Source organism: Lygodium microphyllum, chromosome 27 (assembly GCF_053477565.2).
Source record: "Lygodium microphyllum isolate KBCC chromosome 27, Lygodium_microphyllum_v1.1.10, whole genome shotgun sequence".
Taxonomy (NCBI): Eukaryota; Viridiplantae; Streptophyta; class Polypodiopsida; order Schizaeales; family Lygodiaceae; genus Lygodium; species Lygodium microphyllum.
Genome location: NC_141161.1, coordinates 65,774,736 through 66,035,155, shown reverse-complemented (window position 1 = coordinate 66,035,155; position 260,420 = coordinate 65,774,736). Strand labels below are relative to the sequence as shown.

Here is a 260,420-nt window from a genome sequence, read left to right as displayed (position 1 = left end):
ATTTCTCTTCAATTTTTAATCTCTCTCATTAATCCAATTGCTGAGCTTAAGCCATTTGACTGAGAGATTAAAGAATTGAACATTTTCATCAAATTCTCAGCCAACCTTTGCTTGAATTCATCTATTCATGAATGCAATGCTTGCCTAATGCATATTAGCTTCAATCAGTGAATGAAGGGCCTTAATCTGAGATTTCAGCATAACATTTGAATCCTATGGACTGAATACATTGATTGATTCCTTTGCTTACTCTAATCCAATTGATTGGTTGATTCTCTTTTGTCTAAATTGGAAAATTGTAAAGGGTAAGTACTAGCAATCAGTGAGTCACTGAATTGCATAGGTAAAACCCTTCTCCCATCTCAAGTTCTTTTATCTCAATCAATTACATCTCATGAAAGGCTGAATGAATATTTTTCAAATGCATATCATGTTGATTGCTTAGTACACTAGCCTCTGCCATGTTGATATTCCCACCGAGGAAAAAGGTGGATGCCGGGGGAGATAGTGGGACAAAAGAGAGGTAACCCTCCCTCACTATCGAAGATCCCGAAGGGGTGCAACCAACCGACCCGGGGGGAACTTTGCCCACCTCCCGGTGATTCGGAGCCCGTGTAGGGAGCCCGTCCTGCCGTTTTATCCCTCACACAGGTACAGCGAGTGGAGAATTGAAGATTGAAGACTTTCCAACGACTCAAGTACCTACTGGAGTAAAACAGGGTAAAACAAGGCATTTTCAGGTTACCCACAGGGTATTTACAGGTGGATACAGGTACACCCTTTGATACTCAAGTACAGGTGCAGGTACTATAGGGTACCCACAGGTCCTATATACCCCTTTTCAGGGTTTGGTAGCCATTTGAGGTTACTTTCTTGCATTACAGGGTCAAAAAACAGGGCACTTACAGGTCTAAACAGGGTGCAGGACTGGACAGTTCAGACTCTGAAATTCAGTTACAGAATTTTCTGTCCTAAACATGTTATAGCGTGCTATAGCTCATCTCGAAGAGGGCATTGTAAGATTCGATTCGCACAAAAAAGTTTTGCAATCGGAGTTTTCTAGCCAAAGTTATAGCCGTTTTACTGACAGGGGGTACTGCAGGACTGCACTAGTATGGCAGGGCATAAAGGCAAAAATAAGGTCCAGGAGGACTATGCACAGCAAATCAGGGATTCTATGATGGAAAGCACACTTCAAGAGAACCCTGAAGAGCCTCAACAAGGAGAGATTAGTATTCTCAATGACGCTTTGTGTGCCCATGAACTTAGACATAAGGAACGTCATGAGACTATTTTGTCAGCAATGGAGCATATGATTTTATCATTTGATCAAACGAAGTCTACTGTTGAGAAGATGATGGAATCAACTAACCGAACCAATGCTTCCATTGATAAGTTGGTAGAATCTAATGCCCAACTTATGGCACAATTTTCTCAACTCATGCAGTCACAAAAGGGATCAAAAGAAGCAAATGAGAAGGCTTGTTCAAATAGTAACCCCTCAGTTCCACTTCAGCCATCCAACCAAAATGGTTATGGAGATGGGATCATAGGAAGAAGAGGCATACCCAATAGTCAATATGAAGTGGGAGAAGCTTCACAAAGGCATGATGACTATTTGGGCAGTTTGAACGGTGCCAATACTCAAGCTTTTGGACTGCATACTCAGCATTCTAGGGGTGCTTTACCAACAGGAAGATTACAGGGTAATTCTCAGCCACCTGTTGGAAGATTTCAATCTCATTTTGGGGGTTCTGTACTTAGAAATTTCGATCAGCCAGTTTTGGGACAGCAACCTTTCCATGATAGAGAATTCAAGGATAAAATTGTTTTATCCAAATTCAATGGCCAGTCATCTTCACCATCAGAATTAGAGGAATGGACTTCTAAGATGGAGTCTTATTTCGACATATTTCCTAAAACTGATGACATGAAGATACATTTTGCCTCCCTCCACTTAGAAGGATTTGCTCACACTTGGTGGAGGTATATCAAGAAAGAGAATGTACTTATTGAGAATTGGGAAGCTTTCAAGGCACTTATGGCTGAAGTCTTTGTTTCACCTCTTGAAAAAGAGAAGTTAGAACGAAGATGGTATAACTTGGAACAAAGGAGCCTAAGTGTAAGAGAATATACAAACCAATTCCTCAACTTGACCATGTATGTGGAAAACATCAGTGATGAGGCCAAGTTACACAAGTTCGTGTATGGTTTGGAACCATCCTTGTCAGCTGATGTTATGGCGCAGAATCTTACTTCACTTTTCAAGGCTATTGAGCTTGCAGAGCGCTTTGGAAGGAAGTATAGGAAAGAGTCTTCATTTCAGCCAAGTTATGGACAGCCAAGGACTGTTTTAAAGCAAGGGCAAGTTGGTAACAATTATGGCAGCAATCATATGCCTAGTGGGAGCTTACGGATGCCAACTTATCCTCCATTTAATGCTTCTAGGATTCAAGGCAATTTCAGGACAGCAAACAATCCAAAGGTTGAATTTAAGCAAGGTGACAATAAGCCTAAGTCTACTTCAGCCAATACAAATTCCAAAAATATTCCCATGGATCTTTACAAGGAAAGAAAGGACAAAGGCTTATGCTTCAAGTGTGGAGAAAAGTATACTCCTGACCATGCTTCAAAGTGTGTATACAAAAATGCCAAGCCAAAAATTCAGAGTATGCTAGTTCTTGAGGGCCTTGAAAATGATATAGATGAAGTTAATGCAGTCCCAATCAATGCTGAAAATGAAGATTTCGAGGATGATGGTGGACAGGAGTACTTCTATGATCCATCTGACTCTTTTCCTTTTGATCCAGGTGTGATATCCCATTTGATCCTGGTGGATTTTGTAATGAGTTGCCTGCTGCCACTAATTGTTCTATCTCTATGGATGCTTGGACGGGATCTAAGAACCCTAATACACTTCGTATGAAGGGAAGCATATGTGGAAAGCCAGTGTTCATCCTGATAGATAGTGGCAGTACCCACAGTTTTGTCAATAAATCCATTTTGTACAAGTTGAATTGTGTTCCCACCGACTTACAGCAGCCCATTAGAGTACAAGTGGCTAATGGTGAAGAGGAAATCAGCACACAGATTTGTCCACAGGTTTCTTTGCAGATGGCTAAAAATTTTGAAGTCAAAGTAAACCTGATCACTTTGGAAATGGGGCCCATAGATATTGTACTTGGTTGTGACTGGTTGATGACCTTAGGCAGGATTACTATGGATTTCTCACAGTTATATATGGAGTTTTTCTCCAATGGACAGCTCATTCGTTTACAGGGGATCCCTAGTAAATCTGATTTTCAGCTTATCACCATTCAACAACTCAAAAAAGAGTACAAGAAGCGCTCACAGATATTTGTATTGCATTTGAACAAAGAAACACAGGATCAGCCCAATAATTCAGCAAACCATCCAGCCTCGACAGCTCTTCTTGAGGAGTACAGAGATCTATTTGATGTACCTACTTCATTGCCTCCTAAGAGAGCGGTGGATCACCCCATTGATTTGGAACCCAACTCAAAGGCGATCAATAAGCCACCTTACAGATTATCAAAATGTGAACGAGAGGAAGTAGCCAAGCAAATCAAAGAGCTTCTTGAAATGGGATTCATTGAACCAAGTTCTTCACCGTATGCATCCCCAGTCCTGTTAGTCAAAAAGAAAGATGGATCTTTCAGAATGTGCATTGACTACAGGGATCTCAATAAGATAACAGTGAAGAACAGGTATCCTATACCCAGGATAGATGATTTGCTTGATGAACTTAAGGGGGCTCGATTCTTCACGAAGATTGATTTGAGATCAGGGTATCATCAGATTCGCATGAGAGAGGGTGATGAGGTCAAGACTGCTTTTAGGACTGATCGTGGGCTTTACCATTTCTTGGTGATGCCATTCGGCCTTACAAACGCTCCAGCTACCTTTCAAAGCCTGATGAATAAGATTCTACAACCTTTCCTCTTTCAGTTTGTTTTGGTGTTCTTCGATGACATTTTGATCTACAGCAAGACTTTTCAGGATCATTTGTCGCATATGAGGAAGGTTTTTGATGTGTTGAGACATCATAGGCTTTTTGCTAAGGAGAAGAAGTGTTCTTTCATGCAGACTGAAGTGGAATACTTGGGACATATAGTCAGTGAAAAAGGAATACAGGCTGATCCCAAGAAGGTGCAATGCATAAAAGATTGGCCAACGCCTACTACTACTACCTCTCTTAGAGGATTTCTTGGTCTATCTTCATTCTATCGCAGATTTATAAAGCATTATGCGGCAATTGCAGCCCCTTTAATTGACAGGTTGAAGAAAGAGGCTTTCTTTTGGGATTCTCTTACAGATAGCAGCTTCAATCAGTTAAAGGAATTACTTACCTCCGCTCCTATTCTTGTATGCCCGGATTTTTCTAAAGAGTTTACTATACAATGTGATGCTAGTGGCCGTGGCATTGGGGCTGTTTTGCTTCAGGAGCATGGAGTAATTGCATTTGAAAGCCGTAAGCTTACTGATAAAGAGATGGCCATGAATGTTTATGATCAGGAAATGTTGGCTATTTTGCATGCAATCAAGAAATGGCACCATTACTTATATGGCAGCCGATTCAGAGTACATAGTGATCATCGCGTACTCAAGTATTTCCTTACCCAGTCAAATCTTACTCCAAAGCAACGACGATGGGTAGCAACATTACAAAATTATGACTTTGACATCACTCATACAAGGGGCAAAGATAACATAGTGGCTGATTCTCTCTCTCGTATGTGGGCCTGCAAAGTATCAGCTATGACGGAACTACATAGTGATTGGATTGAAGAGCTACAAGAGGCATATCTCTTAGATGAGGAATTCAGCCAAATCTTTCAGAAATTACAGCAAGGTCTCATGGAAGAAAACTCACATTACCAGCTTAAAAATGGTCTTATTTGGTGGAAGGGCAAGATTGTTATTCCCTCTACTTCTTCTTTCAAGCGAAAAATTATGGAAGAGATGCATTCTTCGCCTTTAGCTGGACACTTGGGAGTTTTCAAGACTTATGACAGGATCAGCAAGAGCTTTTATTGGAAAGGACTGTGGAAAGATGTCAAGGACTTCGTTATGAAGTGTATGCCTTGTCAGCAAAATAAGGATAGCACCCATAAGCCAGGGGGTTTATTGCAGCCATTGCCTATTCCTACGGGTAAATGGACTCATATTACTATGGACTTTATCATTGGCTTACCTACTACCAAGAAGGGGTGGAATAGTATTTATGTGGTGGTTGACAGACTCACCAAAGCAGCTCATTTTATCCCAACAAAAATTCAGTTTACTGCTTCTCAGGTGGCCAACCAGTTTATGGAGCATATTTTCAGATTGCATGGATTGTCGCAGGTGATTGTCCATGATAGGGACTCAAAGTTTATGAGTAACTTTTGGCAAGCGGTATTTACATCTATGGGTACCAAGTTGGCTCCATCTACGGCTTATCATCCCCAAACTGATGGACAGACAGAGAGAGTTAATAAATGGTTGGAGACTTATCTTCGACATTTTTGCTATGATGTCCAAACCTCATGGGATTCTTGGTTACACCTGGCTGAGTTTGCTTATAATAATTCCACTCATGCGAGCATAGGAGTTTCACCCTTTGAGGCTTTGTATGGTTACAAGGTGCCCCTACCCACAGTCATTTTTAACGAAAAGATCAACCCTCATGGGAAGGAAGAGTTGGATAGAATGCAGACCCTTCTTCAGCAATGCAAGGTGAATCTAAGGAAGGCTCAAGATCAGATGAAGATGTATGCTGATGAGAAGAGGAGGCCTTTTAGAGTTCCAGGAAGGAGAGCTGGTTTTGTTGAAGGTGCCCAAATCCAAGTATTCTACATTGAAAGATGGATCCAGCAATAAGCTTGCCCACAGATTCTATGGCCCTTACAGGATCCTTAAGCGGATTGGAGATTTGGCATACAGACTAGAGCTTCCCTCTTCTACAAAGATTCATAACGTCTTCCATGTTAGTCAGCTCAAGCCCTATTATGGTGATCCAGTGGATTTAGTTGATGAGCTGCCACCTATTGATGAAGATGGTATTGTTCAGTACATCCCAGAGGCTGTTATAGGTCAGCGTGAAAAGAAGCTTCGATCACGTTCTATTGTGGAATATTTGATTAAATGGAGAGGTTTACCCTCTGAAGAGGCTTCTTGGAGACCTGATTCAATATTGGATGAGTATCCATACTTGAAGGATACAATGGTGGCTGAAGCCTATTGCTTATGGAGCTAGTATTGGTGCAGACTGGTTCAGGACAGCACGCTGTTTTAGAACAGTTTTTGTCGTACTTCATTTTCAGAATTGAGCTATCTACATGAGCTTAAAGTACTCTTCAAGAGCTTCGTTTTGATATGTGGTACACCTCATTTGGACACTTCTATCAAAAGTTATGGCTGATTTGGTCCAGCAGGGACTGTTATTTCAGCAAGCTGTCTACTTTCTTCTGGAACTATTTGTTGAAGATTCTATGGCTCCAATGGCTTCTAAAGTTCTTCAAATCATGTATATAGCAGGGTCCACTTTCCGTACTTCAAATTCAGCCCTTGTAATGATAAATTCTTCACTCATTCCCTATTTGTAAAGCTGTAAAACAAAGTAGTACTCTGTTCTATCCATCTTTTCTTTAGCTCTTTCTAGTTTTGTTTTTGGGGACAAAAACTTTTGGGAAGGGATGGATTGTAAGAAGCTGGGAATACTTAGAATACTAATAATATGCCATGTCACATTGACACTAGTATATAAGGAGAGAAGTTGTAATTTTTCACATCTTTTTGACATATCAATACAATTACAATCTTTCTCTCCCTTCTTGTTCCAAGCTTCCATGGCTTCTTCATATTTCCTGTCTTTCTCTCTCCAATTCTAGTCTTTCTCTCTCCTCGTCACTCTATTTCTCTCTCTTCCTGCAGTCTTTCTCTCTCCTCTGCAGTCTTTCTCTCTCCTCTTCTTCTCTCCCTAGTTCTCTCTCTGACATAAAGTAGGATGCCCAAAACCCGACGCTAGAATGCTGTTAGGAGACCTTGACAACTAGGAACCCAGATTTCAGGTTGATCCTAGTGGGTTTGGCCGCGAGCGTTCCGTTGCGAGGCGGACTCGGGAAGCCCTAAGTGACAAACCCCAAAACATTCCATGGGAGTGTTGGGCAGTGATGCTTAGATTCGTTTCTCGATGGACAGCTAAAACGTGCTTGGACATCCGATAGTAGGCGGGTACATTACAACATGCATAGTGAACGCTGGAAGGTCTCCAAGAACAAAGAACTCTACAAAATCTTCATAAAAGCAAAAAGAGAGTTTGCACGACATGAGATAAAAATGCCATCTCTCCCCATGCCTTGTGTGAGTGCTTCACAAGGCATCTATTTATAGATTTATTTATCTCCAAGCTCAATAATAGCCCACTTTATAAATAGTATGCTTTTGGCTTTTGTGTTTGCTTTTGCCCAATTATAAAGTAAAGTGTTTGGGCGTCCAAAAGTCGGGTTGTGCCCAAATACAATGTCAAATAATGAAATATTAAATCGAGCGCCTATATACATACAAAATAATAAATATTTTCTCAAGAGTTTTAATAAATAAGTGCACCCAAATAAATATTGGAGCCACGCCTTTAGTGATAAGATGAGCACCCATAAAAAATAATAATACTTCTAGGCATATTAAATTCACACCATCACCCAGTGCTACTGAACGCCTTCACCGCCTACTCTATACATCAACTGAAGCATTCACAATTGTTAGAAAATAATAAGATAAAATCCAACAAAAGTGAATACCTAGCAATCTTTAGTTACAAAATAATTAAATAGGTTTGAACTTTGCCCTAACCTTAATTTTATTCGAGCCCACATTTAAACTCATAAACATCCATTAATTTGATATGTATTTTGTAGAATCACCTGTTGTGGAATCACCCACGTGCACATTAAATTAATTTAACGCCTACAAAGGATAGGCATCCCCGTCAACTTCTCGCACAAGGAATCCACCTTGTGTATGAGCCCCGACAAATAAATATAGTTTTACGAAATCCACAGAAAAACCTCACAGAATCCACTATGGAATATGCCTCCAGTTTTACGAAATCCATTGTTAAATATACCTCCTGGCATCATACCCCCAGGGTGGGATAGCAATTCTCCTCGATTGCTATTAGCTCAATGTGGAGAAGTAGTGAGGGGTAAGCACTTAGATCGCGGGCATGCATCCATTAGACTTCTTCAACAGGACGATTTTTAAACTTAACCAAATATCTAGAATATCTACGACTAGTTCTAGTGGTCATAAAGTCAATATCTAGAATAGTTTCAGGTTCAAGAATTTCAGTTTCTTCTTCTAACAAAGGAGGGTTTTCATAGACAGGGTGGATAAGTAATTGGCCTCTAAAAGGTCATAATAAACTGATATGAAAAGTTAATATATCTTCCAATGTTGGGGTAGTTCTAATTTAAATGCTTTGTCATTGATCTTGTGAATTATTTTGAAAGGTCCATAAAACCTGGGTGCTAATTTAACAATAGGGTGTTTCTCAATACTTTGCAATCTTCTCTTTTCAATGTGTAACCGATCATAATCATCAACATTGAAACTCATGGCTTTTCTTTTCTTATTAGCTTGTTTAGTGTACGATTGTTGGGCTTCCACAATCATATCTTTAACTTGACTAAAAATAATAGCATACGTATTGACAATATCATCAACAACTTTAACTTTGTTTGAAAATGATGTGACAAGTATAGGTAATCTATGTCCATAAATGATTTCAAAAGGTGCTTTTTGAGTAGATTTATGTGGTATATTATTGTATGCAAATTGAAGTAGATGCAAATGTGTATCCCATGTTTGTGGTTTTGAAATTATGTATGCATGCAAAAGATCCAGAATTGTACTATTAGTAGCTTCTATTTGCCCATTGATTCCAGGATGGAATGCAGATGTGAAATCAATATTAGTACCCAAATTAGTAAACAAAGTAGTCCAAAAATTATTGTAAAACCTAGAATCACCATAAGAAATAATAACTTTTGGCAAACCATGACTAGTGAAAATAGTCTTTAAAAACAACTGTGTAGCTTGAGATGTAGTTAGTGTTTTCTTGCATGTACAAAATATGATTGTTTGCTAAATCAATCTACTATAGTTCAAATAATATCATGATTAGCTTGTGTATTAGGCAAACTAGTTATAAAATCCATTGAAATATGTTTCCATGGATGGTCAAGAATTGGTAAAGGCATTAACAAACCATATTGCTTACCATGGTGTCGATTGACTCTTTGGCAAATTAAACACTCAAAAATAAAGTTAAAAACATCAGATTCCATTTGCGACTAGTAAAAATCTTCAACCAATGTTCTTAAAGTGGAAATAATATCTCGATGTCCTTGATATGGGGGATAATGAATTTCATGCAATACAAATGATCTAAATTGAGCAGTGACAGACAATTTTTTCTCATAAAACATAAATCCATCAAAATAAAACAAAGAATCAATTGGAATCAAGTTATTAGCAACTAATTTGTTCCAATCAGCTTGAAAAATGGGGTCAAGGTCATATGTATCATTCATAGGAATAAGGAAATCAAAAGATAGAACATAAATATTATAGATACTTGGTCTTCTACTCAATACATCTGCAACAACATTCTCTCTACCTAGTTGATATTGGATAAGTGAATGAAAACTTTGAATGAAAGCAACCCAATTAATATGACGGTCAGAAATTTGTGGCTGACTAAGGAGATGTTTGATACTTTGCTAGTTAGTTTTAATAATAAATTCGGATTCCATTAGATAGTGTTTCCATTGATGTAAGGCTTGAACTACATCTAACAATTCTTTATCATAGGTGGAATACTTCAATTAAGAAGGTTTAAGTTTGCAACTAGAATAGGCTATGGGATGTGAATCTTGCATTAGGATAGCTCCTATTCTTGATCCACTAGCATTAATGACTACTAGAAAGAATGATCGATTAAAATTAGGTAATTACAAGATAGGTGTATGTGTTAAAGCATGTTTCAACAAATCAAAAGACTTTTGCTGGTTGTCAAACCAATGATACACAACACCTTTCTTTAATAATTTCGTCAAAGGCAATGCAAGCAATGAAAATTTTCTCACAAATTTTCTATAAAAGCTGGCAAGGCCTAAGAAAAAATGTAACTCATGCATATTTTTAGGGATTGCCAATTCAAAATTGTCTCTATCTTTTTACGATCAACACGAATATCATCAGAAGAAACAATGTGACCTAAGTATTCAATTTGGATTTGGAAAAATTCACTCTTGTCAGGGTTAGCATATAATTGATTCTCTTTCAACAATTTGAAAACTAAAGGTAGATCTTCACAATGCTCATTCTCATTCTTATTGAATACCAATATATCATCAAAGAAAACAATCACACAATTCTGATACTTCAAAAATATACGATTCATCATATGACTAAATGTAGTTGGTGCATTGGTCAATCCGAAAGGCATAACAAGAAATTCATAATGACCAAACTGAGTTCTAAATGTAGTCTTGAAAATGTCAGGTGTATCCAATCATACTTGATGATATTCAGATCTGAGATCTATCTTGCTGAAAATAGTGGCCCCTTGTAGTTTATCCATGAGGTCGTCTACCCTAGAAATTGGATATCTATTCTTAACAGTGATTTTGTTTACCGCGCGATAGTCAATGCATATCGAATAAGTATTATTTTCTTCCTGACTAACAGGACAAGTGCACCAGAAGGAGAACTACTAGGCCTAATGAGTCCTCGGTTCAATAGTTCAACAGTTCTTCAACTTGTGCTTGGATTTCTTTATGTTCAATCTTATTGTGTCTATAAGGTGCTTTACATGGTGATTGAGAACTTAGGATTAAATCTATTTTATGGTGTTCATGACGTGTACCTAGTAAACGAGACGGTAAATCAGCAACAAGACAATCTTTAAACTATGAAAGAAATTGTGTATACCTAGGATACATCCGATTTTTCTTAGCTTCAATTTCATTCATCGATACTAATTATGATTTACTACATTTTCTCAATGCACATTTAGCCTGTGTGTGACTAAGCATGGAAAAATTATCAAAGGTGTGCAATCCATGTAATGTGATTTGGTTTCTGTTAAGATGAAATTTCATGGAATGTGTGGAATAATCTATGTCAGGATTATATTTGTGACGCCAAGGCATTTCTAAAATAATATCATTAGCTTGCAAAGGCACAACCAAGGAATTTCTACGCTCAACATAATCACCAATTTTAATCTATAAATCATGCATTTCTTGTGTACCATTGTATCTAGTGCCTAAGAATGTAGCCTTTATGTGATAATGAGTTGGAAAAATAGGTAAATTCAATTCTTTGTTGGAACTTTGCGGAAATAAAATCATGTGTGCTTCCATCATCATGCAAAACAATCTTTTCTTGACCATACACAAAACATTTCATTGTTAATAATGAATGAGGATTTGGCATCCTTGGTAAAGTTCTGAAGCCTCGCTGATATCATTATCATCTTCAGTGAAGTCTGACATATCTTCATGATCCTCATCATTAGTTGCTCCCAAGTGATTTATTTGAACAACTTGCTTCTTGGATTGACAGTTCACTACTAAGTGTCTAGGTTGTTGACACTTATAGCAAACCATAGGTTTTTCTTTGGAGACATTATTAAGGGCGGTAAGTTTGGGTATATTGGGATTTGGAGAGAAGGCTTAGGGTTTGAATTATTAGTTGATGGTAAAGTAGAAAGTCAAGTCCAAGGTTTACGGAAAGAATAAGGAACAAAGTGATTTTGATTGAATCTTCGGAAGTTAGAATTGAATTGCTTTGTACCAAAGTTACCATTAACCAAAATTTGTTACAGTCACTTTTCTTGTCCACGAATTTTATTAGTAGCATCATGTGCTAAAGAAATCGTATCCTCCAAAGTCTTTGGCTTGATTTACTTCTGCATAGAAACCGGACATATACTTGTGCTTGTGGGTTGCCTCAAGAACATCTTAAAGCATTCAAAGTTGAAGTACGGCACTCCAGAAACGCTCAATGTATTGCGGGATGGATTCACAATCTCTTTATTACAGGAGATCCCACTATTTGATAGCTTTTTCATGGAATTGAGGTGGAAGGAAATCCTGCAAAAATTTCATTTGAAAGGCTTCCCAAGTAGAGGGACAATCAACACTCTTGCGGACAACGGTCCACCATAATGATGCTCTGTCTCCTAGATGGTTAGTGGTGCATTTAAGTTATCTTTTTCAACATGTTGTTCTTCATGAAAATAGTCGTCAAACCGATTGATGAAAGCCAGAACAATTTTCCCATCATGTTGCCCATTAAATGTACAGAATTTGACATTTCTTTTACTTGATTGACAATGGATTGTTGAAGTGTAGCCCATTGTGCTTGCAAATTTTGGCGTGCCCTTCACTCTTCTTGAAGTTGCATCATGATTAGGTCCAATTTTTGCTCCATAGTTGGCTCTAGAAAATCACCTTCGCCCATTAAATCATCCATGTAATGATCAGACATCCTACAAAAATCTCAAACAACCTTACACACTCAAAATCTCGTTAGAGGGATGAGCGTAGCTCAAATTTGGGTTTACAAGGCTTGCTTTTTAATATATATATGGATTTTGCTTTTATGATCTTACTTGTTTTTTCTTAAGTACGGCAATTGATTATGGTCTTCTTCCAAGTGAAAAAGTCTTTCTGCATAGACTACGTGTGACAGCCTGCTTGCTGTGAATTAGCTTTGCCAAGTTGCAAGTGGGAAAAGGGGATTGCTGGAACTTCGAAACTGGTTTGGGAGTACCACTATGAAAACACCCGCTATGGAAGAGATTGAAAATTTAAGTTTATGCTTTAGTAAAGCTTAATGAATTTAAGCTTTTTAAAAAGATTAGTAATTATGAAAATTTGTAACAGGACGGCAAGATGTTTTCGTTGAAGTCAACGCCAATCAGTACATGTTGCTACCACAATTCATTGAATTGTGGAAGATTAATCTCCTTTTAAGCTTATTAAGCTTATAAACTCCAAACTTAATGAAATTCCTTATCTATTTCTCTATCAACAAAATGACTTGCAAAAGAGCTTCAGAGGTGGTCCTCCGCCTCCTGTGAGAGGTCCATCGCAATCTAAGGGCACAACAGGGGGTTCTTCATTGCCAAGAACACACATGTATTGTTGGTTCGTCATGAGACAGCTTGTAGAGCCTGTTTGCTCTACGAGATTTGCCTTCTTGCGAAATGGTAAGCAACTGGAAGCTCTTGATCTCAGCTTCGCTCTAATACCACTGGTGCGTAGATCGGATGTTGTATGCGTGCGTAGTGAACATTGAAAGGTCCCCAAGAACAAAGAACTCTACAAAACCTTCATAAAAGCAAAAAGAGAGTTTGCATGACATGAGGCAAAAAGACGAATTGGGTGCAATCTCCCCCCATGCCTTGTGTGAGCACTTCACAAGCCATGTATTTATAGATTTATTTATCTTCAAGCTCAATAATTGCCCACTTTACAAATAGCATGCTTTTAGCTTTTGTGTTTGGTTTTGCCCAATTATAAAGTAAAGCATTTGAGTGTCCAAAAGTTGGGCTATGCCCAAATACAATGTCAAATAATGAAATATTAAATTGAGCACCTATGTGCATACAAAATAATAAATATTTTATCACGCACTAAAATAAATAAGTGTATCTAAATAAATATTGGCACCACACCTTTAGTGATAAGGCACACGCCCACAAAAAATAATAATTCTTCTAGGCATTTTAAATTCATGCCATCGCTCGGTGTACACAACGCCTTCACCACTTGCTCTACACATCAACTGAAGCATTCACAATTGTTAGAAAATATTAAGATAAAACCCAACAAAAGTAAATACCTAGCAGTCTTTAACTAAAAAATAATTAAATAGGTTGAAACTCTATCCTAACCTTAATTTAATTTAAGTGCGCACTCTAAACTCATAAATGTCCATTAATTTGATATGTATTTTGCAGAATCACCCACTATGGAATCACCCACCTACACATTGAATTAATTTGATGCTCGAAAATGATAGACGTCCCCATCAACTTTCCACACAAGGAATTCACCTTGTGTATGAGCTTCAGCAAATAAATATAGTTTTATGGAATCCATCGAAAAATCTCACGGAACCCATTGTGAAATATGCCTCCAGTTTTATGGAATCCACCAAAAAACCTCATGGAATCCACCTTGGAATATACCTCCTGGCATCATTAAGCATGTGTCCAAGATCCATTGTCTCGATTTCTTGCTAAGCTCCTTGCACCCAAGTGAAAGTATTGACGCAAACTGCTCAATATGTGTTTCATAAACATCTCGGTGGAGGGGGATAACTTATACATTGCTATTATCATTGTGTCTCACAAACCTCTTGATGGAGGGAAATAAAACACATGCTCAAGCTTTATATAAAAGAGATGTCCCCTATGAAGAGAGGGTTGTTATAGGCTTCTGCATGTGGTCAACAAGATCTAGCACAAAGACATCTTAAGAAGAGAGGTTTATCCAAGCTTGATCGTGTGCTCAAGCTCTATCCTAGAGACACCTCAAAGGTGTGTTAAAAAAGAGATGGTTATTATGGGCCTTAGTGTGTGTTCAAGCTCTATCTCCTAAGACATCTCAAAGACAAAGATAAGGTTTGACTCTCTTTCCTCCTTGAGTTAGAGCTTGGCTATGTGCTCAAGCTAGCACCTCTTCTATCACTGGGCTCTCTTTAAGAAGGTAGAGCTTATCCATGCACTTCTATATAGGACCAAGCTTCTATCTAAAAGACAGTTTGAAGAGGTATGAGCAAGTGGTGAAGCTTGAGAGAAGGTTTGACAACACATGTGCAAACCCAATGCTTTATTCTTTCAAGATTCTAATTTTATGGTATAAGCATTTAACTTCATTTGAACTTCAATCAATTCCAAGTCTCCTGGTTGTACTATTAAATACCACAAGATTTTGAATTTTGAATTTACATCTTAACTATAAAGAGGTATATCTCTAACAAACTATTTTTTAATTTTTGAGCATTAGAGTTGTCACCTTCCTCTTCTACGAGTTTCAACCAGGATTCAAATTTTGACGTAAGGGCTGGGAAAGCTTGAGCATGTGGTCAACAAGATGTGGCCCAAGGACATCTTAAAGCCACATAATAAAGGGAGGGATTACCACTAGCTTGGTGATCATGTGCCCCATCTCTCTCTTACCAAGCTCTCCCCCTCCCCCCTCTCCCCCTCCCCAAAAGGAAGAGACGTTTATCCAAGCTTGATCACACCTCCTAGAGATGCCTGAAAGGTGTGTTAAAAAGAGATGGTTTAGGGTTGGGCCTTAGTGTATGCTCAAGCTCTATCTCCCAAGACGTCTCAAAGACAAAGGCAGGGTTTGACTCTCGTTCCTTCTTGAGGTAGAGCTTGGCTATGTGCTCAAGCTTGTAGCACCTCTTCTATCAGTGGGCTCTCTTTGAGAAGGTAGATCTTATCCATGTGCTTCTATATAGGAGCAAGCTTCTATGTAAAAGACAGTATGAAGAGGTATGAGCACGTGGTGAAGCTTGAGAGAAGGTTTGACTACACATGTGCAAACCCAATGTTTTATACTTTCAAGATTTTAATTTTATGGTGTAAAGTATTTAACCTCATAGTGATTGCATTTGAACTTCAATCAATTCCAAGCCTCTTGGTTGTACTATTAAATACCACAAGGTTTTGAATATCGAATTTACATATTAACTATAAAGAGGAAGATCTCTAACAAACCATTTTTAAAATTTTCAAGCATTAGAATTATCACTTCCCTCTTCTACGGGCTTCAACTAGGACTCGAATTTTCACACAAGGGCCGAGAAAGCTTGAGCATGTGGTCAACAAGCTGTGGCACAGGGTCATCTTAAAGCCACATAATAAAGTAGGGGATTACCACTAGCTTGGTCATGTGCCCAAGCTCTCCCCCCCCTCCCCCCTCTCCCCTTGCCCAAAAGAAAGAGAGGTTTATTCAAGCTTGATCACATGCTAAAGCCCTATCCTAGAGATGCCTGAAAGGTGTGTCAAAAAGAGATGGTTATTATGGGCCTTAGTGTGTGCTCGAGCTCTATCTCCTAAAACCTCTCAAAGAAAAAGATAGGGTTTCTCAAAAATTTGAATTTTGAATTTAGATTTTAAGCACTATGAGGTACATCTCTAACAAATATTTTTTTTATTTTTGAACATTAGAGTTGTCACCTCCCTCTTCTATGAGCTTCAACTAGGATTCAAATTTTGACACATGCTAGGAAAGCTTGAGCATGTGATCAGTAAGCTCTGGCACAAAGACATCTTAAAGCCACATAATAAAGGAGGGGGATTACCACCATCTTGGTCATGTGTCCAAGCTCTCTCTTACCAAGCTCTCTCCCTCCCCCTCTTCCCCCCCAAACGGAAGAGTGATTTATCCAAGCTTGATCACGTGCTCAAGCTCTATCCTAGAGACACCTCAAAGGTGTGTTAAAAAGAGATATAAGCACTAGCAAGTGTGGTGCATGTATCCCATCTTAATTTCATCCACTCTCTCTTTACCAACATATACACTGCCTCGGTTACATTAGCTCAATCTGATTTCAGCCCTATTTCAGAAGAGGCATCTTCTAAATGATCAGTTAGCTTCTCCTACAAGACAGGATCTGCATGTTGGGGGTAAAGGCGCCTCCCCCTAGCCGCCCGTGTATTACTACACTAATAATACCCACCACTGCACACTATAGGTGGTGGGTGCTCGTCACAATCACTTATTCTTTATTATTTTGGTGACAGTTTGAATAAAGGAAGGCCCGGCTACACATTGTGGTCGTTGGAGTTCTCACTTTGAGTTTTACTCTCACTCTTGCTCTTGCTCTCCATCCACCATAGCTCTCACCGCCAAGCTTCTTCCTATTGGGTTCCACTTCCCTTTCAACTGGTATCAGAGCAAAGACATTGGAGCTTGCCCGGCATTCTCTTTAGCTTGGTTTTGAAGAGCTTCAACCCGAGCTTCAATGGCAGCCATGGCACCTTCATTCGCAGGTATGTTTTGATCTCCCGCCTCCTGCCCGAGCTTTCGGACTTCCATTGGCACCTTCCAGGGCTGCATTGGAGCCCCCTCAATATTTCCAAGTGCTCCCGAGAACTGTTGAAGACCCCCCAGCCCCTAAGAACAACCACTAGCGCAAAATGCTGTGCATTTTTAGGGGGCTGAGTTGACCTGCTCCTGGCATTTTCCGCTTCTTCTTCGGCTTCCCAACACTCTTGGCAACCTTCCTAATCATTGTTGGACTCCCCAAAATTAGTTCTTGGCTCACAATGATCAATTCAAGTGCTTCCCTCTTCAGCCATTGCTATATACATAGTCCCAGGACTGTCAAAATAGGGCAGCACTTGACATTTACTATTTGATGCTTCTTGGCATTGCCCATTTGATGCCTATTGATGCCCGGATGTTATCAAATGCTATGTCTATGGTTTGGAACTGATTTGGAGAAGATTTGGGCACCAATTGAGCTTCATTTAACACTAAATATGTTGTTGTAATACAGTGGGCTGAAGCTCATTTACTCGGTATATGCATTGGTTCTTGGATACAGGGTGCTTACTGGAGATTTAAATCATCATATTGATGTATTTGGAGATTGTCAAATGCTTCTTTTTGGTTCCAGAATGCTTTTGAGCTTGGGTTAGACTTCGACTTAGTCATCCTTCACTAGCATTTGGCTTCAGTTTGGCATGCTTTGGACCGGTTTATGCCTACTGTCACTGTTTGACATTTAGGCTTCTTGTATTTATGCTTTGGTAAGATATGGATGCCACTTGGCTTGCCCATGCTTGACAATTACTTGGAGCTTCATCTCCAGATGTATTTGAGCATTTTGGACCTACTGGGCATTACATTTGGTTGTCAGTTGCATGCTCTTTGAATGCTTTCAGGCTTATGCTTTACTGGTCTGAGATAGCTTGGGATATATGCTCTGGATGTACCCTACTTGGATTTGGCATATATGATGCTATGTACTCCATGTATTAGAGCGTTGCTTGCTCTATTTGCATCTGACTTTACTTCCAATGGGAGCCTCTTGGTATATTCGGATGTACACAGAGTCTTACTTACACTTGAGCTTGAGCTTGTGGGATAGTTACATGAATTTGCTCTCTTGAGAGCTTTATGTCTGCAGTTAGTTTGTAGTGGGCTGATTTGATATGCCTATTGGGCCAGACACCTATCTCTGTCACAATTTGTCAATTTTGTATGCATCTTGGATGGTCATGCATTGAGCTTCTTGCTCTATCAGTTGTGCTTGTGCTTGATCTCTTCTCTTACCCCGAGACCCATTACATGCATGAGTTCTAGACCTATGAGATATCTCTTGCCTTGGTTTGACAATTCTCGGTACCTTCTTGCCCTTGACACTCACTGTTGGATGTATCTTGCTACCTGGCATAGTTGTAGTGACATATGTATCAGTGATTGCTTCACTTTGGGACAATTTTATATACTGCTGTCATTTATTACAGCAAGCTGAAATCTGTAGATTTTGAGCACTTCTATGAGGGTAATGCTTACTATTTGATGTTATCTTGGTCATATTTGGTGGGCAAGTGCTTCTCTTGGTGATATCCACTCTTTTAGCCAGTTTTAGTAGTGATTTTAGTGCATTTTCTGCTAATTACAACAACCTGCAATTTTTCCTTTTTGCATTGATTTGGGATAGTATGGCTGGTCATTTGAAAGACACATCTCTCTTTAACATTGCCAAGTTGGATGGTACCAACTATGGGTATTGGAAGTCCTAGATATGGCAGGTTTTGATGTAGAAGTTGCAAATTAAACCCTTGCGTTTCAAGGATGTTAAACCTAAGGATATGGATGATGATGTTTGGATGGAAGTTGATGAGCTATGCAAGTCTACCATTATCTTGTCACTCTCAGAAGAGGTCCATCATAAGGTTGTTGAAGATGAAAATCAAAATGCATGGGATTTATGGGAGAAGATTTAGGAGCTCTATGTGCAACAGAGTCCTGCGTCCCATATGTATTGACTGAAGTAGTTAATGGACCTTTGCATGAAGGAGGGGACATCCCTATCATCTCATTTTAGTCAGTTTCATGCTATCATGAAGAATCTATTGTCAGAGGATATTGAGTTCAAAGACAACTTGTACCCATTGTTTCTGCTTGGCACCTTGCTTGAATCATGGGATGTATTCCGTACTACCATATGCACGAACAAGCTTGATGGGCTAAAAATCAAAGATGTTGAGAGTGCTTTATTGACTGAAGAAATCAATAGGAGAAACAATGATGCTTCCCACCCTTCACATGCATTGACCATTAGAGGTGGCAGACATGGTAGGCATGATAATGATCATAAGGGCAGGGACTCTCAGAAGTCTAGGTCCAAGTCACGTGGTCACAGTAAGTCGTGTGGACGGAAGTCTGATCTTACCTGTCATTATTGTGGGAAAGCATGACATATTAGGCTATAGTGCCATAAGATGCGCAATGATAAGTGCAAGGAAAAGGGAAAAGAGAAAGTGCAGGAAAATTCTTTTGAGCACAGTATTGTACCTACAAAGTCTAGTGTGAAGATAGAAGAGGTTAATGTCATGCAGGCCACTAATTCAGATGACGATTATATACTTCCAGCTTCTTCATGCAATGCCTTACAGGCTTCTGAGATACATTCTATGTATGTGTAGTGCTGGGTCTTGGATTCGAGTGCGTCATTTTATGTGACACCCTGTAGAGATTGGTTTCATACCTATCGTACCGTCTCTAGTTCTGTGCGTCTTGATGATGATAGGTCTCTTGACATTGTGGGCATTGGAGATGTTAGGCTGCAGTTTCCTTTTCAGAGTTCTTTTATTTTGCGTGATGTACGCCATGTACCTGCGTTGACTCGCAGACTTATGTCAGCTGGACAACTTGATGATGTAGGGTATTTTGTGTCTTTTGGAGACTGTGCATGGAAGATTACTCGTGGAAAGCTTATGCTTGCAAGAGGTGCCAAGTTTGATAGTCTCGATCCCTTACTTGTATTTGGAGCTACATTGGATCATGTTTTGTTTGTGGGTTCTATTTCCATTCTATTTCCCATGTATCCCTTTGGCATGCTCGTTTGGGGTATATGTCCCTTAAAGGAATGAAAATGCTCCGTGCTTTGCAGTATCTTCCACCTTTTGACTCTTCGCATTTTGATTCTTGTGATCATTGTTTATATGGCAGGCAGACTAGAAGTACGCATAAAAAGTCTAGTAAGAAATGCATGGGTGAGCCCTTGGCTCTTGTGCTCTCAAATGTATGTGGTCCATGCCTTGTCAGTCACTAGGTGGGGCAAAGTATTTTGTTACTTTCATAGATGATTACTCACGTAAGGTTTGGGCTTATCCCATAAAGAGAAAATCCGATGTCTTAGACACATTTCAGCGTTGGCTTCCATTAGCAAAAAACCTGTCTTGGAAAAGGCTAAAATGTCTAAGTTCAGATAATGGGGGTGAGTATGTATCACATGCTTTTGAGTAGTTTTGTGATGAGCGGGGTATTAGGCGTCAATTGACCGCCCCTTACACCCCACCCAAGAATGGTATGGCTAAATGCATGAATAGGACCATTTAGGAAAGGGTCCGTAGCATGCTTAGGCTTACCGCAACAATTTTGGGCTGAGGCAGTTACTACTGCAGTGCATCTCATTAACATTTTGCATAGTAGTGGCATTGACTTTCAGGTTGCAGAGGAGGTATGGGCAGGCAAGCCCCCCTCTTATGATCATTTGCGTGTCTTTGGATGTGAGGCATTCTGCCATGTGCCCAAGGAAAAACGCAATAAGCTGGATCCTAAAAGTGTCAAATGCATTTTCATTGGCTATGGAGATCCAGGAGAGATGGGTTATCATCTATGGGATCCGCAAGCGGCACAGAAAGTGATCCGCAACCATGATGTCATCTTTCATGAGGACAAAATGCATATGCACCCTGAGAAAGTGGTTCAGATACGCAAAGTTATCTTTCAGGAGGAGCCACCTGCTCCCATTCAACCTACTCCACAGCCAGCTAGACAGCATGCAGCATCACTTGATGCTCATGGCCCAGATATTAGACATGTTGATGTTAGAGAAGACGTCGGTCAGGTAGCAAAGCTTGGGTTGAGGCATTCTACTAGAGATAGACGACCTCCTGATCATTTGTGCCCTCTATGGATTATGTACTAGTTACAAATGTATGAGAGCCTCTCACTTATGATGAGGCTATGCATAGGGGTGATTGTCACTCTTGGGAGAGGGCTATGCAGTCTAAGCTTGACTCATTGCATAAGAATCAGACTTGGGATTTGGTTTCCTTGCCTCAGGGTAAGAAGGCTTTGCCATGCAAGTGGGTGTACAAGCTGAAAAGTACCCCTGGACACCCCAAGCCGGTATACAAGGCTCGATTGGTTGCTAAGGGTTTTAAGCAGGAGCATGGTGTTGATTTTGATGAAGTCTTTCCTCTTGTGGTCAAGATGACTACCCTACTCTTAGTCTTGGCCTTGGTTGCACAGCTTGATCTAGACTTGTACCAGATGGATGTCAAGATGGCCTTTTTAGATGGGGACTTGCATGATGAGATTTAAAAGGAGTAACCTAAGGGCTTTGCTATAGACCTTGGTAGGGAACACCTAGTATGCAAGCTAAAGAAGAGTCTATATGGCTTGAAGCAAGCACCTAGGGAATGGTACCATAAGTTTGATGCATTCATGTAGTCACAGGGCTACAGCCACAGTGCTATGGATTTGTGCTTGTACATGAAGAAAGCATGTGACGGTTCTTTACTAATTTTGGTACTCTATGTGGATAACATGCTTTTAGCAGGGACAGCTCATGAGCAGCTGGATGCTCTTAAGGCTCAGCTCAAGAAGAGCTTTGAGATGAAAGATTTGGGACAGGCCTCTCATATACTTGGTATGCGCATTACGCGTGATAGATCTCAGGGACTACTCTATCTATCATAGAGGGAGTACATTCATAAAGTCCTTGAGCGCTTCTGTATGCAGGATGTTAAGCCTATTGGCTGTCCATTACCTTCTCTTGTGAAGGTTTCGCAGGCTGATTGTTCGCAAACAGACGAGCAGAGGGTTGAGATGGCCAAGATTCCCTATGCATCAACCGTGGGAAATCTTATGTATACCATGATAGCCACCAGTCTAGATATTGCTTTTGTAGTTGGGGTTGTGGCATGTTATATGGCTACACCTGGCAAGAAACATTGGGATGTCGTGAAGGGTATCATGAGGTACCTGAAGAGCACAGTAGATATGTGTCTTTGCTATGGTAGCCAAAATACAGGAGTCGCAGAGTACACACTGACTCTGATTATGCAGGACATGCAGATAGTAGGAAGTCCACTTCTGGCTATGTGTTCACTTATGCTAGAGGGGCTATCTCTTGGATGTCCAAGGCGTAGAAGTGTATAGCCCTTTCTACTACAGAGGCCGAGTATATTGCAGCCACAAAGACTTGCAAGGAGGCTATTTGGTTAGGCCATTTGATTGCATACCTTGGTATGACAGATGCTATGCCTACACTGCATTCAAATTCTATGAGTGCCATTCAATTGGCCAAGAATCCTATCTTCCATGCAGAGACGAAACATATTGAGCTGAGGTATCACTTCATTCGCGAGGTTATTGAGGAGAGGTCTGTTGACCTTGTCAAGATTCCGATTGAGTAGAATCCTGCAGACTTGCTCACGAAGAGCCTCACTACCGAGCGCTTTGCCTTCCTCAAGAGATTGATGGGCATTGGATGAGATGATGTCTTTTTCCTCATCCTGTTGTACATGTGTACATGTTGTACTATCTTTTCTTTTTTCTCTCTCACTAGGGCAGATTCGTCTTTAAGTGGGAGGCTATTGGGGGTAAAGGCACCTCTGCCTAGCCGCCTGTGTATTATTACACTGACAGTACCCACCACTACACACTGTAGGTGGCGGACGCTCGTCACAGTCACTTATTCTCTATTCTTTTAGTGACAGTTTGAATAAAGGAAGGCTCGACCACACATTGTGGTTGTTGGAGTTCCCACTTTGAGTTTTACTTTGCTCTTGCTCTCCGTCCGCCATAGCTCTCACCGCCAAGCTTCTTTCTCATGGGTTCCACTTCCCTTTCACTACAACCTTTAGAAACAATTTAATTTTATGACTCTCCAATGATTGTTGCTCATCGGCATCCAACTGTGCATACTAACTTTCAAATTCATGGAGCAAAGATGTAGTAGTCAATCATTTATTGGGCTAATGCCTTTTTAGTTACCAATCGTACATCTTCTAAGAAAAAATCTTCTCTCAAAGCTTTCTTAAAAGTTGCCCAATCAGCATCTCTTCTATGTAACTCATTAATTTGATCATGCAATGCATACATGGCTAAACGGGAGAAATACCGACTCCATGCATATTGCGATACCCCATGAAATAACATCTTTTCTTCATACAACCGGATGAAGGCCGAAACATTTTGACCCTTAAACTATTTCAATTATTGTCCCACTGCTTGTAATGCATTCACAACTAAGAAATCAATTATTTTTGCTTCCTATTGAGTTTGCATATGTTGTTGTTGTTGCTACAACAAAGCAATCATTTTTTGTAAAGCATCACCACCACTTGAACCTACAGAATTTTCCATCTTTACACGCATGTTGCCGACTTCACGTCGGGTTCACCTGGGGTCGAAAGTCTACCACGGGTTAAGAGATAGTAGGGTGAAGGGAGATTCAGGGAGAGGAATAGCCAGAAGAGAAGGGGCTTAAATAAATAGAAGATGTAGAAGAATACTCACAAAGGTGAAGCCTGTCAATTTATTTTTGCATTATGAGAAGATAAATCTCTTGTAAACAAAAACGTGCATAAAACAATAACTTCCTCTATGCTTCTTAGACTGCCAACCTGATGCTTCCATTGGATTCAAAATGCAAGTAAAATTCTAGGACACCTGGCTAGAATTATGCTAGATCACTCCTTCATCTCTTAGTTTGGAGTGTTGTTCATTGCTTGAAAACTGCAATCGTGTGTCGCGCGATTTCGCCAATCCTTCTTATTACATAAAATCCTCCCAAAATGGATGAAAGCTATATGCTTTCTTTTACATGTCATCCTATTCTAGAAGTTGTCTACAGTTTTTGGATTTTTTACAAGAGTTAATATAAAAAATTGGTTAAACTTGTCCAAAAATCTAGTATTTTTTAGCCATCCACACTATGAACACTGACATTAATGACTAATATGGCATTGGCTCTCTAGGTCAATAAGAAAGCCGCGCTCTAGAGTTTTTCACGCTGTGACCGCGTATGAGCACGACAACACCTCAAAGGTGTGTTAAAAAGATATGTTTATTATGGGCCTTTGTGTGTGCTCAAGCTCTATCTCCTAAGACGTATCAAAGACAAAGATAGGTGAGAGCTGGATTTTAGGAGTCGATTTTGAGCCGTGCTTGAAGCATTTGAGACCGTTTTTTAGAGCAAAAAGTGCCTAGGAAGCAATAGATAACAAATTTTCATGAAAAATCAAACAGTGCCAGATGGCCAAAGCTGGAGTTTTCCTAGATGTGTTTCGACATTAGAAATCCAATGCAAGTCTCAATTCATCGACTGGAAGTTGTTTGACTCCCCATTTAATCTCTGCAAGGTTTGGCATTATAAAGTAGCTACTAGATCCAGGAGCCAGAAAGTGTGCAAGAAGATCAAGTTGATGGATTTCGATGCTATGAAGCCACCTGTCCAGACGGATCTTGAATCCGAGTCTGTTTGCCCATCCGAAATCGAAATATCCACTTGTGGGATAGTGTGAACACAAAAGGCCAAACCAGTTATTTTGAAGATTTATAACCTTAGGCTTAATAAACAAAGCCTTCCAAAAAACTGAGAACCGGGGGGCGGGGGGGGGGGGGGGGGGGAGGGGGGGCATTAAAAAATCTCCCCGATGACGCTCCAATTGTGGATTTTCAAGAGAAAGACATAGGGATTTTCCTGATCAAGGTAGAGAGAGGAAGGACATGAGTGTGATTTTTCAAATTTTCATGGAGTATTCAAAATTTTGAAAATTCAATCTTTCTCTCTTCTCTCTCCTCTTTGCAGTTGTTCAAATGCATTAATTCAAGAGAGAAGGGAAAGGGTTGTGATGAAGAATTCGGATCAAATGATGATGTTGGAGTGATAGAGGATGTAGATTGGGCTGAGAGAGTGCGTCAGCATCATGCCTATGAGATACGAGCATCGGAATCGTGGTTTCTATGCGTAAGTGAGCGGTTCTTTTATTTTATGAAAAATGATTAGATAAATTGCTTGATTTTGATTGTTCTTGATTTCCCATGTTATATTTACTCTCAAATATGAAAGAAAATTAGAAAACGCAATGATATAATAATGTCTCGCAAAACAAGCAAAATTTGCAAGTTGCGATTTTTATGAAAATAATGGATTTTGGCCAAGGTTTTTGTCAAGTGTTTTGGGGTCATATGGGATAGAAATGGATATGAAAATGATGCTAAGTGTCCTTGATTAGTAAGAACTCATAATTCTAAAATATCACATTTTTATGAAGAAATAAATGGAAAAAAATAAGAAAAAGAAGGGAATTTTTAGTTTTTTTGGCTAAAAATCTAAGGAAAAATACATTTTATATTTGTGAGCATATAACAAGGTTGGAGCATGGGGATCAAGCCTCAGTCAAGCCTTTTTTCTATGTTGGAGTATGTTTTTATCGATTTTTATATGAAAAACAACATAAAAATGAACCCTAAACCTACTCCAATGAATACAAAACCTAGACAGTAGGAGGGAAGAGGGTTTGTGAAGTGGTTAATTGCTGAAAAGGATTCAAATTCTGATTTATGTGTCTATGCACAACATATAGGATAGATTATCGTTTGAATTAAGGAGACTAGTAGCATGAAGAAATTCAGTGCTAGTCTCTATTAATACCACACATACGATTAGTTGAAAAATCATTGAAGGGTTGTTTTTACACTTCACCTAGCTGGTTTCTAATGATAAAATTCTTGAGCACAATGGTCATCCACACTTGTATTGAGCATAACATGGTATCAAACATGGACCTACTGCAATTGCTTTCCAAACAATGACCTACGTGGAGTGTGTAAGGAAACTCGAGTTGTAGGATAGATGAATAGTTTCTTGGGGCAAGCTTGGTAAAGAAATATCGAATCTCCTGGATCGTTCAAGATACATAAGAGTGGAGACTGTTTGTATGTCCTTTATGTTAGAGCAGCGCATTGAGGGGACAATCCTCTCTATAGGAGAGCTACAGTGGGGCCACGACACTTAGCCGAAGGGAGTTGAAATTGACACCTTCATTAGAGAGTGCATCAATGGTCATATCCTTGGTCATGGTTAACTAGATGTAGAGGTAAGCCGGTGGGATTATGAGGCAGTCCTTTAATCCTAAGCTGCTAATAGTCACTACGTTAATATTAAAGTTTTTGGAAAGATGGTTGCTTGAAGGTTGATTGTTGCATTGCATATGTTGCTCCATTTTCTCATACCACATTTTTTTGGTTATCATGATTGATTAGATAGGACATCAAATTCCTTCGTGGGTGGCTCATGTAAGTGATGCCCTAAAGGTTAGTAGAGTTTAATGTGATTGCCATTAAAGTATCAAATACTTTGCCCATCAAAGGTTTCTAGCTCCATATTATCTATTCTTCTGATGACATGAATGTAGTAGGGTCCAAGGCCTTGAAGTTTAAGTTTGTCCTTATAGCCTTTGATTGAATACAACAACACCAAGTCACCTTTCTCGAAGGATTTCTACTTGATATTTTATTCATTGGGCTTTTCTTAGTAAGCAAGGTGTGAGTTGCAAGTAATTGTGTTTCAAATAGGCATTCAAGTTCAGTAAATTGTTAAGTCTAAGCTTTAGTGCATCCCCAATATTCTTGCATTATGATAGGAAGAGTAGGGATGAGGAACTCGATTGGCATAGTTATGTCAATCTCGTGAGTTAGCCTAAAGGGCATTTTCCCCACCCACCCATCTTATAAGCTACACAATAAGCCTAGAGTGCTACCATGAGCTTACGATCCTAGTCTAAATCAGAAGAAGCTGAGACTGTCCTAATTAGGTTACTAACCAAGGATCTTATGGGTACCTTTGTTTGATTGTTCACTTGAGGGTATTAAGGGCTAGGCTTGCGACATAGGACCAAGAATGTGGACATAAGATGTTCAATGATCTCATTTAAAAAATGGGTCTTGGTTGCTAAAAATATGTGGGATAGCCAAATTTTGAGATGACTCGCTCCTATAAGAATTTGTCATGGTTTTGGCATCATTCTTTTGCATAGTCCTAGCCTCCGTCCATAGTCATGTAATCAATGGCAACTATAATGCAGTGTGGTTCAAAATATTGGGCATCAAGACTAATAGGTTCTATGAAGTCTATACTTTATTTCTCCAAATCTTAGTGGGCAATCACAAGGGAGAGTTCCATTTTATCTTTTCTGATGAGAAGTTTGGTTTATCGACACTCATCACAATATTTGATGAAACATGCTGCATCCTTGAAAAGAGTTGGCCACCATAACTAGGATTATAAAACCTTCTTGGCTATGGCATTTATGAAAAAATGTCATATTGCAATTACTCCATGTGCTTCATATAGCACATCCTCAATTTCATGTCCTAGTAGATATAATTGATCAATGATCATTTGATAGGGTGTGTACTTCATTAACCTTCGGGGTACGACATCGAGCTTGTCTTCGGTTCCGGATCTTTATTTGCACTTGAGCTCAGCTTTGGAATACATTTGATGCTCCGTCTTGGATGTACATATGGCATGTATGCTACCTATGTCAAACCGGTCTTGACATGATTGGCCTATGCCACTACTACATGCTAGTTACATTGTTTGGAGCCGATTGCTACTAGTGCCTTGTCTTGGCTTGAATCTGGCTTCTCGGAACTTACTTGGGATATTTCTTGGCTTGCAAGAGTTGTATTTGGGATACAATTGATGTCTATGGATGCTCTACTTGGAGGCTACAAAGCCTATATGCTCATGATGTCTTATTGATGTCTGGTCTTGGATCTTTCATCACTGGTGCTCTCATATGCCTTTCTTGAGATTCTTGGCTTGATCCATATGGCTTTTGTGCCAGTGGGAGCATCGTTGGATGTTTGACATACATTGAGCAGGTGGTTTATACTATTGAGCTTTGAGTCTTCTGAGACTGGGATCTTCTTCACTTGGATGTTGCATGGTTGATATGTCGTGGTCGACATACATGTACTTGGGCTGATTTGGGCTTCGCATACCCTCAGCATACACCTCTTTGTGTTAGATCTTGCCAGTGTTGTGTACACTTTGCCCTATTACACAGGGGGTGTGCCGACTTACTGATGGATTCATTTGACATACTTGGGTGTTTTCTCAATGTCCGTATGATAGTCATATCCTGATTTATGTCCGCTTGATGCTGGTTATGCTTTGACAGTCCGTGGTTGACTTGGTGCATTGATTTTGCCTACAATTTGCTCTCATTGTGCCTGGCTATAATTTATTATAACAAGTAATGATGTATGGACTGATGTGGAATTTTCATGTCGAATCATCCTGTCTTTATGTACTTTTGATGGTACTTGGTGGGCAGCATCATTAGCTATCAGTTCGTGGTCATTTTTCCTTGGTTTTGGTGGTATTTTGGCTGTTTACACCAGAAAACAACAAGCAGTTTTGAATTGTTTGCACTGTTTTGGACTACATTATGGGTTATTCTTCCACTAATAGTGCTATCTTCAACATCACTAAGCTTGATGGTACGAATTATGCCTATTGGAAGAGCCAAGTTTGGCATGTCTTGGTGCAAAAATTGCAGATAAACCCACTCAAGATGCATGACGAGCAGCCTGAAACTATGACTTATGACGAATGGGATGAGCTTGATGAGTTATGCAAGTCCACCCGCATCTTGTCTCTCACTAAAGAGGTGCATTACAATGTGGTTGAGGAAGCACAGAGTGCTTGGCAGCTTTGGGATAAGGTCAAGAACCTCTATGACAAGAAAAGTCAACAAGTCAAATGTATTGGCTAAAGCAGCTTATGGACTTGCATGTATGAAGGAGAATGTGACAATGTCTACTCATTTGAGCCAATTCCATGCTATTCTCAAGAACTTGACTTTGCAAGGCATTACTTTTACTAATGAGGTTACACCATTGTTTTTGCTTGGGACTCTAAGTGAGTCATGGGATGTATTTCGCACTGCCTTATGTGCTTCTACTACTACTTTGAACTTGCCTGATGTAGAGAGTGCTCTTCTATAGGAAGAGATCAATTGTAAGAACTTGGATGCCTCTCGTGTGTTGCATGCTTTGACTATTAGAGACAGATATGGTAATGGAAAGAATGACCGTGGGAATGGCCGTGGCAGAGACTCGCAGAAGTCTATGCCTAAGTTGCGTGGTAAGTCGCATAGCAAGTCTCGTGGGAGAAATTCTAATGTGACATGTCATCATTGCAGCAAGAAGGGTCATATACGCCCATAGTGTCATGAGTTGCGCAAAGAGAAGGGGAAAGACAAAGTACAGGAAAAGTCCTCTGATCGCAGCATTATGCCTGCAAAATCCAATGTGAAAATCAAGGAGATAAATGTCATGTAGACTGATGGCTCCGATGAGGAGTGCATACTTGCAACTAGTTCTTGTGATGCTACGTCGTTGACCGAGGTTCACTATATGTATGCACAATGCTAGCTTTTGGATTATGGTGCTTCATTTCATGTTACACCATGTCATGAGTAGTTTCACTCCTACCACACTGTCTCTGGTTCAACTCGCTTGCATGATGACAGGTCACTTGCTAATGTTAGCATTGGGGCTGTACGAACGGCTGCAGTTCTCTACTGGCAGTACTTTTCTGTTTTACAGGATGTACACCATGTACCTGTGCTTACATGTAGTCTTTATGTCTACATGGCAACATGATGATGTTGGGTTTTATGTCTCTTTTGGGGATTCTACCTGGAAGATCACACGTGGCAAACTTGTGCTTGCTAGAGGTGCCAAGGCTGGCAGCCTCTATCCTCTTGTAGTTGATGGATCCTCTATTGATCATGTTTTGTCTGTGGGTTCCATCCCACATGTATCTCTTTGGCATTTGCCCGTTTGGGCCATATGTCCCTGAAATGAATGAAAATGCTTTCTGGTTTACAGTACTTACCGCCCCTTGACTATGCATATTTTGATTCATGTGAGCATTGTCTTTATGGCAGACAAACTAGGAATACGCATAAGAAGTCTGGTAGAATACGCATGAGTGAGCCCCTAGCATTGGTACATTCGGATGTCTGTGGACCCATGCCTTGTCAATCTATGGGTGGTGCAAAGTATTTTGTGACGTTCATTGACAATTTTTCATGTAAAGTCTAGGATTACCCCATTAAGCTTAAGTCCGAAGTCTTGGATGTGTTTTAGAGATGGCTTGCATTGGTTGAGAACTAGACTGTTGAAATGCCTTAGGACTGAAAATGGGGGAGAATATGTGTCATGTGCTCTTGAGCAATTATGTAATGGAGGGGTATTAAGCGTTAGTTGATCGCCCCCTATACCCCACCCCAGAATGGTTTGGCTGAGTAGATAAATAGAACCATCCAAGAGCATGTACGCAGTATGCTTAGCCATGCATACTTACCATAGAGCTTTTGGGGTGAGGTAGTCAGTATAGCTATGCATGTCTTAAATATATCACCTTCTAGTGGTTTGGATTTTCAGGTTGCAAAGGAGGTATGGACTCGGAAACCTCCATCTTATGCACATCTACGTGTCTTTGGATGTGAGGCATTCTGCCATGTGCCCAAAGACAAGCATACTAAGTTGGATCCTAAGAGTATCAAATGCATTTTCCTTGGCTATGGGGGTACAGGCGAGATGGGTTACAGCCTCTGGGATCTGCAAGCGCAGAAAGTCATCTGTAGCCATGATGTAGTCTTCCATTAAGACAAGATGCATAGGCAGCTTGAGAAGGTGATAGAGATACGCATGGTTATATTCCAGGAGGAGCCCTATGCTCCAGTACAGCCTGCACAGCTAGATGGTCAACCTGCCACAGCAGTTGGTACACATGGCTAGGGTATTGGATAGGCAGCAGAGCCTGTTGCCATGAGACCGGTCTACTGGAGATAGACATTCACCTAATAGATTTGAGCCCTCGATGCATTATGTCTTGGTTATAGATGCAAGAGAGCCTCTCACCTATGATGAGGCTATGCGCAGGGGTGACAGTCACTCCTGGGAGAGGGCTATGTAGTCTAATATAGACTCCTTACACGAGAATATGACTTGGGATTTGGTTGCCTTACCTCAGGACAAGAAGACTTTGCCATGCAATTGGGTGTATAAGCTGAAAAGTACCCCTAGAAACCCCAAGCCGACTTATAAGGCAAGACTTGTCACTTAAGGGTTTTAAATAGGAGCATGGAGTTGACTTTGATGAAGTCTTTTCTCCTATGGTCAGATGGCCACCCTATACTTGGTTTTGGCCTTAGTCTTACAGCTTGACTTGGACATGTATCAAATGGATGTCAAGACTGCATTCTTGCATGGGGATTTGCATGATGACATGTACATGGAGTAGCCTAAGGGCTTTCCAGAACCTAGCAGGGAGCACCTAATGTGCAAATTGAAGAAAAATCTTTATGGCTTGAAGCAGGCACCTAGGGAGTGGTATCACAAGTTTGATGCCTTTATGCAGTCACATGGCTACAGTAGGAGTGCTATGGATTCGTGTCTTTACACGAAGAAAGCCCGTGATGGCTCCTTACTTATTTTGGTACTTTATGTGGATGATATGTTGATAGCAAGGAAAGCTCATGATGAGCTAGATGCTCTTAAATCTCAGTTGAAGAAGAGATTTGAGATGAAGGATTTGGGACATGCCTCTCACATTCTTGGTATGCGCATTAAGCACAATAGGCATCAGGGACTACTCTACCTCTCACAAAGGGAGTACATTCATAAAGTCCTTGAGTGTTTCTGCATGCAAGACGTAAAGCCTATTGGCTGTCCATTACCTTCTTATGTGAAGGTTTCACGAGCAGATTGTCCGCAGACAGATAAACAAAGGGCTGAGATGGTCAAGATCCCTTATGCATCAACCGTGGGCAGTTTGATGTATGCCATGATAGCCACTCATCCAGATATTGCCTTTGTAGTTGGTGTTGTGGCACGCTATATGGCTACACCTGGCAAAAAGCATTTGGATGCCGTAAAGGGTATCATGAGATACCTGAAGAGCACATCAGATATGTGTATTTGCTATGGCAACCAGGATATAAGAGTTGTGGGCTACACAGACTCCGATTATGCAGGACATGTAGATAGTAGGAAGTCCATTTCCGGCTATGTCTTTATCTATCCTGGAGGTGCTGTTTCTTGGATGTCCACGGTTCAAAAGTGTACGGCTCTCTCTACCACTGAGGCCGAGTATGTTGTGGCCACTGAGGCTTGCAAGGAGGCCATATGGTTGGGCCATTTGGTTCATGACCTTGGGATTGATACTATACCTACATTGCATTCGAATTCTATGAGTGCTATTCAGCTAGCCAAGAATCCGATCTTCCATGCAAAGATGAAACACATTGAGGTGAGATATCACTTTGTATGTGGGGTTGTGGAGGACAAGTCTGTTGACCTTGTCAAGATCTCCACTGACAAAAATCCTACAGATTTGCTCACGAAAAGCCTCACTACTGAGCGCTTTGCCTTCCTTAGGAGATTGATGGGCGTTGGATGAGATGACGTTTTTCCTCATCCTATTGTACATATGTACATTGTATTGTCTTTTCTTTTTCTTTTCACTCCTCACTGGGGCAGATTCACCTTTAAGTGGGAGGTTGTTGGGGGTAAAGGCACCTCTACCTAGCCTCCGTGTATTACTATATTGACAACACTCGCCACTGCACACTATAGGTGGCGGGCACCCGTCACTATCACTTTATTCTTTATTCTTTTAGTGACAATTTGAATAAAGGAAGGCTCGGTCACACATTGTGACTTTTGAAGTTCCCATTTGTGTCTCTCTCTCTTCTTGCTCTTGCTCTCCATCATAGCTCACTTCCAAGCAAGCTTCGATTCTTCTCACCTTTCAAGTTGGTATTTTTATTGAATGTGAAACAAATGGGCATTAGGAAGATTATTGTCCACAACCCTAATTGCTTCCTTACTATTATTGGTGATTTGAGATATGTGATTGGCAATAAAATGTTTCTTCCCTTTATGCATTACCATTGAAAATTTGAATCCTAGCAAAAGCGGAATCCGTTGAGTAGTGCATCTTGTGGTGTTGGGTTTATTCACCACATTGAAAAGTGCTTGATGGTCTACCAAAAATGTAAATGTGATAGCCAACAAGTAATATTGAAACTTCTTGATGGTATACACCATTGCTAATCCTTCCCTTTGCATCATCAAATAGTTTTTAATCACTTTGCTTATCTCTACAATTTTCTCTGTTTGCTGCAATTGTAGATTTGGGATAGAATATAGGTACCCATCTTTGTCTGCATTTCCTCTTTTCTATTGATTTTGAATAGGGCTTGATGTCAGTTCTAACTCTTATTGTTGTCTTCTTGTATTGATCATTTTGGGCAAGAGATATAGGTTCTCACCTCTCTCTCTCTCTCTCTCTCTCTCTCTCTCTCTCTCTCTCTCTCTCTCTCTCTCTCTCTCTCTCTCTCTCTCTCTCTCTCTCTCTCTAGAGCTTAATGTTTGTCCTAACTTGACTAACTTGATGCTGTCTTCTTGTAGACATCACTTTGGGCAAATTGCATAAATTCTCATATATATATATGAGAATTTATGCAATTTGCCCAAAGTGATGTCTAATATATATATATATATATGAGAATTTATGCAATTTGCCCAAAGTGATCTCTCTCTCTCTCTCTCTCTCTCTCTCTCTCTCTCTCTCTCTCTCTCTCTCTCTCTCTCTCTCTCTCTCTCTCTCTCTCTCTCTCTCTCTCTCTCTCTCTCTCTCTCTCTCTCTCTCTCTCTCTCTCTCTCTCTCTCTCTCTCTCTCTCTCCTTTTTGTTATTTTTAAAGTAGGGTTCAGTATCAATTCTAACTCTTGCTTTTATCTCCTTGTTGTAGATATCAAACTTTGAGCAAAGCATATGCCTTCTCTCCTCTAATTATTTCTATATGTAAGTCTTTACACATTATAATACTATAACTTTAATATCTGATTAGCGTACTTGGGTTTAGATCGATGTTTTTGACTTCTCAATGTGTAGGTGCAATAGAATGTTGCAAGGAAGTTATTACCTACCATAAAGACTTACTATTATCTTTCATAATACCAAACTTCTCTCCCTCATATCACAATCGTACTAATTCATTAATTGAGTTAGATTCCTATGCTACGTGGATTGATATTTCATTTTCTCATATTTATTACTTTTAATTGGTTTTGATCATCATAACTTTATATTCGATTGTTGTTGCAGTAATCAATACATGGCATAGGAGAGATTCTACCGTCTATTCTACAAATCAACTTACAGGTAAATTTACTCTCTTTTGTATTGCCAAAAAGTATGTGACTAATTTTTTTAAAATTAAGAAGGATTGATATTTTCTCATATCTATCATTTTCAATAGATTTCGACTATCATAACTTTACAATCTAGTGTTCTTATAATATATCAACATAGGACAAAGCAAAATTTCCATCTTATCCTCTGCAAATCAACTTATAGGTGAATTTACCCTCTTTTGTGTTACCAAAAGTCATGTGACTAGCCAGTCATGTTTGGTTCTGCTTTGCCCCTTGATTCGAGTACTTAATTGGCCTTCACCCACTTCATAGACAATGAAAATGTCCCAAATTCAATGGTTGGCTAGTCCTCCACCTAAACTTATTGAAATACTATGTTTTAACAATATGCACATGTAGTACAAGGTGTAGGTGAAGCATAGAAATCTTAATATGTTGTACTATACCTAATACTTCCTTTATGCAAGATGGATTGGGTATAGTAAAAGTTGAGGTTCATAAATTCTTTGAAGTGTTGGTCCCTTATGTCTATTCAAATTTGCATTCCGTTTGGGTAACTCTTGTGTCATATTATCCATGCATCACATAATGTATTGAGTCATAGAATTTCTCAAGTGTTGATCAAAGGTGTTTATTCAAATCTACATGCCATTTAACTATATCCTTGTAATTGCTATTATGTATTGCCCATATATTCATGCAATCCACTGGGTCAAATCGAACTTTATTCAATATAATAAAACTTATTTTTATAGAATTAACTTTTTAAGTATTTATGTGTTATTTGGTCCATTCTATTTTGTGTAAACAAGATTATCAATGTGAGAGTTTCAAATTCAATATGCATTTGTTTCAATGTACACATTTATTAGCCAATTTAGATTCCTCTCAGCCTCATCTAAACAGAGAATCACAGGCTAAAGCTTCAAGGTGCTAAAACCACAAACACATGATGTACTTTGGAGGTTGCACAAGAGACACACTACCTAGCCTAATTTATTTTATCCTACGGTTTGTATCCATCAATAAATGAATAGTCTCCCTACACCCATCTTGCAATATGTGAATGCACTTTAGCCACCAAACCTTCTCTCTTTAAGAAACCCTAATCCATCGTGTTGTATGCCTATGAAAGGGCACCCATCTTTCATAAAAAAATATGTCATTTTCTTTGTACTTTCATTCTATCATTATACTTTGTGTACTTTCCCTCTCATTCTCTTTTCAAATCTAAATGGTATCTTGAGCAATGATAGGTGTGGATCCTTGAACTCATGTTGCCTACTATGCAAACCTCTTTCCTCTTTTTCACCTCTATTAGCATTGAAGATTGAAGGAGCTACTATTCAAGGGCTTTCTTAGAAGAGAAGTAAGCTGTCTTGGAGCTACCTAATCATGCTATCAACACGTGCAATTTGCAATGATTAAACCTCCCCAAATCCAAGGTAAAATGCATCACTATTGCTACTACTATTAAGTACATTGTATCATGATTATTGTGCATCAAGAAGAGCAAGCTATAATACTACTCTATGCTACTCCTGTAGCTACTAAGAATCCACATGAGTTGTCCCTATTTGCACTTGGTTTTTTGGGCTTTTAAAAACACGACATCCATGTCGTTTTCCAAATAGCCCACATGATGCTACTAGATTTGCACTTTGTCTCTGAGGTTGTTCACATTTTTTTTCCCTACTAGTAATTGAATGGCTCTCCTTTTGGTCATTAATGGACTTCATCTTCATCTTCTCCCTGAGCATTGAACTAATTAAGTTTATGTTGGATCAAATTAGATCTAAGGTACAAATTTGTTGGTTAGAACTACTCTAGAATAGCCACAAGTTTTGTTGAAATTTCATGTGTTTATGGTGGCTAAAGTTCACGGTTTCTTGCTTGTGCTCCGAGGTAGCATTGATGGCTCAAATCTAAGCTAACTAACTATTGGTTACTCTGAAGGTTCAAGCTCTAAAACTTCATCAACAAGTGGGAGATAATTCATGTCATCTATTGCTAATCATTTCTAATCTACCACTTGTCAAGATTGTGGGAGAGAAGGAAGGAGTCTCGCTTGAAGCTTTCTTGCTTGCACAATGGGGGAAGACACACAAGGGTGGAGGCTGAAAACAGTTTTCCTCTTCTTAGTTGTGTAAGCCAAAAGAACTCTCGTACAAAGAAATAGAAGAACCCTCTATATGGGTCTCAAACCAAACTCAACTAACTAAGGTGGCATACTAACTGAGCCACGAACTAGAGTAGATAAGGATAGCTATCATGTGGCTATTATTCATGGGCGGTGTACCAACCGCATCTGCAACTGACAAGTCGGTGACATAAATACACAATGGTCACCCTGGCGTATCACGAGTGGAGCTCGATATCTCAACACTCCCCCTCGAGCTCAATCCCAATTCCTGCACACCAAGCAGGTCTCTGAACTTGCGCAGCTTCTCTGCGCCCAATGCCTTCGTGAATATGTCAGCTACCTGATCCTCTGTGCTGACATAAACTAGATCAATAAGACCTAGTAAAACCCTCTCTCGCACATAGTGATAATGCACCTCAATGTGCTTTGTTCTAGCATGATAGACTGGGTTATTTGCCAAGTGTATACTACTCATGTTGTCACAATAAATGACAACTGGCCCATCTGTAGACTGATGCATATCATAAAGTAGCTTATGCAACCAAGCTACCTCACATGCAGCCATTGCTGCACCCCTGTACTCAGCCTCTGTGCTCGACAAGGCAACTGTAGGCTGTTTCTTGCTGCTCCAAGTGACTGCAGCACTCCCAAAAGAGAATACATATCCACTGGTAGATCGTCTATCAGAAATACTACCAGCCCAATCAGCATCAGTGTATCCATGCAACTGTATCTGAACCCCAGTCTCATAAAATAGTCCATACTGCAATGTGGACTTCACATACCTAAGTATGCGTCTAGCCGCATCCAAATGTGGTTTCCTTGGAGCCTGCATAAACTGACTTACCAATCCAACAGCATAGCTCAAATCTGGCCTGGTAATAGTCATATAAATCAAACTTCCTACTATGCGTCTGTACATAGTAGGGTCTTCTAGAAGCTCACCTGCATCTGTGCTCAGCTTCACATTTTGCTCCAAAGGAACTGAAATAGGCTTACAGCCTGTCATCCCATATTTGGACAGCATGTCCAATCCATACTGCCTCTGCAAGAGCTGTATCCCACTTGGTGATCTAATCACCTCAATGCCCAAGAAATAACGCAGCTCTCCCAAATCCTTCATCTCAAACTTCTGCTTCAATAGCATTTTCACATGAAGGATATCTTCATCACTGTCACCTGTCATAATCAAATCATCAACATAAATGACAAGTAGCATAATACCTTTCTCTGTTTTTCTCACATAAAGTGAGAAATCTGCCTTGGAAATCTGAAAGCCAATAGTGACAAGATACTGTCCTATCTTGTCAGACCATGCTCTAGGTGCTTGCTTCAAGCCATACAAGGCTTTCTTCAACCTGCAAACAAACTCAGGATGAACAGCATGCACATAACCTGGTGGCTGCTCCATATAGACCTCTTCTTGCAAATCACCATGCAAGAAGGCATTCTTTACATCCATCTGATGTAAAGACCATCCCTTTGATGCAGCCATAGCAATGACTGCTCTTACGGTTGCCATCCTTGCAACCGGACTAAATGTTTCTTCATAGTCAATGCCATATGTTTGTGCATACCCCTTGACTACTAATCTTGCCTTGTATCTGTTCACAGAACCATCTGCATTGTGCTTCACCTTATAAACCCACTTACAGCCAATTGCATTCTTACCTTTAGGCAAAGGTACTAACTCCCATGTAGCATTTGCTTCCAAGGCATCCATTTCTTCATCCATGGCTTTCTCCCATTTTTCTTTTCCCATGGCTTGCTCAAAAGAAGTGGGTTCTGGTTCCTGTATCACCTTCACCATATATGCATAGTGAGTGGCTGTAAATCCATCATATTTCAGCCTATCCACAGGATACCTAGTTCTCGTAGACCTGCGCAAAGTAGGTTCACTCCCAGGTGCTCTCAAAACATCCCTAGTCTTCCTTACTCCAGGTGTAACAATAGAAGGAATACCCAACTCATCATCAATGCTGTGTTCTGAGCCACTGGATTCACCATCCACATAAGAGTGACCTGCATTCACATCAAACATGGGCTGATCAACCTTCTCTTTTCCTTTTCGTGATACCTGCATACCACTATCTGCATTACTTTGAGAAGATTCTCTTGATCTCAATCTGCCTGTCCATGGCGAAGAATGTGAACCAATACTAGAGGACGCTCCAGGTCCACTAATATTTTGTGACTGCTGCTGTGAATTTTGTGCAGCATTACCATTTTGTGCATCTACATCATCAATCACATTTACTGGTTTATACCAGCTACTCATCTCATCAAAAACAACATCTCTGCTCACTGTAAACTTACGAGTAGAAGGGTTATAGCATCTATACCCTTTTTGCTGCAGAGAGTAACCAATAAAGATGCACTTCTCAGCTTTTGGATCCAACTTGGATCTCAACTCATCTGGCACATGTACATAGGCAATGCAACCAAAAATTTTCAAATGAGAAATATCTGGTTTCCTACCAGTATACCTCTCCTCTGGAGTCATCCCATGTATTGCTGCAGTGGGAGTCCTGTTCATTATATAGACTGCTGTAGCAACTGCTTCAGCCCAATAAAAATCTGGCAAGTCTTTTTCATTGAGCATGGCACGAGATACCTCTCCAATATGCCTGTTTTTCCTTTCTGCAATTCCATTTTGTTGTGGGGTATAACTGCATGAATATTGCTGCTTTATGCCATGCTCCTGCAAGAACTTTGCAAACTCATTTGAGAGGTACTCTCCCCCTCCATCTGACCTTAGGCATTTTATTTGCAGACCTGTTTCTTTTTCAGCCATAGCTTTAAGGGTTTTGAAATGCCCAAACACTTCACTTTTCTTTTTCATAAAATACACCCAAACTTTTCTGCTATAGTCATCAATAAACGTGACAAAATAATGACAGCTTTCAAGAGATGCAGCTTTCGTAGTCCACACATCAGAGTGGATTAATTCCAATGGCTTCTTACTCTCTTGAACATGTCTAGGAAATGGTTTCCTTGCCTGTTTTCCAAACTGACAGGCTTCACATACCTTATGCATTTCTGCAACCTTGAATTTTGGCAAACCTGCAACAATATTTTGGGCCTGCATTGATTTAAGTCGCTGTACATTAACATGACCAATGCGTTTATGCCAGATATCAATATCTGCAACTACACCGGTCCCATGTGCAAACATTGCTGCACTCAATTCAGACATGTCTGCATCCAGTGTAAACATTCTGCCCTTCTTCTTTCCTTTTGCTATCAAGCGACCTTTATTTTTCATATCCTCAACAAAGCATCCATGAGGATTAAATCTGACCTGCAAGCCCTGCTCAACCATTTGACCGACAGAAACCAGATTCTTGGTGATATTCGGGACATGAAATACATCGGACAAGTATTTCTTTTTTCCATCCTGCATAGACAATGGAATTTTTCCAATCTGCACAATAGGATGTGCAGTATCATCACCAGTCTCCACAAATCCTGGTTTTTCCATTTCCCTTGCATCCTCCATCCATTCTGCATGACCTGTCATGTGGTTTGATGCACCTGAGTCAACATACCATACATCATTTCTTTCTTTTGCACTTGTCACAGAATTGTTCATGTGCTGCACCATGAACAAATGCTCATTTCTGTCATCACCCTGTCTGCTAGAAGATGCATAATTCCCTTGTTGCAGTTTTCCATTCATGATGTCATTCTGCTTTTTATAGCAGTCTTTAGCCATATGACCCATTTTACCACAATAGTAGCATTCAACATTACTGTTTGCATTTTGGCCTCTTTGCCATCCACCACGGCCTCTTTGGCTCCCCCTGCCTCTAGAGTTACCACGTCCTCCTCCATAGGACTGGTTTTCTTGAGTTTGCTGCATACTCTGATTTCTACCACGGCCTCCAAATCGGCCTCCTCTACCTCTGCCTCTACCTCTTCCAGCATTTGAGTAGAAGACAGCTTCTTTTGAAGTTCCTCCTGAAGAAGATGCACCACCATTTCTCTGCTCCTCAGAAATTAGAAGAGCAATCAACTCCTCAAAATCAGGAAATCTTTCACGAACTGAAATGGATGTCCGAAACTGTGCATAATCCTTTCCTAGACCATTCAAGGTCACGGAAACTAAATCATCATCTTCCACTGGCGACCCAATGGAAGCAAGTGCATCTGCAATCTTCTTCACCTTCATGTGGTAGTCGTTGATGCTCATACTTTCTCTCTGCACATTATGCAACTCTTGCTTGAGCTGCATTTTCCTGGCTTGCGTATTTGTGCTATACATTTTTGACAAAGTATCCCATGCCTCCTTTGGCGTACTTGCATCCTGAATATGCACAATCATAGAGTCCGAAATACTGATAGACAGCCAGTACATAACTTTCCTGGCTCTCTCATGCCATGCTTTGAATGCCTGCATTTGCTGTTGATTGGGAACATCAGGAAGAACTGGTTCTTCTTCATTTCCTGCAACAAATTCCCAACATCCTTTTCCCATAAGGAAATTCGTCATTCTGAACTTCCATGCTTGGAAGTTGTTCTTGTCAAGTTTTTCAGTGACAATCTGGGAAAGAGAATCAGATGCCATTACAGAAGACTGCAAAAAATTCTGTCACTGCAAAAACCACAGCTTCACCCTCACAAGGGAAAAACTGCAAAACTGGCGAAAGTGGTATTTGACCACACAGTCACTTCCTAGTGACGATTTTGCATAAACAGGAACCAAGGATGATTCTGTAACCCAATGTCTTTGCACACAAGCATACGATGCAATTTCTGTGGTAACTTTTCACCAACCTGTAGAGCAGTGGTTGCAAAGCATAAAACAGGGCTTTCTTCTGAGTGCGTGCAGAAAACTTCCGCCTCCAAAACAGGCCCCGAAATGGCCTCAAATCAAAAAAACAGGGTGGATTCCGTGAGGTTTTACCACGAACAGGCTTTCTTGAGCTCCTTACCACGAACAAGGCTCTGATACCATGTCAAGATTGTGGGAGAGAAGGAAGGAGTCTCGCTTGAAGCTTTCTTGCTTGCACAATGGGGGAAGACACACAAGGGTGGAGGCTGAAAACAGTTTTCCTCTTCTTAGTTGTGTAAGCCAAAAGAACTCTCGTACAAAGAAATAGAAGAACCCTCTATATGGGTCTCAAACCAAACTCAACTAACTAAGGTGGCATACTAACTGAGCCACGAACTAGAGTAGATAAGGATAGCTATCATGTGGCTATTATTCATGGGCGGTGTACCAACCGCATCTGCAACTGACAAGTCGGTGACATAAATACACAATGGTCACCCTGGCGTATCACGAGTGGAGCTCGATATCTCAACACCACTACATAATCCTAATTGATAATATGTGTTTTTTAACACAACTCCATGGCTTCCAATAGATTGGTTCTATCAAGTTCAAAGGCTTTGCCTTGCATACTTGGAAAACTAAAATCAAACATATTTTAAAGAATAAGGGCCTTTAGAATATAAACAATGGCAAGGGGAAGAAACATCATGAAGCAACTCAACAAACTATTTGGGAAGCAAGAGATGATAAAAAACAAGCAATCATCAAGCTTGAACTGTATGACACTTACATACACCATGTTGATGGTTGTGATACTACTAAAGACACATGGGACCAACTCAACAAATTGTTTAGTGCTCAATCAAAGAGCTCCAATTTTGGTATTTTAAATAAGTTTTTTTGTCTTGAAATGAAGTCTCAAACCCCTCTTGCATCTCATCTTAATCATGTGAAAGGACTTCTAACTCAACTTAGAGGTATTGAGCTAAAGATTGATGAGGACATCACCATCATTGTTTTGCTAAAGTCATTGCCTAAAGAGCATGATCATGTGGTCATCACTGTCATTGATATACTTTCTCCAAAATTGGTGGAACTAGAGGCATCTCTACTTTACAAGGAGAAGAGATGGAATTTAAACAAGAGACCAACAACGCTACTCTAAAACACGAGGCACTCTACACCAAATCAAAATACAAATGAATAATAAAATAATTCATAATGAACCCCTTGTATGTGACTTTTTCCAGTCATAAAGAAAAATATTTTTTTCATAGGAAGCAAGCTCAAAAAGAGTTGCTCATGAAGATTGCCCAAGAAAGTGAAGAGAAAGCTGAAGAAGACAAGAAAGAAGCAGAAGTTAAATAAGAAAAGCATGAAGCATTATTGATGACTTTTAAGAAGAAGAAGAAGAAGGATAAGGGTGTCACGATTGTGGGAGAGAAGGAAGGAGTCTCGTTTGAAGCTTTCTTGCTTGCACAATGGGGGAATACACACAAGGGTGGAGGCTGAAAACAGTTTTCCTCTTCTTAATTGTGTAAGCCAAAAGAACTCAAGTACAAAGAAGTAGAAGAACCCTATATATGGGTCTCAAACCAAACTCAACTAACTAAGGTGGCATACTAACTGAGCCACAAACTAGAGTAGATAAGGATAGCTATCATGTAGCTATTATTCATGGGCGGTGTACCAACCGCGTCTGCAACTGACAAGTCGGTGACATAAATACACAACGGTCACCCTGGCGTATCACGAGTGGAGCTCGATATCTCAACACTCCCCCTCGAGCTCAATCCCAATTCCTGCACACCAAGCAGGTCTCTGAACTTGCGCAGCTTCTCTGCGCCCAATGCCTTCGTGAATATATCAGCTACCTGATCCTCTGTGCTGACATAAACTAGATCAATAAGACCTAGTAAAACCCTCTCTCGCACATAGTGATAATGCACCTCAATGTGCTTTGTTCTAGCATGATAGACTGGGTTATTGGCCAAGTGTATACTACTCATATTGTCACAATAAATGACAACTGGTCCATCTGTAGACTGATGCATATCATAAAGTAGCTTATGCAACCAAGCTACCTCACATGCAGCCATTGCTGCACCCCTGTACTCAGCCTCTGTGCTCGACAAGGCAACTGTAGGCTGTTTCTTGCTGCTCCAAGTGACTGCAGCACTCCCAAAAGAGAACACATATCCACTAGTAGATCGTCTATCAGAAATACTACCAGCCCAATCAGCATCAGTGTATCCATGCAACTGTATCTGAACCCCAGTCTCATAAAATAGTCCATACTGCAATGTGGACTTCACATACCTGAGTATGCGTCTAGCCACATCCAAATGTGGTCTCCTTGGAGCCTGCATAAACTGACTTACCAATCCAACAGCATAGCTCAAATCTGGCCTGGTAATAGTCATATAAATCAAACTTCCTACTATGCGTCTGTACATAGTAGGGTCTTCTAGAAGCTCACCTGCATCTGTGCTCAGCTTCACATTCTGCTCCAAAGGAACTGAAATAGGCTTACAGCCTGTCATCCCATATTTGGACAGCATGTCCAATCCATACTGCCTCTGCAAGAGCTGTATCCCACTTGGTGATCTAATCACCTCAATGCCCAAGAAATAACGCAGCTCTCCCAAATCCTTCATCTCAAACTTCTGCTTCAATAGCATTTTCACATGAAGGATATCTTCATCACTGTCACCTGTCATAATCAAATCATCAACATAAATGACAAGTAGCATAATACCTTTCTCTGTTTTTCTCACATAAAGTGAGAAATCTGCCTTGGAAATCTGAAAGCCAATAGTGACAAGATACTGTCCTATCTTGTCAGACCATGCTCTAGGTGCTTGCTTCAAGCCATACAAGGCTTTCTTCAACCTGCAAACAAACTCAGGATGAACAGCATGCACATAACCTGGTGGCTACTCCATATAGACCTCTTCTTCCAAATCACCATGCAAGAAGGCATTCTTTATATCCATCTGATGTAAAGACCATCCCTTTGATGCAGCCATAGCAATGACTGCTCTTACGGTTGCCATCCTTGCAACTGGACTGAATGTTTCTTCATAGTCAATGCCATATGTTTGTGCATACGCCTTGACTACTAATCTTGCCTTGTATCTATTCACCGAACCATCTGCATTGTGCTTCACCTTATAAACCCACTTACAGCCAATTGTATTTTTACCTTTAGGCAAAGGTACCAATTCCCATATAGCATTTGCTTCCAAGGCATCCATTTCTTCATCCATGGCTTTCTCCCATTTTTCTTTTCCCATGGCTTCCTCAAAAGAAGTGGGTTCTGGTTCCTGTATCACTTTAACCATATATGCATAGTGAATGGCTGTAAATCCATCATATTTCAGCCTATCCACAGGATACCTAGCTCTCGTAGACCTGCGCAAAGTAGGTTCACTCCCAGGTGCTCTCAAAACATCCCTGGTCTTCCTTACTCCAGGTGTAACAATAGAAGGAATACCCAACTCATCATCAATGCTCTATTCTGAGCCACTGGATTCACCATCCACATAAGAGTGACCTGCATTCACATCAAACATGGGCCGATCAACCTTCTCTTTTCCTTTTCGTGATACTTGCATACCACTATCTGCATTACTTTGAGAAGATTCTCCTGATCTCAATCTGCCTGTCCATGGCGAAGAATGTGAACCACTACTAGAGGACGCTCCAGGTCCACTAATATTTTGTGACTGCTGCTGTGAATTTTGTGCAGCATTACCATTTTGTGCATCTACATCATCAATCACATTTACTGGTTTATACCAGCTACTCATCTCATCAAAAACAACATCTCTGCTCACTGTAAACTTACGAGTAGAAGGGTTATAGCATCTATACCATTTTTTCTACAGAGAGTAACCAATAAAGATGCACTTCTCAGCTTTTGGATCCAACTTGGATCTCAACTCATCTGGCACATGTACATAGGCAATGCAACCAAAAATTTTCAAATGAGAAATATCTGGTTTCCTACCAGTATACCTCTCCTCTGGAGTCATTCCATGTATTGCTGCAGTGGGAGTCATGTTCATTATGTAGACTGCTATAGCAACTGCTTCAGTCCAATAAAAATCTGGCAAGTCTTTTTCATTGAGCATGGCACGAGATACCTCTCCAATATGCATGTTTTTTCTTTCTGCAATTCCATTTTGTTGTGGGGTATGACTGCATGAATATTGCTGCTTTATGCCATGCTCCTGCAGGAACCTTGCAAACTCATTTGAGAGGTACTCTCCCCCTCCATCTGACCTTAGGCATTTTATCTGCAAGCCTGTTTCTTTTTCAACCATAGCTTTAAGAGTTTTGAAATGCCCAAAAACTTCACTTTTCTTTTTCATAAAATACACCCAAACTTTTCTGCTATAGTCATCAATAAAACTGACAAAATAATGACAGCCTCCAAGAGATGCAGCTTTAGTTGTCCACACATCAGAGTGGATTAATTCCAATGGCTTCTTACTCTCTTGAACATGTCTAGGAAATGGTTTCCTTGCCTGTTTTCCAAACTGACAGGCTTCACATACCTTATGCATTTCTGCAACCTTGAATTTCGGCAAACCTGCAACAATATTTTGGGCCTGCATTGATTTAAGTCGCTGTACATTAACATGACCAATGAGTTTATGCCAGATATCAATATTTGTAACTACCCCGGTCCCATGTGCAAACATTGCTGCACTCAATTCAGACATGTCTGCATCCAATGTAAACATTCTACCCTTCTTCTTTCCTTTTGCTATCAAGCGACCTTTATTTTTCATATCCTCAACAAAGCATCCATGAGGATTAAATCTGACCTGCAAGCCCTGCTCAACCATTTGACCAACAGAAACCAGATTCTTGGTGATATTCGGAACATGAAATACATCGGACAGGTATTTCTTTTTCCCATCCTGCATAGACAAAGGAAATTTTCCAATCTGCACAATAGGATGTGCAGTATCATCACCAGTCTCCACAAATCCTGGTTTTTCCATTTTCCTTGCATCCTCCATTCATTCTGCATGACCTGTCATATGGTTTGATGCACTTGAGTCAACATACCATACATCGTTGCTTTCTTCTGCACTTGTCACATAATTGTTCATGTGCTTGATGCCAGGAGGCATATTCCACGGTGGATTCCGTGAGGTTTTACGGTGGATTCCGTAAACTTAGATGACCGGGGCTCATACGCAAAGAGGATTCTTTGTGCGAGAAGTTGATGGGGACGCCTATCCTTTTCGGGCGTTTCATTAATTTAGTGTGTACATGGGTGATTCCATAGCGGGTGATTCCGCAAAATGCATATTAAATTAATAAATGTTTATGAGTTTAGAGTGCGCACTCGTAATAAATTAAGGTTAGGATTTATTTCTAACCAGTTGATTTATTTATGTAGCTGAAGACTGCTAGGTATTCACTTTTGTCGGTTTAATTGTGTTATTTTACTAACGATTGTGAATGCTTCAGTTGATGTGTAGAGATAGCAGCAGTGGCGGAGGAAAGCATTGGAGTCTAGCGGGTTTCCGATCTTTGGACTATATTTTGATAGGCGCCACGCCTATATTTTGATTATGTCTATAGAGACATCGATTATTTATTATTATTTTGTATGCGCTTATGCGCCTGGATATGTTATTTTTATTTGGACATTGAGATTGGGCGTGCCAGACTCTTTGGGCACCGTCCATTAGCTTTATTTTCTTATTTTTGGTAGAAAGCAAACTCAAAAGCTAAAAGCTTGTCATATTTTTGTAATTGGGCTATCTTTGAGCAAAAAGATTGGAAATATATATTAAATACATGCTTTGTGAAGCGCTCACACAAGGCATGGGGGAGATTCAACCCAATTTGTCTCTTGTATTATGTCGTGCTTGCTTTCACATTGGTTTTTGTGCTAAAAAGTAGAGTGCTTTGTTCTTGGGGACCTTTGGGAATTCACTACGTGAGCTACCTGCGTCCGATCTGCGCACCAGTGGTATCAGAGCGGAGCAGAGATCAAGGGCTTCCAATCGCTACCAATCTCGGGCGAAGGCAGAGCTCCAGGAACAAACGGCCTCTACAGTCAATCTTGTCGCGAACCGTCGATACAGGCAGACTTCTGGCGATCAAGAACCCCTGTTTCCACTCTCAAATCGCGAAGGACCACTCTCTGTCGGCGGAGGACCACTCCCTCAACTCCATGAACAAGTCGTGATGAAACTGTGAGAAAAGCTCTTAATCCTATTAATCAAAAGCTTAACCATAAAGCTTAAGGGTATTAGAGAAGCTTGATTAGCTTCAAATCAACAAATCGTTGCCAAGAGGAGGACCCCCGAAAATTGCGCGGAATCAAAACGGCCCCCCCCCCCAACGATTGAAAAACGGCGGCCTCTGTCCACTTACTTAAGCTTATTAAGCTTAAAGCTTAACTAATTAAGCTTAAATCCTTCTATACTCTGCAAGTTCTACTGGGCAGACAAGTCTGCAAACTCCGGGTCACGCACTCCAGAAGACAAGTTTCGCAAGTCGACACTAATCAAGTACTGCAAGTCCTGCAAATCAGCTAAGTTCAGCAAGTCAACAACCCTGCAAGTCTGTCAAGTCTGCAACTCTGCAAGTCAGACTAAATCAGAACTGACTAACGCTCGAAACTCCTAGAAGACTTGTTCGTTTGCAAAAACTCTGAACTGGAAAGTTGTTCGCAGCAAGCTGTTTTACCTATCTGCAAGTTCGTTGAAGTACTTTCAGCAAACGGAGACAGAAATATTTTAGAATTTCTGAAAATTGAAGAAGAAAATACCCAAAATACATAGCCTTGTAACCCCAAATTTGAGCTACGCTCATCCCGCTAACTGATTTTGAGTGAGAAAGGTTTATTGAGTTTTACAGGATGACTTCCCCACATATGGATGATCCTATGGCTGAAGACGACCTACCCGAGCCTACCATGGAGCAAAAGCTGGATCTTATCATGTTGCAATTAGACGAAGAGCGAAGAGCTAGGCAAGCCTTGCAAGCGCAATTGACAAAGCTACAAGGAGCGTCTACTGATAAAGAAGAACCTCAAGCTGAAGATCTGATTCGCCGTACCATCAACGCCACTCTTGAAGCACAAACCATTCGCAAGGAATCCAAGATAAGTAAACGAAGTTTCAAGTTTCGCACTTTCAATGGCATAAGAGAAGGAAAGACTGTTTTATCATTCATTAGCCAGTTTGATGACTATTTCCATGAGGAAACTTATCCTGAGAAAGATAAAATCAAGTGTGTTACTAATCATCTGATAGATAGAGCATCACTTTGGTGGACTGTCGTCCGCAAGAGCATAGAATGTCCTGCTACATGGGAAGATTTCAAGAAGAAGTTTATGCAAAATTTTCTACCACCGCAATTTCATGAGAAGGCAATCAAGCAATGGGATTTACTTCAACAACGCGACCGTGAGCCTATTCCACAGTATACAGAGCGTTTTTGGAATGCACTCTTACAGCTACGCATGCTTGAAGACGTACCAGAGACGACCCATAAGCGGAAGTACATGTCTGGACTTCTTGGACATTACTACGCTGAGGTGAATATGTTCAAGCCTACTACTCTTGAAGATGCCATCTCCTTAGCTCACGACACTGAAGATAAGTTACGTGGAAGAGATCGACGACCGCAGTCATTCCAAGCAAACGGTAATTATGGATCTAAACAATTCAATTCAAATTTCAGAAGGTTTAATCCAGGTCGTTTTTCATCACCATCTTTCCGCAAGAATTGGCCTAAACCACCCGCATTACCATCCACTGTCAATCCAAATCCTAAGCCTATCCAACAAGCAAATCCAAATATACCCAGACTCCCAGCCATTGCAAATAATGTGACCAAAGCCAAGCCCATCGTATGTTACAAGTGTCACCAGCCAGGCCATCTCGCAGCAAATTGTCATTCAAAGAAGCCATCAGCACATATCAACTACCTTGGAGCTATGGACGAAGACGAGCATGAGGATATACCGGACTTCACTGAAGAAGAAGATGATCCTACTACTACTTCCGACACTTTACCAGGTATGCCTACTTTACATTCATTGTTGACTATGAAATGTATGGTGCATGGAAAAGAAAGAACTTTATTACATGATGACGGTAGTACGCATGATTTTATTTCAGCAAAATTGGTAAAGGAATTGAAATTGCATACAGTACCTACGCACTATCGCATAAAAGCTGCATTTTTAGGCACTAGGTACAATGGCACACAAGAAGTTCAAGATTTAGAAATTCAAATTGGTCCATATATTGAAAGAAGAAATTTCTTAGTTGTCCCATTACAGTCTAGCGACATTATTCTAGGAATGCCATGGAGACACCAACATAATCCCAATATAGATTATTCCACACACACAATGAATATTAATTTTCAAGGAAAATCTATTACATTATTTGGTATGCATGCATCTCATATGTTTCCACTGCTTTCGCATACTCAAGCAAAACGTGCACTACGCAAGAATACTAAATCATATCTCATTTGGGTGAATGAATTGCACGCAAAAGAAACTCATATGCACCCTAGACATAAGGAATTTCTCGCATATTTTAAGGACTGTTTCGCAGAAGACCTACCACCAGGTTTACCTCCATCACGTCCAGAAGACCATAAGATTGACCTAATACCTGGCACACAACCACCTTGCAAAGCCCCATATAGGCACAATCAAATAGAGCAAAAAGAAATCCAGAGTCAAGTAGAAGAATTACTAAATAGAGGCTTAATTCGACCTAGCAGTTCTCCATTCGGTGCACCTGTGCTCCTAGTCAAGAAAAAGAATAATACTTATCGGATGTGTATTGACTACCGAGCATTAAACAAGATCACTGTAAAGAATAGGTATCCTATACCTAGAGTTGATGACCTTATGGACAAACTGCAAGGATCTTCTATATTTAGTAAAATTGACCTTAAATCTGGATATCATCAGGTGAGGCTAGATAGATCCGACATATTTAAGACTGCATTCAGGACACAGTTTGGCCATTACGAATTCTTAGTTATGCCATTCGGATTAACTAATGCACCTGCCACTTTCAGTAGAATGATGAATCGTATTTTTCTAAAATATCAGTATTGTGTGATTGTTTTCTTTGATGATATTTTAGTATTCAGTCAAAGTGAAAAAGAGCATTATGAGCATTTATCATTAGTTTTTCAATTACTGAAAGAAAATCAATTGTTTGCAAATCCTGACAAGAGTGAATTCTTTAAGACAGAAATAGAATATCTAGGTCATATTGTATCAGAAGAAGGAATAAAAGTTGATCCTAAGAAAATTGACGCAATATTGCATTGGCCTATTCCTAAAAATGTACATGAATTACGTTCATTCCTTGGTCTTGCTAGTTTCTATAGGAAGTTTGTACGTAATTTCTCATTACTTGCTTTACCACTGACCAAACTTCTTAAGAAAGGCATTGTTTATCAATGGACTGAAAACCAGCAGAAATCCTTTGATTTACTTAAACGTGCATTGACCAATGCCCCTGTCCTACAATTGCCTGACTTTAACAGACCATTCTTTTTAGTTGTGACTGATGCTAGCGGATCAGGAATAGGAGCCGTGCTAATGCAAGATAACCATCCAATAGCATATTCTAGTTCTAAGCTAAAACCCTCTGAGCTTAAATATTCCACCTATGACAAGGAACTCTTAGCAGTTGTTCAAGCATTGAAACAATGGAAGCATTATTTAATGGGTTCAGAATTCATGATAAAGACCGACCAGCAAAGCATTAGACATCTACTTAGCCAACCCCAAATTTCCGACCGTCATATCAAATGGGCTTCATTCATTCAAAGTTTCCATCCTATCATTCAATACCAACCTGGAAAAGAAAATGTAGTTGCTGATGCATTGAGTAGAAGACCTGCAATTCATAACATTTCTATCATATCTTTTGATTCTTTGATTGCTATGAAAGACACATATCACCAGGATATTACTTTTCATTCTGATTGGCAAAAATTAGTTCAAAATAATTTCATTCATGTTGATTCATTGTCATATAATGATGGATTCATGTTCTTTGAAAAGAGACTGTGTGTTACTATTCCATTCCGATCTTTTGTTTTAAATGAAATTCATTGTCCCCCATATCAAGGTCATAGAGGTATCATTTCTACATTACGCATGTTAACTGAAGATTTTTATTGGCCGCATATGGATGCAGATGTGTCTAATTTTGTTTCTGAATGTCTGATTTGTCAAAGAATAAAGAGACATCATGGTAAACAGTATGGGTTATTAATGCCTTTATCTATTCCATCTAAACCTTGGGAACATATATCTATGGATTTCATTACTGGCTTACCAAATACTAAATCTAACCATGACATGATTTGGACAATTGTAGATAGATTTAGTAAGCAAGCATATTTTATTGCATGTAAGAAAACTTTAACAGGATCACAAGCAGCACAATTATTTTTGAAAACTGTTTTTACTAACCATGGATTGCCGAAAGTGATTATTTCAGATAGAGATTCTAGATTTTGTAATAATTTCTGGATTACACTGTTTGCAAATCTAGGCACAAAGATTGATTTCTCATCTGCATTTCATCCAGAAACAAATGGACAAACAGAAGCCACAAATAGCACTATTTTAGATCTTTTACGTGCATACACTATCTCTAAACCTCAAACATGGGATACTCATTTGCATTTATTACAGTTTGCTTACAATAATACACCGCACACATCTACAAAGAAAGCACCTTTTGAAGTTATTTATGGATATAGATTATCTACACCTGTTGCATCTTTGTCTAATAGAATACAAAGTGCCGATGATATTGCTGTTATGCATAACACTATTTTTGATGAGGTAAAGGATATGATTGTTAAAGCCCAACAATCATATACCAAACAAGCCAACAAGAAAAGACAAGCCATGAATTTCAAAGTAGATGATTATGTTTGGCTTAGAATAGAAAAGCGTAGACTGCAAAGTGTAGATAGACATCCAGTTGTCAAATTAGCCCCTAGATTCTACGGACCATTTAGAATCATTCATAAGATTAATGACAATGCATTCAAGTTAGAACTGCCATCACATTGGAAAATTCATAATACCTTTCATATTAGTTTATTGAGACCATTTAGAGGACAATTACCTATCCACCCTGTCTATGAAAACCCACCTTTACTAGAAGAAGAGACTGAAATCCTTGAACCAGAAGCCATCATAGACACTGATTACATGACCACTAGAACTGGCCGAAGGTACTCTAGATATCTCGTGAAATTTAAGAACCATCCTGTAGAAGAAGCACAATGGATGCACGCTAGAGACCTAAATGCTTTCCCCACTCTGTTAGCTCCACATTGAGCTAATAGCAATTGAGGTCAATTGCTATCCCACCCCGGGGGTATGATGCCAGGAGGCATATTCCACGGTGGATTCCGTGAGGTTTTACGGTGGATTCCGTAAACTTAGATGACCGGGGCTCATACGCAAAGAGGATTCTTTGTGCGAGAAGTTGATGGGGACGCCTATCCTTTTCGGGCGTTTCATTAATTTAGTGTGTACATGGGTGATTCCATAGCGGGTGATTCCGCAAAATGCATATTAAATTAATAAACGTTTATGAGTTTAGAGTGCGCACTCGTAATAAATTAAGGTTAGGATTTATTTCTAACCAGTTGATTTATTTATGTAGCTGAAGACTGCTAGGTATTCACTTTTGTCGGTTTAATTGTGTTATTTTACTAACGATTGTGAATGCTTCAGGTGATGTGTAGAGATAGCAGCAGTGGCGGAGGAAAGCATTGGAGTCTAGCGGGTTTCCGATCTTTGGACTATATTTTGATAGGCGCCACGCCTATATTTTGATTATGTCTATAGAGACATCGATTATTTATTATTATTTTGTATGCGCTTATGCGCCTGGATATGTTATTTTTATTTGGACATTGAGATTGGGCGTGCCAGACTCTTTGGGCACCGTCCATTAGCTTTATTTTCTTATTTTTGGTAGAAAGCAAACTCAAAAGCTAAAAGCTTGTCATATTTTTGTAATTGGGCTATCTTTGAGCAAAAAGATTGGAAATATATATTAAATACATGCTTTGTGAAGCGCTCACACAAGGCATGGGGGAGATTCAACCCAATTTGTCTCTTGTCTTATGTCGTGCTTGCTTTCACATTGGTTTTTGTGCTAAAAAGTAGAGTGCTTTGTTCTTGGGGACCTTTGGGAATTCACTACGTGAGCTACCTGCGTCCGATCTGCGCACCAGTGGTATCAGAGCGGAGCAGAGATCAAGGGCTTCCAATCGCTACCAATCTCGGGCGAAGGCAGAGCTCCAGGAACAAACGGCCTCTACAGTCAATCTTGTCGCGAACCGTCGATACAGGCAGACTTCTGGCGATCAAGAACCCCTGTTTCCACTCTCAAATCGCGAAGGACCACTCTCTGTCGGCGGAGGACCACTCCCTCAACTCCATGAACAAGTCGTGATGAAACTGTGAGAAAAGCTCTTAATCCTATTAATCAAAAGCTTAACCATAAAGCTTAAGGGTATTAGAGAAGCTTGATTAGCTTCAAATCAACAAATCGTTGCCAAGAGGAGGACCCCCGAAAATTGCGCGGAATCAAAACGGCCCCCCCCCCCAACGATTGAAAAACGGCGGCCTCTGTCCACTTACTTAAGCTTATTAAGCTTAAAGCTTAACTAATTAAGCTTAAATCCTTCTATACTCTGCAAGTTCTACTGGGCAGACAAGTCTGCAAACTCCGGGTCACGCACTCCAGAAGACAAGTTTCGCAAGTCGACACTAATCAAGTACTGCAAGTCCTGCAAATCAGCTAAGTTCAGCAAGTCAACAACCCTGCAAGTCTGTCAAGTCTGCAACTCTGCAAGTCAGACTAAATCAGAACTGACTAACGCTCGAAACTCCTAGAAGACTTGTTCGTTTGCAAAAACTCTGAACTGGAAAGTTGTTCGCAGCAAGCTGTTTTACCTATCTGCAAGTTCGTTGAAGTACTTTCAGCAAACGGAGACAGAAATATTTTAGAATTTCTGAAAATTGAAGAAGAAAATACCCAAAATACATAGCCTTGTAACCCCAAATTTGAGCTACGCTCATCCCGCTAACTGATTTTGAGTGAGAAAGGTTTGTTGAGTTTTACAGGATGACTTCCCCACATATGGATGATCCTATGGCTGAAGACGACCTACCCGAGCCTACCATGGAGCAAAAGTTGGATCTTATCATGTTGCAATTAGACGAAGAGCGAAGAGCTAGGCAAGCCTTGCAAGCGCAATTGACAAAGCTACAAGGAGCGTCTACTGATAAAGAAGAACCTCAAGCTGAAGATCTGATTCGCCGTACCATCAACGCCACTCTTGAAGCACAAACCATTCGCAAGGAATCCAAGATAAGTAAACGAAGTTTCAAGTTTCGCACTTTCAATGGCATAAGAGAAGGAAAGACTGTTTTATCATTCATTAGCCAGTTTGATGACTATTTCCATGAGGAAACTTATCCTGAGAAAGATAAAATCAAGTGTGTTACTAATCATCTGATAGATAGAGCATCACTTTGGTGGACTGTCGTCCGCAAGAGCATAGAATGTCCTGCTACATGGGAAGATTTCAAGAAGAAGTTTATGCAAAATTTTCTACCACCGCAATTTCATGAGAAGGCAATCAAGCAATGGGATTTACTTCAACAACGCGACCGTGAGCCTATTCCACAGTATACAGAGCGTTTTTGGAATGCACTCTTACAGCTACGCATGCTTGAAGACGTACCAGAGACGACCCATAAGCGGAAGTACATGTCTGGACTTCTTGGACATTACTACGCTGAGGTGAATATGTTCAAGCCTACTACTCTTGAAGATGCCATCTCCTTAGCTCACGACACTGAAGATAAGTTACGTGGAAGAGATCGACGACCGCAGTCATTCCAAGCAAACGGTAATTATGGATCTAAACAATTCAATTCAAATTTCAGAAGGTTTAATCCAGGTCGTTTTTCATCACCATCTTTCCGCAAGAATTGGCCTAAACCACCCGCATTACCATCCACTGTCAATCCAAATCCTAAGCCTATCCAACAAGCAAATCCAAATATACCCAGACTCCCAGCCATTGCAAATAATGTGACCAAAGCCAAGCCCATCGTATGTTACAAGTGTCACCAGCCAGGCCATCTCGCAGCAAATTGTCATTCAAAGAAGCCATCAGCACATATCAACTACCTTGGAGCTATGGACGAAGACGAGCATGAGGATATACCGGACTTCACTGAAGAAGAAGATGATCCTACTACTACTTCCGACACTTTACCAGGTATGCCTACTTTACATTCATTGTTGACTATGAAATGTATGGTGCATGGAAAAGAAAGAACTTTATTACATGATGACGGTAGTACGCATGATTTTATTTCAGCAAAATTGGTAAAGGAATTGAAATTGCATACAGTACCTACGCACTATCGCATAAAAGCTGCATTTTTAGGCACTAGGTACAATGGCACACAAGAAGTTCAAGATTTAGAAATTCAAATTGGTCCATATATTGAAAGAAGAAATTTCTTAGTTGTCCCATTACAGTCTAGCGACATTATTCTAGGAATGCCATGGAGACACCAACATAATCCCAATATAGATTATTCCACACACACAATGAATATTAATTTTCAAGGAAAATCTATTACATTATTTGGTATGCATGCATCTCATATGTTTCCACTGCTTTCGCATACTCAAGCAAAACGTGCACTACGCAAGAATACTAAATCATATCTCATTTGGGTGAATGAATTGCACGCAAAAGAAACTCATATGCACCCTAGACATAAGGAATTTCTCGCATATTTTAAGGACTGTTTCGCAGAAGACCTACCACCAGGTTTACCTCCATCACGTCCAGAAGACCATAAGATTGACCTAATACCTGGCACACAACCACCTTGCAAAGCCCCATATAGGCACAATCAAATAGAGCAAAAAGAAATCCAGAGTCAAGTAGAAGAATTACTAAATAGAGGCTTAATTCGACCTAGCAGTTCTCCATTCGGTGCACCTGTGCTCCTAGTCAAGAAAAAGAATAATACTTATCGGATGTGTATTGACTACCGAGCATTAAACAAGATCACTGTAAAGAATAGGTATCCTATACCTAGAGTTGATGACCTTATGGACAAACTGCAAGGATCTTCTATATTTAGTAAAATTGACCTTAAATCTGGATATCATCAGGTGAGGCTAGATAGATCCGACATATTTAAGACTGCATTCAGGACACAGTTTGGCCATTACGAATTCTTAGTTATGCCATTCGGATTAACTAATGCACCTGCCACTTTCAGTAGAATGATGAATCGTATTTTTCTAAAATATCAGTATTGTGTGATTGTTTTCTTTGATGATATTTTAGTATTCAGTCAAAGTGAAAAAGAGCATTATGAGCATTTATCATTAGTTTTTCAATTACTGAAAGAAAATCAATTGTTTGCAAATCCTGACAAGAGTGAATTCTTTAAGACAGAAATAGAATATCTAGGTCATATTGTATCAGAAGAAGGAATAAAAGTTGATCCTAAGAAAATTGACGCAATATTGCATTGGCCTATTCCTAAAAATGTACATGAATTACGTTCATTCCTTGGTCTTGCTAGTTTCTATAGGAAGTTTGTACGTAATTTCTCATTACTTGCTTTACCACTGACCAAACTTCTTAAGAAAGGCATTGTTTATCAATGGACTGAAAACCAGCAGAAATCCTTTGATTTACTTAAACGTGCATTGACCAATGCCCCTGTCCTACAATTGCCTGACTTTAACAGACCATTCTTTTTAGTTGTGACTGATGCTAGCGGATCAGGAATAGGAGCCGTGCTAATGCAAGATAACCATCCAATAGCATATTCTAGTTCTAAGCTGAAACCCTCTGAGCTTAAATATTCCACCTATGACAAGGAACTCTTAGCAGTTGTTCAAGCATTGAAACAATGGAAGCATTATTTAATGGGTTCAGAATTCATGATAAAGACCGACCAGCAAAGCATTAGACATCTACTTAGCCAACCCCAAATTTCTGACCGTCATATCAAATGGGCTTCATTCATTCAAAGTTTCCATCCTATCATTCAATACCAACCTGGAAAAGAAAATGTAGTTGCTGATGCATTGAGTAGAAGACCTGCAATTCATAACATTTCTATCATATCTTTTGATTCTTTGATTGCTATGAAAGACACATATCACCAGGATATTACTTTTCATTCTGATTGGCAAAAATTAGTTCAAAATAATTTCATTCCTGTTGATTCATTGTCATATAATGATGGATTCATGTTCTTTGAAAAGAGACTGTGTGTTACTATTCCATTCCGATCTTTTGTTTTAAATGAAATTCATTGTCCCCCATATCAAGGTCATAGAGGTATCATTTCTACATTACGCATGTTAACTGAAGATTTTTATTGGCCGCATATGGATGCAGATGTGTCTAATTTTGTTTCTGAATGTCTGATTTGTCAAAGAATAAAGAGACATCATGGTAAACAGTATGGGTTATTAATGCCTTTATCTATTCCATCTAAACCTTGGGAACATATATCTATGGATTTCATTACTGGCTTACCAAATACTAAATCTAACCATGACATGATTTGGACAATTGTAGATAGATTTAGTAAGCAAGCATATTTTATTGCATGTAAGAAAACTTTAACAGGATCACAAGCAGCACAATTATTTTTGAAAACTGTTTTTACTAACCATGGATTGCCGAAAGTGATTATTTCAGATAGAGATTCTAGATTTTGTAATAATTTCTGGATTACACTGTTTGCAAATCTAGGCACAAAGATTGATTTCTCATCTGCATTTCATCCAGAAACAAATGGACAAACAGAAGCCACAAATAGCACTATTTTAGATCTTTTACGTGCATACACTATCTCTAAACCTCAAACATGGGATACTCATTTGCATTTATTACAGTTTGCTTACAATAATACACCGCACACATCTACAAAGAAAGCACCTTTTGAAGTTATTTATGGATATAGATTATCTACACCTGTTGCATCTTTGTCTAATAGAATACAAAGTGCCGATGATATTGCTGTTATGCATAACACTATTTTTGATGAGGTAAAGGATATGATTGTTAAAGCCCAACAATCATATACCAAACAAGCCAACAAGAAAAGACAAGCCATGAATTTCAAAGTAGATGATTATGTTTGGCTTAGAATAGAAAAGCGTAGACTGCAAAGTGTAGATAGACATCCAGTTGTCAAATTAGCCCCTAGATTCTACGGACCATTTAGAATCATTCATAAGATTAATGACAATGCATTCAAGTTAGAACTGCCATCACATTGGAAAATTCATAATACCTTTCATATTAGTTTATTGAGACCATTTAGAGGACAATTACCTATCCACCCTGTCTATGAAAACCCACCTTTACTAGAAGAAGAGACTGAAATCCTTGAACCAGAAGCCATCATAGACACTGATTACATGACCACTAGAACTGGCCGAAGGTACTCTAGATATCTCGTGAAATTTAAGAACCATCCTGTAGAAGAAGCACAATGGATGCACGCTAGAGACCTAAATGCTTTCCCCACTCTGTTAGCTCCACATTGAGCTAATAGCAATTGAGGTCAATTGCTATCCCACCCCGGGGGTATGATGCCAGGAGGCATATTCCACGGTGGATTCCGTGAGGTTTTACGGTGGATTCCGTAAACTTAGATGACCGGGGCTCATACGCAAAGAGGATTCTTTGTGCGAGAAGTTGATGGGGACGCCTATCCTTTTCGGGCGTTTCATTAATTTAGTGTGTACATGGGTGATTCCATAGCGGGTGATTCCGCAAAATGCATATTAAATTAATAAACGTTTATGAGTTTAGAGTGCGCACTCGTAATAAATTAAGGTTAGGATTTATTTCTAACCAGTTGATTTATTTATGTAGCTGAAGACTGCTAGGTATTCACTTTTGTCGGTTTAATTGTGTTATTTTACTAACGATTGTGAATGCTTCAGGTGATGTGTAGAGATAGCAGCAGTGGCGGAGGAAAGCATTGGAGTCTAGCGGGTTTCCGATCTTTGGACTATATTTTGATAGGCGCCACGCCTATATTTTGATTATGTCTATAGAGACATCGATTATTTATTATTATTTTGTATGCGCTTATGCGCCTGGATATGTTATTTTTATTTGGACATTGAGATTGGGCGTGCCAGACTCTTTGGGCACCGTCCATTAGCTTTATTTTCTTATTTTTGGTAGAAAGCAAACTCAAAAGCTAAAAGCTTGTCATATTTTTGTAATTGGGCTATCTTTGAGCAAAAAGATTGGAAATATATATTAAATACATGCTTTGTGAAGCGCTCACACAAGGCATGGGGGAGATTCAACCCAATTTGTCTCTTGTCTTATGTCGTGCTTGCTTTCACATTGGTTTTTGTGCTAAAAAGTAGAGTGCTTTGTTCTTGGGGACCTTTGGGAATTCACTACGTGAGCTACCTGCGTCCGATCTGCGCACCAGTGGTATCAGAGCGGAGCAGAGATCAAGGGCTTCCAATCGCTACCAATCTCGGGCGAAGGCAGAGCTCCAGGAACAAACGGCCTCTACAGTCAATCTTGTCGCGAACCGTCGATACAGGCAGACTTCTGGCGATCAAGAACCCCTGTTTCCACTCTCAAATCGCGAAGGACCACTCTCTGTCGGCGGAGGACCACTCCCTCAACTCCATGAACAAGTCGTGATGAAACTGTGAGAAAAGCTCTTAATCCTATTAATCAAAAGCTTAACCATAAAGCTTAAGGGTATTAGAGAAGCTTGATTAGCTTCAAATCAACAAATCGTTGCCAAGAGGAGGACCCCCGAAAATTGCGCGGAATCAAAACGGCCCCCCCCCCCCAACGATTGAAAAACGGCGGCCTCTGTCCACTTACTTAAGCTTATTAAGCTTAAAGCTTAACTAATTAAGCTTAAATCCTTCTATACTCTGCAAGTTCTACTGGGCAGACAAGTCTGCAAACTCCGGGTCACGCACTCCAGAAGACAAGTTTCGCAAGTCGACACTAATCAAGTACTGCAAGTCCTGCAAATCAGCTAAGTTCAGCAAGTCAACAACCCTGCAAGTCTGTCAAGTCTGCAACTCTGCAAGTCAGACTAAATCAGAACTGACTAACGCTCGAAACTCCTAGAAGACTTGTTCGTTTGCAAAAACTCTGAACTGGAAAGTTGTTCGCAGCAAGCTGTTTTACCTATCTCCAAGTTCGTTGAAGTACTTTCAGCAAACGGAGACAAAAATATTTTAGAATTTCTGAAAATTGAAGAAGAAAATACCCAAAATACATAGCCTTGTAACCCCAAATTTGAGCTACGCTCATCCCGCTAACTGATTTTGAGTGAGAAAGGTTTGTTGAGTTTTACAGGATGACTTCCCCACATATGGATGATCCTATGGCTGAAGACGACCTACCCGAGCCTACCATGGAGCAAAAGCTGGATCTTATCATGTTGCAATTAGACGAAGAGCGAAGAGCTAGGCAAGCCTTGCAAGCGCAATTGACAAAGCTACAAGGAGCGTCTACTGATAAAGAAGAACCTCAAGCTGAAGATCTGATTCGCCGTACCATCAACGCCACTCTTGAAGCACAAACCATTCGCAAGGAATCCAAGATAAGTAAACGAAGTTTCAAGTTTCGCACTTTCAATGGCATAAGAGAAGGAAAGACTGTTTTATCATTCATTAGCCAGTTTGATGACTATTTCCATGAGGAAACTTATCCTGAGAAAGATAAAATCAAGTGTGTTACTAATCATCTGATAGATAGAGCATCACTTTGGTGGACTGTCGTCCGCAAGAGCATAGAATGTCCTGCTACATGGGAAGATTTCAAGAAGAAGTTTATGCAAAATTTTCTACCACCGCAATTTCATGAGAAGGCAATCAAGCAATGGGATTTACTTCAACAACGCGACCGTGAGCCTATTCCACAGTATACAGAGCGTTTTTGGAATGCACTCTTACAGCTACGCATGCTTGAAGACGTACCAGAGACGACCCATAAGCGGAAGTACATGTCTGGACTTCTTGGACATTACTACGCTGAGGTGAATATGTTCAAGCCTACTACTCTTGAAGATGCCATCTCCTTAGCTCACGACACTGAAGATAAGTTACGTGGAAGAGATCGACGACCGCAGTCATTCCAAGCAAACGGTAATTATGGATCTAAACAATTCAATTCAAATTTCAGAAGGTTTAATCCAGGTCGTTTTTCATCACCATCTTTCCGCAAGAATTGGCCTAAACCACCCGCATTACCATCCACTGTCAATCCAAATCCTAAGCCTATCCAACAAGCAAATCCAAATATACCCAGACTCCCAGCCATTGCAAATAATGTGACCAAAGCCAAGCCCATCGTATGTTACAAGTGTCACCAGCCAGGCCATCTCGCAGCAAATTGTCATTCAAAGAAGCCATCAGCACATATCAACTACCTTGGAGCTATGGACGAAGACGAGCATGAGGATATACCGGACTTCACTGAAGAAGAAGATGATCCTACTACTACTTCCGACACTTTACCAGGTATGCCTACTTTACATTCATTGTTGACTATGAAATGTATGGTGCATGGAAAAGAAAGAACTTTATTACATGATGACGGTAGTACGCATGATTTTATTTCAGCAAAATTGGTAAAGGAATTGAAATTGCATACAGTACCTACGCACTATCGCATAAAAGCTGCATTTTTAGGCACTAGGTACAATGGCACACAAGAAGTTCAAGATTTAGAAATTCAAATTGGTCCATATATTGAAAGAAGAAATTTCTTAGTTGTCCCATTACAGTCTAGCGACATTATTCTAGGAATGCCATGGAGACACCAACATAATCCCAATATAGATTATTCCACACACACAATGAATATTAATTTTCAAGGAAAATCTATTACATTATTTGGTATGCATGCATCTCATATGTTTCCACTGCTTTCGCATACTCAAGCAAAACGTGCACTACGCAAGAATACTAAATCATATCTCATTTGGGTGAATGAATTGCACGCAAAAGAAACTCATATGCACCCTAGACATAAGGAATTTCTCGCATATTTTAAGGACTGTTTCGCAGAAGACCTACCACCAGGTTTACCTCCATCACGTCCAGAAGACCATAAGATTGACCTAATACCTGGCACACAACCACCTTGCAAAGCCCCATATAGGCACAATCAAATAGAGCAAAAAGAAATCCAGAGTCAAGTAGAAGAATTACTAAATAGAGGCTTAATTCGACCTAGCAGTTCTCCATTCGGTGCACCTGTGCTCCTAGTCAAGAAAAAGAATAATACTTATCGGATGTGTATTGACTACCGAGCATTAAACAAGATCACTGTAAAGAATAGGTATCCTATACCTAGAGTTGATGACCTTATGGACAAACTGCAAGGATCTTCTATATTTAGTAAAATTGACCTTAAATCTGGATATCATCAGGTGAGGCTAGATAGATCCGACATATTTAAGACTGCATTCAGGACACAGTTTGGCCATTACGAATTCTTAGTTATGCCATTCGGATTAACTAATGCACCTGCCACTTTCAGTAGAATGATGAATCGTATTTTTCTAAAATATCAGTATTGTGTGATTGTTTTCTTTGATGATATTTTAGTATTCAGTCAAAGTGAAAAAGAGCATTATGAGCATTTATCATTAGTTTTTCAATTACTGAAAGAAAATCAATTGTTTGCAAATCCTGACAAGAGTGAATTCTTTAAGACAGAAATAGAATATCTAGGTCATATTGTATCAGAAGAAGGAATAAAAGTTGATCCTAAGAAAATTGACGCAATATTGCATTGGCCTATTCCTAAAAATGTACATGAATTACGTTCATTCCTTGGTCTTGCTAGTTTCTATAGGAAGTTTGTACGTAATTTCTCATTACTTGCTTTACCACTGACCAAACTTCTTAAGAAAGGCATTGTTTATCAATGGACTGAAAACCAGCAGAAATCCTTTGATTTACTTAAACGTGCATTGACCAATGCCCCTGTCCTACAATTGCCTGACTTTAACAGACCATTCTTTTTAGTTGTGACTGATGCTAGCGGATCAGGAATAGGAGCCGTGCTAATGCAAGATAACCATCCAATAGCATATTCTAGTTCTAAGCTGAAACCCTCTGAGCTTAAATATTCCACCTATGACAAGGAACTCTTAGCAGTTGTTCAAGCATTGAAACAATGGAAGCATTATTTAATGGGTTCAGAATTCATGATAAAGACCGACCAGCAAAGCATTAGACATCTACTTAGCCAACCCCAAATTTCTGACCGTCATATCAAATGGGCTTCATTCATTCAAAGTTTCCATCCTATCATTCAATACCAACCTGGAAAAGAAAATGTAGTTGCTGATGCATTGAGTAGAAGACCTGCAATTCATAACATTTCTATCATATCTTTTGATTCTTTGATTGCTATGAAAGACACATATCACCAGGATATTACTTTTCATTCTGATTGGCAAAAATTAGTTCAAAATAATTTCATTCCTGTTGATTCATTGTCATATAATGATGGATTCATGTTCTTTGAAAAGAGATTGTGTGTTACTATTCCATTCCGATCTTTTGTTTTAAATGAAATTCATTGTCCCCCATATCAAGGTCATAGAGGTATCATTTCTACATTACGCATGTTAACTGAAGATTTTTATTGGCCGCATATGGATGCAGATGTGTCTAATTTTGTTTCTGAATGTCTGATTTGTCAAAGAATAAAGAGACATCATGGTAAACAGTATGGGTTATTAATGCCTTTATCTATTCCATCTAAACCTTGGGAACATATATCTATGGATTTCATTACTGGCTTACCAAATACTAAATCTAACCATGACATGATTTGGACAATTGTAGATAGATTTAGTAAGCAAGCATATTTTATTGCATGTAAGAAAACTTTAACAGGATCACAAGCAGCACAATTATTTTTGAAAACTGTTTTTACTAACCATGGATTGCCGAAAGTGATTATTTCAGATAGAGATTCTAGATTTTGTAATAATTTCTGGATTACACTGTTTGCAAATCTAGGCACAAAGATTGATTTCTCATCTGCATTTCATCCAGAAACAAATGGACAAACAGAAGCCACAAATAGCACTATTTTAGATCTTTTACGTGCATACACTATCTCTAAACCTCAAACATGGGATACTCATTTGCATTTATTACAGTTTGCTTACAATAATACACCGCACACATCTACAAAGAAAGCACCTTTTGAAGTTATTTATGGATATAGATTATCTACACCTGTTGCATCTTTGTCTAATAGAATACAAAGTGCCGATGATATTGCTGTTATGCATAACACTATTTTTGATGAGGTAAAGGATATGATTGTTAAAGCCCAACAATCATATACCAAACAAGCCAACAAGAAAAGACAAGCCATGAATTTCAAAGTAGATGATTATGTTTGGCTTAGAATAGAAAAGCGTAGACTGCAAAGTGTAGATAGACATCCAGTTGTCAAATTAGCCCCTAGATTCTACGGACCATTTAGAATCATTCATAAGATTAATGACAATGCATTCAAGTTAGAACTGCCATCACATTGGAAAATTCATAATACCTTTCATATTAGTTTATTGAGACCATTTAGAGGACAATTACCTATCCACCCTGTCTATGAAAACCCACCTTTACTAGAAGAAGAGACTGAAATCCTTGAACCAGAAGCCATCATAGACACTGATTACATGACCACTAGAACTGGCCGAAGGTACTCTAGATATCTCGTGAAATTTAAGAACCATCCTGTAGAAGAAGCACAATGGATGCACGCTAGAGACCTAAATGCTTTCCCCACTCTGTTAGCTCCACATTGAGCTAATAGCAATTGAGGTCAATTGCTATCCCACCCCGGGGGTATGATGCCAGGAGGCATATTCCACGGTGGATTCCGTGAGGTTTTACGGTGGATTCCGTAAACTTAGATGACCGGGGCTCATACGCAAAGAGGATTCTTTGTGCGAGAAGTTGATGGGGACGCCTATCCTTTTCGGGCGTTTCATTAATTTAGTGTGTACATGGGTGATTCCATAGCGGGTGATTCCGCAAAATGCATATTAAATTAATAAACGTTTATGAGTTTAGAGTGCGCACTCGTAATAAATTAAGGTTAGGATTTATTTCTAACCAGTTGATTTATTTATGTAGCTGAAGACTGCTAGGTATTCACTTTTGTCGGTTTAATTGTGTTATTTTACTAACGATTGTGAATGCTTCAGGTGATGTGTAGAGATAGCAGCAGTGGCGGAGGAAAGCATTGGAGTCTAGCGGGTTTCCGATCTTTGGACTATATTTTGATAGGCGCCACGCCTATATTTTGATTATGTCTATAGAGACATCGATTATTTATTATTATTTTGTATGCGCTTATGCGCCTGGATATGTTATTTTTATTTGGACATTGAGATTGGGCGTGCCAGACTCTTTGGGCACCGTCCATTAGCTTTATTTTCTTATTTTTGGTAGAAAGCAAACTCAAAAGCTAAAAGCTTGTCATATTTTTGTAATTGGGCTATCTTTGAGCAAAAAGATTGGAAATATATATTAAATACATGCTTTGTGAAGCGCTCACACAAGGCATGGGGGAGATTCAACCCAATTTGTCTCTTGTCTTATGTCGTGCTTGCTTTCACATTGGTTTTTGTGCTAAAAAGTAGAGTGCTTTGTTCTTGGGGACCTTTGGGAATTCACTACGTGAGCTACCTGCGTCCGATCTGCGCACCAGTGGTATCAGAGCGGAGCAGAGATCAAGGGCTTCCAATCGCTACCAATCTCGGGCGAAGGCAGAGCTCCAGGAACAAACGGCCTCTACAGTCAATCTTGTCGCGAACCGTCGATACAGGCAGACTTCTGGCGATCAAGAACCCCTGTTTCCACTCTCAAATCGCGAAGGACCACTCTCTGTCGGCGGAGGACCACTCCCTCAACTCCATGAACAAGTCGTGATGAAACTGTGAGAAAAGCTCTTAATCCTATTAATCAAAAGCTTAACCATAAAGCTTAAGGGTATTAGAGAAGCTTGATTAGCTTCAAATCAACAAATCGTTGCCAAGAGGAGGACCCCCGAAAATTGCGCGGAATCAAAACGGCCCCCCCCCCCAACGATTGAAAAACGGCGGCCTCTGTCCACTTACTTAAGCTTATTAAGCTTAAAGCTTAACTAATTAAGCTTAAATCCTTCTATACTCTGCAAGTTCTACTGGGCAGACAAGTCTGCAAACTCCGGGTCACGCACTCCAGAAGACAAGTTTCGCAAGTCGACACTAATCAAGTACTGCAAGTCCTGCAAATCAGCTAAGTTCAGCAAGTCAACAACCCTGCAAGTCTGTCAAGTCTGCAACTCTGCAAGTCAGACTAAATCAGAACTGACTAACGCTCGAAACTCCTAGAAGACTTGTTCGTTTGCAAAAACTCTGAACTGGAAAGTTGTTCGCAGCAAGCTGTTTTACCTATCTGCAAGTTCGTTGAAGTACTTTCAGCAAACGGAGACAAAAATATTTTAGAATTTCTGAAAATTGAAGAAGAAAATACCCAAAATACATAGCCTTGTAACCCCAAATTTGAGCTACGCTCATCCCGCTAACTGATTTTGAGTGAGAAAGGTTTGTTGAGTTTTACAGGATGACTTCCCCACATATGGATGATCCTATGGCTGAAGACGACCTACCCGAGCCTACCATGGAGCAAAAGTTGGATCTTATCATGTTGCAATTAGACGAAGAGCGAAGAGCTAGGCAAGCCTTGCAAGCGCAATTGACAAAGCTACAAGGAGCGTCTACTGATAAAGAAGAACCTCAAGCTGAAGATCTGATTCGCCGTACCATCAACGCCACTCTTGAAGCACAAACCATTCGCAAGGAATCCAAGATAAGTAAACGAAGTTTCAAGTTTCGCACTTTCAATGGCATAAGAGAAGGAAAGACTGTTTTATCATTCATTAGCCAGTTTGATGACTATTTCCATGAGGAAACTTATCCTGAGAAAGATAAAATCAAGTGTGTTACTAATCATCTGATAGATAGAGCATCACTTTGGTGGACTGTCGTCCGCAAGAGCATAGAATGTCCTGCTACATGGGAAGATTTCAAGAAGAAGTTTATGCAAAATTTTCTACCACCGCAATTTCATGAGAAGGCAATCAAGCAATGGGATTTACTTCAACAACGCGACCGTGAGCCTATTCCACAGTATACAGAGCGTTTTTGGAATGCACTCTTACAGCTACGCATGCTTGAAGACGTACCAGAGACGACCCATAAGCGGAAGTACATGTCTGGACTTCTTGGACATTACTACGCTGAGGTGAATATGTTCAAGCCTACTACTCTTGAAGATGCCATCTCCTTAGCTCACGACACTGAAGATAAGTTACGTGGAAGAGATCGACGACCGCAGTCATTCCAAGCAAACGGTAATTATGGATCTAAACAATTCAATTCAAATTTCAGAAGGTTTAATCCAGGTCGTTTTTCATCACCATCTTTCCGCAAGAATTGGCCTAAACCACCCGCATTACCATCCACTGTCAATCCAAATCCTAAGCCTATCCAACAAGCAAATCCAAATATACCCAGACTCCCAGCCATTGCAAATAATGTGACCAAAGCCAAGCCCATCGTATGTTACAAGTGTCACCAGCCAGGCCATCTCGCAGCAAATTGTCATTCAAAGAAGCCATCAGCACATATCAACTACCTTGGAGCTATGGACGAAGACGAGCATGAGGATATACCGGACTTCACTGAAGAAGAAGATGATCCTACTACTACTTCCGACACTTTACCAGGTATGCCTACTTTACATTCATTGTTGACTATGAAATGTATGGTGCATGGAAAAGAAAGAACTTTATTACATGATGACGGTAGTACGCATGATTTTATTTCAGCAAAATTGGTAAAGGAATTGAAATTGCATACAGTACCTACGCACTATCGCATAAAAGCTGCATTTTTAGGCACTAGGTACAATGGCACACAAGAAGTTCAAGATTTAGAAATTCAAATTGGTCCATATATTGAAAGAAGAAATTTCTTAGTTGTCCCATTACAGTCTAGCGACATTATTCTAGGAATGCCATGGAGACACCAACATAATCCCAATATAGATTATTCCACACACACAATGAATATTAATTTTCAAGGAAAATCTATTACATTATTTGGTATGCATGCATCTCATATGTTTCCACTGCTTTCGCATACTCAAGCAAAACGTGCACTACGCAAGAATACTAAATCATATCTCATTTGGGTGAATGAATTGCACGCAAAAGAAACTCATATGCACCCTAGACATAAGGAATTTCTCGCATATTTTAAGGACTGTTTCGCAGAAGACCTACCACCAGGTTTACCTCCATCACGTCCAGAAGACCATAAGATTGACCTAATACCTGGCACACAACCACCTTGCAAAGCCCCATATAGGCACAATCAAATAGAGCAAAAAGAAATCCAGAGTCAAGTAGAAGAATTACTAAATAGAGGCTTAATTCGACCTAGCAGTTCTCCATTCGGTGCACCTGTGCTCCTAGTCAAGAAAAAGAATAATACTTATCGGATGTGTATTGACTACCGAGCATTAAACAAGATCACTGTAAAGAATAGGTATCCTATACCTAGAGTTGATGACCTTATGGACAAACTGCAAGGATCTTCTATATTTAGTAAAATTGACCTTAAATCTGGATATCATCAGGTGAGGCTAGATAGATCCGACATATTTAAGACTGCATTCAGGACACAGTTTGGCCATTACGAATTCTTAGTTATGCCATTCGGATTAACTAATGCACCTGCCACTTTCAGTAGAATGATGAATCGTATTTTTCTAAAATATCAGTATTGTGTGATTGTTTTCTTTGATGATATTTTAGTATTCAGTCAAAGTGAAAAAGAGCATTATGAGCATTTATCATTAGTTTTTCAATTACTGAAAGAAAATCAATTGTTTGCAAATCCTGACAAGAGTGAATTCTTTAAGACAGAAATAGAATATCTAGGTCATATTGTATCAGAAGAAGGAATAAAAGTTGATCCTAAGAAAATTGACGCAATATTGCATTGGCCTATTCCTAAAAATGTACATGAATTACGTTCATTCCTTGGTCTTGCTAGTTTCTATAGGAAGTTTGTACGTAATTTCTCATTACTTGCTTTACCACTGACCAAACTTCTTAAGAAAGGCATTGTTTATCAATGGACTGAAAACCAGCAGAAATCCTTTGATTTACTTAAACGTGCATTGACCAATGCCCCTGTCCTACAATTGCCTGACTTTAACAGACCATTCTTTTTAGTTGTGACTGATGCTAGCGGATCAGGAATAGGAGCCGTGCTAATGCAAGATAACCATCCAATAGCATATTCTAGTTCTAAGCTGAAACCCTCTGAGCTTAAATATTCCACCTATGACAAGGAACTCTTAGCAGTTGTTCAAGCATTGAAACAATGGAAGCATTATTTAATGGGTTCAGAATTCATGATAAAGACCGACCAGCAAAGCATTAGACATCTACTTAGCCAACCCCAAATTTCCGACCGTCATATCAAATGGGCTTCATTCATTCAAAGTTTCCATCCTATCATTCAATACCAACCTGGAAAAGAAAATGTAGTTGCTGATGCATTGAGTAGAAGACCTGCAATTCATAACATTTCTATCATATCTTTTGATTCTTTGATTGCTATGAAAGACACATATCACCAGGATATTACTTTTCATTCTGATTGGCAAAAATTAGTTCAAAATAATTTCATTCCTGTTGATTCATTGTCATATAATGATGGATTCATGTTCTTTGAAAAGAGACTGTGTGTTACTATTCCATTCCGATCTTTTGTTTTAAATGAAATTCATTGTCCCCCATATCAAGGTCATAGAGGTATCATTTCTACATTACGCATGTTAACTGAAGATTTTTATTGGCCGCATATGGATGCAGATGTGTCTAATTTTGTTTCTGAATGTCTGATTTGTCAAAGAATAAAGAGACATCATGGTAAACAGTATGGGTTATTAATGCCTTTATCTATTCCATCTAAACCTTGGGAACATATATCTATGGATTTCATTACTGGCTTACCAAATACTAAATCTAACCATGACATGATTTGGACAATTGTAGATAGATTTAGTAAGCAAGCATATTTTATTGCATGTAAGAAAACTTTAACAGGATCACAAGCAGCACAATTATTTTTGAAAACTGTTTTTACTAACCATGGATTGCCGAAAGTGATTATTTCAGATAGAGATTCTAGATTTTGTAATAATTTCTGGATTACACTGTTTGCAAATCTAGGCACAAAGATTGATTTCTCATCTGCATTTCATCCAGAAACAAATGGACAAACAGAAGCCACAAATAGCACTATTTTAGATCTTTTACGTGCATACACTATCTCTAAACCTCAAACATGGGATACTCATTTGCATTTATTACAGTTTGCTTACAATAATACACCGCACACATCTACAAAGAAAGCACCTTTTGAAGTTATTTATGGATATAGATTATCTACACCTGTTGCATCTTTGTCTAATAGAATACAAAGTGCCGATGATATTGCTGTTATGCATAACACTATTTTTGATGAGGTAAAGGATATGATTGTTAAAGCCCAACAATCATATACCAAACAAGCCAACAAGAAAAGACAAGCCATGAATTTCAAAGTAGATGATTATGTTTGGCTTAGAATAGAAAAGCGTAGACTGCAAAGTGTAGATAGACATCCAGTTGTCAAATTAGCCCCTAGATTCTACGGACCATTTAGAATCATTCATAAGATTAATGACAATGCATTCAAGTTAGAACTGCCATCACATTGGAAAATTCATAATACCTTTCATATTAGTTTATTGAGACCATTTAGAGGACAATTACCTATCCACCCTGTCTATGAAAACCCACCTTTACTAGAAGAAGAGACTGAAATCCTTGAACCAGAAGCCATCATAGACACTGATTACATGACCACTAGAACTGGCCGAAGGTACTCTAGATATCTCGTGAAATTTAAGAACCATCCTGTAGAAGAAGCACAATGGATGCACGCTAGAGACCTAAATGCTTTCCCCACTCTGTTAGCTCCACATTGAGCTAATAGCAATTGAGGTCAATTGCTATCCCACCCCGGGGGTATGATGCCAGGAGGCATATTCCACGGTGGATTCCGTGAGGTTTTACGGTGGATTCCGTAAACTTAGATGACCGGGGCTCATACGCAAAGAGGATTCTTTGTGCGAGAAGTTGATGGGGACGCCTATCCTTTTCGGGCGTTTCATTAATTTAGTGTGTACATGGGTGATTCCATAGCGGGTGATTCCGCAAAATGCATATTAAATTAATAAACGTTTATGAGTTTAGAGTGCGCACTCGTAATAAATTAAGGTTAGGATTTATTTCTAACCAGTTGATTTATTTATGTAGCTGAAGACTGCTAGGTATTCACTTTTGTCGGTTTAATTGTGTTATTTTACTAACGATTGTGAATGCTTCAGGTGATGTGTAGAGATAGCAGCAGTGGCGGAGGAAAGCATTGGAGTCTAGCGGGTTTCCGATCTTTGGACTATATTTTGATAGGCGCCACGCCTATATTTTGATTATGTCTATAGAGACATCGATTATTTATTATTATTTTGTATGCGCTTATGCGCCTGGATATGTTATTTTTATTTGGACATTGAGATTGGGCGTGCCAGACTCTTTGGGCACCGTCCATTAGCTTTATTTTCTTATTTTTGGTAGAAAGCAAACTCAAAAGCTAAAAGCTTGTCATATTTTTGTAATTGGGCTATCTTTGAGCAAAAAGATTGGAAATATATATTAAATACATGCTTTGTGAAGCGCTCACACAAGGCATGGGGGAGATTCAACCCAATTTGTCTCTTGTCTTATGTCGTGCTTGCTTTCACATTGGTTTTTGTGCTAAAAAGTAGAGTGCTTTGTTCTTGGGGACCTTTGGGAATTCACTACGTGAGCTACCTGCGTCCGATCTGCGCACCAGTGGTATCAGAGCGGAGCAGAGATCAAGGGCTTCCAATCGCTACCAATCTCGGGCGAAGGCAGAGCTCCAGGAACAAACGGCCTCTACAGTCAATCTTGTCGCGAACCGTCGATACAGGCAGACTTCTGGCGATCAAGAACCCCTGTTTCCACTCTCAAATCGCGAAGGACCACTCTCTGTCGGCGGAGGACCACTCCCTCAACTCCATGAACAAGTCGTGATGAAACTGTGAGAAAAGCTCTTAATCCTATTAATCAAAAGCTTAACCATAAAGCTTAAGGGTATTAGAGAAGCTTGATTAGCTTCAAATCAACAAATCGTTGCCAAGAGGAGGACCCCCGAAAATTGCGCGGAATCAAAACGGCCCCCCCCCCCCAACGATTGAAAAACGGCGGCCTCTGTCCACTTACTTAAGCTTATTAAGCTTAAAGCTTAACTAATTAAGCTTAAATCCTTCTATACTCTGCAAGTTCTACTGGGTAGACAAGTCTGCAAACTCCGGGTCACGCACTCCAGAAGACAAGTTTCGCAAGTCGACACTAATCAAGTACTGCAAGTCCTGCAAATCAGCTAAGTTCAGCAAGTCAACAACCCTGCAAGTCTGTCAAGTCTGCAACTCTGCAAGTCAGACTAAATCAGAACTGACTAACGCTCGAAACTCCTAGAAGACTTGTTCGTTTGCAAAAACTCTGAACTGGAAAGTTGTTCGCAGCAAGCTGTTTTACCTATCTGCAAGTTCGTTGAAGTACTTTCAGCAAACGGAGACAGAAATATTTTAGAATTTCTGAAAATTGAAGAAGAAAATACCCAAAATACATAGCCTTGTAACCCCAAATTTGAGCTACGCTCATCCCGCTAACTGATTTTGAGTGAGAAAGGTTTGTTGAGTTTTACAGGATGACTTCCCCACATATGGATGATCCTATGGCTGAAGACGACCTACCCGAGCCTACCATGGAGCAAAAGCTGGATCTTATCATGTTGCAATTAGACGAAGAGCGAAGAGCTAGGCAAGCCTTGCAAGCGCAATTGACAAAGCTACAAGGAGCGTCTACTGATAAAGAAGAACCTCAAGCTGAAGATCTGATTCGCCGTACCATCAACGCCACTCTTGAAGCACAAACCATTCGCAAGGAATCCAAGATAAGTAAACGAAGTTTCAAGTTTCGCACTTTCAATGGCATAAGAGAAGGAAAGACTGTTTTATCATTCATTAGCCAGTTTGATGACTATTTCCATGAGGAAACTTATCCTGAGAAAGATAAAATCAAGTGTGTTACTAATCATCTGATAGATAGAGCATCACTTTGGTGGACTGTCGTCCGCAAGAGCATAGAATGTCCTGCTACATGGGAAGATTTCAAGAAGAAGTTTATGCAAAATTTTCTACCACCGCAATTTCATGAGAAGGCAATCAAGCAATGGGATTTACTTCAACAACGCGACCGTGAGCCTATTCCACAGTATACAGAGCGTTTTTGGAATGCACTCTTACAGCTACGCATGCTTGAAGACGTACCAGAGACGACCCATAAGCGGAAGTACATGTCTGGACTTCTTGGACATTACTACGCTGAGGTGAATATGTTCAAGCCTACTACTCTTGAAGATGCCATCTCCTTAGCTCACGACACTGAAGATAAGTTACGTGGAAGAGATCGACGACCGCAGTCATTCCAAGCAAACGGTAATTATGGATCTAAACAATTCAATTCAAATTTCAGAAGGTTTAATCCAGGTCGTTTTTCATCACCATCTTTCCGCAAGAATTGGCCTAAACCACCCGCATTACCATCCACTGTCAATCCAAATCCTAAGCCTATCCAACAAGCAAATCCAAATATACCCAGACTCCCAGCCATTGCAAATAATGTGACCAAAGCCAAGCCCATCGTATGTTACAAGTGTCACCAGCCAGGCCATCTCGCAGCAAATTGTCATTCAAAGAAGCCATCAGCACATATCAACTACCTTGGAGCTATGGACGAAGACGAGCATGAGGATATACCGGACTTCACTGAAGAAGAAGATGATCCTACTACTACTTCCGACACTTTACCAGGTATGCCTACTTTACATTCATTGTTGACTATGAAATGTATGGTGCATGGAAAAGAAAGAACTTTATTACATGATGACGGTAGTACGCATGATTTTATTTCAGCAAAATTGGTAAAGGAATTGAAATTGCATACAGTACCTACGCACTATCGCATAAAAGCTGCATTTTTAGGCACTAGGTACAATGGCACACAAGAAGTTCAAGATTTAGAAATTCAAATTGGTCCATATATTGAAAGAAGAAATTTCTTAGTTGTCCCATTACAGTCTAGCGACATTATTCTAGGAATGCCATGGAGACACCAACATAATCCCAATATAGATTATTCCACACACACAATGAATATTAATTTTCAAGGAAAATCTATTACATTATTTGGTATGCATGCATCTCATATGTTTCCACTGCTTTCGCATACTCAAGCAAAACGTGCACTACGCAAGAATACTAAATCATATCTCATTTGGGTGAATGAATTGCACGCAAAAGAAACTCATATGCACCCTAGACATAAGGAATTTCTCGCATATTTTAAGGACTGTTTCGCAGAAGACCTACCACCAGGTTTACCTCCATCACGTCCAGAAGACCATAAGATTGACCTAATACCTGGCACACAACCACCTTGCAAAGCCCCATATAGGCACAATCAAATAGAGCAAAAAGAAATCCAGAGTCAAGTAGAAGAATTACTAAATAGAGGCTTAATTCGACCTAGCAGTTCTCCATTCGGTGCACCTGTGCTCCTAGTCAAGAAAAAGAATAATACTTATCGGATGTGTATTGACTACCGAGCATTAAACAAGATCACTGTAAAGAATAGGTATCCTATACCTAGAGTTGATGACCTTATGGACAAACTGCAAGGATCTTCTATATTTAGTAAAATTGACCTTAAATCTGGATATCATCAGGTGAGGCTAGATAGATCCGACATATTTAAGACTGCATTCAGGACACAGTTTGGCCATTACGAATTCTTAGTTATGCCATTCGGATTAACTAATGCACCTGCCACTTTCAGTAGAATGATGAATCGTATTTTTCTAAAATATCAGTATTGTGTGATTGTTTTCTTTGATGATATTTTAGTATTCAGTCAAAGTGAAAAAGAGCATTATGAGCATTTATCATTAGTTTTTCAATTACTGAAAGAAAATCAATTGTTTGCAAATCCTGACAAGAGTGAATTCTTTAAGACAGAAATAGAATATCTAGGTCATATTGTATCAGAAGAAGGAATAAAAGTTGATCCTAAGAAAATTGACGCAATATTGCATTGGCCTATTCCTAAAAATGTACATGAATTACGTTCATTCCTTGGTCTTGCTAGTTTCTATAGGAAGTTTGTACGTAATTTCTCATTACTTGCTTTACCACTGACCAAACTTCTTAAGAAAGGCATTGTTTATCAATGGACTGAAAACCAGCAGAAATCCTTTGATTTACTTAAACGTGCATTGACCAATGCCCCTGTCCTACAATTGCCTGACTTTAACAGACCATTCTTTTTAGTTGTGACTGATGCTAGCGGATCAGGAATAGGAGCCGTGCTAATGCAAGATAACCATCCAATAGCATATTCTAGTTCTAAGCTGAAACCCTCTGAGCTTAAATATTCCACCTATGACAAGGAACTCTTAGCAGTTGTTCAAGCATTGAAACAATGGAAGCATTATTTAATGGGTTCAGAATTCATGATAAAGACCGACCAGCAAAGCATTAGACATCTACTTAGCCAACCCCAAATTTCTGACCGTCATATCAAATGGGCTTCATTCATTCAAAGTTTCCATCCTATCATTCAATACCAACCTGGAAAAGAAAATGTAGTTGCTGATGCATTGAGTAGAAGACCTGCAATTCATAACATTTCTATCATATCTTTTGATTCTTTGATTGCTATGAAAGACACATATCACCAGGATATTACTTTTCATTCTGATTGGCAAAAATTAGCTCAAAATAATTTCATTCCTGTTGATTCATTGTCATATAATGATGGATTCATGTTCTTTGAAAAGAGACTGTGTGTTACTATTCCATTCCGATCTTTTGTTTTAAATGAAATTCATTGTCCCCCATATCAAGGTCATAGAGGTATCATTTCTACATTACGCATGTTAACTGAAGATTTTTATTGGCCGCATATGGATGCAGATGTGTCTAATTTTGTTTCTGAATGTCTGATTTGTCAAAGAATAAAGAGACATCATGGTAAACAGTATGGGTTATTAATGCCTTTATCTATTCCATCTAAACCTTGGGAACATATATCTATGGATTTCATTACTGGCTTACCAAATACTAAATCTAACCATGACATGATTTGGACAATTGTAGATAGATTTAGTAAGCAAGCATATTTTATTGCATGTAAGAAAACTTTAACAGGATCACAAGCAGCACAATTATTTTTGAAAACTGTTTTTACTAACCATGGATTGCCGAAAGTGATTATTTCAGATAGAGATTCTAGATTTTGTAATAATTTCTGGATTACACTGTTTGCAAATCTAGGCACAAAGATTGATTTCTCATCTGCATTTCATCCAGAAACAAATGGACAAACAGAAGCCACAAATAGCACTATTTTAGATCTTTTACGTGCATACACTATCTCTAAACCTCAAACATGGGATACTCATTTGCATTTATTACAGTTTGCTTACAATAATACACCGCACACATCTACAAAGAAAGCACCTTTTGAAGTTATTTATGGATATAGATTATCTACACCTGTTGCATCTTTGTCTAATAGAATACAAAGTGCCGATGATATTGCTGTTATGCATAACACTATTTTTGATGAGGTAAAGGATATGATTGTTAAAGCCCAACAATCATATACCAAACAAGCCAACAAGAAAAGACAAGCCATGAATTTCAAAGTAGATGATTATGTTTGGCTTAGAATAGAAAAGCGTAGACTGCAAAGTGTAGATAGACATCCAGTTGTCAAATTAGCCCCTAGATTCTACGGACCATTTAGAATCATTCATAAGATTAATGACAATGCATTCAAGTTAGAACTGCCATCACATTGGAAAATTCATAATACCTTTCATATTAGTTTATTGAGACCATTTAGAGGACAATTACCTATCCACCCTGTCTATGAAAACCCACCTTTACTAGAAGAAGAGACTGAAATCCTTGAACCAGAAGCCATCATAGACACTGATTACATGACCACTAGAACTGGCCGAAGGTACTCTAGATATCTCGTGAAATTTAAGAACCATCCTGTAGAAGAAGCACAATGGATGCACGCTAGAGACCTAAATGCTTTCCCCACTCTGTTAGCTCCACATTGAGCTAATAGCAATTGAGGTCAATTGCTATCCCACCCCGGGGGTATGATGCCAGGAGGCATATTCCACGGTGGATTCCGTGAGGTTTTACGGTGGATTCCGTAAACTTAGATGACCGGGGCTCATACGCAAAGAGGATTCTTTGTGCGAGAAGTTGATGGGGACGCCTATCCTTTTCGGGCGTTTCATTAATTTAGTGTGTACATGGGTGATTCCATAGCGGGTGATTCCGCAAAATGCATATTAAATTAATAAACGTTTATGAGTTTAGAGTGCGCACTCGTAATAAATTAAGGTTAGGATTTATTTCTAACCAGTTGATTTATTTATGTAGCTGAAGACTGCTAGGTATTCACTTTTGTCGGTTTAATTGTGTTATTTTACTAACGATTGTGAATGCTTCAGGTGATGTGTAGAGATAGCAGCAGTGGCGGAGGAAAGCATTGGAGTCTAGCGGGTTTCCGATCTTTGGACTATATTTTGATAGGCGCCACGCCTATATTTTGATTATGTCTATAGAGACATCGATTATTTATTATTATTTTGTATGCGCTTATGCGCCTGGATATGTTATTTTTATTTGGACATTGAGATTGGGCGTGCCAGACTCTTTGGGCACCGTCCATTAGCTTTATTTTCTTATTTTTGGTAGAAAGCAAACTCAAAAGCTAAAAGCTTGTCATATTTTTGTAATTGGGCTATCTTTGAGCAAAAAGATTGGAAATATATATTAAATACATGCTTTGTGAAGCGCTCACACAAGGCATGGGGGAGATTCAACCCAATTTGTCTCTTGTCTTATGTCGTGCTTGCTTTCACATTGGTTTTTGTGCTAAAAAGTAGAGTGCTTTGTTCTTGGGGACCTTTGGGAATTCACTACGTGAGCTACCTGCGTCCGATCTGCGCACCAGTGGTATCAGAGCGGAGCAGAGATCAAGGGCTTCCAATCGCTACCAATCTCGGGCGAAGGCAGAGCTCCAGGAACAAACGGCCTCTACAGTCAATCTTGTCGCGAACCGTCGATACAGGCAGACTTCTGGCGATCAAGAACCCCTGTTTCCACTCTCAAATCGCGAAGGACCACTCTCTGTCGGCGGAGGACCACTCCCTCAACTCCATGAACAAGTCGTGATGAAACTGTGAGAAAAGCTCTTAATCCTATTAATCAAAAGCTTAACCATAAAGCTTAAGGGTATTAGAGAAGCTTGATTAGCTTCAAATCAACAAATCGTTGCCAAGAGGAGGACCCCCGAAAATTGCGCGGAATCAAAACGGCCCCCCCCCCCCAACGATTGAAAAACGGCGGCCTCTGTCCACTTACTTAAGCTTATTAAGCTTAAAGCTTAACTAATTAAGCTTAAATCCTTCTATACTCTGCAAGTTCTACTGGGTAGACAAGTCTGCAAACTCCGGGTCACGCACTCCAGAAGACAAGTTTCGCAAGTCGACACTAATCAAGTACTGCAAGTCCTGCAAATCAGCTAAGTTCAGCAAGTCAACAACCCTGCAAGTCTGTCAAGTCTGCAACTCTGCAAGTCAGACTAAATCAGAACTGACTAACGCTCGAAACTCCTAGAAGACTTGTTCGTTTGCAAAAACTCTGAACTGGAAAGTTGTTCGCAGCAAGCTGTTTTACCTATCTGCAAGTTCGTTGAAGTACTTTCAGCAAACGGAGACAGAAATATTTTAGAATTTCTGAAAATTGAAGAAGAAAATACCCAAAATACATAGCCTTGTAACCCCAAATTTGAGCTACGCTCATCCCGCTAACTGATTTTGAGTGAGAAAGGTTTGTTGAGTTTTACAGGATGACTTCCCCACATATGGATGATCCTATGGCTGAAGACGACCTACCCGAGCCTACCATGGAGCAAAAGTTGGATCTTATCATGTTGCAATTAGACGAAGAGCGAAGAGCTAGGCAAGCCTTGCAAGCGCAATTGACAAAGCTACAAGGAGCGTCTACTGATAAAGAAGAACCTCAAGCTGAAGATCTGATTCGCCGTACCATCAACGCCACTCTTGAAGCACAAACCATTCGCAAGGAATCCAAGATAAGTAAACGAAGTTTCAAGTTTCGCACTTTCAATGGCATAAGAGAAGGAAAGACTGTTTTATCATTCATTAGCCAGTTTGATGACTATTTCCATGAGGAAACTTATCCTGAGAAAGATAAAATCAAGTGTGTTACTAATCATCTGATAGATAGAGCATCACTTTGGTGGACTGTCGTCCGCAAGAGCATAGAATGTCCTGCTACATGGGAAGATTTCAAGAAGAAGTTTATGCAAAATTTTCTACCACCGCAATTTCATGAGAAGGCAATCAAGCAATGGGATTTACTTCAACAACGCGACCGTGAGCCTATTCCACAGTATACAGAGCGTTTTTGGAATGCACTCTTACAGCTACGCATGCTTGAAGACGTACCAGAGACGACCCATAAGCGGAAGTACATGTCTGGACTTCTTGGACATTACTACGCTGAGGTGAATATGTTCAAGCCTACTACTCTTGAAGATGCCATCTCCTTAGCTCACGACACTGAAGATAAGTTACGTGGAAGAGATCGACGACCGCAGTCATTCCAAGCAAACGGTAATTATGGATCTAAACAATTCAATTCAAATTTCAGAAGGTTTAATCCAGGTCGTTTTTCATCACCATCTTTCCGCAAGAATTGGCCTAAACCACCCGCATTACCATCCACTGTCAATCCAAATCCTAAGCCTATCCAACAAGCAAATCCAAATATACCCAGACTCCCAGCCATTGCAAATAATGTGACCAAAGCCAAGCCCATCGTATGTTACAAGTGTCACCAGCCAGGCCATCTCGCAGCAAATTGTCATTCAAAGAAGCCATCAGCACATATCAACTACCTTGGAGCTATGGACGAAGACGAGCATGAGGATATACCGGACTTCACTGAAGAAGAAGATGATCCTACTACTACTTCCGACACTTTACCAGGTATGCCTACTTTACATTCATTGTTGACTATGAAATGTATGGTGCATGGAAAAGAAAGAACTTTATTACATGATGACGGTAGTACGCATGATTTTATTTCAGCAAAATTGGTAAAGGAATTGAAATTGCATACAGTACCTACGCACTATCGCATAAAAGCTGCATTTTTAGGCACTAGGTACAATGGCACACAAGAAGTTCAAGATTTAGAAATTCAAATTGGTCCATATATTGAAAGAAGAAATTTCTTAGTTGTCCCATTACAGTCTAGCGACATTATTCTAGGAATGCCATGGAGACACCAACATAATCCCAATATAGATTATTCCACACACACAATGAATATTAATTTTCAAGGAAAATCTATTACATTATTTGGTATGCATGCATCTCATATGTTTCCACTGCTTTCGCATACTCAAGCAAAACGTGCACTACGCAAGAATACTAAATCATATCTCATTTGGGTGAATGAATTGCACGCAAAAGAAACTCATATGCACCCTAGACATAAGGAATTTCTCGCATATTTTAAGGACTGTTTCGCAGAAGACCTACCACCAGGTTTACCTCCATCACGTCCAGAAGACCATAAGATTGACCTAATACCTGGCACACAACCACCTTGCAAAGCCCCATATAGGCACAATCAAATAGAGCAAAAAGAAATCCAGAGTCAAGTAGAAGAATTACTAAATAGAGGCTTAATTCGACCTAGCAGTTCTCCATTCGGTGCACCTGTGCTCCTAGTCAAGAAAAAGAATAATACTTATCGGATGTGTATTGACTACCGAGCATTAAACAAGATCACTGTAAAGAATAGGTATCCTATACCTAGAGTTGATGACCTTATGGACAAACTGCAAGGATCTTCTATATTTAGTAAAATTGACCTTAAATCTGGATATCATCAGGTGAGGCTAGATAGATCCGACATATTTAAGACTGCATTCAGGACACAGTTTGGCCATTACGAATTCTTAGTTATGCCATTCGGATTAACTAATGCACCTGCCACTTTCAGTAGAATGATGAATCGTATTTTTCTAAAATATCAGTATTGTGTGATTGTTTTCTTTGATGATATTTTAGTATTCAGTCAAAGTGAAAAAGAGCATTATGAGCATTTATCATTAGTTTTTCAATTACTGAAAGAAAATCAATTGTTTGCAAATCCTGACAAGAGTGAATTCTTTAAGACAGAAATAGAATATCTAGGTCATATTGTATCAGAAGAAGGAATAAAAGTTGATCCTAAGAAAATTGACGCAATATTGCATTGGCCTATTCCTAAAAATGTACATGAATTACGTTCATTCCTTGGTCTTGCTAGTTTCTATAGGAAGTTTGTACGTAATTTCTCATTACTTGCTTTACCACTGACCAAACTTCTTAAGAAAGGCATTGTTTATCAATGGACTGAAAACCAGCAGAAATCCTTTGATTTACTTAAACGTGCATTGACCAATGCCCCTGTCCTACAATTGCCTGACTTTAACAGACCATTCTTTTTAGTTGTGACTGATGCTAGCGGATCAGGAATAGGAGCCGTGCTAATGCAAGATAACCATCCAATAGCATATTCTAGTTCTAAGCTGAAACCCTCTGAGCTTAAATATTCCACCTATGACAAGGAACTCTTAGCAGTTGTTCAAGCATTGAAACAATGGAAGCATTATTTAATGGGTTCAGAATTCATGATAAAGACCGACCAGCAAAGCATTAGACATCTACTTAGCCAACCCCAAATTTCCGACCGTCATATCAAATGGGCTTCATTCATTCAAAGTTTCCATCCTATCATTCAATACCAACCTGGAAAAGAAAATGTAGTTGCTGATGCATTGAGTAGAAGACCTGCAATTCATAACATTTCTATCATATCTTTTGATTCTTTGATTGCTATGAAAGACACATATCACCAGGATATTACTTTTCATTCTGATTGGCAAAAATTAGTTCAAAATAATTTCATTCCTGTTGATTCATTGTCATATAATGATGGATTCATGTTCTTTGAAAAGAGATTGTGTGTTACTATTCCATTCCGATCTTTTGTTTTAAATGAAATTCATTGTCCCCCATATCAAGGTCATAGAGGTATCATTTCTACATTACGCATGTTAACTGAAGATTTTTATTGGCCGCATATGGATGCAGATGTGTCTAATTTTGTTTCTGAATGTCTGATTTGTCAAAGAATAAAGAGACATCATGGTAAACAGTATGGGTTATTAATGCCTTTATCTATTCCATCTAAACCTTGGGAACATATATCTATGGATTTCATTACTGGCTTACCAAATACTAAATCTAACCATGACATGATTTGGACAATTGTAGATAGATTTAGTAAGCAAGCATATTTTATTGCATGTAAGAAAACTTTAACAGGATCACAAGCAGCACAATTATTTTTGAAAACTGTTTTTACTAACCATGGATTGCCGAAAGTGATTATTTCAGATAGAGATTCTAGATTTTGTAATAATTTCTGGATTACACTGTTTGCAAATCTAGGCACAAAGATTGATTTCTCATCTGCATTTCATCCAGAAACAAATGGACAAACAGAAGCCACAAATAGCACTATTTTAGATCTTTTACGTGCATACACTATCTCTAAACCTCAAACATGGGATACTCATTTGCATTTATTACAGTTTGCTTACAATAATACACCGCACACATCTACAAAGAAAGCACCTTTTGAAGTTATTTATGGATATAGATTATCTACACCTGTTGCATCTTTGTCTAATAGAATACAAAGTGCCGATGATATTGCTGTTATGCATAACACTATTTTTGATGAGGTAAAGGATATGATTGTTAAAGCCCAACAATCATATACCAAACAAGCCAACAAGAAAAGACAAGCCATGAATTTCAAAGTAGATGATTATGTTTGGCTTAGAATAGAAAAGCGTAGACTGCAAAGTGTAGATAGACATCCAGTTGTCAAATTAGCCCCTAGATTCTACGGACCATTTAGAATCATTCATAAGATTAATGACAATGCATTCAAGTTAGAACTGCCATCACATTGGAAAATTCATAATACCTTTCATATTAGTTTATTGAGACCATTTAGAGGACAATTACCTATCCACCCTGTCTATGAAAACCCACCTTTACTAGAAGAAGAGACTGAAATCCTTGAACCAGAAGCCATCATAGACACTGATTACATGACCACTAGAACTGGCCGAAGGTACTCTAGATATCTCGTGAAATTTAAGAACCATCCTGTAGAAGAAGCACAATGGATGCACGCTAGAGACCTAAATGCTTTCCCCACTCTGTTAGCTCCACATTGAGCTAATAGCAATTGAGGTCAATTGCTATCCCACCCCGGGGGTATGATGCCAGGAGGCATATTCCACGGTGGATTCCGTGAGGTTTTACGGTGGATTCCGTAAACTTAGATGACCGGGGCTCATACGCAAAGAGGATTCTTTGTGCGAGAAGTTGATGGGGACGCCTATCCTTTTCGGGCGTTTCATTAATTTAGTGTGTACATGGGTGATTCCATAGCGGGTGATTCCGCAAAATGCATATTAAATTAATAAACGTTTATGAGTTTAGAGTGCGCACTCGTAATAAATTAAGGTTAGGATTTATTTCTAACCAGTTGATTTATTTATGTAGCTGAAGACTGCTAGGTATTCACTTTTGTCGGTTTAATTGTGTTATTTTACTAACGATTGTGAATGCTTCAGGTGATGTGTAGAGATAGCAGCAGTGGCGGAGGAAAGCATTGGAGTCTAGCGGGTTTCCGATCTTTGGACTATATTTTGATAGGCGCCACGCCTATATTTTGATTATGTCTATAGAGACATCGATTATTTATTATTATTTTGTATGCGCTTATGCGCCTGGATATGTTATTTTTATTTGGACATTGAGATTGGGCGTGCCAGACTCTTTGGGCACCGTCCATTAGCTTTATTTTCTTATTTTTGGTAGAAAGCAAACTCAAAAGCTAAAAGCTTGTCATATTTTTGTAATTGGGCTATCTTTGAGCAAAAAGATTGGAAATATATATTAAATACATGCTTTGTGAAGCGCTCACACAAGGCATGGGGGAGATTCAACCCAATTTGTCTCTTGTCTTATGTCGTGCTTGCTTTCACATTGGTTTTTGTGCTAAAAAGTAGAGTGCTTTGTTCTTGGGGACCTTTGGGAATTCACTACGTGAGCTACCTGCGTCCGATCTGCGCACCAGTGGTATCAGAGCGGAGCAGAGATCAAGGGCTTCCAATCGCTACCAATCTCGGGCGAAGGCAGAGCTCCAGGAACAAACGGCCTCTACAGTCAATCTTGTCGCGAACCGTCGATACAGGCAGACTTCTGGCGATCAAGAACCCCTGTTTCCACTCTCAAATCGCGAAGGACCACTCTCTGTCGGCGGAGGACCACTCCCTCAACTCCATGAACAAGTCGTGATGAAACTGTGAGAAAAGCTCTTAATCCTATTAATCAAAAGCTTAACCATAAAGCTTAAGGGTATTAGAGAAGCTTGATTAGCTTCAAATCAACAAATCGTTGCCAAGAGGAGGACCCCCGAAAATTGCGCGGAATCAAAACGGCCCCCCCCCCCCAACGATTGAAAAACGGCGGCCTCTGTCCACTTACTTAAGCTTATTAAGCTTAAAGCTTAACTAATTAAGCTTAAATCCTTCTATACTCTGCAAGTTCTACTGGGCAGACAAGTCTGCAAACTCCGGGTCACGCACTCCAGAAGACAAGTTTCGCAAGTCGACACTAATCAAGTACTGCAAGTCCTGCAAATCAGCTAAGTTCAGCAAGTCAACAACCCTGCAAGTCTGTCAAGTCTGCAACTCTGCAAGTCAGACTAAATCAGAACTGACTAACGCTCGAAACTCCTAGAAGACTTGTTCGTTTGCAAAAACTCTGAACTGGAAAGTTGTTCGCAGCAAGCTGTTTTACCTATCTGCAAGTTCGTTGAAGTACTTTCAGCAAACGGAGACAGAAATATTTTAGAATTTCTGAAAATTGAAGAAGAAAATACCCAAAATACATAGCCTTGTAACCCCAAATTTGAGCTACGCTCATCCCGCTAACTGATTTTGAGTGAGAAAGGTTTGTTGAGTTTTACAGGATGACTTCCCCACATATGGATGATCCTATGGCTGAAGACGACCTACCCGAGCCTACCATGGAGCAAAAGCTGGATCTTATCATGTTGCAATTAGACGAAGAGCGAAGAGCTAGGCAAGCCTTGCAAGCGCAATTGACAAAGCTACAAGGAGCGTCTACTGATAAAGAAGAACCTCAAGCTGAAGATCTGATTCGCCGTACCATCAACGCCACTCTTGAAGCACAAACCATTCGCAAGGAATCCAAGATAAGTAAACGAAGTTTCAAGTTTCGCACTTTCAATGGCATAAGAGAAGGAAAGACTGTTTTATCATTCATTAGCCAGTTTGATGACTATTTCCATGAGGAAACTTATCCTGAGAAAGATAAAATCAAGTGTGTTACTAATCATCTGATAGATAGAGCATCACTTTGGTGGACTGTCGTCCGCAAGAGCATAGAATGTCCTGCTACATGGGAAGATTTCAAGAAGAAGTTTATGCAAAATTTTCTACCACCGCAATTTCATGAGAAGGCAATCAAGCAATGGGATTTACTTCAACAACGCGACCGTGAGCCTATTCCACAGTATACAGAGCGTTTTTGGAATGCACTCTTACAGCTACGCATGCTTGAAGACGTACCAGAGACGACCCATAAGCGGAAGTACATGTCTGGACTTCTTGGACATTACTACGCTGAGGTGAATATGTTCAAGCCTACTACTCTTGAAGATGCCATCTCCTTAGCTCACGACACTGAAGATAAGTTACGTGGAAGAGATCGACGACCGCAGTCATTCCAAGCAAACGGTAATTATGGATCTAAACAATTCAATTCAAATTTCAGAAGGTTTAATCCAGGTCGTTTTTCATCACCATCTTTCCGCAAGAATTGGCCTAAACCACCCGCATTACCATCCACTGTCAATCCAAATCCTAAGCCTATCCAACAAGCAAATCCAAATATACCCAGACTCCCAGCCATTGCAAATAATGTGACCAAAGCCAAGCCCATCGTATGTTACAAGTGTCACCAGCCAGGCCATCTCGCAGCAAATTGTCATTCAAAGAAGCCATCAGCACATATCAACTACCTTGGAGCTATGGACGAAGACGAGCATGAGGATATACCGGACTTCACTGAAGAAGAAGATGATCCTACTACTACTTCCGACACTTTACCAGGTATGCCTACTTTACATTCATTGTTGACTATGAAATGTATGGTGCATGGAAAAGAAAGAACTTTATTACATGATGACGGTAGTACGCATGATTTTATTTCAGCAAAATTGGTAAAGGAATTGAAATTGCATACAGTACCTACGCACTATCGCATAAAAGCTGCATTTTTAGGCACTAGGTACAATGGCACACAAGAAGTTCAAGATTTAGAAATTCAAATTGGTCCATATATTGAAAGAAGAAATTTCTTAGTTGTCCCATTACAGTCTAGCGACATTATTCTAGGAATGCCATGGAGACACCAACATAATCCCAATATAGATTATTCCACACACACAATGAATATTAATTTTCAAGGAAAATCTATTACATTATTTGGTATGCATGCATCTCATATGTTTCCACTGCTTTCGCATACTCAAGCAAAACGTGCACTACGCAAGAATACTAAATCATATCTCATTTGGGTGAATGAATTGCACGCAAAAGAAACTCATATGCACCCTAGACATAAGGAATTTCTCGCATATTTTAAGGACTGTTTCGCAGAAGACCTACCACCAGGTTTACCTCCATCACGTCCAGAAGACCATAAGATTGACCTAATACCTGGCACACAACCACCTTGCAAAGCCCCATATAGGCACAATCAAATAGAGCAAAAAGAAATCCAGAGTCAAGTAGAAGAATTACTAAATAGAGGCTTAATTCGACCTAGCAGTTCTCCATTCGGTGCACCTGTGCTCCTAGTCAAGAAAAAGAATAATACTTATCGGATGTGTATTGACTACCGAGCATTAAACAAGATCACTGTAAAGAATAGGTATCCTATACCTAGAGTTGATGACCTTATGGACAAACTGCAAGGATCTTCTATATTTAGTAAAATTGACCTTAAATCTGGATATCATCAGGTGAGGCTAGATAGATCCGACATATTTAAGACTGCATTCAGGACACAGTTTGGCCATTACGAATTCTTAGTTATGCCATTCGGATTAACTAATGCACCTGCCACTTTCAGTAGAATGATGAATCGTATTTTTCTAAAATATCAGTATTGTGTGATTGTTTTCTTTGATGATATTTTAGTATTCAGTCAAAGTGAAAAAGAGCATTATGAGCATTTATCATTAGTTTTTCAATTACTGAAAGAAAATCAATTGTTTGCAAATCCTGACAAGAGTGAATTCTTTAAGACAGAAATAGAATATCTAGGTCATATTGTATCAGAAGAAGGAATAAAAGTTGATCCTAAGAAAATTGACGCAATATTGCATTGGCCTATTCCTAAAAATGTACATGAATTACGTTCATTCCTTGGTCTTGCTAGTTTCTATAGGAAGTTTGTACGTAATTTCTCATTACTTGCTTTACCACTGACCAAACTTCTTAAGAAAGGCATTGTTTATCAATGGACTGAAAACCAGCAGAAATCCTTTGATTTACTTAAACGTGCATTGACCAATGCCCCTGTCCTACAATTGCCTGACTTTAACAGACCATTCTTTTTAGTTGTGACTGATGCTAGCGGATCAGGAATAGGAGCCGTGCTAATGCAAGATAACCATCCAATAGCATATTCTAGTTCTAAGCTGAAACCCTCTGAGCTTAAATATTCCACCTATGACAAGGAACTCTTAGCAGTTGTTCAAGCATTGAAACAATGGAAGCATTATTTAATGGGTTCAGAATTCATGATAAAGACCGACCAGCAAAGCATTAGACATCTACTTAGCCAACCCCAAATTTCCGACCGTCATATCAAATGGGCTTCATTCATTCAAAGTTTCCATCCTATCATTCAATACCAACCCGGAAAAGAAAATGTAGTTGCTGATGCATTGAGTAGAAGACCTGCAATTCATAACATTTCTATCATATCTTTTGATTCTTTGATTGCTATGAAAGACACATATCACCAGGATATTACTTTTCATTCTGATTGGCAAAAATTAGTTCAAAATAATTTCATTCCTGTTGATTCATTGTCATATAATGATGGATTCATGTTCTTTGAAAAGAGATTGTGTGTTACTATTCCATTCCGATCTTTTGTTTTAAATGAAATTCATTGTCCCCCATATCAAGGTCATAGAGGTATCATTTCTACATTACGCATGTTAACTGAAGATTTTTATTGGCCGCATATGGATGCAGATGTGTCTAATTTTGTTTCTGAATGTCTGATTTGTCAAAGAATAAAGAGACATCATGGTAAACAGTATGGGTTATTAATGCCTTTATCTATTCCATCTAAACCTTGGGAACATATATCTATGGATTTCATTACTGGCTTACCAAATACTAAATCTAACCATGACATGATTTGGACAATTGTAGATAGATTTAGTAAGCAAGCATATTTTATTGCATGTAAGAAAACTTTAACAGGATCACAAGCAGCACAATTATTTTTGAAAACTGTTTTTACTAACCATGGATTGCCGAAAGTGATTATTTCAGATAGAGATTCTAGATTTTGTAATAATTTCTGGATTACACTGTTTGCAAATCTAGGCACAAAGATTGATTTCTCATCTGCATTTCATCCAGAAACAAATGGACAAACAGAAGCCACAAATAGCACTATTTTAGATCTTTTACGTGCATACACTATCTCTAAACCTCAAACATGGGATACTCATTTGCATTTATTACAGTTTGCTTACAATAATACACCGCACACATCTACAAAGAAAGCACCTTTTGAAGTTATTTATGGATATAGATTATCTACACCTGTTGCATCTTTGTCTAATAGAATACAAAGTGCCGATGATATTGCTGTTATGCATAACACTATTTTTGATGAGGTAAAGGATATGATTGTTAAAGCCCAACAATCATATACCAAACAAGCCAACAAGAAAAGACAAGCCATGAATTTCAAAGTAGATGATTATGTTTGGCTTAGAATAGAAAAGCGTAGACTGCAAAGTGTAGATAGACATCCAGTTGTCAAATTAGCCCCTAGATTCTACGGACCATTTAGAATCATTCATAAGATTAATGACAATGCATTCAAGTTAGAACTGCCATCACATTGGAAAATTCATAATACCTTTCATATTAGTTTATTGAGACCATTTAGAGGACAATTACCTATCCACCCTGTCTATGAAAACCCACCTTTACTAGAAGAAGAGACTGAAATCCTTGAACCAGAAGCCATCATAGACACTGATTACATGACCACTAGAACTGGCCGAAGGTACTCTAGATATCTCGTGAAATTTAAGAACCATCCTGTAGAAGAAGCACAATGGATGCACGCTAGAGACCTAAATGCTTTCCCCACTCTGTTAGCTCCACATTGAGCTAATAGCAATTGAGGTCAATTGCTATCCCACCCCGGGGGTATGATGCCAGGAGGCATATTCCACGGTGGATTCCGTGAGGTTTTACGGTGGATTCCGTAAACTTAGATGACCGGGGCTCATACGCAAAGAGGATTCTTTGTGCGAGAAGTTGATGGGGACGCCTATCCTTTTCGGGCGTTTCATTAATTTAGTGTGTACATGGGTGATTCCATAGCGGGTGATTCCGCAAAATGCATATTAAATTAATAAACGTTTATGAGTTTAGAGTGCGCACTCGTAATAAATTAAGGTTAGGATTTATTTCTAACCAGTTGATTTATTTATGTAGCTGAAGACTGCTAGGTATTCACTTTTGTCGGTTTAATTGTGTTATTTTACTAACGATTGTGAATGCTTCAGGTGATGTGTAGAGATAGCAGCAGTGGCGGAGGAAAGCATTGGAGTCTAGCGGGTTTCCGATCTTTGGACTATATTTTGATAGGCGCCACGCCTATATTTTGATTATGTCTATAGAGACATCGATTATTTATTATTATTTTGTATGCGCTTATGCGCCTGGATATGTTATTTTTATTTGGACATTGAGATTGGGCGTGCCAGACTCTTTGGGCACCGTCCATTAGCTTTATTTTCTTATTTTTGGTAGAAAGCAAACTCAAAAGCTAAAAGCTTGTCATATTTTTGTAATTGGGCTATCTTTGAGCAAAAAGATTGGAAATATATATTAAATACATGCTTTGTGAAGCGCTCACACAAGGCATGGGGGAGATTCAACCCAATTTGTCTCTTGTCTTATGTCGTGCTTGCTTTCACATTGGTTTTTGTGCTAAAAAGTAGAGTGCTTTGTTCTTGGGGACCTTTGGGAATTCACTACGTGAGCTACCTGCGTCCGATCTGCGCACCAGTGGTATCAGAGCGGAGCAGAGATCAAGGGCTTCCAATCGCTACCAATCTCGGGCGAAGGCAGAGCTCCAGGAACAAACGGCCTCTACAGTCAATCTTGTCGCGAACCGTCGATACAGGCAGACTTCTGGCGATCAAGAACCCCTGTTTCCACTCTCAAATCGCGAAGGACCACTCTCTGTCGGCGGAGGACCACTCCCTCAACTCCATGAACAAGTCGTGATGAAACTGTGAGAAAAGCTCTTAATCCTATTAATCAAAAGCTTAACCATAAAGCTTAAGGGTATTAGAGAAGCTTGATTAGCTTCAAATCAACAAATCGTTGCCAAGAGGAGGACCCCCGAAAATTGCGCGGAATCAAAACGGCCCCCCCCCCCCAACGATTGAAAAACGGCGGCCTCTGTCCACTTACTTAAGCTTATTAAGCTTAAAGCTTAACTAATTAAGCTTAAATCCTTCTATACTCTGCAAGTTCTACTGGGCAGACAAGTCTGCAAACTCCGGGTCACGCACTCCAGAAGACAAGTTTCGCAAGTCGACACTAATCAAGTACTGCAAGTCCTGCAAATCAGCTAAGTTCAGCAAGTCAACAACCCTGCAAGTCTGTCAAGTCTGCAACTCTGCAAGTCAGACTAAATCAGAACTGACTAACGCTCGAAACTCCTAGAAGACTTGTTCGTTTGCAAAAACTCTGAACTGGAAAGTTGTTCGCAGCAAGCTGTTTTACCTATCTGCAAGTTCGTTGAAGTACTTTCAGCAAACGGAGACAGAAATATTTTAGAATTTCTGAAAATTGAAGAAGAAAATACCCAAAATACATAGCCTTGTAACCCCAAATTTGAGCTACGCTCATCCCGCTAACTGATTTTGAGTGAGAAAGGTTTGTTGAGTTTTACAGGATGACTTCCCCACATATGGATGATCCTATGGCTGAAGACGACCTACCCGAGCCTACCATGGAGCAAAAGCTGGATCTTATCATGTTGCAATTAGACGAAGAGCGAAGAGCTAGGCAAGCCTTGCAAGCGCAATTGACAAAGCTACAAGGAGCGTCTACTGATAAAGAAGAACCTCAAGCTGAAGATCTGATTCGCCGTACCATCAACGCCACTCTTGAAGCACAAACCATTCGCAAGGAATCCAAGATAAGTAAACGAAGTTTCAAGTTTCGCACTTTCAATGGCATAAGAGAAGGAAAGACTGTTTTATCATTCATTAGCCAGTTTGATGACTATTTCCATGAGGAAACTTATCCTGAGAAAGATAAAATCAAGTGTGTTACTAATCATCTGATAGATAGAGCATCACTTTGGTGGACTGTCGTCCGCAAGAGCATAGAATGTCCTGCTACATGGGAAGATTTCAAGAAGAAGTTTATGCAAAATTTTCTACCACCGCAATTTCATGAGAAGGCAATCAAGCAATGGGATTTACTTCAACAACGCGACCGTGAGCCTATTCCACAGTATACAGAGCGTTTTTGGAATGCACTCTTACAGCTACGCATGCTTGAAGACGTACCAGAGACGACCCATAAGCGGAAGTACATGTCTGGACTTCTTGGACATTACTACGCTGAGGTGAATATGTTCAAGCCTACTACTCTTGAAGATGCCATCTCCTTAGCTCACGACACTGAAGATAAGTTACGTGGAAGAGATCGACGACCGCAGTCATTCCAAGCAAACGGTAATTATGGATCTAAACAATTCAATTCAAATTTCAGAAGGTTTAATCCAGGTCGTTTTTCATCACCATCTTTCCGCAAGAATTGGCCTAAACCACCCGCATTACCATCCACTGTCAATCCAAATCCTAAGCCTATCCAACAAGCAAATCCAAATATACCCAGACTCCCAGCCATTGCAAATAATGTGACCAAAGCCAAGCCCATCGTATGTTACAAGTGTCACCAGCCAGGCCATCTCGCAGCAAATTGTCATTCAAAGAAGCCATCAGCACATATCAACTACCTTGGAGCTATGGACGAAGACGAGCATGAGGATATACCGGACTTCACTGAAGAAGAAGATGATCCTACTACTACTTCCGACACTTTACCAGGTATGCCTACTTTACATTCATTGTTGACTATGAAATGTATGGTGCATGGAAAAGAAAGAACTTTATTACATGATGACGGTAGTACGCATGATTTTATTTCAGCAAAATTGGTAAAGGAATTGAAATTGCATACAGTACCTACGCACTATCGCATAAAAGCTGCATTTTTAGGCACTAGGTACAATGGCACACAAGAAGTTCAAGATTTAGAAATTCAAATTGGTCCATATATTGAAAGAAGAAATTTCTTAGTTGTCCCATTACAGTCTAGCGACATTATTCTAGGAATGCCATGGAGACACCAACATAATCCCAATATAGATTATTCCACACACACAATGAATATTAATTTTCAAGGAAAATCTATTACATTATTTGGTATGCATGCATCTCATATGTTTCCACTGCTTTCGCATACTCAAGCAAAACGTGCACTACGCAAGAATACTAAATCATATCTCATTTGGGTGAATGAATTGCACGCAAAAGAAACTCATATGCACCCTAGACATAAGGAATTTCTCGCATATTTTAAGGACTGTTTCGCAGAAGACCTACCACCAGGTTTACCTCCATCACGTCCAGAAGACCATAAGATTGACCTAATACCTGGCACACAACCACCTTGCAAAGCCCCATATAGGCACAATCAAATAGAGCAAAAAGAAATCCAGAGTCAAGTAGAAGAATTACTAAATAGAGGCTTAATTCGACCTAGCAGTTCTCCATTCGGTGCACCTGTGCTCCTAGTCAAGAAAAAGAATAATACTTATCGGATGTGTATTGACTACCGAGCATTAAACAAGATCACTGTAAAGAATAGGTATCCTATACCTAGAGTTGATGACCTTATGGACAAACTGCAAGGATCTTCTATATTTAGTAAAATTGACCTTAAATCTGGATATCATCAGGTGAGGCTAGATAGATCCGACATATTTAAGACTGCATTCAGGACACAGTTTGGCCATTACGAATTCTTAGTTATGCCATTCGGATTAACTAATGCACCTGCCACTTTCAGTAGAATGATGAATCGTATTTTTCTAAAATATCAGTATTGTGTGATTGTTTTCTTTGATGATATTTTAGTATTCAGTCAAAGTGAAAAAGAGCATTATGAGCATTTATCATTAGTTTTTCAATTACTGAAAGAAAATCAATTGTTTGCAAATCCTGACAAGAGTGAATTCTTTAAGACAGAAATAGAATATCTAGGTCATATTGTATCAGAAGAAGGAATAAAAGTTGATCCTAAGAAAATTGACGCAATATTGCATTGGCCTATTCCTAAAAATGTACATGAATTACGTTCATTCCTTGGTCTTGCTAGTTTCTATAGGAAGTTTGTACGTAATTTCTCATTACTTGCTTTACCACTGACCAAACTTCTTAAGAAAGGCATTGTTTATCAATGGACTGAAAACCAGCAGAAATCCTTTGATTTACTTAAACGTGCATTGACCAATGCCCCTGTCCTACAATTGCCTGACTTTAACAGACCATTCTTTTTAGTTGTGACTGATGCTAGCGGATCAGGAATAGGAGCCGTGCTAATGCAAGATAACCATCCAATAGCATATTCTAGTTCTAAGCTGAAACCCTCTGAGCTTAAATATTCCACCTATGACAAGGAACTCTTAGCAGTTGTTCAAGCATTGAAACAATGGAAGCATTATTTAATGGGTTCAGAATTCATGATAAAGACCGACCAGCAAAGCATTAGACATCTACTTAGCCAACCCCAAATTTCCGACCGTCATATCAAATGGGCTTCATTCATTCAAAGTTTCCATCCTATCATTCAATACCAACCCGGAAAAGAAAATGTAGTTGCTGATGCATTGAGTAGAAGACCTGCAATTCATAACATTTCTATCATATCTTTTGATTCTTTGATTGCTATGAAAGACACATATCACCAGGATATTACTTTTCATTCTGATTGGCAAAAATTAGTTCAAAATAATTTCATTCCTGTTGATTCATTGTCATATAATGATGGATTCATGTTCTTTGAAAAGAGATTGTGTGTTACTATTCCATTCCGATCTTTTGTTTTAAATGAAATTCATTGTCCCCCATATCAAGGTCATAGAGGTATCATTTCTACATTACGCATGTTAACTGAAGATTTTTATTGGCCGCATATGGATGCAGATGTGTCTAATTTTGTTTCTGAATGTCTGATTTGTCAAAGAATAAAGAGACATCATGGTAAACAGTATGGGTTATTAATGCCTTTATCTATTCCATCTAAACCTTGGGAACATATATCTATGGATTTCATTACTGGCTTACCAAATACTAAATCTAACCATGACATGATTTGGACAATTGTAGATAGATTTAGTAAGCAAGCATATTTTATTGCATGTAAGAAAACTTTAACAGGATCACAAGCAGCACAATTATTTTTGAAAACTGTTTTTACTAACCATGGATTGCCGAAAGTGATTATTTCAGATAGAGATTCTAGATTTTGTAATAATTTCTGGATTACACTGTTTGCAAATCTAGGCACAAAGATTGATTTCTCATCTGCATTTCATCCAGAAACAAATGGACAAACAGAAGCCACAAATAGCACTATTTTAGATCTTTTACGTGCATACACTATCTCTAAACCTCAAACATGGGATACTCATTTGCATTTATTACAGTTTGCTTACAATAATACACCGCACACATCTACAAAGAAAGCACCTTTTGAAGTTATTTATGGATATAGATTATCTACACCTGTTGCATCTTTGTCTAATAGAATACAAAGTGCCGATGATATTGCTGTTATGCATAACACTATTTTTGATGAGGTAAAGGATATGATTGTTAAAGCCCAACAATCATATACCAAACAAGCCAACAAGAAAAGACAAGCCATGAATTTCAAAGTAGATGATTATGTTTGGCTTAGAATAGAAAAGCGTAGACTGCAAAGTGTAGATAGACATCCAGTTGTCAAATTAGCCCCTAGATTCTACGGACCATTTAGAATCATTCATAAGATTAATGACAATGCATTCAAGTTAGAACTGCCATCACATTGGAAAATTCATAATACCTTTCATATTAGTTTATTGAGACCATTTAGAGGACAATTACCTATCCACCCTGTCTATGAAAACCCACCTTTACTAGAAGAAGAGACTGAAATCCTTGAACCAGAAGCCATCATAGACACTGATTACATGACCACTAGAACTGGCCGAAGGTACTCTAGATATCTCGTGAAATTTAAGAACCATCCTGTAGAAGAAGCACAATGGATGCACGCTAGAGACCTAAATGCTTTCCCCACTCTGTTAGCTCCACATTGAGCTAATAGCAATTGAGGTCAATTGCTATCCCACCCCGGGGGTATGATGCCAGGAGGCATATTCCACGGTGGATTCCGTGAGGTTTTACGGTGGATTCCGTAAACTTAGATGACCGGGGCTCATACGCAAAGAGGATTCTTTGTGCGAGAAGTTGATGGGGACGCCTATCCTTTTCGGGCGTTTCATTAATTTAGTGTGTACATGGGTGATTCCATAGCGGGTGATTCCGCAAAATGCATATTAAATTAATAAACGTTTATGAGTTTAGAGTGCGCACTCGTAATAAATTAAGGTTAGGATTTATTTCTAACCAGTTGATTTATTTATGTAGCTGAAGACTGCTAGGTATTCACTTTTGTCGGTTTAATTGTGTTATTTTACTAACGATTGTGAATGCTTCAGGTGATGTGTAGAGATAGCAGCAGTGGCGGAGGAAAGCATTGGAGTCTAGCGGGTTTCCGATCTTTGGACTATATTTTGATAGGCGCCACGCCTATATTTTGATTATGTCTATAGAGACATCGATTATTTATTATTATTTTGTATGCGCTTATGCGCCTGGATATGTTATTTTTATTTGGACATTGAGATTGGGCGTGCCAGACTCTTTGGGCACCGTCCATTAGCTTTATTTTCTTATTTTTGGTAGAAAGCAAACTCAAAAGCTAAAAGCTTGTCATATTTTTGTAATTGGGCTATCTTTGAGCAAAAAGATTGGAAATATATATTAAATACATGCTTTGTGAAGCGCTCACACAAGGCATGGGGGAGATTCAACCCAATTTGTCTCTTGTCTTATGTCGTGCTTGCTTTCACATTGGTTTTTGTGCTAAAAAGTAGAGTGCTTTGTTCTTGGGGACCTTTGGGAATTCACTACGTGAGCTACCTGCGTCCGATCTGCGCACCAGTGGTATCAGAGCGGAGCAGAGATCAAGGGCTTCCAATCGCTACCAATCTCGGGCGAAGGCAGAGCTCCAGGAACAAACGGCCTCTACAGTCAATCTTGTCGCGAACCGTCGATACAGGCAGACTTCTGGCGATCAAGAACCCCTGTTTCCACTCTCAAATCGCGAAGGACCACTCTCTGTCGGCGGAGGACCACTCCCTCAACTCCATGAACAAGTCGTGATGAAACTGTGAGAAAAGCTCTTAATCCTATTAATCAAAAGCTTAACCATAAAGCTTAAGGGTATTAGAGAAGCTTGATTAGCTTCAAATCAACAAATCGTTGCCAAGAGGAGGACCCCCGAAAATTGCGCGGAATCAAAACGGCCCCCCCCCCCCAACGATTGAAAAACGGCGGCCTCTGTCCACTTACTTAAGCTTATTAAGCTTAAAGCTTAACTAATTAAGCTTAAATCCTTCTATACTCTGCAAGTTCTACTGGGCAGACAAGTCTGCAAACTCCGGGTCACGCACTCCAGAAGACAAGTTTCGCAAGTCGACACTAATCAAGTACTGCAAGTCCTGCAAATCAGCTAAGTTCAGCAAGTCAACAACCCTGCAAGTCTGTCAAGTCTGCAACTCTGCAAGTCAGACTAAATCAGAACTGACTAACGCTCGAAACTCCTAGAAGACTTGTTCGTTTGCAAAAACTCTGAACTGGAAAGTTGTTCGCAGCAAGCTGTTTTACCTATCTGCAAGTTCGTTGAAGTACTTTCAGCAAACGGAGACAGAAATATTTTAGAATTTCTGAAAATTGAAGAAGAAAATACCCAAAATACATAGCCTTGTAACCCCAAATTTGAGCTACGCTCATCCCGCTAACTGATTTTGAGTGAGAAAGGTTTGTTGAGTTTTACAGGATGACTTCCCCACATATGGATGATCCTATGGCTGAAGACGACCTACCCGAGCCTACCATGGAGCAAAAGCTGGATCTTATCATGTTGCAATTAGACGAAGAGCGAAGAGCTAGGCAAGCCTTGCAAGCGCAATTGACAAAGCTACAAGGAGCGTCTACTGATAAAGAAGAACCTCAAGCTGAAGATCTGATTCGCCGTACCATCAACGCCACTCTTGAAGCACAAACCATTCGCAAGGAATCCAAGATAAGTAAACGAAGTTTCAAGTTTCGCACTTTCAATGGCATAAGAGAAGGAAAGACTGTTTTATCATTCATTAGCCAGTTTGATGACTATTTCCATGAGGAAACTTATCCTGAGAAAGATAAAATCAAGTGTGTTACTAATCATCTGATAGATAGAGCATCACTTTGGTGGACTGTCGTCCGCAAGAGCATAGAATGTCCTGCTACATGGGAAGATTTCAAGAAGAAGTTTATGCAAAATTTTCTACCACCGCAATTTCATGAGAAGGCAATCAAGCAATGGGATTTACTTCAACAACGCGACCGTGAGCCTATTCCACAGTATACAGAGCGTTTTTGGAATGCACTCTTACAGCTACGCATGCTTGAAGACGTACCAGAGACGACCCATAAGCGGAAGTACATGTCTGGACTTCTTGGACATTACTACGCTGAGGTGAATATGTTCAAGCCTACTACTCTTGAAGATGCCATCTCCTTAGCTCACGACACTGAAGATAAGTTACGTGGAAGAGATCGACGACCGCAGTCATTCCAAGCAAACGGTAATTATGGATCTAAACAATTCAATTCAAATTTCAGAAGGTTTAATCCAGGTCGTTTTTCATCACCATCTTTCCGCAAGAATTGGCCTAAACCACCCGCATTACCATCCACTGTCAATCCAAATCCTAAGCCTATCCAACAAGCAAATCCAAATATACCCAGACTCCCAGCCATTGCAAATAATGTGACCAAAGCCAAGCCCATCGTATGTTACAAGTGTCACCAGCCAGGCCATCTCGCAGCAAATTGTCATTCAAAGAAGCCATCAGCACATATCAACTACCTTGGAGCTATGGACGAAGACGAGCATGAGGATATACCGGACTTCACTGAAGAAGAAGATGATCCTACTACTACTTCCGACACTTTACCAGGTATGCCTACTTTACATTCATTGTTGACTATGAAATGTATGGTGCATGGAAAAGAAAGAACTTTATTACATGATGACGGTAGTACGCATGATTTTATTTCAGCAAAATTGGTAAAGGAATTGAAATTGCATACAGTACCTACGCACTATCGCATAAAAGCTGCATTTTTAGGCACTAGGTACAATGGCACACAAGAAGTTCAAGATTTAGAAATTCAAATTGGTCCATATATTGAAAGAAGAAATTTCTTAGTTGTCCCATTACAGTCTAGCGACATTATTCTAGGAATGCCATGGAGACACCAACATAATCCCAATATAGATTATTCCACACACACAATGAATATTAATTTTCAAGGAAAATCTATTACATTATTTGGTATGCATGCATCTCATATGTTTCCACTGCTTTCGCATACTCAAGCAAAACGTGCACTACGCAAGAATACTAAATCATATCTCATTTGGGTGAATGAATTGCACGCAAAAGAAACTCATATGCACCCTAGACATAAGGAATTTCTCGCATATTTTAAGGACTGTTTCGCAGAAGACCTACCACCAGGTTTACCTCCATCACGTCCAGAAGACCATAAGATTGACCTAATACCTGGCACACAACCACCTTGCAAAGCCCCATATAGGCACAATCAAATAGAGCAAAAAGAAATCCAGAGTCAAGTAGAAGAATTACTAAATAGAGGCTTAATTCGACCTAGCAGTTCTCCATTCGGTGCACCTGTGCTCCTAGTCAAGAAAAAGAATAATACTTATCGGATGTGTATTGACTACCGAGCATTAAACAAGATCACTGTAAAGAATAGGTATCCTATACCTAGAGTTGATGACCTTATGGACAAACTGCAAGGATCTTCTATATTTAGTAAAATTGACCTTAAATCTGGATATCATCAGGTGAGGCTAGATAGATCCGACATATTTAAGACTGCATTCAGGACACAGTTTGGCCATTACGAATTCTTAGTTATGCCATTCGGATTAACTAATGCACCTGCCACTTTCAGTAGAATAATGAATCGTATTTTTCTAAAATATCAGTATTGTGTGATTGTTTTCTTTGATGATATTTTAGTATTCAGTCAAAGTGAAAAAGAGCATTATGAGCATTTATCATTAGTTTTTCAATTACTGAAAGAAAATCAATTGTTTGCAAATCCTGACAAGAGTGAATTCTTTAAGACAGAAATAGAATATCTAGGTCATATTGTATCAGAAGAAGGAATAAAAGTTGATCCTAAGAAAATTGACGCAATATTGCATTGGCCTATTCCTAAAAATGTACATGAATTACGTTCATTCCTTGGTCTTGCTAGTTTCTATAGGAAGTTTGTACGTAATTTCTCATTACTTGCTTTACCACTGACCAAACTTCTTAAGAAAGGCATTGTTTATCAATGGACTGAAAACCAGCAGAAATCCTTTGATTTACTTAAACGTGCATTGACCAATGCCCCTGTCCTACAATTGCCTGACTTTAACAGACCATTCTTTTTAGTTGTGACTGATGCTAGCGGATCAGGAATAGGAGCCGTGCTAATGCAAGATAACCATCCAATAGCATATTCTAGTTCTAAGCTGAAACCCTCTGAGCTTAAATATTCCACCTATGACAAGGAACTCTTAGCAGTTGTTCAAGCATTGAAACAATGGAAGCATTATTTAATGGGTTCAGAATTCATGATAAAGACCGACCAGCAAAGCATTAGACATCTACTTAGCCAACCCCAAATTTCCGACCGTCATATCAAATGGGCTTCATTCATTCAAAGTTTCCATCCTATCATTCAATACCAACCTGGAAAAGAAAATGTAGTTGCTGATGCATTGAGTAGAAGACCTGCAATTCATAACATTTCTATCATATCTTTTGATTCTTTGATTGCTATGAAAGACACATATCACCAGGATATTACTTTTCATTCTGATTGGCAAAAATTAGTTCAAAATAATTTCATTCCTGTTGATTCATTGTCATATAATGATGGATTCATGTTCTTTGAAAAGAGATTGTGTGTTACTATTCCATTCCGATCTTTTGTTTTAAATGAAATTCATTGTCCCCCATATCAAGGTCATAGAGGTATCATTTCTACATTACGCATGTTAACTGAAGATTTTTATTGGCCGCATATGGATGCAGATGTGTCTAATTTTGTTTCTGAATGTCTGATTTGTCAAAGAATAAAGAGACATCATGGTAAACAGTATGGGTTATTAATGCCTTTATCTATTCCATCTAAACCTTGGGAACATATATCTATGGATTTCATTACTGGCTTACCAAATACTAAATCTAACCATGACATGATTTGGACAATTGTAGATAGATTTAGTAAGCAAGCATATTTTATTGCATGTAAGAAAACTTTAACAGGATCACAAGCAGCACAATTATTTTTGAAAACTGTTTTTACTAACCATGGATTGCCGAAAGTGATTATTTCAGATAGAGATTCTAGATTTTGTAATAATTTCTGGATTACACTGTTTGCAAATCTAGGCACAAAGATTGATTTCTCATCTGCATTTCATCCAGAAACAAATGGACAAACAGAAGCCACAAATAGCACTATTTTAGATCTTTTACGTGCATACACTATCTCTAAACCTCAAACATGGGATACTCATTTGCATTTATTACAGTTTGCTTACAATAATACACCGCACACATCTACAAAGAAAGCACCTTTTGAAGTTATTTATGGATATAGATTATCTACACCTGTTGCATCTTTGTCTAATAGAATACAAAGTGCCGATGATATTGCTGTTATGCATAACACTATTTTTGATGAGGTAAAGGATATGATTGTTAAAGCCCAACAATCATATACCAAACAAGCCAACAAGAAAAGACAAGCCATGAATTTCAAAGTAGATGATTATGTTTGGCTTAGAATAGAAAAGCGTAGACTGCAAAGTGTAGATAGACATCCAGTTGTCAAATTAGCCCCTAGATTCTACGGACCATTTAGAATCATTCATAAGATTAATGACAATGCATTCAAGTTAGAACTGCCATCACATTGGAAAATTCATAATACCTTTCATATTAGTTTATTGAGACCATTTAGAGGACAATTACCTATCCACCCTGTCTATGAAAACCCACCTTTACTAGAAGAAGAGACTGAAATCCTTGAACCAGAAGCCATCATAGACACTGATTACATGACCACTAGAACTGGCCGAAGGTACTCTAGATATCTCGTGAAATTTAAGAACCATCCTGTAGAAGAAGCACAATGGATGCACGCTAGAGACCTAAATGCTTTCCCCACTCTGTTAGCTCCACATTGAGCTAATAGCAATTGAGGTCAATTGCTATCCCACCCCGGGGGTATGATGCCAGGAGGCATATTCCACGGTGGATTCCGTGAGGTTTTACGGTGGATTCCGTAAACTTAGATGACCGGGGCTCATACGCAAAGAGGATTCTTTGTGCGAGAAGTTGATGGGGACGCCTATCCTTTTCGGGCGTTTCATTAATTTAGTGTGTACATGGGTGATTCCATAGCGGGTGATTCCGCAAAATGCATATTAAATTAATAAACGTTTATGAGTTTAGAGTGCGCACTCGTAATAAATTAAGGTTAGGATTTATTTCTAACCAGTTGATTTATTTATGTAGCTGAAGACTGCTAGGTATTCACTTTTGTCGGTTTAATTGTGTTATTTTACTAACGATTGTGAATGCTTCAGGTGATGTGTAGAGATAGCAGCAGTGGCGGAGGAAAGCATTGGAGTCTAGCGGGTTTCCGATCTTTGGACTATATTTTGATAGGCGCCACGCCTATATTTTGATTATGTCTATAGAGACATCGATTATTTATTATTATTTTGTATGCGCTTATGCGCCTGGATATGTTATTTTTATTTGGACATTGAGATTGGGCGTGCCAGACTCTTTGGGCACCGTCCATTAGCTTTATTTTCTTATTTTTGGTAGAAAGCAAACTCAAAAGCTAAAAGCTTGTCATATTTTTGTAATTGGGCTATCTTTGAGCAAAAAGATTGGAAATATATATTAAATACATGCTTTGTGAAGCGCTCACACAAGGCATGGGGGAGATTCAACCCAATTTGTCTCTTGTCTTATGTCGTGCTTGCTTTCACATTGGTTTTTGTGCTAAAAAGTAGAGTGCTTTGTTCTTGGGGACCTTTGGGAATTCACTACGTGAGCTACCTGCGTCCGATCTGCGCACCAGTGGTATCAGAGCGGAGCAGAGATCAAGGGCTTCCAATCGCTACCAATCTCGGGCGAAGGCAGAGCTCCAGGAACAAACGGCCTCTACAGTCAATCTTGTCGCGAACCGTCGATACAGGCAGACTTCTGGCGATCAAGAACCCCTGTTTCCACTCTCAAATCGCGAAGGACCACTCTCTGTCGGCGGAGGACCACTCCCTCAACTCCATGAACAAGTCGTGATGAAACTGTGAGAAAAGCTCTTAATCCTATTAATCAAAAGCTTAACCATAAAGCTTAAGGGTATTAGAGAAGCTTGATTAGCTTCAAATCAACAAATCGTTGCCAAGAGGAGGACCCCCGAAAATTGCGCGGAATCAAAACGGCCCCCCCCCCCCAACGATTGAAAAACGGCGGCCTCTGTCCACTTACTTAAGCTTATTAAGCTTAAAGCTTAACTAATTAAGCTTAAATCCTTCTATACTCTGCAAGTTCTACTGGGCAGACAAGTCTGCAAACTCCGGGTCACGCACTCCAGAAGACAAGTTTCGCAAGTCGACACTAATCAAGTACTGCAAGTCCTGCAAATCAGCTAAGTTCAGCAAGTCAACAACCCTGCAAGTCTGTCAAGTCTGCAACTCTGCAAGTCAGACTAAATCAGAACTGACTAACGCTCGAAACTCCTAGAAGACTTGTTCGTTTGCAAAAACTCTGAACTGGAAAGTTGTTCGCAGCAAGCTGTTTTACCTATCTGCAAGTTCGTTGAAGTACTTTCAGCAAACGGAGACAGAAATATTTTAGAATTTCTGAAAATTGAAGAAGAAAATACCCAAAATACATAGCCTTGTAACCCCAAATTTGAGCTACGCTCATCCCGCTAACTGATTTTGAGTGAGAAAGGTTTGTTGAGTTTTACAGGATGACTTCCCCACATATGGATGATCCTATGGCTGAAGACGACCTACCCGAGCCTACCATGGAGCAAAAGCTGGATCTTATCATGTTGCAATTAGACGAAGAGCGAAGAGCTAGGCAAGCCTTGCAAGCGCAATTGACAAAGCTACAAGGAGCGTCTACTGATAAAGAAGAACCTCAAGCTGAAGATCTGATTCGCCGTACCATCAACGCCACTCTTGAAGCACAAACCATTCGCAAGGAATCCAAGATAAGTAAACGAAGTTTCAAGTTTCGCACTTTCAATGGCATAAGAGAAGGAAAGACTGTTTTATCATTCATTAGCCAGTTTGATGACTATTTCCATGAGGAAACTTATCCTGAGAAAGATAAAATCAAGTGTGTTACTAATCATCTGATAGATAGAGCATCACTTTGGTGGACTGTCGTCCGCAAGAGCATAGAATGTCCTGCTACATGGGAAGATTTCAAGAAGAAGTTTATGCAAAATTTTCTACCACCGCAATTTCATGAGAAGGCAATCAAGCAATGGGATTTACTTCAACAACGCGACCGTGAGCCTATTCCACAGTATACAGAGCGTTTTTGGAATGCACTCTTACAGCTACACATGCTTGAAGACGTACCAGAGACGACCCATAAGCGGAAGTACATGTCTGGACTTCTTGGACATTACTACGCTGAGGTGAATATGTTCAAGCCTACTACTCTTGAAGATGCCATCTCCTTAGCTCACGACACTGAAGATAAGTTACGTGGAAGAGATCGACGACCGCAGTCATTCCAAGCAAACGGTAATTATGGATCTAAACAATTCAATTCAAATTTCAGAAGGTTTAATCCAGGTCGTTTTTCATCACCATCTTTCCGCAAGAATTGGCCTAAACCACCCGCATTACCATCCACTGTCAATCCAAATCCTAAGCCTATCCAACAAGCAAATCCAAATATACCCAGACTCCCAGCCATTGCAAATAATGTGACCAAAGCCAAGCCCATCGTATGTTACAAGTGTCACCAGCCAGGCCATCTCGCAGCAAATTGTCATTCAAAGAAGCCATCAGCACATATCAACTACCTTGGAGCTATGGACGAAGACGAGCATGAGGATATACCGGACTTCACTGAAGAAGAAGATGATCCTACTACTACTTCCGACACTTTACCAGGTATGCCTACTTTACATTCATTGTTGACTATGAAATGTATGGTGCATGGAAAAGAAAGAACTTTATTACATGATGACGGTAGTACGCATGATTTTATTTCAGCAAAATTGGTAAAGGAATTGAAATTGCATACAGTACCTACGCACTATCGCATAAAAGCTGCATTTTTAGGCACTAGGTACAATGGCACACAAGAAGTTCAAGATTTAGAAATTCAAATTGGTCCATATATTGAAAGAAGAAATTTCTTAGTTGTCCCATTACAGTCTAGCGACATTATTCTAGGAATGCCATGGAGACACCAACATAATCCCAATATAGATTATTCCACACACACAATGAATATTAATTTTCAAGGAAAATCTATTACATTATTTGGTATGCATGCATCTCATATGTTTCCACTGCTTTCGCATACTCAAGCAAAACGTGCACTACGCAAGAATACTAAATCATATCTCATTTGGGTGAATGAATTGCACGCAAAAGAAACTCATATGCACCCTAGACATAAGGAATTTCTCGCATATTTTAAGGACTGTTTCGCAGAAGACCTACCACCAGGTTTACCTCCATCACGTCCAGAAGACCATAAGATTGACCTAATACCTGGCACACAACCACCTTGCAAAGCCCCATATAGGCACAATCAAATAGAGCAAAAAGAAATCCAGAGTCAAGTAGAAGAATTACTAAATAGAGGCTTAATTCGACCTAGCAGTTCTCCATTCGGTGCACCTGTGCTCCTAGTCAAGAAAAAGAATAATACTTATCGGATGTGTATTGACTACCGAGCATTAAACAAGATCACTGTAAAGAATAGGTATCCTATACCTAGAGTTGATGACCTTATGGACAAACTGCAAGGATCTTCTATATTTAGTAAAATTGACCTTAAATCTGGATATCATCAGGTGAGGCTAGATAGATCCGACATATTTAAGACTGCATTCAGGACACAGTTTGGCCATTACGAATTCTTAGTTATGCCATTCGGATTAACTAATGCACCTGCCACTTTCAGTAGAATGATGAATCGTATTTTTCTAAAATATCAGTATTGTGTGATTGTTTTCTTTGATGATATTTTAGTATTCAGTCAAAGTGAAAAAGAGCATTATGAGCATTTATCATTAGTTTTTCAATTACTGAAAGAAAATCAATTGTTTGCAAATCCTGACAAGAGTGAATTCTTTAAGACAGAAATAGAATATCTAGGTCATATTGTATCAGAAGAAGGAATAAAAGTTGATCCTAAGAAAATTGACGCAATATTGCATTGGCCTATTCCTAAAAATGTACATGAATTACGTTCATTCCTTGGTCTTGCTAGTTTCTATAGGAAGTTTGTACGTAATTTCTCATTACTTGCTTTACCACTGACCAAACTTCTTAAGAAAGGCATTGTTTATCAATGGACTGAAAACCAGCAGAAATCCTTTGATTTACTTAAACGTGCATTGACCAATGCCCCTGTCCTACAATTGCCTGACTTTAACAGACCATTCTTTTTAGTTGTGACTGATGCTAGCGGATCAGGAATAGGAGCCGTGCTAATGCAAGATAACCATCCAATAGCATATTCTAGTTCTAAGCTGAAACCCTCTGAGCTTAAATATTCCACCTATGACAAGGAACTCTTAGCAGTTGTTCAAGCATTGAAACAATGGAAGCATTATTTAATGGGTTCAGAATTCATGATAAAGACCGACCAGCAAAGCATTAGACATCTACTTAGCCAACCCCAAATTTCCGACCGTCATATCAAATGGGCTTCATTCATTCAAAGTTTCCATCCTATCATTCAATACCAACCTGGAAAAGAAAATGTAGTTGCTGATGCATTGAGTAGAAGACCTGCAATTCATAACATTTCTATCATATCTTTTGATTCTTTGATTGCTATGAAAGACACATATCACCAGGATATTACTTTTCATTCTGATTGGCAAAAATTAGTTCAAAATAATTTCATTCCTGTTGATTCATTGTCATATAATGATGGATTCATGTTCTTTGAAAAGAGACTGTGTGTTACTATTCCATTCCGATCTTTTGTTTTAAATGAAATTCATTGTCCCCCATATCAAGGTCATAGAGGTATCATTTCTACATTACGCATGTTAACTGAAGATTTTTATTGGCCGCATATGGATGCAGATGTGTCTAATTTTGTTTCTGAATGTCTGATTTGTCAAAGAATAAAGAGACATCATGGTAAACAGTATGGGTTATTAATGCCTTTATCTATTCCATCTAAACCTTGGGAACATATATCTATGGATTTCATTACTGGCTTACCAAATACTAAATCTAACCATGACATGATTTGGACAATTGTAGATAGATTTAGTAAGCAAGCATATTTTATTGCATGTAAGAAAACTTTAACAGGATCACAAGCAGCACAATTATTTTTGAAAACTGTTTTTACTAACCATGGATTGCCGAAAGTGATTATTTCAGATAGAGATTCTAGATTTTGTAATAATTTCTGGATTACACTGTTTGCAAATCTAGGCACAAAGATTGATTTCTCATCTGCATTTCATCCAGAAACAAATGGACAAACAGAAGCCACAAATAGCACTATTTTAGATCTTTTACGTGCATACACTATCTCTAAACCTCAAACATGGGATACTCATTTGCATTTATTACAGTTTGCTTACAATAATACACCGCACACATCTACAAAGAAAGCACCTTTTGAAGTTATTTATGGATATAGATTATCTACACCTGTTGCATCTTTGTCTAATAGAATACAAAGTGCCGATGATATTGCTGTTATGCATAACACTATTTTTGATGAGGTAAAGGATATGATTGTTAAAGCCCAACAATCATATACCAAACAAGCCAACAAGAAAAGACAAGCCATGAATTTCAAAGTAGATGATTATGTTTGGCTTAGAATAGAAAAGCGTAGACTGCAAAGTGTAGATAGACATCCAGTTGTCAAATTAGCCCCTAGATTCTACGGACCATTTAGAATCATTCATAAGATTAATGACAATGCATTCAAGTTAGAACTGCCATCACATTGGAAAATTCATAATACCTTTCATATTAGTTTATTGAGACCATTTAGAGGACAATTACCTATCCACCCTGTCTATGAAAACCCACCTTTACTAGAAGAAGAGACTGAAATCCTTGAACCAGAAGCCATCATAGACACTGATTACATGACCACTAGAACTGGCCGAAGGTACTCTAGATATCTCGTGAAATTTAAGAACCATCCTGTAGAAGAAGCACAATGGATGCACGCTAGAGACCTAAATGCTTTCCCCACTCTGTTAGCTCCACATTGAGCTAATAGCAATTGAGGTCAATTGCTATCCCACCCCGGGGGTATGATGCCAGGAGGCATATTCCACGGTGGATTCCGTGAGGTTTTACGGTGGATTCCGTAAACTTAGATGACCGGGGCTCATACGCAAAGAGGATTCTTTGTGCGAGAAGTTGATGGGGACGCCTATCCTTTTCGGGCGTTTCATTAATTTAGTGTGTACATGGGTGATTCCATAGCGGGTGATTCCGCAAAATGCATATTAAATTAATAAACGTTTATGAGTTTAGAGTGCGCACTCGTAATAAATTAAGGTTAGGATTTATTTCTAACCAGTTGATTTATTTATGTAGCTGAAGACTGCTAGGTATTCACTTTTGTCGGTTTAATTGTGTTATTTTACTAACGATTGTGAATGCTTCAGGTGATGTGTAGAGATAGCAGCAGTGGCGGAGGAAAGCATTGGAGTCTAGCGGGTTTCCGATCTTTGGACTATATTTTGATAGGCGCCACGCCTATATTTTGATTATGTCTATAGAGACATCGATTATTTATTATTATTTTGTATGCGCTTATGCGCCTGGATATGTTATTTTTATTTGGACATTGAGATTGGGCGTGCCAGACTCTTTGGGCACCGTCCATTAGCTTTATTTTCTTATTTTTGGTAGAAAGCAAACTCAAAAGCTAAAAGCTTGTCATATTTTTGTAATTGGGCTATCTTTGAGCAAAAAGATTGGAAATATATATTAAATACATGCTTTGTGAAGCGCTCACACAAGGCATGGGGGAGATTCAACCCAATTTGTCTCTTGTCTTATGTCGTGCTTGCTTTCACATTGGTTTTTGTGCTAAAAAGTAGAGTGCTTTGTTCTTGGGGACCTTTGGGAATTCACTACGTGAGCTACCTGCGTCCGATCTGCGCACCAGTGGTATCAGAGCGGAGCAGAGATCAAGGGCTTCCAATCGCTACCAATCTCGGGCGAAGGCAGAGCTCCAGGAACAAACGGCCTCTACAGTCAATCTTGTCGCGAACCGTCGATACAGGCAGACTTCTGGCGATCAAGAACCCCTGTTTCCACTCTCAAATCGCGAAGGACCACTCTCTGTCGGCGGAGGACCACTCCCTCAACTCCATGAACAAGTCGTGATGAAACTGTGAGAAAAGCTCTTAATCCTATTAATCAAAAGCTTAACCATAAAGCTTAAGGGTATTAGAGAAGCTTGATTAGCTTCAAATCAACAAATCGTTGCCAAGAGGAGGACCCCCGAAAATTGCGCGGAATCAAAACGGCCCCCCCCCCCCAACGATTGAAAAACGGCGGCCTCTGTCCACTTACTTAAGCTTATTAAGCTTAAAGCTTAACTAATTAAGCTTAAATCCTTCTATACTCTGCAAGTTCTACTGGGCAGACAAGTCTGCAAACTCCGGGTCACGCACTCCAGAAGACAAGTTTCGCAAGTCGACACTAATCAAGTACTGCAAGTCCTGCAAATCAGCTAAGTTCAGCAAGTCAACAACCCTGCAAGTCTGTCAAGTCTGCAACTCTGCAAGTCAGACTAAATCAGAACTGACTAACGCTCGAAACTCCTAGAAGACTTGTTCGTTTGCAAAAACTCTGAACTGGAAAGTTGTTCGCAGCAAGCTGTTTTACCTATCTGCAAGTTCGTTGAAGTACTTTCAGCAAACGGAGACAGAAATATTTTAGAATTTCTGAAAATTGAAGAAGAAAATACCCAAAATACATAGCCTTGTAACCCCAAATTTGAGCTACGCTCATCCCGCTAACTGATTTTGAGTGAGAAAGGTTTGTTGAGTTTTACAGGATGACTTCCCCACATATGGATGATCCTATGGCTGAAGACGACCTACCCGAGCCTACCATGGAGCAAAAGCTGGATCTTATCATGTTGCAATTAGACGAAGAGCGAAGAGCTAGGCAAGCCTTGCAAGCGCAATTGACAAAGCTACAAGGAGCGTCTACTGATAAAGAAGAACCTCAAGCTGAAGATCTGATTCGCCGTACCATCAACGCCACTCTTGAAGCACAAACCATTCGCAAGGAATCCAAGATAAGTAAACGAAGTTTCAAGTTTCGCACTTTCAATGGCATAAGAGAAGGAAAGACTGTTTTATCATTCATTAGCCAGTTTGATGACTATTTCCATGAGGAAACTTATCCTGAGAAAGATAAAATCAAGTGTGTTACTAATCATCTGATAGATAGAGCATCACTTTGGTGGACTGTCGTCCGCAAGAGCATAGAATGTCCTGCTACATGGGAAGATTTCAAGAAGAAGTTTATGCAAAATTTTCTACCACCGCAATTTCATGAGAAGGCAATCAAGCAATGGGATTTACTTCAACAACGCGACCGTGAGCCTATTCCACAGTATACAGAGCGTTTTTGGAATGCACTCTTACAGCTACGCATGCTTGAAGACGTACCAGAGACGACCCATAAGCGGAAGTACATGTCTGGACTTCTTGGACATTACTACGCTGAGGTGAATATGTTCAAGCCTACTACTCTTGAAGATGCCATCTCCTTAGCTCACGACACTGAAGATAAGTTACGTGGAAGAGATCGACGACCGCAGTCATTCCAAGCAAACGGTAATTATGGATCTAAACAATTCAATTCAAATTTCAGAAGGTTTAATCCAGGTCGTTTTTCATCACCATCTTTCCGCAAGAATTGGCCTAAACCACCCGCATTACCATCCACTGTCAATCCAAATCCTAAGCCTATCCAACAAGCAAATCCAAATATACCCAGACTCCCAGCCATTGCAAATAATGTGACCAAAGCCAAGCCCATCGTATGTTACAAGTGTCACCAGCCAGGCCATCTCGCAGCAAATTGTCATTCAAAGAAGCCATCAGCACATATCAACTACCTTGGAGCTATGGACGAAGACGAGCATGAGGATATACCGGACTTCACTGAAGAAGAAGATGATCCTACTACTACTTCCGACACTTTACCAGGTATGCCTACTTTACATTCATTGTTGACTATGAAATGTATGGTGCATGGAAAAGAAAGAACTTTATTACATGATGACGGTAGTACGCATGATTTTATTTCAGCAAAATTGGTAAAGGAATTGAAATTGCATACAGTACCTACGCACTATCGCATAAAAGCTGCATTTTTAGGCACTAGGTACAATGGCACACAAGAAGTTCAAGATTTAGAAATTCAAATTGGTCCATATATTGAAAGAAGAAATTTCTTAGTTGTCCCATTACAGTCTAGCGACATTATTCTAGGAATGCCATGGAGACACCAACATAATCCCAATATAGATTATTCCACACACACAATGAATATTAATTTTCAAGGAAAATCTATTACATTATTTGGTATGCATGCATCTCATATGTTTCCACTGCTTTCGCATACTCAAGCAAAACGTGCACTACGCAAGAATACTAAATCATATCTCATTTGGGTGAATGAATTGCACGCAAAAGAAACTCATATGCACCCTAGACATAAGGAATTTCTCGCATATTTTAAGGACTGTTTCGCAGAAGACCTACCACCAGGTTTACCTCCATCACGTCCAGAAGACCATAAGATTGACCTAATACCTGGCACACAACCACCTTGCAAAGCCCCATATAGGCACAATCAAATAGAGCAAAAAGAAATCCAGAGTCAAGTAGAAGAATTACTAAATAGAGGCTTAATTCGACCTAGCAGTTCTCCATTCGGTGCACCTGTGCTCCTAGTCAAGAAAAAGAATAATACTTATCGGATGTGTATTGACTACCGAGCATTAAACAAGATCACTGTAAAGAATAGGTATCCTATACCTAGAGTTGATGACCTTATGGACAAACTGCAAGGATCTTCTATATTTAGTAAAATTGACCTTAAATCTGGATATCATCAGGTGAGGCTAGATAGATCCGACATATTTAAGACTGCATTCAGGACACAGTTTGGCCATTACGAATTCTTAGTTATGCCATTCGGATTAACTAATGCACCTGCCACTTTCAGTAGAATGATGAATCGTATTTTTCTAAAATATCAGTATTGTGTGATTGTTTTCTTTGATGATATTTTAGTATTCAGTCAAAGTGAAAAAGAGCATTATGAGCATTTATCATTAGTTTTTCAATTACTGAAAGAAAATCAATTGTTTGCAAATCCTGACAAGAGTGAATTCTTTAAGACAGAAATAGAATATCTAGGTCATATTGTATCAGAAGAAGGAATAAAAGTTGATCCTAAGAAAATTGACGCAATATTGCATTGGCCTATTCCTAAAAATGTACATGAATTACGTTCATTCCTTGGTCTTGCTAGTTTCTATAGGAAGTTTGTACGTAATTTCTCATTACTTGCTTTACCACTGACCAAACTTCTTAAGAAAGGCATTGTTTATCAATGGACTGAAAACCAGCAGAAATCCTTTGATTTACTTAAACGTGCATTGACCAATGCCCCTGTCCTACAATTGCCTGACTTTAACAGACCATTCTTTTTAGTTGTGACTGATGCTAGCGGATCAGGAATAGGAGCCGTGCTAATGCAAGATAACCATCCAATAGCATATTCTAGTTCTAAGCTGAAACCCTCTGAGCTTAAATATTCCACCTATGACAAGGAACTCTTAGCAGTTGTTCAAGCATTGAAACAATGGAAGCATTATTTAATGGGTTCAGAATTCATGATAAAGACCGACCAGCAAAGCATTAGACATCTACTTAGCCAACCCCAAATTTCCGACCGTCATATCAAATGGGCTTCATTCATTCAAAGTTTCCATCCTATCATTCAATACCAACCCGGAAAAGAAAATGTAGTTGCTGATGCATTGAGTAGAAGACCTGCAATTCATAACATTTCTATCATATCTTTTGATTCTTTGATTGCTATGAAAGACACATATCACCAGGATATTACTTTTCATTCTGATTGGCAAAAATTAGTTCAAAATAATTTCATTCCTGTTGATTCATTGTCATATAATGATGGATTCATGTTCTTTGAAAAGAGATTGTGTGTTACTATTCCATTCCGATCTTTTGTTTTAAATGAAATTCATTGTCCCCCATATCAAGGTCATAGAGGTATCATTTCTACATTACGCATGTTAACTGAAGATTTTTATTGGCCGCATATGGATGCAGATGTGTCTAATTTTGTTTCTGAATGTCTGATTTGTCAAAGAATAAAGAGACATCATGGTAAACAGTATGGGTTATTAATGCCTTTATCTATTCCATCTAAACCTTGGGAACATATATCTATGGATTTCATTACTGGCTTACCAAATACTAAATCTAACCATGACATGATTTGGACAATTGTAGATAGATTTAGTAAGCAAGCATATTTTATTGCATGTAAGAAAACTTTAACAGGATCACAAGCAGCACAATTATTTTTGAAAACTGTTTTTACTAACCATGGATTGCCGAAAGTGATTATTTCAGATAGAGATTCTAGATTTTGTAATAATTTCTGGATTACACTGTTTGCAAATCTAGGCACAAAGATTGATTTCTCATCTGCATTTCATCCAGAAACAAATGGACAAACAGAAGCCACAAATAGCACTATTTTAGATCTTTTACGTGCATACACTATCTCTAAACCTCAAACATGGGATACTCATTTGCATTTATTACAGTTTGCTTACAATAATACACCGCACACATCTACAAAGAAAGCACCTTTTGAAGTTATTTATGGATATAGATTATCTACACCTGTTGCATCTTTGTCTAATAGAATACAAAGTGCCGATGATATTGCTGTTATGCATAACACTATTTTTGATGAGGTAAAGGATATGATTGTTAAAGCCCAACAATCATATACCAAACAAGCCAACAAGAAAAGACAAGCCATGAATTTCAAAGTAGATGATTATGTTTGGCTTAGAATAGAAAAGCGTAGACTGCAAAGTGTAGATAGACATCCAGTTGTCAAATTAGCCCCTAGATTCTACGGACCATTTAGAATCATTCATAAGATTAATGACAATGCATTCAAGTTAGAACTGCCATCACATTGGAAAATTCATAATACCTTTCATATTAGTTTATTGAGACCATTTAGAGGACAATTACCTATCCACCCTGTCTATGAAAACCCACCTTTACTAGAAGAAGAGACTGAAATCCTTGAACCAGAAGCCATCATAGACACTGATTACATGACCACTAGAACTGGCCGAAGGTACTCTAGATATCTCGTGAAATTTAAGAACCATCCTGTAGAAGAAGCACAATGGATGCACGCTAGAGACCTAAATGCTTTCCCCACTCTGTTAGCTCCACATTGAGCTAATAGCAATTGAGGTCAATTGCTATCCCACCCCGGGGGTATGATGCCAGGAGGCATATTCCACGGTGGATTCCGTGAGGTTTTACGGTGGATTCCGTAAACTTAGATGACCGGGGCTCATACGCAAAGAGGATTCTTTGTGCGAGAAGTTGATGGGGACGCCTATCCTTTTCGGGCGTTTCATTAATTTAGTGTGTACATGGGTGATTCCATAGCGGGTGATTCCGCAAAATGCATATTAAATTAATAAACGTTTATGAGTTTAGAGTGCGCACTCGTAATAAATTAAGGTTAGGATTTATTTCTAACCAGTTGATTTATTTATGTAGCTGAAGACTGCTAGGTATTCACTTTTGTCGGTTTAATTGTGTTATTTTACTAACGATTGTGAATGCTTCAGGTGATGTGTAGAGATAGCAGCAGTGGCGGAGGAAAGCATTGGAGTCTAGCGGGTTTCCGATCTTTGGACTATATTTTGATAGGCGCCACGCCTATATTTTGATTATGTCTATAGAGACATCGATTATTTATTATTATTTTGTATGCGCTTATGCGCCTGGATATGTTATTTTTATTTGGACATTGAGATTGGGCGTGCCAGACTCTTTGGGCACCGTCCATTAGCTTTATTTTCTTATTTTTGGTAGAAAGCAAACTCAAAAGCTAAAAGCTTGTCATATTTTTGTAATTGGGCTATCTTTGAGCAAAAAGATTGGAAATATATATTAAATACATGCTTTGTGAAGCGCTCACACAAGGCATGGGGGAGATTCAACCCAATTTGTCTCTTGTCTTATGTCGTGCTTGCTTTCACATTGGTTTTTGTGCTAAAAAGTAGAGTGCTTTGTTCTTGGGGACCTTTGGGAATTCACTACGTGAGCTACCTGCGTCCGATCTGCGCACCAGTGGTATCAGAGCGGAGCAGAGATCAAGGGCTTCCAATCGCTACCAATCTCGGGCGAAGGCAGAGCTCCAGGAACAAACGGCCTCTACAGTCAATCTTGTCGCGAACCGTCGATACAGGCAGACTTCTGGCGATCAAGAACCCCTGTTTCCACTCTCAAATCGCGAAGGACCACTCTCTGTCGGCGGAGGACCACTCCCTCAACTCCATGAACAAGTCGTGATGAAACTGTGAGAAAAGCTCTTAATCCTATTAATCAAAAGCTTAACCATAAAGCTTAAGGGTATTAGAGAAGCTTGATTAGCTTCAAATCAACAAATCGTTGCCAAGAGGAGGACCCCCGAAAATTGCGCGGAATCAAAACGGCCCCCCCCCCCCAACGATTGAAAAACGGCGGCCTCTGTCCACTTACTTAAGCTTATTAAGCTTAAAGCTTAACTAATTAAGCTTAAATCCTTCTATACTCTGCAAGTTCTACTGGGCAGACAAGTCTGCAAACTCCGGGTCACGCACTCCAGAAGACAAGTTTCGCAAGTCGACACTAATCAAGTACTGCAAGTCCTGCAAATCAGCTAAGTTCAGCAAGTCAACAACCCTGCAAGTCTGTCAAGTCTGCAACTCTGCAAGTCAGACTAAATCAGAACTGACTAACGCTCGAAACTCCTAGAAGACTTGTTCGTTTGCAAAAACTCTGAACTGGAAAGTTGTTCGCAGCAAGCTGTTTTACCTATCTGCAAGTTCGTTGAAGTACTTTCAGCAAACGGAGACAGAAATATTTTAGAATTTCTGAAAATTGAAGAAGAAAATACCCAAAATACATAGCCTTGTAACCCCAAATTTGAGCTACGCTCATCCCGCTAACTGATTTTGAGTGAGAAAGGTTTGTTGAGTTTTACAGGATGACTTCCCCACATATGGATGATCCTATGGCTGAAGACGACCTACCCGAGCCTACCATGGAGCAAAAGCTGGATCTTATCATGTTGCAATTAGACGAAGAGCGAAGAGCTAGGCAAGCCTTGCAAGCGCAATTGACAAAGCTACAAGGAGCGTCTACTGATAAAGAAGAACCTCAAGCTGAAGATCTGATTCGCCGTACCATCAACGCCACTCTTGAAGCACAAACCATTCGCAAGGAATCCAAGATAAGTAAACGAAGTTTCAAGTTTCGCACTTTCAATGGCATAAGAGAAGGAAAGACTGTTTTATCATTCATTAGCCAGTTTGATGACTATTTCCATGAGGAAACTTATCCTGAGAAAGATAAAATCAAGTGTGTTACTAATCATCTGATAGATAGAGCATCACTTTGGTGGACTGTCGTCCGCAAGAGCATAGAATGTCCTGCTACATGGGAAGATTTCAAGAAGAAGTTTATGCAAAATTTTCTACCACCGCAATTTCATGAGAAGGCAATCAAGCAATGGGATTTACTTCAACAACGCGACCGTGAGCCTATTCCACAGTATACAGAGCGTTTTTGGAATGCACTCTTACAGCTACGCATGCTTGAAGACGTACCAGAGACGACCCATAAGCGGAAGTACATGTCTGGACTTCTTGGACATTACTACGCTGAGGTGAATATGTTCAAGCCTACTACTCTTGAAGATGCCATCTCCTTAGCTCACGACACTGAAGATAAGTTACGTGGAAGAGATCGACGACCGCAGTCATTCCAAGCAAACGGTAATTATGGATCTAAACAATTCAATTCAAATTTCAGAAGGTTTAATCCAGGTCGTTTTTCATCACCATCTTTCCGCAAGAATTGGCCTAAACCACCCGCATTACCATCCACTGTCAATCCAAATCCTAAGCCTATCCAACAAGCAAATCCAAATATACCCAGACTCCCAGCCATTGCAAATAATGTGACCAAAGCCAAGCCCATCGTATGTTACAAGTGTCACCAGCCAGGCCATCTCGCAGCAAATTGTCATTCAAAGAAGCCATCAGCACATATCAACTACCTTGGAGCTATGGACGAAGACGAGCATGAGGATATACCGGACTTCACTGAAGAAGAAGATGATCCTACTACTACTTCCGACACTTTACCAGGTATGCCTACTTTACATTCATTGTTGACTATGAAATGTATGGTGCATGGAAAAGAAAGAACTTTATTACATGATGACGGTAGTACGCATGATTTTATTTCAGCAAAATTGGTAAAGGAATTGAAATTGCATACAGTACCTACGCACTATCGCATAAAAGCTGCATTTTTAGGCACTAGGTACAATGGCACACAAGAAGTTCAAGATTTAGAAATTCAAATTGGTCCATATATTGAAAGAAGAAATTTCTTAGTTGTCCCATTACAGTCTAGCGACATTATTCTAGGAATGCCATGGAGACACCAACATAATCCCAATATAGATTATTCCACACACACAATGAATATTAATTTTCAAGGAAAATCTATTACATTATTTGGTATGCATGCATCTCATATGTTTCCACTGCTTTCGCATACTCAAGCAAAACGTGCACTACGCAAGAATACTAAATCATATCTCATTTGGGTGAATGAATTGCACGCAAAAGAAACTCATATGCACCCTAGACATAAGGAATTTCTCGCATATTTTAAGGACTGTTTCGCAGAAGACCTACCACCAGGTTTACCTCCATCACGTCCAGAAGACCATAAGATTGACCTAATACCTGGCACACAACCACCTTGCAAAGCCCCATATAGGCACAATCAAATAGAGCAAAAAGAAATCCAGAGTCAAGTAGAAGAATTACTAAATAGAGGCTTAATTCGACCTAGCAGTTCTCCATTCGGTGCACCTGTGCTCCTAGTCAAGAAAAAGAATAATACTTATCGGATGTGTATTGACTACCGAGCATTAAACAAGATCACTGTAAAGAATAGGTATCCTATACCTAGAGTTGATGACCTTATGGACAAACTGCAAGGATCTTCTATATTTAGTAAAATTGACCTTAAATCTGGATATCATCAGGTGAGGCTAGATAGATCCGACATATTTAAGACTGCATTCAGGACACAGTTTGGCCATTACGAATTCTTAGTTATGCCATTCGGATTAACTAATGCACCTGCCACTTTCAGTAGAATGATGAATCGTATTTTTCTAAAATATCAGTATTGTGTGATTGTTTTCTTTGATGATATTTTAGTATTCAGTCAAAGTGAAAAAGAGCATTATGAGCATTTATCATTAGTTTTTCAATTACTGAAAGAAAATCAATTGTTTGCAAATCCTGACAAGAGTGAATTCTTTAAGACAGAAATAGAATATCTAGGTCATATTGTATCAGAAGAAGGAATAAAAGTTGATCCTAAGAAAATTGACGCAATATTGCATTGGCCTATTCCTAAAAATGTACATGAATTACGTTCATTCCTTGGTCTTGCTAGTTTCTATAGGAAGTTTGTACGTAATTTCTCATTACTTGCTTTACCACTGACCAAACTTCTTAAGAAAGGCATTGTTTATCAATGGACTGAAAACCAGCAGAAATCCTTTGATTTACTTAAACGTGCATTGACCAATGCCCCTGTCCTACAATTGCCTGACTTTAACAGACCATTCTTTTTAGTTGTGACTGATGCTAGCGGATCAGGAATAGGAGCCGTGCTAATGCAAGATAACCATCCAATAGCATATTCTAGTTCTAAGCTGAAACCCTCTGAGCTTAAATATTCCACCTATGACAAGGAACTCTTAGCAGTTGTTCAAGCATTGAAACAATGGAAGCATTATTTAATGGGTTCAGAATTCATGATAAAGACCGACCAGCAAAGCATTAGACATCTACTTAGCCAACCCCAAATTTCTGACCGTCATATCAAATGGGCTTCATTCATTCAAAGTTTCCATCCTATCATTCAATACCAACCTGGAAAAGAAAATGTAGTTGCTGATGCATTGAGTAGAAGACCTGCAATTCATAACATTTCTATCATATCTTTTGATTCTTTGATTGCTATGAAAGACACATATCACCAGGATATTACTTTTCATTCTGATTGGCAAAAATTAGTTCAAAATAATTTCATTCCTGTTGATTCATTGTCATATAATGATGGATTCATGTTCTTTGAAAAGAGACTGTGTGTTACTATTCCATTCCGATCTTTTGTTTTAAATGAAATTCATTGTCCCCCATATCAAGGTCATAGAGGTATCATTTCTACATTACGCATGTTAACTGAAGATTTTTATTGGCCGCATATGGATGCAGATGTGTCTAATTTTGTTTCTGAATGTCTGATTTGTCAAAGAATAAAGAGACATCATGGTAAACAGTATGGGTTATTAATGCCTTTATCTATTCCATCTAAACCTTGGGAACATATATCTATGGATTTCATTACTGGCTTACCAAATACTAAATCTAACCATGACATGATTTGGACAATTGTAGATAGATTTAGTAAGCAAGCATATTTTATTGCATGTAAGAAAACTTTAACAGGATCACAAGCAGCACAATTATTTTTGAAAACTGTTTTTACTAACCATGGATTGCCGAAAGTGATTATTTCAGATAGAGATTCTAGATTTTGTAATAATTTCTGGATTACACTGTTTGCAAATCTAGGCACAAAGATTGATTTCTCATCTGCATTTCATCCAGAAACAAATGGACAAACAGAAGCCACAAATAGCACTATTTTAGATCTTTTACGTGCATACACTATCTCTAAACCTCAAACATGGGATACTCATTTGCATTTATTACAGTTTGCTTACAATAATACACCGCACACATCTACAAAGAAAGCACCTTTTGAAGTTATTTATGGATATAGATTATCTACACCTGTTGCATCTTTGTCTAATAGAATACAAAGTGCCGATGATATTGCTGTTATGCATAACACTATTTTTGATGAGGTAAAGGATATGATTGTTAAAGCCCAACAATCATATACCAAACAAGCCAACAAGAAAAGACAAGCCATGAATTTCAAAGTAGATGATTATGTTTGGCTTAGAATAGAAAAGCGTAGACTGCAAAGTGTAGATAGACATCCAGTTGTCAAATTAGCCCCTAGATTCTACGGACCATTTAGAATCATTCATAAGATTAATGACAATGCATTCAAGTTAGAACTGCCATCACATTGGAAAATTCATAATACCTTTCATATTAGTTTATTGAGACCATTTAGAGGACAATTACCTATCCACCCTGTCTATGAAAACCCACCTTTACTAGAAGAAGAGACTGAAATCCTTGAACCAGAAGCCATCATAGACACTGATTACATGACCACTAGAACTGGCCGAAGGTACTCTAGATATCTCGTGAAATTTAAGAACCATCCTGTAGAAGAAGCACAATGGATGCACGCTAGAGACCTAAATGCTTTCCCCACTCTGTTAGCTCCACATTGAGCTAATAGCAATTGAGGTCAATTGCTATCCCACCCCGGGGGTATGATGCCAGGAGGCATATTCCACGGTGGATTCCGTGAGGTTTTACGGTGGATTCCGTAAACTTAGATGACCGGGGCTCATACGCAAAGAGGATTCTTTGTGCGAGAAGTTGATGGGGACGCCTATCCTTTTCGGGCGTTTCATTAATTTAGTGTGTACATGGGTGATTCCATAGCGGGTGATTCCGCAAAATGCATATTAAATTAATAAACGTTTATGAGTTTAGAGTGCGCACTCGTAATAAATTAAGGTTAGGATTTATTTCTAACCAGTTGATTTATTTATGTAGCTGAAGACTGCTAGGTATTCACTTTTGTCGGTTTAATTGTGTTATTTTACTAACGATTGTGAATGCTTCAGTTGATGTGTAGAGATAACAGCAGTGGCGGAGGAAAGCATTGGAGTCTAGCGGGTTTCCGATCTTTGGACTATATTTTGATAGGCGCCACGCCTATATTTTGATTATGTCTATAGAGACATCGATTATTTATTATTATTTTGTATGCGCTTATGCGCCTGGATATGTTATTTTTATTTGGACATTGAGATTGGGCGTGCCAGACTCTTTGGACACCGTCCATTAGCTTTATTTTCTTATTTTTGGTAGAAAGCAAACTCAAAAGCTAAAAGCTTGTCATATTTTTGTAATTGGGCTATCTTTGAGCAAAAAGATTGGAAATATATATTAAATACATGCTTTGTGAAGCGCTCACACAAGGCATGGGGGAGATTCAACCCAATTTGTCTCTTGTCTTATGTCGTGCTTGCTTTCACATTGGTTTTTGTGCTAAAAAGTAGAGTGCTTTGTTCTTGGGGACCTTTGGGAATTCACTACGTGAGCTACCTGCGTCCGATCTGCGCACCAGTGCTGCACCATAAACAGATGCTCATTTCTGTCATCACCCTGTCTACTAGAGGATGAATAATTTCCTTGTTGCAGTTTTCCATTCATGATGTCATTCTGCTTTTTATAGCAGTCTTTAGCCATATGACCCATTTTACCACAATAGTAGCATTCAACATTACTGTTTACATTTTGGCCTCTTTGCCATCCACCACGACCTCTTTGGCTCCCCTTGCCTCTAGAGTTACCACATCCTCCTCCATAGGACTGGTTTTCTTGAGTTTGCTGCATATTCAAATTTCTACCACGGTCTCCATATCGGCCTCCTCTACCTCTGCCTCTACCTCTTCCAGTATTTGAGTAGAAGACAGCTTCTTTTGAAGTTCCTCCTGAAGAAGATGCACCACCATTTCTTTGCTCCTCAGAAATTAGAAGAGCAATCAGCTCCTCAAAATCAGGAAATCTTTCACGAACTGAAATGGATGTCCGAAACTGTGCATAATCCTTTCCTAGACCATTCAAGGTCACAGAAACTAAATCATCATCTTCCACTGGTGACCCAATAGAAGCAAGTGCATCTGCAATCTTCTTCACCTTCATGTGGTAGTCGTTGATGCTCATATTTTCTCTTTGCACATTGTGCAACTCTTGCTTGAGCTGCATTTTCCTGGCTTGCGTATTTGTGCTATACATTTTTGACAAAGTATCCCATGCCTCCTTTGGCGTACTTGCATCCTGAATATGCACAATCATAGAGTCTGAAATGCTGATAGACAGCCAATACATAACTTTCCTGGCTCTCTCATGCCATGCTTTAAATGCCTGCATTTGCTGTTGATTGGGAACATCAGGAAGAACTGGTTCTTTTTCATTTCCTGCAACAAATTCCCAATATCCTTTTCCCATAAGGAAATTCGTCATTCTAACCTTCCATGCTTGGAAGTTGTTCTTGTCAAGCATTTCAGTTACAATCTGTGAAAGAGAATCAGACGCCATAACAGAACACTGCAAAAAATTCTGTCACTGCAAAAAACACAGCTTCACCCTCACAAAGGGCAAATCTGCAAAACTGGCGAAAGTGGTATTTGACCACACAGTCACTTCCTAGTGACGATTTTGCATCAACAAGCAACATGGATGATTCTGTAACTCCCAATGTCTCTGCGCACAAGCATACGATGCAATTTCTACAGTAACTTTTCACCAACCTGTAGAACAGTGGCTGCACAGCATAAAACTGGGCCTTTTCCTGAGTGCGTGCAGAAAACTTCTGCCTCCAAAACAGGCCCGAAATGGCCTCAAATAAAAAAAACAAGGTCGCCAAGGGCTAAAGCCCTTGCCCGCAGCATATACTGCCCTCTTGCTTCACCACGAAGGGCGTCTCAACCTGAGACAATGCACTCCTGCACTTTCCGGCTGTGCTATCTGCAGAGATCTGCTCCCAAAACAGAAAATGAAAGCAACACTGCTCCTCTTACCAGAACACCGTGAGGTTGGCTTGCTTTCTTGAGCTCCTTACCACGAACAAGGCTCTGATACCATGTCACGATTGTGGGAGAGAAGGAAGGAGTCTCGCTTGAAGCTTTCTTGCTTGCACAATGGGGGAATACACACAAGGGTGGAGGTTGAAAACAGTTTTCCTCTTCTTAGTTGTGTAAGCCAAAAGAACTCAAGTACAAAGAAGTAGAAGAACCCTATATATGGGTCTCAAACCAAACTCAACTAACTAAGGTGGCATACTAACTGAGCCACAAACTAGAGTAGATAAGGATAGCTATCATGTAGCTATTATTCATGGGCGATGTACTAACCGCGTCTGCAATTGACAAGTCGGTGACATAAATACACAACGGTCACCGTGGCGTATCACGAGTGGAGCTCGATATCTCAACAAAGGGAGCTAAGAAGGTTCCTCTAGATGTGTCCACTTATGAAGGATTCTTGAAATGCATGATTCTCTTTTGTAACTCTCTTGAGCCATTTCATGTAACCCTTGTAAATTTAGTTGGAACAGCCTTTGGCAAAATTATATTTGCTTAAGCCCAAGTCTCTTAAACCATCAAACCTCTAAACCACAAGTAATCAAGCTAGAAGAGCCTCTGATCATCTTGAGATCACAAGCCCATTGCATCTCTATGAAAGCCAAGGGAGGATATGTCACTGTAAGTCATGGTTTAAGAGCCTTTGATCATCTTGAGATCACAAGCCCATTGTGCCTCTATGAAACTCAAGGGTGGACATGTCACTGTAAGTCATGGTGACCAAGCTGTTGTAAGATGGTCATGTACAAAGTTGCCTACAATCTTGAGTTTGAAAGGGGGCGTTAGAACCACAAACACATGATGTACTTTGGAGGTTGTACAAGAGGCACACATAGCCTAGCCTAACTTATTTTATCCTTTTGTTTGTACCCATTATTAAAGGGAGAGTCTCCCTACACCCACCTTGCATTGTGTGAATGCACTTTAGCCACCAAACCTTATCTCTTTAGGAAAATTTAATCCATCTAAAGGACACCCATCTCTCATGAATAAACATGCCATTTTCTTTGCACTTTCATTCTGTCATTATATTTGTGTACTTCCCCTCTCATTCTCTTTTGAAATCTAAACACAAGGATCCTATGGATAGATGGATAAGGATTAGAGGGGAGATTTGGATAGCCCTTTAAAGCTTTTGATTAGTATGCAAAGTTTGTAAGATTTACTACAAGCATTTATGTAAGGTATAGGATCATTATACCTCGAGTGTACCTAAACAAGCATTGTCAATATTTTCTTTGACAATAAGGTTATTATATACTCATTATAAAAAGATGCATAGATTTTAGCAAGCATATTGAACTCTATAAATCCAAATATTATTTCGATGAATGTACATCTAACTTTGTTATATGAATCAAATAATATTTATTTTTTATTTAAAATCTTTTGAACATGTATACATGCTTTTTTTTTAGATATGATGCATACACCCAAAGTGCTTATGAAGGGGGCAAGGAGAGAGAAAAAGGGCGCCTCTCCTCCTCATGACCCAATATAATGCATGTTATATCTATTCTTTACTAATAAAAAGATAAATTGGTTCATTTAAATAAATACAAATTTGTTAAACAAATATGTGGTGTGTATATATGTAATATCATGTCATTCATGTACATGCAATAACATGTGATATATTTACATGTGATAATGTATGATGCATCTACATGTGATACTTAAATCCAAATTGATTAGATAAACATACTATAATATGTATTTTTGATAATGTAATCCAAAGCAATTAGATAAATGTATCATACTTGTTTATGCAATAACATATTCCAAATCCATATTTATGTACATGTGGTACATGTACCTATGATGATTTGCAATAGATATATATATATATATATATATGGCAATGTGTGATGTTAGTTGCTCTACATATATAGTAGCCAACTATGTATCATTAAAGAGATTAATTATCCCTTTGCTACTCTTTATAGGGTCTCTATAACTCTAGTTTCTCTATAACTATCAACAACCCTTTACAAATCTTTCTAGACTAGCGAGTAGTAGGATAAGTCTAATATTGGGAGCCATTTTCATGGCAAATTGGCTCTCAATAAAATATAAAGTGACAACAATATCTTTTAAAAATTTTATGGGCCTCTCTTTTCAAGACTCATAGAGCTTTTTACATTTGCAATTAACATTATTCCCTCCTCCTAGATGAGTGCCAGTCCCATGGCACTCACACCAAAGTAGCTCCCTATTGCAGGTAGCAAATGGCAGGATGATTGATGAGGAGGTCCCAGTAGAGGAGGGATGATGGTTGATGTTGGAGATCTAAGCAAAGAGAAATGAGCATGCAAAATTGAAAGTCGCTCATGCTTTCATACGACTGCATTGAAGAGTGGTGGTGGTGGTTGTTGTCTAGCATATGACGATCCATGGTTGACGCAAGCCACCAACATTGATGGGTTTTAAGGAAGTCTAATGTATCTATTATGTCACTCGTACTCTCCCTCAGAAATGTGTCTACCTTATTTATGTAGTGAGTGGTGTACATGCTTATGCAACTAAGAGCAGGGTTGAATTCCAAGTAAACTTGGAATGTTATCCCACAATGGAGGACATAGTTGATGTAAAATTGTTGTGATGTGCTCATCCTTGGGTGACAAGTCATTTAAGCAAGCCCAAGGTATCCTATTCTCAATGTGTGATGTGGAGGTTGAGTGTAAATATGGGATGCAAATATAAATATACAATTCATCTTGAATAATGGTTCCAAATGCTAGATGAATTGTATGTCTATATTTGCATCCCATATTTTGTAGATGTTTTGGATGAAACTATTGGTATAAATATATGTGACCTATCTTTTTTTAAAAGAATGTGGGTGTTGAAATAGTCCACAAGACCTATAGCAAGTGGTGCTTCTAGCCCAATGACAACTAAACCTACTCCCCAATTTGTAGAAATCATATGATAGTTGAACTAGAACTTACCATGTAGGAGAGTTCTATAGGTTTCCACAACTTAAATAATCATATATTATAAGCTTCTCCTCTTTACAAAAGATATGTCTAGTTTGAGGCCATATTGATCCTCAATGATGCAAAGGGGTAGCCATGAACACTCTGGACATACATGAATTTAATAGCATTAATAGCACAAGCTTTCATGTCACTCTTGTGTGCAACCTGAAATCTTATTTTTGGGTCTAAATGAATATAGCCTTTTTGATTAGCATATGATTAGAGGATGCTTCTTGTATGTTCTAGTAAGTTATAATGCATTTGAATAGTTGTGCTACATGTGATTAACATATAGCTCAAGTTATCTCCTCCAAAAGTAACACATGTGATGACAAGCACTTGTGCCCGTGGCTTATCTCAAAAATAAATCAATGACTACTAGAGAGATATTAAATCTACTTGCCTTGGATGATCATTTGGTAAGAAAGTGGAAAGGCATAACCAAAGGTGAGATTTCAATAACTTCATTAGGTAATTGCTTGTCTAAAAGACTAATAGCCAACACTTTGTAAGGTAAGAAGTATAAGATTGTATGTGAACTTTGAATATGCATGATTCTATTACAATAAAAAAAATGAGACATAAATTTGTAACCCACCTTGAAGATACACATTTCAATCTCCTTATTCAAGAAATTTGCATATGAAATAGAAGCAATGCATATTAGTAGCTTTGCACTAGTTGCATACTTAAGAACTCATCATTTACAAAGAAATGGGAGAAATAAGCAAGTTGAGTGTAGCTTATTACCTTAATAAAATGCATGTTTTCTACGTGGAGGGCTCTAGTTGAATGTCTCGACTATTGGAGATAAATGAGAGATGAATCAACAATTGGTGTTGTAGGAGGGGGTGGTAGTATTGGCTGTGATATTGAAAGCATATTAACGTTATGATGTTTATGGAGCCATTAGAGACAAAATGCAGATACACCAAAATAGTGGCACAAAACAACATGTAGAGATTATGATATCCTTACTCTAATTGTAGCAATATTAGTTGTCTAAGAAGGCAAATTTAGCCTACTATAATCAATTGAAAAAGTAAGCTTGAGCGTTTAAGCAAGACTTGGCTAAAATTTTGATAGAAAATAATATGTGCTTCCTAACATGCTTGTTTTACTAGCAATCCAAAGTCTAGAGTTGGGATGTTCAATGGAGATAAGCATAGATGCTTTGTTGGCATGTTTCTTTTCAATGTTGTAGAGACTCGAGTCATTACCTCAAGATTTTGATATGGCTAATAATAGTTTGTATTGCCTTCACCAAGTTGAAAATCAAATCAGTTTAAACTAATCCAATCATTATACATCTAAGTTTTTGTGCCATATTTACTATGCAATGCAATATACATTGTATCTAGTATTAGGCAAAATTCTTCAGTACAAACCATGGCCTTTTATCTATTGACGCTTAAAGGCTAACTTGGTAAAAGCTTGGAAGAATAAATTAATAACCATGATTTTCATGTAAAGTAGAGAATATTTATTCAAGTGAATATAAGAGATGTAAACAAAATCCTATAGCCTAAAGATTATAAAAGAACATGACATTAGACCAAGCTTTCAATATAGTTACATTTAATTCAAAGTCACAAGATTCTTTCTAGACCAAGCTAGTTTGAAAGTTAGTATAGTTTGCAACACATATGCAGCATGGGAAGCATGATAGAACATCATGCATGTTCAAACAACTATACATGATTGTCATTTGACCAAATGACTATGATATATGGAACATGAATCACGTGATAATGTATCAAGCATGTTTAGATAGAAGTAGCTAATTACTTCAAGGCTAGCTAATAAAATGAACATATAGAGAATACTTTGCTCTCCCTTGTAACCACGAGGAATTTTCATATTCATAGTCAAGGTGAGGAGTGACTACAACAACCACGCCACATGTTACTTGCTCATTGACCAGACTAACTTCATCGGACTAAAAAAGGACATACCTGTGACCAAAAAGTAGTGACTTTGATCATTTTTCCTTACTAATAATATGTGCATCGAGAAGGTCTTGGTTAACTAATAGAGAGTTGTTACAATATACATTTCTAGACAAACATAGTCGCTCATGTGCGACATAGAAATGCGAGACACACCAAGAATTAACAAATTCTTTTATAAAAATGTGATGGATGCAATAGATATAAGGATGCCAAGGCCTCCCATACGGGTGAGGCAAGTGACGATTGATCTATTACTGGGATTGAACCTAGTAAGAAAGCTCTCACACAAATGCTGGCATGAACTTGGCTTATACGAGGTTATTAAAAATTTAAGTGTTAGATCCTGAGGGTTCTCGTTGCTAATGAGCGTGCTAGTAAGCTTTCGAAGCTCTCTCTCTCTCTCGCTCTCTCCCAACTTGCATTCTTTATCTGCTCCCCGATCTTGAGTAATGGTGCAAAACCCTCTCTCTCTCTCTCGCTCTCATATCTCGCAGGTCCATCGATTGGGGCTCCGAGCGGCTAGGTCTCTCTGATCTCGTTGGTCTATCGAGGGGGACGCCGAGCAAAGAGGGCTTGCGGCCTACCGAGCATACGTTCTTCCTCTCTATGTCAGGTCCAGTCTCTTTCTCTCTCCCTCTGTGTGTCTGTTTCGAACTTGAAGTGCTCTCGAGCTGCTGGATATCATGGAGCACAGGGGAAAGAAGTTCCACACGAAGGAAGAGACGGAAATGTCAATGGTCATGCTGATTTACATTCTAAGTTTTTGAACAGACAAGCCAAATGTTGCCAAGTTGCATAATTAGGTAGATCATGTTCCGTTACATTCTTAGTATTAGAACAACAAACAAGCCAAATGTTGCCAAGTTGCATAATTAGGTCCATGGTCTGGCATTATAGACCTTCCGACTGGCTATTCACTCAAGCTTTGTAATAGACGTCCCCTTGTTATATAATTCTTGATATGGAAGTCCCTTATAGGGCTGGCTTTGTACTTGGTTTTTTTTGTCTTGGGACAGTTTGTTCCGAGGGATTTTTATGGAATTTTTACTTTTCTCGGAAAAAAAAGTTGTATAATTAGGTCAATCGCAAAAAAATGGGTCTCAAGAAGCACTTGCAATTGTAATCTAAAAAGAACACTTGCAATTGTAGTTTAAAAAGAAACCTTCACGTCCCTTTAAAACAGCTCACTACTCACCCCTACTACCACAACCCTTCAAAACAGCTAACTACACACCACCACTACCACATAAGCACACATAATCAACCCTCTCTTCTCTCTTCTCCAATGTATAGCGAGGGATGTTATAGTTTTCTAATAATGTAGATATGCATATTAATAATAAAGGATATGTACATCATCCATAAAGGAACGAGTCTAACTCCTTTACGAGTCTAACTAAGAAGCATCCCATAAGCTAGCTACAGCTTCATTTGTGTACCCATAGTTTGCACAGTTTCCAAGTGCCTATTAGATAGTCTACATAGTCTCCACGTGCCTATTATACAATACAGACATTTGCCTTGATTTTAGAAGTCTCTCCTTCATATAGAATTTGTTCACAATAGTTATTCAAATGACAATGTTTGGCCATATGGTAGCAATCAGATAGTCCAATTGGTTGCATTTAATGCAACCAACCTGATTATTTAAGCCTTTAAAAGGTTGAGTTTCTAGCAGTCTTGTCACATTGTCTCTAACAGATTTCAGTCTACTGACTACAGAGATTGCTCTCAGGGCTGACGAAGATCGAGATCCTTAGGGTGGAGACCTACGCATATATTTTCTCTGCACCTGTGTATAATTTTTATATCCTTATACAACATTCTTCATTGCAGATTTTCTGCGTTTCACTATCTCCTTCTCTCTTTCTCTCTCTTTTTTTTTTCGTAAAAGGTAATTGTATTAATTACGAAAAAAATACAAGATTACATGATTACACGAGTACAAGAGACACGAGGGCCATAGGCCAACGTGTGGGAAATCCCCGGACTAGTATACTAAAAAGGCTACACCAATCACGGCAAGGACCCAGAGGCAATTGCCAAATGCCAGGAATGCAAATCCTCCCGGGGGAGCAAGTCAGAGTGCCTGATAAGATCTAGCTGCCAATGCAAGAGCCCTTTAAGCCTTGCAATATGTCGCGGTACATTAGAGGCCGAATCAAAGAGAAAAGCATTTCGGGTGGTCCAAATGTGCCAGCATCCCCAGTATCTGAAAAAGGGAAATAAGATCTTCATATGTAACGGTGGCGGCGTGGGATACTTTGGGCGCACAAAAACCCAATCGAAAGGAGTCAGTGAGGATCCCACCACTGTGCGCCAGATTTGGGACAAGAGAGACCAGATATTCTTGGCGAGCGGGCAAGAAAGAAAACGATGTCGGGCCGATTCCGCCGTAGTGGTGCAGAAGAAACAATTGCCATTCGAGATTCGACGCTTGGAAAGGGCGGAGGCAAGAGAAAGACCACCAATCATTACCCGCCACAGAAAGACCTTGCATTTGAAAGGTGCCCTATTCTGCCATCTCTCCATCAGCGTTGCCTGCCACCATGACCGTGATTTCCGCAGGCCCCAAACAGTATTAGCTTTCACACCCAGCCATTGGTGATCTTTAATAAGAAGATGATACACCTGATTAGTAGAGGCCTTTTCCAGAGTCAACCGGCCTGCAAGATCCCAGTCCTGCCAAGGGCGATCCATAGCCAGGGCAGGAAAGGGTTGCCTACCCTGAAGTTCCGACGAAAGCTTTCCCCATAAATCACGGTATCCGCGCGGGATCCTGAAAAGTCTCCTAGCAGTCCGAAACGATGTGAGGACATTGCGAGTAGCAAGGGTAGCATCCGCAATCGAAGTCACACCCAAACGGGCCATGCGGTTAAATCTTGGTCTGAGCTGATGTTTATCTTCCCATGAAAGTAATCTGGATACTGCCAACAATTCCAGCTGGAAAGAATTAGTCTGCAAGCGGTCCCCTACAGGATGCCAACGGGTCTTTTGAAGCACCACTTTCCAAGAGCCGACCAAGTGCAGTAATAAAGAGGAAGAGGGACTGGAAAATCGAGAGTCAGCATTAAGGACATGCCACCATGAGGCCCGAAGCCGTGTGTTACCCTGACGGAGGCCGCTGTCCTCAAGAAAGTAACGGGCTATGATGGTCCACGGGTGATTATCCACACACATGGCACGAAAAAGAGACCAACGAAGGGCCAGCATATGAGTTTCTGCATCCAAAATAGCTCCACCACCCATGCGCTTAGGGGTACATGCATGTGACCATGAAATCCAGGAAATGCCTGCCTTCAGTGAATCTTTCTTCCATAGCATGAAACGAATGGGATGGGTGAGAGCCTTCAGAGTAGTGGGCGTCCATGGCAGTAGTGGCAGGAAATACGTCAGCATTGGTAGCATAATTGTCTGAGCCACTTTGAGGCGGACATGGAACGGCCAGGCTTGCGACTTCCAATACATAAACTTCGCGGCGAGTTTTTGTGAAATCCACTCCAGCAGGTCCTTTGGCTGTACATCCACCCCCAATGGGTATCCAAGTTGCCTAACAATGGAGCCACGGGAAACCACCTGGCCCTGCCAGCCTAACGACTGTAAATCCGGCTCCGTGCAACTGAGAATGGCTGACTTAAAAGCATTGATGCGAAGACCAGAGGCTTGACCAAAGAGCGTCCAAACATCTAATGCCTTGCGAATGTTGTTCCTGTCCGCCTGCAAAATCATAAAGGAGTCATCAGCCAAAGATTGGCTAATGAAGTGCTGCCCCAAAGGAAGAGATAACCCTGCCAGCTGGGCAGAAGCCGCCATGGAGGATAACATTGAAAGGACCGGGTGAGCCGCCAGGGCAAAGAAGAGAGGGCTCAAAGGGCAACCCTGTCTGACCGAGCGTGCAAGGACAAATGGCTTTGTAACCCCACCATTAAGCATAACTCTTGAAGAAGCCTCAGTACTAATGGTGTAGATCAATCGGGACATCCGGATACCAAAGCCCATGGCAGACATAAGATCTGCAAGGAAAGACCAGTCCACACAATCAAACGCCTTTTCCAGGTCCAATTGAATCAAGACCACTTGCTGATTGGAGTGCCGCGCATAGTCAATAGCCATTTGCACATTTAAGATATTATGCAAAATGTTGCGGCCCTTAATGAAACCATACTGGAGAGGGTGCACAATAGCTGGAAGGTGCTTGTGAAGCCTGTTTGCCAGCACTTTGGAAAAGATTTTATACATCGCGTCCATCAACGAAATTGGTCTCCAGTGTTGCAGCTTTGATGGCGAAGGGACCTTGGGAATCAGTTTGATAAGGCCTTCTTTCCATGAAGAAGGCATGACCCCTGTTTCCCAAACCTGCTGAAACATGACCACCAATGACTTTATCAACTGCGTGGCCGAGTGCTCAAAAAATTCATTAGTGAGACCATCCCAACCAGAACTTTTATCCTTAGGCAGGTGCAACAAGACATCCATAACCTCCTCTTCGCAAATATCCGCCTCCAAAGTGGCTTGCATATCAAAGGGAACCTGCTGGTGGACCAGATGATAGAAGGCCGAGCGGGCATGCGTAACCTGGCTAGACGGCAAGGAAGAAGAACCAAAAAGATCCATAAAATAATTTCTGCACATATTGATAATGGTCTGCGGATCAGTGACCATGCGACCTTCCGAATCCTGGAGTCGAGTCATATTTTCGCGAGCCGGAGAAGCATGCAAGGCGCGAAAGAACTTATGAGACTGGCAGGCACTATCTTGCAAAGTGTCAGTCAAGTTTTGCAGCTTGGCCTGCTGATAAGATTTCAAGCTAAATACTTGAATAAGATGGGCCAAACGCCGCTCCAGGGACAGCAGAAAATCATCATCTGGGGAGTCCAGGAGCAAGGAACGGACCAAGGCCAATAAGTCCTCTGCTGCATGTCGACGACGGCGACAAAGAGAGGCATTATGAATCCCATATTGCCGAGCAACCCGCTGCACATTAGAGAGCAGGCGTGCGAACGAAGCCAAGCCCTCAGAGGCGAAGTCCAATAAGAACCTCTCAATCAATTGCTGCATATAACCCTGAAAAATGGGATGCTTCAAATAAGAGGAATTGAAGCGTAAAGGGAGCTTATTCAGCAACTGCATAAAAGGTGCAATGGATTGTGCCCGCATCTCAAGCTGGAGGGGGAAATGATCCGACAACGCATATTGCTGCAAGACCTTTATCTCCAGCATCTCGGGAAGAAAATCATCTCCCTGCATGATATACATTCTGTCCAATCGCGACCAAGTGGTTGCATATTGTGCGGAATGAAAAGTGAAACCTGAAACAGAAGGGTGAAGCCACGACCAAAGATCTTGCTTAAGTACGTGCAAAGCAAAGGAGTTCCACACCCGGCTTTCTGGCGTATCCATGATCGAATGCCCTGAGGTGGACTGAGAAGAGTCCACACACATATTGAAATCTCCCATCAAAAACCCCCTGCGGCCAAGTGCCATGGAGCCCTGCAAAGTCGACCATAGATCCCGTCGGGATGCGGGATCATTCGGAGCATAGAGTCCCAGCAACCATAAAATCTCTCCTTCAAATAAGACTTCGATTACCAGAAATCGGCCCTGCACATCATTTTTAACAAGAACAGGCTGGTATTTCTCATGGACAATCAGCAGCACGCCTGAGTAGTGCTTAGCAGGTGTCCCTGCATAAAACAGACGGAATCCATGGCAATCCACAACTTTTCCTGCCTCACCGTGGCTTTTGTGCTCCACTGCACACAATACATCCCACTGGTTCTCATGCAAGACAGACCACATGGTATGTTGCTTATGGCGAGAGCAAATGCCTCGCACATTCCACGTGGCAATCTTCATATATTTTCAAAAAAGGAAGTCAGGAACGAGGCGCCTGTTGCCTCGATTGCACCTTTTCCGCGAGGGCATCCATGACACCCTCATCCAGAAAATCAGCCAATACTGCAAACGAATTCGTGCGACCTGCTTTAGAGGTAGAAGGGAAATCCACTGCCTTGGGAGTAGGGCGGGGATAACGCCTATCCCAAGGTGTAATCACATTACCTTTTGCATCAAATGCCAGCTTAGCAGGTGGGCCCTTGGGGCCCTATGAATACACTTTCCTTGAAGACGGATGACGGGGGGCGGACGGGGCCATAGTACGCGCATCCTGCTGTGAGGTGACCATGTCTTTCCTGCGCGTGTACATGCGCACGTAATCCAGAGAAGCATGAGGCCCAGGATCTGCCAGGCCTGCGTCCAACTTTTTACCTTTTTTTTGTCGTGCCTCAATCGAGTCAGTGTTAGGAGAATCCAAACCCCGGACCTGTTGTTTGCCTTTATTCATGATAGTAGGTGGCTGAAGGGTCTCCTGTGCCGGGGCATCGAGCACCATGTCATCTTTGGGCTGCACAACCTGTGCCTCCTCAGAAGATGGTTGCCGTTCCGGGCATTCGGCCACAAAATGCCCTAATTTACCACATGAAAAGCAGTGTCCGGCAAAATTGCCCCATTTCAGGCGAAAATGCAAATGATGCATGCCTAAACAATTGAGGCGAAGCCACGCAGGCCTTTTCCTGGCCGTATCCCATAGCATGCATAAACGGTTTCGGTTCATAGCCCTGAGGCTCGGGGCAACCAGCACTGTGCCCACAACCGCCATCGCGTCCTTCAACAATGGCCAGTATACCGCTGGACAGTTTTCCACTTCCACCCACACCGGGCATTCTCGTTGAAGCAGACGCTAGAAGTCAGCCATAGGGCGCCATGGTACCACATGGACTAAGCGGCGATCAAAGAATAGTGGCAACTTGGACAGGAGCTCGGCTCGATGCGATTCCGATTTCAACAGCACCTCATAAAAGCCGCGAGGTCCAAGGAAGATCTCCTCAACACACTCCCCTTGCAGTAAATGGTGCATCCATTGGCGAATATGTGAGAGCACTGGGATCCTGCCGGTGAAAAAAAGTATAACTGCACGGCCATAAAACACCGAGAAGGACCGCAAGACTGATTTTGGGTCCACCGTGGCTTCCAGCACATCATCCGCAGCCGCAGCAGAGAAAGTTTCATTATTATGCTGGACATAATCGCCAAGCAGAGTATTGGCAAAGTCTAGCAGATGTTCCCAGTCAATTTCCTGCGAATCCACAGGTTCAGAGGCAACCTGCGCATAGGAACGGTCCTGCGGACCCATTGGCTCGTCTGAAGTATGCTTGGAGCGTTTGCCTACAGGCGGCAGTTCAGAACCCGGAGGCGGCTCCTCCGTGCATGGCACCATATCCTCCAGCTCCTCTGTATCGGAATCAGGGCCAAGGGCTGCCACCGTCCGGTCGAGAAACTCCATATCCAGGCCAGCCATACTGCTGTCTTCTCGCTTTCGCTCGCTCCCTCACTCTCTCTCTGTGCAAGTCCCAGAGGGCGCTCTCGCTCTCTCTCTCTCTTCTCTCTCTCTCTTCCTCTCTCGCTCTCTCTCTCTGTACAAGAGCAGATCAGATCTCGGAGCTGAGCAGGGTTGCAGTCGCGTGTTGCCAGGTTAGGGTTCCCTTTTCTCTGTCACGGCACCGCAAGATGCAGAGGGTAGGCACCCGCGGGCAGCGGACGAAGAGCAGAGGGCGGACAGGACAACTGACGAAGGGGCTGAACTCACTCGCTCGCTCGACTCCTCTCTGTCGAGCTCTGTCTCGCTCACGGGCACGCGCAAAGGTATCCAGGCGAAGACGCGTACCTGCGGACGCAGACGAGCAGAGGCCGACGGCGACTGACGTAACGCGGGCAGACGATGGGGGCTCAGGCGACGGAGGCGCAGACGACGGGGGCTCTGACAGGCGACGGGGGCGCAGGGGCTCAGGCGACGGGGCACAGACGAACAGGGCCTGCAGGCGAGGGCGACGGGGCGTAGGCGAAGGCGATGGCGAACAGGTAAGAGGGTCGCGAACAGCGAACCGGGTCCCGCAGGTGAGGGCGAACGGGGGCACAGGCAATGGCGAATAGGGTCCTGCAGGCGATGGCGAGCCGCGAACAGGGTCCCGCAGGCGATGGCGATGGCGACAGGGAGGTCGCGACGGTCAACCAGTCGGCCTCTCTTTCTCTCTCTCTCTCTCTTCTCTCTCTATTCACTCTTTGTCAAGGTTATGCGCTTCCGCATTGCTTTACTCTGACATGGCAACAAAGCATTGAAGGACTGACCTAGGGTGGATCTATTTGAAGAGGAGTGTTCAGCGCGACACAAGGCTGCGTTTTCAGTGTTCAAGTGTGAGCAGGTGGGTTGCACATCAGAACAAGGCTAAGGCGAGTGTGGGCGTGTGAGAAATGAGAAGATTTGCTGAAGTTGTTGCTGTTTTTGCTATTAGAGAAGGAAGAAGGTTGCATGTTTGGCCTTCAAGTGCAGATTTTACATTTTCATCGCCTCTGGCAGGTAAAGAAGGAACATGATGAGCGAATTTCAGCCCTAGCAAGCTGTATTTTCACAATCAAAGGGGGCTTCTTTTTGTGTTTTGTGCAAACATTGTAGGTGAAGATGTCTTTTGAGGCCAAGACAGAGTTTCAAGCGATCATGGACCGGAAGGTACCTGTTCTACCGGCTCTTCCTTCAGATCAAAGGCTTGATGGTGAGAACTATCACATTGGGTGGGTCATGATACTTGCCATATTGGAGTCCTATGATTTGGCAAAGCTTGTTATGGAGGCTATCAACCATCCTTCTTCGCGAGACGAGTCCAGACTCTCTTCTAGTGAGAAGGCTGAGTTGGCAAAGGCTTAGGCACATTGGGATAAACTCAATGCATGCATTTACTCGTTTTTATTTCTCTCATGTACTACAACTGTTATCTCTCATATAGAGCATTCAATGCTGGCTGGGGAGATATGGATGGAGTTGGATTAGATATATAATTGGATGACCATCATGAAGCGAGTTTCTTTGGAAGTGCAAATGAGGACTATGAGTGTCAACAAGTCATCATCCATACGAGAGCATATCAACAAGCTAAGGCAACTCTAGATGCGTTTCAAAATGTAGGGAAGGTGATCATTTTTGAAGACATGGCGATAACTCTCCTTTCATAGTTACCGCCTCGCTTCAGTGGTTTTTATTTCGCCTTGATTGCTTCAGGGCGGTTTGAGACTCTTCGGTGGGAAGAGTTCGTTCTTATGGTCTTGGACCAAGAGGAGCAACTGAAAGGATCTAATACTTCGAAATATGAAGCTTTGGTTGATTAGTCCTCTTAGAAGAAGGGGAAGCACCCAAAGAAAAAGAAGGAAGACAAATCTAAGCAGGACGAAGACAAGGAGTGTTTAGAGGTTACTACTTGGAATTAATTGCTCGATGCTCAAAATTTGACAACTCACATCTAGATTGATTGGGATTAATTGCATAGTTTTTTTAAACAAAAGATGAGTAAAATACTACATGAAGCCTTGATTGCACCCATCACAATATGTTTTGAAATATTCCATGTGTATTCTCTTATTTTTCGAAAAGCAACTTCACAAACAACACAAACAAGGATGGTTGTGGGCCAACACATCACAAATGGAGATGGCTAATGTGGAATCAACAAGATGGATGGGGTTACATCAACATCAGATTGGGTTGGTGATGTGGATCAAAGGCGGTCTACTACAGGTTATTGTTTTACCTTGGGTGCTGGTGCTATCTCTTGGAGTAGCAAGGAGTAGCCCATGGTAGCCTTATCTTCGACTGAGGCAGAGTATCGGGTTGCGTCTTCTACCACATGTGAGATTGTATGGCTTCAGCAGTTGTTGGAAGAGCTTGGCTGCCCCCAGCCTCTTCCTACTATTTTGCCGTGCGACAATGAGAGCTGCATTGCCTTGGCATGGAATCCCGTATTTCATGCCCGGATGAAGCACATAGAGATCTAGTATCACTTCATCAGGGAGAAGCTTTTGGATGCGACCATTGATGTGGAATACTGTAAAATTGAAGACAATCTTGCAGATTTGTTTACGAAGGCACTTTCCTAGGCTTTACTTCACCGACATTCCAGATCCTTCCGTCTGCTGCCTTGTCCAAGATTTGAGAGGGGGTGTTGAGAGTCATTTCTTGTGGCCATGTCAGCAGTGCCATGTGGTAGGAGTCAGACAGTCCGCTGACTGTAGTCACGGCTGCATTTAATGCAGCTGAAGCCAACCTGATTATTTCAGGGTATTATTTTCAGCCTTTAAAGGGCCGAGTTTCCAGCAGTCTTGTCACATTGTCTTTGGCAGATGTCAGCCTGCTGATTGCAGAGATTGCTCTCGGGGTTGACAGAGATCGAGATCCTTGAGGTGGAGAAATATGCAGATATTTTCTCTACACCCGTGTATAATTCTGCATACAGCATTCTTCATTGCAGATTTTCTGTCTCTCACTCTCCTCTCTCTCTCTCTCTCTCTCTCTCTCTCTCTCTTCTCTCTCCGTTCACTCTTTGTCAAGGCCATTCGCTTCTGCATTGCTTCACTCTGGCATCTCCTTGGTGTAGAATTTGTTCACAATAGTTTTTGAAATGACAATGTGTAGTCTTTTTGATAGTGTACTTGTCCTGATTTGTCTTACCCACCTACTCCAAGTTCTTAACTTGGTTCTAGGATATTCTTTTCTTATCTATGACAGAAATCCCTAGGATATTCTTTTTTTATCTATGATGGAAATCCCCTCTTTTTGAGGCCTCCACAAGCATTTTATCCTTCTCCCTCTTATAGCACTTGTGCCTCTAGTAAGCTCATAGACAAGGCTCTATAGGATGTGGGCCAAACCTCCCTTCAATGTGAGAAGACCTCTCCCATCCATCTTGTTTCACTCTCAATCAACCCTTGCTGTTGTAGAAACTCCTCCAATGTCAACGAATGGAGAGAGAGAGCCGCCCATAAGTCAGCCCACTTTTGAAATTCCTTTGTCAAAGAGGGCTTTAGTTTGATGAGTTTTGCCAATGATAGGCAAGTAATTATGAGCAAAGGTGTTACTACACAACCATACTACTTTGAAGAAGCTTAAATCCCTTCCATTAGGTCTATCACACCACTAAGCTTCCTTCAGGATCATTTTCCAACCACTAACAATCCTCTAGCTGGCCTTCAAATTAGGGATCTTGGCCTTAGCACCTTTGCAAAAGAGGGTGCCACTCCAGCTAAGACCATTCTATCTTCCCCTCAAGATTTTGCAGCTAGATACTCAATATCTCATGAGCTTAGCCTACAGTTGCATTCCATCCATCCCCTTTACTAACTTGAAGGATAGTCTTGTAGCTTTGTCTTTCAATGATTCAATTTCAAGCCCACCTCAACCTTTTCTATTGTCAGTAGTGCCCAAGCTATGGAGTGCCATTGTTGATTTTCTTCACGAGTGTTTTCTTCTAAATAGGCAATTGAGAAGGTGAAAGACCTTTGTTGCTTGCGGCATTTCTTTAACTTATATTGCTATTGGATGGAGTACAACTGAGATTTCACAATCAATCTCCTCCACTGATCCAAAAGCCCCTTGCTGTCACAACCGGTAACAAGCAAATCGAGCAAATCGACCCTTAATCTTCACCTAGAGCTTGTACAAACTGGACTACAAACTGGCCAAATGTTACCCCAAATCAAATGGGATGGGTTGGCATCTGAAATCCTCGATAATTTCCTAAATTTTAGCTACTGATTTCAGCATACAATGCCTCTATCTGTTGGCATAGGTCCCAATGTGGCTGCTACACCCTAATTTCTATTGAGAATTAGGGTTTATAGTAGAAATCTCACTACTGTCCACCACTAGTTTTAGGGCCAATAAGGTGTTCAATGTCCAAGAATGTTATGGTAAAGTGTGCATTTCAGATTATGTTCATTTGTTAATTAAAACAATTAAGTGCTTGGTTAGGTTTTACCACCCTCTCCAAGAAGGAAGGTTGGAGTGATCCATGGAGTGTATGGCGATGCACCCTAAGTAGAGAATATATATCCTTGTGTCTGAGAGGTTGATGGAAGTAGAGTGTCCAGGGGTAGTGAAAGGGAAGGCACAATGTTAAAGGGTGGCATTTCTATGCAAAGTTACATTCACCTAAGGATAGATTCTCAATGCAAGATGAGGTCGTGATACAAGACTTGTTAGCAGAGTATTTGTCAGCTCATGTGTGAGTCTGAGCTTGATTTGGGCTGGGCATTTTTATTAGGTATTTTAGATATTTTTCTGGTGTGGCATTTTATGCCAGTGGAGCATTTTATGCACTAGTCGGCCAACATTAATGCTGGCCGACCAGCATTTATTGCTCCCCACTTTTCAGCCTATTTATACTCAGTGGCTCCTCCTCAGTCAGTATCATCATCATCATCTTCACCATCTGCAGACTCTGTGGAGAGAGGAGCCAGTGCCAGTGCCCACGCAGCCAGTGACTCACTGTTGTATGCGACTGTCTCGTGTTCAGATATATGGATTCCATTTCCCGTGCATACATCTGAGTTCTCATCTGTATCGTGTTCTTTTCTTTTCTCTTTTTGTATTGTGTTTTAGCAGTTTATTTCAGCACATGTTTATGCTTCCACCGCTGCTCCACTTCTGACATGGTATCAGTTTTCAGGATTTGTGTTTCTGCTGTGTTTTCTTGCTGATTTCAGGACTGTTTTGTACCCCTGTTGATCAGACGACTGCTGTCGCAGCCAGGCGACCTGTTTTGGGACTGTTTTCAGCCTGCGTTTTTTGCAGTCTTCCCATCGCCTATTGCCTACGCACCCTCTGCTGCCTGCGTTTTTCATCTGCAGCTGCTGGCGATAGTTTTCTACCTATTTTTCTCCAGTTTACAGCCTGCGTTTTGCTGATTCAGCGTCTCTCATGGCTGGGTGACTGTTAATTCAGGCCGTTTTTGCTGTTTTTGGCAGTTTTTGACTGATTTTTTGCCTTTCTGCAGCAGATTTTGTCTTCTATTGATCAGATTTTGGGTTATATTGCATGTGAACTCTCATTTTCTGCCGTCTGTGCTTGTGTTTTGGCTGTGTTTCCTCTCTACATTCCATCTCTTCTCTACTTCTCTTCTTATCCTCTCCATATGGCTCCTCCGTGCACTTCCACTGATGATAAGTTACATGGACCTGATTATCTCACATGGAGTGCTGTCATGAAAGCTTGGTTTGTGCAGAAGTGGTTATGGTACATCGTCTGTGGAGCTATTGCTTGACCTCTCCGTCCTTTTCCTCTTCCTGAAGACTTTGATGAGGACAACCATGAGCAAGCGGTGCTCACATGGGACTCGGACGATGCCCGTGCTTACTCGGCGTTGCTTCGGTGTATTTCTAAAGCAGTCTTACCGGCGGTTACCTCCTGTAGGACATCTCCTGAAGTATGGCAGAAGTTGCAGCAGATGTATGAGGCACCTTCCACCATGCGGGCAGTCACACTTTATGGCCAGCTCTAGCAGATGACGTTTGAGCCGAAAGATACTATTCAGTCTTTTCTTCTTCGTGTTACGCAGATACAGGACCAACTTCGGCACATGCAATCTGCTCTTCCCGAGGCGCATCTCGTCGGGACGGTCCTCTACAAGCTCCCCCCGGAGTTTGATGGAGTGGCCAATGCTTTGCGGACGCAGACATTATCGACTCCTTTCAGTTTTACACATATGACCTCGATGCTTCTTGAGCATGAGACATCCTTGAGATTACAGGGGCGGCTTCCGGCACATTATGGAGGCGAGGCTTATGTAGCTTCAGAGAGGGGTAACGGGAAGAAGAAGTCGAAGGCCCAGTGTTACCACTGTGGCAAGAAGGGACATTTTCGGAAGGATTGCAAGACGTTAGTGGCTTCCAGGAAAAAGGAGCAGAAGACGACGCGGGATGTTGACTCTACCGATGAGTCCTCTCCGTCATCAGACTCTGACTCTGATCCTCCGACCAAGGTGAAGTCCAAGGCGCGGAAGGGATCCTCTTCTTCGGGTCGCGGGAAGGGCTTGGTGGCCCCTTCCTCGGCCACTTTCTAGTGGTGGTGACGAGGTTATCCCTCACGACTCTATTGTGCCAGAGAGGGAGTGTGAGTGGGTGTTCAGATGGGGCAGCCGCGCCTCATCTATACTTTTATACAAGTGCACAGGTTCCAGAGAGGGACGTCCCTGACGCATCGACTTCAGTCTGACGGAATCAAATCCTGGAGCTGGGATTGATATCCGGGTTCATGATGAGCTGGTTATCTGACCGAGAGTGGGAGGCTTTCATCTGGAGCTCACATGAGGGGACACTTTGGCGATCTGGCCAAAGGCGGGGAATCCATGGTCACCTATGTTCAGGGGCATTTTTGACAGGATGGTCTTGTATGCTAATGTGAGACATTGGTGATGGACACAGAGACATTCTATGATCTTCTCTATTTTCAGGTGTTTGGTACGATCGACATCGACATCAGGTTCTCTCCGAGGCACCTTTGTGGTGGCTTGATCACCCACTGCTTGGGTATCCATGGTTCTACTTGGTGGTTCTATGTTCTATAGTTTCTGATCCCTTTTCATTGTACTATTGTATTGTAATAGATCACCCATGATCTGAGAGAGGGTGTTAGCAGAGTATTTGTCAACTCATGTGTGAGTCTAAGCTTGATCTGGGCTGGGCATTTTTATTAGGTATTTTAGGTATTTTTCTAGTGTGGCATTTTATGCCAGTGGAGCATTTTATGCACCAGTCGGCCAGCATTAATGCTGGCCGACCAGCATTTATTGCTCCCCACTTTTCAGCCTATTTATACTCAGTGGCCCCTCCTTAGTCAGTATCATCATCATCATCTTCACCATCTGCAGACTCTGTGGAGAGAGGAGCCAGTGCCAGTGCCCACGCAGCCAGTGACTCACTGTTGTATGCGACTGCCTCGTGTTCAGATATATGGATTCCATTTCCCGTGCATACATCTGAGTTCTCATCTGTATCGTGTTCTTTTCTTTTTTCTTTTTGTCTAGTGTTTCAGCAGTTTATTTCAGCACATGTTTATGCTTCCACCGTTGCTCCACTTCTGACAAGACTAGATCAAATACAAGACATGACAAGAATTGGAGATACAAGACTTGAACTGGAACTAGAGAGAATTTACCTCATAGAGTCTCACAATTGGCATTGGCAAGATTGAAGGGCTTATAGCCCAAGACTCATATACTAGAGTTGAGGAGGTTAAGAAAGGAAATTAAGGGGAGCTTCTAGATGATGACAACAACATTGACATAAGCATTGTTGACATAAGCAATGCCAATATAACTTACAAGCACTGATATAGCATGATGACATCATAAATGATATAAGCATTGCTGACATGAGCAATGATGTAAACATTAATTTTCTAAACTTTTTCTAAGAAATCTTCTTAGAACTTTCTCAAATCTTCTAGGAGTCTCTAGAAGATAGTAAGTTTCTAGAAGATACTAGATTCTTGGTGTCCATGATACTCTTCATTGAGCCGGCTTTATCTATTGAGGACTCTATAGTAGGCGTCATCCTTGCGATAGATTGGGAGGAGAGGCCATGCCCCACTATCTTCTTTGGTGGTTCTTTTCTAATCTCCATTCGTTTTAAAGCGGGATGATCTTTGAGATGCGAGCTATTACTTCCTCGGCTCTTCTTAATTCAAAGGGGGGTTCCCAAGATCACGAGGAGCTTCTTTAGGGATTGTAGTCTACTTCGGGCCTTTCTTTCATGTGTCGATCTCTTTAATTCAAAGGGGGGTTCCCAAGATCACGAGGAGCTTCTTTAGGGATTGTAGTCTACTTCGGGCCTTTCTTTCATGTGTCGATCTCTTTCATTTGTCATTGAGCCACCATCCCCTACCACTTGTATGCCTACCCGTGGCCCTTGGTTCTTGTTGCTCTTTGTTGGCAGGTTATGTTGCTTTTGACAGCTCCTTGCCATGGTCTCTTAGTTGGGTTCGTAGCTTGGCTCACCTATTCTTGACTAGATATCATTGGAGTAATTTGTTGGAGGTGTTTCCACTCCCATGGTGGCCACCTATCAGATCAGGTTTTCATATGGAGAGGGGGTCTTACTCCTTGGCTTGCATTCTTTATCGATAGATTTCATCGGCAGTGGTACTCTCTTGCCACCCTCACACCTGTTCCATCTCCTTTGGCCTTCCTAGCACATCTAGAATCTAAGGGGGTGAGTGGTCATAAAATAACTTGTATATATGAAACTAATCGGTAAATAAACAAAAGACTCATTGAACAAGAGAGCTAGAACGCTCTTACTCAGAAGATGACACACAATAGGCCCCAAAGGTTGGCACCCCTTGCAGTATGTCCTTATTATTCAAAGCTTGCATAAATCGCAAGTGACTTGCTATCACTAACCAACACCTTCTGGATGCCAATGATTCCCATCTGCCTTTCTCTTGAATCAGCCTCACCAACCTTGACGAAATGCATGACAAATCTGTCCACTCACGCCCTAACAAGTGTAATGCATAAGAATACATGCCATTTGCAGTCCAATGACATGCAAAAGTGACATTCAATGTGCAGAGCTGGTCCACCAACACTGTCACATGCTTCAAATAATGTATCAAACATGCATATATCAATTCCAAACTGATCTGATTTGCTCTACGAAGCCTTAGTCCTCTTCATGTATCAATCCCAATGCTTTGCTCTTAACTTTGCACACCCAATTTACCATCAAATCCAATAAATTTAGACTTGTACAAAAAGCCAACATTCAATTCGTGATGCCCATTGAATCCTCATTTTGAGAGAGTGAGAGACGCCCATTTCCCAATGGCCATTGATATATCATTATCTAACAAGGCATGTTAGCAATATTCCAATAATATAGTGTAGATTTAAGAAAGTGCAAGATTAGTTAAAAAATAATAGAGGAAAAATACAACTGATTATTAAGGGCTTGCTAAGGCAAGCAATATCACACCATGATACCCATGCTCTGCGCAGGTCAGCATTTATCAAAGCACGATCACCATTTTCTCTTAAACACAAAAATGTTTGTAAACCTTGTATTTTCTCTTAAATGTAGATTTGGAAGGGTACACATTTTGGTCTCTTTGTGTCTCTCATATAAGTTTTGTTGTCAAGTAATGCAGATAGTTTTGAGGATGGCGCAAATACCGAACCTGGACAATGCTCCCATAAACCTTTCTCTTAATAGGTGAAAAGGATCAAGATGCAAGTTTCATTTTCTGTTATACAATTGCAATTACAATGATGGTCTCTAGTCTCTAAGTTATACATGGTCTTAGACTTAATTAGGGCTTTGGATCATGTAACTTTTACTACTGGTCATCCTTTTGACCTTTCTGTGTTATCTCAGGGAGCGAAGTCTAAAAGAGCTTGTCAGGGTTTTGGATTCTGTAAGTTTTGTGATTTGTCACCCTTTGTGGAGAAGACATCCACATGCAGTTTGTTTTGCAAGATATTCATTATTGTATACATCACATGAAATGTGATTATAGAACGATATGTTTTTGTTGTTTACCAGAAACAACTTAGTTCTTGTATTTTAAGTTATGAGGTTTTGTGCTGCCTTGTGTTGAATATTGCTCTTCTTTTGATAATTGCAGATGTTTGGGAAAAAAATACTTATTCTGGACACAAAGTTGAGCGGGCCACTAGCATTAATTGCTCAAACCTCTGTTCTAAGGGTATGTTTTCGACTGCTCCTTGTAAATAAAAATTGTGTTTGCACTTAAGTAGTTAGACTCTTTACAGGTGTGTCAGTCCTGGCTGTTGGTTCTGCAGTTTGCTGTTGGATTCCATTTCGCTGGGCATTTATTTACTCTCTTTGCTATAAATTAAGAACTTTTTCAGTAGGATTGGTCCTTTTCATTCAACTTGGAATGTGTCAAAAACTGACTAAGAGACCAGAGAGATAGTAGGGGTGAAGAATGACTGAAGTGGGTGAAGAATGAATGAAGTGATGGCCTATTTATAGGCGTAAGCGGTCTAGGGTGGTGTATCACTGAGTGGGCGCTCACTGAAAAAGTGACCAGAATGTGCACACTAGCCCTTTTTGGGGCTGTCAGTGTGAAACACTAAATGAAGTGTGTAAACTAAAGAAGTGGTTTCTCAACACCCCCTCTTGGGCCCAAAAAGGGATGAAGATTAAGAGGGGCAAAGAGAGATACGAAGAAGGTGTAGAGGATCCTGGAGATCCAAGATTTCCACCTAAATGGTAACCTGTAGTAAGGAACATTAGATGGGATGAACTAGAGAACATGACCCCATCTCGGAAGAGAGGCCACTAGCTCTGTAAGTCCATGCTAGAAGGAATATGAAGGCCTTGTCACCAAGTCGCTGGCTGAACCTCCAAGGCCCCAATCTAGGTGGTACCTAAAGATCTTGGGTATCAATAGGAGAAATGATTGCTCGAAGACAGCCATCCCTAAAGAGAGGGTGGAGGACTTTATGATGAGTAGGTGCCCCCTCTAAGGGTGGAGACACAGGGGCCCTCTCTGAAGCCGAAGAAGGAGCCCCCTTGGAGGGCAAAGAGAGTACATCTTGCTTTAAATCCCCCTCTGCAAGAGAAAGGGAATCTAAAAACTCATGGATCATAAACTTCGAATCATCTGATGACAAAGGAAGTATTGCCGGTCATACTGAAGAAGGTACATGGGGTGTTGAAGATGTCGAAGAACTCCCAGAGGTGGCCTCTCAAACCTGAGTAGTCGAGGGTTGGGGAAGGTGAGGCTCATGCTAAGCCAAGGGTGGGCAATAGTTGATGTCTCCCAATGGAGTGGATTGTGGAGCCGAAGTAACGGAAGGTGTTGAACAGCCACTATCTCCTGAAGGAGTGGACTACTGAGGGGACAATATCCAACAATCACCATCTCTCGTTGGAGTGGACTGTAGAGCCATAGGTTGTCGAGGTGGCATTCCTGAAACCCTAGAAGAAGTAGAAGCAACCTCTGTAGTGCATTGCGGCGGTTGTGAGGAGGCCATGGCACCTGACGATCCTCCTTGTGTTCAAAAGGTCTTAGTGTGCATCGGATGTGTCTTATTGCCTTGAGCATAATAATCTAAAAGCTAGTGCATACTAAACTCTGTGGCCCAAAAGGGAGAGGTGGCACAAGTGTGTGGTGGTAGATGCATATACTCTGGCAGTGTAGAGAGCAAAGGTCCATGTTGGCAAGCGTTGGCGGGAGGTCCGGTGATGCTGAAAGAGGTCATTGACTTTGCTTTTAAGGTTCCTTGCTGTCTACAGCCCTAGAATCCACTCTGGATCAGGTTGCCCTGCTAACTTGAAGCTTCAGCAGTTGTTTGCCTACTCATAACTGAGTTCTCCACCCTCATATCTGCCCCTAAACAGCGAAGAAATGGAGGAAAACTGCCCAACATGGAAGATACACTTGCATGCAGCCTAGAACTAATTCAAACTTGACATTTGACAAATTTCCATTTTCACTAGAGCCTCCACAGGCAAAACGAGCTGCCTAGCTCTTTGGTCTATCCTCATTAAAATAACATTAATGGTTGCCCAACCTCAATTTTAAATGCTAACCTCTTTGAACTCTAAAGTGTTGAAACATTCCACAAACCTTAGTCTAGGATATTAAATCATTTAAACCTCTAACCCCCATGGCACCAAAAGTCATTTCCAAGGGAAAATTCAATGTCCTTAACCTCCTAGGTAACCCATTGGCACTTGTCTGCAAAGGCTAGGATTGTTTGTCACCGTGATACACATTTAACTCAATCTCACTTGTGCAACTCACATGTGCACAACTTAACTGCCCCAACTTAAGTATCCAAAGAGCTTTAAGTTAAAAATTCACGGTCTCGTAAAATACACACACACTCTCTCCTCTCCCTCTTTGAGTCTCTCTCTCCCTCAATCACCATATCTGTCTTTCTTCTACACTCCTGGCAAGTAAAGCTTTACTTTACAATTGGATGCTTTTGTCCAAAATTTAAGATTACTTTGGTTGTAGTCTAATATTCATATACTTTCTGGGATTTTTCCTTTGCCAACCCTCAACATTTAATACTTGTTTGTCATTAATTTTTTCTATACAATTGTATTGTTGGGAGTAAAAAAAGGGGGGGGGGCATAGGGATTCATCTCATTACATTGATGAGCATGGGGTGGGGACTTGTGGAGTTGAGGATGTGGTTCAAGAATCCAGTTTTGTTTACATATATTTAAGTACAGTAATTACTAAGGAGTGTTATATGTTCTGACCTATGCCATAGCTGATTCTTGATTCGTTTTGCAGGATCATGGTGTGGAAAATCTTTTCCATCTTTCTCCAGATCCAGTGCAGTCTGATTGTATGAATGTTTTGTATCTGGTTCGACCATGGATTGGTGCAATGAAGCTGATTGCAGGACAAATAAGGCATGACAAAGGAAAGAACCTGCAAAAGCATTACTCTATTTATTTCATACCTCGGAGCACTGTCGTCTGTAAAAAGGTCTGCTTTATGAATACAAATGTTTTTCAAGCTCATTAATTCTATTTGAGTATATTCTATGATTTAACTATGTAACTGTACACATATATCCATATTTAATCGTAAGTGTTTTATCAACTTGATCCGTATTAGAAGTTTTGGCAATAAAGTTCAATTATTATCGTTATGAATGCATATTTATTGTGCTTATGGCTTAAACTTACCATTAATATGTGCTTCTTAAATCAATGGATGGAGGGCCTTTCCAATTGACTGTAATTGGTCAGATGATGGTCCACACACTTTTATTCAGCAAAGGAGTGGTTTCTCATGTTTCCACTTGTTTCAGGTGTTGGAGGATGAAGGGGTTCTAGGGGCAGTAACAATGGGGGAATTTCCATTGCACTTTATTCCCTTTGATGAAGATGTATTGTCTTTGGAGCTTGATACTGTTTACAAAGTATGGTGTAAGATATTGCAGCAGTGAAGCCTTTTCTTATTTTCAAGAAAATTTCCACACGTATTTTAGCATCACTGTACTTCTTGCAGGAATTTCATGTCGATGGGGACACGAATGCATTATGGTATGTGGCTCGAGCTATCTTCAACCTTCAGGTGTGTAGTACTGTTTGACAAGTATAGCATTTTGAAGCACACAAGTAGGCTCTCTACAGTTAGAGTAAGCTATTAGGAGCTCAAGTGCAGCATTTTGAGTGCTTTATGTCTGGAACACTAAATCTGTTTCTTTGACTGGATGCCAAACTGCAATTTGCATAGTGTGTCAAAATTTTAGCTATATCTATATTTGCAGGTCTCATTTGGTTTGATTCCCAATGTGAAAGTGAAGGGAAAAGCTGCTGCTCAGGTATCAGAGATCTTGAACCGCATGCAGCGGGAAAATACAGGAATAACATATGGGGTGAGAAAACTTGAGTTGTTCTAGGATAAGTCTGCATAGTTGTAACTTTGTTGAATGAATGAGCTTGCTTACATGTTTACTGATAGACATCCTCTTGTGGCACTTGCTTTAGGCAGGAGTCCCAGAAATTGACACACTAATACTACTTGATCGCCAGGTATGAAACATACCAGAAATGAATGTTATATTACTGTCTGCAAAAAGGCTAAAATGATCTATGAGGCCAAAAGTTGATGGAATAGTATGTATGTATCTATATATGTATGCGTGTGGGGAGAGAGAGAGAGAGAGAGAGAGAGAGAGAGAGAGAGAGAGAGAGAGAGAGATATGAATGTCTTTTGAGGCCAAAATCGGCCGATGAGACAAAACCATATACAATGCTGGTTGTCACTGGATATCAAAGTATGACATGCTAAAAGATGGTCAGTGATGTGCTGTGAAAAGAAGCTAAGGTTATGTACAAAACAAAATATTGCTCATATAGGAATACAATGGGAGGATGAGGTAGTACATGTCTAGCTATGTGGCTGAATGATATCCCTATATCTAGTTCTGCCCAGTCAGGAATCGGTGGATAGAGTATGTCATACATCTAGGATGAAATAGTACGAGGGCAGCATCTGGACTGAGCCCTCACCTCTATCAGCTGCTGCTCGTGTCACTGGCACTGAGAGAGAGAGAGAGAGAGAGAGAGAGAGAGAGAGAGAGAGAGAGCTCATGACCGGCTGGGGAATGGGGCTACAACCATTTTCATCTTTCATTTTTCTTCTAACAATTGTAACATCGGCACTTCTTCTCTTTCTGGAAGTGCTTCGGTATCATCTATCTCTTGGGCCTCTGGTTCTGTATCTGGGACTGTCTCTGTAGACTTCTGTGGCACTGTAGTGCTCTGTACTGTACTGTTTTGTTCTGTACTGCTCTGTCCCTCTGTAAGTAGGTTGAACTTCACAGTCTTGGCAAGAGAGTCATTTCCATTCTAAACTATTGGTTCCTTCTTCTTGATGCGTGTAACAGCAGCAACTTCCAACTCTACCAAATTGAAAGTAGGTTCTTATACCTTCTGTTGGCTATCAATGGCATTGGCCTTTACAGGGCTTGGAGCTTTTGCATCCTTGGTTGATGCCTTTACATCCTCCCTTCCGTTGAGATTTCATGAGCCTTTGCAGCATGCTTCTACCACTGATGCACTTACAGATGATTGTCTTTATGAGCAGGTTCCATCTGTTGGGACAACCCTCAACTTCTTGAGTTCCGTGGATGCTATGGATAGCCCTATTCATGATGACTTGGATTTCTTATTGTCTTCTACAGGTTCTTCAGTTACAGATGTTGTATGCTTCTATTGTGGAAAGCTTGGGAATGTTAAAAGAAAATGTTTTAGATGAACTAGAGAGTAGCAGAGACAGAGATAGACTTGACATGAGCAGAGAGTCAGTGAAGCAGTAGGTGTTACCACTCTTTCTAGTGGTGAGATGCATGAAGTTACCCATGATGATGTAGTTAAGTATGCCCTCCTGTCATCTAGTTTCCCTACAACTTACTTGCTCAATGATTGGGCCTATGTCTTTGATTGGCTGTTGGATTCTTCAGCCTCTTGTCATGTTACCCATTTTAGAGCATGGTTCTCTTCCTACAGGGAGGTTGACATATGCATTGATTTGGGCCTTGAGTAGACTTATGCTATTGTTGGTACATGGGACATACACCTAGCTTTGCCTGATAGGACTTCTCTTGTGCTCCATGATGTATTACATGTACCTGCCCGTAGAGAGAAACTGACGATCTGGCTGATGTAACCTGCACCTGCTGCAGTGACAACCCGATCTGCGCAGCCTCCATCGCAGTTATACCACCCATCCAACTATCACATTTTACATCCCCCTATACTCACTGGATGGTGTTAGATCTATATGGCACCATTGTATCTCAGATGTATATAGCCTCGCGTCCCCACATGGACATACTTGTATCCATTGGGGGCTTGCCCAAACTTATTGCACATTTAGATAGTATTTTCATTTTGACATGGATATGTCTCATAGCATTTAGGACTCTACCTATCTGTTTCTGGGTGGTATAACTGCGATGGAGGCTCAACCTCTCCCACACACTTTTGGGTTATCCCTCTGGGAGTATATCCCAGATATACTTGAGTGTGGGTCGTTTGGTACCGTAGTTTGCCTTTGTGGCATTACTTAGCGGACAATCCAGTCATTATTCTGTGCCTTAGCCGACATTTGGATACGACTATCATGTCCTTGTGTCTCCACCTTTACCTTCGGTATCCTATGGACCTATGGTAGCTTCGGTACCTTCTCATCAATCAACACTCATTGGACATTAGTAGCCTATTTTTGCCTATCCACCACTACCCTCTCCTCCTTATCCACCACGACCACGACCACGACCACCATCTTATTCTCCACTCTACCCCACTTATCCGCTTATGCATGGCTAATTGCTTGAGTTTTACTTAGGGTTGTTTCATATGTATAGTATGATATGATTCGTATGTAAACTAGTGTGGTACAGAACGTACACAAAAACTTTAAGAATAAAATATGTTGTTTCATATGTTCATTAAAAAATGCATGTAAACTTATATATATGTATATATAATAATACATACAAAATGTGCAACTTAAAGATAGATCAATCACATCACAAAGTTTCATGAATTAGAGACTAGAGTTTAGAAAATAATTGCAATGCCATATAGGTCTAAAGAGTCGAAATTGTTACTAGAGTCATGTATTGAGTGCTCCAAAAAGATATGTGAATTGCAAATGTCCATGAAAGGACTGAAAATGTATAATGACAAATGGACTAAGTACAAAATGTCTAGACTCATGAGGACGACTCATCATTAGGCTTAGACACATTGGAAGGTGGAGAGCGACTCTCACTAAAAGAAGCCTCAGATGGCTCATCAAAGTCGCCATCACTTACAACATTCCCAAAATCATCATACTTAGCTCCCTAATTGGAGCATCCTCTATAACAACTGCACGTGCAGTAGACAAACTCCCAAAGCCTTGCCTCACATAGTTTCTGATGGTTGGTGTAGGGCCGGTCCTAGTGCTTGCAACTCAGGCAACAACTCCACGGTCTCTACGTGTGCGTGAGACTCGACAGTCAATCTCCTCTAGTTCCATGTAGAGATCCTTGAAGATGGCCTCTTGCTCCTTATTTCGCTCCTTGTTGATACTCTTCAAGGTAGCCCCGCTTAACTTGATCTCATCAACATTCACCTAATTGAAATAAAATGATAATTTGTATATTTGGAATCTAACTCATTATTTAGAATACGAAATAAGTGGAATACAACTTGTTACTTCCAAGTTCTAACTTTACCTGTCTAGCCATGGGCATCGCATGTATACTTTAAAACATATGTAAGTTAGAGTGACAATAAATTAGTCGCTCTAACTGTCGTGTGCCCAACTTGTTTTGGATCTTGGTGTGAATGAGAGAATATACTGACCAGTTTCTCTCACATGCACCAATTGAACAATCCTACATTAGATAAAAAATTCAAATTGTTTCAAAGTTCAAATTCAATGATCATTGATTACACAACAATTCAGCTTTAGGTGACAGCTTACAAGTGGGTACTTACACTAAGGGCAATCGTTTGGACAGTAGGTACTTGATATCCAAAAGATTCCCATAAAAAATAGGCTTGACCAAAGAGACCCTCTTGTAGCATAGAGTGTTGGCAAAAGCGGTTCCTCTTTGGTCACTATAATTGTTGATTTCTTGTAAGAATGCTTCGTATTGGTTTTCATCCAATGCCTTCGAGAGGTAGGCATCTCTATTAGCTGCCAACTCTTGATCCATGAAAAGGGGTGGAGCTTTATAAGTAGAATATAAGAGGACAGCCAATCCGTGGATGGGTCTTCTCATCCACTTTCATCTTTTCTCTAGTAAGTAAAGGATATTATCACACCTTGGCGTGGCATTCAATATGTTAACACTACATTTAAAAAAAAACCATTTAATTTAGTCATAGAGAATGTGAAAATTGAAACTCTTTACTTTGAACTTAGTTAACTTATGCAAAAACAAGTGTAGTTACCTTGGGTCCTCCGCATCTAGTACTTTGCATGCCTTGATCTCCTCAATGGCCTTCCTCATGAAGTGCACAGAAGCCCCAATTTGGCTCCCTTCATGTCAATCATGCATAGAACCCTATATAAGAGGTAATAGCAATGACTAATGAGTATTAAGGGAAGTTACTAGTCCATCAAACTTTTGTGGACAAATCCAAAGACACCTCCGAGCTGGCTCCTCGGCTAGTCTCTTGTATCCCAGCACCAGCCATTTGGTCGCGCAGATTCTTAATCCAAGTGATGAATGCTTCAGCTGTCTCTCCTTCAGTAAACTTCTCCGCTGCTAGTTGATTCTCCAAGTTTTGAATCCTTGTTTAGTTTCGCATTTAATACTAACTCCTTAGTACATTCCAAGCCTCTGATGCTTTGGTTGTATGCTGAATCAAAGTCAGAACATTGTCAAAACAGCTTGTAACTAAGGAACACAATGCATTTGCATTCCTTCGTTTCCAAGCTCGTAGAAGATCTGCATTTGGAGAAATCATCACACTAGGATTTGTTCTCTTGTAGCCATGCCTTGAACTCCTTTGAAACCATGGCTTGGTGAATTATGATTTGCACGTCATATAGTCGCTCTAAAAGCAACCGCATGGTGGCAAAACAGGTCTTGGAGGATTTCTTTAACTCTAGATCATTGTAGGGGTGGTAGATAGGCAAGACCTTGATCTTCTTGATGATGAAATCTACTATGAGACAACCATCCCCAACAATCTTACTTACCCATTCCAATAACCCTATGTCTTCCATGAGAAGATCAATGCAATGGGTGGCACATGGGTTCCATACAATGGACAGGAACTCTGCTTCAAGCAAGCGGCCCATTCTTCAACAATTGGAAGCATTGTCGGTGACCACTTGCACTGCGTTGGTCATACCAATCTACGTGGCACAAGTGAAAGAGGGGATAGGTTTGAGTTATGGTGGAGACATGGATCATGGAGATAGAGATTCACGAATCATGATAGAGAATGAAGAGGTAGAGGTTTATGAAGAGATAAAATGAACTATAATTTATGAATGTTGAAATACAAAATGAGTAATGAATCATTGAATCATAAACCAAAAAAAGATTACCTCAATGATAGCTTGGTGAAAATGAGTATATGAATGCGCTTGCAGTTCTTTGTCCTCTTTGCCCTGCATTCACGGCTTGTATAAAGAATGTGCCAAGAGGTGAATAAATAAGAATGTTTATGGTGCCTTGTTTCTTCCGATCTCTCCATCCATCAGAAAGTATGGTGCAACCATACTTTGCCCATTTGGCATGCATGCACTTGAGAGATTTACTGATTCTCTCTCTCTCTCTCTCTCTCTCTCTCTCTCTCTCTCTCTCTCTCTCTCTCTCTCTCTCTCCCCTCATCGAGCTTCTTGGTCCGCATGTCATTGTAGCTAACACTATACCACCCCTCACATGGACCAGCCGTGGCAATGGATTTGACTATTCTCTTTCACCTATCCACTCGAAGCAAGTGGAATGGGAGATTACACTCAATGATAATGCGTGCAATCTCTCTCTCTCTCTCTCTCTCTCTCTCTCTCTCTCCTCATCGAGCTTCTTGGTCCGCATGGCGTCGTTGTAGCTAATACTATATCACCCCTCACATGGACCAACCGTGGCAATGGCCTTGACCATTTTCTTCCACCTATCCACTTGAAGCAAGTGGAATGGGAGATTGCTCTCAATGATAGTTTGTGCAATTCGGCCTTTTGCTCCTAACGGTGGTGGCGGAGCCCAAGGCCATTGAGACACATGGGCTAGGAGAAGGTGTAGGAGTAGGTGTAGAAGGTGTTTTGGAAGCATTCACTTCCATATCAGGGGAAACCACCTTCTCTTGAGATTTTGCCATGACACATGGCCACTTTGATGGGAGAGGGGAGAGTACTTTTTCATGATCCCATCCGCTACAGATTGAGGGATAGAAGGGCATGGCTGCATTGACCACCCACCTTGGTCAAGTGGATGATGAGCCTTGTCACGCTACTAGTCATCGTCTTCCCACAAAACTTGCAAGTCCAATGGTGGCAATTTGCATTGCTCGAGGCCTGCACAAGATTTGTGGTACAGAGACCAAAGGCTTCAAGAAGAGGCTTTGGCATTGTGGATAGGTATAGGGGGAGGAAGAGGAAGGCGGATGAAATGAAGAGAGAGCGAGAGAGAGGGCAAGAGATAGGGAGAGGAGAGGAAGAGGAGGTGAGGGAAAGGGATAGAGAAAGGGAGAGCAAGACTCAAGAGGAAGAGGGATAGGGATAGGAGAAGGAGAAAAGTGGAGGAGGAGAGGGTAAGGAGAGGAAGAGAAGGTGAGGGAAAGGGATAGGGAAAGGGAGAGCAAGAGGTAGAGGCTCGAGGGATAGGGATAGGAGAGGGGAGAAGACTCAAGAGGAAGAGAAGGTATTAGAGGTGCTTCAAGCTTGTGCCCCAGAGGGGAAGATTGAAGGAGGAGATTGATTTTTGGATGAAGAGGTAAGAAGGGGGGGGCTGCCCTTTATAGTGGGTTGAGGCGAGGGAGAGGAGAGAAGTTAGAAAGATGAGAACTTTGTATCCTTGACATGAGCCATTGGCCAAAATGCCTAGGAAAACGGAGAGAAATTAAAAAAACGTGCAGTAAAAAAATCTCCAACAGTCACATCCAGTTGGCGCTTGTTGCAATGTATGGAACCTTGCATGGAACTGTACAAAACGTCTGTATGATACGGCACCGCACGAAACATTTTGTGTGCGTATGGAATGCAACCCTGGTTTCACTCTTAGCTTCAACATTTCGACTTAGTTTCTAAGTGTTGGGCACACTTGATTGACCACTATGCGGCTGGGGATAGGACCTGGCCATCGCATCAATTTGGATCATGAGCTTCAAAACTTTAAAATTACAGATAAAGATGACTTCAAAGTAAAGCTGATTGAGTATTGGTGTCTTCTTGCTGAGTTCTCAACCACTGCAGCTCCTAAGTCCTTTGATGATTAGGTTATCTGGTTCCTTAACAAGCTGCAAAGAAAATATTTCCATTTTGTGTAGGAGGTGATTTCAGAGTCTCAAATGCTCTCATTTTATGAGTTTGAGTGTCACTTGCTGTGTTATACACAATTGTTCGATCAATTTCATAACATGTCATCGATAGAGGGGACTCGTTGTATCTCCTCAGAAAGGGCAACAGGGCAAGGGCAAACATAATTCAAATTAAAATCCAAATCGGAACAAGGCTAGTGAATTCCAAGGCATCCAATCCACTCTCAAACTTGGATTGCATAATGTACCCAAAAAGAATAGGTATTGCCAACATTGTCAAAAGGCTGGCCATTATGATGATGAGTGTCGATCTAAGGCAAGTGACACACAACCAAAATCTAAGAATCAGACTGTCGCACCCTAGTTGGGTAATCCCCAGCAGGGGAAGCAAGATAGTGGCAATCCCCAGCATGGGTAGCACCGAGGCTAGACCCACATTGCCACTAGTCAGCCATCACAATGGGCGAACTACTCAACTCTAGAGGGTTTGTTTGATTGGTTTGCAAAGGCCCATATCATCTCCTTAAAGACATCAAATGCGAGTTTTGCTTACAGTTGCGAGTTGCCTCTTGACTAGGTGATTGTAGAGGCCCACTTGTCACAGTCGAGCACATTAGCACTTGTTTGGCTTGTGGATAGTGGAGCCACTTATCACATGACTCCTATAGAGGACATTTCCATTTCTTAAGCCCTTATAGTCGGGAGAGTCCATGTAGGAAATAACTTCTCAATCAAGATTCAGGCATAGGGTTGCGTCAGTTTTGCTACTGACCACAATCCGGATCTAGCTTTGGTGGATGATGTCTATCATGTCCCCTAGCTTGGGATGAACTTATTGTTTGTTCAGTAGCTTTGCTAGTTGGGCGAGCAGTTTTCTTCACAATGACCACAGCTGAGGTCCTAGACTCTCAAACAGGTTTAGTGATTGCTCGCAGTAAGGCATAGCCTAATGGCCCTTACCACATGATCCATTTTTTTACGGAGCCGATTATTGATGCTTTGGAGTTCCATCGCTTCGAGGCCTTGGCTACCACATGGGAGACCATGGACTCTGGCAGCTTTGTCATTTTTTCTAAGGACACCTTGGCTACAACTCTCTTTATGAGCTGTCATGCTAAGGGACGGTTGAGGGCCTTCCATACCTAAAACTATCTCCAGATGTTTGTAGAGCATGGAAGCTAGGTAAGTAGCATTGTACATCCTTCCCTTAGCAGTCTACCACACGGGTTGAGGAGCCCCTTAGGCTCATACATATAGATCTTTGTGGTCCCACATCCATTGCCTCCTTGAATGGCGCATTGTACCTTTTTTTGATAGTGGATGATTTCCGTAAGTATATGTGGGTGTACTTCCTGAAGCGCAAGTTAGATATCTTCACTTATTTCAATGCTTGGGTGCCGCTAGTCCATAACTAGACTGGACGTCATGTGGATACTATGAGGAATGATTCTGTTGTCAAGTTTACCTTCCTTGAGTTCTTTGAGTTTCTACAGGAGTAGGGCATTGCAGGCTAGCTCACCTCTATCAACTCCCTTGCATAGAATGAAGTCATAGAGCGTAGGAATTGGACAATCATGAATATGAAAGGCTCTATGCTGTTTGTAGTAGAGCCCTTTGAGCACCCTTTGGTTGAGGTTGTTAACACTTCAGTGTACATCCTTGCCTGATGTTTGAATGCGGCGATTTCTTAAAAGACTCAATACGAGGCATTTTTTGGCTCTTGGCCTGTTGTTTCACACTTCAAAGTCTTCGGTAGATGTGCTTATATATACACTCTCGATGACAAGACATGAAAGCTCACCCCTTGAGTTGATCTCTTGATCTTTGTGGGTTATTCTTTTGAAGTGATAGTCTACCGTTTGTTCGATCCTCGGACAAGCAATGTGATTGTTAGAAGGGATGTTGTCTTTGATGAGAGGGATATCATGTGGTCTTTTGCACTGGACTTTGGGTCCTTATCTCCGCTCACATCGCATGAGATCGTGCCTTTTGAGTTGGGTCTACTGCCCACTCTTGACTTTCTTGCAGACACTTTAGCTTCTAGGTCCCTCTGCGAGACCCATCACCTCATTGATACTAACAAACCATTCCAAATTTAGGGATCCTACCACTACATTGATATAGTTTTGTTTGTTGGTTGTGCTCGTTGTTTTCCACGGCTGGCCAATCTATTAGATGGACGCCAAAGGTGTCTTTTTGAATGGTTATTTGGAGGAGAAAGTCTATGTGGAGTAGCCTCTTGGTTTTTTTGCTGCTGACTGGAACGATGAGGTAATTTCACTTGTGGAAAGCTCTTTATGGGTTGAATCAAGTGTGAGCTCTTGGTACCATAGGATGGACGAGTTCTTAAGAACTCATGGATATCATCCACTCTCTATGATCCAAATCTATATGTATGTATTACAAGTGCGGGGGTCATTTTTTCCTTGTTGTACATTGATCCAAATCTATATGTATGTATTACAAGTGCGGGGGTCATTTTTTCCGTGTTGTACATTGATGACATACACATACTTATCACTGGCTCCAATTCTACAGCCATAGCAAGATCAAGGCAAAGCTTTGCACTACATTCGAGATGACCGACTTAGGTTTGTTGTTTTACTTCTTGGGGATGGAGATTGTTCGATCCGAGAGAAGTATCTTTCTGTCATAGCAGAACTATGTCCTAGTGTTAGTGGAACAATATTGCATTGATTAGATACGGCTTGTGGCCACATTTTTAGATCCCATTATCCATATGTATAAGGATATCTGAGGTTAGCCTTTTGATGCTTACATCTATCGCTCTGTTGTAGGGAAACTACTTTGGTTGATACATATTAGGCTAGATCTTGCATACTCAATTTGTTTGCTTAGTGAGTATTTTAATGCATCTAGAATGTCTCATTGGATTACTTGTTCTCGTGTGTTAAGATATTTAAGATGCACTTATAATTATAGACTCGCTTATGGTCATGGTTTATGCTTGCAAGGGTATACTTATTTTGACTGGGCAAGAGATCTTGACACTTAGGATTCTCATGGTGGCTAACTCTATACCTTGGGCGCAATACCCATCTCTTGAGCTAGCCATAAGCAGGAGACGGTGGCAGCTTCCATGGTTGAGACAGAGTATTGGGTTTCTTCGATATCATTGAGACAATCTATTTAAGAAACTTATTGGCTATGCTTTAGTTTCCTTGCGAGATGTTTATCATTATTTACTGCAACAACTAGAGTTTCATTGCCTTTGTGGGCAATCTGATTATCACACCTTGGATTTGGCACGTGGCGGTTTACTTTCACTTCACTAGAGAGCAAGTTGAGCTAGACACTATTCGCCTAGAGTTTGTACCTTCTAGTGGCAATTTTGTAGATATTTTGACCAAGGCGGTCAACAGATTGGTTTTGTAGTACCTTCTATCATAGATCGGCTTGGGCATACTGCTCTCTCCTTCCTCAGATTGACCGGGAGAGAATGCTTCTCTCTTACTTCTCCTTCTAGTTTGAGAAGAGAGAGTTTTTTTCTCTTGATAGTGGCAGTGATGATACTTATAATTTTTTACTCTCAGACATTTATTTATTTTGTATCGTATATTATGGACATTTGTAACTTCATCCGCATTGTTAAGATGAGATGATTGTAAAAGGACACTTGGGCAAGTGAACAATTTTTCTACAAGGGCACTATTCAAGTGGTACTGTTACATTGCATTTTACATGAGCATGAAAACTTGCATCTTCCTTTGCATTGTTCCATGCATTGACATTCTGTTCATGTAAACATGCATTTGTGTGCATTTATCTCCTTTTGGTCACCCTTGGAGTGGTCAACTCTGGATACATCATACTCGTGGCATTGCACATGATAGTCTACAAAGATAAATTTTTTTCTTATGCTTGCATGTTGGCTTTGCTTGTTTTGCTTGGTCACACATCGTCTTGCTTATCTCTCCACATATTCTTCGTACAATTGGTACACACACATCCTTAGGTAATCCCTAGACACTTATCATAGTAGTATGTGGAATAGTTTTGCTTGTTTTATGCAGATAGTGGAGCTACCTATTCTTATTTTTTCTTACCTTGGGGCATAGTGACTCAATGGGACAAACACTGATTTGAAACCCTCTCTTAATGCTAAATCTTGTGACAAAATAAACTAAAGCCCTTAAGGAAAAAAAGTCCGTTGTTAAATTTCCATCCATCTTTGTACAACTTCATAGGCCCCTAGGCAGTCGATGAGCACCCTTGGTTCATTGCCTTGGCCTCTTTTGTGTGATCACTTAGGCTTCCTTGGTAAGATAATTATCGTCTATGTAGTCTTGGTAGGTCGCTAGACAGTCAATGTACACCCTTTGTCCGATGCCTTGGTTACTTTGGGGTGGGACGCCTTGGGGTTTAAAAAAAAAGAGAGGGGGCTTATTTCTCATGGCTCAGGTTTGGGCTTGAGAGGGGTGTTGAGCTAAAAATGTATTAGTGTGACTTAAATAGCCCCAAAATATGCTTAATTAATGAGAAAACCTTATCATTTAAAAAGAAATGCGATTCTAGAGGGTAATTGTTTCCCATATGTGAAACACTAATTTCCATGCCTGAAACTTTCTATAAATAGGGATATAACCCACCACTCTCACTCAATCTTGTTTTTGCGGGTTATAGGAGCTGTATCTTTGTTGCCCATACCCCATTCGCAAAGGACATCGTGGTTAGATCTTTCCCTTACTGTATGGTATCATCTGATGCTTGATTTCAATCTTTGACTCGGCATGTTAGCAATTGCCTTCACCTTGGAGTTGTTGCTTGGTACTCTAGAGCTAGCATCATTACTCTAGAGTTGTTGCCACCTATTGGATCTGCATTTGGTGCTGTGTCCACTTATTGGAGCTGTTGCTATCACTCTTTAGCTGTGGCTTGGTCATCTGGCATCTATGTTTGATGTTTCTCTCTCTTCATTGCTTGTTTGCATTGAATGCAACCTCTCTAGCTCCATTTGTTGTTCAACACATGGAGGTTGCCTTGCTACATTTCGAGATCCGTTTTGGAGTATAACACATACTCTAGCTTGTAACCTCTGTGCCTTGATTCCACAGATGCGAGAGTTCAAGGTTTAGTATCACTGCATAGTGTGCTTGCTGCATGAGCATTGTAAATTTAGTAGTTAGTCACTTCATTATTCATTGTGTTCACCGTCTCTGAGTTACCCTAACCCTAAGTATGTTATGTGTTATTAGTTTGTGCTTTGTTGTATGATTGAATTTGTGTTTTTTGTGTTTAGAGCATTTCTTCACAAGTGTTGCAACAAATTTTGCTCTAAGTATCTTGTGGGGCATTGAGGATTTGCTATGTATCGTATGTAACAACAAAATAATTTGAGGTTGATCTATTTGTGGCCAAACTGATGTGGCTAGTCTAGAGGCTCAAACAACTGTTGAATACATGAGAGAAAGAGTGACCATGGTGTCAAATAGCCATTGCTTGGTATATGGCTCTTTTAAGTATGTTTGGTGGCCCTGTCTCTCTAGAAGGATCCATGATGTATATCCCTTGGTGAGAGGATCTCAAGTCATCTGCACCATGGAAAAGCGGTCTGATGTGGTAGCAAAAGTGAAACATATAAGCTCACCATCTCTAGTGATTGCCCATCCAGAGTGAAGGATGATTTCGTGTAGACCTGGGTTGATGTGTGGAAGATAAGGACCTTGATTTTTCCAAATTTTAGTTACAATCCTCTATCTAGGCAAAGCGGTGGTGGGCTTCGGGGTGTCTTTGGAGTTTCTCTTGTGTCCTTGACATCAAAACAATATCATCAACATAGTCAAGTCGAAGCTAGCTCTTTATCCTTTGATGTAGTTGGTGATCTCATAAATATATAGCCCAAATAAGGTGGGTGATAATGGGCAGCCTTGCTTCACTTCAATGATGCTAGAAACTTCTCTAGATATTCCTCTAGGGCATCTAACTCGTCCCATTACCCGCTCATATAGTGCATATATGTTCCATGTCATGGCTGATGGCATCCCCAGAGTCAACAAATGTTGCAGTAATTTGTCCCTTGGCACCATATCTAAAGCTTTGTGAAAGTCCACAAAGGAGTAGTATAGTCTTTGTCTCTTGCTCCAGGCTTGCTCAATCACGCATCTCATGGTGAAAATATGGTCCGCTTTGGAGAAGCCTTGTCTGGAACGTGCTTGTCTTGTTGTCCGCATAGACTTCCGCTTTACATAAGTGCTCAGCTTCGCCTCTATCACTGCTCTATGTAACTTGGTTAACAAATGAATAATCATGATGGCTTGGTAGTTCCCTGGATCAAAGAGATTCCCAATCTTATGGATAGAGACAATGATGTGCATAGTCCACTCGTTTGGGAATCCTTCTGCCAAGGCCCTATTGAACATATGAGCAATGAATGGTGCAAGAACCTATGTTGCATAAATCAGATGCTTCCCTTGTGTATGTGTGATTAGGAGGCGGATGCTATAGCCTCCTAATAGCCCGCTCCACCATGCTAGTCATGAAGAAGGTTGGTGATGTGGGGCGTGGCTTTGTTGATTGTGGTATGGGAGGCTGATGTGGTACATCATATAGATGCTTTGCATAAGCCTGCCATATCCCTTGGACCTGGGTCCTCAATGGGCGTTTGTCACCTAGGCTTCTTAAATCTCCTCCATGTTGTAGCCACATCTTTGCTCCTAAATAGTAGAGGAAGGTCCCAGTAATGTGTCTCCTCGTACTTTGTCATTTTTGGTGAGTAAAGCAATGTCACTCTCTTTGGGCTTCCCTCTTTGTGATTTGCCCAAGTGCAACGTGTGCTCAAAGATGTCTGTATTGTGCTCTAGACTTCTCATAATACTACATCTGCCGGGGGGTGATTCTAGACCTTGTACTGTGTGTGAGCTGCATGCAATTGGGGAAGCTCACAGTGGCTGATGAGTGTAGGATTGAGGTAAGCTATGTGGTGAGCGTGGCTAGGGATTCCAACGGGTCCAATTGAAGCAATCTCTCGCATATATGGTGTGTGTAGATGTTGGCAAGCTCATATGTAAAGTAGAAAGTGGTGTGAGGGAGAGAGAAAGTGAGAAAGCAAGCTCTATTAATGTCCTTTGGAGGCCAAACTTGACCTATAGGTGAGATCAATTGATTCATAACATTCCACTTCAGGTATCAGTGCCATGAAGATACATAAAAAAAAAAGAAAAGAAATATAACTGAAAGGAATAAACTCAAAGCTCTTATGACTCATAATAGCTTTAATTGCAATATCAAGTTCCATTAGAAATATAGAGGGTAGCTAAATCCCAGTAGAAGATACATTTACTTGTGGGGAAGTGGGGTATGAAACTGCCTGATGATTGCTCTCTCTCCTTAATACATTGTCCACTTACCATTTCTTTGTGTTTCTTTGACTTTGGCTGATTCTATTGATTGATTTTTGAGTTGGAGTGGGGTCAACTTGTCCACTATCCACATTTTTGTCCCTTGTAGGGACTTGGTTTGCTTGATCACAGCTATCTTCTCTATCATATCCATGTAGCTGAGCTTTGCTTGTGTACCTTTTGGGATAATGTTGTTTCCCTGTCCCATCTAGGGGAGAAACCACCAATCCTTATTTCTCTTTAATCGCTTTCAATTCTCTCATTCTCCTCAATTATTGACATAACCTCTTTATAAAAATGTATTGAATCAGATAAATTCACTTTTTGTATCTTGTAGGTCAATTTTGCTTGTAATGAATGTGTTCTGGGCTCCTTTTTTTTGCTTTTTGTTGTTTGTTCTTTATGCCTCGTAGTTGTTCTTGTAATTCTTTGAAGTGTTCCTTCTTCTTGATGATTTCTTGTTTCATTGTTGCTTAGTCCCCTTGAACTTTTTCACCTCCTACAAGAGATAAGACTCCCATGGCAAAGGCTTTGTCGTTGGTAGGGGGTATCGAAGGTATCTAAAGATTGATTGTGAAACTATCATGAGGACATGTATTTTTGAAACCTCACTTAACATGTGGACTAATTCTTAATCACATGGTTAAGTAAATGTTGCACATGTGAGGTGTAACTGGGGTTAGAGTAAATTTACGAGCGAGAGAGGCGAGGAAATCACATGATGTCAAAGGCAAAAGTTGCTATAAGTTATGTCGCACAGGTACTTGGTGGTATTTGGTGCCAGTTGTTCGCCTAAGTCATTCATTTGGCCATAAGTGTTAGTTGGTAACACTAGGGAAGTTGCGTTTAATGGTACCAAATGCCAATCTGATGGTCAAAGATAGCGAAGAGATTGTTGGGAATCGAAGTTACCTAGTGTATTTAGTTGTTGGTCAGTTATATTATTTTAGGGCACCGAAATAATTATTAGATTAAATTTTAGTATTTAAAGACTGAAAAGTAACATTTAATTATGGGTAATGCTGGAAAAACCATTTGGGAAGGCTGCCACTTGTCAAAAATGCCCATTCAAGACTGAAAAACGTCTTTAGAGGTTGAAGAGAGGCATTTTTAGTATATTCAGCCTGCAAGAGAGAGGGAGGAGATGTTGCTGGTCTGATTTGCAGCCATTGGAGGATCTTCTGAGGCAGCCAGGGGCAAGAGAAGACCAATCTACAACAGGTGACAGCAGCTAAATGCTGTTGAGATAGAGCAGTAGTAGTAAATGACTGATTTTCTTGAGTTCTTTGCATTTACAAGCTGTTGAGATAGAGCAGCAACAGTAAATGATTGATTTTCTTCAATTCTTTGCATCTACAAGCTGTCGAGACAGGGCAGCCCGTAAGTGACAGATTCTCTTTAGTTCTTCGTGAAGACTGTGTGAATTTTCTCTCTCATCTCCTAGCCTTTCTATAGCCTTGCTCCGAAGATTATAGCATTGAGATCACCAGGGTTTTAGAAATTTCAGTTTTTTGTGCTGTAATCTCTAATCTGTAGCAGAAATTAGGGTTTAGCAGCAGCCTCGGAGAACGTGCTAGAAATAGAAAGCTCCAAGACTTGGATTCAATAGGGCTGAAGCTGTTTTTAGCCTATTTAAGTGGAGGGACCAGCAAGTCATTGAATTTGGGGCATTCTCCATCTCCATCAATGCGGGTGAAGACCAATTGATTGTCTCAATCAAGGGGCAAATCAGATTGAAGACTTAGTGGTCATTTTGGACAACAAGGGGAGTTGGAATAACGAAAGGGATTGGGAGAATGCCATTGTACATCAACTTCTTCTTCAATTAAGTTAAATAAATACCAAAACGGGCGTTAATTTTGGGGTCAATAGGGTGTCCAATGTCCAAGATTATATGGTAAAGTGTGCATTTCAGTTTTGTGAATTTGCTAATTTCTATAAATAGTGCTTAATTAGGTTATTCACTACCCTATTTGAGGAGGAAGGCTGGTTTCATAGTTTTGTTGCTGGGATATTACTCAATCCCTTGATTTGGTGGGCTCGAGATAGCTGATTGCAAGCCAAAGCTTTGTGCTAGTGTTGATTTTTAATCTCAGTTGAGAAATTACAGAAATATGTCTTTATACAATGAGATGGACTCAAGCAATGATGATGCCTCTCAGAATATTCACATGGGAATGAAGGAAATGCAATACTTGACCTTGGACAAGGGCAAACCATGGATAACAAGCTGAAAATATTGCTGTTGGGCAAGATGCACGGCTTTCAAGGCATAAGGAGGCTGATGACCAGCAAAGTGAAGAGGAATTTGATGAACAGTTCAAGAATTTGATGAGGATAGCAACAAATCTCTTTGCTGAATTGGCAAAGGATTCTCAATTTACCCGATTTTTCAATGCTCCAAACAAGGACACAAAGGCAAGAAGATGAAGACATCTTTTATACCTTCAGGACAGTATGATGCATCAAGGATAATGCCAAATCCTTCATTTGAAGCTTCGAAAGATATTAATGAAATAAAACAGTTGGTACCTGCGAGGCAAGGAATGCAAATATAAGGCCATCATGGTGTAAAGAAATACCCTAACACAGAAAGATAAACAGAAACCGTATGACAAAGTAGAGGCTGATAAAAGAACACGGTTAGGGTTTAGGTTAACTCAGAGACAATGAACATAGTGAATGAATGAAGTGATATGACTATTGAATATACGATGCTCATGCAGCAAATACACTATGCAGTGAATGAATACTGAACCTTGAACTCCTGTATCTCAAGAATCAGGGCAGAGGTAATGAGGTAGAGAGTGTGTCGTATTGTGAACGGATCCCAAATTGCAGCAAGGCAGCCTCCAGATGTTGAACACTAGCAAACGTAGTAGTGAGAAGCTGGATGTAATGCAGATAGTAGCGAGGAGAGAGAAAGACTAAAAACGGAGGCAAGAGGTGAGACAAAGACTAAAAACGTAGGTAGGACAGCCTGCAAGAGAGAGAAAGGCTAAAAACGCAGGCAGGACAGCTTGCAGGAGAGAGAAAACTGCCAAACGCAGGCATAATAGCCTGGTGATAGCCTGTAGGAGCTGGCAACTGCTGGAGGAGAGAGAAAACTGCTAGTCGACACCTGCAGTAGTTGGGCGACAGTCTACAGGAAGCAAATGCAGGGCTGTGATAATGTGGCAGGTTGTACGGCAACAGGTCTGCACAGGAACAACAGTCTCTTGGTTGGAATCGGCTCCAAGTTGCATGAAGAGGGCTGGAAATCAGGCGCCAACTGATGGAGACAGCAATGGACAACTTCGGCTGAGACGTCCTCTGCGAACGAGGTGTGGGCAGCAAGCTGAAACACTTGAAATTTGCAAAAACGAGATTGAGACTGAATGAAGGGTATCGTATGTATGTATAGAAAGTAAAGCATGTTTTGGGGCTGTTTAAGTAAAGCTAATGCATTTTTAGCTCAACACCCCCTTGCAGGCTTAACAACGGTGCCACGGGAATAGAGGCCAGCCAAGCCCTTTCTTTGTTTATCTTTTACCCCAAGGCGTCCCACCCCAAAGCAGCCAGAGCATCAGACAAAGGGTGTGCATCGGTTGCCCAGTGGCCTACTAAGACTACAGAGGTGATGGTTATCATATCGAGGGAGCCCAAGTGATCAGCCCAGAGAGGATAGGGCATCGAACAAAAGTTGCACACCGGCTGCCTAGTGGCCTACCAAGCCCTACGAAGCCGGATGGAATTAGCTATGGACTTTTTTTTTTGTTTGTGTGAGGGCTTTTTAGATTTGATAGATTAAGCATTGGGGGTTTCAAATCAGTGTTTGTCCTATTGAGTTTTGTGCCCTAAACGGGAGAGTGATAAGGGATGGTCAAACCCAAGACCTTTACAAGACAAGTATACTATCCCTACCATTATTGGGTGTCGGTGACGAAGAAAATGGCTAAGGTGTATATATAGCAAATATGTCAAGCAAGCAAGACAAGCAAAGCAAGCAAGCAAGCTGGGAAAGACTGCCTTGGAGATTGCCATATGCAATGCCACGAATATGGTGGATCCTAAAGTTGACCACTCCAAACGATCGAAAAGGGATAAATGCGCATATATGCATGTTTACATGAATAGAATGCCAATGCATGGGGTAATGCAAAGGGAGATAAAGATATCATGCTCATGCAATATGCTATGCAATGGTGCCAATTGGATAGTGCCCTCGCAAGGGAATTGTTCACTTGTCCAAGTGTCCTTTTTTAATCATGTCATCCTGATAGTGCGGATGAAGTTACAAATGTCCATAATACAATACAAAAGAATTAATGAATGTAATGTCTAAAAAAACTGTAAGTATCATCACTGTCAATATCAAGAGTAGAAGCCACTTTCTCTCAAACTGGAAGGGAAAGCAAGAGGGAAGTATCCTCTCCCCTTCAAGCTCAAGAAGTAGGGGAGGGTGTATCCAAGCCGATCTTGGGTAGCAGGTATTGAAGAACTGGCTGGTTGACCGCTTTGTTCGAGATATTTGTAAAATTATCTGATGATGGCACAAGTTCTAGGCGAATAGTGTCTAGCTCAACTTGCTCTCTGGAAAAGTTGAAGTGGACTTCCATATGCCGTGTTTGTGGTGTGATGATTGGATTGCCTGCAAGGGCAATGGCACTCTGGTTGTCGCAGTAGACAACTGTGGGAGAGTCTGCAAGGGCAATGGCACTCTGGTTGTTGCAGTAGACAACTGTGGGAGAGTCACATGGAAAGTGAAGTGCCACCACCGTCTTTGCATACGGCTAGACCAAGAAATGGGAGCTGTGCCCAAGGTAAAGAGGTAGCTGCCATGGGAATGCCTGTTGTTAGGATCTCTTGCCCAATCAGAATTAGTGTATCCCTGCAAACATAAAGCAGAACCATATGTCAGGCCATAAAAATAAGTACATTGCAAATAACACAACACATGAAGACATGCAATTCAATGTGATATTCTAGGTGTTGTGAAATAGTGACTAAGTATGCTAACTGAGTAAGCTAAATTTGGCCTAGTGTGAATTAACCAAAGAAGTTTTTCTACAACAGAACGATAGGTATGTTCATCGAAGGGCTGTCCTAGGGTATCCTTCCACAAGTGGACAATAGGATCAAGAGGCGTGGCCATTGGCTGTGTCTGATCTGAAGTGTACTATTCCACGAGTTGAAGGGCGTACTTTTGTTGTGACACAAAAATATAGCCCCCAGAACGAACTAACTTCATCCCTAAGAAATAGGAGAACAAACCAAGGTCTGTCATCTCAAATGTAGCTTTAAGCTTAGCCTTGATTTCCGCTATGGCAGCAGAATCTGAGCCCGTGATGAGTAAGTTATCAAGGTATAGTAGGATAGTTAACCCCCTCTGCAGTAGATCGAACATATAAGTTCGGGTCATAAGGGGTAGAATGGTATCCATGAGTTTGCAAGAACTCATCCATCCTATGAAACCAAGACCACGGTGCTTGCTTCAGCCCATAAAGAGCTTTATGCAAGCGGAATACCTTATCCCTAGGGTTCCTTGAAGGAAAGTCGAGTGGTTGCTCCACATAGACTTCCTTCAGTTTATCCGAGGATCAAACAAATGATAGGCTTTTGCTTCAGAGGAATATCTCACAAAAATAAGATCAGCTTGGGGAGTGAGCTTTCCTATCTTATCATCAGGCGTGCGTGTGTAGCATGACACCCGATGACTATGAAGTGGGAAATAACATGCCGAGAGCCAAAAATGCCGCATACGAGATCTTCTGAGGAAGAGCCACAGTCGGGCACCGGTTGAGGATGTATACTGAAGTGTTAACAACCTCAACCCAAAGGCGCTTAAGGAGCTTTGATGCGAACAACATAGAGCACCATTTCCATGACTGTCCGGTTCCTATGGTCTATGACTCTATTCTAAGAAGGGGAGTTGATAGAGGTGAGTTGGTGTGAGATGCCATGCTTCTGTAGAAACTCGGAAAACTCATGGAAGATGAACTCACCACCGCTATCACTGCTCATGCAACCGACACAACGACCAGTCTAGTTATGAACTAGTAGTACCCAAGTAAAAAAATATGTAAAAGCATCTGACTTATGCTTGAGAAAGTGCACTCACATGTATTTGGAACGATCATCCACTATAAAAAAAAAAGTACAACGCGCCGTTCAAGGCGGCAATGGATGTCGGCCCACAAAGATCAACATGAATCAATCTAAGAAGTACCTCAGCACGATGTGAGGTTTGTTGAGGGAATGGAATGCGGTGCTGCTTCTTGGCAGACATGCTTTACAAACATCTCGAGCTAGCTCACGATCTGACAACTCATAAAGAGAGTCATAACCAAGATGCCCTAAACGAAAATGCCAAGGGTGCTCATTGTTCGTAGGCTCCCGAGATGTAGCTAAGGCCTGGAAGCTATGGAACACGGAGCCCTCAGCTATCGGCTTGGTCAGAAAATGTGTCATGTGGTATAGGCCATTAAGCTGTGCCTCATCGCGAGCAATCACTAAACCGGTCTGAGAGTCAAGGACCTTGACTGTGGTCGTTGTAAAGAAGACTGCTCGCCGCAATCGGCTGCTGAATAGATAACAAGTCCAATGAAACTAGATCTGGACTCTTGTTAGTGGCAAAACTGACGCAACCTTGAGCTCGATCAAGGAGTTATTTCCTATGCGGACCCGCTCGGCTGCAGGGGCTCGAGAACGGAAAATGTCCGCTATAGAAGTCTCATGATGTGTAGCTCCATTGTCCACAATCCAAACAGGAGCTGAAGTGCTCGGCTGTGACGAGTGTGCCTCTGCGGTAATCTCGTCAGGAGGCAACTCACAGATGTGGATGAGACTCGCATTTGATATCTCTATGGAGACGATGTGGGCCTCTGCAGACCAATCAGACAAGCCCTTTGGTTAAGAACATTGTCGATTGAGATGGCTGAGCGGTGGTAGTATGAGTCTGATCTTTAAACTGCCCCTTGCCATCACCCTACCTCCCTTGATGGGGGCTGTCCAACTGAGGGGCAGGGGTCTATGAGCGGACAACCTCGTATGGGACAAGTGCAGGATTAGGTTGGGGTTGCAACCCCTACACAAGATTCCATAGGTTCTGGGAGTCAAGGACATGTCTCATCAAGTTTGACCCTTTAAAATGAGTTTTGTTATTAAATCCATGTTGGGCAAAAGATGAGCTAGAAACATGAGGTGTTGGGTAGGTGGGATAGGATGGATGTGGGGGATAAGATGGTGAGGGATAAGATGGTGGAGGTGGATATGTTTGATAGATAGAAAGAGAGGGTAGAGGTGGGTAGGCAGAAGTAGGTTGTGAGTGTCCAATGAGTGCCAATTGAGGCGGAGGCACTGAAACATGAATGTTTCCATAAGATGCCGGTGTAAGTGGAGGCACTGGGACACGAAAGCCCTATCCAAAGTGAGGCTGGGGCATAGGAGTATGACCAGAAGGTCCACTAGATAAACCCATGGAGGCAAACTGTGGAGTCAACTGATCCACACTCGGGAGAGACTGGGGGGATACCGAGGCTGCAATGATCCTGAAAATGTGTGTGAAGTAGGTGGAACACCACTCGGTTGAGGGAAGGATGAGGTCTTATAGGATACCTAGGTTGCAATGATTCCGAAAATGTGTGTGAAGTAGGTGGAACACCACCTGGCTGAGGGAAGGACGAGGTCCTAAAGGATGTGCCTATATTTCCATAACCCCCTGGTGTGATGTGCGGTGCGACATGGGGTATCTGAAACGGAAATGTAAATGGTGTGAATAGAAGTAAAGAAGCAGCGGAAGAATGTGGTGGGATGGGTGGATTTTGAAAATGTGGTGTGTGAGGTGCAGATGCATTTTGTTCATTTTTATCATTTAATGATTGGAAACGAAAATTTGAAGATGATGATGCACCATGCAATGAAGAAAAAGGAACACCAAATTCATTTTGATTTTGTGAAGTAGATTGAAAAGAAGGAAGGGTAGAAGAAGAGGTACCTAGCTTTTTCTTATAATCCCCACAACGTGTGTTAACATACAAGAATTGGTCATCAAGAGGACCTTTTCCGTAGTCAACAGACTGGACTCTTTTTTTCACATGATCTTTACGAGAATATTACAAAGAAGAAGAGGTAAAAGAAGAAGGAACAAAAGATGAATCTAAAGTACCTTGCACCGGAGTAGATGGAAGAGGATGAAAGGAAGGAATATACTCCGGGTCTTGTTCTCCAAGAGGGGGGTTCATCCTTGATGGAGGTCTCGATGGCCTTGCAACATCATCAGATTTACGCGCAACATTTGAAGAGAGAAATTCATGCATACCTTCATTTAGAAGCTTTTCTTGAAGAGCAATCCTTCGATCGAGCTCCTCAATCTTCTTTCGTCTATAAGCTATGATTAGTTTGTATTCTTCAGAGGTTCTTCCATGTAATTAGAAGTGTCTTCCACCATGTCCGAACTTTGTGGAGCAAGCTAATCGGTCCACTCTCGCTTGGTTCTCGGCATAGTTGGTTCCGGAGACTGAATCGGTGTTGTTGTATTCGAAGTCATTTGAACCTACTATTGTTCTTGCTTCTTGTGTGGAGCTTTCAGATCAAAGGTCTAGGTTTCTCAGAGAGTATTAGGCAGTGATACTATGTAAAGAAATACCCTAACACAAAAACATAAATAGAAACCGTATGATAAAGCACAGATTCATAAAAGAACACAGTTAGGGTTAGGTTAACTCAGAGACAATAAACACAGTGAATGAACAAAGTGATATGACTATTGAATATACCATGCTCATGCAACAAACACATTATGCAGTGAATGAATACTGAACCTTGAACTTCTGTATCTCAAGGATCAGGGCAAGGGTAATGAGCTGGAGAGTGTGTCGTACTTTGAACAGATCCCGAATCGTAGGAAGGCAGCCTCTGGATGTCGAACACTAGCAAACGCAACAGTGAGAAGCTGGATTTGATGCAGACAGCGTGCAAGAGAGAGAAAGACTAAAAACGTAGGCATGACAGCCTATAGGAGAGAGAAAACTGCCAAACGCAGGTAGAACAGCTTGGTGATAGCCTGTAGGAGCTAGCGACTGCTGGAGGAGAGAGAAAACTGCTAGTCAACACCTGCAGTAGCTGGGTGATAGCCTGCAAGAAGCAAATGCAGGGCTATGATGACGTGGCCGACTGTATGGTAGCAGGTTTGCATAGAAACAGCAGTTAGCTCCAAATTGCGTGAAGAGGGCTTGAAATCAGGCGCCAACTGATGGAGACAACAATGGACAGTTTTAGTTGAGATGTCCTTCGCAAATGGGGTGTGGGCAGTAAGTTGATACACTTGAAATCTGCAAAAACGAGATTGAGGCTGGATGGAGGGCAGCATACGTATTTATAGAAAGTTTAAGACCTCCCAAGTGGGTTTGTGCGTATGGGACATAGAAACTCTTTAGGATGGCGTTTCTTTTAAATAAACAAGGTTTCTTCATTAATTAAGCATGTTTTGGGGTTGTTTAAGTAAAGCTAATGCATTTTTAGCTCAACATATGTAAGTATCAATCCAATGGATTTTGGACAGTTGGGCATGCATGCTATGATGGGGCAGCCAAGATATTTTGGTGGAAGCACGATTTTTCATGCTATGGTTGGACAATAACATCATACGGAAATGTATGGCACAAAACCCTATGGTATGCAACAACCAATGCATAGTGTGCAAGGCCCAATATATTCGGGTATGGCTGTAAATATGCAAAATCCTATGTATGGCATAATTGGCTTAATGCCTGGGGCACGAAGTAGCATGTTTGGTACTACATCTGCACCCCCAAATGCTTATGGGGCTCAAGGAATGAATGCTGGTTATGCAAATGCTCCATTTGGCATTGGTTCTGATGTAAATTCAGCAAATGCACCCTTTTTGCAGCAGCCAATGTATGACAACCTGACACCCAAAGGGGCAACAAAAGACTATAATGAGGGTGGAAAAACAGTGAAGTTTGAGTCCTTCAGTGGTGTACAAGATAGGCTGAAAGCTTTGACTTCCATTCAGCAGTTTGATGCAGCCTATTCAAGGGGAGACTTTACAAACTCCTCAAAGATTCGAAAGGCAGTCACTTTCTTGAAAGGGAAGGCATTACAGTGGTCGCCCACTCTTTTGATGCAAGGTTGAGCACCGTGAACGTGGGTACAATTCAAGCAAATGTTTGCATCAAATTGGTTGACAAGTATCTTTGAGGTGGATATCTCGACAACTTGGAATAAGCTAGATGCTAAGAAATGTGCATGAGATCCACAGTTTCTTGGGTTTATGTTCTTACTACAGGAAGTATGTATGCGGGTTTGCTGAAATTGCATCTCCACTAGATGCCTTGGAGAAGAAGGATATGCCATTTAGATGGACAACAGTGGAAATTTCAGCATTTGAAAAGTTGAAGAAAAAGACGACTTCTGATCTTGTGCTTGTGTTGCCCAATCTAAGGAAGTCATTCATAGGTAAATGCGACGCATGTGGTAACAACATTGGGGCTATTCTTATGTAGGATATCCGAGTTGTGGCTTATGAGAATCGAATTCTCCATGGTGTAGAAAAGAATTTGCAGGTCTATGAGAAAGAGCTCTTGACTGTAATTCATGTATTATCTACGTGAAAACATTATTTGTCGGGGGACTAATTTTATAGTGCAGACAAACCATTAAATTTTAAGGTACTTTCTAACATAGACAAAGTTATCAGAGAAACATATGAAGTAGGCAGATTTTCTCTCTATATTTCATTTTCAGATTGTACATATTGATGGTAAAAAGAATGTTGTGCTTGATGCACTGTCACGTAAGCTACAAATTTTAGCCATCAGCATGGTTTATCACACTGAGTTGAATGCCATGAAAGAGAAATATGTTGCTGATTCAGACTTTACTAATGTTTATGATCAAACTTTGCAATGGCCAAAGGCATGAACACTTCGTGCTAAGAGATGGATTTTTGATGATGCATGGACGACTATTTGTCACAAAGCAGTTAAGGCCTAGAGTTATCACTAAAAGTCACGCTCCTTCGTATGCAAGACACAGAGGTATTGATGCCACAATCAAGGTAGTGGAGCATTTCTTTTATTGGCTAGCTTTGAGGCATAAGATGTCGGGTTTGTTGCAACCCTTGCCTATTCTAGATAGGCCCTGGCAGAGCATTGCAATAGACTTTATTTTTGAGCTTTCTAAGACATCTATAGGGAATGATGGGATATGGACTATAATTTGCATGTTTAGCAAACAAGCCCATTTCATTCCGGTGAGGTAGAAAATGAAGGCTGATCATAACGATTGTTTTGGCAGCATATCTTTAAGTATCATGGAATGTCAAAGTCGATCATTAGTGATCGAGACCTCTGGATGATGAGTTTATTTTGGAAGGGGTTGTTTGAGAATATGGGTACCACACTAAAATTCTCATCATCCTTTTATCCGCAGACAAATGGTCAGTCTGAGGATGCAAATTTCACAGTGTTAGATCTTTTGAGGTGCTGTGTTTCAGACCACAAGACATAGTGGGAGCAATATTTGCCCTTGGTTGAGTTTGCTTACAACAATACAATGCATTTTTCTATGGGCAAAGCTCCATTTGAGGTGGCTAAGGGTGGCAAGAAGGTATCACCTATTCTGCAAACTAAGAATAAGATCTTTGAGGCTGATCATTGTGTGGAAAACTTGGATGTAGCGTATGCAAATATAAAATATGCACTTCAGAAATCACAAGAAAAGCAAAAGAGGGCAGGTGATTGCCATAGACGTGCTTTGCAGTTTGCAGAGGGTGATTATGTATTGCTGCGTTTTGAAAAGGCAAGGCTGAAAAAAATGAAAGGAAGAGAATGGTTGTATGCGAAGTTAAGTATGAGATACTATGGGCCCTTCCAAGTGTTGGAGAAGATCAACGATGTGGCATATCGGTTGAAATTACTTCCACATTGGTGAATACACAATGCCTTTCATGCTAGTTTGTTGAGGCCTTTTCATGGTGATGTACCAGAGGATATGTTTGCTGAAATTCAGCTTGAGGTTGAGCTGGATGAGATTTTGGTACCTGAGCAGATTTTGGCACATAAGGAAAGAAAGATCAAAGGTAAAGTTTCTAGGAGATACTTGTTGAAATTTCAAAATTATTCACCAATGGATATCAAATGGATGGAAGAGGATGACTTGGTAGACCATCCTTAGTTGTTGCAGCTTTACCTAGATGCCTTTTAGTTAGAGCTTTAGTTCCGGCTCCGTAGCTTTAATAGATCAAGGGTTTGGAGTATTGCCTGATGCTCAAGTAGCACTTTCACTTCTTCAGTTATGGATAGCTCTCGTATGTAGTGGATCTTGGATGTATTCAGCATGCATCCAATGTACTGCGCTGATAGTATGTTTGCCATGAGGTCACTACTTAGTGTACTAGTCATTGTGAGATGTATGTAGATGAGTATGAGTTTCACCTGGGCATGAGAATTATACTTTTGCATCAGCTTATGATGAATTTAGCATGATTTTTGCCTCAATTTTGATAAATTTCAGCTCAATTTTTGATCAAATTGAGAACCGTTTATCGTCTCCTTTGGAATCAGTGTTGTATACTTTTTGCACTGATTGCTGGTCAGTTTTTGCAATGAGTTTGTGATTAGTTCGGAGTCACATTTGTAGCAGGTTGTGATCAGTTCTCAGATCAACAAGTGATTAGTTTATGATCAGATTATGCTCGGTTTTCAATGGTTTACATTTGGTTCCATGGACAACAACATACGTTATGTTGCCATTGATATTTTAGCCATGGTTTATGCTTTGTTATGCTATTTTATGGTTTGGTTTTGCTAGATGAGTTGAGTCATGAGAAATAGTCATGTCACATGTTAATTTGACAATGTTTTTGAGATCTTTTGTGAGCCTTATGTTGTGTTATGATTGGTTGGTAATTTTCAACATGTGCTGGGTATATGGAATGGTTGAGCAACAGTGTGTAATGTTGTGTTAACTATGATGTCTTATGGAAATTCCAATCCACTATTTCGCTTTTGATGCATTTGAAATTGCAATCGAGGATGATTGCAAGGATTTTAAGGGAGAGAGATGTCATGAGGACATGTAGTTTTGAAACTTCACTTAACACGTGGATTAATTTTTAATCACATGGTTTAAGTAAATGTCGCACATGTGAGGTGTAACTAGGATTAGAGTAAATTTACGAGCTCGGGAGCCGAGGAAATCACAGGATATCAAAGGCAAAAGTTGCTATAAGTTATGTCGCACAGGTACTTGGTGGTATCTAGTGTCAGTTGTTGGTCTAGATCATTCATTTGGCCATAAGTCTCAGTTTTGGTGACACTAGGGAAGTGGCGTTTAATGGTATCTAATGCCAATCTGATAGTCAAAGATGGTGAAGAGATTGTGGGAATGGAAGTTGCCTAGTGAATTTAATTGTTGGCTAGTTATATTATTTTTAAGGACATTGAAATAATTATTAGATTAAATTTCAGTATTTAAAGACTGAAAAGTAATATTTAATTATGGATAATGTTGGAAAAGCCATTTGGGAAGGTTGCCACATGTTAAAAATGTTCGAGCTCGGGAGCTGAGGAAATCACGTGATGTCAAAGGCAAAAGTTGCTATAAGTTATACCGCACAGGTACTTGGTGGTACTTGGTGCCAGTTGTTGGCCTAGGTCATTCATTTGGCTATAAGTATTAGTTGGTGACACTAGGGAAGTGGCGTTTAATGGTACATAATGCCAATCTGATGGTCAAAGATAGCAAAGAGACCGTTGGGAATGGAAGTTGCCTAGTGAATTTGATTGTTGGCCAGTCATTATTTTTTAGGGCATCGACATAATTTTCAGATTAAATTTCAGTATTTAAAGATTGAAAAATAATATTTAATTATGAATAATGTTGGAAAAACCATTTGGAAAGATTGCCACTTGTCAAAAATGCCCATGCAAGACTAAAAAACGTCTTTAAAGGTTGGAGAGAGGAAATTTTAGTGTATTCAGCCTACAAGAGAGAGGGAGGAGATACTGCTGGTTTGATTTGCAGCCATTGGAGGACTTTCTGAGGCAGCCAGGGGCAGGAGAAGACCAATCAACAGCCGGTGACAGTAGCTATAGGCTATTGAGACAGGGCAGTAGCAATAAATGACTGATTTTCTTTAGTTCTTTGTATTTACAAGCTGTTGAGATAGAGCAGCAACAGTAAATGACTGATTTTCTTCAATTCTTTGCAACTACGAGTTGTTGAGACAGGGCATCAACCATAAATGATAGATTTTTTTCAGTTCTTCGCGAAGAAAGTCTAAATTTTCTCTCTCATCTCCCAACCTTTCTATAACCTTGCTCCGAAGATTACAACATTGAGATCACCAGAGGTTGAGAAATTTCAGATTTTTCTGCTGTAAACCCTTATTTGCAATAGAAATTAGGGTTTAATAGCAGCCTCGAGAAGTGTGCTAGAAATAGAAAGCTCCAAGACTTGGATTTAACAAAGCTGAAGCTATTTTTAGCCTATTCAAGTGGAGGGACCAGCAAATCATTGAATTTGGGGCATTTTATATCTCCATCAAAGCGAGTGAAAGCCAATTGATTGCTTGAATCAAGGGGCAAATCAAATTGAAGACTTGCTAGTCATCTTGGACAACAAGGGGAGTTGGAATACCGAAAGGGATTGAGAAAATGCCATTGTCCATTAACTTCTTCTTCAATTAAGTTAAATAAATACCGAAAGGGACGCTAGTTTTGGGGCCAATAGGGTGTCCAATGTCCAAGATTATATGGTAAAGTGTGCATTTTAGTTTTGTGAATTTGTTAATTTCTGTAAATAGTGCTTAATCAGGTTATTTACTAGTCTATCCGAGGAGGAAGGCTGGTTACAAAAACTAACCTTTCTCCTTGGAAAGGGCAGTAAATCCTTGATTAAGTACTTAAACTACAACAATCAACAAATGAATATAACGTGAAATGCACAAATTACCTTAATAATCTTAGATATTGGACACCCTGTTGGTCCATAAACTGACGCCCTTTTCGGTATTTCTTTAACATGATTGCTTATGGAATGAGTACAAACTGAGATTCACAATATTCTTTGCTGTTCCAAAAAGCCTCTTTGCTATAGCGATCAGCAATCAATTTGGGCCAATTTCCCCTTGATTTTTCACTAGGACTTGCACAAATGGAACCACTGAATGGCGAAATGTTGCCCCAAACTACAATGATTGGGCCGACATTTGAATTGCTTGACAATTACCCAAATTTTAGGTGCTGAATTCAGTGTATAATGCCTTCATGAATTTGCATGAGTCCCGAGATGGCTGTCAAACCCTAATTTTTGTGAAAATTTAGAGTTGACTACAGAGATCTCTTAGCTGTCCACCAAATGTGACTGAGATCTGCTCAAAATGGCTGAGAAATGCGGAGATCTTTTGAGAATGGGTTGGAAAAGGTGAAAGAAAGCCAAGATGAGAGAGAAATTTGATTTTTCTCGCATTCACGAGAAAAACCTAAAATTTGCGTGTTGCTTACTGTAGCTTGCATTTAATGTAGTCACCTCCAAAATGTTGTCACTTGATCAATGATACTATTACCAGCCGTTGGAAGGTAACTCCTTGTTGTCCCTTGTCTATTGAGGCCCCCAAACAGCCGTCTATTGCAGCAAATTGTTGTTCTCTAATTAGAAAATGAACCAGCAGCTCTTTCTCTCTCTCTCTCCAAGCTGTAAACTAATTGAATGACTAAGACATAGCCCCCAAAAACGTTTTCTTAGTTTGCATGGGCATTTTTGCCAAGTGACAGTTTTCTAAATCTATTTTTCAATATTATTTAGAATTAAATAATGTTAAAAATGAATTTCAGTCCTTCTAAACCTGCCCAAAATTAAATGCGTCCATCCATTATTAAATTGGCTAGGCCATTTGCAACTTGGAGTGGTCTCCAATCTATGTTGATCCTTACATTGGCATTAGTTAATTAATTAATGCTAGTCCCTAATGTCACCATCGACACTTATTGACCAAATAACTGTCCTAGGGTCAAAACTGATACCAAACTGACCCCCATAGTCTAGTTAGTATAACTTATCACAACTTTTGCCTTTGACACCCACTGCGTCCTCGGGGTCCTTGTTCTGTTACCATGAAATAATTGCTAAACAACCTTGCACATTTGATTAACAACTTAATCAAATATTATTGGCAAGATTAAAGCATCTCTAAATTTCATAACCTTGTGACAGATCTCCTCCTTGAAATCCTTGCAATCGTCCTTGATTGCACTACATTGTGGCAAAGGAAAAGCATACTACACCGGAATTTCCATAAGGCATCACAGTCACAATACTACGCACTATTGTCCAATCATGCTTCATGCCCCAAACTTGTACAAAATTTCCAGCCAGCATATACATAACACAAAATAAAAAATCTGTCCAGAACTGATCCTAGAAATTCATTCGATGCATCCATAGCTCATGTTCCTCAAGTGTTTTGACTATCAACATAGAAAAGCATTAATTCAGCATAAATCATGGCTAAAACCATCAATGGCATTTACTAACATGCTATTATCCATGGAACAAGCTTTAAACCATTGGAAATTGAGCATAGTTTGATCATAAACTGATCATTTGCTGATCTCAAAACCGATCATAAACTGCTGCAAATGTGTCCTCAAACTGATCAGAAACTCATTGCAAAAATAGGCCAGCAATCAATGCAAAAATTGATGCAAAACTAATCCCAAAAGGGACCATAAATTGTCCTCAAATTGATAAAAAACTAAGCTGAAACTGATTTGAATTTTTGTCTCAAATTTGAGGCAAAATTCATGCCAAATTGATTATAAGCTGATGCAAAAGTATGTTCCAGTGCCTGGGTGAAACTCATACTTATCTGCATACATCTTAGAGTGACTAGTACACTAAGTAGTGACCTCATGGCAAACATATTGTCCGCGTAGTACCTTGATGCATGCTGAATACATTCGAGATTCACAACATATGAGAGTTGTCCATTATTGGAGGAGTGGAAGTGCTATCTCCCCCTTGAGCATCAAGCAATACTTCGGACCCTTACTTTGTTGAACCTGACGGAGCCTGCTGGCTTTAACTGAAAGGCATCTCGGTAAAGCTGTGACAACCAAGGATGGTCTACTACATCATCCTTTTTCATTTATTTGACATTTGTTGATGAATAATTTTGAAATTTCACCAAGTGTCTCCTGGAAACTTTACCTTCGACCTTTCTTCCCTTATGTGTTAAAATATGCTCGGGTACCAAAATCTCATCCGGCTCCTCAACCTCGGGCTGAATTTTAGTAGATATATCCTATGGCACATCACTATGGAAAGACCTCAACAAGTTGACATAAAAGGCATTGTGTATCTACCAATGTGGAGGTAATTTCAACGGATATGCCACATCACTAATCTCCTCTAACACTTGGAAGGGCCCATAGTATCTCATACTTAACTTTGGATATAATCTTTCTCCTCCTTTCATATTTTTCACCTTTGCCTTTTCAAAACACAACAATACATAATCGCCCTCTGCAAATTGCAAACTATGTCTGTGACGATCAGTTGTCTTATTTTGCTTTTCTTGTGATCTCTGAAGTGCATATTTTATCTTTGCATAGACTACATCCAAGTTTTTCACATAACGGTCAGCCTCAAAGATCTTATCCTTAGTTTGCAAGATAGGTAGTACCTTTTTCTTAGCCTCAACCCCTCAAATGGAGCTTTGCTAGTGGAACTTTGCACTGTGTTGTTGTAAACAAACTCAGCCAAGGGCAAATACTGCTTCCACCATGTCTTGTGATATGAAACATAGTACCTTAAAAGATCTAACACTGTGGAATTTGCTTCCTCAAATTGACCATTTGTTTGTTGATGGAAGGATGATGAGAATTTCAGTGTGGTGCCCATATTCTTAAACAACCTCTCTTAAAATAAACTGGTCATCTAAGGGTTTAGGCAAGGGCGGCAATAAACCCGGCATCTTTTGCCTATCATGCTTTACCTTTTGACATACGATGCATGTCCTAACAAACTGTTCTATATCATGTCTCAAAGTTGGCCAATAAAAAAAATGCTTCATTCCCTTGACCGTGGCATCAATACCTTTGTATCTTGCATATAGAGGAGCATGAATTTTAGTGATAACTCTAGGTATCAATTGCTTTGTGACACAGTTGTCCTTGCATTATAAAAAATCCATCTCTTAGCACACAGTGCTCATGCCTCCTGCCATTGCAAAGCTGATTATAAACATTAGCAAAGTCTGAATCAATGACATATTGCTCTTTCATGGCATCCAACTTAGTGGGATAAACCATGCTGATGGCGGAAATTTGTGGCTTACGGGACAATGCATCTGCCACAATATTCTTTTGACCATCAATATGTACAATCTGAAAATGAAACATAGAGAGAAAATTTCCCATCTCATATGCTTCTCTGATAACTTTGTTTGCGTCCAAAAGTATCTTAATGTTTGATAGTTTGTTTGCACTCTAAGATTAGCCCCTAACAAATAATGTTTTCACATAGACAGTGTATGAATTACAGCCAAGAACTCTTTCTCATTGACCTATAAATTCTCTTTTGCATCGTGAAGAATTCAACTTTCATAAACCACAACTCGGCCATCTTTATAAAGAACGACCCTAATGCTATTACCATACGCATCACATTGAACTAGGAATGACTTTCTTAGATGGGCAAGAGAAGCACAAGATGTGAAGTCATCTTTTCCTTTAGCTTTTCAAATACTGATTTCCACTGCTATCCATCTAAATGGCACATCCTTCTTCTGCAAAGCATGCAATGGAGACACAATTTCAACAGACTCATGTACATACTTCCTGAAGTAAGAACATAAACCCAAGAAGTTGCAGATCTCATGCACATTTCTCAAAGGTGGCCATGATCGTATTGCCTCAAGGCTCAACCTTTGCAGGGTCCATGTGAATACCATCAGTAGGTACAATATGTCCCAAAAAGTGGATTTCATGCAAAAAGAATTCACTTTTCTTATCATTGATAACCAGTCTATGCTCACGTAGTTCATTGAACACAATGTCCAAGTGTCTTCTATGCTTTGCCTCATTCTTTAAATAGACAATCATGGTATCAAGAAAAGTATCCACAAATCCTCTATGTGTCCACAAATCCTCATTCTTTGAATAGACAATCATGTCATTAAAGAAAGTGCCCACTGAGGGAGTGAGTGTGTGAGGGTGAGGGACCGTGGGGTGGAGAAGCTCTCCATCTTCTCCTCTCTTCTTCTCTTCTCTTCTCTTCTCTTCTCTTCTCTTGCTCGCGGCAATGGAGCTTGGAGCTTGGAGCGGGAGGATCGAGCTTGCTTGAAGCTTGCACTTGGATCGTGGAGCTACCGGAGTGCGCGGGAGAGGAGGTAACTCAAACGGCACGGAGGTAAGCTCACTACACCCGTAGATATGGATGGCACGTCGGTTATGTGAGAGGTATCCATTAGTGCTCGGCTTGGAATGCTTGAAACAATAAGCGGTCCATGGGTCTCGGGGTAGAGCTCGAAGCTCCCCTCCACTCTCATACTATCTCTCTCACACATATCTTCACTCAATAGTACATTGGAATTACAATGAATAATACTCAATATCCCTCTCTTGGTCGTGGATACCCCTCCCAAGAGGTATGTCTGATATGAAAAGTCACCAGAGCCACTATAGTGTCCCTTGAGATCTCACTAAATCATCTATGTGGCCTAATGATGCGATCCATCATCAATTAAAAGTGGCAGGAGCATTCGTAAGTCCAAAAAGTATAACAAGAAACTCATACAATCCAAACGATGTCTTGAAAGTTGTCTTAGGCACATTTCGTCTAATGCATATCTGATGATACCCACTTTTTAAATCTATATAGCTGAATATGGCTGTCCCCTGCAATCTATCCATACTATCATCGATCCAAAGAATCAGACAACGATTCTATACCGTGATCTTGTTCAAAGTATGATAATCAATGCGCATATACCATGAACTGTCCTTTTTCTGTATCAAAAGCATTGGAGAATAAAAAGGAGATGAGCTGAGTTGAATCAGCCCTCTTTCTAACAGCTCATTCACTTAACTTATAATATCCTCCTGTGGGGCTGCATTGACTTTGTTGGGTGGCTTATTAGGTAGGCTACTTCCAGGGATAAGATTTATGCTACCATCTTCTGGCCTTTTAGGCGGTAGCTGCCTTGGAAGTGACTGAGAGAAGCAATCAACATACATTTTCATAAATGACATGCGACCCTTCTCTAACTGAGATATGTTTTCAATATTCTTACTATCATCTTTATCCTTAGTAAAACCCAAGTTCGCTGAAAGATAAATTTTCATTACTTTAGAAATGGCATTTGCAGATACAATAGGGATAGATTCACCTTTCAACTTTACATCAAGTGTGAATACCTTTCCCTATGCTGAATAGTGATCGTTTTTGCATGAGAATCAATGAGTTCATGCAGACAGTGTCACCATGGCATACCAAGCAATACATCACAACTCTCAAGTGGAACAATGAAGAACTCTTCGCTTTCCACATATCCTTGTATATACAATTGAAGCTTTTCAATGAGCGGTGTGACGGGCTTTGGATGGCCTTTACATGCCATTCCAACTTCCCCCATGCGTCCCATCTCATCCTCTCTAATACCTAGACGGGCTACCATATTAGCAGAGATGAAGTTGGCTCATGTACCATTATCAAAGAAAATCAATGCATGCTGATTCCTAAATTTGCCTCATGCTCTGTACAACTCAGTAGCATCATCATTGGGCTGATCACTTATAACATCCGGCACCAATCCCACTGATGTTTTGGGCTTCTTTTCTTTAGAATCTCCTTGATTTTTTGATTTTGCAGCTTGCTACCTATCGGGATAGAGTCCCTTGCAACGTGAGCCTCCTGTTCATAAATAAAACATTTATTTGCAGCCATCAATTCCCTACGTTGTGCCAATGTTTTTGAGCCCTTTCTTTGCTGTTTTGGTCTCTTTATAGGCTGAGTTTTAGATCTCCCCCTTTTCTCAGTCTTAAACAACATTTTATTCGGCTTCTCCCCACTTTCTAGGAAGCTCAAATCCTTCCCACTTAGCAAAGCATTGGTTGTAGCAGTAGTCTTTATGAGCTGAAACATGCTAGACACGATGGATTTAATGCAAAAACCCTTGATTCCTTTGGGCAACCCACAAACATATTTTCCACTTGCTCATGAAGGGGTATAGGACAATAAGAAGTAATAGACAGCAATGCATCCCAAAACTTCTTATTGTATTGCTTCAAATTCTTACATTCCTTAGCATCCAGATTATTCCAAGCTATCATGATGTCCACCTCAAAGGTACTTGTCAACCAATATGATGCAAACATTTGCTTCAATTGTACCATGTTGACAGTGCTCTACCTTGTATCAAAAGAGTGAACCACCATTGCAATGCATTCCCTTTCAAGAAAGTGGTTGCCTTTGGAATCTTCAAGGACTCCGTGAAGCTCCCCCCTGAATAGGCTGTATCAAACTGCTAAATGAAAGTCAAAGATTTCAGCCTATCTTGTGCGCCACTGAAGGACTTAACTTCACTGCTTTTCCACCCCTATCGTAATCTTTTGCTACCCCTTTTGGTGTCAAGTTGTCATACACTGATTGCTGCAAAAAGGGTTCATTTGCTGAATTTACATGAAAATCAGCGCCAAACAGAGCATTTGCATGACCGGCATTTATTTCTTGAACCCCATAAGCATTTGGGGGTGTAGATGCAATACCAAACATGCTACTTTGTGCCCTAGGCATCAAACCAATGCTGCCATACCTAGGGTTTTGCACATTTCCAACCATATCTGAATATGTTGGTCCTTGCATACCATGCATTGGTTGCTACATACCATAGAAATTTGTGCTATACATTCTTGTATACTGTCCCTATAGAACCATAACATGAAAAATCGTGCTTCCACCAAAATATCTTGGCCACATCATCATAGCATGCATACTCGACTATCCAAAATCCATTGGATTGGCACTTTCATGATGGCCTTGCATTTGCATTCCTTGCCTCGTAGGTATCAACAATTTTGTTTCATTAGCATCTTGGGGAGCTTCAAAATAAGGGTTTTGGCATTACCTTTGGTACACCTTGCTGTCCCGAAGGTGTAGAAGACATCTTGTTCTTCTTGCCTTTGCTGTCCTTCTTTGGAGTATTTAAAAATTAGGTAAATTGAGGATCCTTTGCCAATTCAGCAAAGAGATTTGTTGCTGTCCTCATCCGATTCTTGAACTGGTCATCAAATTCCTCTTCACTTTGCTGGTCATCAGTCTCCTTATGCCCTAAAGGCCGTGCATCTTGCCCAACAATAACATTTTCAGCTTGCTGTCCATAGTTTGAGCCTTGTTCAAGGTCAGTCATTGCATTTTCTTCATTCCCATGTGAATGTTCATATTGAGAGGCATCATCATTGCTTGATTCCATCTCATTGTATGAAGACACATTGCTATAATTTCTCAGCTGAGAGTAAAAATCAGCACTAGCACAAAGCTTTGGCTTTCAATTAGGTGCCTCGGGCCCACAAAATCAAGGGATTGAGTGGTATCTTGGCAATGGAACCATGAAACCAGCCTTCCTTCTTGGAAAGGGTGGTGATTCCTGGAATGAGTACTTAACTACAACAATCAACAAATGAATATAACTTGAAATGCACAAATTACCTTAATAATCTTGGACATTGGAAACCTTGTTGGCCCCAAGACTTGCGCCTCTTTCGGTATTTCTTTAACTTGATTGATAATGGAATGAGTACAAGCTGAGATTCACAATCTCCTTTGCTGTTCCAAAAAGCCTCTTTGCTGTAGCAACAAGCAGCAATCAATTCGGGCCAATCGCTCGTTGATTTTTCATCCAGGTCTTTCACAAATGGAAACACCAAATGGCCAAATGCTGCCCCGAAGTACAATGATTGGGCTGACATCTGAATTCCCTGATAATTACACAAATTTTAGGTTCTGAAATTAGTGTATGATGCCTTCACCAATTGGCACGGGCCTCGAGGTGGCTGTCAAATCCTAAATTTTGCAGAAATTTAGGGTTTAGAGAAGAGATCTCTTTGCTGTCCATGGTGAGATCTCTTTGCTGTCCATGCTCAAAATGGCTGAGAAATGGTGAGATCTCTTGAGAATGGGTTGGAGAAGGTGAGAGAAAGTTAAGATGAGAGAGAAATCTGATTTTCTGTGCAAGAAAGCCCTAAATTCTGCTTGTTGCTTGCTCTAGCTTGCATTTAATGCAATCACCTACTGCTAGGCACCTCCAAAATGCTGCCACTTGATTAGCAATGCTGTTGCCAGCCTTTGGAAGGTAACTCCTTGCTATCTCCTCCTTGTTGATGCCGCCAAACGATTGTTTTGTGTAGCAAATTGTTGTTCTCTCATTAGAAAATGAACTAGCAGCTCTCTCTCTCTTCTCCCAAGCCATAAACTAATTGAATGGCTGTGATCCAACCCCCAAAAACATTTTCTCAGTTTACATGGGCATTTTTGCCAAGTGGCAGTCTTCTGTACCCATTTTTAGCATTATCCAGCCATTTATTTAAGATTTTTAGAATTAAATAATCTTGAAAATTAATTTCAGCCCTTTTGACCCCATCCAAAATTAAATGTACCGATCCATAATTAAATTGGCTAGGCCATTTGTAGCCTGGAGTGGTCCCCAACCTCTGTTGAACCTTACAATGGCATTAATTAATTAATTAATGCTAGTCCCTAGTATCACCATTAACACTTATTAGCCAAACCACTTTCCTAGGATCCAATCTAATGCTAACTGACCAATACAACCCAATCGGCATAACTTATCACAACTTTTAAGACCTAGAGGGAAAGTTTTTGGGGTGAGTAGGTTCCCAAGGGGTTCCCATTTCCCCCTTGGGATTTGCCATAGACCCTACAAAATGGCCAAAAAGGCTAAAATTAGGGTTGTCATTGGTGGGGAGAAAGGCATGCAGGTTGGGGCGGCAGAGTTATAGATAGGAGTGGAGGTTGTTTCAAGCAGGGCGAGGTGGGAGAATTACAAAGTTAGGGTAGAGTGGGGGGTTACAGGGGAGAAAGGGGGAGGGGGGAGGGCTAGAGGGTGGGTGAAACCAGCCTTCCTACTTGGAAAGGGTGGTAATTCCTTGATTAAGCACTTAATTACAGCAATCAACAAATGAGCATAACTTAAAATACACAAATTACCTTAATAATCTCGGACATTGGACACCATGTTGGCCCCAAAGTTGGCACCCCTTTCGGTATTTCCTTAACTTGATTGCTAATGTGAGGAATACAAGTTGATATTCACAATTTCCTTTGTTGTTCCAAAAGCTCTCTGGCTATGGCTACAATCTACAAACAATTTGGGCCAATTGCCCCTTGATTTTTCACCTAGGACTTGCACAAATGGAGCCACCAACTAGCCAAATGCTACCTCTAATAACAAAGAATGGGCTAGCATTTGAATTCCTTGACAATTACACAAATTTCAGGTGTTGAATTCAGTGTACAATGCCTTCCAATTGGCATGGGTCTTAAGGTGGTTGCCAAATCCAAACTTCTGCAGAAATTTCGTGAGAATGGGTTGGAGAAGGTGAGAGAAAGCCAAAATGAGAGAAATCTAATTTTCTTCACAAGAAAACCCTAAATTCTGCTTGTTGCTTGCTCCAACTGTATTTAATGCAGTCACCTACTGTCAAGCACCTTCAAAATGTTGTCATCTGATCAACAATGCTATTGCCAACCCTTGGAAGGTAACTCCTTGTTGTTTCTTGCTTGTTGAGGCCCCCGGAGTGTTGTCTTCTGTAGCAAATTGCTATTCTCTAATTAGAAAATGACCCAGTAGCTCTCTCTTTCTCTCTCTCTCTCTCTCTCTCTCTCTCTCTCTAGCTGTAAACTAATTGAATGACTAAGATCCAACCCCCAAAAACGTTTTCTCAATCTGCATGGGCAGTTTTGCCAAGTGGTAGCCTTCTAAACCTATTTTTCAGCATTATCCAGCCATTTAATTAGAATTTTTAAAATTAAATAGTTTTGAAAATTAATTTCAGCCCTTTTGACCTTGCTCATAATTAAAATGTGCCGATCCATAATTAAATTAGCTAGGCCATTTACAACCTGGAGTGGTCCCCAATCTTTGTTGACCCTTACACTGGCATTAATTAATTAATTAATGCTAGTCCCTAGTGTCAGCATAGACATTTATTGGCCAAATAACTGTCGTGGGGTCAAAATTGACACCAATTGACCTCCGAAGCTTAGGTAGTATAACTTATCACAGCTTTTGCCTTTGATACCCACTACATTCTCGAGTTCCTTGGCTTGTTACCATAAAATAACTACTATGTGCATCACGTGTGCTAAACAACTTTGCACATTTGAGTAATAACTTAATCAAATGTTATCGGCAAGATTAAAGCATCTCAAAATTTCACGTCCCCGTGATAGTGGGAGGGCTAGGGTAGGGCAAGGGTTTAACAAGGGTAAGGTAGGGTCGGGGGTAGCGGATGGGAGGGCCGGGCTTGAGGTGAGAGGATTATAGGGGCATGATGCTGTTATGGGCAGAGGCTAGGAGGGCTAGGGTGGGGCAAGGGGTTATAGGGGTAGGGTGGGGTTGGGGGTAGAGGGCGGGAGCACTGAGGTGGGGGCGGGAGGGTTACAAGGGTAGGGGCAGAGCAAGATTGATTGTGATAAGGGGAATGGAGAGAGGGAGGCAATCACATAGATTGAGGTGAGGAGCAAGAAAGAGATTGAGATGAGAGAGAAAGAAAGAAAGTTCCATTAACATCTACAAAAGGACAAATTGGCCTATGAGACCAAAACTTTTTTCAAAGTCCCAAGAGAGCTATTGTCTACGGTTGGACTAACTATATAAAAAATAAACACTACATAGTTGATGAAGACAAGATGGTTTCTAGACGAGATACAATGTGCAATTGCTTTGGGACTACTCCTATCCCAAGATATCCTTCATGGGCCTATCTAACATAGAAAAGCTGGACTAACGAGGTAGGGCTCCTCGATGATGGTCTAATATGCTTTGTATCTATAGGTGATATCTCTTTGGGGGGCGTGGACTAGTTTGGCGTGGGTGGCAAGCTCTACATCTCTCGATGGCTTTGTCCAGGGAGACTTGGTTAGGTAGGTGCTTTGAGGTAGTGGGGGTTTTTGAGGCTCTATAGAACTCCTTGAGTGTACCCTGCTGTATATCTTTAGGTGCTTGCTCTTGAGACCATAAGAGGTGATCTCTATGTCAGCATAGCTCTAGTAGGAAGAGCCCTAGGCATCTTTGATTTGGAAAATTCCTCACCTTGGATAGTGATTTGAATCCCTTTCTAAAGAGACAATGGAAGCGTCCTCTTATCTCATAGTACATTGGGTATCTACATATATAGTGCTTCTCTGTCTTTGGCTCATGTTGACAGAGCTGAGATATCATGTCCTCACAGGGGAGGGAATCAGCTCCATATCTACCTCTGTCTCTATCCATAATTGGTGTGAGGATATATGGAGCTGGCCAATGGTGCATCGTACTCCATTGGACAATTGCGTGTCCATGTATCTTTGATGGATGACAAAGCCATTCGGGGGATATGTGTAGAAGATGCCTATGGTGGAAAGTTATCTTTGTCCCTAGATCCTTGGCAAGTGTCCCCCATGTCTTGGCTATGTGTAGCTGAATAATATCCATCCTGATGATCTAGTTCAGCTGCCCTCAGCTGAGCTCCAAGTGAAGAAAATCTAGGCTGTATTGTATTGGTGGGAGATGATCCATGCGTAATCCATGTATGTAGCTATAACCATGCCATGTCTGAGCATACCAACACTCAGTATTCCCCTATGAGACTAGCTATCTAGACGACTACACTGAGCAAAACAGTCAATGTTTGGAACACGGCCTCAACCACTATGGGTGATGCTTCCATCTTTGCTCTAACACTCTCGTATGGTATTGAGGGCTTACTCCAGATCATCTGTGAAATCATTAGCACTAGGGGTCTCTCCATTTGCTCCTATCCATCATATAGCTCCTCTCCCCTATGTAGTGGCTGATCTTGTGTGGCTCAATCCCCATATAGGGACAAACTATATGTGTGCACACTGGCTCTCCATGGACCCTAAGGCCACATAGCCTCAAGCCAATCTATCCTCTGCTGGTCTCTCAAGGTGAATCTCGCCCTGAAAAGGTAATCCCAAAGTAGACATATCTTTAAGCCACCTCCACTGTCTACTCCCCAGATGTGAAATGAGGTATAGATTGCCGGATCCACTGGGTGGAATTGTTAAACACGTTAACCTTGGTTTTCCCAAGGCTCACCGTAAGGTCTCTGTCTTGGCAAAAAGCTTGTAGTGCATCTAGATGGCGCTGCGTGTGCTGGAGATGAGGACTACACCCCCCCTTCCACACACAAAGGCCGGATCCATCCCCTCTGAATCTATCAATGCAATTTGATGTCTCATGAATATAAAGCCCGAACAAAGTGTGAGAGTGGACATCCCCATTTCACTCCAATGGTGCTAGTGATCTCCTTAGAGAGCCCTCTTCAGGAAAGTCTAGCTGACTGTTTGTACCCTCTAGAAAGTCCCAGTCCACCTTGTCATAGGCCATCTCAAAGTCTAGGATACTGTAACTCTCTGTCCACTGTGCTAGGCCCACTCTGCAACCTGGAAGGTGAAAATGTTGTCCAGAATACTCTGGTCCTGCCTGTCTATGTGCCATGAATGATGTCTAGCAGGATGGGTCAAAGTTTATTGGCAATAATCTTTGTTAGTCCTTATATGCCATTGATAGCAAGGTGATTGGGCACCAGTGGATAAGCTCCAACCAATCCCCTCCTTTGGGGAGGAGATGAATTAGACCAGCAGACAGACAACCTAGCATGCTCCTAGAGTTGACAATCTTGAAAGGCTCATAGCAAGAGAGCCTTTGCCTCCTCCTAACGGGTGAAGGAAAAAGCCATGGAGAGCTCATCCTCTCTTGGGCACTTCCGTCATGAGATTGCAATACATGAAACATCTCTTGCCCAGTGAAGGGTGTCAGGAGTGAAGCCCCCATCTCTTCTATCACCAGAGGCGAGATGCAATCTCACACCTGCTCTCTACAACAGATTACTGGAGCCAAGACATAAGGTAACTCCAAGGCAAGTCTTGTGTTTGATGGCCATCTCATTTCTTGGCAGCTCTTATGCTCTTGGCTTGAGTGAAACTGATAAGATGGCTATGCCAATTAGAGTAGTATCTTATAGCAGCCTTGTCTAATCCATTTGTATCTTGCTGGCGACTTCGTGTTCTTCTCATTCTCTAAAGGGCTGAAAGGCATAGGAAAATACTCTCTACTACAGGTCTTCTTCTGTGAATGTCCCATATACCTTTCAGGTATAGACTCTCTTACATTATGGTTTATATGTGATCTCAGTAAATGGTATCTGAACTGAACTTGAAAAGGTTTTAATTCATGATAGGATTGCAATTCAGCCAGTCTTCCTAGAAGCTCTACACTACTGTAAGGGTGCAACTAAATACACTACCTTCAGGCCTGTAGCTCAATTTGGAAATATACTACTGTAAGGGCACAACTAAATAGGTTACCTCTGAACTCAGTAGAATCCCCCAGGTTGATGTATTCCACCATGGCAATGATTGTGTAGTTGCTGCCGGGGGGGGGGGGGGGGGGTTTCTGATGGTGTATGGAACATCTGAGATGATAGCCTTCAACATTCACATGCCTCGATTGATGTTTCCCTTCTTCATTTTCCAAGGAATTACTAGCAGATTGAAAATATCTTTCGTTCCATTTCCAAATCCTTAGAAAGATTTAGGGAGAATTCCAGCTTACAGATCCCAGGTTCAGTACAGAGATACTTCCATTTCCAAGTCTGTCTACTATACTCCTTCCATGCTCCACTTTTTGCAGCACTGGCAGAATTCCACATGTCATCTGACATGCCATTCATATTTGAAAATTGACGTGTATCGTTCAGCATACTTTGTTTAGATAAGCCAATATTTATGCACACATCCCCAGATTAAAGAAAAGGGGATGGCAGGAGGGAGGGAGGGAGGATGAATGGATGGGTGGATTGTCATATCAAGATATGAAATAAGAAAGATTACAAAAGTAAGTTTCAATAAAATGTGTCATGTTTGTATCAATCAACCCCTCTTAGTTCATAGTCTTTGAACTTGTTTTCCAGTTCTCTCATGGGATCTGAACATCCTACATTGGTTTCAGGTTGACATGGTGACTCCAATGTGCTCACAACTAACCTATGAAGGACTGCTGGATGAGGTAAGTGTATTCTCTGCAACAGCTGGAAAAATTGTTAGCTTCTTGTCTACTTTTTGAATTAAGAGACGTGATTAAAAGGTTGTGCTTTTTGAACAACTTCCACTAAATTGGTTAGTTCTTTGTGACTCATTCAGTTTCTACATATAAGCAATGGCTCTGTAGAAGTTGATTCTTCAGTTATGGGAGCACAACCAGGGGGGAAGAAGACAAAAGTACCTTTGAATTCAAGGCGAGTTACCTGCTTGATCAATTGACTAGATGTTTTTGCTGCTACTCACTTGAGTCCCATGTTTCTTAAGTGTAGCTGTCAAGTGTGTTTCTTTGTCTTTGGCTCAGACATAGTACTTAAGCCTCGATAGTGTAATATACAACAGGAATTGCCACCTTTATTAATAGTTCTCAAAAATCAACTTTTGAAATACTTGTAAAGAATACATCCAATTCCATGTGCAAGGAAGAGAGAGAAACACATCAACCGGCTGATGCAACATTTCCAGCAGTATTGGATAACTATCAAAGAGAGCATGCTGTCTTTCCACTCACATAGAAACTATTTTTGGTAAGAAAAGGTCATTCAGACATGCATTGTTCCTATTCAAACAATCTTTAGCCTCTCTCTCTCTCTCTCTCTCTCTCGTGATTAGCCCTTTCCTTATACCTGTAAGGTAATAGCTTTGCCTCCTTTATTGCCTAAGCTGTATACTTAGGGATTTCAATTCTGATATGATTCATGAACTCTTCTTTACATAATCAATAGTTGAGGAAATGTTGAAACAGAGACCTGCAAATGCGATGAGCTGCTATTAGCATATTATCAAATTATGATAGATTCTCTCACACTTTGCCTATGTAGTATGCTCTTCTCATCTCATACTAGAGGCAATGGATGAGCACTAAGACTTTCCATCACCTCCTTATCACCCCACCATATCTTTTATCCTTGCTTTTCATGTTCCTGTTTATCTTTATTCTCTTCCTTTCTGGTTGTTACCAGTCTCTCCTTACCTTCAACCCTGCCTGCCCTGCTGCACCTGCACATCTTGACTCCCTTGCACCTCTTCATCTTGCCTGCTCTCTCCTTTGCATGGCTATCAAAAATGCCCTCTTGCCTTGTCTCAGCAGGGCTTGTCTCAGCAGGTATACCCACACCTGGTGTTAGCCCTGAAGTTGGGAGACATCTTTGTTCTTGATAAAGATTTGTATTGACACTTCAAATCAACTAATCCGCATGCAAACTTCAAAGACAGTCTTGTCTTGATGCCCCAGACAGTAGATGTGCTTTTTGCATGGTCTTAAATGGTAGGATTTCATTTTCAACATAGTTTCCTTCCTTCTGGCAGCATTCTCAATCCTATTGTTTCCTTCCTTCTTGTGAGAACTCAATGTACATCCATGGCACCAAACTATCCTTGATGTTAAACTTTGTAAGTGCACAGCAAAATTCTTATCAGTTTTCTCTGAATAGTAGCATGAAGAAATACATCATATCTTTATGAGTGTACTGGACTGTTCTTTCATCAAACCTGGCACGACATTATGTAATAAATGGGATTGTTTTCTTACATGCCATATCCTAGGTAAGCATTAAAGCGTATGATAGGATTCTTTTGTGCTCTAAGTTCTTCAAGTCTGTTTGTGTATATACTTCAATTAACAATGCTCAACTTTTGTTTGTGGGGTTCTTTCCGGTCCAGTGACAAGCTGTATAGGGAGCTCCGAGATCTGAATTTTGGCATTGTCGGGCAGGTGTGTTGTTCAACACTAGCACGCCTTACAAATACCTCATACATGACAGGTGTCTGGAAGGGAGAATAACAGTCTGTTTGCATGGCACCAGGTTCTTCGGCAGAAAGCAACCACAATGAAGAATGATTACACTGAAGTGATTACAACGGTAATCAAATGTAACTCCAGTTTAGATTTTGCTCCTCTAGCTTAATACATGGTAGATAATTTTTGGCTTTCTACTCCTTTTGCTCTTAGACATGAGTTGGTCTATGCACCTTGATTGCTGCATGGTTTCTTAAAATGTGAAGCTTTAACATGTGAAGGTTTGAGTAGGATGCCATAGTCTTTCTTGTCAAGTTGAGGTGTACTGACAGAAGGCCTGGCTGCTAAATTTGATATTTCATTGTAGTAAGGACAGGCATGAACTTTCTATTGTTTTCCTTTAATAGTAATCATGTTTTAATGTGAGCTATTGAACTGGAAAAACATTAAGTGTTGTTGTTTTGGCTATTGAATGTGAGGCTGCAGAATCAAACTGTTTCTGACCTACGGGACTTTGTGAAGAAGCTTAATGCACTTCCAGAGATGACGGTAGTTTTTCACCTTTCAATTTTTCTGGTTTCCATCTGGGATTTGGTCAATTATGAAGGAGCATAAATCTGAGCTTAGTTTTATAAACAAAATACATTTTCTATCAAAGCATAATATTTTGGTTTGGCATCCCTAATGGTACTTTTGTAACCATTTGCAGAGACACACACATCTTGCACAGCATTTGACCAATTTTACCACCAAGCCATCATTTCAAACACGGCTTAATATTGAGCAAACACTCATCGAAAGTGCAAACTATGATCTGTGAGTATGCTTTTTATTCTTTTCAACATCTATTTTGACTTCAGAAAGTATCCTAATTCCTGTTCTCGTTTCCATAGAGCTTTGTGTTCATTTGTATGCTTTGTGGAACAGCTGTATGAGACAATCTTATTTTCCAATAAACATGGTTGTCAAACTTCTAAATTCTGTATCAGGCATTTCTTATTTCTGGCTGGAGGCTCTTCTTAATGTGGCTTTATAGGTTTGTGTATTTTCTTTTAAGGTTCAAGTATGTGTAAGCTACGTTTTCAGATGGAGATGGTTACTTGTAGGGCAATAGCTCTAATTTGGTGGTAGGTGTTGGAAAGTAAGCAGCCATCTCCTAGTGGAGGGTAAGAGAAAATTGCAATAACTGCACAGTTAGTAAGGGAATATTGATCAGGAAGGAATACTGACAAGCCACTCATGAACCTAAATAATTGTTCCATATTTGAGGGTCACCCCCATGCCCATGAAAAGACCATATGATACACTACAATGTGTTCTCTCACAGGGGAGGTCTGCCATATAAGTCATCAGCTTTCAAGTGAGTTGTGAGTCCTGCTATCATCTGCAGTTCTGCCTCCTATCTTCAACACATGGCTTCCTCTTCACTGGTGCTTATTATTGTCTCTGTCTTCTCTGGAGCTTCAGTCAGCCCTTGACTGTAGTCCTGTTTCTGTTTCTGCAGTCCTAATCTTTCATCCGATTTCCTCTTCCTCTGCTGTAATGTGGAACAATTGTCACGTCCTTTGCTGTTACACTTTCACTTTTAGGTGTGTCTACAGAGATCCTTATGTATAAGTTGGGATCCAGCCCTTATTGACAGTAACCGCAGAAGGTGACAAAGATGGATGACTTACACTTTTTGTCTTCACCTATGTGGCTAGATTTGATTCATACAATTGGTTTCGAATCGATGAAGTGCCCTTCAGGTTCTCTCTAGTGTTATCCTAACTCCTAACACATACCTGTATTATGGGAGCAGTCCTAACAAATAGGAGTATGTGTCTGTTTTATGGGGCATGTTCTGTGACAGTTTCAACTGAAAGCATGCCTCAAGGTTGTGGTTGGTGTTAATGGTATTTCTCATTTTATATCCCTTCGCAACTATTTTTAGTATGCCCATTGTGTCTCTGCATATACTTATATTTTTAGTATGTGGGTCACTTTGAAGGCTTTGACAGTATACTTATTTCCTCACATATATTCTTTGGCTGCCTTAGTGTGAAGCGTTCTATATTTTGGATTCAACCTTGTCGTAATCCTGGCAGAGGTGCTAGAGTTTGTGTACTTTGGGTATGAAGGTATGCAGGAATATATTACCTCAACCTTTGGATTGCCAAGCATGGTAAATGTGTTGTGGCACTTGCATATACTTTTGACATGGTGGAAATCAAGTCTTTGTCAAATTTGGAAAAACAACTTGCCATTGAGGCAAAGGCTTTTCTTTTGGGGATGGTGGAAATCAAGTCTTTGTCAATTACTTGTTGGACAAAAATTGGTGAAATGATCCGTTGCTTTGCCCTGTTGTTTGAGATGTGCTTCCATGAATGGGACATCACTACATCTACTTTGGTATTACTTATAACTCTTGAAGAAGAGTGCCTACTAATCATGTAGATCAAAGAAGATATTCTAGGCCGAAACCCATCTTCTCCATGAGTTGGGCTAGAAAAGACCATTCAAGATGATCAAAAGCTTTCTCTAAATCCACCTAAATCATCACTATCTCTGGATTTGTATGTCACACATAATCCATTCCCATGTGCGCATTCAAAATATTTTGGAGAACATTCCTTATAAACCTGTAACACATGGCAATATTACGAGACACTTGGGATATCCCTTGGCCGTGCAACTCTTGTTAAGGAATTGCTTGATTTAATATCTGGTTGTATTGTTGAAAAATATGTCTATTGGAAATCGTTGGCATGGCCTTTCCATGTGTGTCTAAAGGTTCTCATACAATCATGATGCCATGATTTTGCATTACTTGCCATTGCTACCTTGGCTGAAGACCAGCTTGTTGGGATCATATTTGTACACCTATTAGAGTGGGGGGAGGAGCAATTTTAGATGTGGAGACATAATAGCATTCCAATGGTATTTTTCTAAAGGTGTGTGTTAGTTAGCAGCCTTGGATTTCCATAGCATGATTCTTTCTGCAAGGCGAGTATTTTGCATGGAATTATCATAAATCAGGCCTCATGGTGGCATGTTGCCAATGTTGATCAGCCTGTATGCCTTAAATCTTTGATGTTATTGACTCATATAGTCTGTTCATGGAAAGTTAGTGCTTGAGAAGACCTCTTGGCACCCAAGCAATGATCGATTGCAAGCCAATTATTTGCAAGCTGAAATGCTGGCTACTTCTAAGCTTGTTTCATGGAAAGGAAAACAACAAGCTCAACCATTGAACAAAATGGCAAGGCTCAGGATAGTTTCTATTGTTGATTATGGGAGACCATTTCAGCATCCTTGCTTGGTTGACAACCTTTCCTTAGTTTGACTTGGATAGCCCTTGGCAGGATTGAAAAATCAATGAATGGGTTTGTGACTGGTCTTAGAGCACACATTTGCTACTCAGATATATTGTTTCCTTATAAGGGATCAATGATGGTTGATGGGTGAGAGGAATTCCCTTTGGGCCCTCCACAAAGGCAGAGCTTGTTGGAAGTCCATGGTGATGGTAGCCTCCCTCTCATTGTCGCTCTTTCAAGATGTAACATTTCCAATGGTTCTTACTTCTTTTGTACTACAAATGAGGAGACTTGTCAAAATTTGTTTCTATTGTTTTGGGCTTAGTGGCAAGACACGCATGGTTTCTATTGCTCTAGGTTTAGTGTTACACTGTGAGGGCATACAGGAATCCACGAGATTGGGTTTTTGGAAAATCCAAATAGACAGAGTTTGTGTGGCCAGATGCGATGATTGTTTTCCACTTTTGGCACTTTTGGGGCTGCTGGTATAATTGGACTAAGATATATTAATGTCTACATAAGGCCAATGTGGCCATATATATAGTCCTCTTGTGATTCTTGTATTTTACGTTCAACTACCCATTTTGATAAAGAAGAAAGAAAGATATATTAATGTCTACATAAGGCCAATGTGGCCTATGAAACAATGCTGAGAAAAATCATATGATGGGACTATGCTAGAGTACAACCATGTCTAGCATGTATGTGTGTGTGGACCTCAGTGACACAACAATGAACGACCATTTGTTCTTGGGTCATGGGCAAGATGCCTTCTTTGACCATTTTGTAGCCAAATTATCCTTGCCTTTTCCATATTCTGTGATGGACTGCTGTCCCACACATTCAGTGCACCCATAATGGCTTTATTTTTGATTTGGTCTTGGGTATCTGTGGTCACATTGCTCGTGTTCGAGGATTAGTGTTATGGCAGATTTTTTTCCATGGTTTCAGTTGACTTAGTTCTCCCTGAAGTGATGCTTCATGGCTGCACATTGTTTGCTCCACTCTTGTTGTTCCCCCCACGTGATATTTGAGTTCTATGTTTTAATAGCCTTTTGGCTTTGCTTATGTCTGCTATGATTTTCATTGACTGGCAAGAAGGCTTGGTGTAAATATTCTCATTTAATTGAAGCTTCTGCATCGAAGGGAGAGAGAGAGAGAGAGAGAGAGAGAGAGAGGCATGATCCCCCATGGCTTGCACGCCTGCGCACTGCCCTTTGGCTTGCGTGCTTTTGCGTCACTTTTGTAGTGTGAACCTATAGTCCCTTCTACCTGCCTTGCAAACCTACAGTGCAAGATTGCGTCGAAACCCCTGCAGCATGATGGATTAGCCTTTGTGCCTTCGTGAAGCCCAACGCTTGCCCTGTTCCTTCTAGTTTGAGTGCGCCCTCCTGCAACTGCTATCGCCTGTAGCCAGGGTGTTTGTTCGCCCTTTTTGCAGCTCGTTTTAGTAGCACTGCGTAGGGTTCAACCTTGTCGGTCTTTGACGTTGCTGCCCTGCATACTCCCTCCTTTTTTGCACATTGTTGTAGGCCCGTGTGCCTACTGTGGTTGTTGTGCGTTGGGACAAGGCAATGTGATATGGAGCGACACATTAAGAAAAATTGATAGCACTGTTCCTCGATGGCGGGCTTGGATATGGAGGTTATGGGTCGGGTTGCTATAGCCTTGGATCTGGACATGGACACAGAAGAAGGCATGGTGCCCTGCACTGATGAGACAGTTTTGCTCCTCATTGATGTCGAACCATTTGTTAAATGCAACAAGCATGCAGAATTTTCTGTTGCCTCTGAGTCTCCTGACCCAAGTGATTCTTTGATTTGCTCGTATGCTCAGGCGGCTTCTACCTTGCAAGATTTGTCAGGGCCAAATTGGGAACAATTGCTAGAGTTTGTTAACTCTCTTTTGGAGGATTATGTTGAGCACAATCATCAAGCTACTCTTGTTTGTGTAGAGGAAGAGATCTTGGATGTGCAAGTGAAAATTCAAGAGGTTCTTTGCTCCTTATTAGCCTTTTATGAGCGAGGTGCCAATCTCTTCTTCACCAGCTGGATTCTCGGGCCAGATTCTCGTCCTGACCAGGATTTGTTAGTGGTTGACATTCCTTCTTTGACTGATGGTGTGGAGGAGATTTTCGCAAGTCAGCTTGGCTTCTATCAGATTGTGCTAGCCCTCAGCATAAGATTTTCTTCTCCATCAGAAGCCCTTCTTTATTGATAAACAATTGGTGCATATTGTTTCATAGTGTCCCATGCGGCAGACTTCCAAGGTCTCCTCAAGTAGGCATGTCTAGTATGGGTGGAAGTGGAGCGTTGCTCGATTGTTTATTGGGCCCTCCTCAAGGATGCTATGGCTGTAGTGGGTCATGTGTTGGTACCCCCTAGTCTGAAGGCAGCCAACATAAATCAACTGTGCATGCTATGGAATGTAGCTTAAAAGAGACCCAATTGGTTGTGCCTCACTTGCAATGGTATGTAACCTCTTTTGTTTTGGCTTAAGTGGGATACTTTTGCCAGACATTGTTTCTCGTGTGGTCAATTGGGTCACTTCTCAGTAGAATGTCCAGATCTTGGCAGAATGTCCAGGTTGAAAGGATACCTTTGTGGACCAGGCCATGGATAAGGACCAAAACACACCCCCTTGTCCTATTGAGCAATAGATTATTCAGCCCAGCCAGTCTAAACCCAAGCAACTAGCTCCTTTTTCGGATCTGGAGACACAAGAATGGATGCAAGCCCGACGCAATGAAGGAGAAGACAAGGAGACTTTTGTGCCTATAGTGCTTGTTGACCTCTCTTCATCTCCAGACCTCCTGTGCACTTACTCGCCTCATCAAGACAAATCCTCAAAAGCACTGACTACTTGAATTGCTACCACTCCCAAGGATCCATAGCCCCCCAAAGAACAGCAACAATAACAACACACTTGTGACCCTCTAGCCTAGTTGGCTTTTGACACGGCTGGTTGAGTCATCACTCCATGGGGTCACAAGTATCCAGATTCTACCTCCCACATTGCAGATGGACCTTTCTCCTCATTGGCCGACCCTTGGAATTCTTCGCTGCGGTGTTAGGAGGTTTCTTTGAAGATGGTGTATTGGAGATATTGGCAGCAAAAGCCCAAGCCCATGCAGTGAAATCTTGTCAACAATCTTGAGCTTTTGTGTCTATCTAGTCTCAAGGTACCTCTTGCACACGTGTTTTTCTGTTTGTTAAATCCATTGTTTCTGGTTCAAATTGTTGAGCCAAGGCGCGAGGATCGAGACACGCAGTGCTTGCTAGCAGCACATAGAGAGAGAGAGAGAGAGAGAGAGAGAGAGAGAGAGAGAGAGAGATTAGAGAGTAGTGAGGAGAATGAATACGACTTTTTGGGTACATTAAAGAGAGTGTATCTCTTTAGGCTTTTAGATAGATATATATGTGAAAGTACAAGTGTGCTAAGGGTGTGTTCACACCTGAGGACATATAAAAGGCACGAGGGTTCGTTATTCCCAACAACCTCCCACCTAAAGGCAATGTGCCTTAAGAGGAGAAAAGAATTAGCTAAGTCTTGGTATGTACAAAGCTGAAACACATATATGTATCCAACTCCCATCATCTGTCGGCAATGAGCAAAACACTCTGCTGGAAGACCCTTCTTGAGAAGGTATGCAAGATTATCATCTGTATACACTTTGACAAGCTCAATGCTCTTGCTGTCAAGTACATCTCTAATGAAGTGGTACTTCACCTATATATGCTTCGTCTTTGCATGAAAGACAGGATTCCATGCTAGTATGATAGCACTTTGACTATCATAATGGAGAACATGTAACTCTATAATGCCAAGCTCTCCCACTAGATGTGACAGCCATAAAGCCTTCTTGTATGCCTCAGTGGCAGCCACATGCTCTGCCTTTGTAGTAGACAATGCAACACACTTTTGTAGCTTGGGTCTGTGAAGGTAAACACATACCCAGAAGTGGACTTTTTGCAATCCGCATGACCAGCATAGTCTGCATCCGTAAAGCCAACAAGAGATGCCTTCTGCTTTCCAAAGCAGATGCACAACTCCTTTGTGCCTTTGAGGTATCTCATTATACCTTTCACTGCTTCCCAATGCTTTTTGCCAGGGTTTGCCATGTATCTACTAACCACTTCCACTGCAAAGGCAATGTTAAGACATGTAGCAACCATAGCATACATTAAACTGCCAACAGCTGAAGCATATGGTATCTTGGCCATTTCAACTGTCTCATCATCAGATGTAGGGCTGTTCTCTGCACTGAGTTTCACATATGGAGGCAATGGAAACCCAATTGTTTTCCCCCCCTCCATATTGAAACGTTACAAAACCTTGGAGATATACTCCTGCTGAGATAGATAGAGTAATCCTTTTGACCTATCTCCAAGTATTCGCATGCCAAGAATGTGATTTTCATCACCAAGATTCTTCATGTCAAAGCTGCTATGAAGACTTTGCTTTAGTGAGTCGAATGCATGAGTATCCGTGCCAGCAATCAGCATATCATCAACATACAGAACCAAGATAATCAGGCGGCCATCTATTGCCTTCTTGGTGTACAAGCAGTGATCCACTTGACTTCTATGGAAACCTTGAGACTGCATAAATGTATCAAACTTATGATACCATTCTCTTCGTGCTTGTTTCAGCACATACAAACTCCTTTTGAGTTTACATACCATCTTATCTTTTCCTTTTTTCACAAACCCTTCAGGTTGGTGCATATATATGTCTTCATGTAGATCACCATGTAAGAATGCAGTCTTTACATCCATCTGTATGAGCTCCATATCTTCAGCTACAACCAAGCCCAAAATGGTTCTTAAGGTAGTCATCTTGACTACAGGAGAGAAGATCTCATCAAAGTCAAATCCATGTTCGTGCTTGTACCCCTTCGCAACCAATCTTGCTTTGTACTTTAATGAGGAACTAGAAGTGACTTTCATCTTGTAAACCCATTTACATGGAAGGGTTTTTTTCCCTTTAGGCAATTGCACCAAGTTCCAAGTGCCATTTTTCTCGAGATTCCATCTTTGACAACATGGCTTTATACCATTTCTTGCTGTCCTGTTTGTCCATTTCTTCCTTTAAGCAAGACGGTTCACCATAGTCTGTCAACATGACATAATCAACCACATTGTTTGCACCAGGAATGAATCTATCAGGTTGTCTAGTAGCCCTAGATGATCTCCTAACCCAATGATCATTGTTTGCTGGTTGTTGAGCATTTTCAGCTTGCTGTCCTAGCATTTCAACCTGCAAATCAGCATTAACAGCTTACTGTCCTGGCTGTTCTTGCACATGTAGTGGCTCATTATCATGGGCAATAGCTGGCTGATCATTTCCAGCATTATTTTTTGCATTTACAGGTTCATTTACAGCAGGTATTTGCTGCTGTACAGCAGGCACATTTTGCTGCCCAAAATGTATTTCTTCCCAGAATACAACCTTACGGACATCCTCTGTCTTTTCGGGCTATTTATGCATGCGATCTTTTCGGAAGATAATATCATTGCCGTGCGTACTGCTTTTCTCGGGATCCCATAATCTATACCCCATTTCACCCTTGTTACCATATCCTAGGAAAATGCATTTATAGGACTTTGGCTGAAGTTTTAAGTGAGCATATGAAGGTGTTTTTCTTTATGAATGTGTACAAAAGCCTCGCAGCCAAACACTTTAAAGTGAGCATATGAAGGTGGCTTGCTTGACCATGCCCCACCACTTTTTTAAACTTGTCAAGAATTTTTTAAACTTGTCAAGCACTTCATCCTTGCTACGAATAGGGTAAACCCATACTTTCCGTGTAGCATCATCGACAAAGGTGACAAAATATTTATTTCCCCCCTAAAGATAATCATGGCATCTGACATACATCGGAATGTACTAACTCTAGAGGAGAAGATTTCAATGAAAGAGACTTCTTATGAGACGTCTGTACATGTTTATCATAAATACAATGATCACAATCCTAAAATCAGCATAACAAAGACAAGACAAGTAACCCGGACGTGAAAGCACTTTCATTCCAGTTTGACTCATGTGTCCCAACCGGCCATGCCGCAAAGAAACACTTGGCTGCTCGGTCACGACAACAACATGATCATTCACACTAGATACATGGAGAGGATACAAGGTATCACTTTTACAACCTTTGGTAAATTCTCTAGATCCCTTATGGATCTTCCATTTCCCATCACCAAAGGTGGTATGAAATCCATCGTCATCTAGTTGCCCTGTGCTAATCAAGTTCTTGAGCTGAGGTACATGCCGTACATGTTGAAGTGTGAAGACAGAACCATGTTGAAACTGCAACTGCACACTGCCAATACATGCAATGTCACATGCATAATTGTCCCCAAGATGGACAACAACATGTCGATCCTCTGTATAGTAAGTGAACCACTCACGATAAGGGGTGACATGAAAGGAGGCACCTGAATCGAGAATCCAAGTATACATGTCATCATCTGTATTTGCAAGTAAAGCACGTGCACCAAAGTATGAAAAGACCAAGAGTATGTCATTTCCACTGTCACTGTCATGAGTGACTACGTTCACCTCTTCAATTTTGACATTGCTCTTCTTAGGCTAAGTCGTGACTATCTTTCTGCACTTCTTTGCTATCATCTGTCTTCTTGCCCTTTCTTTTCTCTTTCTTCTATTTGTAACAGTAACGTTTAAAGTGACTCTTCTTGCCACAATGATGGCATTCAACATCCTTGCTACGTGATTTATTGCGTCCCTTGCTATTAGATTTGCCTTTCTGTTGTGATTTGCCCCTAGTATGCAAATCACTGGAAGACTTTTTGGATGCATTGTTTTGCCGATTCATTTCTTCCATGAGTAGAGCACTCTCTACATCAGCATACAAAAGGATCGCATTAGAATTGCCCATAGCAGTCCTGAATGTATCCCAACTCTCAGGCAGAGTGCAAAGCAAGAACGCAGCCTTAAATACTTCATCAATCAAGAACTTCAAGGCATTGAGTTGGCTGAAAATGGAGTTAAACTCACTCAAGTGAGTAGACATTGCTGTATCCTCTTTCATACGCAAATCCATAAGCTTTTTCAGCCAATACATTTTACTTGCGGCATTCTTCTGTGCATATAGTTCTTTTAGTCGAGTCCAAATAGCATATGCAAAATCCAAACCTTGAATGTTAAACAGCAAGGCATTAGAAATCAATAGCTTGATGGTTGAGCGTGCAAGCTCATTTAACTCATCCCAATCTTCCTGTTCCATATTTGTAGGCTTTGCCCCTTTGGTCTTAATCGGCTTTGCCTGCTTCTTGTGCAACAAGATATTGTAGCACTGTTTTTGCCAGACTGCAAAATTATGTGCTCCTTCGAGCTTCTTAATGTGCCTGAGATTATTGGTGTCACTACTGCCAGCCATGATTTTCAGCCCAAATGTGACCAAAATATTCAGCAAAATGCAGGCCCAAACTGTCACACAAGTGACCAAGGTACAAAGAAGTACCAACCAACAATAAATGACCACGTAGAAGTAGAAAATTCAGATCTGTAAGTAAATTTTCAGAAGCACCAAACCATGTGCTACAGCACTCCACAACTGATTACAGCTGTTCCAAAGGCAAATACATCACATTACATGAGAGGTCCCAAATTTTAGCTGCAATTTCTGTTGTACATGTAACCACGGGCACAAAAATTGACACGCATGGTCAAAAGCCCCAAAATTTTTGTGCTCAAAGCATCAACCATACATCTACATTGTCTCTGACATGCATAGAATAGGCCAATTTTGCCAAAATAGAGCAATTTCAGCAAAACCCCCAAATTTTTCCAAGTGCTAGGTGTCCAAATTGCATGGTATTAAACCCGCATGTACATAAAATGACCAAATGGCGCACAAATTTTTCCCAACAGCAAAAGCCCCAAATTGCACGAGGTCCAATGTGCATCAATGTTGAGAAATTGGGTAAATTTCAGCCCAATTTGCGCATCTACATGAAAAGCCCCAAATGTTGGAGGAAAAATGCCACAAATTCCTGCAATTTTTGAGACAAATTGTCTTGTCCTGCATTACAATCCCCAAATCCGGGAAAAGCCCCAAATTTTCGGACCAAGATTGCACAAATTTGGAAACTGTGCTTATGCGTGAGAATGCCCGGCAAGGGGAGAAAGAAAAAATGCGAGAAATTTTACAAAAAATGGCGAGAAAAAAAATTCGTCACGTTTGGTGCCTGTCAGCGTGTGTCGTCAGCTTGATACCCATCAGTCACCGTGCGTCAGCTGCCACGTTGGTCAACATCTGACGTTGACGTGTCAGGTCAGATCACGTTGCATTGGCATCTCTAGCCCATCGCGTGGCTTTGTCCTGTTCGTCAACGCAGCCATGAAGTCGCCCGCTGGTCACGACCATTGCCTCGTCGACCTTTATCTGCTGTTGTTGCCTGCTCTGCTGTGCGTGACTCATGCTGTTGCCATTTCCATCCCACGACGTGACTACCAGCCTTCGACTGTCAGTTATCTGTTGATGTGCCCAGTCTGCAACTTGACGTCTACTCCTCAACTTGCTCTGTGTGCATGTGGTCTTCTGCCTCAGCCCGACACACAGGTCGCCAAGAACTCGTTGTGTGCTGGTCTCGTCAGATCTCGGGAAGTGCGCAGAACTTGATGGCTCTGATACCAGTTTGTTGAGCCGAGGCGCGAGGATTGAGACACGCAGTGCTTGCTAGCAGCACACACACACACACACACACACACACACACACACACACACACAGAGAGAGAGAGAGAGAGAGAGAGAGAGAGAGAGAGAGAGAGAGAGAGAGTAGTGAGGAGAGTGAACATGACTGTTTGGATACGATAACGAGAGTGTACCTCTTTAGGTTTTTAGATAGATATATATATATGAAAGTACAAGTGTACTGAGGGTGTGTTCACACCCGAGCACATATAAAAGGCACGAGGACCCTTTATTCCCAACACAAATATGATGGCCTAGAGTGGCCCTATACTTTGTACTTGTTATCCTATACTTTTTTTCATAATTAACATGAAGTACCCATTACAGAGAGAGAGAGAGCTCTTCAAGAGTGTAGAGTTATATAGTCTGCTTGAGAGGCCTTCTTCGTTGGCAGCTCGACATGATTGAGCCTGTAGATATTTTCCTGTGACAATATTTGCTTTCTTGGCGCATTGCAGTTTCTTTGACTCCCTTCTCAATTATATTGATCCTTTGTACTTTTGGTCATGTTGTCTCTTTGTACTCTTGGTCATGTTGTATTTTTGAGATTGTGTTTCGGTAATTAATACAACTACCCTTTTGGTGGAGAGAGAGAGGGAGGGAGGGAGGCAGGGAGGGAGGGAGGGAGGTGTGCGACAAGACTGGAGGAGACTGATAGTGCCTGCCCTGTGTGCTGACTGACCCTCCATCTCCCTGTGCCACTGTTTTTGCCCTGCTTCCTGGTCGCCACAGGCTCCACACCTCCTGTCTGCATGCCGTACCTGCACCATTACTTGTGCGCCTGCAGTTGCCTGTTTTCTGCAGAGTGCCCATGTCAGAGATGAGCATGCACGTCAGAGCAGGACGTCAGTGACAAGGCGCAGCCTGCAGGAATTGCCCTGATGCTGCTGTGACTGCACCCCTCCCTGCAGCATGTGTCCTGTTTGTCCTGTGCCCTTCCTGTCTGATTGCTCTGCCTGGGGTGCACGCTGCCCTGGGCGCAGAAAATGACTTCTTCTGTGCAGAATTGCAGGTTTGCACACCTGCTCTGTCTGCCAGCAGCATGGCTGACTGAACAATAGCAGGAGCATTTGACCGTCCCGTCTTGTCATGGTGGCCCTCAAATATGGATGATTCAGATCAGGCTGTTGCAGCCCTGGATCTGGACATGGATGTAGAAGAGATGTATTGGAAGAAGACATGATGCCTTGCACCGACGAGATGGTACCCCTTCCCCCTGAGGGTCAGCCCTCTGTCAAATGCAGCAAGAGCGATGCTGAACCTGCTGCTTCCTTGGAGCCCCTGACCTGAGCGATTCTCCGCCTTGCTTGTACACTCAAGTGGCTTCTGTTTCACAGGATTTGCAGGAACCGGATTAGGAACTATTGCTTGAGTTCACAAATACCTCTTGGAAGAATATGCTGAGCATAACCATCGAGCTATCCCTACTTGTGCGGAGGAGGATGTCTTGGATACACAAGTGCCCACTGAAGAGGTTCTTTGTTCTTTTTCAACTTTCCATGAGCGAGGCATGATTCTTTTCTTCACAGGTCGGATTCCTGTGCTCACCAGAATCCTTCAGTGGTTGACCTTCATTCTTTAGATTGATTGTGTGGAGGAGATATTTGTTGGTCCAGGTGGAATGAGGTTGTGCTTCTCTCTGTTTTGGCCCAAGATTTCCTCCTCCAAAAGCAACCCCTCTTCTTTGAGAAACAAATGGTGCATATTGTCTCGTGGCGTCCATTGCTAGAATTTCAATATCCACTGAAGCACCAATGTCCAGTATGGGTGGAAGTGGAGAATTGCTCGGCCGTCTATTGGGCCTTCCTCAAGAATGCAATGGTTGCCAAAGGCCATGTCTTAGTACCCCTGAGTTTGAAGTCAGCCAACACAAAAAGACTTTGCATGTTGTGGGATACTGCTAGGAAATGACCCAATTGAACAGATGGTGCTGTTTTCAGTGGCTTCCTTTGAGAGAGAGGATTAACAAAAAAAAAAAAGGAATCATCTAGGTTAGATGTGGGTGTCATGGCAGCATGTTACTACTCCAAAATGGTTGGGTGGGGCTGCTTTGTTGGATATTGATCTCCATATGACAGCTTTCAGATTGTCTCTTTTGTAGGCTGTGTGTGCAAAGTCATCCTTGGACTGATATTTGTTTTCAAGGAAATTGGTATCTCCCATTGCCATATTATTATTCGGGCTTCTTAATGGTATGTTCTAAATTTCACATGGCCTTTAAAATTGCATAGTTCTTTCTCCTTACTCATCTTATTGGCTTATTGTAAGAGATTCCTTGCTTTACAGTATGACACCCTCTGGATCTTGAAAAGGAGATTTAATTGGATGACTAAATTGGGATTGTAGAGACTATTCGTGATGCTGTCATTTGTCACTTGAATGGGAAATGCACTTAATGATTCAAATAAAAGTCATGTAGATTTTGAATTAAAATGAACTTTGATTCAAGTACCCCTAGCTTTTGGCATAGTGACCACTCCACAGGTAGTGAAGGATTTGACATTGGGTATGCAATGGACAAGTGTATAGGCTATGTGGTACAAGGCTAGGGCAAAAGGAATAAGGTGCAATGTGAAACTTTGAGTAAATTGAGAATTTGCCTTTAGAATTGAAAGTTTTTCCTAGTGAGTAGGTCGCTAAGCTATTAAGAAGGCTGTGAACTTAAGTTTTGTCTAGTGAGCAACTCACTTATGTTAAATGATCAAGTCATTAATCGGCCTATAAAAAAAAGTGTCATCTGAATAAGAAGCAGCTGATTACTCATTTGGAAGCTTGATCTTGGCTATTTGGGGCTCTCTCTCTCTCTTCCCCTGTGTCACTTTTGGAGCGGTGGTTGTAGCAACAAAAGGACATGCATGCTTGCTGTTTTTAACAACAACAAGAGAGTGTTGTGCAGCCATCCTGAAGTGCTAGAAAGCTGAGAATCAATCTCTTTCTTCTCCTTTCTCTCTCTCGAATTGTGTAAGCTCTATCATATAGTAGATCAGAAGTAGGGTTTTCTGTTTTCAGTTGATGAGTGATTATAGTTTGCAAAAATCAATCATTTTTGGGTGTGGAATTGCTTGATCAAGACATTCCAACCAAAACCCCCAATTTCCCCCTTGTTTGGGTTACTAAATCATTGAAAATTCAGGTAGACATTAGGGAAAATGTATTTAGACTTTTAGGTCTGATTTTCCAGCCATTGAATGCATTAGATTCAACATCCAATCTTAGGGAAAATGCATGCTGTTAGAGATTAGGGTTTATGGACGATAGGTTTACATGTCTCAATTACTTCAATTTGATAGTGGATTGAAGGTGCATTGGTTAGGGCAAAACTCTAAGATTGTTGGACAATCAGGGTTGAGGCCTCATTTGACAACTTGGATTGGTCTAGGACTGAGATTCGTGTGAATTCCTTGTTGATTGTAGTCTTGCAGCAATGAGAGACCATGGATGCATTTCTCAATGCCATGTTGGTCAACATTGGAGTGATTGCAACTCCCTATGCTTGAAGACACTAGTTTGAGTATGTAATTGAGACAGATTCAAAACTCATTGGTCAAGATTGCTGAGACCAATTGGGAATATAACAATTAGGGCGAATTTAGTCTATTGAAGAGGTAGGCACGTAAGGAATCATTAGCAAAAACAATGCTGGTTTGTGATAGTTGGGTTGATCTCATAGGCATGTCACAAGTGGTTTGTGTAAAGGCTTATCTTCAATATTAAAGAAATAGCGTAAAAGGGGCGTTCAGCTTGAGGCCAATTTGGTTTCATCTATTGTGCAAGAGTACTCTAGCTTTGAGGTTCTTTGTGTCGTTTATTTAGTTTGTTGAATTGAATAGTGTGTGCTATTAGTTAATGTTTGTTGCCCTATAGATGAGTTCTACAGGACATGTTAATCATTCTTGGTCAGCACTGTCTTTATTCTTTCTGTTACATTTACTAGTACTTTTGGGTGCCTAGATGCTACAAGCAGATTTGGTCGCGATCTTGTAGGAATAGCTTCAATGGCATACTCTGTCTTCTGATTTTCAATATTCTTCCCCATAGTTGCCTCCATACGTTGTACGGATTGATTAGTACGGTACGATCTATACGGTACCGTACATATTTGTACGATTTAGTACTAAAAAATTGTCACTCTTTGGCCACTCTTCTCGAAGGCAACAACTTTCTTTCTCCTTTCTTTTTTCTCTTTTCTCTTTCTTCTTTCTCTCTCCTCCAAGTCTCTCTCTTCCTCTCTCTCAAGCCTCTCACACCCTCTTTTTCTCTCAAGAGCCTCTCTCTCTCTTTTTCGTGTAGATAATTGAATTAGATAGTGAATATTTACATCAGACCATCAAGTCAACATTCTCTCTGTAACTCTTACTTTCTATTACAGCAGACCATCAGGTCAGCATACTCTGTCTCTCTCACTCTCTGTGTAACTAATATATACATGAAGCCTACAAGCGCTCAGAACAAGGAGAACAACCTATCACATGAACAGTACTAATAGATCACACAGAAGGAACAACTGGAATAGAGCGAACAATCGCCAGCCAGGGAGCAACAAGACAAAAGAACCAGGTCCGTTGACATCATAGAGGAGATTTGCCACAACACTATTCCACACACATGGGCCACATGTTCGTGGATGCCCGATGCTGCATAAAAAATAAAGGCATTGCGAGTACGCTATATATGCCATAGGGCTGTCCATCTAAGGAAATGAAATAGGTAGGAACAATCTGAACTCAAAGAGGGCATAGAGGACATATTTCCCATAATCAAGGAACGAACCAATAGGGGGTGCCGAGTCAACGAGGACTACACACAGGAAATGAAATTCCAGATTTGTCGCGCAACAGGGCAGGGGACAAAGAGGTGAAGCAATGTCTCATCACACGGAGTGCAGAAAACACAACGCCCAGCAGCGATCTTTCTGGCACAGAGCAATTTACCCGTTGGAAGACCCCCAATGAGCTGCCACCACATGAACACTTATCCCTGATACGAGACCACAGACTTCCAAAACTGGATAAATCTTTCCCGCTACTTCTTTTTATTGTCCCTACGATGCCATAACCTATTCACTTTCCTCATGACCCATCTCTTGGCTTCCACCATCTAATGATATATATGATTAGCTAACCTTTTCTCAAAATCATCAGGAAGCACAAACATCTAGTCATGCCAAGGATCCAATGGTTGTAACACAGGCAAAGGAAAGAACCTCTGAAGATTGTCTTGTATGGACGACCAAATGCCCCTATATCCACGAGGCTGTTCGCAGATTATTCAGCTCAGGTGTGAGTCTGTGTGGCAGAGGCTGTGACCTTTTTGTAGAATTTTTTCTAGCATTTTCTAGTACCCTTTTTAGGGTTGGGGAGCATTTAATGCTGGCCGACCAGCATTAAATGCTGGCCGACTGCATTTATTGCTCCCCCCATTTTATGCCTATATATTGTTGGCTTCTCCTCTTCTTTGTGTACTTCAGCCATCATTTGTGGATTCTTCTGAGGAGAGAGGAGCCGGTGCCAAGGTGTCCACATAGCCAGTGATTCACTGTTGTATGCTGTTGTCTCGTGTTTGATATGGATTCTGTTTCTCGAGCATACATCTGAGTTCTCATCTGTATTTGTGTTTATTTTTTCTTGTCTTGTGTTTCAGCAGTTTATTTCAGCATGTTGTTTATGCTTCCATTGTTGCACCACTTCTGACAGAGGCACCCTAAAGTACTGACGAATATGCCTAAAGGAATAAAGACAGGGCTGCCTAGGAATAACACCATCACGGACTGTCTTCAACCCCAACCTAGCCATCTGATTGAACTTGTCTCGCTGCAAATCGTTTGGTGGCCAATCCAACAACCTCGAGGAAGCCAGTATTTCTCCTTGCAGCGAATTTTCCTCTTTTCGAATATCTGGGGGACGGAAAACAGAAAACTGCAAAATGAAGCATCTCCTGCCAGGAAGCTATCAAATGAGAAAGGAGAAAAGACTGGGAGTCTCTCTCTCTCTCTCTCTAGCCTCTCCCTTTCTCAACCTTCTCTCTCAAGGTTACTCTTATTTGTATGATCTTTCATGTATGATATATCCACTCCCGTCTATGTATTGTACCGTACCTATTCGTATGATTTAGAATGAAAGAATTAGCCCTTTTTGGCCACTCCTCCAAGCCTACTCATTTCTTTCTTCTCCTTTCTTTTTTTTTCTTTCTTTCTCTCTCCTTGAAGTCTCTCTCTCACTCTCTCTCTCTCTCACGCCTTTGGCACCCTTTTTTTTCTCTCAAGCCCCAGCATCCCTCCACCCCCCCCCCCTCCCCCCTCCCCCCCCCCCCCCCCCCCAAATTCTTTCTAGTCTCTCTCTCTTAAGCCTACTCTTATTTGTATGATCCTTCATGTATGATGTATCCACTCCTATCTATGTACTTGTAACTTGTAGGTAACAGTAGTACATGTTGCACATGCGGCATGAGGCTTTGGCATGCTACCCTTAAATATTGATCTTATATACTTTAATAGCATTGGTATTTATATCTTAAATATCTATTCTATTATCTTTAGTCCAAAATAATCAAGTTATTATTATTATTATTATTTGTACTAATATCTTACCGTATCTTATAAAATCTTAAGATATCATTTAGTACCGTACCATATCATATCTTTTGTACCTGATAACTATGTTATTTCCCTTGGAAAGATTGGGTGCTTGTGAAACTAGACGATTTCCTAAAAGGGTCGGCTAATCAGATTTATGATTGAGGATAAGAGATGGGTCAATGATGAGAAAGCCAACAAAGAATGGTATGTTTGGGATACAGTGGGATAGATTTATTCAATTGTGAAAGTCCAAGATTCCTTATTAGGGAAAAGTTTTCATATGGAGGTTGCTTATTGGGGGTCTTCCCATTGGGGATGTACTACATTCTCGCAAGATCTCCCGTGGCTGATGTATCTTTTGCACTATGTGTGATGAGATCCCAATTCATCTTTTCATCTTTTACCATGTTCCAAGATAGATTTGGAGCTTTGTTTCCCGTGTGTGGACCCCGGTGACACAACAACAAATGGCCATCCGTTCTTGGGTCATCGACAAGATGCCTTCTTTGACCACTTTGCAGCAAAATCATCCTTCCTTTCCATTTTCTGAGATGGACTGCTCTTTGGCATATTTGGTGCATCCATAGTGCCTTTATGTTTGATTCAACCTTAAGTACGGTGGTCAAGTGGTCCATGTTTAAGGATTACTATTATGGCAGATTTCTTCCATGGTTTTAGTTGATGTAGTTGTCATTGAAGAGGCTGCTCCGTGGCTGCATATTATTGGCTCCACTCTTGTTGTTCCCCTTGCATGATATGTGTGCTGTGTTGTGGTAGCCTTTTGATATGATGATGTAATTTTCTTTGGCTAGCTAGGATCAGAATTTTAGAATTCAGAAATTATACAAAATTATAAAATGTGATTGGAACTAGATACAGGCCATGCACACAGATGTGCTAAGACATTTCCATCATATATTTAAATTTCTAGTTCTATTTTCTTTCCTTCTTTGGATTCTTGAAGGAGTTCTCTTTGATTAGTCTTTGAGCCATACACATGCATCTATGGATATGTCCCACCATGGGTCCTTGAGCTTTTTAGTAGGACAAGCCATGTTCTAGCTCTAGTTGCAAGCATCTTCTTGCTTGGTAAATCTGCCATCAAAATTTTTTTGTATGGGATTAGACACTACTTCTTTCGAGGCAAGATCTTCTTGTGTTTTCTTCTCTTATGGATTGTGTTATAGGTTTGGTCACCCATGACCCAAAGGGGGGTTTGTTAGTTATCCACCATCTTTGTGTGTGAACACACGTTAGCGTATGTAAGTTTAGGGTTAGGGTTTGGGTCTTGGGGTGAATCCCTAGGCCTATATAATAAAGCCCTACCTTTGTACTTTCATCAATCAATCAGTCATTATCATTGAGCATTAGTTTGTTGTGTATTTGCAAGAGTCCAAGAGTCTCTTCTCTCTCTCTCTCTCTCTCTCTCTCTCTCTCTCCCCCCCCCCCGCGGTGGTGGAGTTTTATTTGCCTTAGCTGCTGGTCCTTACTTGCAAGCTTCATCACCCAACATTGTGGTTGAGAGTATGCCTTGGAGGAAGTGTCAAGTGTCATGTCCTTCTTGCATATGTAGGAGGTGAAATTTTGAAGTATAAAAATTCATTGGCTCTCTCTCTCTCTCTCTCTCTCTCTCTAGGATTGTACATCTTAGGATGAACACCCCAGAAGCAGTTCCACACCGCACTGGGAGTACCTCTAGATTGTATCTAGTCCAGATATCATTTTGTACCTACTCAATTTAGTTCAACATAGCATAAATGTTAGCTTCACTGGGACTTTTGAAATCTCCCAGACATTTGTATGCAACATTTTGGTCTCATAGGCCAACTTGGCCTGTTGAAGACGTTAATATAACTTTCTTTCTTTCTTTCTTTCTTCTATGGGGGAGCCATTTGGGGCCCAAGCCTTTATCATACTAGAGGGATGCCACTTATGGACTGTGATGGACTAGAAGCACAACATTATGATGACCGGGAGCATATGGAAAGACCGCTGGTCATGATGATAGCACATTGTCGGAGCCTTTGGGGTCAAAAGTCTACCGTAGGGGTAAGAGGCATTAGGGTGAAGGGAGATTTAGGGAGAGGAGTAGACAGAAGAGAAGGGGTTGAAAGAAATAGGAGACGTAGAAGAATACTCACAGATTTGAAGCCTGTTAGTTTATTTTTACATTATGAAAAGATAAATCTCTTGTAGACAAAAACGTACATAAAATATACCTTCCTCTATGCTACTTAGACCGCCAATGTGATGCTTCCATTGGCTCCGAAAGGGGGGTAAAATAGAAGGACACGTGACTTGAATTTTGCCGGATCACTCCTTCATCTTCCACTTTGGAGTGTTGTTCATTGCTTGAAAACAGGGATCGTGCGTCACGTGATTTCGCCAATCCTTCTTTTTACATAAAATCCTCTCAAAATGGCTGAAAGCTACCTACTTTCTTTTACATGTCATTCTATTCTAGAAGTTATCTTCAGTTCTTGGATTTTACAAGAGATAATATCTAAAATATCATAAATTGGCGAAACTTGTCCAAAAATCTAATATTTTTGAACCATTCACACTACGAACACCAACATTAATGGCATTCTCTCTCTAGATCAATAAGAAAGCCGTACTCTAGAGTTTTTCACATGGTGTGCTTGTAGCGGCACGGCAATGTAGCTTTCTCATGATGGTTTCATAGTGAGACTGAGATACATGGATGCTCGACTTTCTCATGAACTCCGAGTTGCTATTGATCAGATTTGCACCTCATCACATCAGTTGATGATTGAGAAAGGTCGATGGAGCCACATTGCAACCAATGAGAGGATGTGCCAGCTTTGTAGATGGGAGCAAAAAATGGAGGAGCACTACATTTGTTTATGTACTATATACTATGATATTTGAGGCTGCTATGATTACCTCTTTAAGGAGGGCTTTGGTCCACTAAGATGGGTGATGGACTATGAGGACCAAAGATGTCTGGGTCTTTTCTTATTGGAGCTCCAACGGCACAAAACAATATTGTTATGAGATAGGAGGCGACCCCAACCTCATCCACCCCTCCAGAGAGCAGTTACAGACTTTGTCAGTGTAGCTGAACCCCCAGCCATTGCCACCTCAAACACTACATCTCCCACTGATAGGTGTCATTGAGGGACATCATTAGGCGGCATCACACAGCGTTACGCAAAGCACGACACCCTCGTGTACCTACTCGGCAAATAGGCATGCCCATATGCGTCACATTCGCATCAAGATTGCTCATTACAGATACGGATCGGCGACTTGACTCAATCGAAGGTAGCTGGCAGAGTCTTGGTGGATTCCATAGACTGAGGAGGAGATACTCTACACTCTTTTTAATATTTTTAAACTTAGTTTTTTCAGCTTTTTCAGTTTTTCCATACTTCTCATTCCAATCTACCATGTAGACCTACACACACAAATTTTCTCTCTTCTTCTTTGATGAGAGATGATGATAGCGGTTGTATTGGTTATGGTCTCATAGGCCATTCTGGCCTTTTAAAGACATTAATAGATCTTATCTTATATTCTGTGTGTGTATGTGTGTGTGTGTGGTCTTATCATGGAATTCAACGATTGAATACTTGTTTTTAGGGTTTTAAGGCATTCAAGACTAGTTGGTGTTGTCAAATTTGTTAAAGTTGCCATAGAAATTTATGCAATAGTTTTCAGCTGATGTTTCTCTTCTCTAGGTACATTTGACAATTGTGTACAATCAATGGTTCAAAAGGTGCACTTTTTGGAGATCTTGATTAGGGGAATCTTTGTGACTTATCTCTAGCTACATTAAGGGTTTTAGGGCATGTCTCAACTAAACATTGATCCAAGCTTCCCTACCACTTTCTTTCTTGCTACATTCAAACAAGGTTTTAATTTAGTACACCCCTTCAATACATTCAAAACCTAAGTCTAAACCTACACATGGCCTTCAAACTCCTAAACCCCAACACTAAACCCATACAACCAACATCAATGATTATATTATTCTTAACCACGTTCTCTCTTAAAAGATGGGTTGTCTAGCCAAACCATGGGTTTTTTGAGGGTTTGGGGTCTTGTGAGCTCCTTTTGTCATTTAAAACTTAGTGAAATGCAACAAGGTAACCTAGTTTTTAAAAAGATGAGATACTAAGAAGGAAAAGATAAGAAGTCCTCAACTTCTTAGATTGTTTTGAAAATCCAAATTGCACATCTGACCCAAAAATGAACTTATAAGTCTCAAAAAGTTTGAAAATGAGTGTAGAGACAACCTTTGTTTATACATGGAGTATTGAAGAACTTTTTTTTTTGGGCCTAGGAGTGATATGACTAGCACAAATCATGAAGTGAGTGGTCCGTCATGGTCTATGCTAGTGTAGACGACCCTTGGGCCTAAAGAACTTGTTCTCTAGGATTCCATCCAGAAGAGTGCAAATGCCAATTGGACCCAAAAACTGCATTTTTCGGGACGTCACTGTAGTGAAAATGTTTTTATTTTCAATATTTTATATTTTCAGTGGAGGCATTTTCAGACATCTAAGTGCATTCTCTGGTCCAAACGGCCAAGATATGCACCTTTATAATGCTTTCTATGAATCCAATTCCTTAAGGAGTTTTTGGCTAGTTGTAAGTTCAAGCCATTTACCCAAAAATGTTAGGCTAATGGTGACATGTCCTTTGAACAAATACCCCTTTCCCCCAGGCCCCTTGTTCTGTCCCAAGTTTTACTTTGTGTTGCTGGATCCTGTACTTTGTATTTTACCTTCATGATAATTTCCACTGAGGTGCCTACCAAGAGAATATTCTCTTGGTAAAAATAAGAGGCCACATAGGAGAACAAGAAGCACAATCTTTGTAACTCTTATGAAGCACAGTTCTAATCTGCAAGAAATGTAGCTAGAAAGTTATTAACACTTCAGAGCCTATGTGCAATGGTTTGCCATGTATTTAATGCTTAGTGCAGAGACATGTGAGCTCTTTTCCAACATGTCAGCAAAAACAACTTAAGAAACTGCCAGCATTTAAAATGATATGTTCATTTAATTCCTCTCTAATTTTTAGCTTCAAATGTTCCAAGATAACCGTGCAGCACACGAAATACAATGCTTTCTTTGCCAATGTTTTGATCTGTAAAATTCTGTACAACAACACTGACTTATGTGAATGTTCTGTTTGCAGTACGTTTGAGTTTATAGAGGAAATGATTCACAAGCAAGACCCATTACCTAGTGTACTACGTCTCCTCGTATTGCTGTCACTTACCAATGGTGGCATCCCAAAAAGGAATTTCGACTACATTAGGTAACATGAAAATCTATTAATCTGTGTAATTCGTAAGTTTTAGACTCCCTTTCCAAGTCATGATATCTTGAATGCTTGGATATATGAGGAGTAATAGACGTTCAAACTCATTCTGGTTTGTTATTTAATGTTGTTTCTTTTAATATAAATCTTGGTTGTACAAGCACCTGGTTACAGATTTCATGTTGACAAGCTGGCCACCGATAGACATGAAGCTCTCTTACTTCACTGCACAACTTTCATGTATAAATACATAACGCACGAGCCATGTAGACTCACCACATAGAACAGTTAGCTCACCTGGAGTATGCTAAAAACTTCAACATATTTCATCATTCAAGTTGTTTTGCAGAAACGTGTGGTAATTTCATAACTCAAAGTAAGAATGCATGGGGTCAAGACTCAACACCATAGCTGGAGCAGAAAGTGAAAGAGCTCTCAGCATGATTCGACTTTGGAGCTATGTCAAATATATACATTGCTTATCAAGGTGGTCTAGAGGGAATGGGGAAAGAAGCCAATGTAGAGAAGTGTAGACTTAATAGAGAGTACTGTTTCTAACACAAAAAGGAGGCTAAGATACTTATCTGATCTCCTAATGATGACACGAGTCACCCTGAGTCTGCTCAAAAGACCTTGGTACAAATGGATAATGGATGGTTGGAGCTCGGTAAGATGATATATCTCAAGGAGTACTCTCCAACACCAACTTGCAGTGGGCCTTGCAAAAATGCAACCCTGCAAGGCTCCCAATGAGATCTCAAATTTTTGAATGGAACATTGATGGTTCTAGAACCTGTTGGTGCAGCAAGGCCTCTACCTGGACAATAATGTTGAGTGCATGTGCCTGCTAGAGTACTAGGTGCCTCAGTTTTATAGACTGCCAACAAAAAGGTCCCTCAGTGAAACAACCCAAGCTCAACGCTTCACGATGAAGAATCTTGCAAGTCCCTCTCCAAACTGGTTGTGCTTCTTGCAGGTCCAATGACAATGCTTGTCACAGAGATTGTGACAATCACAAAGGGAAACATTATTAGGAGCTGTGACTGTTTGTGCATTATAGAATACATGCATATGGGGTTCAAGGGGGTATGACTATTATGAATACGTGAGAGACATGTGAACACAGGCAAAGGCCAATTAATTAATGGGCTCAGGCCATTCAATGTGTGCGAACAGGGGCCATGGCCAAGTAGGTGGATGATGTGGTAGACATGCATTAAACGTAAAAGGGGACTAAATTCATCACAAAATAGGTCCTGCTAAGCCTGGGAGGTGAACTGAGACCTCACAATCACATTTTCTTTTATTCTGTGCTGTAACACTAATTTTAGATCAGATTGGCAAGCAGTAGCAGTTCATCTTTCATTGGTATCAAAACCTGAATAACTGCAGGACAAAGAGGGAGAGATAAATTGTCAGCCACGACTACATTTCTGGTTGTTACAACAGTAAATTGGTTTGTCAAACCTGTTAAAACTAGAGGACAACCTGATTTTTGACTGGCACATATCCCAAGGTGGTAAAACGATTGTAAATTAGAGATCCAGCTTGAAGACATGACTGAGACAGAGCCTGCCATGTGAGTACAGCAGCCACAAAGCTGTCCCAGCCTGTCACGCTGTATTAAATGCAGAAGTGAGCCGCGTGCTGGTCCGAGTCAGCCATCTACTCCTCGAAATTGGCGAAGAGAGATTCAGTCCTGCAGGGAATTAGTACAACAGCAACCAGGTCATCATTTCTGTGTAATACAGTCTCGAGACAGCAGTGAACAAATTTCTGAAGCAATTCAGCACTCAAATCTGGCTAGTTGGAGTTGGATTTCTGTGTATATAGCACACTTGAAAATGCATTTTAATTCCCAATACCATTTTAACATATGAGGCCACCAAACTGGTTTAGGGCAAGATAACTTCAATTTATGCGGAGTGAAGCTTGTTAGAATGAGCACCAGAAGGGGAAGAACAGAACAGCTGAACACACAAGGATAAATAGTAAAAGGGAAATGCAACAATTCAAAGAATGAATAAATGAGCAATGGAATCCATTAACTCAAGACATGAGGCGTGCCATGCATACCACACGTGTGATGGCAGGCATAATGACCAGCAGTACCTCCAGTCTCTATGGTAAGAATGAAGGAATGGAGTACATGGACCAGGGCTAAATGAGCCACCCAGGTTCTCATACAGGCAACCAAATACAGCCAGCAGTCAACAGGTGGGAGAACAGTTCGGCCAGCCTAAAGCAGGTTGCCTACCTAGGGAAGAAGTCACCCAGCCCCGCCCCAGATGGTACAGCAGCAAAATGCAAGTGGTTACAGCTCTTGGATGAAGAAATGCAGCATGTAGTAAACCTATCACAACAGGAACAACAGCACACATCACCCAAAACCCGCAACACCGAGCTCACAGAATGGATGGATAGGCGACTGAGTGCATAACTCTAGTCATGATATGTAATGTACAAGCCACATAGGTGATGGCACATGGGATGACCAGCAGTACTTCCAGTCTCCCTCTCTCCAAATGGATGTGATTCAACACAAAAAGAGGGGAGTGGGGTATATGTAGACTATAGGACGAGACCCCAGACAAATGAACCAATCATAAATGAGCCACCCAACTGCTCAAACAGGCACCCAAATACAGCCTCACAAATGTGCCTAACACCCATAAAATGTATATGACTAACAAAGCTATGGAGGCTTTTGCTGCAGCTCAGCAGCCCTCAATTGTGGACATATTGCTTCTTTTGTGGTGGATAATTTCCGTCCAAACCTTGATACAAGATTTCTCTGCTGCTAATGCGCCTATAGCTCACAAGATGTACACAAAGTTTGTGTGGAGATGCTCTTATGCTTGTACGACCGCCATCCATGCAGCTAACCTGTCCTTCTTCTTCAACTCTTTTTTGATGCTTCTGGTGCCTTAAGTACCAATGTAGGGCAATGAAGTGCCTGTAAGAGCTCTTTAGGTTAAGCTACTAAGCTTTGATTGTGATGCTCTATGGATGGAGTTATGACTGCTTAATCAGAGATGGCTCTCTGTGGCCATGGCTGCTAAGCTTAAAAATAATTGAAGAGCTTCTTCAGTGGTCTTTTCATTGCTAACCATAGGATATTTTTAGGCAAGAATGAATTGGATATGAGGCTTTAGACTGAGTATGGTTGCTCTGGAAAATAGAGATGTCTAGTGAGAGAAATTACATGAAGAACAAGAATGTATGCTAACATGAGATCTAGATGAAGACAAAAGATGAGTTGAGAAGAGGGGAAAAAGCTCTAGGCTTTGTACCATCTGTCTGCTGTGCATCAGCAGACACTTCCTCCCCTGTGACTTCTGCTCCAGCAGCCATCAGCCATCTGGGAGTTGCCATGGACTTTCCTGCTCCCTGTTCACGATCTGTGCAAGGACTCGCCCTGCCCCTCTGTTCATCGTCCTGCTGTCCTGCCTTCTGAGCAGGCTGCCCTGCTGTCCTGCCCTCTGTGCAAGTCGCCCTGCCTGTGGCTGGGTGTTTACACTCCTGCGCAGCTTGTCTCTTCCGGGCTTTGCCTGCTGTGTGTTGGGGCAAGCCAGCCTGTGGAAATGGAGGGAGAACGGTGTGACGGGCCTGCCCATTCATGGAAGGCCTAGATCAGGCTGCCATGGACCCATCTCTTGAAGCCTTGGGTCCAGCTATGAAAATAGAAGAAGATGCAGTTGAAGATGACAGCATTTTAATTTGCACTGATGAGATGGCATCGCCCCCTTTTAATGTTCAGCAATCTATAAGATGCAGCAAGCATCTTCATGATGAGTTCACTGCTGCTCCTGAAGCCCCTGACATGGGTGATTCTCCACCTCACACGTATGCTCAGGTGGTTTCCATTTCATAGGATTTGTCAAATCATCCAAGTTGGGAGCAGTTGCTCGAGTTTGTGAACTCCCTCTTGGAAGAATATGTTGAGCATAATCATCGAGCCATCCCTGTGTGTGCGGAGGAGTTTCTAGATATGCAAGTGCTGACTCATCAGGTTCTTCACTCCTTTTTGGCCTTTCATGAGCTAGGTGTTGTTCTCTTCTTCATGGGTCAGATTTGTGTGCTTGCTAGGATCCATCAATGGCTGACCTCTATTCTTTAGATCGAAAATGGCTGGCCTCTATTCTTTAGATTGATGGCATGGAGGGGATCTTTGCTGCTCTGTGTGGTTTTTATGAGGTGGTCCTTTTTGCTTCGGCCCACAATCTCCTCCTCCTAAAGCAGCTCCTTTCCTTTGACAAGTAGCTGTTGCATATTGTCTCCTAGCATCCATTGGTAGAGTTCCAATCTTTGCTGAAGCAGTCGTGTTTGGTTTGGGTGGAAGTTTAGAATTGCCTGGTGTCAAAGGACGACGTACCAGCGAGATAGTAGGGTTTGCGGGGAGGAACATGGAGTGAACTTGACAAACATTGAGAAGAGAAGAGAAGAGAGAAGAAACTCTGATGAATGGAATGATGAAGATTTGAATCATGGAATGAATGTGATACAAGGGAACAAGGGTGCCATCGTACAAGGAAGATGATGAAGATAGCCACCAACCACGAACTACAATGTCTTCGTGAAGGGGTGTGAGGGTAGTGGAGAGGCTAGAGAGAAGAGGCGGTGGACTGAATGAATCAGCCGTAAAGGAGTGATAGAGGCAGCCTATAAATAGGCAAGAGACTGTCTAGGGTGGCGCTTGGAGGGAGGACACTGGCTATCTAGGGTGGTGCCCTACTGTGGGCACTAGCCCCTTTTTAGGACTGTCCGTTGTGAAACCCTAAACGCAAAATATAGAATGCAAAACTGTGGGTGAAGGGTTTCTGAACACCCCCTCTCAGGGCCAAAAAGGGGAACAAGAGAAGCGTGAGGTGGAGATGGAATGCTGCAAGCTGAAGAATGCTCATGCAGCAGGTGCCACTTGGACAGTGTCTCTCATGGGGAAATTGTTCACTTGCCCGAGTGCCCTAGTACAAAGATGATGAAAACATGCAATGCATAGGAGGAATGTCGGACTTTGTGTGGCGTCAAGAAGCATAAGGATACGCCTGTAATCGATCTCGGGAGTTGGCTCCATACTGACCAAGTGACCAAGGCAAAAAGAAGAGGAGGAAGAAGATGTAGAGGATCCCTAAGATCCAAGATTTCCACCTGAAAGGGAACCTACAGTAAAAAACAATAGACAAAGTGAACTGGAGAACCCGAAACTCAACCTAAGGAGGGAAGCCACCGGCTCCGTACATCCATGTAAGAAGGAATACAAAGGTCTCCTTACTAAATTGTGGCTGAACCTCCAAGGCTCTGCTCTAGATAGATCCTCGAGATCCTGGGCATCAATAGGTGAGATGACCGCTAGAAGGAAGGCGCCCCATCCAAGGGTAGAAGAAGAATGTAAAAGGCCTCCTCCAGGGTGTCCGAAGGATTGAGCAGTGGGTGGGGATCTTCTTTGAAAATGAAGGAATAGGAGCCCCCTTTGAAGTTGCAATAGATGTAGATGTCCCCCTTAGAGGGCAAAGAAATATCATCCCTCTCTGAATCCCTCTTTGAGGTAGATAGGGAATCCAAAAACTCATGGATCACAGACTCTGAAATGAGGTGGCCTCTTGGACCTGAGTAGGCAAGGGTGAAGGGTGGGGCTTAGACTGAGCAATGAGTGGGCAACAATCGCTGCTTCTCAATGGAGCGGACCAGGAAGCCAAAGAAGAGGAAGGAGTTGAGCAGCCACTCTCTCTCGAAGGAGTGGATTGACGAGGAGACGGTATCAAACAATCACCGTCTGTCGATGGAGGAGATTGTAGTATCGCAGGTTGTGGTAGCCAACCACTGAACCCGAAAATAGGTGGGAGAAGGCTGCCGCTAGCATTATGACGATCTCTAGGAGGTTGTAGTGCCAATCGATCCTCCATGTGCTCGAAAGGACTTAGTGCTCATCGAATGCATCTTATTGCCTTGAGCATAGTACTTTGATAGCCAATGTAGAACGATCTCTGTGGCCTAGAAAGGAGAGACGGCAAAGGTAGTGCTGGGTGGGAGACACATAGACTTTGGGGGGGTGGGGAGCAAAGGTCGAAGTTAGCAAGCATCGGTGGTGTGTCCGGTGATGCCACAGTAGGAGCACCTAGTCGTCTAGTCATTTGTTGGTAAAGAAGCCATGGGTACCAGTGTGCCTTGCTGAAGAAGGAAGAGGTCAGCCACGAACCATGAACTGCAATGTTCGTCTCAAGGGCTTGGAGAGCAGTGGAAGGGCTGGAAGTGAGCTGCCAGCTGCCAAGAAGAAGCTGCCAGCTGCAAACGCAACTTGCAATAGTGAGGGAGGAGCCGTCAGCAGTTTGGTTGAGCCGCCAACAATAGGGAGAAGCCGTCAGTTGTCAGCAGATAACATGCAGAAAATAGCAGGTGTAGGGGAAAGAAGTTGCCAGGTAAGGTGTTGATGTAGCGGAAAAAGAAGAAAAGTGAATGCCAAATTCGCTACTGGTCTTTGCCTTCATTGGAGTGGAGGATCTTTGCCACTGTTTGAGCAGATCCAACTCTAATACCATGTCAAAAGACGATGTATTAGTGAGACAGTAGGGTTTGCGGGGAGGAACACGGAGTAAACTCCGCAAACAGTGAGAAGAGAAGAGAAGAGAGAAGAGAAGAGAAGAGAGAAGAAACTCTGATGAATGGAATGATGAAGATCTAAATCATGGAGTGAATGTGATATAAGGGAATAAGGGTGCCGTAGCACAAGGAAGATGATGAAGATAGCCACAAACCATGAACTGCAATGTCCTTTTGAAGGGGTGTGAGGGCAGTGGAGAGGTTGGAGAGAAGAGGTGACAGACAGAATGTATATCCAAGGAGTGACAGAGGTAGCCTATAAATAGGCAAGAGACTGTCTAGGGTGGCACCCGAAGGGAGGACACCGGCTGTCTAGGGTGGTGCCCACTGTGGGCGCCCAAACCCTTTTTAGGGCTGTCCATTGTGAAACCCTAAACGCAAAACACAACCCTAAACGAGAAACGTAAAACGTGAAACTGCGGGTGAAGAGTTTCTCAACACTCCGCCGTTTATTGGGCCCTTCTCAAGGATGCAATGGTTGCCAAAGTCTATGTGTTGATCCCTCCCAGGCAGCCAACAGGAATAGATTGTGCATGATGTGGGGCATTTCCATGAAGCGATCGAGCTGGTTGTGTCTCAATTGTACCGGCATGGAGCCTCTTTCATTCCAGCTCAAGTGTGGTACTTTTTCTAGCCATCGTTTCTCTTGTGGTCAACCAAGTCATTTCATGAGCGAATGCCTAGATCATAAGAGTGCCTTCACGGCTCAGCCCATGGATAGGGACTAGAACATGCCTTCACGGATCAGCCCCTACAGCCCCTGGACAGGGACTAGAACATGCCTGCTCACTTTGCTAAGCAACAGATTACTCAGCCTAGTCAGTCCAAAGGCAAGCAACCTGCTCCTTCTTCGAATTTGGAAAGCCAGGGGTGGACCAAAGCCCCGATGCAACAAAGGAAAGGCAAAGGAGATTCTTGTTCTTTTACACTTGCTATCCCTTCTTCTTCGCATGACCCCCATTGCACTTATTTCTTGTTGTAGAGACAAATCCTTAGATATGCCTACTGCTTGAGTCGCTATTGTTATGAAGGAAGCACTACCTCCAGAAGAGCAACAACTACATCAGCAACCATCTTGATCGTGGCTGTGCACTCATGATCCTATGTCTTAGTTGGCTTTTGATGCTACTGGTAGAGGCATCACTCCATGGGATCGAAGGTATCCAGGTTCTTCCCACATAGCCGATGTGCCTTTGTCTTCATGATCTGAATATCAGTGGCCCAATCCCTTTGTGGTGTTGGGGGACTTCTTTGAAGATGGTATACTAGAGACATTGGTAGGTAAAGCCCAAGGCTAAATCCCGCCAAAGCTCTTGATCCTTTGTGTCTATTTAGTCCCATGGTGCCTTTTGCACTCTCGTCTTGTTGTGTTTACTAAATCCATTGTACTTGGTTCATACATGATGGCCTAGAGCCAACCTCCACTTTGTAATGTTGATACATTGTACTTTTTTTCGTAATCAATATTAAGTGACCCATTATGGAGACACACACACACACACACACACACACACACACACACACACACACACGAGCAATGCTTGCACGTGCGTGTAGCACATGATCACACATATCACACATCTGTGCACATCGAATGCCTCCTTTAAGTAGGAATTTGCACCTCTCTTTGTGCCCTCTAGAATCAGCCTAGAGTAGCCCACAATGACTCCTAATCAGGGGGGATGTGCCCCTATATTCACTCCAGAGTCCACCTTCTCATCTTTACACAGTCCTGATTATACTAGGACTTTTGGACCATACATCATTGTTTACATCATATGTACCTTAGTGCAACCATGATTTAGGGCTAGGATTATTTACCAACTAATGTTAGGATCCCCTAATGAGAATATGCTGTGCATATTGTCTATCCTTGCTTTCTCAACACTAAGTATGCACTATCATAACTTACCAAGAGGACCCAAAGGAATCTAGCCTAAGGGTAGGCCAATACCACGCATGCCCTTCGATAAGTCTTTGCCAAGGAAACTCGTGGTGGGGTAAGTGGGTGAAGCAACACAGATCATGGATGCACTCTGTGTTCTTAAAAGACTGACCAAATGGCATGGAGAGCTAAAGTCCATATGAGGTTTAGGCATTGCAACCAACCATATCTTCAAGTATCATGAAACACATTGTTTGAGGGGTTTGCCCATAAATCACATTACCAATGGGTTGTGAAACTAGCCTTCCTCCTCGGATAGGGTGGTAAATCCTTGATTATAACTTAATTACAATGGCAAACAATTAAAGCAAATCTGAAAATACAAATTTACCTACTGATCTTGGAAAACGCACACCCGATTGGTCCCAAAATTGGCTCCTCTTTCGGTATTTCTTTAGCTTTATTGAAGAAGAATTTGATTTATAATGGGATTCTCTCAATCTCTTTCGGTATTTCAACTCCCCTTGCTGTCCAAAGTGATCATCAAGTCTTCAATCTATTTTACCCCTTGATTTGGACACTTAATTGGCCTTCGCTCACTTCATGGACGATCGAAATGCCCCAAATTCAATGGCTGGCAAGTCCTTCACTTGAACGTAGCTGAAAATCACATTCAGCTTTGAAAAATCCAAGTCTTCGAGCTTTCAATTTTTGTCACATTTCCTGAGGCTACTACTAAATCCTAATTTCTGCTGTAAATTAGGGTTTTCAGCAGAGAAATTTGCAATTTCTCAGCCTCCAAGGGTCCAAATGTTGAGATTTTTGGAGCAAGGCTGTGAAATGGCTGGGAGATGAGAGAGAGAGCTGTAGAGGGAGAATGACTGAAAATCAGTCAAATGCAGCTGCTGCCTTGCCACAATAGCTTGTAGATGCAAAGAACTGAAGAAAATCAGTCATTTACTGTTGTTGCTCTATCTCAACAGCCTGTAGATGCTGTCACCTGTTGTTGGTTAGCCTTCTCCTGCGCGTGACTGCCTCTGAAAGTCCTCCAATGGCTGAAATCAGACCAGTAGTATCTCCTCTCTCTCTCTTGTAGGTTGAATACACTAAAAATGGCTCTCTTTAGTTTCTAAAGACGTTTTTCAGTCTTGCATGGGCATTTTTGACAAGTGGCAGCCTTTCCAAATGGTTTTTCCAGCATTATTCATAATTAAATATTAATTTTCAGTCTTTAAATCCTGAAAATTAATCTAATAATTATTTCGATGTCCTGAAAGATAATTTGACTAGCCAATAATTAAATTGGCTAGGCAACTTTCATTCTCAAGTGTCTCTGTGTCATCTTTGACCATCAGATTGATGTTAGGTACCATTAAACACCACTTCTCTAATGTTACCAATTGACTCTTATGGCCAAATGAATGACCGAGGTCAACAACTGGCACCAGATACCACCAAGTACATGTGCGGCATAACTTATAGCAGCTTTTGCCTTTGACATCGTGTGATTTCCTCATGTCCTGGGCTCGTAAATTTACTCTAACCCCAGTTACACCTCACATGTGTAACATTTACTTAACCATGTGATTAAAAATTAATCCACATCTTAAGTGAGGTTTCAAAAATACATGTCCTCATGACAGACCTCCCCCTTGAAATCCTTGCAATCATCCTCGATTGCACTGTTAAATGCACCAAAAGCAAAGTACTACACTAGAATTTCCATTGGGCATCATAGTCAATACAACATTGCGCATTGTTGTTCAACCATTTCATATGCCTAACATATGTTGAAAATTACCAGCCAACATAGCATAACATAAGCTTCACAAAGAATCTCAAAAACATTGTCAGATTATCATGTGATACGTCCATTTCTCATGAGCTCAACTCATCTGGCAAAACCAAACCATAGCATAGCATAACCATATATAAACCATGGCTAAAACATTAATGGCATCATAACATATGTTGTTGTTCCTGGAACTAGATATAAACCATTGAAAACTTAGCATTATCTGATTATAAAATGATCTGCTGCAACCCTAAATTGATCACAAACTCATTGCAAAAATTGACCAGCAATCAATGCAAAGACATGCAAAACTGATCCAAAAAGTGATCATAAATGGTTCTCAAGGTGATAAAAAACTGAGTTGAAATTGATCAGAATGTTTGTCTCAAAATTGAGGCAAAATTCATGCCAAATTAATCATAAGCTGATGAAAAAGTATAGTTCTAGTGCATGGGTGAAACTCATACTCATCTGTGTACATGTCGTAGTGACTAGTACACTAAGTAGTGACCTCATGGCAAACATACTATCAATGCAATACCTTGGATGCATGCTGAATACATCCGTGATCCACTACCTACGAGAGTTGTCCGTAACTAGAGGAGGGGAAGTGCTACCTCTCCCTTGAGTATCAGGCAATACTCCAAACCCTTGCTCTACTGAACTTGATAGAGCCCGAACTAAAGTCGGCTCTAACTGAAAGGTATCTAGGTAAAGCTGTAACAACTGAGGATGGTCTGCCAAGCCATCCTCTTCCATCCATTTGGTATCCATTGGTGAATAATTCTGAAATTTCACTAGGTATCTCTTGGAAACTTTACCTTTGACCTTTTTTTCCTTATATGCCAAAATTTGCTCAGGTACCAAAATCTCATCTAGCTCCTCAACCTCAAGCTGAATTTCAGCAGATATATCCTTTGACACATAACCATGAAAAGGCCTCAACAAACTAAGATGAAAGGCATTGTATATCGGCCAATGTGGAGGTAATTTCAGCTGATATGCCACATCGTTGATCTTCTCCAACACTTGGAAGGGCCCATAGTATCTCATACTCAACTTCGGATACAATCTTTATCTTCCTTTTATCTTTTTCAGCCTTGCCTTTTCAAAACACAGCAATACATAATCACCCTCTGCAAACTGCGAAGCACGTCTGTGGCGATTAACTGTCCTCTTTTACTTTTCTTGCAATCTTTGAAGTGCATATTTTATCTTTGCATAGGCTACATCTAAGTTTTCCACATAACGATCAGCCTCAAAGATCTTATCCTTAGTTTGCAGAATAGGTGGCACCTTCTTGCCACCCTCAACCACCTCAAATGGAGCTTTCCTTGTAGAACTATGCATTGTGTTGTTGTAAGCAAACTCAAGCAAGGGCAAATACTGCTTCCACTGTGTCTTGTGGTCTAAAACATAGCACCTTAAAAGATCTAACACTATGGAATTTACTTCCTCAGATTGACCATCTGTCTACGAATGGAACGATGATGAGAATTTCAGCGTGGTATCCATATTCCTAAACAAGCCCTTCCAGAATAAACTGGTCATCCGGGGGTCTCGATCACTAATGATCGACTCTAGCATACCATGATACTTAAAGATGTGTTGCAAAAACAATCGTGCCATATGATCAATCTTTATTTTCTTGCTCACTAGAATGAAATGGGCTTGTTTGCTAAACATGCAAACGATAGTCCATATCCCATCATTCCTTGTAGGTGTCTTAGGAAGCTTAAAAGAAAAGTCCATTGCAATGCTTTGCTAGGGTCTATTTTGATTAGGCAAGGGCTGCAACAAACCCGACATCTTTTGCCTATCATTCTTTATTTTTTGGCATACGATGCATGTCTTAATAAGGTGTTCTACATCATGCTTGTTGGCCAATAAAAGAAATGCTCCACTGCCTTGACTGTGGTGTCAATACCTTTGCGTCTTGTATATGGAGAAGCATGACTTTGAGTGATAACTCTAGGCCTTAATTGCTTTGTAACACACAGTCGTCCATGCATTATCAAAAATCCATATCTTAGCACAAAGTCTCCATGCCTTTGGCCATTGCAAAGCTGATCATAAACATTAGCAAAGTTCGAATCAACAACATATTGCTCTTTCATGGCATCCAACTCAATGTGATAAACCATGCCGATAGCTGAAATTTGTGGCTTATGTGACAGTGCATCAGCCACAACATTCTTTCCACCATCAATATGTACAATTTGGAAATGTGCCAAAATCTGGTTTGGTACCAATATTTCATTGAGCTCTTCAACCTCTGGCTGAATTTCAGCAGATGCATCCTCCGGCACATCTCCATGAAAAGGTCTAAGCAAGCGCAGATGAAAGACATTGTGTATCCGCTAGTGTGGGGGCAATTTCAGCCTGTAGCATGCAAGGTTGCACTCGTACGTCGAACAGACAGGTTCGTATCATATGTATGGTACGTATCCGTACTGTTTCATACTATTTTGTACGAGATTTTAAACATGTTTTGGCCACGTATCCTACGGGACAAGGCGAGCTATCCAGAGAGTTTCCGCACGAAGCGGGCTGGGAAAAAAGGCGCAAATTGGGCACGATTGATCATTTGCGACACACACACATACTCTTGCAAGTCTTGACTCTCTCCTCAACCCTCCCTCTTGTCTCCAAGACTCCTAGGTTGCATCAAGCTCCCATCCCCTCCAAGCTCCCTCTTTCTCTCTCCTCTTTCCCTCTTCTCTTGAGTCTTCCTCCCATCCTCTCCCTTTTCAAAGTTTGTTCTTCTTCCAACTTTTCAAGTTTCCCCGATCCCCTCCCTCTTCAAGGCTCAAGCATCATCTCACTTCTCCTCTTCCCCCCATCCCCTCCCTCTTCAAGCATCACTGCCGATCGGAGTGACAAGTCTCGACTCTCTCCTCTTCATCGGGCCTCCGACCTCGCCTCGGCACCATGATACGCGAGAAGCATGAGGCCTTCAACTTGCATGCCATCCATGTGGAGAGGGACATAAAGAAGTCAAACTCCCACAATTGGATATACAAGTATTGTAGGAAGAGCTACACAAGAGGTGCGACCCGACTTCTCCAACATCTTTCCAAGACAAGGGGGGCAAGTCGCTCCGTGCAAGTCAATCCCTCAACACATTGCGGACGAGATTCTCGCCAAGATGAGAGGGGGATGCACTAGAGGAGGATGTGGCGGATCGGTGGCGGCAGCATCTACACCTATGCCTACTCATGAGGAAGCCTCAAATGTAGGCCTATCTTCGACCGATGCGGGTGAGGCCTCCACCATTGGTGGTGCCGACTCCACATCCACTTGGGGCTTTGGCATTGGCAAAAGGCAAAGGTTACAGGCTCATGCGGTACCGGAGAGGCAATCCTCTCTCTCTCAAGCTCTTGGTCATACACGTGGATTGGTTGCCTTTCTTAGAGAAAGGCAACGACCAGCCGATGTTGAGATTGCACGCACGGTGATCGAGTGCAATCTTGCATTCAACATCCTAAAGCATGAGCAATGGAAGAAGATGGTGAGATCCATCGCCATTGTGGGCCCATGTGAAGGATGGAGCGGTGTCTCATACAATGATATGAGGACGAAGAAGATTGATGAAGAGAAGGAAAGGATTGATAAAGCCCTTGATCCTATTAGGGCCGCATGGACAAAATACGGTTGCTCCATTCTCACTGATGGATGGAGTAACCGTAAGAAACGGGGTATCATGAACATACTTGTTTCATGTCCACTTGGCATATATTTTTTACGGGCCGTAGACACCGGCAAGAGGGGAAGAAAAACGACCGGCCCATTCATCTACCGCCACATTCGGCAAGCTATCATTGAGGTATACATTGTCTTTTTAAATTTGCTTTCATTATTCATGAATCATAATTAGAATTTTCAAGTCAAGATTCATGATTCATCTCTCCCCGAAGCTTTTATAATTTGTGCCATGTATGATGTGCTTGTAGGTGGGCCCATTGAATGTGGTGCAAGTTGTGATTGACAATGCATCCAATTGTCGGCGCATGGGCCGTTTGCTTGAGGCCGAGTTTCCTTCAATCATGTGGACTCCATGTGCAAATCATTGTTTGGACTTGCTCATGGAGGACATCGGGAAGCTAAAATGGGTGAAGAGGGTGGTACACAAGGCTACATTTGTTGTCACCTTCTTCACGGTGAAGGTGAAGGTGCTTGCGATGTATCGCGAGCATAGCAAACTTGAGTTGAAGAAGCCTTCTTCAACTTGGTTTGCTTATATGTGGTTATTGTTGGTGCGGCTTTATGAGGTGCGGTCCGCCTTACGCCAAACAGTGGTGTCCACTCTATGAAATGAGTGGGATGAGCATGAGACAGAGGAGGCGAAAGCCATGTAGCCAACTGTGCCTTGATGAGTAGTTTTCGCAGAAAGTCCAAGCCATTGTGATTGCCATGACTCCCTTTTATAGGGTGTTGCGTATGACTGATTGTGAGGGATCCACCATGGACCTTCTCGTTCACTTCTTCAAAGCGGCATTGGTGGAGGTATGGGCTTGCACGATGATTACAGATTCTCAGCGTGCATATATCATAGAGATAGCAAAGAGGAGATGGGCATGGATGCATAGGTCCATCCATGGTTTTGCAGCATCGGTGCATCCGGCCTACAAGTCGATGGCGATCATGGATGACAGAGAGCTCCGGTCAGATTAGCTTGCATATTTGACTCGTATGGTCCCCATAGATGACCACAACACAGTCCTAGAGGAGCTTGGATGCTATGCAGATTAGAAAGGACAGGTGGCATTTTCTTCTTCCACTTGTTGGAGAAGGGAGTTACTTGTAAAGCCTCTATTTTGGTGGCAAAATTTTGGATATGCGCTGGAGACTCTTCAGCCCTTGGCGATGAGAGTCCTTGCGCAAGATTGCTCTTCGGGTGCATGTGAGAGAAACTGGAGTGCCTATTCTCTCATTCACACGAAGATTCGCAATCGTCTTAGCACACGACAGTTAGAGCGGGTAGTATATTGCCACACTAACTTGCGCATGATGAAGGCCATGATGAGTATGGGTAGTCCAAAGCAGGTAAACACCTAACCATAAAATGATAAGTCAAGTTTAATTTTTAAATTTGTTGGTTTCAACTTGTTACTTTTAGTATTATACTCAACAATTTAGTATTTATAATCTATTATCTTATGTGCATTGTGTAGGTGAATGTTGATACATTCAAGTTGATGTACGATACTCTTGTGAGTGTACATCAGGAGGTCGATGAGGAGGAGGAGCAGATCTTTGCATAGCTCTATAGAGAGCTCATAGCAACAGACACCCGTGACAATAATAGTCAGTGTGCTCGTGGGCGAGGAGTTTGAGTTGCCAGCAGGGGCATGGTCATTCCGCGCCCTCCGAGATCGACAAGGGGTGGTTCGGGTGGTGTGCAGACATATATGAGGCGGGGAACTAGTAGCTCTCGTCCAGTCCCTAATGATGATATTTCCCCCTTGCCTACAGTTAGACCATCATTGCCTAGGGAGCCATCATTTGATGATGATGGTAACCTTATCAGTGAGGATGAATATGAGAGCGCCTCGTCATTCAATGACGAGGAGTCATCTTCAAACTCTCTTGATGAGCACTTAGATGATGATGATGCTGATGATAGTGATGCCTCATGAGTCATCCTAGCCTCTAGGCCTCAGCTCTCTCGAGTCTCACCTTTTTGTATCTACTTAGTACTATCACTGATGATTGTATCCAGTTTCACTCATTGATGATTGTATGATGTATCCAGTACACTATACCGTTGCCCGCATGTTTGTTGCTCGCATGTGATTGCGAGGGCTTTTTATCTCATGTATTTAGCATATTTTGTAATGGCAATGCTAGTTTCACTTTAAACATGTATTCTATTATTTATAGTTTAAAAAAAACGAAATTAATTTTTTTTTCGTACTAATATCGTACTATACCTTATAAAATCTTAAGGTACCATTTAGTATCGTATTTTATCATATCGTACCGTATCGTACTTTTCGTACCTGACAACTATGGTAGCATGCATCACTGATCCTCTCCAACACTTGAAATGACACATAGTATCTCATAGACAACTTTGGATATAATTACTCTTTGCCCTTCACATTTTTTAGTTGTGCCTTTTCAAATCACAACAATACATAATCGCCCTCTGCAAAGTGCAAATCATGCGTATGACGATCAATTGGTCTCTTTTGCTTATCCTGTGATCTTTGAAGCACATACTTAACCTTTTGATAAGCTGCATCCATGCTTTCCACATAGCGATCAACGCCAAAGATCTTATCTTTTGTGTGCAAAATAGGGGATACTTTCTTACCACCCTCTACCACCTCAAAAGGAGCCTTACCAGTGGAACCATGCACTGTGTTGTTGTATGCAAACTCAACCAACGGCAAATATTGTTCCCACTGTGCTTTCTGGTCTGATACATAGCACTTCAAAAGGTCTAATACTGTGGAATTTGCCTTCTTAGACTGGCCATTAGTTTGTGGATGGAAGGATGAAGAGAATTTCAGCATTGTGCCCATGTTCTTAAACAATCCTTTCCAAAAAAAAACTTGTCATCTGTGGGTCACAATCACTAATGATCGACTTTGGCATACCATGATACTTAAACACATGCTGCATAAAAAGCCGTGCCATATGGTCAGCCTTTATCTTTTTCCTCATTGGAATGAAGTGGGCTTGCTTACTGAACTTGCATATGATAGTCCATATCCCATCATTCCTTGTAGGTGTGCATGGAAGCTCAAAGATAAAATCCATAACAATGCTCTACCAAGGCCTATCGAGAATAGGCAAGGCTGCAAGAAACCCAATAGCTTTTGCCTATCATACTCAACTTTCTGGCATACTATGCATGTCCTAACAAATTGCTCAACATCATGCCTCAAAGCTGACCAATAAAAGAAGTGCTTAATTGCCTTAACTGTGGCATCAATACCCCTATGACCCGCATAAAGAGGAGCATGACTCTTAGTCATCACCTTGGCCCTCAACTGCTTTGTGACACACAGTTGTCCATGCATCATCAGAAAGCCCTCTAGAAGTACGAAATGATTCTGCCTCTGGCCATTACAAAGCTGATCATAGACATTTCCAAAGTCAGAATGAGTAGTATACTGATCCTTTATGGCATCCAACTCAGTGTGATAAACCATAGTGACAATCGACAACTAAGGTTTACGTGATAGTGCATCAGCCACTACATCCTTTTTGCCATCTATGTACATAATCCTAAAGTGAAACATGGATAAAAAGTTTGCCCACTGCATGTGCTTCTTAGATAACTTCTTCTGAGTCAAAAGTAGTGCAAAGTCAGGTGGTCTGTCTGCATTGTGAAATCAGTCCCTAAGAGATAGTGTGTCCATGTGGAAATCATCTTTGGGGCATTCAAGAATCGAGTAAATTGGGGATGCTTTGCCAATTCAACAAAAAGGTTTGCTACTGTACGCATTCGATCCTTGAAGCTATCATCAAATTCTTCAGCTGCTTGCTGGTCATTAGCCTCTTTATGCATTGAAGTGCCAACATTTGGGTCATTTCCCACATTTTCAGCATGCTTTCCATACTAAGAACCATGCCCAACATCAGTCATTGCATTTCCCCCTTCACTATGTGATTGACCAAGGAGTGATGCATCCTCTCCACTTGATCCCGTATCACCATGTGAAGACATGCTTATTGTAATTCATTGCTTATAACAATTTCAGCAATAATGCAATAGTCTCAAGTTGCAATCAAGTACCATGGGCCCACCAATTCAAAGGATTTGATGGTATCCTAGCAATGGAACCATGAAACCAGCCTTCCTTCTATGGATGGGTGGTAAATCCCTGATTACAACTTAATTACAGTAGCAAACAATAAATGCAAATCTCAAATTTACCTACTGATCTTGAATAATGCACACCCAATTGGCCCCCGTCCCTTGTAAAAATTACACGGTGCAACGAATAGAATCTGAGAAAGAGATAGAGATAGAGAGTACACAACAGATAAGAGGAGAATTAGAAAATTTCTTTAGCTCCAAACAACTGATACAGAGATGGCTCTGTCCACCCGTGCGCATCCACAGTGAAGCTTAGATGGCGATCTAGACAGAAGATAGGTGAAGAGCTTAAGGCTAGCTGGAACAACTCTGACTGGGTGAAAGATAGATGATCGATGGCTGTGAAGGGGTTTAGCTTTTATAGCTTGTGAAGCTGGTTAGGTCGGCATGACCTACCTACCATATGAGCCTCCACCAGTCGGCTAGGGAATATTCCCTTTACCGTCGGGGCGCTCCTTTTAACTCCCTTACCCTGCAACTCGATGCAATGTGCCTTGAGTTGCTACCAGCTTAACTACTCAGTCCAACCCAAAGATTAGATCCACAATGGTCACCTTTTTGCCATCCGGTCACATAGACCTCATCTGATATAAGTGAGGACTCAACCAATGTCCGGGCTCACATTTGGCTTCTCCTCATAATGGGGGCCTTACAACTTTAAGTACCATGGATCATTGGTGGCACCTTATGAGGGTGGGGCATTGAGCATATCTAACACCCCTTTCGGTATTTCTTTAGCTTTATTGAAGAAGAAGATGATTTACAATGGGATTCTTCCAATCCCATTTGCAATCCAAACTCCCCTTGCTGTCCAAAGTGACTAGTAAGTCTTCAATTTGATTTGCCCCTTGATTCAGGCACTTAATTGGCATTCACCCACTTCATAAACGATGGAAATGTCCCAAATTCAATGGCAAGCTAGTCCACTACCAAAATTTAGCTGAAATTCACGTTCAGCCCTGAAAAATCCAAGTGTTACAACTTTCAAATTTTGGCACGCTTCTCGAGGCCACTAATAAACCCTAATTTTTGTTATAAATTAGGGTTTAGAGCAAAGAAATTTACAATTTCTCAGTCTCCAAAGGTCCAAATACTGAGATCTTCGGAGCAAGATTGTGAAATGGCTAGGAGATGAGAGAGAAAGCTGTAGAGAGAAAATTTATAGTTTTGTCACGAAGAATGACTAAAATCAGTCAAATGCAGCTGTTGCCCTGCTGCAACAGCATTAAATGTTGTCGCCTATAGATATTCAAATTAGTTGTCATCTTGTACCTTGATGCAATCATCCAGCTATGGAGAGTCCGAATTTGCAATCACCTTCTCAAAACTCACTCGTGGTTGGTTGCAATGGCTGAAAATAGGCTGGCCATGGCTGCTCATAGCTCTCGCACATTTGCTACAATTTAAGAACGATATTGTTTTTCGTCTTCTTTAGCCTTTTACTAGCCTGTATGGGTAAGTTTGCCAAGTGGCAGCCTTCCCGAATGATTTTTCCAACATTATCCATCATTTAATATTAATTTTCAGCCTTAAATTACCGAAAATTAATCTAGTAATTATTTCGGTGCCCAAAAAATTAATTGGATTGACCAATAATTAAATTGGCTAGGCATCTTCCACTCTCGAGTCTCTCTGTGCCATCTTTGATCATTAGATCAACGTTAGATACCATTAAACGCCACATCTCGTGTCACCAACTAACACTTATGGCCAAATGAATGACCTAGGCCAACAATTGACACTAGATACCACCAAGTATTTGTGCAACATAACTTTTAGCAACTTTTGCCTTTGATATCCAATGATTTTCTTGTGTCCTAGGCTCGTAAATTTACTCTAATCCGAGTTGTAGCTCTCATGTGCAACATTTACTTAATCATGTGATTAAAAATTTATCCACATGTTAAGTGAGGTTTCAAAAATACATGTTCTCATGGCACCTTGCATCAACTCCACATTGGCTGTAGTATTTGCAAGCATTCAATTGATTGAATGAATTAGAGTGGGCAAGTGGAGGATTACATGCATAATCTCTAGATCAATGAATAGTTTCTAGAGAATATGGTACTCCAGCACTTGTGAGAAGTTTGACCAAGCCATGAAGTTAGGCTTGTTGAAATGAGTCTAATAATCAAAGGCATGCTTGGCCGTTACAAATGGAGTGTGAGTGTTAAGTGGGAGATAGACATGGTAGGGTAGGGGAGTGGGTACATATGGGGATGTGCCCCAAAGCGTCTATTGTGCAGAGGGGAAGTGTGCATAGTGGATCCAATAGTGGTAAAAAGAAACTAGCTAGACAATGGTATGGGGGTTGAGTGAATTACAAGATCATGTGCTTCTGCGAGGAAGGGACGGCCCCCCCTGCCCCCAACTGCACCTAGCTAGGTACGCGGTGCCTCCCATGCAGAAGTTCATGATGTCGAACACTAGAGAGAAAAACATGGGAAAAAAGCCCCCTCTCCCACGCAGGACAACGTCAGAAACACCTCAGCCCCTCACCCCCAACCACACCTAGCTATGCATGTGGTGCCTCCCGAGTAGAAGCTTCATGATATAGTACATCCTAGGGAAAAATGAGGGTAAAGCGCCCCTTTTGCCACATGGGGAAATGTAAAAAGCTTCTTGTAATTTGTATAAGCATTCATACTCATGATCAAGTTGGATGTGGAGGTGGTATATCTCTTCTATGCTTCTTGATGTTGATATGGCCATTTGACACACCACAAGAATGAGGCGAATATCCTTGCATTTGAGTGGTCGAGGTTTAAGGTACACAGTGCATGAGAGGGATGCCTAATCTAGTAGCATGAGGTCTTGGAGTGGTATTCATTTGTAGGTAGATGGGAGATGCATAATGCATGGGCTGTTGAGAGTGTGCTGCAACTGGAGGAGTGAGCAGGTGAGTGAGAGCGTCAGAGAGGGAGAGAGAGTACAATGAAGGTCAATACTTTCTTGCATGTCCCAAAGACATAGCCCGAAACCAATAGGCATAACCAAACTGGAGGTAAAATAACCTGTCAACCAAGGTAGTATAAATCCCAACCAACAACGAAGTGTTCCATGTCAGAATTCGGGATCATTTCATCCTCATCCATGTCTGGCTGCAAAGCGTCTACCACTGCATTATTGAAGGCATCCACACAGAGATCTCCTAGCATGCTGGTAGGCAGATCAGCAATTAGATATTCTGCACGCTAGCTGCCTGTGTAAAGTCTGTGCCAGTCGGTCTTGACACTCTCTCTGTCTGCCTGCTGCATCACAGAGATCTCTCTGCTTAGTCTGAAATCTGCAGCTCTGTGTGCCTCTCTCTCTCTCTCTCTTACTGCAGGAGGTTTGAATGCCAGAATGGACCAAGGTGCGCTCTCTCTTTCTCTCTCTGTCCATGCGCAGGGGTGGGCCAGGAGAAAAGGTGCAGGCAGCAATTTGATCGCAGGGGTTAGGGCACAGGGACAGCAGATGGGCTCTCTCTCTCTCTCTCTCTCTCTCTCTATGGGCAGGTATGGGCCTGGAGGAAGGGTGCAAGCAACACACAGGCCACAGAATTGGGTGCACAGGCCAAGGATGAATGCCCACACAATTGGGGCAAGCAGGTGTTCCCTCTCCCTTCCGATTCAGTGGCGCCGTCTCTTTGGTGTTATGAGCAACTGTGCAGAATCAAGACTGCTGCAGGGTAGCAACCTGTACTTGGAGAAGGGCACACTGGGCGAGAAGCAGGAAGGCGTCAGGACGAAGTGCAGGTGCAGGTCTGTGCATCCCCAGGGGCAGATCAGATGGGGACACCAAGCACAGGTGTGCACGCGACGTCCTCCATCTCTTTTTTTTTTCGTGAAGATAATTGAATTAAGTAGCAATATTCACATCAAACCATCAAGTCCCTAACACACAAATATCACACAGAAAGGACAGTTGGAGTGGAGTGAACAATATCCAGCCAAGGAGTAGCAATGTCAAGAATAACCAGATTAGGTAAAACCATAGAGGAGATATATCATAACACTAAACCATGAACACGGGCCACATGACCATGGTCAAAGGCAGAATAAAAAATAAAGTCAGTTAGAGTTTCAAATATGCCACAGAGATGTCCATCGAAGGAAATGGAAAAGGAAGGAATAATCTGATTGCAAGGCGGACATAGAAGGCATCCCTCCTATAATCCACGAATGAGTTGATATCCGTGCTACTAAGTCATTGAGGACCACACACGGGAAACAAAACTCCAAATTTGTCAAGCAACAGGGCAAGAGATGAAGAGATGAAGCAATGTCTCATCGCATGTAGTGCAAAATACATAGTGACCACGGGAGATCTTGCGAGCACCCAACACATCCCTAGTTGGAAGACCCCCAAGAAGCACCCTCCACATGAACACTTTACCCTAGACTTCCAGACTTGGAGGAATCTTTCCGGCCACTTTTTTTTGTTGTCCCGAATATGCCATAATTTATTGACCTTTCCAGTGACCCACCTCTTAGTCTCAACCATCTAATGATAGATTTGATTAGTTGTTATTTTCTCAAAATCATTAGGAAGCACAAACATCCAATCCCACCAAGGAGATGATGGCTATAAAGTGGGCAATGGAGAGAACCGTAGAAGCTTCTCCTGTAAGAATGACCAAATGTCATGATAGCCATGAGGCACCCGAAAGTGCTGACATAGCAGCTAGAAACGTTAGAAACGTTTAGAAATGAATCATTAAAAACATGTTTCGTAAGTTTCTTTCAAGAGGGGGTAAAATAAGAAACATGGGTTTTTTTATGTAGGGATTTTTAATAGTTTTGACTGGGGAAAGAGGTTCTAAACCTCTATGGAACTCTCTCTTAAACAAAGAATGGCTAATTGAGTTTGAGTGATAATAGAGTCAATTGAGAATAATACAGTATACGTTACATATCTATGATCCATTATTGACTTGTCACTTATGTCAAAGTTAGTCTTTGGATAAGCTATACTATGGTTTAGAACTCAAACATTATGATTCATACATATCATACAAAGAAAATTGAAATTAACATGTACATAGTCTATTTATAATATGGATTGAGTTAAGTTGCAATATCATGATTCTCATTTTAAAACAAATTGACAAAATATCAAAATCGAGAATGAATCGTAATATATCGTAAATAACTCATAAATGAGACTAAAGTTGTATAATATTCAAATCTCAAGACAAGAATAGATACTAGATTGACAAAGTCCAATAACTAAACAAAATCACAAAAAAATCAGTCTCTTATCCAAAATCTTGAGCCCTCACGAGTCATTACACATCATCATCATCATGTTTAACATTGCCCAATAGTTTTTGTAAAAAAAACCATGTTTTGAGTTCCAACTCACCAAAAACATTTTAAAAAATAAAAACACCCACATTTTTTACTCTCAGAAACGTTTCGTACTTTAAGAAACGTTTCTAAGTTTCAAACTCAAAGAAACACGTTTCTTAGCTGCTTTTGAGTGCTGATGAATGCGTCGAAAAGAAAAAAGATGGGACTGCCCAGGAATGGCACCATCATGGACTGTTTGCAACACCAAGAGAGCCATATGATTAAACTTATCTCGTTGCAAGTCTTCATTAGGCCAATCCTATAACCTGGAGGTAGCTAGCTTTTCTCCTTCCAGTGAATTCTCCTTCTTACGAAGATCAAGAGGTGGCTAAACTACAAAATACAAAATCTCCTGCGAGGATGCAATCAAATGAGAAAGGAGAAAAGATTGGGAGACCTTAATAGGCCTCGTGGAGTTTAGCACATTCCACCAAGAAACTTGAATAACTGTGCGACCATGTGAGATACTAGTTTTTTAATAAAAGTTTTGCAATATCTGACTAGGGATGACTATGCACACATAGTGCCTGCAAAAGTGCCAATCTCAAAGTAACCATATGAAAATTAACATCCAATAAAGTTGCCTCCCCCATTCTTTTTGGAGTAGTCACATGCTGCGAAGAAATCTATATTTGGCCCAAATGATTCCCTTTCTTTTTCCACAACATCAAGCGGATATGCTGAACTAGTTCCAAAAGAGACTTCTTAGTCCAAGGAAGTAAGGGTAGAAAAAATGAGATTATGATGCATTGAACAACTTTAAGTCTGACATGAAGAGGCCAGCCTTGGGATTTCCAGTACATGAACCGATCATGTATACGGGATGACTTCCAATCAAGCAAGGCATGGGGAGCTACATCCACACCAATAGGATAATCCAAGTGTTGGGTAATATCTTCTTTGGAAATCACAGCTCCTTGCCAACCCAAAGCTTGCAAATCACTCTTCGTACAAGAAATCAGGGTATATTTCTGAGCATTAATATGAAGCCCCGATGCTAAAGCAAAAAGATTCCATGCAACCAATGCTCGATTAACATTAGTGCGATTAGCCTTAAGAAACATAAAAGAATCATTTGGGACCCAAAGGTTGGGCACCATTGGAAAGAGACAAACTAACAATCTTGCCTTGATCAGCCAACTTATCCAACAATGAGAGCATTGGGTGAGTGACCAAGGCAAATAGCAAAGGACTAAGAGGGCAGCCTTGTTGAAGAGAACGTGACAAAGCAATTCCATCTATGATCCCCCCATTAAGTCCAATACGAGCCACGGCACCCTGACTAATGGTATCAACAAGAGAGGTCATGTGAGGACCAAATCCCATGGTAGGCATCAATTACCGCAAGAAAGACCAGCTAACATGATCAAATGCCTTTTCAAGATCAAGCTGAAGCATAGAAACATACTCGCTTGAGGCTTTGGCATAATCAATCCCCAGTTGAACATTCAAAATGTTATGCATTATATTCCATCCCTTAATGAAACCATATTGATGTGGATGAAGCAAGTGTGAAAGTACTTTCTGTAATCTATTGGCAATGATTTTAGAAAAGATTTTATATAGAGAACCCATAATAGAAATGGGTCTCCATTGTTTCAAAGAAGTTGGAGAAGGAACCTTAGGCAACAACTGAATCATAGCAATCTTCTAGTCTGAAAGTATCCTACCAGAGTTCTAGACTTGCTGACATAAGTGAGTTAATGGGTTCTTAAGCTGCTCAACATGGGCTGAAAACAGCTCATTAGGAAGCCCATCCCAACCACGTGGTGAATGGGACAGCACATCCTCCACTTCGTCCTCTGAGATATCAGTCTCCATCAAATCAACCCATTCAGGCTTAACCTGATTACTAATCAAGTCACAAATTTATTGACGAGCAAAGCAAACAGTATCGAAAAAAAATCTCCTGTGGACCCAACAAAGATTTATACTAGTCAAAGCACATTTGAATGATGGAGGCAGGTTCAATAACCATAACACCTTGGTCATCCAACAAATGCACAATATTTTCCCAAGCATCCTCTCTCTTTCTCTCTCTCTCTCTCTCTCTCTCTCTCTCTCTCTCTCAAGAATGAAGAGCCTCTCTGTATCCACCCGACACTTCAGTTTTTAATATAATGTGCGATGTATCATGTTTTCAGAATTATTTAGTTTCAATGGCTGAAAATTCTTTTTTTGGATGTTCCTTCCATTGTGCCATCAATTGACGATATTACAAAACTCAGGTCAATCCATATGCTGAATATGTATGGATCTCAAATTTGATTTAGAAAAGTGTGAATATGGATTGACCGATGTTCTCAAAATTGATTTTGAAAACTGTGAATTCAGGAGGGAGTTACTCCATAGCTATGGCTTTGAGCACATGTTTACTTTGAATAATTTGGAAAAAGCTGGATTGTTAAAGAGGCAGGTCAGTACCTGTGTCAGCTAATTGCTTTATTTGGCACTTCTTTTCAGAATTCATGTTGCCTTGTTTTGCAAGAGTCACAAAATGTTTATTTTGTTTTCATGTATTGTCAATGAAAATTGACAAAGCTCATGCTTCTAGGATATTCATTCTGACCTGTTTGTGTTCTTAACAGGAAGGAAAAAACATTTGGCCATTGCTTTCAAAGGGACTGAAACTCGTGGTGGAAGATGTAGATGATACAAAGTAGGTAGCCTGATTGTTGTTATCCACTCTCATTTCTCATATGCTCATCAATGCTTGAAAACATTGATGGCAAGGTATAAATTTTTTTCGTTTTTGCTAATTGTTGTGATTGTGTGATACAGTCCAAACGATATTGCTTATGTCTTCTCTGGATATGCACCCTTGAGCATAAGATTGGTGCAAAATTTCCTAAAAAATGATTGGTATGGACATCAATACATTTTCCTTTTCTATATGGAAAGAGGAACTGTACTAGTGCTCTTCTTTTTCAGGCAAAGAAAAGTCGGTTGTTCAAACAAGTTTTGATTTTTTACCATGCCTTGAACTTGAATGGGAGAGAGTGCATGGAAAAGGACTGTTTAGCATGAACATCTCATATAACTACTACACAACAGGGAAAAAACCAAATTCAAAATATTCGTAAGTTATAAAAGGAAATTGATTGACATTTTCTCTGTGGAAGAAGATGAGGTGTAAAACTATTTCAGGTAGGGAAGTTCTCTGCAAATAAGATTTGGACTGATCAATCTCAAGACTCAGTACAATTTAAGGTGCAACCAACCTTAAAACCTCTCTAAACTAGGATGTTGCAGAGCTCAAAAAGGTATAGGATGTTCAAAGTGTATATGATGACAACTCATTCAGAATACAAAACGTGAACAGTAATGATAGACCTTTCATGGAGCGTGCAAATGAATTAGATAGATATCTTGTTGGTAGCTTCGGTGTATTTCCGTTCAGAAAGTTGAAATGATCTGAAGGCCAAGTATCACTATTGGGTCCTTAACTGCTTGAAAATGTTGTGCGTACCCAACTCACAAGACAAAACAAAAAAGCGCTTGAACAGCGAGACAACACATCTTCTTTACTCCACTTCTTATATGTACTTGTTTTGGGGCCGTGTTTGTTAATCAGCAGTCATCTATTGGAACTTGCATGCTACTGTAGTGGTTTAAATGCCTCACTAGCTCGGTAGATTAGTCCATGTGATCCGAAGTCTTTGTTAAAGCAGGGTTATTACCTTACTGTTTGTCTGCCATGCCCCCCGCTGCCTCCCCGCCCTCCTTTTTTCTGGTGCTTTGAAAGGCCTCGACTGAAACAGGACACAACAAAAAAAAAAAAAACTGCAACTATGTAGGCTGTTGCATTCTTCTTTTTGTAATGATTAGCCTCTCTTGGTGACTTCTTGCTGTTTCATTTTTTGATTTTAGAAAGAGATTTCTGGATGGCTGAAACCAACAGATATGACGTAGTACTTTTGTATGTTAACAGGCGTTCAATTGAGGAGATGGTGAGGCTGCTTCCTGGGCCACAGTTCGCCCAAACACAGGTTGCTGCTCTGTTTTCACTGGTATTGGTGGAGACCCACTTGGTTGGGTGTTCTCACTCATTGTGATTGATGCTTTGTCTTCTCGCAGGCTAACAATTCCAGCATAGATGCTCCACATGAAACTGTTGATAATGACAGGTAAGGGTAAAGTTTGAACCTCCGTTTGTCGTACTGAAATGACTATACTTTTTGTCCTGTGTAATTACCCAAACTGAAAATTTACTACCGGTAATTGAAGTGTTGTACGTTGTGATCTTGATGAGTGCTGTTCTGGTCAATTAGTGAGGCAAGTGGAAGGCGATCACTTGTTCTTGTGGTGTTCATTGGAGGCGTTACATTTGCAGAGATATCAGCTCTTCGCTTCCTGAGTACCCAGGTTTTGAAAGGAAAAAAAGCTTATTTTCATTTTGCTAATTTGTGCTGTTTCTTCTGCAAATACCTGATTTCTATTTTCTGATCTCAGGAGGGCATGAAGTACGATTTCATGGTGGCTACAACTAAGCTCATCAATGGATCTAGCTTGTTACAATCCCTAATTGAAGACCCAACAAAATCTCCAGTATAACCATCAGCAGTGAACCTGTTGATGTTGCTGTACTCATCCAGTGGTGAGTCTCAGATACTGCCTTGTGATTGGCCCTTGTGCTCTAAATTTGAGCTTGGTAGAGTACTAAATTCAACTGAAAAGACCCAAGTATCATTAAAGGTTTACGATTGGGGGAGCTTGGTAGCTATCATACCCCATGATAGCTGGGCTTTCCTGTCAATTTACTTTGCTTACATGGGTGCAAAAACTGATTCTTTAGGCGGAAGTGTGCGCGCTCTCCCACTTGTATATGGTTAGAAGAGTGGCAGAGTCTCTTACGGGAAGGCCAGCAATTGGGGTATAATGATAATTACATGGAGGCCAATTCATTCATTTGGTGTTACGGAGTTCTACCAATATGGGAAGTCTGGGTCGATGGACAGCAGGCAGATGTATAGACAGAGGGAGAGAGGAATGAAAGCCCTACATAATAAAAATGACGAACCGATAGAAGGATAGATAAACTATGAACATAACGAAAGAGGATGATATATGGATGAATGCATTAATGGGTTGATAGTAGCTAGCAAGGTATGCATGCAAGAAAAACAGGCATGTAGATGGGCTACATATGTATAGGCACTTTGGATAAGTTGCTAACCTGTCATTTATGTGAATATGGAAACAAGTTCCCCAAATAGGTTTTTGTCGTATACCATGCTCATACTAGAAGCTGGTGTTGTAGAGGTGACAAAGTTTCCCATAGCCTTAACATCTAGTTTCAAATGAGCAAGCAAAAGCAAGGTCTCCTCTTCGATGCATAAGTGAAACTAGACGCTCCACACGTTGGCCGCACCAAGTTAGATTGGTGCTTCGTATTGGTGTTACTTACGAGTTAGATTGCTTCGTATCCTAAGATATGCAGTAAGAGGTTCACACATAGGTATTCTACATTTATTACTTATCAATCTATTTCTAAAAATTTAATATATAGCAATAGTGTAGCTATTGATCTTAGTAGACTACTAAGATTAACTATAGATACATGTGTGTTTGTGTGTGTTATTATTGCTATATTAATGTTATATTTATCTAAAAGGTTTCATATTACATGTATAATTTTTATTCTTTTATAAATGTTGATATATATCAATAAAAATATTAAATTAAGTTATTAATAAAAGTAGTAGTAATGTTAATAATTTAACTACTTACTAATAAGTACATTGCTATTATTGATATACAAGATGAACTTCCAACACTTATCACATGTTATAATAATGAGAAACTTGAGGGGTGCTCAATGTGCCATGTGGCACCTCTTGAAAGGTTTGGGGGGTGATGAGAGGTAGATATATATGATAGGTATTGATTATAGATTATTGATATAGAAATTATAGAATTATAGATAGTAGATATAGAATTATAGAAATGTAATCATTTATTATAGATATAGATTATAGATTATAGATGTTGGTTGATTGGGTCTTATCATATAGCTAAACATCCAAGATATTTTTGCTCTAAAATTGAGACATTTTGTTTGCATCCTAAAAATGATACGATGATTTACTTGGCAATTAGGGAAGAAAATTTTCAAGATGGAAAGTTTAAGATCGGGCTTCCAAGGGAAGTATGTAAATCTTCAAGATTTGAATCCAATAACTTGTAGCAATCTCAAAATACTAGTAATTTCTTTGCAAGTACCATTCTTATGAGTTTTTATAAAAGAAATGCATTGGATAACCAAGTTGGAGTACAAGGAGCTAGATTTGGAACCTTTAAGATCCAATTGGTATCCAAGCTTAGTTATAATTGCACCAAGAGAATGTGTAACTATAATAATAGTCATGCTTGAAGTGGAACTAAGCGTAGATTCGTGAGTTTAAATTTTGGATTCATTAAGCCCAATGCATTTATGTGATGGATTGATCTAGATTAATGTTACTAGTCTTGCAAAACTACATTTAATAAATTATATTATATTGTTGTGGAATCACTTGGAAGATTGTTTCAAAGGAATGGGAAATTACAGGTTTCATTCTTGACGAGCATGAAAGAAATTATTAATATGACATGGGAGCACCAATCAAGTGTTATTGATATCTTCATCGATCTTCTCTATATTCATTACTCCAAAGAAATAATACATCAAGTTTGCTTTCCTTCTCTTACACTCCAGTTTGCTTCATGGTATTAGAGCTTTCTAGATTCACGACATAAACACGTTTCTAGTCTGTCACTCTCTATTTTGATTGAATCTTTGCATTAGGCTAAAATAATGGGTCAAATTTTGAGTTTGCAATATCATAATAATCACCTACAAAAATTTGGTACAAAATTTGAGTTTTGATTGCGTAAAAGTCTTAATTTTTAGGGTATGGATATCTATGTAAGTCCATATGAAAGTATAAAATCCACATACTATAGTATGTGATAAGTTACCTTGTCATGTGGAGAACTTTGTTGGTAAATCATGATCACTTATTCAAGAGGTACTTGGAAAGAAGACTTTGTTCGATGCATCAATGAGGCTTGTTCTTATTCACACTTCCAATGTTATTTATGGAACTCTACCTCAAACAAGCAAATTATTGGGAGGAGTTGATGGGCCTAAGGCTAACAATCGCCCTAGTAATGAAATGACACTTGAGTATGAGCATGAGTAATGGATTTGAAGAGATAATCATGGAGATGATTTTTTTTTCCCATTGCAAGGGTTATCAAGTACAAATGGTTTGTAATTGCATGATAACTAGAGGGGCGTGGGACAAAAATCCAAGATTGACAATGGATTTAAAAAGACAATCATGGAGATTTCTCTTTTTTTTTATTGTGAGGATTGTCAAATACAAATGGTCCAATCACATGATAGCTAAAGGTACGTGGGACTAAAACACAAGATCAACAATAAACACACAACCACCATAAGAACACTACTCTAATTAAAGTTGATCTCTAGCTCAAGTTCACTTTGTTTCTATGGGCTATTATGAACCCAAGGAATAAGAAAAGATGTTCAATATGTAAGGAATGGCCATCAATATCATAAAAGCAACTGACCACTCACCATTGCTATAGGGGGATAATACTATTCATCAAGCATCAAGCAAAAGGCCATGGTAGCATTCACATTGAGCCACTATCTAGACATCTTTTTCAAATTCAAAATGTATAGTATGTTCCTTAATAATGATAGATTTTCTCAGCATATTTGAACTCACTTTCTATTTTTATGTATTTTTGCAAGAATAGTTGCTAATTATCTTATTTTCTATCTTACCATAACACTCTTCAATGGATTTTTCTCAAGAAGGAAAGCTTTAACCACTTGGTCGTGGAATCTCTCATATTTTAGATTCCATTGCTTTCTATCTTCTACCACAATGCACAACTCTTTCTTTGATATCCTTACTGACTATTATCTTGTCATCCTTTGATTGAGTTTGGATGTTTCTATTCTTGACATTTTGAAGTCCAAAAAGGAAAGCTATAAAGAAGAGATGAGTGGTGAGACACTTGTCACACAAGATTCCAAATGTCCTACCACTTGTTACAACTCATGACTTTTGGTTGGACACTTGTCTTGTGCTACATCATTTTCCCTCTTTGCACTAAGTCTCCCCTTCTCTTACAAAAAGAGCTCATTTCTTCTCATCCTACATTAGTTTTCCTTGCTGTAAACTCATGTACAACACCTAAAGATACCCCCAACCATCTTCATCAACCTCCTCTACTCTATTATTATAAAATCTTTGAATTTCTCTTTTTTCTCAGTGCTATTTTGCAAGACAACAAACTTGTAAATACATCAAAACACCTCTTTTTGGAGCTCCCACTCCTCATGGCTCTACATCAACCTAGTTGGTCCTCATGGTCATTGCACATACCTTCTAAGGCCATAACATCATGGCCCCCTCACATACATAGTAAAACAAAGCACATGGTCGTGGCCTTCATTATCACCATTGCCCACACATTGTAGCCCTCGTGCATTCACAATCTCCATCAACCAAATGATGATGCAATTTTCTCATTGCCTATCATAGGGCATACTACCTTAAACAACCATTGCTTATCACCACCTACTCGACTATAGCGGATGCTATTGATGCAAGCATATGCCTATTGTTATAAGGCCTAAGATACACGCTCAACTTTTTTATATACTAAAATATATATGGCGAATATTATACTGGTGCGGAGAGAGATCAGATGGGAGAAAAGAAAATTGGAGAGAGAGAGAGAGAGAGAGAGAGAGAGAGAGAGAGAGAGAGAGAGAGAGAGAGAGAGAGAGAGAGAGAGAGAGAGAGAGAGAGAGAGAGAGAGAGAATTGACAACACACTAGGAACTGGAAGATGGACTAATCTCCATCCCCCCCCTCCCCCCCCCCCCCACCCCACCCCCCCACCCTTATTGACAAGGAGCAAGCTCCTCCGTTACACATAAGCCAGTTCTTACTTGTAGATCTTGGAAACAAGATCACGGTTCTTTGCATAGTATACAACCGACTAACACTTGCACAACTTGAAAGTTGGCACATTTTGATATTTCTTGAGTTTCCTTCTCTCCTACACAATATGTGTAGGGCTCTTCTCTTGGCGCTTGATTTCAACAGAGCTTCCGCAACACTTGCACATTCTCTTCTCCTCTTAGAAGTTGATTTTAGCAGAGCTTCCGCAGCACTTGCACCTTCTTTTCTCCTCTTGGATGCATGCAAAGTGATGCTTCATTCACCTCTCCCACACCCAAGGAGAGCCTCCTGTTTTATAGGCTTTGAAGAGCTTCTTTTCTTGGAGGGAGACTTGAGTTGATCTTCATGCAAGATGTGGTTGTTCCAAGACCTACTTTGCAGCACCAATTTTGAGATATATCTCTGTGTGTTGCTTGGATGAGAAAACGTCCAACACACGAATGTTGTAGATCTCGTTGTTCTTGATAACCATAGCAGTCCGTTTTTAGAGATCGTCTTTCTATCGCCAGATATTTTAAGAATGGATTCACCATGTCTTTTTTAAAAAGAACAGCTTCTCAAATTGTACTCTTAACTTGTGGTCCATGTAACCACCTTAAGGAGAGTTCATTAAATTGCCTTGGGCATAAACCTTAAGATTGACTTCCACACAAAAGCTTGTGTCTTTTTAGACCTTAGAAAGAGAAAATCACTTCTCTCCTTACTTCCAAAGGATCACGCCTCTTGTCTTTCTTAGTGAGAGAATTATCTCTCTTGTCTTTCTTAATGAAAGAAAAGACATTAAACCTTGACTTGTAAGGGAGAGGATGACCCTAAATGAATGCAATGCTCATTACACATAAGTAAACATTCCCATGCGTCCCCGGATGCACACATAAATACATATACACAATGCTAATGCACTTCCTCTTCTTAGAACTTAATCCATCTTCATTTATGTGTAACTCCTTGGTTCTTGTGTACACTCTTACACTTGGCAGACACTTTTTTTCCCCTTCATAACTTGTAGTGCTTGTATCAAATATCCCCATCACAGTGCTCTAATCACCCCATTAAGTGATGCACTAGGAATACTGGTCTCTAAATGGTCTCATGGCCATGCTAGATTATCATCAATACTTAAAGAAAAGTGATTCATTAATTTATTGACATAAATTTATTAAATGGAGAATGTGTAATAAGCAATCAATTTAGTGACACCTACCTACCATTTCTTTTGTGGGGATTCAATTGGATCCCGAAAACATCACCATACGAAGAGGCAAAGAGAGCTTAAACTAGTTGTTAGTTCAAGAAGGTAAGCTTATAAATAGTTTGTGCAAAACATTTAAGTGGTTTGCACCCTTCTATCAAGGGGGCATTTATTGTTGCAGTAAAGAGAGAGAGTGGAGGGGGAGGCTACTTGGCACCTTGGCTTCTTTGACACCCACCCTATTCATAAGGGGGAAGGAGCGAGAAGATTTAATGAGAAGGTGGTGGCATTGACTGCAGTTGGTGGTTGTTTGATAATCTTGTTGAATATTCTCAGTTGATTAAGGTTATTAACGTTGAGGTGCAATACATTTTTTGGTTGTTTATAAACCCACTTCAGTGCACATAGTGCATAAGGCAGGTGTACACGTGCATTAGCATGCTTACACACATGCATGTGTGCAGATCACTCACTACATGTTGCCACATTCTAGGTCCTCTTTACTCTTTCTTGTTTTTCTCTGACAACCATTGTGTTCACAAAGGGGAGGAGGGGGGACCAAGAGGAAGGAGAAAGGAAGATGGTACCTTATGCCCGCCAACCTTAGTGCACTCCACATAAGTGCATAGTGTACAATGTACAATGCACATGTAGATGTACATGTGCACACATACTAGCTCACGGTGCATTGTACACACATGCACAATACCACCGCATTTTACACACAAGCACCCCCAAAGCGCACTAGGCCTTGCATTGCATCTTGCCTTTTAGTATTGTGCAGCTTGCATTAATTCACTTTGATGCACATGTACACATGTGTACAACACACATACACCAGTGCACATGTGTCTCCTTTTTCTCTCCACCAACGATCACCCTATTCACAATGGGGGTTTGACAAGTAGGAAGAAGGGGGAATGACGCACCTCGTATTGCTTTGTGCACCATCCTACCACACCTAGAACCCTACACTAAAAAAACTTCACACAAGGAGTCCATACTACTGCACACACCTTGTGCACTAAAACGTACCACACTACACTCCACCCTAGTGCACTGCACGTAAGACATTGCACATAGTTCACTACAAGTAGAACATTGTATTTCCTCCCACATAACACAAGCAGCTATTCATGTTACACTTAATCATTCACCTAGGTTCAGTACACCATGTTGGTAGACCCACACAAGTAACCATCAGTGCACTTGCCTACCCCCACCCTAGCTGCCTCATGGTGTAATATGCCCTTGCTCTAGCCTATTGGAACATTAACTTAGTTGTGCACTAGCCCTCGCTCAATGCACAATACATGTGTACGATGCACATACGAATAGTGTATTAGTATCCATTCTTGCATCATGTTAACTTGTTGGTCCACCTTGCACATCCTAGTGAATGTAGCTTACATCTAGGACTAAGCATCCCACTAATAGGGTAACCTTGCATAGTGCATGGTGCACAAGTATACATGCACTAGTTGACAACACCTTGGTGCATAAAGAAGGGACGCATGCTTATGTATTTGCTAGTTGTCTCTTTTTTCTCTCTCATTCATGTGACACATGCCCTTTTTGTAAGACAGGGCCAAGAGAAGTGAGGAAGAAAAAATTGAACACCTTGCAATGCACTAGCATACATCCCCCATAGCACATAATGTAATTCACTATAATAGTTCTAGCATAGAAGACTCCCTATTGTTTATCTACACCCCACTATTGCACCATCTTAGCCTCTAATTTGTGCACCACATAGTGTACTAGTGCATGAACTAGTGCAAAGTGAAAAGTGCATGGTGTACTACACACAGTGTACTATGCACATGTACACATGTGTACATGTATACAATGCACATTCCCATAAAAAAATCACATTTGCATCCATCCACCTCATCTAGTACTTTTATGGTGCACCACACCGCACATTGCAAGCCTCTTAGCACCTTACATCTAACCTCATACACCACCTAGTGCACATCTACACAATGTATAGTGTTGCATAGGTGCACATTGCACAATGCATAGCACATGGTGCAAATGTGTATGACACAAAGTGCACACATCCATGTCGTATCCTCATTAGTTAGTTCACCTCGCATCTAGTGTAATAATACACACTACCCTTAGGACATCCTATACTTGCACCATCCTAGTGCATTACACAATACACTAATGCACAACGCACCATGCACAATGCATGGTGCATGGCACACAATGCACACTTGTACGTGGGCACATGTACAGCTCACATCCCACCCAACTAATGCATAGCCACACTCTATTACCCATCCACACAAATTGCATACTAGTACACTCACCCACCATCTTAGTGCATAGTGCACAATGCATAATGTATGGAACACAGTGCACAAGTGCATGGCATGCAATGCATAGTGCATGGTGCATGTGCACAAGGATTGGTGCACAATGCATAGTGCATGGTGCATGGTACACACACACACTGCACTACACCTAGTTATATGTACTCAACATACTCCACCTTAGACCCCAACCTAGGGAATGCAATAGAACCAAAGGAAGCATCAAGCTTATACAAAATAGATACATATTAAAACACATCACAATGCACACCCTACCCCCTGACAAAATCACGGCATGAAATCCACAAGGAGTAGGCATAGCATAATCTGATAGAAGATCCGAAGCTAGTCAACCCTGCTCCAACACGACCAAACTAAAAAGAACTATCAAAGAGGTCACCCTAAGTGGTGGTCCGAACTACCTACCTAACTAAGGACAACACAACCAGGAGCTCCTGCTAGGCGAGGACTCCTATAGCCTGATAGAAAAGTATTGTCTTTTTGCACATTTCTTCTTTTAGGTTTGTATACTTCCATACTCGGGCGTGTAAAAAGGAGGGAGCTGAGCGTAGTGACCCAAGGAGAACAGGGCATCGGCCTCAGGTCCTGTCTCGGTACCCAAGAACCTACCAAGCCCTCGCAAGGCGACACTTAATCCTTTTCTGATGCTCACTTTTATTTTCGCTCCAACCTTCCTGACTTTCTTCTTTTCCAGCGAGACGCCACCCCTAGGAAGACAAGGCATCGGCCCCGGGTCAGACTCATCCCTAGAAACCTACCAGGCCTTCGCAAGGCGATGATCAATTGCTTATAAATTTTCCTTTCTTTCCTTTTCTATTCTTATAGGGGTTAGAACCCCTTTTTCCACACCTTTGTATATATTTATTTTCTTTAAGATATTCAGGTTTTTTTCCCTCTCTATCATCATCATTTTTCCTCTGGCAGCTTCTCTAACTGCCTCACAACTAACAAGAACTCCTAGAACGGCTGCCTAGCAGGCTAGCAGAACAGGGTCACTAGAATGGCCTTCGAAAACAGGTCTTTCGATGCCTGGAAATGTCTTTACAGGAGGCAATGACTACCCAGCCCTCCCTCAGGCAGACCTAACCTAAACCTGGGACTTCATGCTTGGATGCCAGTCCCAACAAGAAAAGAAAATCCCCTACAAGCACACAGACACATATAGCATAAAACACGTTACTCATAAAGGAGAGATATCACCTGGATAGGGCCACGAGAAGCTTTCGCGCAACATAGGCTCCTTCCAAGCTCTTCTTTGAACCTCTCTAGCACATGACTAAAACAAGAAACCATTAACCGCACCTGTACTAAACAGACAACTGGCCCTCTTGGCCTAATGAAATAAATCACTTCACTACAAAAACTAATCGGCCCTCTTGTCCTAATGAAATATAACACTAAAACCTCGCAAAATTGGCCCTCTTGGCCTAACGAGATCAAACAGAATAGCACCTACACATCCCTCCCCGAAATAGTATAGATATACAATAATATGCTCCTTTCCAAGGAGAAAAAATAGGGTTCACAACCCTAAGCTAAATGCATAAGATTATGACCCACCTCTCCTGCATATATAGCAAGAGGTGTACGCATAACATGTTGTCTAATCAGCCTATGGGTCTAGGATAACAACGGTAGATGGGTCTCGGCTACTCTTTCTATGACCCATAGCAACCATCGCCGCCATATATTGCATGCTCTGATAACATTCCCCACAAAGCGACTGGGTCTTGTCTCATTATTGATAGCAATATCCAAACTAGGACCACAATTGAAGAAAAGGTCTTCTTCATAAGCAAGGTTTGCCAGTGAATCCGCAAACTGATTCCAGTAATGTGGAATCAGCTGAAGAGACACGCTCTCAAACTCCTCAAGTAGGATCATCGCAGTTCGATGATACATACAAAGGATAGGATTCCGCACTGTGTATGTCCCATCTAGCTGATTCAAGATCAATTGGGAATCCCCTTTTACTAACAACCGCCAAATACACCTTGCTTAGCAATATGCAACCCCATAATCAAGGCTTTATACTCCACCATGTTGTTAGTGAATCCTACCCCAAGATAAGCAGCTAACTTCATCGTAACTCTACGTCAGGGATCTCGGATTACTACTCCAACACTCCCTTTTTTATTAGGCCCCCTGGACACTCCGTCAAAATATAATGTGTATGTCCACAATGGGTTTACACAGCCTGCCATCACGGACTCCTCTATTCGTAATTATGATAGTCAAAATTTAGCATGTTTAGAGGGTGAACTGACGGCTCCATCCCACCTTCTTCATTAAACTCAACAGGCATACTTGTGAACATACGTAAACAGTGATGGCAGAAGACTTTGATCTCCCACACAAAGGTTCTGTCTTCTTGCTCAATCACTTTATATCCTTTGCTCCACCAGATAAGTTTCCCCTGATGGTATCTCTGCTCCAGATATGGGTGCTCCAAATAAGGAATTAACCGCCCCAACAACCAGCTTTAAGCTCTTTTGCAGGTCTCAAATCAGCCCTAGCATGGACCTGCAATACATTTCTCCGTATTAGCATACTTAGAAATAATAAGGTTTAATCTTATTAAGATTAACCTTATTTTTAAATTCTACTCCCTGCAGATCAACTAGTAGAGTCGTAGACCTATTTTTCCTTAGCCTAATAGTCTTGTAGGGGCCATCCCATCTAGGTTCCAGCTTCCCTGGAAACAGCTCCCTACGCGCATCGTAGTATACAACTAATTGCCCTTTTTTAAAGGTATACTTCTTTGCTTTAAGGTCATGCAACTGCTTCATCCGACGTTTAGCTACCTCCTGGTGTAATAAGCTCTGCAAATTTAGTTCATCCAGGTGGGCTATGGCCGTGAACCGTTCAAAGAGTGCATCCTCATCTCCCAAAGAGTGGTTGATTTCGAGGGGTAACACACACTCTTCCCCATAAACTAATTTAAATGGAGTATGGCCGGTAGCTCGCTTGAACGTTGTATTGTACGCCCATATTGCCACATACAACTTCCTGTCCCAGTCTCGTTTATTCTCCGAGACTATTTTAGACAAGATACCCACAAGCTACTTATTAGTATTTTCGACTTGCCCATTTGCTTGCGGATTATAAGGGATCGTTTTATTGTGCTTGATTTGCCAAGCTTCAATCAGGCTTTTGATCACTTTATTCAAAAAGTGGGTTCCACGGTCCGACACTAGTTCCTTCGGTGGACCGAAACGGCAGATAAGCTGCTCTAAAAGGAAACTTGCAGTCTCTACTGTATTGTCCTGCCTCGTCGCCCGCGCTTCTGACCATTTTGTAAAATAATCAGTTGCTACTATAATGTACCTCTTCTGAGTAGTAGACGACGGGGTGATCGGTCCCACAAAGTCAATGCCCCACTTCTCAAATGGAAGGATAGCCATGATAGGCGTAAGTGGGCGTTTCCTATTCTCTCTGCTGTCATGTCTTTGACAGGTATCACATCTCTTAACGTACTCAAAGGAATCTTGGAAGATAGACAACCACCAATATCCAGCTCTTAAAGCTTTCTGTGCCGTCAACCGTCGAGCAAAGTGCCCTCCACACGCAGAGTCATGGCACTCTTCCAAGATGAAAGGAACCTCGTCAAGCATCACACATCGGTGATAGATATCATCAACACCCTGCCGATATAGTGTTCCTGCGATCAAAGAAAACTTCAAAGCCTGTTTTCTGATTTTCCTATTTTCAGATTTTGATAAACCAACTTCAGTCTCTGCCGTTGATAGATAATGCGTGATAACAGCATACCAAGATGGGATAGAAGCTGTATCAATTTTAAACATTTCTTCAATATCACTTCCTTCAGCCAAAGTCTCTTTCGGCTCCTCGAAATCCACAAGGCATTCCACAATCCCCTACAACCTCGGTGGCTTACTCTTAATCTCATAATCAAACTCCTGCAAAGTGATTAACCACTTTGCCAAACGATCAGGCGGTTGTAGCTTGTTCATAAGCAATCTAAGCCGTTCCACCTTCGTATAGAAAACTACCTTCTCATAGAGGATGTAGTGCTTGAATTTTTTAGTTGCAAAGACCATCGCAAGGCACAACTTCTCCATGTAGGTGTAGTTGATTTCTAATATGCCCAATTTTCGACTAGCAAAAGCTATTGGATGATACCACTTTTCCTCCCAAATTTGGGCTAAACAGTAGAGCTGATACTATGCATGGTGGCTGCTGAAAATATGTAAAATACATCGCCTCTTTTAGGTGCTTTTAAAACTGGTGCTTTTACTAGCTCTTGTTTCACATTCTCGAAAGCTACTTTACAAGGGTTGCTCCATACAAATAG

At 40.8% G+C, this 260,420-nt stretch overlaps 2 protein-coding genes and 2 pseudogenes across 5 annotated transcripts; 3 read left to right on the top strand and 1 right to left on the bottom strand.

Moving 5' to 3' along the window:
* Positions 1 to 129,676: 129,676 nt before the first annotated feature.
* Positions 129,677 to 248,966, top strand: ATVPS33 (Sec1/munc18-like (SM) proteins superfamily). 4 transcript variants are annotated; one of them, XM_087669292.1, is made up of 24 exons: positions 129,677 to 129,815; positions 129,936 to 130,054; positions 146,468 to 146,532; positions 146,695 to 146,734; positions 146,945 to 147,025; positions 149,597 to 149,794; positions 150,123 to 150,233; positions 150,323 to 150,388; positions 150,585 to 150,692; positions 150,805 to 150,849; positions 194,428 to 194,484; positions 194,619 to 194,713; positions 196,179 to 196,230; positions 196,322 to 196,378; positions 196,741 to 196,803; positions 196,964 to 197,070; positions 220,013 to 220,135; positions 245,917 to 245,998; positions 246,171 to 246,241; positions 246,364 to 246,444; positions 247,514 to 247,571; positions 247,660 to 247,709; positions 247,854 to 247,947; positions 248,035 to 248,963. In XM_087669292.1, exons 3-24 carry the CDS (start codon positions 146,480 to 146,482, stop codon positions 248,134 to 248,136), a joined length of 1,794 nt encoding a protein of 597 aa, XP_087525418.1. In that variant the 5' UTR covers positions 129,677 to 129,815; positions 129,936 to 130,054; positions 146,468 to 146,479; the 3' UTR covers positions 248,137 to 248,963. The 4 variants fall into 4 exon arrangements, with proteins under 4 accessions (XP_087525418.1, XP_087525419.1, XP_087525420.1 ...); XM_087669293.1 differs by lacking the exon at positions 129,677 to 129,815 and having other exon boundaries at positions 129,822 to 130,054; positions 248,035 to 248,179; positions 248,378 to 248,964; XM_087669294.1 differs by lacking the exon at positions 129,677 to 129,815 and having other exon boundaries at positions 129,822 to 130,054; positions 150,123 to 150,200; positions 248,035 to 248,966.
* On the bottom strand, positions 153,782 to 164,533 carry LOC148012412 (uncharacterized; annotated as a pseudogene).
* LOC148012411 (uncharacterized) lies at positions 233,442 to 234,292 on the top strand. The gene has a single exon (XM_087668716.1). It carries the CDS (start codon positions 233,564 to 233,566, stop codon positions 234,290 to 234,292), a length of 729 nt encoding a protein of 242 aa, XP_087524842.1. The 5' UTR covers positions 233,442 to 233,563.
* Positions 234,829 to 236,180, top strand: LOC148012410 (uncharacterized; annotated as a pseudogene).
* Positions 248,967 to 260,420: the final 11,454 nt, after the last annotated feature.

Coding starts and splice junctions, on each gene's coding strand:
- ATVPS33 (XM_087669293.1), top strand. CDS start 146,480: ATGGCGCAAATACCGAACCTGGACAATGCTCCCATAAACCTTTCTCTT. Junction 150,693..150,804: donor ATACAGGAATAACATATGGG/GTGAGAAAACTT, acceptor CACTTGCTTTAG/GCAGGAGTCCCAGAAATTGA. Junction 196,804..196,963: donor ATGCACTTCCAGAGATGACG/GTAGTTTTTCAC, acceptor AACCATTTGCAG/AGACACACACATCTTGCACA.
- LOC148012411 (XM_087668716.1), top strand. CDS start 233,564: ATGAGAGGGGGATGCACTAGAGGAGGATGTGGCGGATCGGTGGCGGCA.